At 34.6% G+C, this 262,109-nt stretch overlaps 18 protein-coding genes and 2 long non-coding RNA genes across 26 annotated transcripts in view; 11 read left to right on the forward strand and 9 right to left on the reverse strand.

Moving 5' to 3' along the window:
• Positions 1-1,952, reverse strand: part of LOC125054055 (phosphatidylethanolamine-binding protein 1-like) — a 14,254-nt gene extending 12,302 nt beyond the window's left edge. The window contains exon 1 of one of the 2 annotated variants that reach the window (XM_047655725.1): positions 1,712-1,922. In XM_047655725.1, coding sequence (XP_047511681.1) covers positions 1,712-1,888 — 177 coding nt within the window. In that variant the 5' untranslated portion in view covers positions 1,889-1,922. Of the gene's footprint in view, positions 1-1,711 lie in introns of both variants that reach the window. The other variant, XM_047655726.1, reaches the window with a different exon arrangement.
• A 4,877-nt stretch (positions 1,953-6,829) lies between these two features.
• Positions 6,830-15,907, reverse strand: LOC125054191 (phosphatidylethanolamine-binding protein 1-like). Its single transcript, XM_047655943.1, has 4 exons — positions 15,688-15,907; positions 13,915-14,038; positions 8,959-9,172; positions 6,830-7,167 (listed from the first exon to the last, which is right to left on the reverse strand). Exons 1-4 carry the CDS (start codon positions 15,871-15,873, stop codon positions 7,053-7,055), a joined length of 639 nt encoding a protein of 212 aa, XP_047511899.1. The 5' UTR covers positions 15,874-15,907; the 3' UTR covers positions 6,830-7,052.
• Positions 15,908-17,898: 1,991 nt separating this feature from the next.
• On the reverse strand, positions 17,899-21,661 carry LOC125054107. The gene is made up of 4 exons (XR_007117662.1): positions 21,532-21,661; positions 20,275-20,441; positions 18,907-18,941; positions 17,899-18,173 (listed from the first exon to the last, which is right to left on the reverse strand). It is a non-coding gene; the product is annotated as an uncharacterized LOC125054107 (long non-coding RNA).
• A 3,914-nt stretch (positions 21,662-25,575) lies between these two features.
• LOC125054108 lies at positions 25,576-28,262 on the reverse strand. 2 transcript variants are annotated; one of them, XR_007117664.1, is made up of 4 exons: positions 28,180-28,262; positions 27,177-27,343; positions 26,502-26,544; positions 25,576-25,741 (listed from the first exon to the last, which is right to left on the reverse strand). It is a non-coding gene; the product is annotated as an uncharacterized LOC125054108 (long non-coding RNA). The 2 variants fall into 2 exon arrangements; XR_007117663.1 differs by lacking the exon at positions 28,180-28,262 and adding an exon at positions 27,490-27,513.
• A 3,570-nt stretch (positions 28,263-31,832) lies between these two features.
• LOC125054125 (39S ribosomal protein L38, mitochondrial-like) lies at positions 31,833-39,469 on the forward strand. Its single transcript, XM_047655843.1, has 4 exons — positions 31,833-32,095; positions 32,944-33,067; positions 38,804-39,014; positions 39,290-39,469. Exons 1-4 carry the CDS (start codon positions 31,880-31,882, stop codon positions 39,411-39,413), a joined length of 675 nt encoding a protein of 224 aa, XP_047511799.1. The 5' UTR covers positions 31,833-31,879; the 3' UTR covers positions 39,414-39,469.
• A 4,436-nt stretch (positions 39,470-43,905) lies between these two features.
• Positions 43,906-48,165, forward strand: LOC125053959. Its single transcript, XM_047655594.1, has 5 exons — positions 43,906-43,957; positions 45,515-45,711; positions 46,649-46,769; positions 47,092-47,305; positions 47,932-48,165. Exons 2-5 carry the CDS (start codon positions 45,520-45,522, stop codon positions 48,143-48,145), a joined length of 741 nt encoding a protein of 246 aa, XP_047511550.1. The 5' UTR covers positions 43,906-43,957; positions 45,515-45,519; the 3' UTR covers positions 48,146-48,165.
• A 5,312-nt stretch (positions 48,166-53,477) lies between these two features.
• LOC125053870 lies at positions 53,478-57,661 on the forward strand. The gene is made up of 3 exons (XM_047655463.1): positions 53,478-53,596; positions 54,225-54,433; positions 54,554-57,661. The coding sequence occupies exons 1-3, from the start codon at positions 53,549-53,551 to the stop codon at positions 57,615-57,617; spliced, it is 3,321 nt and encodes a 1,106-aa protein (XP_047511419.1). The 5' UTR covers positions 53,478-53,548; the 3' UTR covers positions 57,618-57,661.
• Positions 57,662-59,499: 1,838 nt separating this feature from the next.
• On the forward strand, positions 59,500-75,376 carry LOC125053872 (lysosomal acid glucosylceramidase-like). The gene is made up of 13 exons (XM_047655466.1): positions 59,500-59,652; positions 60,523-60,650; positions 61,643-61,694; positions 63,229-63,367; positions 64,322-64,478; positions 64,973-65,133; positions 66,162-66,285; positions 67,487-67,600; positions 68,372-68,519; positions 69,737-69,810; positions 70,987-71,267; positions 72,806-72,904; positions 75,219-75,376. Exons 1-13 carry the CDS (start codon positions 59,601-59,603, stop codon positions 75,295-75,297), a joined length of 1,608 nt encoding a protein of 535 aa, XP_047511422.1. The 5' UTR covers positions 59,500-59,600; the 3' UTR covers positions 75,298-75,376.
• Positions 75,377-76,227: 851 nt separating this feature from the next.
• LOC125053871 (lysosomal acid glucosylceramidase-like) lies at positions 76,228-92,979 on the forward strand. The gene is made up of 13 exons (XM_047655464.1): positions 76,228-76,357; positions 78,206-78,336; positions 79,053-79,104; positions 81,023-81,161; positions 82,182-82,338; positions 83,428-83,588; positions 84,299-84,431; positions 86,046-86,159; positions 88,051-88,198; positions 89,235-89,305; positions 90,368-90,612; positions 92,058-92,147; positions 92,838-92,979. Exons 1-13 carry the CDS (start codon positions 76,291-76,293, stop codon positions 92,938-92,940), a joined length of 1,611 nt encoding a protein of 536 aa, XP_047511420.1. The 5' UTR covers positions 76,228-76,290; the 3' UTR covers positions 92,941-92,979.
• Positions 92,980-96,136: 3,157 nt separating this feature from the next.
• On the forward strand, positions 96,137-108,362 carry LOC125053873 (putative glucosylceramidase 3). The gene is made up of 12 exons (XM_047655467.1): positions 96,137-96,286; positions 97,732-97,856; positions 98,463-98,508; positions 99,388-99,541; positions 100,373-100,529; positions 100,871-101,031; positions 101,418-101,541; positions 102,118-102,231; positions 102,574-102,721; positions 105,265-105,341; positions 106,434-106,723; positions 108,188-108,362. The coding sequence occupies exons 1-12, from the start codon at positions 96,226-96,228 to the stop codon at positions 108,324-108,326; spliced, it is 1,596 nt and encodes a 531-aa protein (XP_047511423.1). The 5' UTR covers positions 96,137-96,225; the 3' UTR covers positions 108,327-108,362.
• A 4,652-nt stretch (positions 108,363-113,014) lies between these two features.
• On the forward strand, positions 113,015-119,625 carry LOC125053907 (apolipoprotein D-like). The gene is made up of 6 exons (XM_047655522.1): positions 113,015-113,179; positions 114,910-115,064; positions 116,707-116,774; positions 117,294-117,445; positions 118,560-118,737; positions 119,374-119,625. Exons 1-6 carry the CDS (start codon positions 113,066-113,068, stop codon positions 119,502-119,504), a joined length of 798 nt encoding a protein of 265 aa, XP_047511478.1. The 5' UTR covers positions 113,015-113,065; the 3' UTR covers positions 119,505-119,625.
• Positions 119,626-126,150: 6,525 nt separating this feature from the next.
• LOC125053966 (fatty acid synthase-like) lies at positions 126,151-155,627 on the forward strand. Its single transcript, XM_047655602.1, has 39 exons — positions 126,151-126,303; positions 127,307-127,499; positions 128,866-128,986; positions 130,981-131,184; positions 132,222-132,338; positions 132,415-132,593; positions 133,234-133,376; positions 133,507-133,710; positions 134,375-134,561; positions 134,909-135,071; positions 135,278-135,447; positions 135,724-135,875; positions 135,953-136,136; positions 136,206-136,354; positions 137,554-137,738; positions 139,121-139,240; positions 139,651-139,760; positions 140,260-140,450; positions 140,701-140,852; positions 141,025-141,285; positions 141,696-141,810; positions 142,018-142,260; positions 142,610-143,041; positions 143,484-143,633; positions 144,320-144,432; positions 145,212-145,362; positions 145,951-146,122; positions 146,311-146,423; positions 146,868-147,026; positions 147,639-147,808; positions 147,889-148,038; positions 148,408-148,614; positions 149,635-149,743; positions 150,625-150,757; positions 152,032-152,182; positions 152,247-152,394; positions 153,808-153,984; positions 154,068-154,170; positions 154,810-155,627. The coding sequence occupies exons 1-39, from the start codon at positions 126,157-126,159 to the stop codon at positions 155,364-155,366; spliced, it is 6,885 nt and encodes a 2,294-aa protein (XP_047511558.1). The 5' UTR covers positions 126,151-126,156; the 3' UTR covers positions 155,367-155,627.
• A 5,130-nt stretch (positions 155,628-160,757) lies between these two features.
• LOC125053752 (fatty acid synthase-like) lies at positions 160,758-205,030 on the reverse strand. Its single transcript, XM_047655287.1, has 40 exons — positions 204,965-205,030; positions 204,102-204,251; positions 202,459-202,651; positions 201,170-201,290; positions 199,803-200,006; positions 198,657-198,773; positions 196,852-197,030; positions 194,736-194,878; positions 193,443-193,646; positions 191,224-191,410; positions 190,142-190,304; positions 189,460-189,629; positions 188,642-188,793; positions 187,817-188,000; positions 186,482-186,630; positions 185,900-186,084; positions 184,121-184,240; positions 182,604-182,713; positions 180,395-180,585; positions 179,285-179,433; positions 178,263-178,508; positions 176,840-176,954; positions 175,721-175,963; positions 175,213-175,647; positions 174,833-174,982; positions 174,232-174,344; positions 173,229-173,379; positions 172,534-172,705; positions 171,295-171,407; positions 170,569-170,727; positions 168,872-169,044; positions 168,649-168,795; positions 168,277-168,486; positions 166,963-167,071; positions 166,139-166,271; positions 165,737-165,887; positions 164,896-165,043; positions 163,805-163,981; positions 163,082-163,184; positions 160,758-161,359 (listed from the first exon to the last, which is right to left on the reverse strand). The coding sequence occupies exons 2-40, from the start codon at positions 204,249-204,251 to the stop codon at positions 160,815-160,817; spliced, it is 6,864 nt and encodes a 2,287-aa protein (XP_047511243.1). The 5' UTR covers positions 204,965-205,030; the 3' UTR covers positions 160,758-160,814.
• Positions 205,031-208,077: 3,047 nt separating this feature from the next.
• Positions 208,078-226,148, reverse strand: LOC125053619 (asparagine--tRNA ligase, cytoplasmic). The gene is made up of 10 exons (XM_047655060.1): positions 225,988-226,148; positions 225,574-225,921; positions 224,876-225,096; positions 224,515-224,633; positions 222,604-222,777; positions 221,357-221,485; positions 219,513-219,657; positions 218,496-218,600; positions 209,924-210,134; positions 208,078-209,055 (listed from the first exon to the last, which is right to left on the reverse strand). The coding sequence occupies exons 1-10, from the start codon at positions 226,013-226,015 to the stop codon at positions 208,871-208,873; spliced, it is 1,665 nt and encodes a 554-aa protein (XP_047511016.1). The 5' UTR covers positions 226,016-226,148; the 3' UTR covers positions 208,078-208,870.
• LOC125053620 (protein ALP1-like) lies at positions 215,450-218,204 on the reverse strand. The gene is made up of 2 exons (XM_047655061.1): positions 217,794-218,204; positions 215,450-216,688 (listed from the first exon to the last, which is right to left on the reverse strand). Exons 1-2 carry the CDS (start codon positions 218,144-218,146, stop codon positions 215,812-215,814), a joined length of 1,230 nt encoding a protein of 409 aa, XP_047511017.1. The 5' UTR covers positions 218,147-218,204; the 3' UTR covers positions 215,450-215,811.
• A 1,860-nt stretch (positions 226,149-228,008) lies between the features above and the next one.
• LOC125053977 (cyclin-dependent kinase 1) lies at positions 228,009-233,373 on the forward strand. The gene is made up of 7 exons (XM_047655619.1): positions 228,009-228,434; positions 228,790-228,934; positions 229,131-229,265; positions 230,174-230,283; positions 230,532-230,645; positions 232,108-232,210; positions 232,856-233,373. Exons 1-7 carry the CDS (start codon positions 228,286-228,288, stop codon positions 233,033-233,035), a joined length of 936 nt encoding a protein of 311 aa, XP_047511575.1. The 5' UTR covers positions 228,009-228,285; the 3' UTR covers positions 233,036-233,373.
• Positions 233,374-236,139: 2,766 nt separating this feature from the next.
• On the reverse strand, positions 236,140-256,043 carry LOC125053908 (zinc finger protein 436-like). Of its 5 annotated transcripts, none has more exons than XM_047655525.1 (15): positions 255,715-256,043; positions 254,720-254,872; positions 254,138-254,293; positions 252,784-253,026; positions 249,624-249,899; positions 246,653-246,842; positions 244,835-245,012; positions 243,118-243,191; positions 242,285-242,424; positions 240,985-241,149; positions 239,788-239,937; positions 238,890-238,967; positions 238,260-238,325; positions 237,187-237,261; positions 236,140-236,282 (listed from the first exon to the last, which is right to left on the reverse strand). In XM_047655525.1, exons 1-15 carry the CDS (start codon positions 255,850-255,852, stop codon positions 236,166-236,168), a joined length of 2,199 nt encoding a protein of 732 aa, XP_047511481.1. In that variant the 5' UTR covers positions 255,853-256,043; the 3' UTR covers positions 236,140-236,165. The 5 variants fall into 5 exon arrangements, with proteins under 5 accessions (XP_047511481.1, XP_047511480.1, XP_047511479.1 ...); XM_047655524.1 differs by having other exon boundaries at positions 239,788-239,955; XM_047655523.1 differs by having other exon boundaries at positions 239,788-239,961.
• Positions 247,841-248,935, forward strand: LOC125053910 (dnaJ homolog subfamily B member 13-like). Its single transcript, XM_047655529.1, has one exon. The coding sequence runs from the start codon at positions 247,906-247,908 to the stop codon at positions 248,923-248,925; it is 1,020 nt and encodes a 339-aa protein (XP_047511485.1). The 5' UTR covers positions 247,841-247,905; the 3' UTR covers positions 248,926-248,935.
• Positions 256,044-257,771: 1,728 nt separating the features above from the next.
• On the forward strand, positions 257,772-260,440 carry LOC125053940 (solute carrier family 35 member G1). Its single transcript, XM_047655571.1, has 2 exons — positions 257,772-257,931; positions 258,013-260,440. The coding sequence occupies exon 2, from the start codon at positions 258,024-258,026 to the stop codon at positions 259,056-259,058; it is 1,035 nt and encodes a 344-aa protein (XP_047511527.1). The 5' UTR covers positions 257,772-257,931; positions 258,013-258,023; the 3' UTR covers positions 259,059-260,440.
• A 241-nt stretch (positions 260,441-260,681) lies between these two features.
• LOC125053941 (mediator of RNA polymerase II transcription subunit 21) lies at positions 260,682-261,681 on the reverse strand. The gene is made up of 3 exons (XM_047655573.1): positions 261,494-261,681; positions 261,127-261,405; positions 260,682-260,980 (listed from the first exon to the last, which is right to left on the reverse strand). Exons 1-3 carry the CDS (start codon positions 261,533-261,535, stop codon positions 260,855-260,857), a joined length of 447 nt encoding a protein of 148 aa, XP_047511529.1. The 5' UTR covers positions 261,536-261,681; the 3' UTR covers positions 260,682-260,854.
• Between the last annotated feature and the right edge of the window lie 428 nt (positions 261,682-262,109).

A 262,109-nucleotide genomic window follows, 5' to 3' on the forward strand; every position in this document is an offset into this window, starting at 1 on the left:
GCACCTTCTTTAACTTGAAATAGTCTGTTAGATAGGTATGATTGTAGAATCCTATAGAATGTGTGTGGCAATAAGGATTTTATTTTAAACAAAAGACCCTTATGCCATACTTTGTCAAAGGCTTGTTGTACGTCTAGAAATGCAGATGAGCAGTATTCTCTCCTCTCGAGGGAGTTTCTTATTTTTCTACATACTCTGTGGACTTGTTCTATTGTGGCATGTTCTTGCCTAAAGCCAAACTGATGATCTGGTATGATATGCTTTTCTTTTATTATGTCCAGCATTCTGTGTAGTAGCGATTTTTCAAATAATTTGGACATTATAGGCAGCAGACTAATGGGTCTATATGAAGTGATTTCGTGAATCGGTTTTCCAAGTTTGTGGATCATAGTCACTTGTGATACCATCCATAAGTCTGGGTAGTACCCAGCTCTTAGGATTGCATTGAACAGCATTGTAAGGTACACTATCACTTTGCGTGGTGATTCTTCGAGGACCTTTTTGTCTATTAAGTCATAGCCCGGCGCTTTATTATTGTCCATAGATTTGATATTGCGATTTATTTCCCGTGGTCTCACTAGTTTTAATGGTAGATCAAGTTGCAGGTCTTGGTCAATGATTAGTTCGATATCCGATTCATCTACATTAGGCCTGGGGTCATTCGGTTTGAATACATGACTGAGATGATTAGCAAAAACTTCAGCTTTTTCTCGTTCCGTTCTAATCCACTGCCCGTTCTGCGTTCGTAGTGGTGGCTTTTGGTGTAGTGGTCGAGCTAGGTTTTTGCAGGCTCTCCAGAGCTAGTAATCGGTTGCTTTTGTTGATGTCAATCCTTCCAGGTGTTTACTCAAGGCTGCTTCGTTAGCTTCGGATATTAGGGATTTTAAATCACGTATCGCTTTATTAAGCGCCGTTTTGTCATATGTCAGTCTACTAGTGTGCCATATTCGACTTTCTAATATCGTTCGTTCGTATCCTTCGTTTTTCTAATATTTTTTGTCGTATGGTGTCCGAGTAGGTCTTACTCTGTGGCAGACGAGCAGTGATTTCGGGCGTGGACATCCAGCAGCTTTCTTGGATCACTTCGGTTAGTAAGCGAGTTGCGTGATCAATGTCTGCTTCACTTTTTAAGGCAATTTTTAGGTCAAGTCTGTTATGGACCAGTTCTCGATATGAGTTCCAATCAGTTCGTTTATTGTACAATTTAAGGCTGTGTTCTTTGCTCAAGGCAGTTATTCCAATAGTCAATATAACTGGAATATGGTTTGTACTCGAGTCTAAACAAGTTTGTATTTGATAAGAAAGTCTAGACAGGCCTTTTATGACGAAAAAGTCTATGACGTCCGGAAGCCTGTTTGAGTCAGTCGGCCAGTTGGTCGGGTCCGTCGTTGAAATCACTGTGAGATTGTTGTTATCTATACTTTTCTTAAGCTCTCTGCGATTCATAGCAGGAGGTGTCAAATAATAAACAAATAATTTGCAATAAAATAATATTACGGGTATAAATGAAGATGTAAGCTATCCTATCTTTCAAGTTAGTTCAAACTGCACGGTATGCAAATTTGATTGAAATCGGTTAAGTAGTTTAGGAGTCACACAAACAACGTGACACGTAATTTATATATATTAAGATAAATATATATATATAGGCTAGGCCAACACTACTTTACATTACCATCTGATAAAAGTCAAAAGGAATTCAAAAGCTTACCATTAGCTGATCCTTAGGAGCAATGGGTACGTATTTTGGAGTAAGCCCATACTTCTTAAAAGCTTCAGGGGCAGATGGTTCCATTGGAGCTGTTAAGTTACCAGAGATACATGAAATTGAACAGGGTTCATCTCCAAGAACGCCATACACAAATAATAAACTGATTAAAACTCGCATTTTAATTATAAATATCGCAACTTATAATATTAATTGTGCCCACTACAACTAAGAACAACGCTTTATATATTGTTATTGGAGTGACGTATTCATTTCCGAAATTAAAATTAATTACCTACACCTACCTATAAATGGCTAAAGGTTTTAATTGTATTTTTTTACTGTGTCCGTCAAATTGCGGATTGAATAAATATCTCATTAATTAACTAAATGTTCAAAAATTAAAACCCTTTGTAATAATATTATGTATATACAATATACATATAATTTCAGTAGCTCAATCGAATTACGCAACAATATGTTTTTGAATAAAAAAGCAATATTTTGTAAAAAATATATATTTTATTGGATCAAAATCATGAATAACACAATAAATAGGTTTTTGAAGCTCAAAAAATTAATTGTAAATTACAGTGTCACGTGTTTTTATTATCGAAGATATAAATTGAAACAATTAAATTTATAATTTGTATTAATGTTCGTCACTTTTAACATTTGAATGACAATTAAATTCATTAAATTCCTAACATATCTTCCTTTTTCCCTCCCTCTAAGTCTCGGAAATCTAAAGTTCTACCGACGAAACTACCTATAATTAATTAGTGTAGAATTTAACATCAGTTAAGCCTCATATCTCGGCTCAATAGAAAAAAAACACACACAGGTAGGTCCGTAGATGTTTTAAGGGAGGTGAAGAATTTAAATAGAACATTTTTCTTACTCATCACCTATTAATATACTTAATATTAATAGGTGATGAGTTTTCTATAAAACTACGAAACTAAGCTACTGATAAGGAGAATATTTTTTTCCACAGAGGCTTAAAAAATATTGGTTGTTTGTAAAGTAGGTTTACGATCGAGATGTTTACGTGATAACGTCTTATTGGTGATATAAGTTTTTGGGAAGTAAGGAATTAATGAAGATAACAATTTTTTCAAATTTTAAATTACATCTATCGTTTTATTCACACTTTTGATGATAAATTTCGGGTGTAAAATGACAAGTTTACTTATTCGACTATGATATAGATTTTTCTTCATACTTTCACGGAATGACTGGCAGCGCTCGAGATGAGACGGGTGATCGGTCCGTCTCTCTCTCGTTATACCTGCGATCGCGCTCGTGAGGTTTTGGTGTGACACAAGTTTCTGAACATGTCACCCGACTAAAACGATTTTAAAGACGTTATCACGTCAAAAAATTTTTTTTATTAAAAACCCCTTTTATTTTTTATATTTTTATATGGCTCTGGCACGATTTGTGCATTAGCCAGCGTCAAGTATAGGATTTTTTATAATTCGTGCTTGTCTTTAGAAATTCGACCGTGTCCTCTATGTACCTTTTAGGCACTCGCCCGGTACCGCACAACCATCCCAAAGGCCGAGAACAAATTTAAATTAAATTAAAACTTGCCCTCCGGGAATCGAACCCGGTACTCCTCACCTAGCTGCCACTTAATGAGACCGCTAGGCTATGAGGCCCCTAAAAAAAAACCCCATTATTTGTTTTCAGGATTACTGGTATAGCTAAGTATTGCTGGTTGATGACAGAGATCTTTCAAATGTTTGTATCTGTGCATACAAAACAGTATTTTTTTACGCTTGGAGTCACAAGTATCATGTTCTGGTCAGGGTTGCCACCAAGCCGCTCGCTCTTGCTGAAGGTAAATTACCTTAATTAGCTAGAAGTATTATTTGTAACAAGCGAAAAAAATTAATATTTATCATATAATAAATAGCTTCAAATGGCCATTATGACGCACATAATGTATGGGTAATAACAATAATTAACAACTGTCACGGACAGACGTGGTTAGGTTATTTAATGATGGATTTTCTCGTTTGTATATTAAATTAATAATTTTACTGATACAGAAACAAATTCGTGATCTGTCATACTACAAAATATCCTCAAAATTTAAGTTTAAAATTTTTGTATTATTAAATTAAATTTTTTAAAACAATATATTAGTTGTGATTTGAAGTACTATTAGTATTAGATAATAATATTAATATTTATAAAAACTTTATTCATGAGAAATGGGGTGTGGCAAAATTCATATATCGCTGCTCCCCACACTAGGGAATCCCTATGTTGTGGGTAACTAGATAACAATAAGTGGTAAATGTTACATCTTTAAAACAGCTTTTTGAGTAAAGGAGGTTTAGTGTAAACACAAGTCTTATAAGACATTAAGTATTTGTGAATGGGTGTGTGTGCGCATGTATTTTATACTTCGATAGTTAAAATTTAAAATGAAATCTTTAGATTTTTGGAGTTTACTCCTTAAAAAAACGATTTGAGGTATAAGGCCCGGTACGGAAATTTTATGAGGTGTAAAATCAAGTGTAACACGAAAAGTTGAGGCGTTATGTAGAAAGTTTTGACAGACACGTTACAACATTTTCAGTGTTGACAGGTGTAAAAAATTAAAGTAGATTGTCTAGCGTGCCATAGAGTTTTGTCAATAGTAATGGTCAGTAAAATTAAAACTAAAAGATTGTTCATTCTTATTCTTCTCTTACTATAAAGGTAACTTTGGTCACAGAAAGAAAATCCTATTTGGGCATAGATGATGTAGGTACGTTTTATTACTACTACAAACATTTATATTATAAAAACATATATTCTTACCACCTTTAGTATGAAAATATGGTCGACAGCCACAGAACATTATCGCCATTTTATCGTTCGTAAAGAGTAAACTCCAATCGTGCGTCGTAGCTGACACACACACACTTTTTTTTAATTATATTTGTAGTTAAGTTATTAGTTTCCCTAAAACTCCGACGTGACTTTATTGACCTACTTTATTTTTACTTTTAACTTAAATACCTATTCATAGTGATCTTCTTGCAACATGTTCCTTTCTTTGTAATCTTAGAGTTACAAGGACTAAAAGTCATACATACATACCACTCGCTAATCTACTACTTTATATGGTCCAGTGAATAGGCTATCTTACTCTTACAACTTAATTACTAACATTAATGTAAATAATTATATATTTTACAACAATCTTTCTACTTATCGTAATTTTGTGTATCACGCTCATAATGAGGTTTGAGTTTTTATTTAGTTTTAATTATATTTTGTGTAATTTTTTTTCCCTGTCAATCAATCAATCAAATCAAAATACGTTTATTAAGAGCATATTAGCAAGACTACGCCATCCGTTCGCAAAACTACCCGGAGGCCTTGTTCTGAGAAGAACGGGCAAGAAACTCAGCAAGTTTAACCCTCCATCTATTTATTTATTTTTTTATTTATAAAAAGCTTGCCAACGCTTGGCACATTAATACATTGACAGAAGAAAAATAAAATACAGTTTTCAATGTTTCAAACACTTACTGGCAAACATAGCATAGGTACAAGAAGTAATAAAATTAATTAATCTAAACAATAAAAAAAAAACTTAAACAAACACTAAGCGAAAATCGCTCTCAAAGTCTGAGGTGAGCAACTATGGATGTCCAGATCCAGCTCGTTTAATAGAATGCTCAAACTCAAACTCAAAATATCTTTATTCAAGTACACTTTTGAATCGTCAAGTTAAATTAATCGTAAATTTACATTTACTACTGAATTTCTACATTACAATTATTCAAAGGAAAATGTCATAAAACCACAACGTCATTAAAGTTACATAAGTAAAAAAAAATAAAAATCTGTTCTGTGATTGACCACATTCACCATTACACACATATTCACAACATTTCAAAGATAACAAAACAAATTATAACAATGTAACTAGAACTATTGCCACGCGTTTTTGTCTTCTAGGTAGTCTTTAACTGTGTGACATAAAACCTACCCTTAAGGTGATATCAGACGGTTCATTTTTTGTTCATTTTCACCTTTCATTCGGTACATTTCACTCGAAATGAAATGTCTGAACAAAAAATGAAACACGAGTGCCGAATGAATTCATTAGTGAACCGATCCAACAGTGTTGGATATTGGCATCCGCTATCTTTCATTCCCACTCCGAATGAACGAGAAATGAACGAGTAATGAACGGTCTGAACACTGAGAGAACGTTCATTCGGATTCGGCCATTTTGTTTAGAGTCCTGTAGCCGACGGACATCACGTTGTCGAAGAAGTTATAACCTTTTTTTTTACTTTTCTTCAAATTTATTTTCATCCATTCGAAGATGATTACAATATGAATCAGGATCTTCAACGGCTAGTTCTCTCAACAATGTATTGGAAGTTCCTAATAAATTTCTTCTTTCAATCCATGGTCGCACCCACCACCGTCGACGTTTTCTTTGTTTCTTTTTTGTCAACTCTTTGATTAAATGATCACAAATTAAACTAATTCCAAGACGTACGACTTCATTCGATGCCATATTTAAAAGAAAGAACAATGAATGTTCATTTCTGTTTCATTTCGTCTAAGCCGTGTGAACATAGAATGAAAAAAAATGAAGCATTCACTCGAGTGAACAATCATTCGAGTGAACCGTCTGATATCACCTTTACAATAGGTTTTATGTCAGAAATATTTATTGTTCATATATAACTAATTTGTTTATTTAATTTTTCAAATGTAAACTGAACTTTATTGACTATAATGACTCCTTTTCCAGTCTTTGATTATTTAATTGTAATTAATTATTTGCATGCAATCAAAAACCATTTTTAATAATGCAAAAGAAGTATAACTTCTTACGCGCGTACATAAGTACACGCACCCTTGTTTTTTTAATAGCAACATGTTCCGCATCAATATTTTTAAATAAGATCCTTACGAGTGGCTTAATGTTGGATGAGCGGGAAACTGTTTCCAGAACAAGTGTCATTTTGATTATCGTGATAGTGATACAAGGAATACGGAGAAATTTAATTACGTTTTGAATTTTATACAGTGGTCCCCACATTAGGACATTCCTATCTTGTGTGTGTTGTCTTGCGAGATAAAAAAAGAAGAACATACACAAATACACGATATTTTATTTTAAATATATACGTGTGTGTAGGTGCATATATTTACTTGTATGTGTGTGAATGATGAAAATGGCACCCGACGCCTCCAAGCAACTGCTACGACTAACTTAAGTACATGATACATATTCAAATTCATCAATAAATACATCAATTTAGAAAAGAACTATGAAAGAAACAAAACAATTGCAGGATTATTACAGTACTTCATATTAATTGCTACAATATTTGAGCTCCGTCCTGAAAAAGGTCCCAGCAACTGGTTCACCCAGTTCAAACATCTTCGCGAGCTCCTCTGGTACTGGGATAACACGACTTATGGCAATTCTGTAAATTTAAGATTAATCCATAAATTGAAGATATGTCAAAATATATAAACAGACTTCTCAGTTACGTATGTCATTTGAAGCCTTCGTGATATAACGAAATAAACAGTTATTCAGAGCTAGATATATTCGGTGGTGGAATTATCAATTAAAAAGCATTATTAAGTGCGTATCTGATACCGATATGCTGTTAATTTTTTGTAATAATTATATTTACCATAATCTTAATATATATAAATTACGTGTCACGTTGTTTGTCAGCTATAGACTCTTAAACTACCGATCCGATATCAATCAAATTTGCACACCGTGTGTAGCTAAAGATAGGATAGCTTACATCTCAATTTATACCCGCAATATTATTTTATTGCAAAATATTTCTTTATTATTTGATAGTCACAATTCTAACAGATGGCGCTTTGTTGAAAGTACCAACGTTTCACAGAGGCTACAATTTAATGGCATAACCACCAAAAAAGCATGGTGATCCCCATGACTGATATTCTCCTACCGTTTCCCTTGAATAGTTTGCTACTATGTAATATTACAAAAACCTTAGCCACAGCAACGCTTGGCCGGTCTGCTAGTTTTCATATATTTTAGAAAAGATGGATTGTAACATATACTGTAGATATAGCAATATGTATGATGTGTTGACCTTTAATAAATAAATACATTTATTATGAACAATAGTATTAAGTTACAATTTACATAGAAAAAAATTAGGATGAAAACTATTTAAATTAACTAATGATATACATTTACAATAACTTATTTTTTTTATATATCAAGGAAGAACCGAAAACAAAGTGATTAATTATTGTTATTAGTTATTATTATTAAAGTGTAATAATAAAAAATACTTTGTGAGCGTTATTATCCCGATTACCCTATTGCGTGCGTATACTAAATCTACTTGACCATATTTATAACGTCATTCGATATAACGAAAGAATCTTTATAACGTAAAATAGTATCATTTGTTTCGTTTAACACAAAACCCATACATTCCTTCACTCACTAACGCAACAGCTATTCTCTATAACGAAGAAATATTTTCATATTTACACATCAAAAACATATTTAAGTGTAATTTTTTTTATAATCAGTTTACAAAACTAAACTTTTGAGGTGCCGAAATGTCTAACAAAGACACCTGAGGTCATAAACAGCCGTCTCGCCTTTGTTATTGTTAATTTAATTAACACGTGTGCCATTATTCTTAGATTACATTGCCTGTAGGAAATTTTGGTCTCAGTTACTAAACGCACCACCGTCACCTATCGTGTAGTATCAGTCGTAAACAAACTTTAAAACCGTCAAGATGGCCAGTAAAAGGCAAGTGTTATGTGTTTAGAAAAATTTACCTTTTGATAGTTATAAAATTAGAAGTTATTATAATTGGTTAAATTTGTTTTTTTTTTCTATTCACTCCCTATAACGAAAGAAAATGCTCGGTCCCTTGTAATTCGTTTTAAAGTGTTTACACTGTAATACAAATAATGGTATAATTTGCATACAACAAAAATAGAGGAAACATTTCACTTCATTCTAGGAGGGATAGGGATAATTCATAAAAAATTTAATGAATTTGAAATAACCAAAATTACGTTTCTGAATGTTTACAGCCTTGCGATTCTGTAACTCACTTTTCGAACTCACACAGCGGTTTTCACAGCCGCGGTATATCTTATCAGAATGCCAAATCATAAAATGACTGCTTCACATGAAAACCGCTGTGAGAGTTCGATAAATGAGTTACAGAATCGCAAGACTGGTTTACAAGACTTACTTCAACATGTCTGGATTGGTAGGTTCAATGCGTCCGTTCTGCTCGTATAACAAGGCACCTAGGCGATGTATTCCACTTCCTAAAGACGGTGCATGAGGGAAGAAGGGAGCTACCATATCTCCAGCCAGAAAGATATTATCTACTTTCTGAACATTCACAACCAAGGCGTATAAGGTGTAACCTTTCATATCTTTTGATTGAAATCCGTCGAAATCTAAAAATAATAAACATTCTAATCATCAGTATCTTTACTACTTACCTAACTAAACATACTAAAAAAATCAAGATATGTTTAGGATATTTTTATAAGTGACTATACAAACCGCAAATAACGATAAATGATAAATGATTTATTTTCTGTAAGTAGGTTTGTACAAATACTTTTACACGTCAAGCATATTTTTTTTTAAACTAGATGAGTTCGACGTTTCCTATCTGACTACTCTGAAAAGAAACGCCGAAACCAACTCAGAGGTCACAGTATCTTTTAAAGTCCAGACATAACAAGATTATGTGAAGACCATGTAGATTGCAGTCTGAAATGGTCTTTTGAGGAAAGAACCATACAGATTGAGTGGACCTGTCAAGTCAGTGCACGCATTTGTCAGTAATCGTGCAGCTCAACTCAAAACTTACGTATAACTAGAAGATTTTTATAAAACAGGGGGCCGGCGTTTTAAGAATTGGTACGCTCTTTCATTGAAGGACCCTAAGTCGAATTGGACGGAAAAACATCAGTGGGTAGCTGGTTCTACAAGGTGCGTGGCAAAAACTGCAGGTATTACCCGAACAACTCCTCTGAACACTCTCCGTTGTAAATCGGATAGAAGATGCAGAGATGCACATCTCTCAACCACGCCAAAAGTGAGCCGCTTGGAAAGAGATTGTTCGTCGACTATTCGAACCGTTCTTCGTTGTATACGGTCAGTTGATGCTGGAGCTCCCACCCAGAGGTGAGAACAGTACTCCATGTGGGGCAGAATTTGCGTTTTATACAGTTGCACGTGATAGCGCGTAGTGAAGTACCGTCTTGCTTTGCCGAGCTCACCAACATTCTTGGAAGCTAATTTACCCTATCCCTCAAATGACCGCGAAATTGAACATCGTCGCTATGTTACCGCTAACAATATTAGGGTCAAATTACGGCGAAAAAATTATTTCGGGCCGGTTAGCACGGCTCCGAATGCTCACTTAATAGACCACAAGCCCATGAACAAAAAATACCTGTGAAATGACCCAACCTGAATTACGCTTAGAAGGCTGTTACTAAAGGGTCTTTCAATAGGGACTTCCGAACTTTTACAGTTGATAGCGGCCATCTAGTTGAAGCTACATCTGTCAAATTGGCTGTCATTTATTCAGTCTGTTTTGCCAAATCACCATGGATGGATATAGCGTTCAACAACACGTGCAAATGATAAAATTGTTTTATCAAAATGAGTGTTCTGTTCGGGCAACGTTACGCGCGCTTCGCCCATTTTACGGGCGCCATAATCGTCCTACCGAGAGGACTATTCGCAGTGTGGTGGATAAATTTGAGTCCACTGGTTCAGTAAACGATCAACCAACACCCGTACGTCGACGAAACGCAAGATCTACCGAAAACTTTGCCGCTGTCCGTGAGAGCATGCAGGAGAATCCGAGGCAGTCGATTTCGCGTCGCTCACAAGAACTCGGCCTTTCACAGACCACAATTTGGCGAATTTTGCGTCGTGACTTTAGCCTGCACGCGTACAAAATTCAACTGACCCAGGAGCTGAAGGTAAACGACCATAGACAAAGACTTGTGTTCGCTGAATGGGCTCTGGAGCAGTTGGCAACTGACCCTAATTTTCATCGAAAAATCATCTTCAGCGATGAGGCCCATTTCTGGATGAATGGGTACGTAAACAAACAAAATTGTCGAATTTGGACCGATACAAATCCACATGAGATCCAAGAGCGTCCAATGCATCCCGAAAAAGTCACTGTTTGGTGTGGATTTTGGGCTGGCGGCATGATCGGTCCATATTTCTTTGGACATTTCGGATGCGCGCCACCCAGAGAAGCCGGGGCGGACATTTGATCGATGTTATATTCCACACATAATGGCATCGATAGGCCTTTCAAATGAATAAAAATTGTTGATGATATCTAACACAAATTTTGCTTTATTTAAATTTGAAGATATGAAGCCCTTAATGAAAGACCCTTTATATCTGAAAATAGCTCTGAGCACTATGCCGTCATTTCTGAGCGGTATATGTGAGTACGTGAGTGAATGGACTTTCTCAGGTACAATGGGGGAATTTCGACTAATTATTAATGTACGGCTTTGTTATAAGTGTATAGATGATTAAAAATAAATGTCGAAAAACCTAGTGCCGTACAAAAGTGATGGTGCTGGAAGTCGGTGCAAATTTTTAATTCGACGACAGTTGCAGAAGCAATATAGGTCATTTATTACTGTACGGCATTTGTGTGATTCCTTTTGGACACATATACAGATACTTTACCCGTAAACGCCGTACATATTCCCAGCGGAGCGGTCGAAAGCCAAGGGTCGCAACATATGTCTGATTAGCATATAGGTGATGATGATATGAAACAACATAAAATTAAATGATCTTGAGAGTACTTCACAAATAGATAACATTTTCCAGCATGCCGTACATTTTTTGTGGAACACATAGGTGTATGGGGTAAATTACTTTCCTCAGAAAAGAGTCATTTTCCGGTGACTTTTATCTGTACGGCAATAACACAGGTTATTAATACTTTAGACAATCTTCAATAAAAGATAAATGCCGTACACTTTCGATAGTCCGCTACCACCGCCTACCAATACAGGGCGTCCCAAAGTTATGGGAAATGAAGGGAAAGTACCTTAAATATCGTAGATAGGGTATTTTACTAAAAGGAGACTTTATGTTATTTTTAAAAGTTATTAATTCTGCATTCAAAGATTTTTTTAAAATTACTTGCCTCGTCTAGAAACGAACCGACTTAAATGTAAAAAAAACCCCTACTTTTATGATGCCAATCGAAAGAATGGCCAAAAACTAATAACTCTTCTTAAGTAACATAGTATTTTAAAAGAAAGTAACAGCGTGAATATATCTTTTTAATCAAATTAAAAACATTATCTATCGTATTTGGCCTAAAAAAATTCCCTACGAGTCTGTTACTTTAGAAAAGTTATTAGGTTTTGGCCATTCTTTCGATTGGCATCATAAAAGTAGGGGTGTTTTTTTTTTTAAATTTAAGTCGGTTCGATTTCCAGACGGGGCAAGTAGTTTTTAAAAAATCTTTGAATGCAGAATTACTAACTTTTAAAAATAGCATAAAGTCTTCTTTTAGTAAAATACCCCATCTGCGATATTTAAGGTACTTTCCCTTCATGTCTCAAAACTTTGGGACGCCCTGTATTATATTTTTACTTTTGTTAAAAATATTTTTCCTTTACCTCTCTCTGCTGGTACGATAAGGCTGTAAATATACTTAACAGCTTTATGGTAGTATACTCAGATATGTACAGTTATTAATGACCTTAAGGGACACCTCAAACGTCGTCGAAGTTTTTATCAGCTGTAAAGAATAATCTGGAGTAAAATGTACGGCATCTGGTTTTTTTTGTTTATTTATATTAATTGTTACATGTAAAATAACAATAATCTTTGAAAATATTACTCCCCATATTACTTTAGGAGCATTTGAAAAGTCATCTAAATTTCGGAAATGTCATATATTTTTTATCATAATATTTTTATTTGTTACCATTTATAATGAACGGCTATAATGTACAACGGTAATATTTAGTAACATTATGTAAAAAAACAAGTTGCCGTACATTATTCTCTGATCTTACAGCAGTAAGAACTTGGTAAATCCTGAAATTTCGATAAATATTTAATTACACAAATATTAAGTATAATATTTGGACGGCATAATTATAAAACATTATTGTCCGTGTTAAATAATATTTTGAACATGTTGCCGTACATTTTACAATGACCTTAGGGTATATGGGTGTAGGGTTCCGACCCTTGGCTTTCGACCGCTCCGCTGGGAATATGTACGGCGTTTACGGGTAAAGTATCTGTATATGTGTCCAAAAGGAATCACACAAATGCCGTACAGTAATAAATGACCTATATTGCTTCTGCAACTGTCGTCGAATTAAAAATTTGCACCGACTTCCAGCACCATCACTTTTGTACGGCACTAGGTTTTTCGACATTTATTTTTAATCATCTATACACTTATAACAAAGCCGTACATTAATAATTAGTCGAAATTCCCCCATTGTACCTGAGAAAGTCCATTCACTCACGTACTCACATGTACCGCTCACAAATGACGGCATAGTGCTCAGAGCTATTTTCAGATATAGTAACAGCCTTCTAAGCGTAATTCAGGTTGGGTCATTTCACAGGTATTTTTTGTTCATGGGCTTGTGGTCTATAAGCTAACTTAGAAAATCTAAGTATGTTTAGTGGCATCCAAACTCTCCTGAGTTATAAATATAAAGCCAATTATATTATTACTAAATATCCTTATTTAGGCTTAAATTATTAAAAACATATTTTTTATGTATAAATTTTTGAAACATAGTCTAGAATAGAAAGATATATTCGGTAGTGGGCTGATCGGTTTTAGAGAAAGCATTGTGGCGTGCCTTTCTCGAACCTAATTTCGCTGTTTTGCTGATGATTTTTCTTTATTTTTTGCTCTAAGTGCCAACAAATTTCTGTAATTTTATTCTATTTTGTTGTGTGCTTGTATTATTTTGTATATGTTTTCATTGTATTTTTGAAATTTTTAATTTCTATTTTTTTGTGAAACTTATGTTTACGTTTACTGTCACACATTTTTGATGTAAGATTTTGTAAAATAATTAGTAGATTAAGTACTGTGTGCGATGTCGTAAGCTTAATAACTAAATAAATAAATAAATAGAATCCATATCGGACTTACCCAGTAAAATCAATGTATACTTTACACCTTCCTTTGCTTGAGGATAGCGTATAAAATCTGGGTCAATAATTCTTTGGGGCGGTATAAAGCTTCCCAATTCAACATTAGCAGTTATGAATTCATCCTGAAAAGTACACTACTTAGCTCCGCTTCTTACCTAGTTCATGAAACTCTAGCAAAAAATTGAGTGATAGCTACTGTCGTCATAGGTATATAATTTTTAAGAATCCGTTTATGCATCTCGACATAGTCCAGACACAGATCAGAGAACTGGGAAAACATGTGAAATGATTCACGATTTTTTGCCATCCTGGCGCAGGGGCTTATGTTCTCTGTATCGTTTAATATTTGTATATGATGAAGCGGTGATATGTGTTATTAATAATGAGCCACTGTTAAATTATATTATGTACTTAAACCAAAGCTATGAAGGACTTTTCTCAAAATAGGATTCTAATATGTATCGAAAGAATTATCATGCCCGCGGTATGTAGATGTGATTTACCCATTTCTATCCAATCACTATTGACAATAGTACCTCTGTATATTGTTACGAAGATGGGTTGACTGAAATGTTTCTTGATTTTTCCTAAATTTACGGACGTTTTCAGCAAGCTGAAATGTGATTTATGGCCGTTTCAGAAGAGGCTCGATCACATTCCAGAACAAAGTCATTTGCATAAAGTTACTCTCGTTTTCAGGATGCTGAAATATGTTTTCAGGCTGTTTCAGAGCAAGTGTAGTTGAGTCGGTATGGTTTCAGGAAATCTGTTTCCAGGCGTTTTAAGGACTGGTTCTACCCCTTGTATGATGAATTATTCTAAAGTTAACTTTCTAGGTGAGGCGTGATGTCCTTGTGAACGGAATTATACGCGAGGGGAGATTGAAACATTCTCGAAGGAAGGAAACAGCTGTGTACGAAAGGGATAACGAGTGCGTACGTTCTAGAATTGTGCGATAAGGATAGAATATCAGTTACTCAGTACCAATCTTGTATAGAAAGTTGTCAAAGATAGTTCAAGATTAATCCCAGGGATATATGAACACGCCGAAACGCGACCAATAAATTCAGTTGCAAGTGCAATTCCAAGAGAATAACATCGAAGAGATAAAGTGCGAATAGTGAAGACAAGTGATAAAGTGCAGTGTGAAGTGCGTAATTAGTGACAGTATTTTGAGTGTGATAATTAGTGTATTTCTGCGCGTAATTTGCGTATTTTAAGTACAATTAAAATCCTTGAACTAATCTACGGCGTATTCTATCCGACTATAGCTCGTAAAAATATATTTTTTACGTACATGACGGTTCAACCGTGACGAAATAAACATTTGAAAATAAGTTTATTTCGTCACGGTTGAACTCAATTCCTAACAAAAAATTAATTGTTAACAACAAAAGTACTTGAAATTATCAAAGTTTTTACCCGACACTACATATTGTGTGAACAGAGACCACGCGTCAGCATCCCTTAACGCCTATATGCCTGGAGCTCTCCCTTATAGGAACCTGGAGAGCTAACTAAATTATAGTATACTAGCAAACTCGGCGAACTCCGTTTCGCCACCAGATGGCTTCGTTTTATGTAACATTTCGTTTGGTGATCCCGCTTTTCTGTTGAAAATTTTCCTGAATTTTCTTTGCTATAAACCTCACGGAGCCCAAGACCTTGCCAACGAATGCAAAACCGTGGAAATCAGTTCGTGCGTTCTGGAGTTATAGCGTCAGGAAGGAAAACCCGACTTATTTTTATATAGTAGATTTAAAAATACTACCTTAAGTTGATCTACCGGTGGGACGGGCAAATGGTACGGCGTAATATTATAAAACCTAAAGGCTTCGGGGGTGCTCAATTTTGACTTTTCGTCTCTAAGGTACCCGGACACGCAAGTACACTCATTACCACAAGCTTTTACGATAACATTAATCAAAAATAATACGACACACAGTTGAAGGAACATTGCATGATTGTTATTTATTCTATTGAGTCTGTAATAAAGCCACTTTTGATATACATATTAATTGTCTAATTAATGTTTATCCAACGGATTACGTAAGCTGTCTGGTTTTTTCTAGTTTTAAATTGATAATTAACTTTGGTTGACTTTGAGATTTAAATATATTAAGGAAATTTTCCATTTAAGTGCGATATTAATCATCATAAACATGTTTTTATATAAACAAATAAAAAATACAGTCGAAATTGCATAAGTGAGAGCTCAAGGGACCGCGATCTCATTTCCTCTTATGGAGGTTTCTCACTAACACGAGTTTCTAGCTTAGGGAGCGTTCAAGTATTACGTCACGCAATTTTTGGAGATTATTGGACCCCCCCCCCCCTATAACGCGCCGTACCACCGACCACCCAGTGATTCTTTATACCTAAAGAGTTACATTTACGAGTTACAGTTACCATTATGTGGTGTTACAGTACTGGAAAGTCGAAAATAATATTAACAATAATGCGTAATTCAATCCCCGCCCCGCATCGTAACGTTTTACAAAAGGACCCCCCTTCCCAAAATTCGTTACGTAATACTTGAACGCTCCCTTACAGGGTTACAGAAGGGGTCTGTCTCACATATAAGGGTCTATAAAAATACAATAAAAAGAAAGAGTCATAAATAGCAAAAGTTAAATGAGTTTAACTGTTGCTTTTAGAGGTATAGGCTAGTATCAATCTCACTTATAGAGCATGAAAATGAAAATGAAAAAATAAAATGAAAAAATATTTATTCAATCACTTACAATGATAACAACATGTGGCTGGAGCCTCCATTTAAGTATGTATAATATACTTGTGTTTGGAGTATCCGCTCTTCCTAGGTACACTTAATTAGGTATGTAAGTTTAGACAAAAGGGAATAATATTACAAAAACAAAACAATATTTATACAAGTTAAAAGATGCATCGTGCATGAGTGATAAATTGAGGGGTGTTCGTTGTATTCAGTTAAGTGTATGTTGATGTGTGAGAGTGTAAGTGTGTGTGAGTGAGTGTGTATGAGGTATGTGTGTATATGTCTGTATCATATGTTTGAGTGTGTGTGTTCTTTTAGAGTGTAAGATAAAAGTAGACTTTAGAATAGTAATTCTTAGATAGTAGATTCAACTTCTTCATAGGTTTGAGTTCGCATCACGTGTGAAAAATTATTGTCACTTACAGTTTTCATGTTTCTCACTTATAGAGGTTTTATTAGGGCAAACGGGACCCGGGAAATACTCTCATTAATAAAGTTTTCTCGCTTACCCCGTTGTCACTTACTCAGATTTGACTGTATTTAAAAATATTTTTTTAAATTAATTATGTTTTTTATAGATACAAATTTTTTTTTGACTGTTTTGATCCCTCTCTGTATAAACCCAAAAGATTATGTTTACTTAATGTTCTATCCTAAACTCTAAGCTAAAATGAAGTCAGCTGTTAAAAAGCGGCAACGCACTCGCGAGCCCTCGGGCATTGAGAGTGTCCATGGGCTGTGGTATCACTTACCATCAGGTGAGCCTCGTGCCCGTTTGCTCCCTGTTCTATAAAAAAATATATATACTTGATATATTGTATTAATATAGTCATTGTAAGTATTACATTTTAGGCCTTTTTTTATATGTTAGGGGGGCAAACTAGACTACGGAACAGCCATAAAAAACAGCTGCCGCATGGACACCCATGTTAAGTACGTGTATGGGTTAAGAGAGGAGTATGATCTTTTTTTAAAGTTTAGATGTCATATCTCCTAGAAAAGACCTCCACTGAAGACCGATTCCATAGCTCGCCAGTTCGTAAAAGTCCAAGGAGATGGTGCGGATGAGGTCTGGAAATATTTTTCCAGGGCCTTATTAAAACGTAATCCATCCATCCAATCGTACGTATTGGATTGTGATGATGACGAGATTCTGACCTAGTTTGAACAGTTAATGTTGTCATTTGGGTTAATAAAATCTACATAGATTATATATTTACGTTAACACTAAGAGAAAAATACCAATTTATATAATGTCTTTAATAATTAACTTACACTTGTGTTTAAACTACACTACGGTATTACAAATTCATTATCAATATAAACCAAAATCCAAAAGCCAATTAGGACAAACTAACTGACATTTTAGCTACATTAATTCGCTTTTATTTAAGTACCTTTTAAATATTAGAGCAGTTACATATTATTTCACACAGATAATAAAGACATTCCTAAGTTATACACTGGTGAAGGTGCATTCCATATCGAAACTTGGTCTTGGCTGAAAATAATGTCTGCTGCTGAAAAAAAGTATATTAACAATAATTATAAATAATAAAACCATTGATTGTTAAATAGGGTACTGTTTTATTTGTTTTAACTCGTGTGTGCTCTGTAGTTTATATATTTGCATACACATTACATACATAATATTATTTTTGTCATATATTGCAGGGATAATTGTAATACTTCTTATATTAGGTTAAACTATAGGAAGTTTTTTTGACGTATGTAAGTAAGTACTTGTTTACCTATATGAATAAGTATATTTTTGAGTTTGAAGTGAATTTTTCATTTCCGGATAACGGAAGGACTTGTTCGTTTAGTAATAATAAAAAATCCTTTACATTTATTCCTTCCAGTTGTTAAGTCAGGAAGAGAAGAATTAATTCTTCACCGCCTGAAGTAATTATATTTAAAGAACTTTTTTTAGTTTTACCAACAATATACTCAATACATTTTATTGTATTTAAAGGGAAATCCACATTCACGCTACTACCCATTATCCAGTAGGTGATCACTATTCTTATACCGTCAAATATCTTAGAAACGAAAGTTTACTCCCGATGAACGGGGTTTAAACACACAACCTTATGGTTGAGATGCCTTCCTAAACGTTAGGCTCGCTTTCGTTAAAGTTAATTTATTAAGGACGCTATTAATTAAATGCATGAAACAGCTCCATGTGCGATGTTTGTCTGAATTAAATTTGTGAATGGTGTAATAAAATGTAGATAAACCAAAATATATTACCCATTATTCCTCTATTTGTAACCTCCATGAGTGTCCTGAAATAAAATATAATATTAATGTTTAATTCAATTAATCGCAGGCTAGTATCAGGTAGTAATAGAAGTATTTTGAAATTTAATCGAGCGCATCAGAATAAAAAGGCTCTGTGTATCACAACCTAAACTTATATTTTAATATATGGCATTTATTTGATTAATTAAACTGATGTATTTACAGATCAATACTTAAATTCCCTGCCCGGATATAAAGGTCAAATATTGTAGTCCCGTCAAAATGGTGACCTTCTTCTGACATGTGTTTTCTTGGTTCTCCTTTCCCAATAAAGAAACCAACAATGAAGTTAGCATTATGTTTTAATTATAATTAATGTCAAGTTAGCTAATGTTATGCCATATTATTTTAAGTAATTAATTATTTATGTCATAAATAACTAATAACATTAGTCATCGGGGACCCCAGAGCTGGTGCCTTCCACGCTCAATGAATATCGCAATACAGCGAGGAAATGCTGCCAGCGTTAAGGGAAGACCAAGCTTTAAAAATATATTAATTTTCTATTTATTGATTTTTAATTATTATTATTACCATGTAGGTTAAGATAATACTGTATATTTGTATGTTGGAAATACTATTATTAATAACATTAAATAATAATAAAAATTATTTATGGTTAGTACCTAATTCAGAGGTTAATAATATTTTATGTTTTAAATTATCAATTTCTTATGCTAATTGCGTCATCTATTAGCCAACCTAACACATTTGTGGATTGAGATGAAAATTGCTTTTCGACAGGCCATATTCATACATCGTATTTGTATGAATATGTCACGTAGGGTAAGTGAATGTTATTCCCATACAAATTCCTTTTAGCATTAATGTCATGCCTGACGTAAAGTAATTTTGTCTCCAGCCCCTTGACATCGTCTATTTCCAATTATTGTACAAACCTAAGGTCAACGTTTAGATTACAATTATTAGTTTCATCATTGGAATCGCGATTTAGGGTGAGATCTATAGTGCGCACTTGGACTTTGCTCAGACTTTACTTACGAAAAACACTAAGGTTAAACTATGATTTAGTATATTTATAGACATTTTAACGGTGAGATTAAGCTAAGCTCAAGCTAAGACAGAAATTGATGTTTCATTTCATGAAATACCTTCTTTATTATCCTTTAAAAAAGTAAAGAATGGTTGTAGTTAAGTCTGAGCAAAGTCTGAGTGCGCACTATAGATCTCACCCAGAGTACGGGCACTGTGGTTGATTTAGATTTTAGACATTTCTTGCAATCGTTTTACCATACAGGCACATATACGAGTATTGCGCATATATTCTTATTTATATAAAATAAATGTTGCACTTACAAATAGCATACTAGTATCAGGCCCACCAAATTTTAGATATTTTTCTGCCAACCCAGGGCATTCGTTTAACATCTCCTGTTTCGGTAAACATAGTGTGACATCTTGACTAGCATTAATCTGCGCTACTATCAATACGAATACTAAAAACACGATGCACATTTCGAAATCTGAAACAAATAAGATAATCTCACTTACTAGGTGAATGGTTAGACAGCGGGTCTCGTGGCGAAGTCTCGTAAGCGGGTAATGACTTCACTTTTGAGTTTTTTGTCCAACTTCAATTAAATTATCCTTATCTAGACACATGAAGATGTTGAACCTTTGGGGTCGTACGATAAAAACTTTACACAATCTTTTCCGCTATTTGGATGGATTACCGGCGCTGGACCTTGAATAGGATTTTTCACAGCCTAGGTGCCCAGGATAAAGTTTGAGTGAGGAAAACGAGATTTTAAGGTAGTAGTCAGTTTTCACAAGTGGAAATTCAGAGCGTCGACTCTTTCATAGACAAAATTCCTATCCTGAGCTGAGGCTTAGTAGCTCAAGACGTAAAAAGTACCTAAGCATTGCCTTTAACGCCGGAAAAACTTTTTATTTATAGATAAGGTTAGTTTTTTTTTAAAATACGCTTTTAAGATGAATAATCAAATGAAAAATTTATAAATGGTTGTTGAATGGTAAACTAAATCAGACATATTAAATGTCCTAACACTACTTTTACTACACCGTAAATACAATTTGACACAATGAGTTATGAATATTTCTAGACACAAGTTGAAAAGAAACCAGAAGCGCTACAACATTTTACTCCTCACATTTCTGCTGTTGTTTCGTCATCATTAGATTTTAATTACCCAAGTAGGAAATTATTCATCCATATGGGTTGCCAATATCCTCACGATGTTTTCCTTCACTATACGAGCGTTAAAAGCGCACGTAAACAGAAATTCCCTTGGTGCACAGGGCATCGAACCAAAACCCTCAGGGATGGTAGCACGTTAATGCCACTTTTTTTAATGAGGAGACAATGCGCTTGCGCAGGCTCGCGCCATGAAGATGTCGAGATTGACGCGGGGATTGTTGGGCTGGGCCTACACTCAAAGCCCTCTGCTATTCAGACCTATCCACTAAAAACCTCAGGCCTCCACACGCCCTAAGATGCTCTCGGGGTTCGCCAAGGTATTCAACAAAATCGCTAATACCACTAGGCTAATACTACTTTTTAGATACAATAACACTGATTTATATGAATCTTACCTTTCACGTGTACTGAGAGAACTAAGACAATAATGATTAAGTTTCAGAAATGATTGATATTTATATGACAGCTTTATGATTATAATGAGCACTGGAGTGTTAAATATAACGATAATGTTTATAATTATGATTACTTTATCTCCAAATAGCTGTATGGAATTATTAATTTAATATATTTAAATGCTTATTCCATTTTCATTTCAAAATTCAAAATTGTTTTAAATATAGGAAATGTGAATTGCAATTAAGACGCAAGGTCTTTTAAATGGCAATGAATTTGTCTGTTGCTAAATTAAGTAAATGTAATATGGCTGGAATAGATAGATATCAAACAAGTGATTTCTGGCAATTTTAATTTGGCAAAAAATCGTATCGTATGAAGTATCGTACCTACACTTATCTGTTGAGTATTGCCATTTCTAATATTTCATTGTAGAATATCTCAAAATTCTCTTTTACACTCTGTATCTTTCAAACATGTCTTAACTTTCATATAAACTTGCGATAACGCTTAATACAGTGTCACAAAAGTATTTCTTAGGTCATGTCTTCTCCTCATATATACTCTCTTTAGAATTATCTGACCTCCTTTTTTTTTTAATTGGGGAAATGCATTTCCCATACCCGCGGGGCTACTGCTTTGTGCGGGGGGAAGGTTTTGTGGACTCGCGATTGTGCATACCTAAAGCATCAAAGCTCCAAAAATAAAAAATTAAAATATGTTTATTATGGATCACATAAGATACTGCCCTGCGATTCTGTAACTGACTTTTCGAACTCACACAGCGGTTTTCGCATCGGCGGTCGCTCTCAAATCAGTCGTGAAGCAGTCATTTTATGATTTGGCATTCTGATATATATAAATGACTGCTTCACGACTCATTTGAGAGCGACTGTCGTCATCAAATTTGAATTTGTAGGCATCCCTACTCATCGGCAAAGAATACAGAGGGTGTAGGTCGAGAGAAAAATCCGGCGTTAAAAACTCTCGGTACTCTTTTAAAATAGTAAATCATCAAACAACACTTATTTTAAAACAAATATCGCTAATGTATTAGAAGCAGCCTGTCTAGCACTAGACCCAGGCCCTTTTTATCAACTAGATAAGCGTTAACTTTATAGTAAGCCTTTTTACACAGCTTTTCTTTAACACATTTCTTAAATTTATTAAAAGGCAGAGATAAAAGAGCCTCTGGGATTTAATTAAAGTAGAGTATCCCTTTTCCCAAAAATTTGAATTACTAACTTTAGATAGTCTAGTACGGGGAAATTGCACCCTGCGTTTGTTCCGAGCGAAACATTGTACGTATGTTCTATTCTAGTAAACTTATCACTATTTTTGTATACATACATAATATTTTCATAAAGGAAAGGAATATTAATTTCCTTGAATTTATCTCCAAGAGATTGCCCACATTTTTAATTATAGATTGCACGAATAGCCCTCTTCTGCAGGATAAAAATAGTTTCGACATCAGCGGCATGACCCCATAATAATAAGCCATAAGTCATTAAGCTATGAAAGTAACTAAAATAAAAGTCTAGCTGAATCGACATCAGTAAGTGAGCGAATTTTTTTAACCGCGTAAGATGCAACCTTGCAATTCTGTAACTCACTTTTCAAAATCTCACAGCGGTTTTCGCAGCGGCGGTCGCGCTCAAATCAGTCGTGAAGCAGTCATTTTACGATTTGGCATTCTGATAAACAATAAACTACAAGCTCCCTCCGTTTGTCAAGACGTAATGTTAAATTGCTTAACTGACGTGAGTGACGAAGGGAGCGTGGTTAGGGTTGTTGGTAAGCTCACTGATTTAGCGCAGAAACATGGAATAAAATCCCAGAACACTTACTTTAAAGAAATCGCTTAGATCACTGGTAAAGTTTTCAATACTTTTCAAGTGAATTTAAAAAAAAATGTGTGTGGTAATAACTTTTTCATGTTTTTTCCAGGTGTAAGTATCAATACACAGAATAAAAACATAAGGGGCAACAAATCAAAGTGTCGAGTACACCTGGAAAAAATGACGATGAATCTATGCATATTGATTTTTTGGATTCTGATTATGATTATTCCGAATAAAGTTGTGTTTTATAATAAATATAGTTTTAGTTTTCCATGAAATGCTAGTCATTTTAAGTATCAATAGTAAAAGACTAAATGCGTATAGTATTTAATTTCATAGAAATACAGTTACTATCAATGTAAAAAATAATAAAATAAAATCAAGTATCAAATAAGTTTAATCCACAAAATATATCAAACTTTTCCGTACTATTTTTTTTTTAATTTGCCGCGCTTTTTCGTTCGACTCTAGTTAATCATATGATATACTTGTTTAATATATTATTCATTATTAAAATAAAGAAGCTATAATAATAATAATAATAGAGGACATTTGCAAGAAAGCATACGCAAGAATGGGATTTGTGCTTCGAGAAATAACGTTCAGTAATATTAAAGCCATCTGAAGCTTGTACAACGCATTGGTTAGCTCCCATCAAGCTAAATACTGCCTTATGTAACATACAGAATAAATTTACACGATACTTTTATACAGACTATATGGCGTCTATCCCTACTATCCTTTAATGTACCCATTATTTGTCTGAGGGTTGATGGGGTACAATCATTTGGAAACCGGACAGGACTTACAGTTGGCCTACTATATACTGAAAGTCTTGCAAGTGGTGTGCAACCCAAGAACTCGGTTTCTTTGTACCTATGGGATATGTGCGAAGGACTAGGTTATTTGCGATACCAAGGGCCAGAACCAGTCTGTTGCACAGATCCCCGTCATCAAAGACGTTGCGCTTACTGAATGCTGTCTCCGACACTATCAACATATATGTTCGCAGAGTGAAATCAGAGTAGCGATAATGTTATTTGTTCTAATGTTTAAACCTTTTACATTTTCGTATTTAAATTGTGTTTATCTTTATATCCATATTCATTGTCTAATTAATGGTTATCCAACGTACCTACTACGTAAGCTGTCTGTTATTTTCTAGCTTTAAATTGATAATAAACTTTTGATGACTTTGAGTTATATATTAAGGAAATTTTCCGTGAAGTGCGATTTTAATCATCATAAACATGTTTTTATACAATTAAATAACAAAAAAAATACGTTTTTATACAAATTTTTATTTTTAGACTGTTTTAGTTCCCGTCTGTATTATGCATATTGTTGTTACGAGACGAAACGCAAAAGATTATGTTTATATAATGATCTATCTTCAAACTCTAAGCTTAAATGGAGTCAGTTGTTTATATACTTGATATAAAGTCAGTGTAAGGGTCTGTTTCACAATGTATGGATAAAGTACCAAATAGCTATGCAACACATAAGTTATTTGAAAGATAAATTGTGTTATTTGACATTCATCGGACTCATAACTTATGATGGACTTTATGTGACGAATAGCGCTATCTGACAGTCGTGAAACGCAATAATAGTGTTTATCCTACCAATAAGTAGTAAATAGCTAATTTGGAACTTATGTAGAACTTATCCGTATATTGTGAAACAGACCCTTAGTGTTGTATTTTAGGCCTTCTTTATATGTTAGAAGGGGCAAATGAGACTACGGAAAAAGGGTTAAGAGAGGAGTATGCTCTCGTCGTATCTCCCAGGAAAGACCTCCACTGAAGCCGATTCCACAGCTCGCCAGTTCGAAAAAGTCCAAGGAACTTTTTTTTTCTGAAAGTCGATGACTGTAAAGCCATCGAGATGGTGTGGATGAGGTCTGGAAATATTTTTCCAGGCCGTTATTAAAACAACCCAACTTAAAGGTTTTCTCTTTAAAGTTTTACGTATTGGATAGTACTGATGAGGAGATTCTGATCTAGTTTGAACGATAAATGTTGTCATTTGGGTGAACAAAATCAACATAGATAAAATTTATACGTTTACACTAAGAGAAAAATACCAATTTATATAATGTCTTTAATAATTAACATACACTTGTGATTAAACTACTCTACGCTATTACCAATTCTTTATTTATATAAATCAAAATATATATATATATAAGACAAACTGTAACTGATATTTTAGCTACATTTAATTCGCTTTTATTTAAGTCCTTTTTAAAATTAGAGGAGTTACTTATAATTTCATACAGATAATAAAGACAGTCCTAAGTTATACACTGGTGAAGGGGCATTCCAAATCGAAACTTGGTCTTCGCTGAAAATATTGTCTGCCTCTGAAAAAAGTAAAATAACAATTATAAATAGTAAAATCATTGATTGTTAAATAGGTTACTTTTTGCATTTGTTTTTATCTCGTGTGTGCGTAGACTGTAGTTTATATATTTGGCATTTATTGCAGGGATATTTGTAAAAAGTTTTTACATCATTTTAACTAAAGGAAGTGATTCAATTAATAAAGAATATTTGCAATGCAATTTTTCATTTCCGGATAAAGGGAGATGGACTTATTCGTATAGGTCACAGACCACACTAGGACACTACTAAAAGGACCTTTACATTTATTGCTTCGAGTTCTTAATTCAGGAAGAGAAGAAATTAACTCTTCGCCACCTGAAGTAATTATAATATTTAAAGTGACTTTTTCAGTTTTACCAATCATTGCCCTTCCACAATATACTCAATTCAATTCATTGTATTTAAAGGGAAATCCACATTCACGCTACAACGCTAGAGCGATGTAGTTTCTGTATCTTGCTAAGCCACTATCCAGCAGGCGATTACATTTGTTAATTTCTTTAGACACGGCGATGAACAAGTATGAATTGAATATAGAAAAATCAATTAGTGGACTACTCGGGGTTTAAAACACAAATTGAGTTGAGATAAACCTGCAGGTTAAACGCTCGCTTTTGTTACAGTTAATTTATTAAGGACGCTATTCATTAAATATATAAAACAGCTCCATGTACGATGTTTGTCTGAATTCAATTTGTGAATGGTCTAAAAAAATTTAGGTAAACCCTAATATATTACCCATTATTCCTTTACTTGCATAGTAGCCTCCATCAGTGTGCTCCTAAAATAAAATATAATATTAATGTTTCGTGTTACTAATCGCAGGTTAGTATCAGGTAGTAATAGGAAGTGCAAGTATTTTGGAATTTAATCGAGCGCATCAGAATAAAAAGGCTTGTCGTGACAACAACTTATATTTAACAATCTTTTGTTTTACTTTTGGAAATAATTAGTGTTAATTATTAGTTTCATCATTGGAATGGCGATTTACAGAGTAGGGGCACTGTGGTTGATTTAGACATATCTTGCAATCGTTTTACCATACAGGTATTGCGCATATATTCTTATTTATCTAATATATAAAATTCTCGTGTCACAGTTTTCGTTGCCATACTCCTCCGAAACGGCTTGACCGATTTTGATGAAATTTTTTGTGCTTATCCGGTATCTATAAGAATCGGCCAACATCTATTTTTCATCCCCCTAAATGTTAGGGGTAGTCCACCCCTAAATTTTATTTTTTATTTTTTAGACAAAATTTTTATTTTTTATTTTTTTATGATACACCATACAAAAATACATACAACCCCTTACTTTCACCCCTCTACGATCAACCCCTATTTTTTTATTATAAATGATATGGCAAAACGACGTTTGCCCGGTCAGCTAGTATAAAATAAATGTTGCACTTACAAATAGCATACTCGCATCTGGCCCATCAAAGTTTAGATATTTTTCTGCCAACCCAGGGCATTCGTTTAACATCTCCTGTTTCGCTAAGCATATTGTGACATCTTGACTAGCATTAATCTGCGCTACTATCACTAGGAATACTAACACCAAGAAGCACATTTTGAAATCTGAAACAAATCAGATAATCTCACGTACTAGACAGCGGGCTCGTGGTAAAGTCACGTAAGCCGGGTAACGATAACAACTTTAATTTTGAGTTATTTATCCAACTTCAATTAAATTATCCTTATCTAGACACATGTAGATGTCAAACCATTGGGGTCGTACGGTGAAAACTGTAAACATTATTTTCCGCTATTGGGATGGATTACCGGCGTTGGACATTGAATAGGATTCTTCACTGCCTACGTGGGATAAAGATTGAGTGAGCAAAATCGAGGTTTTAAGGTAGCAGCTAGTTTTCACAAGGGAGCGTTCAAGTTTTACGTAACGCAATTTTTGGAGATTATTGTATGTATAATGTAACTCGCCGTAACGTTTTTCAGTACCCAAGAACAGTACTGTACCCAAGTATAGTAAAACGTTTCGTGACCACCTAGTGACTCTTTAGTTACTATTATGTGGTGTAAGTCGAAAAAAATATTAACAATAACGCGTAATTTAATCCCCGCCCCGCATCGTAACGTTTTACAAAAGGATCCCCCCCCCCCCCCCGGCCCTCCCAAAATACGTTACGTAATACTTGAACGCTCCCCAAGTGATAATTCAGAGCTTCGACTCTTTCGTAGATAAAAATCCGATCCTGAGCAGAGGGTTAGAAGGTCAAGACGTAGAAAGTAGCTAAACATTGCCCTGAACGCCAGGAAAACTTTTTATTTATAGATAAAATTAGTTTTTTTGTAAAATACGCTTTTAAGATGAATAATCAAATGAAAAGTTAATAAAAAAAATGAGACCTATTAAATGTTTTAGATACAATAACACTGATTAATATGAAACTCACCTTTCACGTGTATTAAGAGAACTAAGACAATAATGATTAGGTTTCAGAAATGATTGATATTTATATGACAGCTTTATGATTATAATGAGCACTGGAGTGTAAAATATAACGATAATATTTATAATTATGATTACTTTATCTCCAAATAGCTGTATGGAATTATTAATTTAATATATTTATATGCTGATTTCATTTTCATTTCATTATGTTAATTGCAATTAGGGAAATGAAATTGTCTATTTTCAAATGACGTAAATGTTCTGGGGACATCAGTATTATAAGTTCTTATATTATTATTTAATATATAGATGAAGTGAACTCATCGTGGCAAATAAATTGGCAACTTTAAGTCATGATTAAATGAAATATATCTGCGTGTTATATGGTACTTACACTTATCTGTTGCCATTTCCAGTATTTCATTGTAGAATCTCTCAAAATTCTCATTTTCACTCTGCCTTGCGATTCTGTAACTCACTTTTCGAACTCTCACAGCGGTGGTCACGCTCAATCAATCGCTCAATCAGTCGTGAAGCAGTCATTTTACGATTTGGCATTCTGATAAACACTAAACTACAAGCTCCCTCCGCTTGTCAAGACGTAATGTGAATTAGCTTAACAGAATACCATGAGATTCCAAAAATGACGTGAGTGTCGAAGGGAGCGTTATTAGTGCGAGTTGAACTCACGGATTAACAGAATCGCACGGCTGTACTCTTTAAACTTGTCTTAACTTTCATATAAATTTGCGATAATACAGTGTGATAAAAGTATTTCTTAGGTCATTTCTTCTACTCGTCAAACGCTAAAAGAAAAACTCTTCCTATATAATTATCTAACCTCATTAACCCGACTAAATAACAACCTTCCAGACAAATTTCCTCTTTGTACGTAAAGCAACTTTAGATCTTTCGCTTTTATACATAGGTGGTTAGTGAGTTATTTATTATACGTTATATTTTAATATTAACTTACTTAAAAAGTTAAAAGTAGTTGATATTGGTACTATTTGAAGTGAAACTTCTTTGGGCGCATGAGAGTAAATACGGATGAAAAGCAATAATAATAATATTAGCGTCACGAAGATGTGCAGCGTTTTTGTCGAAGAAAAGGAAGAGAGCGATTGAGACATATTGAGAGAGTGAGTGAGAAAGGGCGAACGTAGCAATATACGAAAATATACGAAATTCTATTTTTAAAATTAAATTATCGAAGAAGATATATAAAGAGATATATTTTCACAAGACGTTGTGGGTAACATTTATGTTTTCCGTGGTGAAAGGTTTTGGTAGTTTGTTTTTAATGTGTTGTTCATTTGTTTTAAATAAACATAAACGGATAAGTATGTATCGGAGTATTGCAATTCAAATTATAGATATTGACTATTATGTTAAATACAGTTTTAAACATAATTTGCATAAACAATTAAATACACATATTACTAGCTGTGCGCTGCGGTTTCACCTGCCTTAATTTGGTCGTTGTTAGGTGTTATAGTATTCACTTCCTGAGATCGCTCTCAAGATAGCGCGTTCAACCTAACTGAGTAAACCGCTAACTCCGCTCATATTGATCGTAAATTGGTCAAAATAAAAATTCTTTCTGCTTTATAATATAAGTGTAGTAGATATTATACTCTCTCACTTTATTACGTATTGTACATAATATGACAGAAAGAGACGAAAGAGAGCTTTCGCGTTACGGTTGGGCTGGCAGGGCAGTACCACTGTCTCAAAGAAAACCGGCGTGAAGTGGTGCAATAGGTTCATCTCAATGTATTCGCGTTTCGTGCGGTGAATTAGACTCCAGGTGAGTGTCTCTCCTATCCGGAGTACAAGCTGGAACATTCCTTTGTGCCCCGTGTATCGTACTGTATCTCACTAAGAATTTGGGCGTACATTAGGCAAACTAGCTAGACAATTATCAAAAGTTAAGCAATACAGACACGAAAAAGTCTCTCTACTCTAATATAAGAATTTCATCTTGAAGGATGGTTGAGGTTATACATAAATAGATACCTAGCTGGTTTCACAACGACTAAAATGCTCCATGTGAAACTCTTAATCCGTTTTTAACCGATTACAAAAAGGAAGATGATGCTGCCTACTGCTGTATAATCACAAATGATATTTGCCTATTCACATCAAGCTACAATTGCCAACTGAAAAGGACATTTTTGTCAACTGTCACGTCGAGATCTTATTTCGAATAGTCTTTACAACAAAAATGTATCTCTTATATTTTGACGACTCATTGGTTTAGTGGTTAGTACCCCTGACTGCGAATCCATGGGTCCCGGGTTCGATCCCCGGCTGAGACGAACGTCGTTGTGATGAGCATTTGGTGTTCTGCTTAGGTCTTGGGTGTTTAAATATGTATTTATATGTCTATCTATTTATAATATGTATCTATATCCGTTGTCTAGTACCCATAACACAAGCTTCACCAGCTTAGCATGGGACTCGGTCAATTGGTGTGAAATGTCTTAAAAAAAAAAAAAACTTTTAATTTTACATGCGTGTTAAAAACAAAAGATAATGATGCCTTAATGATAAACTTATCGCACCTTTATTTCGAAACCGTTACTAAACGAAACTTTTACTTAATATAGTTATCAATGCCATTTTGTTTAAATCGTCAAAATCTACAGAATGAATTTGACATGTCTATTTAATATCCCAGTATTTTGGCGCTAAATGTAAACGTTACTTTAAACTGAAATTTAAAACATTAACTATAATTTAAAGTTAACGAAACCGTTACTACACCAGTTGTCACCTAGGACTTACGGAATCGACTTAAAAGTTTATAAAAAAAAATATAACTATTTGTTTAGCTACGTCAGATTTTTAACATTAATGTAAATTATTTACTTATATTATTTGGTATATTACGTAAATATTTACGTATTTTTGATAAAGTGTGTATTTTAATTTAGTCAACTAGACATTAATGCTACATTTTTAGTTGAATTTAATATATTGATTTAAATTATTATAAAATAAAGAATTCGATTTTGAATATAGTAACATTGTTTTTAAACAAACTACATAATTGAAAAATTAATTAATGCAAAAGTGTTAAGTACTATAAAATGTAAAGTTACTGAAAAAAGTAATCATAGAAAATATTAAATTATATGACTGTACACCTGAGCATTTAACAAATAATCTCAAAAATATCTCTTTTAACTTACTCACTTTTTTATAAAGAGATAAATAATGTTTCTAAAATCGTAAATTCTTTTTCCTGTAAAATTTAGTTCTTTTGTTTAATAACGGTTTCAAAATCAAGTGCGTTATGTTAGGGCTGTATTATTAACTACAAATAGTTATTTCGTCTGTCCTTTGACATTGGCCTCCCAACCGCCTTCCATCTCGCTCTTCGAAATACCATTCTCCATCCCTTATTGATAAAACAGAAAATTGCATATAACTTTTGAAAACGGATATAGTAATTGTTTAATCACGCCGAACATCACTTTTTCATTGTTTATTGTCTATTCTGCCATTGGACCAATTTATAAACAAACCCGCGATCTTGAATATTATACAATATTTGATAAAAAATACAGAAATGACAAAAGCAATTAGTTTTGAGCTAGGTAATTAATGAGTTAATTAAAAAAAACAATATATAAAGCATTGTTCTCTGTCAAAGAATACATTATATTGTATACTTGGAAAGTAATTTACCAAAAATGCGATTTTTAATTATATTATTTGTCGTAGGGTCGTATGGAGTCTTGGGAGATGTTCCTACGAGTTTGAAAAGGGCACTGCCTATAGATGTCAAGGCATGTACCTGTATCTCTTCATACCAGAAAGCCAAGTTGAAAATATCTGCCCCAATGGCCTTTAAAAAGTATGGGATCTCGCCGCAATACTTGCCCGTTCCGCCTAAAGATAAGCTTAAGGTAAGGAATTCATGTTTTTTTTTAAATGTTCTGCCTGTCCCGATTTCGCAAAGCTGATTGGAATGACCTTTTCTTAACGAGGATAATGTAGCATTCCAGTGGTAAAACATTTTTTGATATCGATGTAGTTTTTAAATTTATTCGTTAAAAACATACTAAAATATAAAATTCTCATGTCACAATGTTCGTTCCCATACTCCTCCGAAACGGCTTGACCAATTCTTATGAATTTTTTTATGCATATTCAGTATGTCTGAGAATCGGCAATCTTTCTTTCAAACCCCTAAATGTTAAGGGTGGTCCCCTGAATTTTCATTTTTATTTTTTAGATAAAATTTAAAAAATAAAAATGATACCGCATACAAAAATACATACAACCCTTAATTTTCACCTCTCTACGATCAACCCCTATTTTTATTTGTTTATAAAAAACTTATGACTTGAACTATGAGGTTATATAGAGAAAAATTCACAGAAAAACCTAAAAAGTTTTCATTCCAGAAAACCGAACAGTCTCTGGGGTAGTATAGCAAAATGTTCCATGTATATACTAAAAAGGTAGGTTAAGTAAAATCACATTAAGGAGAAACGAAGTTGACGGGAGCAGCTAGTACTGAAATAAAAAAAACTTTTCTTGGGTTATAAGAATACATTTAATTTGAATTTTTTATGTAATAATGATATATTTTTAATGTACGATTATTGCATTCTTATTTATTTTTTGATTTATCACATCCGGACCACCCCATCACTACGACATTTTTTATTTGAAATATAAATTGTTTTTTATATAGGTATGAATAATTATGATTAAGAGAGATTTTATTATAATGGTGTATTTATTGCAGGGTGGTTTTGTGACAGCAGCTGTAGAGTTGGGAAATTACATTGAACCAATTAGAACTATTGATCCAGAGTTTGTTAGTTATCCAAAAGGAAAGAATAGTGTAAAATACACTCTAATAATGATAGGTAAGTAGAGATCCTACTCCTACTTATACTAGCATTATCACGTGCTAAGATCACGGTCCTCCTTAAAATTGTGAACTCTAAATCTTTTTGTAATAGAAAATGGTTAATTAGAAAGAACTATATTGAATTGTGGTGTGAACTTCTAAAAGCCTATATATATAATGCCTATATATAAAGCCTATATATATATATTAAATGGTTAATATCTACTGTTGATGCCAACCCCCACGACACCTCAGAGACTCAGGCCTGCACAGGATTATACGTTTAGATGTTCGTTTGAGAACACCCGTGCAGTAACCAAAGTAACCTCGGCGCGGCTTTGAATACCGGTGGGGTTTGACTTCGTACGTACTACTGTTCTAGCCAATCCCGACGTCGCCTCAGAGACTCGGGCCTGCACGGGATTAGACGTTTAGATGTTCGTTTGAGAACACCCGTGCAGTAACCAAAGTAACCTCGGCGCGGCTTTGAATACCGGTGGGGTTTGACTTCGTACGTACTACTATTGTAGCCAATCCCGACGTCGCCTCAGAGACTCGGGCCTGCACGGGATTAGACGTTTAGATGTTCGTTTGAGAACACCCGTGCAGTAACCAAAGTAACCTCGGCGCGGCTTTGAATACCGGTGGGGTTTGACTACGTACGCTTTGTCAAGACGGTTCGACGTATCGCTGGCACCGCCTCAACCCACGCACCCCTGCTAGTGCGTAATTGTAGGATGTTGTCTTGAAATGAAACTGCGCCTTGTTCTTGTTTCTTGCTTCGCCGATTATTCTTGGGTCCCAGTTCGTTGCGGAGGAAAAAGAGGATTTTGCGTAAATCTCGCCGAGCTAAAGTACTCCGACAGTATACCGCGACGAGAGCTGCGCTTACAGCCATCTGTGCGCGTATACCGCGACGAGAGCTACGCGACCCTTTTATTCGGCGAAGCATATAATTAATTTATTTAACTATATTTTTCTTAACATATTTTTACCTAACATATTTATATATACTTAATTTCTACTTATGAGCTACTAACAATATTCTTATTTTTCTTATAGCTCATATCTACTTAATTCATATTGTATATATAGTCACTAACACTAACTTATAATAATCTATTCCTATTTATACATATGAGTCGCCAACATTCTCCCCCTCGTGCGTAGCACCGTTATTCCTGCGCGGCGACTTCGCAGGCACCATCATCACGATACTCGACGATGGTCTTCGCAGCATCAGCAGCAGCTTGGTTGCGACGTCCACGATCCTGGTTCTTCCGTCGGGCCCGGGGTACGTGGTTTCGATGATTCCCCTCGGCCAAGTTCATGGTAACGTGCGATCCAAAATAAGAACCACGCCGCCTGGCTGCAGCTGCTTGCCTTCCCGTCGTTTTCCTGGGCAGTAGCGTGGGCAAGTTCTCCCGTAGCCATCTCCTCCAAAAGTGATCAGAGAGTCGTTGGACGGTCTTCCAATCTTCTCTGCCCACCAGCTTTGCGTCAGGAAAATGCCTTATGCGCGCAGCTCCACCGGATCGTCCAGTGAGAAAGTGATTAGGGGTAAGGTTACTGGTTAGCGCCTCCTCTTCCAAATTATAAGCTAGGTTCGTTATTAGTCTAGAATTGACTATGTGTTCTGCTTCCAACAATACTGCCTGCAGTTCAAGCCTTGGCATAGAGATAAATACTTCGGCTGCATACGACGTCTCCTTCGCGTCAGTGAAAGTATGCAGCTCCCCCTCAGTGCAGAATGTTGTCATACATCGCGGCAGCTGGATGTCTTGTTTTCTATCGATTTGTTCTAGGTAGCTCTTCCGCGCTTCGGTGTCGTCTTCAACGATCTCTATTTTGTTCGACGCCCATCCTCGTAACTCGAAGTGTGCCTTCTTATGGATCAAGTCGACTTGCTGTATTACTCGTTGGTAATCGTCGCTGTGGCTGTGGAAGCTATGCAAATGATCATGCATATAGTGCTTCCGCTCTATTGCTTGCGCCGCTTCTTCATATTTATGTAAGAAGGCCTTTGTGTTCTTAATTTTTATATAAATCACAGTGCAAGGCGACGACGCAGCTTCAAAAACCAGTGATAACATTCTGTAATCCTTCACTAGCGCTTCCTTGTCTTTTCGCCAAAGGTATCTGAGACTATTTCTATCTTCTTCAAATATTTTTCCCTGCAGAAACATTTGTTTTGTATCGGCCGCTATTGATACGGGACCTTGACGGAATCGCAGTAACACTCCAAATATTGACTGCAGTAAGTCCGGGCCGGACAGCATAACGTCTTTGAGGCTGACTCCATTGTTTTTGGCCGCAACGACAATTCCTAGCTTCTCATTCAGAGGGTGAATCACTGGGAAGTTACGCAGGTACCATTTTTCGTTAGATGTGTAGTCGGCTGGTGCTTCTTGGGCGTAGTTGCTTTTCAACAGACCTATCGGCGCGCTATGTTCATTTTTTAATTTAGCGTCCTTATGTAGTTTCTCTTCTATTCTTTGAGATCTGTTGAAAGCTGCTGCGTTATTGTTTGGAAGTTGTATGTCTTCCTTTTTCCACAACAGTCCGACCTCGTATCTGCCGTCTTCCAACTGTCGGCTGGTTCTTTCCAATATGTCCAGTGCTCGCTGTTCGATATTCGTTGAAGGCTTCTTCGGCTGAACTATTGTATCTTCGACGACGCTTACGTGTGCACATGTGTTTACATAATTGATTGGCGACACGCCACTGCTGTCGGAGCCGTGGAGAACCCATCCTAACTTCGTTCGTGACGCCACCGGCTGCCCTGGCTTGCCACGTCGTATTTGTAATGAGACAATATACTCCCAATTGTCTTGGCCAATGAGCAGCTTCGGCGCCTCAGCTTCGTAGCACACGTCTTGTAGTAAGCCCCGCAAGTGATGACACTTCTTTAGTCGGCTTTTATCTACGAATTGAGGGGTTAATTTGAGCTCCTTGATAGTTCTTGCCCGCTTAAGTGTGCTCTTCTCGCTTTGCTTGATCCCTTTCACTTCGATATCTAAAATCATAGAGTCGTGATTTTTCATTTGCCCTCCGCCGATAGTTTCTATATTCAGGGCTTCGCGAGGACCCTGGATGCCGATGCTCGAAGCCACGTTTTCGTCAAGCAGTGTCACCGTTGAGCCTTCATCTAGCAGCGCCAGTACTTGTTTGCTCCCAGCCGGTCCGTATATCTCCACCTTGAGCATTTTAAGAATAGCTTTCGGTGTGCTTATTGTATTGACCGTCGCTGTCTCGGGCGGTGCCTCTTCGTGACATTGTTCGCTCTCCGACGTCACATGTAGTAGGCTATGGTGCCATCTTCGACACAACTTGCACGGTGGTCTTCGGCAAGTTTCTTTCCGGTGCTTCCCAGCGAGGCACTTGAAGCAGACCTTAAGCCTCTTAACTGTTTCCCATCTCTCGTTGACTGCCGCTTTTAGGAATCTTTGGCAGTCTTTCAGTTTATGTGTACCTTCACAGTCTGGGCACTTGATTTCTTCAGGTCTACTCCTTTCAGCGATATTATACGTAACTTGCTTCACTGGCCTTCTTATCGCTGCGCTCGGTCGTACGCTTTTGCTGTCTTCGAGTACCGCGAATGCGCCGCATTTGTCCGCTTCTAAATTGAGGAAGTTGCTTATCGTTTGAATATCACTGAACGATTCCTCTTCCCTCGCAGCCGTGAAATCGTACCATCTGAATCTGAGAATTGGAGGCATCTTCTCTATTATAAGTTTCACGATTTCAGGTGAATAGAGGTATTGCGGTTTCTTCAATCCCTTTATGGCGGCCACGCTGTTATTTATTTGGCTAGCGAAGACGCATATGTCCCTGGGATTTTCCGTCGTTCTGGGAAGCGCCTTTAATTTCTCCAGTTCAGCTAGCACCAGTGCGTCGGGTCTACCAAATCTTCGGCGTAAAGCGTTAATAACTTCTTCTGGCATCGCCTCTGAGTACAAGAGGCTCTTAATGCTTTCTCTCGCTGTGCCTTTAATCGCTTTACGTAGCCGCGCCATATTCTGAATGCCAGAGAACATCGGAGATGTGTCTTCATATACGACTCGAAACGCCGTCCATTCGGAGCTGTCGCCTTCAAATATCGGCAACTCTTGAATGTACTTCGGTTGCGGCGCTACATGTGTCGTCATGGCTTCCTTTATTGCGTCAGCTATTGCTCGAATGTCGCTCTTTGTTTCTATTTCTTCTGGCTTTTGTGCCGATGAGCGCATCCAGTTTGCCACCTTTTCTTCATGGTTATCGTTGACGTCTTCTATAAAAGAGTCTTCCTCTTCCGTTTCTGCTTCTAATCGTAATCTGGCCAGGCGTGCTGCTGCCTGCGCTTCCCGCAGCTCGCAACGAGCCAGCTCTTCTCTGGCCTCGGCTTGTCTTCTTGAGCTGGCTCTGGATACGGCTCTCGATGCTGCCCGCCGGGTGGAACCCGCTGGTGCCAGAGTCAATACTTCATCTGGCTGGCTGGCTGCGCTCGTCGACGTGGACTGCTCTATCGTTATCTCTTCGCCTGTGGTCCGGACTTCGGACGTAGTGGCGGAGGTAACAGTCGTCGTCGATTCCCCTCGCTGCATCCCGTTCTGTGACCTTGTGACTGGCATTTTCTTTTCGCAGTATTCACTTCTTGATGACAACCGTTGCAGGATCCGGCGCTCGAAGGACCACTGTTGATGCCAACCCCCACGACACCTCAGAGACTCAGGCCTGCACAGGATTATACGTTTAGATGTTCGTTTGAGAACACCCGTGCAGTAACCAAAGTAACCTCGGCGCGGCTTTGAATACCGGTGGGGTTTGACTTCGTACGTACTACTGTTCTAGCCAATCCCGACGTCGCCTCAGAGACTCGGGCCTGCACGGGATTAGACGTTTAGATGTTCGTTTGAGAACACCCGTGCAGTAACCAAAGTAACCTCGGCGCGGCTTTGAATACCGGTGGGGTTTGACTTCGTACGTACTACTATTGTAGCCAATCCCGACGTCGCCTCAGAGACTCGGGCCTGCACGGGATTAGACGTTTAGATGTTCGTTTGAGAACACCCGTGCAGTAACCAAAGTAACCTCGGCGCGGCTTTGAATACCGGTGGGGTTTGACTACGTACGCTTTGTCAAGACGGTTCGACGTATCGCTGGCACCGCCTCAACCCACGCACCCCTGCTAGTGCGTAATTGTAGGATGTTGTCTTGAAATGAAACTGCGCCTTGTTCTTGTTTCTTGCTTCGCCGATTATTCTTGGGTCCCAGTTCGTTGCGGAGGAAAAAGAGGATTTTGCGTAAATCTCGCCGAGCTAAAGTACTCCGACAGTATACCGCGACGAGAGCTGCGCTTACAGCCATCTGTGCGCGTATACCGCGACGAGAGCTACGCGACCCTTTTATTCGGCGAAGCATATAATTAATTTATTTAACTATATTTTTCTTAACATATTTTTACCTAACATATTTATATATACTTAATTTCTACTTATGAGCTACTAACAATATTCTTATTTTTCTTATAGCTCATATCTACTTAATTCATATTGTATATATAGTCACTAACACTAACTTATAATAATCTATTCCTATTTATACATATGAGTCGCCAACATCTACGATATAGATACAGCCTTATATCGATTCAACCAGAAAATAATTCTTAGTTCAAAATAAACTGTTCCAAATGAGACAAGTCAGAAACAGCACACAACAAAAGGTTCTGTTTGCATGCTCTCTTAAAGAAAATTGCTTGTTTGTTTCACAGATTTCGACAGACATATGGGGCCTGCACCGAACGTCCACCTCATCGCTATTTTTGTGAATGTACCAAATAGTAAGAATTTAATGGTTGGTGGTGAGGAAGCTGTGCCTTTCATCTCACCCGTCCCAAACATAGGAACCGGTATTCACAGAATCGCAGGCATCTTGTATGAGCAGAACGACCACATAGACCCTAACCAAATTGAATTTTTAAAGTGAGAATAACTATGTATAATTGTAGATAGTGAATTTGGCTAGAAACTTTTAGTGTTTGCTGCACAAATTTCCTTTTTTTAATCCTAGGTCTGAAAGGATATTATAGGAGAAGTGTTAATACTATTTATATTATAACTAGCAGTTTTAATAGTATTCATGATAAAATGTAAGAAAGACGCTTTGAACATTTAATAAGATACTCGCGTAGTTATATTATCGTTTTAATACCAATAATGATTTGGGATACATATATTGTTATACTGTTTCTTCACAGATTGACAAAAAGCCGTGTTCTACATCTGGCAGAATTCGTAAAGACCTACAACCTCAAACCTGAGCCCGTGGCGGGGACTTTCTACACCACTGAACTCAAAAGATGCGGAAATTTTAAGCACTAATACTATATCATTTAAAAATACTATATGTTCTTGAAAATAAACATATTGCTATTGAATTCAACTGATTTTTATTATGACCACGAAATAAATTATAATTTTATCTTTAAAATAATTCTACAATGGCTCAGCACAAGGAGCCTCGCATGAGGTTTATTAAAAGAATCCAGATGACAAACCCAAAGTCAGAACCCAAAGTCACCAGAAGGTGACTTTGGGTTCCTAAATTAAGTCTAAGTCATGATCTGCGACGCAGTTCAGGGTAAGACTTCCAAACCACGATTGTTAGAAGACCAAGAACATTTTTGACGTGACAACGTCTTATAATTCGATGGAGCCGACTGCACGCACGAAAAAACATGACTCATGCGGCGTTACCTCGCTCTGAGGCGTTACCTCGCTCTGAGGCGTTACCTCGCTCTGAGGCGTTCCATTTAAAATTGACATAATTGTATTTATGCGTACAAATAAATGTAACTTGATCAATTCAATTGTGATTTCCATTTACCTCCTTCTCTATAACCATACAAAATACCTATCAAACAAATGTTTTTTTTTTTTGAAAAATGCAACCATCCCATCAATATTTTTTTATGACGTTATCACGTTCAACTATCGTCAGTAAACCGACTTTACAGACAACCGATTTTTTAACCGTTCTAAAAGGCGGAAGGTTGCAGGAAGCCATTTCTCTATAAGAGGTCCTTAAAAAATATAGTTCGTATATGTAGGTATGAGTGTATTTCGTAAATAGTGTTATTTCTATATAATTAAAATTGAATTTTAATTATTAATATAAAGCGTCACTTTGTGAGCAGGTGATGTTATTTATATAGTTCTTTAAGGAAATATAAAAAAGATTAGTCGACATCACAGGAGACCGAAGAGCTGGCAGCCACCTCAGACAAAGATTTAGTCTAGCTATTGAAAGGGGGAACGCTGCCAGTATCTTCAGAACCCTGCCTAAAGGGACTCCTTTTAATAGTATTTTTTAGTTATATTATTTTAAGGTTTAAGTTGTTTTTTTGTTATTAATTAATTGAATTATTGTTAAATGTGTGAAATTAAATTCTTGGCTTATTAAATAACGTTATGATATAATTTATATCCCCGTTTATGGATAATGAATATCCAGAAGCACGTAGATAGATTGCGTCTTCTTTGTTTTGATGCACCAAAATGTGGTTAATATAACTCGATACGCCACATAAGCCTTATTATTAAGGTCTTTAAATGATAGTTCCAATCAATCAGATACTGCGTCCATTTCATTCCTACTAAAGGTCTAGTATCAACGCATTTACGAGAAATCCAAGACAATTAATGATTTACCAAGAAAAGAACGCATATCATGGTAATTTGACTTACATTCCGTGTGTTTATTGCTAGTTCTTCTCTTCCGTTCTACGCCTATGATTTGAGAACTGGCAGTAAATGTAAAATTAGAAGCATTTAATGTATATGCCTTTTTTGTCGTTCATAAGTGTGTTAAGCGGACCATAGACGGACCGCATGTTACAGTCAAGACCGACTGCAATATGCGGTTTGCTCAGGAACTGCTCGAGAGGTCCGTATATTGCGAATATGAATTTAGTATGAAAACTGCAGATCGCCGTGCGGCGACTGCATATTGCAGTCGGTCTTGACTGCAACATGCGGTCCGTCTATGGCCCGCTTTACCTATATGAATAAATGAATTTTGACTTTGACTTTGTGCACTTAACAAACTAGGTACCCAGGTATTTGGTGAAATATTGACATTTCGATTTTAGAATCAAAAGCCAATTACAGAGTTATGCTTCTTAAAACATTAACATGATTTTTTTGCCTTTTCCATTATTTTATTCACACTATTTTAAGATAAAGCCGTAGAGGTATGTGTTCGGGTGTGTCGTGTCCAGTAAAGGTAAGGAGGATATTACCCGGCAGACACAGAAATCAGATAGATTTCGGGATCACTTACTAATTGCCTATAAATATTTTTCGATTAAACAAAGTGGTGAAATTTAAGGCGCTCTCTACCTATAGACTTGTAGAGACAAATTATTATCATTGGTAGTTTAATTAGTTTTTAAATGTACATTAGATTGTCGATGAAGAAACCACTTGGTAAAATTAAATAACTTTACATTTCTTTATCTATGACTTACGTAAGTTAAATACAATAGTGACATAAAAAACCTTACAATTTTTAATTACTTTATAATCTTTAGAAAGTACGTTTTTGTTTTATATATATATATATTATATATATTTAAAAAATCTGGCATGTCAATATCATTTACTTGCCTATAAATTATTTTTCTAATGAACAAAGTGGTGAAATTTAATGACGCCCTATTTAATCTGAATTTAATTAATTGCTAATTAATTAATACCGTTAATGAAACTAACATTAAAATAAAACTCCTCTGCAACTTCACTATCTAACCAGGATTACTGAAAAGCTATCGAAAGCTCGAGTTACGTAAACATTATTTACGCAAGAATTTAAAGATGTAACTTTAATGGTACAAGTAATTAATTTTAATATCAATTAACTCCTAATACCAAAAATACGAGTATAAAGCATTGTTTTAAGTCAAAGTGACTAACTATTCTACTGACGATTTGAAATGTAATTTTACAAAAAGGCTAATGAACCGATGGCTACAAAACTTGTAGTCATTTAATGATGAAAAGAACGAAACAATTAGCTTGGAGTCGAGAATGCCGCTAAAACCTTCAAGAAAATAATATACTTGTACATTGTTTCTTGCTATCTGTAAAAATTATGCATGTCTATCTACATTATACGTATGCATTTACATTTTAACTCCATGAAAACTTTGTAGGTATCGTAATTTAAAACTGTCACAAAAAAATATTATGCAACAGTAACTCTTTCCTGTCTTTTGATATACGAGGTGAAAATGGCATCCCCCATAGACTAGGATATGTTGGACTCCACTCACTTCAGAACCCTGCCCTACGATTCTATAACTCACTTTTCAAACTCAAACAGCCGTTTTCGCATCGGCGGCCGCTCTCAAATCAGTCGTGAAGCAGTCATTTTATGATTTGACATTCTGATAAACAATAAACTACAAGCTCCCACCTTTTCAGAATGCCAAATCATAAAAAAAACTGCTTCACGACTGATTTGAGAGCGACCGCCGATGCGAAAACCGCTGTGTGAGTTTGAAAAGTGAGTTACAGAATCGCAGGGCTGTACTGTGCTGAGTGAACGAAATCTACTAACACCATCTGGGTTCTCCTGCACTGCTGCACTAAGAGGCTCTCTGACCTCTCTCTGAGGGAAATTGACCTCTCGCCCTGTTCTGGATTATATTCCTTCGAAATTTACCTGCATCTGCACCTTCAAAGTATTAAACGAAAAGAGATATATTTTCAAAAGACGTCTTGGGTAACATTTTTTTCCGTGGTGTTTGGTAGTTTGTTTTTAATGTGTTGTTCATTTGTTTTGTAAATAAAAACTAATAAGTATGTATCGGCAGCTAGGTGTGGGGTACTGGGTTCGATTCCCGGTTCGAGGGCAAGTTTTAATTTAATTTAAATTTGTACTCGGCTTTTGGGAGGGTTGTGCGGTACCGGGCGATTGCCTAAACCGTACATGGAGGACATGGTCGAATTTCTAAGTCAAAAGCACGAATTATTATATATGCACAAACCATGCCAGAGCCATATTAAAAAAAAAAGTATGTATCGGAGTTTTGCAATTCAAATTATAGATATTGACTATTATGTTAAATACAGTTTTAAACATAATTTGCATAAACAATTAAATACACATATTACTAGCTGTGTCCTGCGGTTTCACCTGCACCTTGGAACATTCCTTTGTGCCCCGGGCGGGAGTTTGTGTACGTCAGGGAGGATATTTGTTCTCGCCGCCTCTGGACGCTTGAAGTTACCCTCTGGCTAGGCGTAGACTGTAGACCATCCGTGATTCTACGTGTTCCTATAGGTCCCATAGCGTAAATGCCGAAACTGACCGAGGGCAAAGTCTAAGCACATTGCCAGATTTGGCGAGAGATTGGCCCGCCTCTCTTCGGAGACTCAATCCTTATGGTCTCTCGCCAAAGCTGTCCAAAGGAATTTCTGTCGGGATGGAGGGGTCCACCCCTGCACACGGGGGATATCTCTTCGCGTCCAACTTGACTTTAGAAGACCAGGAGAGGTCACAAACCACCAAATTTGTTTAAATGCTTTGAGCCATATTAACGTAATGGTAATACGATCTGCGCGTGGTGCATGGAATGCGTTTGAAACTCGACGCCTTGTGTCAGATATTGTATCTCCGATAATTTATGACACGGTGTAAAACAAATCAACGGTCAACTTATTTAATTTTTGGAAAATAGCATCTCTATTTTAAAACTAAGGTATGCAAAATAAATATGTACATAATTTGCCTTGTAAAATGATAAGATGTATTTATGATGGTATGTAAATTATATAAAGATACATGTTGAGTGGTAAGTATATAAGTGAATTTGAATGTAAATATTTCGAGTTAGTTTTTGTAGTTGTATAACTGGGAATCGGTAAGGATTAATTTGTATGTTATAATTTGCTTTGCCTACATTACATGGACTATTATGTAATGTTAGTTTTTATAAAATTTGGTAGTAATTTAGTTATTTTGTAGGCTTCTTAGAATGTATCCTTTTTGTTCATACAAACATATTTTTTCTCTTTGACGTGACAACGTCTTATAATTCGATGGAGCCGGCTGCACGCACGAAAAAACATGACTCATGCGGCGTTACTTCGCTCTGAGGCGTTACATTTAAGGCTTGAAGTGCAAGCGAGAGCTCGGAACGAGCTGTATTGTGTACCTGTATTTATACGTACAAATAAATGTAACTTGATCAATTCAATTCCATTTACCTCCTTCTCTATTTCCATACAAAATATCTATGAAACAAATAAAGTTAAAATTTTCTTTTGAAAAATGCAACCATTCCATCAGTATTTTCTTATGACATTGTCACGTTCAACTATCGTCAGTAAACCGACTTTACAGACAACCGATTTTTTTAACCTAATATCTTTGTCAATTGTATTAACCGTAATTAAAGAATCTCTTCTTCTTCTCATGCCACTTTATTGCTAAAGGTTGGCTGTTAACAACTTGACTAGGCCGGCCTACAACTTGCCGGGTATCTTGCGCTAGTCTAAAAACCTCGGCGGTGTGATTCCGGTCCACGCCCGTGCGTTTCGAAACCACGACTTCTTCATTCTACCAGCCCGTATCTTGCCTTGAAGTTTGCCGATCATTATAAGCTGCAACAAGTCGTATCGCAAAACGTGTCCGAGATATGATCTAGCCTAAGTCTGAAGCTGGTTTACACTACTTACCCAGATTAATATTATCTAGGAAAACAACAAAAACTAGAAAACATTTCTGAATATCACCTAATTTATAAAGAAACCGTATCCGTAACCGTAGTGCAAAATTAAGGCCATTTAATCTACTATATAAAAATAAGTCGGGTTTTTCCTTCCTGACGCTATAACTCCAGAACGCACGAACCGATTTCCACGGTTTTGCATTCGTTGGAAAGCTCGGGCTCCGTGAGGTTTATAGCAAAGAAAATTCAGAAAAAAATCAACAGAAAAGCGGGATCACCAAACGAAATGTTACATAAAACGAAGCCATCTGGTGGCGAAACGGAGTTCGCCGAGTTTGCTAGTTATTTTATATTTTGCAATTTATATTTTTTTAGGTTAGGTAGATTTAAATTATGTAAATTTTGGATAGTCTAGTCTCCTACAATATATTTTTGCATCTCATAACATCGTGGATTTGATCGCAAATAAAGAAAAGTTATTTTTTATGTAATAGGAGGCAAACGGCCAGTAGGCTCTCCTGGTGTTAAGTAATACAGTCGCCCATAGACACTCACATTGCCAGAAGGCATTCTTGAAGGACCCTAAGTCGAATTGGTTCGGAAATACTTCAGTGGGCAGCTGGTTCTATACAGTGGTGGTTAACAAAACGCTCAGTGGAAATAATTCGTTTAAAAATCACAAAACCTGACTAAATAATTTATTTTAAATGTGATGTACTGTATGGATAATATGCCCCTCTTTTTCAGCTTAAATGAAAATGCTTTTATTACTTTTTTTAATGGGAATACATGGAACTATTGGGGACCGTGTATGCAACAAAGAGTGTACATGTATTGGGAACTACTTGAAAGCAGAAGAAACTAATTTAACTGTGTCAGAAGCGTTTGGGAAATATGACATTACTCCTAAATATGTACCAGTCTCCCCAAAATACTTATTAGAGGTATATAATATTTATTTTATAAAAAATCTAATTTTATTTTTGGAACGAAGTTCCTTATCGCGCGTTGTGAAAGGGGGCTAGACGGAAAAAATTCTTACTACTTTTTTTGCTATTTGCTATATACACCGGTTCTCGTCCGATCACCGATCCGATACCAATTAACATATAAATTAATAGAAAGGAATTTCGTTCCATCCGGGTGTCCCTTGACACCTCTAAAGTTTTTTAAACTATTAAGTTAACCTAATCTAAACTAGCACAAAAACATATAGCTCTTCCCAAAAAATAAAAGACAAAACAACAAATTTTAAACTACTTTAAATATATTAAAGTGTCATTAAAATTTAAATTCAGTATTAATAGATACACAGGCAAATCTTCAGGTTCAAAGTACCCAGGTCCAAAAGCATTTCCCAAAACTTTTTTCTGGTTCTGGTCGCGCTAGAATCTGCAAGTTGTTGTAGCATCTTTTATTCATTACCTGCACACTGCAATATCATCTCCGAATCGTGACTCAGATATCCGATATTTATTTTGAGTAAATTTTGATCAATTCCGCTCATTACCATTTCTAGAGCTGTTAAAGCAACTTGGGTGAAATAGAGCACCTTGTCGGACACCTCTTTCAATGGGCGTTTACTTTAAAAATTAGTGGCGACACCAGCCTTGGCACGATTTATGTATCCGTTTCGCGATAAATTTTTTTATTGAAGGCAAGTAGGCAGCCTTTTGGCGTAAACGGTTTCGACTTTGAGATCTAAACCGATTTCTTTACTATTTGTATTAACAGTACGAGCGAGTATTAATTGCGCACATAGAAAGAAAAGCCCATTGGTGCACCGCCGAAGTTTGAATCCACGACCTCAAGCGTCCCACGTTAAGCAGGCCATCACTCCTCAAAACAATATCTTAATAATATAATTTGTTTTATTTTTAGGGAAACTTGGTTTTAGCTGATGTTTATCTAGGTAACTTTGTACCGCCAATTAGAACTGTCGAACCAGAGATAAAATATTCGAAAGGGAAAAATTATGTTAATTACACCATATTTATAATAGGTAAGTTTTTATTTTCTACAATTAAAAATACAACCAGTAAAATCAATATATGCAGGCTAATAATTATTGAATTTAAAAATAAATGTACAGAACTTAAGTTTGTCATCATTTCTAGAGAAGCTAAAACTATTTGGGCACATTTCGTTCCCTTGTCAGATACCTCTTGCAATAAGCGTCTTACTGTATACTAAAAAAACAGTCTTGGCCTAAGATTTCTATCTCTGTCTGTTTCGATCATTTGCTTTATTCTAATAGGCAAGAAAGTGTAGTAGCCTTTTGTGCCTGACACACGCCGTACCCTCACTTAAATAATATTTTTCAGATATAGACGGTCCGGGCTGTGACGCTTCAAAAAGCTACCTAGTCAGCCTTACTATAAATGTACCCAAAGGCGACAGTAACTTTATATTATCTAGAGACTCTCTTGTACCTGTGAGCCCACCCATGGTCAAACTTGGCAGCGGAATTCATCGGGTAGTTGGGTTGTTGTACGAGCAGAAAGGATGGATAAACCCTGATACAAGAGAATTATTTGAGTGAGAAATAAAGTATATTCTTGAGATTATAATAATATATACTCAGTTTGTATCATAGATAAATATAGAATATGTGATTCATATTATGGGTATTGAGTATTTCTTTTTCAATTTAAGTTGTGATATAAATATGTTATTTAGTGCAGTGTCTAACTCTAACATTTAGCGACTATTAACAAATGAGTTGCGTAAGTCCTGAGTGATTCTTAACAAAAAGATTCACTTAATGTAGGTTGATTTAGCTAAACGCGATGGTACATTCTGCATAACTATTTATATACCTAGTCCATATTGTAATTTGATAATGAAAATCGAAAGAAGTTTTTAAAATAATATACGTGTTCTAAATTCATATAACATAGACTATATATAAGTATAGCATTTAAATGGCCCTCATGACTTCAACATTTCATCAAAACCCAGAAATCCAGGTCAGGTATCTTATAGCTTAGAAAAAGACTACTTGATTGTAGACGAAATAGATATAAATAAAAAATATACTATGTATATATATAACATATTTCGAGTGCTTTATAGTAGTCAGAAAGAAATGTCTACCTGTTTAAACAAACGTTGAGTTTTGTAATTAATTATAGCCGTTAATTAAACCTATAAAAACTTTTTAGGCTGGCAAGGACAAGAATTATAAACCTCTCGGACTTCACAAAGAAATACCACCTTGTGGACCTCGTAGCTGGCAACTTCTATCGGACTGAACTCGACTACTGTGCCAACTGGAAGAACGAAGATCAGGACGATGATGTAAATGAACGATGTGAACGATTGTGTAAATTCGTCTCCTGTAAAGATGTAAACGATGATTTAAAATGCAATCATTAAATAAAGATAATGTAAATTTATTTGTCCAATTTTTATTTCGCCTACATAGAAAGCTGGTGAAGTATGCCGTAATGAGTTTGTTTCCAAGAAGGAGCACATTACGCTAAAGAAAGTTTTATTCAGAAATCCTTGGCAATATTTGGGACACCTATATTGAGAGGACTAAAATTAACTTATGTTGTGTCAGGGACATGAAATGTTATAAAATTGTTCCTCTCCCATAGTTATTATTATTATTATTTTGTGGTTGCTTGTTTAATATTTTCTTGTGATGTCATATTTTCTTGTATAATTTTAGGCGTTGTTTTAGAACTAATAAATACATAAATTAATATATAGTGAAAAAATCTAGTGACAAGTTTCGCAAACCGAGAAACCTATCGCACTAAAAGTCATATTTAATCATTTCTTCAATTTCCTGGCTCTGTGGTAACTTAGCCTTGACTACGTTTATTTTTAAGCAGTTAGTTGATGCTCATTTTTTTGGTTTAAACGGCACAGTGAGTTGAGAGAACTAAATTTGTAGGTTCGAACCCCAGCTGTGCTCACATACTTTATGTCTATGTTCAATATTCGCTTGTACGGTGAAGGAAAACATTGTGAGGAAAACGATATGCCTTACAGTCTAAGGCTTAGACCACTATTAAGAAAAATCATTATGAAACGGATACAGAAATCTTCGGGACCGACAGCAGATTGCAGCGCCATTGGTGTGTCTGCTGGTTCTTCCTTTTATTCATTTAGGTAACACAATGTATGAACGTCAATAAAGAAATACATATTAAATGCTTCTAATTTTACATTCTCTGCCAGTTCTCAAATCAAAGGCGTAGAACGGATCAGAAGAACTGGCAATAAACTTTTGATTTAAGTGGAATTGGTTCGGTGGTGCACGGAAAAAGCTGCCTTAAAAATACTTAGTTCTGGAACGACGTGGAAGTATCGTATTTCGTATTCTGCCTCGACGTCCGATGATCTAACCATCATCGCTATATTATTTAAATTATCAACACTTATTTAAATACGAAATCCTTATTTCCATATCATTAATTCTAATAGCGTAGTATAAAAACCATTCGGAATAACAAGGTAAAGTAATTAAATTCCTTAATGTGAAAGTTTTTACGTATACGTCTAAAATGTGTTAAAATAACTCTCGTCAACACAAATTTTCTAATTAAGTCTAAAATTCAGATTAGTCCACTGTTTTCCAACGTGGGGCCACATCCCACAAGGGGACGTTTTTCATTGTTTTTTTTTTTAATTTTGATCCATCTGCAATCAGCCTCTTGGCTTTTTTCAATTTTTATGAGAAATGATGGCAATTAGGGAACGCAAATCCAATAATGTTTTATTCCCTTCGTAATTCGTAAACTGTCAGACTTCGGCAAGTTTCACCCTTTTCGCCCATCATTGTTTTGAAAATTTATTTACTGTGTTTCATTAACAATTTCCTAGTAAATTCTTACTTAAGCCTGTCATTTAAGTGTCTTAAGTGAACAATTTAATTTTTAATTTTAAAATTTATGTAATTTACTTAGAGGCCCAAAAATGGTTAGGAAACGCTTTTTGCCGATGTATGTAGCGTAGGGTCAATTTTGCCTTGTGACCCTTCAGGCAGTGTTGGCATATTGTATATTCAAATTCAAATTCAAATTCAAAAATCATTTATTCACGTAGGTAACACAATGTAGGGGAGCGTGGGGCTAGTTGTAACAATTTTAACAAATAATTGAATATCATGAAGTGTATTGGCTAAATTACTACTAAATCGTTCTACTTTGATCGATACTCTAACTATTTATCTATGAAGTCTAATCGAAATATTATCAAATTTACAGGCAACTATCTCACAATTGTTATTTTTTGAAAAAAAGGGAAGTGTTACAACTTACCCCGTGGTTGGAGCTAGTTGTAACATCTGCTGGGGCAAGTAGTAACAACAAAAATGACACCTTCAATTGTTTAATTTTTTCACATCTTGGATCATTTTGCTTTGTATATAACAAAAACCAACTAGGTATTTGTATAATGTGTGTTTTTATGAAATAGTTAACTGGAAAAAAATATAATCAACAAATTAAAGATTTAAGATTTTAACTATCTTCCTAATTCTGTACTGAAGTATTAAGTGCCATGTTGACATGATATGTACTTATATCATGTCAACATGGCACTTATTATACATCCATGCAGTCTGTGCTCTGTTCACGTAGTTTTTAAAAGGGCCGTAGACTCCTACATCTCCTACATGTTGCAAATTGTGGGAGCAATGGGAGGGAAACTATAACATCATAACATTGTTTTCTTTGGTTTTTTCGACAACTGCAATATTCACATGTGAGCCATGATTATCGAGCAGTAACAGAACTGGCTCTTTCTTGGTAGGCGTGCGTCTTTGATAAAATGATCTACAAAAATCAAAAATTCTTTATCAGTCATCCACCCTGAAGAATTACCAGCTCCAATGCAATCTTGAGGTCCACCGCGAATGAATATTTCTGAGTATTTAAGCCGGGGAAAAATGAACATCGGCCGTCAGTAACTTACAGCAATCTGGGGGTAAATTGTAACATGTTACAACAAACCCCGAGGTTTTGTTACAACTAGCCCCTTGTTATAGTTCTTAATATTTATCACGATAACTATTAAATCAACTTAGTAATCTTGAAAACTGTTATACAACATCATAAATAGTTATATTTAGCATAAAATAAAATACATAAAACTTCAAAGCTACGAAAATAGTGAAACTAACCAAAAATTTACGTTAGTAAAATTATAGGTTACCTATCAACAATAAAGCGTTTGCACACACCCAATCACTGAGCCGCCTTTCGGGACCATGGCTGTGGTAAAGTGGCGTGGCACGTTATAAGTTTAAGATTAGGTAAAAAAAAAACGTGAATAAAATTCAAATTCCTATTGAAAAAGGTCTGTTACTATTTACCCCTGTTACAACAAGCCCCACGCTCCCCTACACTTGTGATTCGTCATTAAATAAATAAATATTAATGCTTCTAATTTTACATTTACTGCCAGTTCTCAAATCAAGGGCGTAGAACGGAAGAGATATCGACTCTTTGTTTCCAGTTAAATTAAAAACAGAACCTAGTACGTAATACATTTGATGATTCGATTTCTTGCAATCATTACTCATCATATACTTATATAATTACTAGCTGACCCGAGAAACATTGTTTTGCCATATATACTTTTTCTAAGAAACATTGTTTTAATAATAATAATAATAATAGCCTTTATTTCCAAAACTTAACTATAATAGATTAGAACTTTCATTGATTTTGAATTGAAAAAATTAACTTTTAACATTACGTAAAATACACTTTAACATTTAGGAATAATCATTTGCTTGTCAGGTTTTGGTTTGTCCACCGTTGGACATAGGCCTCCTCCATCCGTTTCCACTCGTGTCTGTCGTGGGCCAGGCGCGGCCAGGTGACCCCGGCGACGGCGGTGATGTCATCCGCCCAGCGCCGGCGCGGGCGCCCCTGTGGCCGGCGCGCGTCGCGCGGGTACCAGTGCAGCATTCTCTCGCTCCATCGGTTGTCGCACTTTCTTGCTGTGTGCCCCGCCCAACGCCATTTCAGGCGGCACACCATTTTAGCTGCATCTATTATTTTTGTTTTCTTTCGTACTGTTGTACATTGAATTCTGTCCCTAAGATTCAAGCCTAACATGCTCCTTTCGGCTGATCGTTGAAATGTTTGGATTTTCTTTATTATTTCAGCTGTAATAGGCCACGATTGGCAGCCGTGCAGTAGTGTAGGTGTCACAACAGAGTCCATCACTTTTTTCTTCAGTGATAAACTCATTTGAGACTTGAAAATGTGCTTGTGTGACCAATATGAACTCCAGGCTTTTTTAATTCTTCTCTCTACCTCCTCTATATAATGGCTTTTGAATGATATATTTTGACCAAGGTAGACATACTGGTCAACATATTCTATATTTCTACTGTTGACGGTTATACTGTATTTTATGCCATTTGTCATTATGCATGTTTTTTTAACATTGTTTTAGTTTAATAAAAATAACTGCTGCTATATTATAGCAGATAGGGTATATATGTGATAGGGTTTGATCGTAGAGGTAGATGAAAATGAAGGATTGTATATATTTTTGTATGTTGTATCATAAAAAAAATGTTTTTTGTATAAAAGTTAAAAAATAAATTTTAGGGTGGCCACCCCTTATCACTAAGGGGGTTTGAAAGATAAGAGAGAACGAACATTGTGACACGAGATTTTTTTTTTATTAGATTCATTTTCAGTATGGCAAGAAAGAAGGAAGAATTCAGTGCGAACCAGTTTGCAGAAACGATCTTCGCCCTTCGCCGGCAACTTAGTTTTTGCTGAATTTGTTGAATGCAATTAAAAAAAATACTACAATTTTATTGTAAAGTGATAATAATATTTCGTTAATAATAAGTTATTATTCCTATATAAAAGAAAAAAATGTATTAAATTTTACACAAAATTTTTTTTTGTCTTTACGTGTTTGCCTTTTCACCGTCGAGCTAATTTTAACATCAGGCGTTTATTAATAAGCGTTTGTGGAACTTGTTATAAAATTGCGTGATTGATTCAAAAACGGTAAATAAAACTTGACATTAGGATTAAAAGTAACTCCGGCTCACAAAAATGAAATTAAAAAAAATCAAATTCATATAGGTACACTTATGGTGCGTAAATAAGAAATATATATTAAATGCTTCTAATTTTACATTTACTGCCAGTTCTCAAATCAAAGGCGTAGAACGGACAATAAACTCTCCGCCACTCTTTTTAATTGCCAAGTTTTTTGTTTTACAAAATGTGTGTAAACATTACACCAAGTTCCACTTGACATTTTAGGTAATTAAATAAATAAAAAATAAAATAAATTAAAAACATTGATTTGTCCTCCACCAATAAAAGTACAATACAATAAAGTACCAACAGCCGCCAATGGGTACCTGCAACATCAAAAATGTTGAGGAAATAGTATGCTCATCTTTGGCGGTATAAATTATTAAGTCAAACCTGTGAAGATTTCAGTATTTTTTTCGTGAGCATTTGTTTTTCTCATGAATACAAAAAGTCCATTGGTGCACAGCCTGGGTTCGAACCTACGACCTCAGGGATGGGAGTCGAACGCTGAAGCCACTGGCTACAATTATTAGCTATAATTATTTTAATTAGTGTATGTCGTAATTTTATGTCCCAACACCAACTAGTATCTTTAAACAAAAGTCACGTTTACTCTATAAATCACATAATTGATAGTAATATAATCAATATAAGATAATGATAAGATGACTTATCTGTATAAAAATAATAAGTGATATAATAAGATGAGTATTTCATCTTGCGATCTGGTATTGTTCGTGGTTTTGTGAAAATGTGGAAATGTATTGGCCTGCTGCTCTTTTTAGGGCAATGTATTATAGTGAGTATATATTTTATTTAAAAATAATTAACTCAATATTATATTAACATTAATTAAATACACATGAAGAAGACTAAAGCGGGCCATAGACGGACCGCATGTTGCAGTCAAGACCGACTGCAATATGCGGTTTGCTCAGCAACTGCTCGAGCGGTCCGTGTATTGCGAATATGAATTTAGTATGGAAACTGCAGATCGCCGTGCGGCGACCGCTTAGAGCAGTCGGTATCGGCTGCAACATAGGTCCGTCTATGGCCCTCTTTATTAGTGTGACATTAAAATGTAGTTTGGTGATAAGTTCGTAGGCTGACACATAGATGGCGCTATTGTTATAATATTCATATGATTTATATTTAGTCCTAACCTTCAAAAGACACTTGTTTGAATTTTACAACTGTCGTACTATTAGTTTGTGTACCTCACAAATTATTCATATAGGTATAGTATTTTTAGTAAAATTTCTGTATGTTTAAAACATTATCACGTGAAATACTTTTCGCTGTCTGCCATATTAGAAACTGTCTCATTGCCGATTGACTTTCTGCGGCAATACAATAATTATATTAAAGTTATACAATTCTTCCATACACAGTTTGTTATCCATTAGATTTTTGTTTTATTCCTTAAGGTTACCTCGGAATCCAGCGAAACCCCAGGCACACGTAATACCAGGGACACAGAATGCTGCCCTTGTCCAGAGGGTAGAAGTGCTGATCTCACTGCGTCAGCGACCACCCATTTCAATGATGACTGCCCGTGCAAGGCACGAAGTGCCGATTCTGATCCTGCAGCATCAATTTTCACCCCAATCTTTCGTGCTGCTGGTCCACCAGCTAGGTAATTTATTTTCTTATATTGTGAGCAATGTTCGGTTATCAAATTGTGCTCTGTTTTAATTTATATAAAAGCCAGTTTCCACCGTGGAAGGTACTCAACTCAACCTTTAAATTTTTGCAGGCAAATACAACAAAATGATATGAAGCCTTTATTAGAACCGGAAGTAGGTCTTGCGTCCTCAGTACTTCAAACTTTGCGAGAAGCTACTGAAGAAGAATACCAAGAAGCACTGGCTAGAGATGCTGCCAGGAATGCTTTACAGGATGATATAAATAAACTTGTCAAAATTGTAGTGAATCATGAACCTCGAGAGGCTGATGCTGAGCCAGAAGCTTCAAACAGTCATACCGTAAGGTGTGTTGATCCTTTGGAAAATAATAACTTTTTGGGGCGCAGCTCTCTTGATTATCCTAGTATTGGACAAACGCCGATTTCGGACAGAATACGTGGCATTAATGAAGCTCAGAATATTTTTTATAGAACTTTGGATAAATCTAAAAACGCCAAATTTCCTGACAGCCTAATATATAAAAGACCTCTTCAAAACAGGTTAAAAACACCTCTTCTAGAACAAGATTTATTAGTTTCGCCTGCTGATAATTTAAATAGATTTGTACAAGCATCTGAAGACTTACCAGTTACGACTATATTACAAGGAAGAAATAACCTACTAAAGCAATTGGATTTAAGACATATATTTAATTTAGATAAAGTTACATCACTCGTTCCTAAAGAAATATTAAGTGGAAGGAATATTATATTACCAGAAAGGATAAACAATTTCCCAAGTAATTACCCTGAAAATGTTTTAGATGTAGCATCGGCTGAGACAGAAAATATAAAAAAATGTATAACGGAAGATAAACCAAATAATAGTGAAGGGTCTGTTACAACAAAAATATTAAACATTCTTCCAACACAAAGCAATGATAAAATTCAAGCAAAAGCCTCAGAAAATTTAGATTTTTATGATGAAAACATACGCGACGCTACAGTTGAAGAAAGTCGTGACAAGTTTAAGATGGTATTTTCACCTGACAATAACGGCTACAAGATTTTGCCAAGCTCCTTAGATAGTAAAGATGAACACCCACAATTTAAAACTGAACAGTTAACCTCACAAGATAATGATATTCCATCAATTAAGGGAAGTATTTTGAAAACTTTAGAAGACTTTAGGGAAGCAAATGCTGTCATGCATGAGAACTTAAAATCAAGTCTTGATAATGTTTTACAACTTAATTCAGCTCGTGTGGTATCAGATGGCGACTATAATACACAAGCAGTTCCTGTTACACTCGAACCTGAAGTATGGAATAATAAACTTGAAGAATCACCTAGGCTAAAACATGCCGACCACGACGCTCTTTTAAAAAGCTCTGATGCGTTAGTTTTAAACAAGTTAGATAACCAAAACCAGCAAATAACAAATTTACATTCAAATCGAGAAACTGATCAAAGAAATGCTGAAAGTGAGACAAAAACAGATATAATGGAAAAGGACAGCGCAAATACTGATACATGTTTGGTGTATGGCAATAGCCAAAGCAAAAATGCAAACAGTGATCTGAGTGAAATGAAAATGGCTGCAAGTGAACCATTCAATACGCGATACGGATTTTCACGAAAGTCACAAAACAATATAGAAAATAGAGCCAAAAATTCTCTTAATTTAAGGGCGCCAATTAAAAATGTAGAGGATATTAATTTAGATTTATTTGATTTTCAACCATTCTCTATGGATCAAGATAGTACAAGGAATACAATTAGTTCATTACCACGCTTAAACATGAAATCTTATAAAACTAGAATACCGATCCCTCAGTCATTGGATTTAAAACCTGTTAAGTTACAAAAAGCCTTTAGAAAGGGTAATGATGTACTGGGAGCTGTTTTAACAATTAAACCACATTCTGAAGGAAAAAGCAACAACATGGTATCATCTCAAAGTAGGAGTAGTGATAATATTTTTGAACATCCCTTGGGGATGCTACCAAGCTTTGATGATTTACGATCATTTTTAGAACATAGTGCAAAACATATACTGAAGTTCCCACACCTATCAAGAAATGTTGGAACAAATTTAGCTTCCCCGCTAATCAATATAGAAGATGCTGCAGATAACCTAAGAACATATACAGAAGATACGTTAAAAAACGTTCAACAGTCTTTAGGTAATACATTGCATAGCGTTCGGGACAGAGAACGAACTATAATAGGAGACGCTCTTCTTAACCCAAATGGCTTAGTTGAATCGTTATCTAAAAATAATTTGGATGTGAACGAGAAGCTACATGACTTACACATAAATCTAAATGATAGATTACAAAGAATATTTGACCAATCTAGATCATCTTCCAACATACAGCCACTAAACACACGGTATAATTCATATCCCAAAAATATTCCAATGCAAAGGAAACAAACAAATACAGACCATAAACTATTAAGTGACAGAATTTATGAAAATAGACCTCTTTCTAAGATACCTTCAAATAGAGACAGTAACATTTTGCATCGGAAGCTGCTAAATCCAAAAGCCTCAATACAGAGTCAAAGAATCTTCGACAATTCACGTGCAAATCTACCTGTTAGAAAAGTAGACAAACCGATTACTTTACAGAATACACGACTTAGCAAAACGGTTGAATCAAATCCCAATTTACAAAGAGTATTTCAACCCAAGGAATATAAAAGCGTTCCTTCTCTTACAGAAAAGAAAGCAGCGATACTAGAATCGCTTACTAACAAGAGGCCTTTATTACCAATTTTGGAAAAAAAATTATTAAACCCAACATTATCTAGAAGCACTCAACCCAACCGTAATTTCTTAACACGAAATACACTAGCACGTGAGCAAAAAACTTCACCTAGTGAAAGTGTTTATAATACTGCACCTATAGAAGAAACAGCCAGAGAAAGTGTACAAGTCAAAAACATCGATGATAAAAAATTTAGGGAACCACTGTCTCCATCATTTTTGAAAAAATCATTTTTACCTAACATCGCTGAAAACAACTTTTTGTCGAAGGTAAAAGACGCTGTGAACAGGGATACTCCAGTACATTCAAATATTGGAGATAGAAATGATGTAATACCATCCCCATCAGAAATTGTTAAGTCTGCTAAACCCCCAAAAGAGAATATAGCATTTAACTGTAAAATGGTTTGTGATAAGGCTTAAATTTATATGTATAAAGACTGCTATTAATAATAAAAATTAAAGAATAAAAATCATTTATTTTTGTTTCTCGAACTATAATATAATTACTACACTAGTCACGAGCTACATATTATGATAATGCATGAACTAACATATAACGTTTGTATATGTTTTTTGTCAGATTTGGCAATATGGCAACGCACTAAACCAATTTCTAATGATTGTCTTAATTGTTGGCTTGACATTGCTAATCTCAAATAGTTTTGATTATTTTTCCGACCCAAATATCGGCCAATAGAATTGCACCATTCGACGTCACGTGGTACAACCTACATGGTATTATACTGATAATTTTTTGTGAAAATTTTCTCTGGTCGTTGCTTCAAGAAAAGTATTAAGTAGTTGTTTTATTCATTATGAAATTCTTATTTGTTAACTGTACATTTCGTCTCATGGTGCAATTCTATTGGCCGACATTTGGGTCGGAAAAATAATCCCCCGAATACCACACGAGCTTCAAAATTATCGGGCATTTCCCTCAAGGTTCCCTGCAAACAAATATAGTCGTCATGACGACTTATAGTCGTCATGACGACTATATTAATTCTCTCTAAAACTCTTGTGGTATTATAAGTGAATAAGTATGATATCATTCGAAATATAATTCATAGAAAATAACAAAAATTTTATATTCAACTAACAGATTAACTCTGCAACAGTATTTTCCCATTTCGTGGACATATCTTAAGTTGTAATGAATAACAAAATATACAGTTCTTGATAGATAATATAAATTTATCCGATAAATCACGTTATTTCAATTATTTTGTTACGCACGTAAATAAAAATAGTCACGTGCAATAACGCAATGTACGCCCAGTTTTCATAATTTAAATTGTCGAAAGCATCGGCCTAGGTGATAAGGGTAAATTTTAAGAACCCAATTATTTTAGTTAATAGTTTTAGATAGATAAGTGTATCTATTATTATAGTATCCATAAATATGAAAAATGTCATGTTATGTGCAAAGATCAGTTTTACCCTTTTTTATAAATTCACGTACCAGGTATAGTAAAATGCTATTTTCCAAGACGAATATTATAGTACAACCTTAAGTAGTCCAGATATAAACAAATAGTAAATTCATAGTACATGCCAAAAAGACGAATAAAGGTATATTGTAAAAGCAATTTATTTTCGATAAAAACTTAGTCATAACGAATTTTACTCCTAAATTTAAAAAAAATATTATAAATGAAATCAAAATCATTTATTCATTTAGGTAACACACTGGTACACTCATAAACGTCAAAAATAATTCACATTAAATGCTTCTAATTTTACATTAACTGCCAGTTTCCAAATCAAGAGCGTAGAACGGAAGAGAAGAATCGGCAATAAACTCTCCGCTACTCTTTTTAATCGCCAAGTTGTTTTGTTTCACACAATGTTTGTAAGGAGCTGCAACCATTACACCATGTTCCACATGATATTTTAAGTAATTAATAATAATATATATACGTATATATCACAAAAATATTTAATAAACTTGCATTTCCCCAAAGAATTACCTGCGTCGTTGCTTATTTTGGACTATCGTAATAATAATATCATGAAATAGTTGTATTTAAAATTCCATAACTTAATTTGTTACTGCCTCTTTTTATTTTTGGTTTTGTGTAGCTCACTGGTGGCCCCTTTACCCCGTATGCATCTACTCTCATTGGACAATCCAGACAATAACAATAATGGAAAAAAGACTGCACTATATCTCCTTCAGACATGAAGAGCTCGACTGAAGAATATATTATCCTGTGTACATGTCTCAAGGCAGGCAGTCTCAATACTCAAAAGAGATATGCCGCCGTGACCGAGTCAGTCTGGTTTTTCGTCATATAGGCCAACAATATTTTATTATCACTTTCGGAAAGTTGTTAATAAAGGTACCGAATATTTTTCCCGTTTCAGTATTAAATCGAATGCCTTAAGAGTAGGAATGTAAATATGGAACGCTACGTACTTTTAATAGTACTGTTAAGTGTGAACTGTTTTGGAGGTAAGTTTAATAAATATTATATTAATATGACTTATATTTATTTGTTAGAGCAGTGTTGGCCTAGTGGCTTCAGCGTGCGACTCTCATACCTGAGGTAGGTTCGATCCCCAGCTGTGCACCAATGGAATTTCTTTCTATGTGCGCATTTAACATTTGCTCGAACAGTGAAGAAAACATCGTGAGGAAACCGACATGTCTTAGACCCAAAAAGTCGACAGCGTGTATCAGGCACTGGAGGTTGATCACCTACTTGCCTATTAGATTTAAAAATGATCATGAAACAGATTCAGAAATCTGAGGCCAAGACCTAAAGAGTTTGTAGCGCCACTGATTTATAATATTTATTTATTAAAGTTCACCATATAATATAATGTGTTGTAATAAATACAAAAAAAAAAACTATAACTAACCTTAAAATTAAAAATATATTAACATTTTTTAATATTCCACTAAAATTTATCTTTAAATATTAAAAAGTGTTGCTAGCGAGATATTTTGACTTATTATGAACATTATGTTATACTTTACACACATACAAATTACAAATATTTTCAATTGTTACTTTAATTTTATTTATAACAAGTCGGTTAATAAAACGCGTTAACTAGTCACGGAAGTTGTCCGTGAATTAATAAATACAGAATATACTCGTATAATAAACAATAAAAAGCAGAACGACTCATTGGTCTAGTGGTTAGTACCCCTGACTGCGAATCCATGGGTCGCGGGTTAACAAAATAACTTTTTAATACTGTTTTTTTTAATTCACGATAAATATTCGTGATAGGAGAGAATTTTGTCTAAAGTAAACTAGGAAAATTGAATTGAGCTTATAACTTCACTTATTTCTTACCTAATTATTACTTTTAGACAAACCGTGTTCCGTGCGCAAAATATTAGGACAGTCAGTGGTATGTGTGTGTAACTCCACGTATTGCGATGAAGTGCGACGTAGGCTACCAGATGCTGGTCAATTCGTCATTTATGAAAGTAATGAGGTAAAATTTGAATTTTTGCTGTTTTGGTTTATTCTTATTTTTATTATTAAAATGAATTTTTAAAAACAAATAATAAAATTGCTTTCTAATCTACTTTAAAAAATGTAAAAATGCTTAAATTAAGTATGTTAGAGACTGTTTTTTTTTTTGGGGTATTTTTTGCCTTCTCATAGTAGGTATAGAATCCTGCTCAATTCTGATGAAATTAATTTTAAATTTATGATAAGTTGTGATTAATAATTAGCTGCAGTTGCATGTAATTAATTTTTCGTATAATTATTTGCTAATAAAAAATTGCAACCATAATATGTTTTAAAACAATTATACGTAATTTTAAAGGATGATGTTCAGAATTGAATAAAAGCCACAACGTTAGGTTTGCCAGAGAATAAATATTTTTATTAATTATTTCATTTTAATTTTATTATTTAGTTTTGTTTTTTATTATGTGTTATCAATGGTGGCCGCTTAAAACAATTTTGGCTATAGCTTAGTGTGAGCGCAAGAGAAAATATTTTAGATATTTTTTTTTAGGCAACATAACATATTGCATACTCCCTCATCATTAATTTAAAATTAATTTCATCAAAAAACCAGATAGCTGCAGAATCTCACTTGCGATACACTCTATGTAAACATTATTATTATTAAGCCTTTATTGCTGACACCCAGTATATTAACACTTATTTATGTTAAATAATAAAACTTAATCTAATACGTCACTTGACCCGTTTTTTGGTAATCAGCGTGTCCTGTGACACGTAGACCTCTTCCAGCTGCTTCCATTCTTTTCTGATGTTAGCTCTTCTTGTCCAAATTGTGCCTCCTTTTCTCATTATATCGTCTGTCCAACTCTATATTATGTATACATAATATATTATAACACTGACAGTTTCCTTTTGTTACTTAGTTATTACATAATAGTGTCAGTAAAAATATTATAGTGTTACAATTAATTAAATTATATTTTAACATTTTTGCATTTTTTTAAGGCCGGGGCACGATTCGAAAAATACGATGGAAACGTGCTGAACTATGACGCAAGTAAGTATTTTATTAAAAAATAATATTTACATAATTCATTATGAAATTCTATTTATACACGTTTTTGTTAGTTTTAATTTTTGATTGATAGAAAATGATCAATAAATATACCACGTCTTTTCCCCTAGTTTTATACGTTAATAAGATAATTACGTTGAGTGCTAGAACGCCTCGATATCCCATACAATTTGTATAGGAATCCTCTTCGAACGATGTAAGTTCGTGATTTTTGATTGATTTTATACTCTTTAATTTAAAAAAACATTATTATATTTAAGAATATGGGAAAGAAATTAAACAACAAAACAAAACAAACAAAAATATCTTTATTAAGTAAATAGTCTTAAATCTATATTTTAGTACATCCCTTTTAAGTTCAAGAACCTGTGTTAGGGATGAACGCTCTTTCCTATATGTTAATACTTAATCTACTTAACAAAGCAAAACAGTAAAGGAAGAAGAAATTACCAAAATGGTTAATATTTAAAGTAATGAAACTTAGTTAGGGGGCGTCCATAAATTACGTGAGTTGTTTAAGGGGGGGGGAGGGGGTCGAGTCAAATCTCATTTAGTCTTACATTGGAGAGGGGGGGTCTCGGCAAATATCACGCAATTTTTTTTCTGATTGAAAAAAAAAATAGGAAAACGGTTGGCCTTAAAGGCCATCTCTGCAACTTCCCGCTAACTCCATATTTAAACGCTCAACATTTCACTTATTTTGTTTTAGTCGTAAATAAAAGCACGAAGCAATTTTTTTTCCTTTTTTCAATAACAATCCAACGCGTTTACATAGGAAACCCACATTTTGAAAAATCTCACGTGAGATTGGGGATTGGGGGAGGGGGTTGAATAAAATCTCACGACATCTCACCAGGGGGGGAGGGAGGTACAGAAAATTTAAAAAAACACCTCACGTAATTTATGGACGCCCCCTTATCAATGAGAACACATATATGACTTATCCTTAAACATTACCGTTTACATACCCCACAATCAAACTCCACCTAGAAACAAAAAAACCTATTTAGTAAGAAAGTTAAAAAAACCATGGACTAAAAAATCCGGACACATCTAAGAATAGACGTTTTGTATTCCCAACGCCAAAACGAAGGAATGTGTTTGGCCAAAGCGTCTTTGCATTTACCTTCCTTTATAATACAATTTCCCAATCTATGGATTGTGAGATAACAAACTCGCAAATCTCATAAAAATTACGCTAGCCAAATTAGACTTCGAATCTACAGAGGCCTTACTACGTATCTTGGCATGACTGTGAGGTTCCAAAAACAAACACAGACACATATATGTGTATATACACCCATTCACACACTCACACATTCACTCATACTGAATGTCTGTCTGTAAGACATAGTTGTAACACTAAAATTACTTTTTGTTAAACTGTTTTAAATATGTACCATGTGCCACGGAATACTTGTCATCTAGTTACCCAAAACACAGGGACTCCCTAGGGGGACTAGCGATATATGAATTTTGTCACAACCCTTTTGTGAAAAATATTATTATATTTCAGCTATAAAATTGGGTGTGATGCTAGAGCTGGACACCTCTAAACAATACCAACAGATGATAGGTTTTGGTGGGGCCATCACTGATTCAAGCGGCATCAATTGGAAGAGCCTATCAGATGAAGGGCAACAGCAATTAATAAAGTAAGCTGGCTTATGTATCTAAGTAAAACTAGCGCAATTTTATTTTTGTAATTTTCTTTCATTGATGTTCATAAGTGTGTGTACCTGTATGAATAAATAATATCCGGTCCAAATTGTAGGCTGTACTTGACGTAACCCATATTTTTTTATCCTGCCATTTTAATTTTATTAGTATATTATCTTAGTAGTAGTTAGCATTAATTTTTGGCCATAAATCGGGACGATTTGTTTATATTTTTGCACGTGAGTTACTGAAACTGTTTAGCAGCTCCTGTGAATGTTCTTAATAAAATAAATAAATGACTAATCTTATAATCTAGTGTATAATAAATATTCGAGTTTCAAAAACTTTATCTATTATAAATCAACAGGTACTCTACATTTAAAAAAACGACGGCTTGCACTCCGGGAGTGCCGGCAGAAGTGAAAACTTGAATATTAACGTTGTGCATTTTTGATATTTTGGAATGTTAGGGAATAATTTTGCACGAATTGCTTTAATTATCAGTATAAAAGTACTATCATTTATGTGGTAGAATACAATATTTATTTATTGCGCTATCGTACACAAACATGATAATTTATATTACACTAAATACGCCGCGCCAGCTGTCTACTCTCCATCCGTAATACGAATTTTCGATCAGGTCACGTGTCCTGACGCGAGTTTAACATTTTTTACCATTCCAAAAAAGTGTACAACGCCGCTAATGAAGTTTTCACTTCAAAAAACAACAAAATTGCTCAAAGGATATAGGAGACATGTCATTTCCACGAAATCCTAAGTCTTTATTATGAGGCGTGACAATTATAAGTGTCAATAACTATTCCAATTTCTACTAATCTATGGCGAGTGCCATTTTTACCTTTCTTTTATCACATTATCAATACTATATGTGTAAATATATATGTATGACACTCATATTAAATAACCTCTATTCGACAATATTTCAGCGCATATTTCAGTGAAAGTGGTATTGAATACAGTGTTTTACGTGTTCCTATTGCCGGATCAGATTTCTCCACTCACAAATATGCATACAATGAAAGTCCTGAAAATGACGTCAATCTGTCAAACTACACCTTATCCCCTGAGGACTTGGATTATAAGGTAACACTTATTTATTTTCCACATAATTATTCTATCTTAACAGTTACTATTAATACGATAGGACTACACACTATGCCTACACCGATAATTCTAAAATTTAATATTTGAAATTCTCGTGCCACAATGTTCGTTCCCATACTCCTCCGAATCGGCTCGACCGAGACTTTTGAAATTTTTTATGCATATTCAGTAAGTCTGAGAATAGGTTACTATCTATCTTTCAACCCCCTAAGTGAGGAGTGTCCATCCCAAAATTTTGATGATGAAAGTAGATGTTGTCCGATTCTCAGAATATGCATTAAAAATTCATAAGAATCGGTCGAGCCGTTTCGGAGGAGTATGGGAACGAACATTGTGACACGAGAATTTTATATGATAATTAATATGACAATTGCATGTCTATTTATATGGCTGCTTGTGCGTTTTTTTTGCAAATAACGCAAAATTTCCTTATTTTTGTCAAAGTCTATAAAAGCTAATGAAATATATTTCAGATACCATTTATCAAAGCAGCTTTAGCTGTTTCGCCAACTCCAATCTTTAACTTGGCATCTCCTTGGTCACCACCCGATTGGATGAAGGAGGGCTTGGAGACGAACATGTGTGGTCGTCTCAAAAGGGAATACTTTCAAACATATGCCGACTATTTATACAAGTATGTAAATTATTTCGAGATTTATGGAATCGAAATATAAATAGTGTTTTAAATTAGACATCTGATCGCATAATATAGATCGTTTAGACCACTGTTTCCCAACGTGGCACCCCACAGGGGGCATTTTCATTGTTAAGAGGGGCAATTCGAAACTGGACTCGACGATATTCATTGTTTCGATTTACTTACTGTTTCATTAACAATTTCTTCCTTAAACCAGTCATTTAAGTCATTTAATTAAAATTTTTGTGTTACATAAAGGGTTGGTTACATACCTATTTAATTTGTATAACCTATACTAATATTATAGAGAGTATAATTTAAAACTACTAGACCGATTTCAAAATATCATTCACCATTAGAATGCTACATTGTCCCTAAGGCTTTGATTTCAGTAGAGAGATTATAGCGACACTTCTTTTGTTTTAATTTCCAAAATGTTAAAAAAAACGCGTGTGTACTAATATACACGCGTTAGAAGTTATACTTCTTAGGCGTAATATTGCATTTTTCTTCCCCATTTTAATGGTAATGTCCAATCGAAACAATATATTATATAAGAATCATGATATTTTACATTAAATACATGTTTTTTATCACATCGGAACGGGTTTTCTCGTATAGAAATCATTATTTTGGTTTAAATAAACACGACTCTAAAAAACACTACGCCATGAAAACAGAGCAAGCGCCAACTAGCGGCTCAAACTGTTTTACCGACGTTTCAACAGATATTCAGGGCGTTGGATTTTTGTGACGGTGTGCGCGCGCATCTTAAAAATTTACTCTCACAATTTTTCCCTAACGCGCCAAAAGAAGTATAACTTCAAAAAGTCTGTTGCGCTCGGCTAGTAATTTTTTTCAATGTCTATGAATTAGGCAAAATGTCTGGTTATATTTTTGCTTTAATTTGTTACCGTCAAAGAAAGTCTGATACAAAACTTTTAAATTTGTGAAAAAAGTAATAAAAAAATAAAACTAGTGATAGAACAATTTTAACTGTCCGTTATAAATTTTTTTTTTTTCAGTTTTATCGATCTTTATAACGACGAGGGAGTACCGATATGGGGTTTGACTCCAGTCAACGAACCAACGAATGGAATTAAGTCAAATACACCAATTAATTGCATGAATTGGAACGTCGATATGATGGTAGTTTATTTTTTTATTTAAAAAAAGTTTACGAGAGTTAAGGTCGCCATAGACGGACCGCATGTTGCAGTCAAGACCGACTGCTGTAGAGCGGTCGCGTCGTACACGACTTCAACCAGACCGCATAATGCTTATAACTAACACAAAATTAGGGCTAGAGAGGTTGCGACGCTAACAAAAGCAAACTGACTTATCTAAGGGTACATAAATATAAATTACACTTATGTTATTGGATCGTAACCGAGAATGTTAAAATACAATTTATGAGTGTGGAAAAATTAAAGGACTCATTTTGTTTACGCTTTTAATTAGTAACTAAAATATATATGAAACCTAACTAATGTTGGGTTACATAACTCGGGCATAACATTAAAAGCTAACACAAAAAATTTGGACCCCCTTTACACAAACAAATAAGTTTGGAAATCTCTGCGAAATGTTAATTAACTTACACAACCTATAAATTTACCTAGACGTTATCTTGCATAAGAAGCTAGGACGGTTCTACGAAAGGGAATTTATTGACAAACGCACATATACGTAGTACCTACTAATTGTAACTTAATACAAAAAATGCGCGTAAAAAATTAAGGAAAAAATGTTCAGCGCCGGTAATTTCCAATAGCGATAACGACTCCGCTGACGTCACGGACTAAACCTAAGGTACCATTAATCCAGGTTTTATAAAAAACACCGTAAAGCGAAAACTTTTTGCATCAGGAAAACAAAGAAAAACAAAAAAATATATAAATATTACTAGCTGACCCGGCAAACGTCGTTTTGCCATGTATATCATTTATAATAAAAAATAGGGGTTAATCGTAGAGGGGTGAAAATTAGGGGTTGTATGTATTTTTAATGTTGTATCATAAAAAAATAGAAATTAAAAATTTTGTCTAAAAAATAAAAATAAAAAATTTAGGGGTGGACTACCCCTAACATTTAGGGGGATAAAAATAGATGTTGGCCGATTCACATAGATACCGGATAAGCACAAAAAATTTCATCGAAATCGGTCAAGCCGTTTCGGAGGAGTATGGCAACGAAAACTGTGACACGAGAATTTTATATATTAGATTATTATTATTATATATATAACACTAGCAGCTTAATAAGCTGATGTGCGCGTATTTGCGGATTTGGAGAAATTATCCAACCTAATTTTTAAAAAGTTCAGAGTTCAAACCTTTATTTTTTTCAGGGAAATTTCATTAAGAAACACCTTGGACCCACAATTCGCAGTTCCAACTACAGCGATGTCAAAATCGTCGCATGTGACGACCAACGACCATTTATGCCCTATTGGGTAAATGGGGTAAGAAATATTAGTCACTTTGCCCACCGGTAGCCATAAACCAGTAGCGATACAACCTCTACATCTTTAGTTTTCTGCATCTGTTTCGATACCTTTTTCTTATACATATGTAAGTGATCAGCCTTTTGTGCCTGACACATGCACTTAACTTTGGGTCTATATGATGCCGGTTTTCTCACTATGTTTTACCCACACGCCACTTTTGTTATAGCGTGATTATATTCTATTTAATAAAAGTCAAAGTCTAAAATCATTTAATCATATAGGTAACACAATGTACGCTTATGAACGTCAAGAAAATAAATGTATTTGAAATGCTTCTTAACTTTACATATAGTGCCAGTTCTCAAATCAAGGGCGTAGAACGGAAGACAAGAACTGGCAATAAACTCTCCGCCACTCTTTTTAATCGCCATGTTTTTTTTACACAACGTTTGTGGTTGCACAAGTAGCTGCAACCATTACACTATGTTCCACATGACATATTAAGTAATTAATAATAATAACATAAATTAAAAACAAATAGTTGTCCTCTATCAGCAGGAGGCATGGTGAAATAGGAGCACGCACTTACATTCTCGTGGGAACAACACGCAAACACATAGTCAAAATAACTTACATCACCGCATACACGAATTCAAGTACGACCAGTCACCACAAGTAGCACCCGTTCACGAGTATGACGCATGGCCAGCCTTCGGCCCCCTCGCTAAAGACAACCCGATGCATAGACGCCATACATATTCATTAAACATTTATCTTTATCTTCAGATGTTCAACATGCACCCCGAAACTCTGGACTTCGTCGATGGCCTGGCCGTTCACTACTACTTCGACACTGACGAGAATTCGGTGATTCTTGACAATATTAATAAAAGATATCCATCCAAATTCATCATGAATACAGAAGCAAGTGTAGGTATGGATTATAACAACCTCAGTCTTATAAAAACATCGTGATGTCTGCTTGCCATGTGACAAATTTTTTGGATAGTATAGTTCCTCAGTTCAGATGATTAACCTATAATTTGCTTAACGGGTTTATTACAACTCAGTGTCATTTGCACTTTTGAGTTAATAAACCTAGTGTAGTGAATATAAGTGCAAGTGCGGTATCTCGGATACACGAACATAGTGTCAAAACATTATAGAACACTAAGACTGTTAATGAGCTAAGCTTAGATCAGCATTTTTTTTGTGCCAAACGATTTGTACCAGCCTAAAAAAATCTCTGTACAGGCTCTGTATGATCATAAATAGAAGTGTGATAATGCCGTATCTGTGGGAGGTGGCGGCATGGCGGCCATTTAGAACCGCACGAAAAGTATGGCATGGTGATTTTTGTAAATTTCGCACGACGGTGATTAACTGTGCAAAACTGTGCAAACTGGTACAATTTGTTGAATTTTTTTTTAAATTATTGCATTCGCGTCGGCGGGCTGTAAGTCACACCGGAGAAGTATGGCATGACACTGCCGCCTCTTATTTTTTATGGATTAGAATTTTACTAGATAAATATACTAGAATTTTTGTGGAACAAATCATTTGACTTTTGTAATTAATCCGACGCGTTCGACTAACGCCCACGCGATTGGGACGCCGGTACCAGCGCTATGACCATCATTTTTTTTCATTGCGTAATAAGACCCCTGAAGAACCGCCATACCGGTACAAATTACCCACTATTTTGTGTCACTATCTCCCTGCCTAAAAGACAACGCTTTGTCTTACTCCCGCAGGAGTCATAGTTCACTCTGAGTTTCGTTTTGCAATCCCACCCTTAAACTGTTGGTATTCTAGACGATGTTCTACTTCACTTATGAAATGTCACACAGCACAATCCATTGGTGCAACTGGGATTTGAATTTGTCATGCATTTAAATCACATCAACGCTGAGAGTAAAACTTCAACATTTTTTAAACTACAATTTAGTACTATATTTATTAGATTTAGAAGAATTGTAGTGATACTTACAATCTGTACCACTGTACCTAGTGTTTCCAATATACGACATCTCCATATCAGTCGGTGTTGCCTTGATGGTTAAAATAACTCCTTTAGTCAGACACAGAATTGCATTTATGTAAATTATAATGAAGTTTTTCTATCATTTGCTATTTAATAACTTTTTTCAGGTATGACAGATATTATAAAAGTACAATTAGGATCCTGGAGTAGAGCAGAACGGTACATCAAAGATATTATACAAGTAGGTTTGATTATGAATTCCTGATGGATGGGTCTCACTTTATCACTCATTATTATTTAATACAGTATTAATCTAATATATAAAATTCTCGTGTCGCGGTGTTTGTGGTTAAACTCCTCCGAAACGGCATGACCGATTCTCATGAAATTTTGTGTGCATATTGGGTATAACTGAGAATCGGACAACATCTATTTTTCACCCCCCTAAATGTTAATGCTACCCCTAAATTATTTTTTTTTTAATTTTTAGATAATTTTTTTTATGATACAGCATTAAAAAATATAAACAACCCTAATTTTCACCCCACTACGATCAACCCATATTTTTTATTATAAATGATATACAATATACATGGCAAAACGACGTTTGACGGATCAGCTAGTAATATATAATACGCTACACATTAAATATAATACAGTATATAACAGTATATAATAATTATAAAATGCTAGGTGAGGGGTACCGGGTTCGATTCCCGGTTCGAGGGCAAGATTTAAATTTGTTCTCGGCCTTTGGGAGGGTTGTGCGGTACCGGGCGAGTGCCTAAACCGTACATGAAGGACACGGTCGAATTTCTAAAGACAAGCACGAATTATAAAAAATCCTATACTTGCCAGAGCCATAAAAAAAGAAAAAAAAATATAAAATGTCTAACTGTCCCCGCGAATTTCGTTTCTCCTTAATCTGATTTTATTAGCCTACCTTTTGTATTACATACTAACATGGAACCTTTTGCTATGCTACCTTAGAGACTGTTCGGTTTTCCGGATTGAAAACTTATTAGGTTTTTCTGAGAATTTTTCCCTATATAAACCTCAGGCTTCAAGTCATATGTTTTTAATTAACAAATGGAAAATAGGGGTTAATCGTAGAGGGATGAAAGTTAGGAGTTGTATGTATTTTTGCATGCTGTATCATAAAAAAATAAAAACATTTTTTTTTATTGAAAATCAAATATTTGAGATGGACACCCCTTATCACTTAAGGGTTTGAAAGATAAATAGTAGCCGATTCTCAGACTTACTTAATATGCATAAAACATTTCATAAGAATTGGTCGAGCCATTTCGGAGGAGTATAGGAACGAACAATGTGACACGAGAATTTTATATATTAAGAAATAAAATCTGAACATACGTTTGGTTAAAGTTCTACTGACATTAACTATATTTTTTAGGATCTAAACTTGAACCTAGTAGGCTGGTTGGATTGGAATCTATGTCTGGACATGTTTGGAGGTCCCTCATGGTGCAACAATCTAGTGGATGCGCCAATTCTGATCGACGCCTTCAAGGGGGAGTTTATCAAACAACCCCTGTTCTATGCGTTGGGTCACTTCTCTAAGTTCATTCCACGGGGATCGCGAAGAGTAAAAATCAATTCAAAAAGCAAGAAAAATATTTCTCACGTCGGTTTCATTACACCACAGAACACTGCAGTTGTTATTATATATAATGAGTATGTATAACAAATTAAATGTATAGATTATTTAATAATGAGCAGTGTTAGCCTAGTGGCTTCAGCGTGCGACTCTCATCCCTGAGGTCGTTTGAGTCCGATTTGGTGCACACCAATGGACTTTCTGTCTATGTGCGTAATTTACATTGGCTCGAACTGTGGAAGAAAACATCGTGAGGAAATCGGCTTGCCTTAGAACCAAAAAGTCAAGGGCGTGCGTCAGGCACAGAAGACTGATAACCAAGTAGGTTATTTTATTAACAATTAGATTAACAAGTGATCATGTAACAGATACAGAAATCTGAGGCCCAGACCTAAAAATATTGTAGCGCAATAGATTTTTTTAAATTTAATTAATACGTAAATTTACCACCAGACATTTCGTGTGTTTTTTCGTGTGTCGACAGTGGTTTTTAGAGGACGTGGTCAGCGATAAACAATATGTTGACTTATTTGTTCATATAAAATTGCCTTATTGCACTCTTCTAACTTTCGTCTCTTTCTTCCAAATTGTGTTTACGCTATGATGAACAAAGACAGTAAAGTTCTTTGTAAAACCATTGCAATTTGACTGATAATTTTTTTATGAAATTGTAGATTGAATTATATTATTGTTTTAGTTTTATCTAAATTAAATTTGCTAGCTATATATCTTGCTCTCCAGATCTAATAACGATGTTTGGTACTACAAAAATCGTAGCTACCGAATAAATAATAATATGTATTATAAATAAAAATCAATGGAAAGAAAATTTAAACCAATTTAAAGCTATTCCTAGAACTAACTATGGAAAAAGAAGTTTGGAGTATGAGAGTGTTACAATTTATAATAAGTTACCATCAGTTATAAAAGCAGAACAAAATTATGCCCGATTTAAAAAGCTTCTAAAAACTTACACATTAATTACATACAAATAAGTGATTAAAATAGAATATGTATATACATATATATTGACAAGAATGCGATAACACTTGAAATGTTTAATGTTTAAAGAACTTTAAACTAACACCACTCACGGTGTTAAAGAATTGTATTTGATATTGACCAAAATCTGCCTATAAGTGATTTTAGTTTGTAAAAATGTTTTATAAACCTTGTACATACCCTAAATATATAAATATAGGAATAAACTAAAAATAAAATAGTGTTATGAAAAAAATTAAAATAATCAATATAAACTTGTTATATCAGACTATGCCATCAATGCCACATCTAGTAAAAAATCAAATTCGAACATCCGTGTTTTGCTTGGTTGACTGATCAAGTTTATTATGTCTACCCACATTTTTGGTGCTGTTCTGTTTTGTTATTTTATATATGTACCTACATCTGTGCGCTCTAATTTCTAATTTTAAATCTTAGTTTTAAATATGTGTTTCTCAGTAAGTGAATTTTGTATGCAATTCTTATGAGAAATAAAGTTATTCTTAAACCTAAACCTAAAAAGTTTGGTCCATGTGGCAGTGTATTTTAACACTGGCAGTATTTCCTCACTGTATTGCCATACCTAATATACATAAATATATTTTAATTTCAGTGATAACCCGACTGTTGCATCAATAAAACTAAACGATAAACAAGTTATTGTACCATTGGAAAAGAAATCTATTGTTACTGTTGAAATAAGACCAGAATAGTAAGTACTAATAAGCAATTACCTATTTGATATAATTAAAGACTAGAATTTTGAATTTAAATAGATAATAATTAAACTTTTATTGAACACTATTATATATTTATAAGTTCTAAAACAACGTGTACTTATGCATAAAATATGACATCACAAATTTTACACACATACACATCAATTAGAACGTAAGCAAGCTAGGGAAAAAATTAAACAAGCAACCACAAAATAAAAAATTAAATAATAACCAAAAAGCAATAAAAACTAAAACTAAATGAAAACTTTATTATGGTAAGTTGGAAGAATGTTATATATCAATATTTTTATCAATGTTAGTAATAACGTTATTGTATTCGATATTCAGCTTATATATATAAAAGTAAAATAATAAAGTAAAAAGACTAACATTATATGCTAAATAAAAAGTAAATATGACAATATACATACATAATAAATAGACTCACAATATATATATATATATATATATATATATTATTTCATTCATTCAAACAGCAACATTGGTAACCTATAGCTAGGGAGCTAGCGAGCAAAATATCTATATGAAATCATGTGATAGACTTTTTTAATGGCGATAATTAAACGATAAGGACCACGTCTGCAACCATGGTAACGCTGCATTGTCAATTGAAACCCCCTTAAGAAAAAAATAGGTATACTATATCATTATATCTGCTTTTTAGGCTGATGTTTAGAAACCAGGTAAAAATGAAAAAAATTGGTTCTGACTTCCATGTTATGAATTTTTAAAGTTTTTTATCATTTAAAAAAATATATATGAAATGCGCGCAGACCTACAGTGGTCCCTTAAAAACTAAACAGCGATACACCGCACAAAAATAGTCTGCCACCATCGTAGCGCTGCGTTTTTTATTTATTTCGCTTTAAAAGTGTCGGGACAAAAAAGTGTGCTATCATTTGCAAATCGTATAATTAAATGCTCGCCAGCTCGACGGCGTGTGTCAGGCACAGGAGTCACCTACTTGCTTATTAGATTGACGAATGATAGTGAAACGGATACATAAATCTGAGGCCTGACCTAAAAAGGTTGTAAAGCCACTGGTTCATCTTCAACTCGTCCTTTGACAGAGGCCTTCTCTAAGAATTGGCAAAATTGGCGTCCTTTGGACCGCTGCAGCTGTCTCTTTTAGTTCCACCCATTATCCTTCTGATTGCCCCTCCTACGTTACCCATGCATAGGCTCCGTTAGGATGAAACGCTGTAAAGAATAGTTTTAGGAATAAAGATTTCGAAATTTGAATCTGCTGCATTAACAGGTCTAAGAAAGATTTTACTTAAAGGCATTCACGTGAAAACCATTTCTGTTAGTACGTTTATTAGTTTTATTTATTTATTTTAAAACTCTAAAGAAGTTACGTAATTCGTAACGTATAGTTCTCTCGTGGAAATGTTTGGGAGCACATGTTTTTCATGGAGTTTTTAGAATGAAATTCAAAAATATCATACATACAAGAAGTATTATAATGATAATTAATCTTTTGTGATATGTTCGATTACGTCAGTGCACTTTGTTTAAAAATATTTGCATTTTATATGAATAAAATGTTGTGTATTCAACTGCCTTTGTTTAGTTAGCAATGGAATATTACTATATATAACTAATTATGGTATTTTTGAAATATTAAATTAAAATTTTTGATTTCCTCAATATGTTTTAATTAGGAAGAAAAGTATTTTCTTTTTAATTTCTTAACACAATGGTCTATAAATTAAATTATTAAATAACTATAATGGAATTATTATAAAATCTTAACGTAAGATAGGTTATTCTATGGTTTTGAAATAGAATCTCAGAATAATGTAATCATAAAACGACACGTAGAAGATACGGTGATATCCTAAATCACAAACTAACGTGTGTGTTTCTAGTCTATTGCTTATAGTCCATAACTAACCTTTTTTTAGCTTAAAGGTCTCGTTACCAGGCCATAAAATTAAAAAAAAACATAACTGACCAACTGACTACCAATAACAACTAACCAACAACTGATAAAGGGCTATTTAAATTCATGTAACGTCAAAGTGGAAAATGTGATTATCCGTAACAAATTGTTTTTAAGTAATTTAGAAATCGAATAAATTTATCATTTATATTAAGTACAAGGTTATTTTTTTGGGTTACTAATGCTGATGTTTTCATTTTATCATTTATATCAATTTAGTCTTGAATTCAGATGTTACCATTTTTCGTAAAAGACAAGACTTTTTTTATGAAACTTCCTTATTGTTTAGATAATAGTAGATTCTGCACACAAATCACGCTCATAATATATTTATTTTTCAGCTCAACACGGAGAGGTAAGCCAATGAAACTCAAACGAAAAAAAGGAAGAAAAGGAAGAAAACTAAGAAAAAACTTTTAATAAATGTTTGATGTATTTTTCCGATGACAAGTGGCTACATGTATACATGTTGTTTTTTATATTTGTTTTTTGTAACTAATTTAGTGGTTTTATTTGTCTTGATTAAACATCCATAATAAACATACACCAGTAGAATACTATGTGAAACACTTCAATCCATAAAATATATAACTAAAAATATGAGGGTCTTCCCTCAGAGATACGACCTCCAAATGTTTAAAAAGCGAGTCTACTCCTCCCTCAAAGGCCGGCAACGCACCCACTATAAATGGGTGTCTACGGGCTGCGTAGACTGCCCTTTTTGGTCGTCCCGCAAGCTCGTTTGCCCCCCTATTATATAAATAATAATAAATAAACTTCCATTATTTATTATTATTAATTTGTAGGTTAAGTATATTGTAAATACATTTAATGAGATAATTTTTAAATAAATATATGATCCTTAGTAAAATTTCATATACATTTGTTGTTTTATTTTGTCTAAGGCCCTAACAGTTTTTTTTATAATTTGATTCTGTAACTCTCTGGTCTTCGTTACTGAAGGTCATGCCGGTCTCGAAAAGCCCTAACTTATATGCTGACTTGCTGCCACCACATCACACTTATTGCTCGTTTATTGCCAGTTCTTCTCTTCCGTTCTACGCCCTTGATTTGAGAACTGGCACTAAATGTAAAACTAGAAGCATTAATACGTATTTCTTTACTGACAAGTCATAAGTGTACAATGTGTTACCCATATGATTTAATAATTTTTGAATTTTGAATTTGACTATCTCTCAGGGCATTGAAGTCCTTAGTATTCGCAACTTCTTCTCCAACACAACATCTCCAATGCCTCTACTTTTATCGGTCCTAGCCTGTTATGTCTGTCTAAAATACAATTCAAGTTAAGGAACCCTAATTCACACGATTGATGAATAAATATAGCGGCTAACAGGCAGAAAGGTACATTTACAGTTTTCCGGTGAAAAGCTATCCACTAAATTGTGCAAAATGATTATATATTCAGTTTCACGAATAATTGTTTTTTTAACGTTATCAACTATATGCTGTCTAGCAGGTAATTATTTTTATAAACTCTTTAATTATTCCATTAAAAACATTGTTTTAATTACTATTTTATGATACTTTATAATGTAATCGGGTAATAATGAATTTGTTTTTGAAAATGCTAAACGGCGACTAAAATTAACAATATACCATCAAATATTAAGCTTAAAATATTAAAAAAAATTTCTTTATTAAGATAAAAACATTAATACATAGTAACATTTCAGTAAGTGTATTTTAATCCGGTGAGATTACGCCCGCCTTTCACTGCGTAAGTGTTGAGCGAGAAATAGTTGACCGGCGGAACGGAGTTTGAAATGATAATAGATTTTGCCTTTCACTAAGAAGGAGTTTTTAAAGTAATTTATTTCGCCTTCTACTGACAACGAGGTCAACTAGGCGGAGCGAGAAGCGGGAAATGAACTACTACTCCGTTCATTTTCTGCCTAGTTCTCGCTCCATCCAGCGGGGACCTGAGTACCAGTATTGGGCAGCCTTTTTTGACTTTCTTTCTATGTGCACATTTAAGATTTGCTCGAACGGTGAAGGAAAACATCGTGAGGAAACCGACATGTCTTAGACCCAAAAAGTCGACGGCGTGTGTCAGGCACAGGAGGCTGATCACCTACTTGCTATTAGATTTAAAAATGATCATTAAACAGATTCAGAAATCTGAGGCCCAAGACCTAAAGAGGTTGTAGCGCCACTGAATTATTATTTTTTAAGAAAAACTTTAAAGTGAGAAACAATATCAAATATCGCATTAATTAAATAATTAAGGTTTATGATAAATCTTTTATTGATGTAATTACTATTTTTTTGAGGATACAATCACAAACAGAATTGAGCCATATCATATCGATCATTCACCATAATATGATTCGAAAGTTTAATAGATTGGCTATTTGCGTAAGACAAGAGGGAGGGATCCAATTTTGAGCTTTTAAATAATTCATATATGTTTTTAATTTCATTAAAATGATTGATTTCACTTACTTAATTTGATTATTTTTGGTCCATTCTCTTGATTGGTATCAAAAAACTAAGGGGTGTTTTTATCACATTTGAGTCGGTTCGATACCCAGACGAGACAGGTATTTTTTAGAAAATCATTGATAGCAGTAATACTTACTATTCAGAATAAAATAAAGTCTTGTTTCAGCAAAATATCGCATCTACGATACTTAAAGTATACTTTCCCCCGATATCCCACAGTCTTGGGACGCCCTGTATATATATATAGCTATAACTTTATTTGTTCAAGTTAATACATAATATTTAATTTTATAACATTACACTATAATTATTCACTTTTTAATTAAACTAATCTTTTGTAGTATATGTAGTTTGTATATTTATGATTTTTCAACAGACTGCGACCCCCTTTTAAAACAAACACGACCCCCCAAGGGTCGCAACCCCCCGCTTGAGAAACGATGCTCTAGAAGTCTAGAGTCTAGGCTGCCCTAAGTCTTGATTGTGAATCTTGCGCTTGAATTAGTTGTTGGCAGTTTTAACACGATATATTGATCAGGTAGCTGATGCTGCTAAAATTGTAGTAGTTGCTATTTTTGCCTTCTTATTACGAATACAGATACCGGCAAACTTCTTGAGCATTTAACAAGGGAGTGGGGGAAAGTTTGCGCATCTGGGACACAAACGTCAACTGATTTACCAATCACGCGATCGACACGTCACTCTCCCGCCGCCGCGCATCACCGCCCGCCGCCACCACCCAGCGATACCTAAAAATCGCTTCTGCGCAGGCAAGGACATTGGTTCAAGATGTTTGCCGGTATCTGTACTCCATTGAAATAATCGGAATTGGTTTATCTTTGACACAAAATGTTTTTAACAGATCTACCATGTGCGTATCGACAAGGAGACAAGCCAGATAGATTAGTCTGTGTGTGTAATGCGACATACTGTGACACAATCGACAGAGTTCCGCCCCCAGAAGATAGTTACATAACATACACTACTTCTAAGGTAATTTACTAGACATTTTTAACAGCCTCAAAAAAACGAAAACCAAATGCATAATAATTGTGCATATATACTAGAAAAAGAAGAGCAGTGCCTAGTGGCTTCAGTGTGCGAATCTCATCCCTGAGGTCGTAGGTTCGATCCCAGACTGTGCGCAATTAGACTTTGTTTCTAGTTGCGCATTTTAAAATTCGCTCGAACGGTGATGGAAAACATCGTGAGGAAAACGACATGTCTTAGACCCAAACAGTCGACGGCGCGTGTCAGGCACTGGAGCCTGATCTACTTGCCTATTAGATCGAAAAATGATCATGAAACAGATTCAGAAATCTGAGGCCCAGTCCTAAAGTTGTAGCGCCACTGATTTATTTAGATATTAGATATCTGTATTAATTAAATGTATTGAACAAATTAAAAACGGCCTGGGTTCGATTGTACGGCCTTGGTCTAGTCGCGCTCTTTCTACCTATTAGTCTACGCTATGTTATTTTACGTGGAATGGAAAATTATATTAAATTCTCAAATTTAATAACAACCTCTATTGGTTTTGTTCGTATCAAACCTTATTGAAAAGGCCGGAAAAGAAAATATCGTGTTGTATTTTTTTGAAACCGAATCACATTTTTATACTAAGGCCCATTTTAAAAGTCATTGGATCGAATATCATTATATCATTTCCATATTTTTTAACATTTTTCTTATGTACGAGTATGTTTCAGGCTGGATCACGATTTTTAAAAGGAATCGGGCGCATTGCTGATTCGGTGGAAGGTATTTTTTTTGGATTTTAAAAATAAATCTTTATTTCGTATTCCTACAGCTAACATCAAAATATAAAAAAAAACAATTATTCTAAATATTAGGTCCTTACATATGAAATTGGCGTATTTCGTACTGGCCACTTTAATCACGATGATCTCCTCTTTGGTAAGGAATTCCAAATTCAAATTTGTACAGCTATTTACTCATGTATTTTTGTGCTTCGATGACCGTCATTCATTTATTTTTTTCTTCTGTTTTTTTCTGTTTGCGTCACTCATTTTACAAAATGGAAAACTTAAAGTAGCGCATTATTATTTACGAGTACGAGTTCCGCCGTGGCACTAGTGCTGCGGAAACGACTCGAAGGGTGAATGATGTGTATGGCGGTCATGTTGCAAAAGAAAACACAGTTCGTTTTTGGTTCCAACGTTTTCGTTCTGGAAATTTCGACCTGCAGAACAAGCCCCGTGGACGGCCTGAGACCCAAGTTGATAATGAAGTATTGAAGGCTATTGTGGAAGCGGATCCATCGCAAACCACGTCCGAGTTAGCTGCAGGCTGCGGTGTTAGTGATAAAACTGTTTTAATTCACTTGAAGCAAATTGGGAAGATTAAAAAGCTTGAAAGATGGGTACCTCACGAATTGACTGAAGCAAACCGGCAAACGCGCGTCGACTGCTGCATTACATTACTGAACCAGCACAATAATGAAGGTATTTTAAACCGAATCATTACCTGTGATGAAAAATGGATTCTTTACGATAATCGGAAGCGCTCAGCACAATGGTTGGATCCTGGCCAGCCAGCCAAATCCTGCCCCAAGCGAAAATTAACCCTAAAAAAGTTACTTGTAAGCGTTAGGTGGACCAGTGCCGGTATTGTTCATTGCAGTTTTCTCAAAACTGGCCAGACTATTACGGCTGATGTCTATTGTCAGTAATTGCAAACCATAATGGAAAAGCTAGCGGCTAAATAACCTAGGCTGGTCAATCGCTCCACGCCACTGCTACTTCACGACAACGCTAGACCACACACTGCACAACAGCAGACGGCTACAAAATTAGAAGAGCTTCAATTGGAATGTCTAAGACATCCTCCGTACTCCCCGGACCTTGCTCCAACAGATTACCATTTTTTTCGAAATTTGGACAACTTCTTGCAAGGGAAAAAATGTGACTCTGATGGGGCAGCCAAATCGCCTTCACAGGTTTTATTGATTCCCGTCCGACTGTTTTTTTTAGTAAAGGGATCAATGGAGGGATCTGTGAGATGGCAAAAGTGCATAGAAAACAATGGTTCATACCTTGATTAATTAAATATATTATATTTAAAATATTCGACTTTTTGATCCTCCCATACAAAACGCCAATTTCATATGTAAGGACCTAATATATAGCCAAAGATGGGATACATAATATACAAAGAGGCTCAAACATTTACAAAAGGAAAAAATATTCAATACACTTAACTAAGTACTACCTAATTCGACTGTGTTGTGTGAAAAATCTCAAAAACTATTGTTACTGTAAAAAAAACGACGGTTTACACTCCGGGAGTGCCGGCAGAAGTGAACACTTGAATATTAACGTTGTGCATTTTTGATATTTTGTAATGGTTAGGGAATAATTTTGCACGCATTGCTTTAATTATCAGTATAAAAGTACTATCATTTATGTGGCAGAATACAATATTTATTTATTGCGCTATCGTACACAAACATGACAATTTATATTACATTAAATACGGCACACCAAGCTGTCTACATCTACTCTCCACCCGTCTTACGAATTTTCGATCAGGTCACGTGTCCTGACGCGAGTTTAACATTTTTTACCCATTCCAAAAATTTTCACTTCAAAAATCTCCAGCAGCTGTGACAATATAATGTTACAAATATATTGTTCGCTAAAAATATATAGTATTCTAGGTGGAAATTATGGCCGAGTAATCCAGCTCTATCCCAATGAAAGATATCAGACTATACATGGCTTTGGAGGGGCAGCTACTGATGCTGCTGGTATAAAGTGGAAATCACTCCCCGAAGGCGCTCAGGACAAATTTATAGAGTTAGTATAGAGTATTTTACGCGAGAACAACTCATTAGTGTTTTTATTTGTATCGACGCTTCGATTGAGTATTAAAAGGTAAAAAAGAAGGAGCGTCTTCTTAAGGAAGACTCGACAAAATGGTCAACATTGCGGGAGTTATGTAACCTAACATTAGTTAAGTTATAAACATAGACATAATTTTCAAAAAAAAAAATGAAAAACAACATTTTTTTTCCTTTAAAAAAAACTTATCTACATGGGCCCCGAAGGCTTTTAGGATTATATGATCTCAAACATCATAGGTTCTCTCTAAAATTATTTTTAGAGTGTAATGTAGCGAGCTTGTTTCTTACCTTTCATTAAAAAATTGGTCTGTAATGATTTTTTTTAAGTTTAGTTTGAAGCAGAAAGCGGATTTTTAATAACGTTGCATAGCTTTTAAATTAATCTTATTTATAAGAAAACATAACCATAAAATAAACAGTATTTACAATTTTAAGCTACATATTAATAATAAAAATGAATAAAAAGAGAATAACAAAGTTTGGTCCCTGTGGCAGTGTACTTTTATCGCTGGCAGCAATTCTTCGATCGTATTGCGATATATATTCGTTGAAAGCATCCGAGGGGTCACCTGTACTATCTACCAGGCGCCATTTTTTCTTAATTAATTAATTTTAAATTAAGTTTTATAAATCAAACATATGATTTTTTTTTTACAGTTTTTTGAAGCAAAAAGCGGATTCGTAATAACGTAGGATAGTTTTTAAATTAATCTTATTTATTACTAATCATAACAATCAAATATACAGTATTTACAATTTTAACCTACAAATTGATAATAAAAATTAATAAAAAAAAAACAAAAAGTTTGGTCCCTGTGGCAGTGTACCTCTATCGCTGGCAGCAATTCCTCGCTCGTATTGCGATAAGTATTCGTTGAGCAAGGAAAGCATCCGAGGGGTCACCGGTACTATCTACCAGGCGCCATTTTTTTAAAAATTAATTTTATAAATTATACATATGATTTTTTTTCAGATCCTACTTCAGCAAACATGGAATAGAATACACAATGATCCGTGTGCCAGTAGCGTCTTCAGATTTTTCGACTCATCCCTATTATTACAATGAATACCCAGAAAATGACAAAGAACTCACTAACTTTACTTACACTAAAGAAGACACGGAGTTCAAGGTACACTTAGTATAGTAACAGTATTTATATTTCTATCTATATGGGTTTTTTATTCGTACTGTGAAGGAAACATCGTGAGGTGAAACTGCATGCGTTAGACCCAGAAAAGCAGCGACAGCGTGTGTCAGGCATACAAGGCTAACCATCTACTTGCCTATTAGAAAAAAACAAATAATCTCGAAACAGACATAGAAATCTAAAAGATTGTCGTGACACTGGTTTTTATAGTATCTAATATATAAAATTCTCGTGTCACATGGTTCGATGCTCCTCCAAAACGGCTCGACCGATTCTTATGAAATTTTTATCCATATTCAATAAGTCTGAGAATCGGCTACTATCTATCTTTCAAACCCCTAAGTGATAAGGGGTGGCCACCCCAAAAACTTTATTTTTAAGAAAAAAATTGTTGTTTTTATTTTTTTATGATACAACATACAAAAATACATATAACTCCTAATTTTCACCCCTCTACAATCAACCCCTATTTTTTATTATTGTAGATCGTTATTTTTATTGAACTAAAAAATTTTTTACTAGAAATAATATACATGGCAAAACAAACGTTTGCCGGGTCAGCTAGTAGTATTATAAATATAGTTTTTCAGTCTTATTAATATATAAATTACCACAATTGTGATATTTAATGATAGGACAGAGTTAGGTTATTTCGTCTGTGTTTGTCCATCGCCGTGCTTTTTAATAACAACAATACTCCTACAGGTACAGCCTTCTTATGTGGAGTAACGAACAGTTAAATTATTATACCTTAAAATAAAATAAAATAAAACATTTATTTAAAATATAAAAAATAAAGTCTACAAGCAGTAGGCATTGTGAAATAGGAGCACTTACATTATAGCGAGATCAATACGGTAAAAAAGGATTGAGATGGAACGAAGCATCTCGAAGTTCTTGTCAACTAGTTTAATTGAAACTTTGCAAGTCGTGTATAACCCTTAACATTTCTACAGGAAACGACTTATTCTAAGCAAAAGAATAATTGTGGAATAAGTTTACAAAACTTGCTGAAACATCACAAGGCTCAAAACTACTAAGCAAAATATAGAATTGTCCCTATCTTTTCAGCTGCCTCTAATAAAAGGGGCAATGGAAGTAGCTACAGATGAGATATCGGTTGTAGCAGCTGTCTGGTCTCCACCAAGGTGGATGAAAAAACTGGACCCTGGATCAAAAGCAAGCAGACTTAAGCCAGAATTTTATCAAACTTTCGCTAAATATCATTGCGAGTATGTTTTAGTTTATTATTGTTATAAGATTAACACGTAAATAGTAGTATTTTGACGTGATAACGTCTTTAAAATCGTTTTAGTCGGGTGACATGTTCAGAAACTTGTGTCACACCAAAACCTCACGAGCGCGATCGCAGGTATAACGAGAGAGAGATGGACCGATCTCCCGTCTCATCTCGAGCGCTGCCAGTCATTCCGTGAATGTATGAAGAAAAATGTATATCATAGTCGAATAAGTAAACTTGTCATTTTACACCCGAAATTTATCATCAAAAGTGTGAATAAAACGATAGATGTAATTTAAAATTTGAAAAAATTGTTATCTTCATTAATTACTTACTTCCCAAAAACTTATATCACCAATAAGACGTTATCACGTAAACATCTCGATCGTAAACCTACTTTACAAACAACCAATATTTTTTACAATAATAGTTTGATCTCAAAACTGTGAAAGTAATGATTTAAACTAAATTGTTTAGTCAAACAACTTAACCAGTTATTGAATACGTATTGCAATGTCCGATTTTTTAATAAAATATAGTATTATTATAATTTGATTTAAGCAGAATTTAATAAACATACTATGTCGCTGGAGATCTGTTCCACGACGTTGGCTCTAAATATATTACGGCACCGAGTCGTAAAAAAGTATTAAATTTTGAGGTTTCTTACCACGTTTGCGACTAAAATGAAATGTATTACAGATTTGTTAAGCTGTACGAAAAAGCTGGAGTTCCCATATGGGGAATGTCGACATCAAATGAACCAATTGACGGTACTTTCACGCAAGCTGGGTTTGGACCACAAGATACTATGGGATGGTCTGTTGAACAGATGGTAAATACTTTTTTGGCCGCAATTCTTTGATCGCGTGGCATCAGATAGTTTCGTAAGGTTCACTTATTGGGACGTAGAGCCAGCGGAGTGAGTTTGTGAAACGTAACAAAGTGCCACGGAAAATTATATATTTACTAGTGGACCCGTCAGACGTTGTCCTGCATGATATTTCAAGCAATTAGTAAAGCAAAGTATGAAAGAACCGACTGCAGCGCCATCTGGCGGGCTGATTTGTGAATCTAAACCATTCCCAGATCCCCTTGAACTTATTTTATATTCATTGCATAACAGCACAATGGCAAGAACTAAACTTACTTAACTTACACATTAAACATTAATTTAATTAATTAATAACAAAAAGAAATAACTTACTTAAAATATAATAACTAAAAATTATTAAAAGGAGTCCCTTTAGGCAAGGTTCCGAAGATACTGGCAGCGTTACCCCTTTGAATAGCAAGACTAATTCTTTGTCCGAGGTAGCTGCCAGCTCTTCGGTCTCTTGTGATGTCGAGATGGAAAGTGACTTTTTCATATTGTCTATTCTGCGATCATTTATATTTTTTATAGTCCCCACAAGCCTCCGCCACAAATGTATTATTTCAGTAGCAGTAGACCCTACTTACGTAGAATTAAGGAATATCATAATCTAAGTTTTCATTTTACATTCGCTTTTACAATTTAAGGGAATTTTTATTGGCAAAAGTGTACAAAGTTAATCTATTTAACTAGAAATCTTACGAAGCCCTAAGGAATTAATAAAAATGGTATAAAAACGGAAAACGAAATACATGTTTGTGATGAGACTCGAGATGCCGACCAATTAGAATTCTAGGAATCGATTGATAGTTTTATCATTTGTTTCACACCTGACAATAAATCCTTATTAGTAAATTAGGTTAGACTTAAATTACTTATTAGTCTTAAGTTAGTCTAGATTGTAATGTTCCATGATGTCTTAATAAAGACACATGTATATAAAAAAAAAACCTGACAATGAACATTATGATGATTTATTATTAAAGAAATTTATTCTCACTAACAAAATAGTTTTGATACAATTTTATTTTCATGAAAACTTAATTATTATGCCATTTGCAACGTGCAAACGTGCTGCCATTTGACAGCAGTTAATTATGTAATTTAGTACTTTGGGATCATGTGTAATTTTAAAGCTCTTTTAAATTTGTGAAATACAGTAACGAATTTATGAAGATAATGTATAAAGTAATTGCAAACCCTAATAGTTTACAGATTTCTTTCTTTAATTTGTGCGTCACTATGATTTGATTTCTTAAATAAAAAGCTATTATTTTTAAATAGGATATAATTTAAAGGGTTGACTAATAATGCTTCTTACGGCCAGTCTTGACTTCAAACACTAACCTTTAAAACTCATTTGTCTCTTTCCATCACAGCGTAAACACACTTTGACAGAAAGAGACGAAATAGTACACAACTAAATTATTACTTATATTAACATTAAAGTAACTCCTTTTAGCTAACACATGTATTATTTAAATATTTTAAGAATAGGATATGTTCGTATTGGTTATTTAACATAGTTTTCTTAAAAACAGAATTCTTAAATACCGCCTGTTATTTTCTTTTCAGAAAAAATGGTTGAAAAACAACTTTGGCCCAACGATGCGTAACTGTAATGGAAAAAAAATAAATATCCTAGCTATGGACGACCAGCGCTATTTGCTTCCTGTATGGAATTTTGTGGTAAATAATATACATTATTTATTTATAAAAGCTTTGGTGCATTACATTACGGCATTCAGATAACATAAATTAAGGAGGCATCGCGTGCTAGCGATTTCTTCCAGGCAACCCTAGTAATGAAAAAGAAAAAAAAATACTAAGGGTTGCAAGAATTGCATAACTATATTTAAAATTAGAATAAAATTACAGATTTAAGTCTACATAATTACATAACGAAAATAAAATCAATTAAAAACATAAAAAAATTATATTTACAATTGCTTATTAGTAATCATAACAATCAAATATTAATATTATATTAATAACAGTTTTAAAAAAAAATATTAATAAAAAGACATTTAAAAAGTTTGGTCCCTGTGGGAGTGTACCTTCACAAAAATCACGATTCCCTATATATATTACGCTTAAACAGAAGGAATGGATATAGTTCGGTGTTAGAGCTAAGAGCTTTATATAGAAGAGCTCTAAAGAATGGAAGAGAGGCTAATCGTATGTGCTCTGGGAGCTTAATTATATGGTGAACTAGCTGGTGCCCGCGACTTCGTCTGCGCAGGATTAGTTATCGAGTAGCTTATATTAGCGTCGCGTAAAAACTTAAAATATTGACTATTTAAAATAAACATTTCTATCATACATTACATATGCGTAACTCTAGCGGTTTTGGCAGCGCACGCCAGAATAGCTCGCAGATGGTAGATTTTTTCTACTTTCTTGAAATTTTGGACAATTCACACAATATCTTTACAAATTGTAGCCTATGTGTTATTTTAATGTACAATATTATTGTAAAGTTTCATTACAAACCATTCAGTAGTTTTTACGTGAAAGAGTAACAAGCATCCATCCATACTTACAAATTCGCGTTTATAATATTAGTAAGATTATAGGGGAAGATCGTTACCCTACGTACGCGGGGCACATTCATACAGTCAAAATAAAACTTGAACATAACAAAGTACAGTCTTGCTTTTGTATGTATGAGTTTTGTATGAGTCGAGGTACCAACTATACATCAACGAAGTTTCGTGAAATTCGCACCGATGAGAGTGAAGTTACAGGCATGGACGTGTTTTCGCGCTCGGTAAGTAATTTTTTGACCTATGTTTTTATCTCTTGTTACCGTAGATAAAATAAGTTTTCGTGTAGAGTATTCTATCAGTAACTAGCAAAATATACTTAAGATACGTCTCCAATACTTAATTTATGACGTTTTGCTAATAATATTAAAATAAGTTATATTTTGTTGTTATTCAGTTAGTGGGGTACATTCGGACAGCACTAGATGGGGCACATTTGAACGAATTCAAATAGTAGTTCCTTCGAAGTCAGTTTTGACACCAGAGGCATTTCGACCCTATTCGCATTCTGTAAGAAGTAATAAAACAAACAAAATGACGATGACGGCCAGGAAAACTACGAATTTATACTGCCACAACCGAAAATAAGAAGTTCTAATCCACACCAAAGAGTATAAAATGTAATTCTAAATTTAAGATACCTAACTAATTAAATTTTGTTTTACATAAGAAAAGTATTTTATTTTTGTTTAATAGAAGTTAAATCTTTATTTTTGTGTTTAATTTCATTGCTGATAAATGAATTTTGAACTACCCCACAGCGTAAGAAGGTACCTCCGACACTGTACGAAGGTGCCCCGTTGATGGGGCAGATTCGTACGTATTCCAGATTTAGTTTAAATCATAATTATGGTGGAAACATCGGATGAAATCATTTGTCATTTTTTTATTTGAATCTCAGATAGTTAGACTATAAATTTAAGCTATCAGGTGATAGATTCATGGAAAAAGAAAAAAATAAAAAAATAAAATGTGAAAACCGTACGAAGGGTCCCCACCTTCCCCTATATGGATAATAATTTTTTGTTTTGTAGATAGTAGCAAAAGACAAAGAAATTTCAAATTACGTTGATGGTTTCGCAATACACTCTTACTTCGATCCTTATACGCCGGCGAGTATTATAGATATGAACATGAAGAATTTTCCTGACAAATTCGTTCTGGGAACTGAATTTTGCACTAGTAAGTTTCGTATAATATAGTAATAATAATAATCCAGTGGCCTTTCAACTCTACATAGGTATTGGCCTCAGTTGGCATCCGTTTATTTGATTCTATTTCATAGACAAATAGTTGATCAGGTCCGACATGTGACGCCGATTTTTGGATTTGAGACATACGGATTTCTTCACGATTTTTTTTAGATTACTTTATAAAATTTCCTTAGTAACTAATGCCATGAGTAGTTCATAAATACAGTGCAAGCTATTTATAACGTCATTCGTTGTAACGAAACATTCTCTATAACGTAAAAATGAGTTACTTTTATTTGTTTCAACCTAATACCCATACATTAATTCTTCCCTCTGAATAACGAAAACTATAACGAATAAAAATACTCGGTCCATTGAAATTATTATAAAGAGTTTACACTGTATATTACAGGTCTTAATTTTATAATACAGTATTCAGATTGAATACAACAGTGGTTGATCATGTGACTTTGAATCTAACCAAATCTTCAAAATAGTTTTGTTTTCTATATTGCTAACCAACTGCCCACTGAAGTATTTTCGAACCAATTCGTCTTAGGGTCCTTCAAGAAAAAAGCGTACCTATTCTTCAAAGGCCGGCAACGCACTCGCGAGCCCTCTGGCACTGAGTGTCTATGGGGGCCGCTATCACTTTACATCAAATGAGCCTCCTGCCCGTTTACGTGTGTTCGTGTGTTCTATAAACAAATAGATAACAATAATAATAATATCTATAATATAGATATATGTATATAGAAATGGATATACATTTCAAATTATGCCTTTACTTCTCAATCAGCTTTGATACCATTTATAAATGAAATAATATAACGTGAGAAGTGGTATTTTGTTTTAATTACATTATTACGTATCTGTTTCGAATTTTACATTATTCCTAAAATTAATTTTATTACCAAAATATTTTTTGAATTAAATGGCTTATCTATATATATTATGATCTTGTACAAAAAGGAAATGCCTTTTTATTTATTTATTTCTATAGTGTGTAAAATTTTTAATTGCAGCGGGCTCCGATAGCACAGTACCACTAGGAGATTGGGGCGAGGGAGAGGTGTATGCCGAAACAATTCTTGAAGTGAGTGTTTGAGAGAATTTCAATTTCTACGAATATATTTCAAAATTAGTTATATTAAATAGTAATAAACTTATATTAAGTAATAATAATCTTCTTCCTATCCGGTGCACTCTTGACAGAGCGGTCGTGACCGCTAAGAAGTAGTTGTAATATTAGGGGCAGATGTGATGCGCTTCACGACGTTTTGCCATCGTTGCCTATTAGTGGTCATCCTGCTGCACTGATTGAGAGAGTCTCCTACGGCAGACTTAATTTGGTCAGTCCAACACGTAGGTGACCTTCCGCGCGGTCTAGTGCCTTCAACCTTCCCCTGGACGACAAGGCGTTCTATGGACTGATCACCACGCCGAGATACGTGACCGAAGAATGTAAGGATGCGAGATTGTACTGTTGAAAACAGACGGTAGCTTAATACCGAGTTCTTGAAGTATCGCGACGTTTGTACGAAACTCGGTAATAATAATACAGTTTAGTTATATTACACAAAACGTTACTATGAAAATTGGGAGATTGACTGCTAAAAGCAGTTTCTTCCAGGCAAACCAGACGTGAAAAATACAAACAAAAAAAATAAAATCGAATAACTACTTAATATAAAAGTAACAAATGAGTTTATCGATACAATATTGTTAATTGTTTCTTAAGTATGTAACTCTGCCAGGCATGTTTGAGAAAAATAACTAGTATTCTTCTTTAAAATATTATAAAAGGAATTTTGAAATTAATTATAAGGTTTGATAGTAAAAAGATGAGCGTGGGCTTGGAACAATCAAACCCAAGAAAATTCCACTTTAATATTGACGAAAGAACACTGTTGGCCTTGTGTCATCAGTGTGCGACTCTCATCCTTGAGGTCGTCGTAAAGGAAAACATCGTGAGGAAACCGACTTGCCTTAGACCCAAAAAGTCGATGGCGTGTGTCAGGCAGCGGAGGCTGATCACCTACTTACCTATTACATTGACAAATGATAATAAAACAGATGAAGAAATCTGAGTACACAAAAAGGTTGTAGCGCCACTGATTTGCTTTAATATAGACTAAATATAGATTTTCTATTCCAGAATCTAGCCACCAACTACGTAGGTTTTATAGACTGGAACCTGGCATTGGATCCTGATGGTGGGCCAAACTGGGCGAAAAACTTTGTTGATGCAGCAATCATAATAAATTCCACTAGTGGGGAGTTTTACAAGCAGCCCAAGTTCTATGTTTTAGGACATTTTTCGAAACTTATACCTCGCTGGTCTCAAAGAATAAAATCTGTCCGCCAGAGTCCTATTAATTATACGCCTGATGAAAAGAACATGTAAGTTACAGAATGTATTACAAAAGGTATAGTAGCTAGCACTTCAGGCGCAGAATTTAAGTCAGAATTTCTTTTAGGAGTAGGCATTGAAACCAAAGGCCTCACAATTATGTATCTGTTTAGTAATATTTTTTTTCTCAATAGGTGATCACATATATATATATACATGGCATGGATCACATATACATATTTCGACGCATTTAATACGGATTCTGAAAAGGTATTACACATGGCCATGAATCGCTCTAATATCTTTCTAGTAGAACAATTTTTTGCAGCTGATGACCTCATCTATTTGTGTTTGATCCACGACTTTTTGGCAACCCTATATAGTCTGATACACGACGTGGACTTTTCGTGTCTAAGGTGTGCTGGTTGCGTAACAATGTTTTCCTTACCCATATGAGCAATTATTAAATATGTCTATGGAAGAAAAGTCTATAGGTGGGGTTCGAAACCCAAAACACATCGCATTACTGTTCTGAAGTTTTGTGATTATATCAGAATTTTAAAAAATACCTCCAATTTTACTTGCCGCAAATGCATTGAAACTGCAAGTCTAATTTACAAAAAATATTGCATTGAAATTCAAATGCATTCAGTAGCCTGTAACAAACATAGTTTGCGGCATCTAATTGCAAAGCAAACGGTTGGAAAATTGTCATGTGACCGAGCGTAAGCTGTCATTAACGTATAATGTCATTTGGTCTATACAAATTTTGTGTGGGATTAGTGGGCCCCGGAATTATATTCCAGAGACAATTTGTAGTTGCCCATTTAATAACTGCTGCATACAGGTTATTAAATCAGGAAATCAGTCATTTTTTGTCTGTTTGATCATATTTCTTTATAAGTCCCTTTATAAGATCACCGTTTTCGTGACACATGCCATGGTTTTGTCACGATATTTCTTTACCGTATCAGAAAGTATTAATTTATAGAGTCTGGCTAATGAAAGAAGATAACGAAAAAGCGCGGCAAATTCAAAAAAAATAGTATGGTATCCCTAAAAGTTTGGTATATTTTGTGGATTAAACTTACTTGATACTTGATTTTATTTTATTATTTTTTACATTGATAGTAACTGTATTTCTATGAAATTAAATACTATACGTATTTAGTCTTTTACTATTGATACTTAATACTAGCATTGCATGGAAAACTAAAACTATATTAATTATAAAACACAACAGCTTTATTCGGAATAATCAAAATCAGAATCCAAAAAATCAATAAAACAAAGTTTAGGCTATTATATAATAGTAATTGCATGAAGTATTAAGACAATAAATCATACTAACCTAAGAAATTCAATGACATTCTGTGTTGCCATCCGAGAGTTTTCAAATAATTCAATTATCTTCTTTCATTAGCCAGAATCTAATAATAAATATGTACACAAAACCATTTATGATGGCTCATATTATAATGTATGATATTTTTAGATATGATTCGTCTCCACCAAGAAAATACATCTACGACCATGTAGCGTTTGTGACTACCAGAAATACAATTGTTGTTGTCATTGCAAACTAGTAAGTATTTTAATTAAACTAGCTGCCCGCGGAAACTTCTTTTCGTGATGATATTTTTACTTAGCCTTTTTTGTAATTTATCTCTATCTTAATATATATAAATTACGTGTCACGTTGTTTGTCCGCTATGGACTCCTAAACTACTGAACCGATTTCAAGAAAATTTGCACACCGTGTGTAGTTTGATCTAACTTAAAAGATAGGATAGCTTACATCTCAATTTATACCCGAAATATTATTTTATTTCAAAATATTTGTTTATTATTTGATAGTAACAGCTAACAGATGGCGCTGTGTTGAAAGTACCAACGTTTCACATAAGCTACAATTTACTGGCATAACCACCAAAAAAGCATGGTGGTCGCCATGACCGGTGTTCTTGAATAGTTTACTACTACGTATGTCATATAATAGAAACCTTAGCCACAGCAACGCTTGGCCGGTCTGTTAGTACCTATATTATATAAAATTCTCGTGTCACAGTGTTCGTTCCCATACTCCTCCGAAACGGTTCGACCGACTTATGAATTTTTTTATGCATTCACTGTAAGTCTGAGAATCGGCTACTATCTTTCAAACCTCTTAGTGATAAGGGGTTTTCACCCCAAAATTTATATATATATTCTAGACAACATTTTTGTTTTTATATTTTTATGATACAGCATACAAGAAGTTTTAATTTTTTTTCAGTGATGAAGCACAGAATGCCGCTATTATGTTTGGATCGAAACAAGTGACGGTGTTTTTGGAAGCTAATTCCATTGTTTCAGTGGAATTCCCCTACTCTTTTTGAAGTTGTATATCTATCAAATAAAATCTTAGTCAAAACTTATGTGATTTTTTTCAGTAACTCAATGTCATTGCTTGACAAGAACCTAACATCAATATTACGCCAAAATTTTTTCATATAATTATTTTACAGAACATGTACCTTATATTTATATTATAAACCTTTTTGTAAAAAAAACGGGCATCTAAGGAAATTTATGTTCTAAGGTCGATTTTAGATAATGAAACGAAAATTAATTGTCTGATCTGTCAAAGTCAAATGTTCGCCGGCGACGTGAAAGCGTATGCCAGAAATTGTGATCCGTCGTTTAGATTGGCTAGAATAGCTTAAAAGTCCTAGACACCAATCTAATTGAGCGTGTCTAGAATATTCTGAAGAGACGAGTAAAGTCAGTGCAACCTGCTCCAAAAAACATTACGGTTTTAGCTCCCTAGCTAAAGTCATTGCAGAAATGTGGGAACGTATTTCTCAAAGCGTATTATTAAAAACATCGTGTAAGGCATGCCCAGAAGGATTCAAGCTGTGATTTGGCCAGAGGAGGTCTTACGGTTTTCACATTTATGACCTTATTAATTTTAAAAAAAGTTTCGTTATTGCCATACACTTATTATTTGGCGTGTACATCGGTTAGTCAAGACTTTATCAAAAATTAATAAAAACTTGTCTTCACAATTCAATTCACTTCACGCGTAATAATTTACACGATTCTGAGTATACAGACTACGTCAGACTATTGAATTAAATTTAATTAACTGAAAAATCGACCTTATAAGGTAAATTTCCTTAAGTTCCTTAGGTAAAGAGTTTATTATTACTTTGAACACTTGCTACTACCCTATAGTAGAGCTAACGGCTGGTTAAACCCTTGTGACATTTTCTTAAAAAGATATATTTACTTACGTAAATGAAAAGACATTTCTTACTGAGATAAGAAGGTAAATTAATGTATATGTTGCAGCCAATACGCAGCGAACGGCGCTGTTTAGTAAAGAGACTAGGCTGTTGATTGAACGGCTAACTAAGCTAGTTGGCTGCGACATAAATATATCAAATTAAAAAGTACGTACGTAAAATAATTGTACGAGTATAGAATAACAAAGCACACAAAGTGTGTGAAAATATCGATCTGTTCAAATTATCGTATTGTATACGTCTACTTGACGAAACTATGGTAAAGATGTCTAAGGATTTGAAATTTGGTGATAAAATATAATTTGATTTGATTTTTAAAATAGCTTTTAGTCAAATTTACTAAACCCATATTGTAACTTTATCATCAAAAATATAATATATTTTTGATGAAAAAAATTATTTTGTAAACACTTCGTTGCGTGTACACAAATATAATACATTTGACATAATTAAATAAAAAGGAGGGCAACTTGCGGACTTACCGCTTTCGAGTGATCTTATCCAGGCAACCATTGTGAGAAAAAAACATATATATTGTAGGTCGCCATCGTTCTTTATTTTGTATCAGTTCTAGGCTATGTTGTTGCGTCTTCTAAGGCTTAGAATGTGTTCTCCTTCATGAGTTTGTTACTTGTAGTGTTCTCCGAGAACTCGGGTTCTTTGTACATAGGGGATATGTGTGACGGCGAAGGCCAAGGTTGTCTGCGATACCAAGGGCCGGAACCAGTCTGTTGCTCAGATCACAACCATTAACAAAGACGTTGCCTACTGAATGTCTCCGAAACTATCGATATCTTTATATGTTCGCAGAGTGAGTTAACAGTAACGATACTGTGTTTCTTATGTATTTATTATATACATGATTATACTTATTTTGGGAATATAGTATTAGTTCAGTAGGTACTGTAAGGATAGTGTATGAATTATTTTATGAATAAATAAATAAAATCTTCAATGCCTTCAAATACGTTAATATCGGGTTGTATTTCCAGTTCAATTCGAAAAAATTTGTTAGTGAATGTAACAATCAATATTTTTTTATAGAACATGGGACAAACGTGCTAATTTTAAGTGATACCGCCGCCCATGTACTCTCGGGCTCGCGAGTGCGTAGCCGGCCTTTGAAGTTAAGTTCAAATAAAAAAACGGATCGTCGTTAGCATCGCTTGGAATTAGCGGATGCTACTCGTGTTACTGAAATGATACTATATTAACTGAAGGGGCTTTGCAAATGGAACAACTTTAGACCGGGCAACTATTATATTTTAAACTGTATCATCACAGAATCCAGCTCTGTCAGCTCACTTCCACATCCTCGGCCAGGATGGGTCTGTATAGTGCATGGCAGGCTGACCTGGACACCTCGAAAAGTGTGTTGTCTTCTCGAAACACTCTAGAAGTGTTGCTGTTGTACCCCAAAGTTCTAGAACAAAAACATATTTGGTTACTTGGCACAAACTGATAATTGGAATTAGGGTCCTTAAAGAAAAGAGCGTAGAGCCCGGCAACGTAATTGCGAGCCTTCTGGCAGTGTGAGTGTCCAAATTTAAAAAGTTAGGTCCCTGTGGCAGTGTACCTTTAACGCTGGCAGCATTTCTTCGCTGTATTGCGATACTTATTCGTTGAGCGAGGAAAGCACCAGCTCTGGGGTCACCGGTACTATCTACCAGGCGCTAACTTAAATCTTTAATTAGCAACAGTGCACCCCACGGCCCAAGAGTCTCTACTCCATAGAGAGAGAGAGATATTTTTCCTAGGTTAGATTCTAAGTATTCATAATTATCTATTATGTATTAAGTGATGTTTAATTTTATTTATTTTTTAGTTATGGAAAAGACGTTACTTTTGGCCTGTCATTTAAATTTTAATTCAAAGATGTTTTTGTTAGAAATGTTGAATTTTATAAGAAATAGGATAAAAGTGATTTGAGAAGTTTTCAAGTAAAATAAACTTCAACTGTTGTTTCTTTAAATACATATTTCAGCAACACATTTGAGTTTCATTCATCATAAATACATTATGAGCATATGATAGCTAAGTTGCTCAACCAATGGTGATGAATATCGACACAGCAGTTCTCACTCTCTTTGCATTTCGCCGATCACCGCAACTCTTTTCTATGTTCGCAGTTCCAACGATATAAATCAGCTAGTTGCCAGTGACTTAGTCGCTCCACTTGCAAACCGCCTAACGCGACCTTTGACTTTGATAACATACCATTGTCCATCCCTATCACATTGTACTAGCGTAAGAAAGACAGGCTTAGAACTCCGTTTAATAGAATATTGTCAATTGTCCCAACTCCCAAACAGCAACAACTCTTCGCTATGTAACGACGTCTTTATAAAATTTCCAGCACAAATAACTCTTTATAAAATGATTACAAAAATAATATTTTCGTTAATATTCATATCGTGTATAGTTAAAACTAAATCAGGTAAGATCAATAAATCTTTTAATATCATTTTATTGCCACGATCGTGTCGTTATCAGACTTAATATACTTTTTCTTTTTTATTATTACTTTAGTATGCTTGTGTGTGCGAAAACGGGAAAAGAATCGTCGTGGGATTTGTAGCAAAAAAAAAAAAGTTAAATTAGCCTTTTTGTTATATTAAAAACACTGTAACACAGTTCGACAGTAATCATATTGATGCTTATTATAAATGTATAGAATTTTTGTGAATTAATGAAATGATACGTAAAAGAATTATAGTTATCATAACCCGGTTCTCAAGACTCAAACCCGGTTGGCACAGTGCACAGCGCAATTTATATCGCTTGAGACATAACCAAACATTAAATTATTAGCAGCATTGAATTGTATAACTTAATGGTAACAATATGTTTTGACTTATACAGATTTTAAGCTTCAAAAACTAAAATCATTGTAATTGTTTACGTTATTAAAGAACTTATCCTGAAGTAAGATAAAACTTAATTATCTCGTGTCAAATATAACATTAGCTAATTAAGTATTATTCTTTACTTTTATGACCATTCTAAATTAGTTATTAAGCTATCAAATACTTTTGAAATAAAAAATTGTTAAAATTAACCCGGATAATATCGAGGTATAGATTTTATCAACATATATTGGCATTACGTAAAAAGAGCAGTGTTGGTCTAGTGGCTTCAGCGTGCGACTTTCATCCCTGAGATCGTAGGTTCGATCCCCGGCTGTGCACCAATGGACTTTCATTTTATGTGCGCATTTAACATTCGCTCGAACGGTGAAGGAAAACATCGTGATGAAACCGGCTTGCCTTAGACCGAAAAAGTCGGCGTGTGTTAGGCACAGGAGGCTGACTATATAGCCTATTAGATTGACAAATTATCATGAAACAGATGCAGAAATTTGAGGCCCAGACCTGAAAAGATTGTAGCGCCACTGATTTATTTATTTATAAATTACTAGCTGGCCTGGCGAACATCGTACCGCCTAATAGTCGGTTCTTTATTTTTTTTTAAATACTTATTCTGCTATTCGGGACACCGGTCTAGCTAAGATAAAAAAAGAAAGTTGATAAGACAACAAATACATTATGTCACAAAATTTACCTTCCCGGAACCCCTCCACTAACACTTGAACTTTATGATATGGTATTAAAGTTCAAATTGACTTTTAAGTATTATTACGAATATTATGTATGGGAATATAGAAAAGTGTTGTTTTTAGACTTTTTCACTCAATTTTTTTAATTTTTCTCTCCGTAAGAACCATCCTCGTACTTCAAAGAATATTATAAAAAAAGAATTGGCCAAATCGGTCAAGCCGTTTTCATGTTATGTTGTGACAACGGAAAACGGGTTTCATTTTTATATATATAGATATATCGTATTAATAAAGACTCAAATAATTATAACATATTTCATTTTTAGATAAGCCATGTGCAGTGAAGCACATATTAGGACAATCCATAGTTTGTGTTTGCAACTCTACATACTGTGATGACTTTATAAGGGAACCACCAACAGACGGCTATATCACGTATACTTCTTCAAAGGTGAGATTATTTTATATGAAGAGAAGGATTTAATTTTTCCTAGAGTAATAGGATATTGCTTTTGTTAAAGAGTTTAGGACTGTGTTCAGTTGATAGGCAAGTAATGTAACGTCATCGATTTAAGTCATTTGCCAAGCTGTTTAATCGAATAGCTGAATATCATTCAGGCCGCTAGTTAAACGGCGCTGTTTGGTAAAGAGATTAGGTGTGTGTAAAAAAAAAAAACATGGCGATTAAAAAGAGTGGCGGAGAGTTTATTGCCAGTTCTTCTCTTCCGTTCTACGCCCTTGATTTGAGAACTGGCAGTAAATGTAAAATCAGAAGCATTAATATTTATCTCTTTAATGACGAATCACAAGTGTACATTGTGTTACCTACGTGAATAAATGATTTTTGAATTTGAATTTGAATTTAGGCTGTTAATTGCACACATACACATACACAACGCCATCTGTTGATTAATAAATGAAATTATGCATTTAGACAAGTTTAATAAATTGTCTTTCTATTTATTCAGAAATATCACAAATTCTGGAGTTCGGAGTATATTATTTTAAGATGCAAGAAAGTGTAATACAAATAATTAATATAAAAATATCATTTCAGGCCGGGTTGCGTTTTAAAAAAGAGGTGCACAGCTTTCTCAATGCCAGTAAGTACACAACCTTAGTAAACCTCACATATGGTCACCAACGGTCTCCATGGATTAGTTGATAAAGGAAATGGCGGATAACCCGAACCGCGTTCCATTCTCAGTGAGAAATAATAACAATGGACGCAAAATTGTTTGCCCTATTGAAGGTTCACGTGAACTCAAATCCGAGTCCGAGTGATTTTTTTTAAAAATAAAATAAACACAGCTACAACCTTTTTAGGTCATCATAAGTTAAGTTACATATATATATTTTAGTTAATAATTAGAAGCGTTAACAAAATGTAAGCAATCATCGCACACTCGAAGCCAAAAGTATAGTTTTTCCATACTCACACATTCCTGTTTCCGATAATATCCAAAAAGGTTGACTGCCCTGCGATTCTGTAACTCACTTTTTGAACTCACACAGCGGTTTTCGCATCGGCGGTCGCTCTCAAATCAGACGTGAAGCAGTAATTTTATAATTTGGCATTCGAAAAGTGAGTTAGAGAATCGCAAGGCTGTTCATACATACATACATACATATATTAGATTGATGAACCCTTAGATGACTCAAGATAGTTTTTGTTAGCGTCGCAACCCAATTACCCCAAATTTTATGTTAGTTATAAACTTATATTTTAAACGAATAAAGTCAGTTGTTACCCAGCTTCAAACAAAGTGTTTCACTTAGCCATATATTTGAACAAATCCATACAACAACCGCCACCAAACTAAACTTAGTGCTTGCTTTTACGCGACATAAAACTTCATGTCATGACGTCCGTTGTTCAATCTCAAACCCCCGGTATTGTATATAAACTGTCGTTTTACATTCTAATCCCCATCTATCTACAGATTTATACGTCTTACTGTAGGCACTACATCTATTTTCAGGTGACAAAAATTGTGTAAAATGTTCAGAAATCCACTTAGATGTGGATCCATCAGTGACTTATCAAAGGATAGAAGGCTTCGGTGGAGCGGTCACTGACTCCGCGGGCATTAATTGGAAGAGTCTTGAACCTGCGTTACAATATTATATGATCAAGTAAGTTCAATTTTGAGCAGTGAGCAGTGTTGGCCTAGTGGCTTCAGCGTGCGACTCCCATCCCTGAGATCGTAGGTTCGATCCCCAGCTGTGCACCAATAGACTTTCTTTCTATGTGCGCATTTAACATTTGCTCGAACATCGTGAGGAAACCGACATGTCTTAGACCCTTAAAATCGACGGCGTGTGTCAGGCACTGGAGGCTGATCACCTACTTGCCTATAAGATTTAAAAATGATCATGAAACAGATTCAGAAATTTGAGGCCAAGACCTAAAGAGGTTGTAGCGCCACTGATTTTTTTTTTTAAGTTCAATTTTTAAACCATTTTGAGCTGATACACACACATTTACAATAAATAACTAACGTTCATGTATAAGATTTATGTATGCATGTTGTGTAAGATACTCAAATGTCTAAAACTGGCAGTAAATTACAAGTTTTATAAACTGCCCCTGCAAACCACAACTATGTGGAACCAGCTGCCCACTGAATGATTTCCGAACCAATTCGACTTAGAGACCTTCTAGAAAAGAGCGCACCAATTCTTAAAGCATAAAAACATCAGAAAACGCACGCGCTTCTGACAATGTGAGTGTCCATGGGCGGCGGACACTATCGCTTACATCACATGAACCTCCTGCCTGATCAATAAAAAAAGAAGAAAAAAATCGTTACATAATTATATTACTTAGCCTACCTCTTTAGCTCACATACCAACATATGGAAAATTTTGCGTTGCTACCCCGTAGATAACCAATACCCAATAACCCCAATTTACAGTTTTCTTTAATATAAATATATCTAATTAAAGTATTTTTTTTTTTCATAGATCATACTATTCTGAAGAAGGCCTCGAATACAATATGGCTAGAGTACCAATAGGAGGAACAGACTTCTCAACCCGGAAATACGCTTACAATGAACTTCCGGTAGATGATGTTAATCTCACCAACTTCCACTTGGCTCATGAAGACTATAATTACAAGGTTTCCTTAATTTCTACAACATTACAACAGTTCAACCATATTACAACAAAAATATGAATGTTTAAAATCATTTCTTTATTGGTCAGTCAGCATTCCTTGCCAACATTATCAGAAACTAGAATACTACTGAACTGTATTTTTGTGGGTAGAATCAAATCTTTTTTCTGTGGTAAATGAAATTAACAGAAACCATATTATTTGGACAAAGTTTTGTTCCTCTCAGTACTCCAAAAAAGGTTTTATAACAAAATCATTCCACAGTTCATATCTGCTGGAATAAGTGCATTTATACGGTTATATCTCTTAAAATAAGGTTATTTTTAATTAACTATTAATCTCAGATTCCTATGTTATGGGCAATTCAGAACACATCAAATGTACCTATACACATAGTTAGTACCACTTGGTCACCGCCACCTTGGATGAAAACGAACAACGCGTTCACTGGTTACAGCCGTTTAAAGGAAAAATACTATCAGACATACGCTGATTATCATTTCAGGTAATATTCATGCATTACTTGTATTGCTTGCTTCTATACATAAGCTTCATGATCCACTGAATAAATGTATAAGGTGATAAAGGTAATGGTACTATAACGGTGAAAGCTGCGTAATTAAGTGCTAGTGTTAAATTATTATGATTTTTAGGTAGCCCTAGCTTTTATAAGATACGTGTATTATTTGATAACTGTCGTACAGTTTGAGTGAAGGAACTGCCTTGCGATTCTGAAACTCACTTTTTGAACTCACACAGCGGTTTTCACAGCGGCGGTAGCGCTCAAATCAGACGTGAAGCAGTCATTTTACGATTTGGCATTCTGATAAGGAGGGAGCTTGTGGTTTATTGTTTATAAGAGAAAGATTTTACTTAAAGCATTATTTACAGGTTTTTAGAAGAGTATGAGGCTGTGGGAATACCCATTTGGGCAATCACTACCACTAATGAACCAATCAATGGCGTTTTTAATTTAGCAAGTTTCAACTCCCTTGGATGGACTGTAAATGAGTTGGTATGTAATTACAAATTCACTTGTTTTTCATTACAACAAAGGTGATGCTTGTATTAATATTACAGTTATTTTTTTTTAAATAATAAAAAACGTTGTTCATGACAAATAGGTTGTGACAAAATTCATCTATTGCTAGTCCCCAGACTAGAGAGTCCCTGTGTTGTGGCTGACTCGATAACAATTAGGCAGACATTAACTATGTGTGAGTGTGTGAATGTGTGCGCATGTATTTGAGTGTAGCTAAAACATTACATTAAAACGCGCCTTATTGTGGACAATCATGGTACCTTAGGACTACTTAAATTAAGCATTTAATATGGAAGTGATAAACTAAATGTAGTAAATATATACGTATTTGCAAAAACTATAGAAAAACTCAAGTAAAGAAAAAGTACATAAATTCACGATTACAAGATACAATATACAAGTGATGTTTAAATAGCTTTTCGCTCAAAACACAAATTTTTTTTTTATATCTATGCGTGTAACACAGATCATATTTATTAAAGAACACCTGTACCTACCAAGAGAAATTATTGTTTATTAAGGTAGCTTATATGCTAAACTTTGTTTTAGGGCAATTGGATAGTAAATCATCTGGGCCCAACCATTCGTAACTCGAAATACAAAAATGTAAAAATTATTACTTGTGACGACCAGCGGTTCACAATACCATTTTTCTTTAATATGGTAAGTTGGTTTTTATTAACGATACGTAATATATTCGTAAAGTCCTCAGAGTTCAAGGAATAAATTATTAAAAACCTTTAAACTCTATACCTATTTTGAGATTCGTTTTTATTTATAGAGATTTTTGTATTCACCAATTATTGAAGTATTCTTGCATACACAAAGTTTTAAAGGTATTCTGAGTGCTAAGATGCCCAATAAACTTATACGAATGTGTTGATAAAATACTACCTAAAACTCAAACAATTATATACTTTTATTAGCTAGGTATTTTAGGCTTGCCTAGATTTTGCACTAGATAATATAGTAGAGTACAAATAAGCTATACGCAGATTTTTTCAGATGTTACACAAACACCCCAAAGCGTTAGATATTATAGATGGGATCGGTGTTCACTTCTACAACGACAGGATAACTCCGGCATCAATATTCAATTTCGTAACGAAATATTATCCGGATAAATTTATTCTGGCCACTGAAGCCAGTGAAGGTAATTTTTTTTTTTTTTTTACTATTGGACAATTCACACCAATTGACCTAGTCCCATGCTAAGCTGGTGAAGCTTGTGTTATGGGTACTAGGCAACGGATATAACACATATAAATACATATTTAAACACCCAAGACCTAAGCACAACACCAAATGCTCATCACATCGATGTTTGTCTCAGCCGGGAATCGAACCCGGGAACCATGGATTCGCGGTCAGGGGTACTAACCACTAGACCAATGATCCGACATTACTTAAAGTTGTAAAATATTATTTTTTACCCATTTTTATTAAACAGAAACGTTTCACTACTGAATTAAACCAAAATGCTTTTTCATGCAAAATATATTTATTAAAGAAATTAAAATATTCATTTATGCACAGCACATGCTGTGTTTCGGCTACAGCGAGTCATGAGGCGGTTCTTGATTCGATGATTAATTGATATTGTTATCTTATCAAATAACAAGATAATTAATTTAGAATAATGAGTGCCCCGTTGTTTATTTATTTATCAATAAAGAACATGACACATCCCAAAGATGTGTAAAAAAAATACAAATTGTAACTAAATAAATATTCATAAAAAATTTTACAGATATTTTTTTTATAAAAGTAAAAAAAGAAAACAATAAAATCCACATCAATATAGCAATTTATAGTACATACACAAAACACAAAACCATTACAACGTTTGAAAGCAGTGGCGAAAACATCAAGGGGGCAAGAAACCCCAAGTTAATTAGTACGAAAAAAAATCGTATTTTAATGACGTACTGATATTAATATTAGTTAAGAATATAATTATATATATAAAAATCTTGTGTTTGTGTGAGGTTTTTAGACCAGTGCCGATAATTTTTGAAACCAAATAAAATTACAGTAGGATGAAACCCATTAGAAAAGGAGGGGAATATGATCAAAATGAAAGGAAAAATAAATTACGGTCGATCTGAGGTCGGGAAGGGGTGGGGGGGGAGTTTTAAGGGTAAAAAACGGTTTATCTCGATTTCCGGCAAAACTAAAAGTCCTATCGAAGAAAGTTAAATGGCAAAGTTTGAGGTAATAAAAAGATCTAAAACTTTTGTATTCACACATTTTTCACATAGCCTCAAAATTTATGTGAGAAATTCAAAAAACCAAGTTTTTCGTTTTTTATTTTTATCTTTAACAAAAATATTTTTTTTTTAACGAAATTTGGTGAAAACTTACCTTTCTATGTCCCAAATACACTGTAATTTATTTGATTAAAAATATTTATTTGTTCACCTTATTTTGAATTAATATCGAAAAAACATCCTAATTTTCAATCGAAAATTCTGACGTCAAAATTTCAGCTTTTTTCAAAAAGTTGGTGTGCTTTCAGTTCGTTGAAATCTCTACTTTCCTATGGTAAAAAAATATATATATATTGCCATAGTAAATCTTCTCAGAAAACGCAAAAAATCGTATGCAGTAACGCCCAGACCTGTCATCCCCTTCCTTACTTCTCTATGAAATACGAAAATTTTAGCCCATCTAAAGGTTAAATTTTTTTTTTGGTCACTCAGGTATATATAAGTTATCTTAAAATAGTAATAAATAGGCATCTGATTATAATTTAAAGAAGATTCATAGAGAAGTAGGGAAGGGGATGACGGGTCTGGGCGTTACTGCATACGATTTTTTGCGTTTTATGAGAAGATTTACTATGGTAATATATATATATTTTTTTACCATAGGAAAGTAGAGATTTCAACGAACTGAAAGCACACCAACTTTTTGAAAAAAGCTGAAATTTTGACGTCAGAATTTTCGATTGAAAATTAGGATATTTTTTCGATATTAATTCAAAATAAGGTGAACAAATAAATATTTTTAATCAAATAAATTACAGTGTATTTGGGAGATAGAAAGGTAAGTTTTCAACAAATTTCGTTAGATAAAAAATATTTTTGTTAAAGATAAAAATAAAAAACGAAAAACTTGGTTTTTTGAATTTCTCACATAAATTTTGAGGTTATGTGAAAAATGTGTGAATACAAAAGTTTTAGATCTTTTTATTACCTCTAACTTTGCCATTTAACTTTCTTCGATAGGACTTTTAGTTTTGCCGGAAATCGACATAAACCGTTTTTTAACCTTAAAACTCCCCCCCTACCCCTTCCCGACCTCAGATCGACCGTAATTTATTTTTCCTTTCATTTTGATCATATTCCCCTCCTTTTCTAATGGGTTTCATCCTACTGTGATTTTTTTCACTTTTTATTTATTTTAAAGGCTATCTGCACTGGTCTATTTACAAGAACTACGAAACTAAAATGGAGAATACTTTTATGTTCATAAAGAACAACTCCTATTTTAAAATACGCCTTAGCGATAAACTTTACTATCACAAGCAGTTTGCAATACCACCAACTACTAAAATTTCCATCAAGAAAAATCTCGATGGAAATTTTGATAAATAAATCCAAAACTGCATTTGCCGTCGTACATGCAAATCACTAAGGCGCGTTAATAAGCGATTGATGAGTAATGAAAAATGAATTAAATTTTTAATTTTAGGTGCCTTTCCTTGGCAACGAAAAGTGATTTTAGGTTCTTGGAATCGAGCGGAAAGCTACATTAGTGATATATTAGAGGTAAGTATTGATTATATCAAAAGACGTATAAAGATGGCAGAGCAGTGTTGGCCTAGTGGCATAGAACTAGCTAGTAGGTTCGTACCTCGGCCAATGAACTTTCTATGTGCCTACACTTGCTCGACGGTGAAGAAAAACATACATGCTTTAGAGTTGGCGGCGTGTTTCAGGCACAAACATCAAAGACTACTTGCCTATTAGAAAAAAACAAATGATCACCAAAAAGAAACAGAGCTCTGAGGCCCTGACCTAACAAGGTTGTTGCTACACGTGTTTTAGTGTAGACGTTTCAAATTTGATAAGTAAATAGAAAGCAATTCCTCGCTTATCACAATTTCAGAACACACTCAAAATGTCGTAAATAAATTCTCGTTTGTCATATAATAACGGTATTGCTTTTTGTATTTAAATGCACTCTATTATTTCAATTTGAGTTGAGGATTTTTGGATTTATGTTCAGTAGGTGATAATGTATTATTCTTTGTATAAGTTTTATAATTAAATAAGTTTCTAAGTTGATTAAACTCGCGAACGGTTACGCGATTCTTTTTTTTCGGGTTTTATAAAGTTACTAGCTGACCCGCCAAACGTTGTTTTGCCATGTATATTATTTCTAGAAAAGATTTTTTTAGATCAATGAATCTTTTATCTACAATAATAAAAAATAGGGATTGTATGTATTTTTGTAAGCTGCCCTGCGATTCTGTAACTCACTTTTCGAACTCACACAGCGGTTTTCGCATCGGCGGTCGCTCTCAAATCAGTCGTGAAGCAGTCATTTTATGATTTGGCATTCTGAAAAGGTGAGAGCTTGTAGTGACTGCTGTGTGAGTTTGAAAAGTGAGTTACAGAATCGCAGGGCTGTATCATAAAAAAATTATAACAAAAAAAATGGTCTAAAAAATAAAAAATAAATTTTGGGGTGAACACCCCGTATCACTTAAGGGTTCGAAAGTTAGACAGTAGCTGAGAATCAGTCGAGCCGTTTTGGAGGAGTATGGGAACGAACATTGTTACACGAGAATTTTATATAGATATTAGATTAACAAAACTCGTTTCAATTAGTATTTTATTATAATATATTTATTTCAGGATCTTAACCACAACCTGGTCGGTTGGATCGATTGGAATCTATGTTTAAACTTAATTGGAGGTCCGAATTGGGAACTAAACTTCGTCGACTCCCCGATAATCGTAAATGCTTTGCGACAAGAATTCTACAAACAGCCAATGTTCTATGCGTTAGGACAAGTATCGAAGTTTGTCCCGAGGGACTCCATAAGGATTCAAGTGAACGAGACGAAATCATTCTTCCAGACTTCGGTGAAACATGCCGGGTTTCTGACACCCAGAAATACGACTGTGTTGATTCTTTATAATAGGTACTTTACAATATTTTTTATTGGTTAGGAAAAGCACCAGCCCTGCGATTCTGTAACTCACTTTTCGAACTCACACAGCGGTTTTCGCATCGGCGGTCGCTCTCAAATCAGTCGTGAAGCAGTCAATTTATGATTTGGCATTCTGAATAGGTGGGAGCTTGTAGTTTATTGTTTATCAGAATGCCAAATCATAAAATGACTGCTTCACGACTGATTTAAGAGCGACCGCCGATGCGAAAACCGCTGTGTGAGTTCGAAAAGTGAGTTACAGAATCGCAGGGCTGTTATTGTATTACCGGTACTACCAGACGCCAACTTAAATCTTTAGTTTAAACACTGCCTTAAGCGGGCCGTAGACGGACCGCATGTTGCAGTCAAGACCGACTGCAACATGCGGTTTGCTCAGGAACTGCTCGAGCGGTCCGTGTATTGCGAATATGAATTTAGTATGGAAACTGCAGATCGCCGTGCGCCTATGGCCCGCTTAAAGGATGATTCACGGTATACCGTGTCGCGACCGGGCCGGGCCTCGGCCGGGACACGTCCACCGTGCGCCGGCCTGGACAGTGATTCATGTTACACCGGGCTGTTTGGGTGTACGCACGTACGTGTTTGCACGACTATATCTGTTTTTGTCAGCTAGTGATTTCATCTGTCGATAGACTTGACGCTTAAGTAATAATGCAATTTGAATTGGCAGCTATTGCAATTGCCATCGATGACGAAGTATTAGAAAAACGAAGCGATAGTACTAAAAGAAGATGGGGTGTACATCTAAATACTTAGGATGGCTCATGTCGTAAATCACAGGGTACTTGCGTACACATTCAAATAATTTTTCATCGTCCATTTTGCTGTTGAGCTGCAGACCTCACTAAGATTTGACGTTGACTGCTCTGCGGGTGCCCGGGCGCCTACGTTCATGTTACGACGTGCCGGGGCCGGACCGTGCCGGAGCCGGGAAACAATACCCACGGACATTACAACGCCGTGCCCCGGCCGAGTCCCGGCGGCGCACGGTAGGGGCACGGCCGAGCCACGGTCAGGCATGAATTACTTCATACAAAAGTATATCATTAATGTTAGACCGTGTCCCGGCCGGGGCACGGCCCGGTCGAGACACGGTGTAGCGTGAATCATCCTTAAGAGATTCTGTTCCAAACGGAACAAAATGAGATCAATATACAATTTCATACATCGATTGTATCGACTTTCCATACAATTGTTTTTTTTTAATTTGTAGAGTTTAACGTCACGTTGAAGTTTATTTATGTACCAATTCTATCATTACTTTTCTATCACGATGGCTGTTAACTTAATTTGAATTTGCTTTGCTATATCTGATGTTATAAAAAATATTATGATATATTAAAACTATTGTCTATTGATAGATCAGCACCGGTACTAACTTTCAACTGCTATCGCTATTTGGTAGACTTCTTTAATGCCTGGTTTTTTTTTCAGTGAAAAGGAGCAGTCAATCACAGTAAGATGCGTAGATAATATAATGCACCTGCAGCTCCCAGTTCGCTCTATAACGACGGTCGAATTCCAAACCAAGAAGAAAGAAATGAAACCAGAAGATTTGTTGGACCATTCGTGATCCTCAATAAATATGTCTTATTAGTTGAGCAAGAATTAATAACTTGTTTATATTCAAATACCCTACGTAATTTTTCTAAAAATTCATTCTTTAAATAATTTCCGTTCCACAACTGAGCGTTTTTCAAGGCAGTTTTTGCCGTGCACCACCACTATGTGGAAGAAGCTACCCACTGAAGTATTTCCGAACCAATTCGACTTAGGGTTCTTCAAGAAAAGAGCGTACCAATTCTTAAAAGGCCGGCAACGCACTCGCGAGCCCTCTGGCATTGAGAGTGTCCATGGGCGGCGGTATCACTTAACATCAGGTGAGCCTCCTGCCCGTTTGTCCCCGGTTCTATAAAAAAAATTCTAAATGCCTGGAAACGTTGTCAACGTTAGCTAGATGCAGCAACCAAAAGTCAAAGTCAAAAATCATATAGGTAACACAATGTACACTTATGAACGTCAAAAAAGAAAATATACATTAAATGCTTCTAATTTTACATTTACTGCCAGTTATCAAATCAAGGGCGTAGAACGGAAGAGAAGAACTGGCAATAAACTCTCCGCCACTCTTTTCAATCAACAAAACAATCAAACTCTAAACTAAATACTTTTGATGTTAAAAATACAAACTTTATAAGCAATGCAAATTCTACGTAAATAAGAAAGCATTTGCTGAGTCATCAAACGAGATGACGCTTACATGGCTTCCTTGTGACTCAGTAAAGTCATAGAATAAACAAATCAGTACTGGCATTGGAGGGCGTATCAATAATGCTTATAATATAAAGAACCTAGAAGAGGAAGCATTGTATATTAGAACTTACTTAATTAAATAAGGAATTCTATTTAATGCAATACAAGTTATAATAAAACTTTTTTCTCTCCGTTTGTTGTAATGTCGTTTCGTTTTTTGTATTTTTTAACTCTGTCGTTGCTAAAGAATTTGTGTGTTTTTACTGTTTTTGCCTTTTTAGTTAATCTATAATAACATGTTAAGCAATAATAAAAATAAAAAAATTGTACCAAATTAGTTCCTTGAGATTTCATCAATCGACAACTCCAAAATATATAGTAATAGAATGAACGATGTTTGTCTTACGTACCTACTTCTATGACTAGATTTCAACACTAAAACAATCGAAAAACTTAGTCCATATAAATATAAATAATAATAAAAAAAAAATTCTCGGCATACTGATACATTGGTAAAAGAACCACAATATACAATTTTTAATGTGACAAGCACTTATAGTCTAACATGACATACACGAAGAGATAATACAAGTATTAAAAAAAAACAATTAAAAGTACAGAAACTAAACAAAAATCGATTTTAATGCGAGGGGAGCAACTATGGACATCCAAACCTAGCTTGTTTATCAGAATGCTAATTTAGATTTAGTTGAGTTTTAGCCAAAATGCGTTCTTCTGAGGGACAAATGGAATGATCGTATGCCTGGGGTATCTAGAATATTCTTAATTTATTTGAAACTGCTTGAATTAATCTGTGCTCGACCTTGTTAGGCTTCCACGTAACGGTGACGAATCAATTTGCATAAACTTAAGTAGATCAAACTTCAAAAACAATCAACACTTATATTATAAAGAAAGGAAGGAATTATTTGTTTGTTTATATAATTGGCTCCAAAACTACTGGACCGATTTGAAAAATACTTTCACCATTAGAATCCTAAATTATCCCAGAGGAACATCGTTATAGAATATTTTCAAAAAAGTTAGGGATCCGTATGATAACTTTAAAGTAACAAAAGGTGTGAATAAAATCCCTATATAGCGTACGATTTGAATACTATTGACAATAGAGCAAAGTGATATACTAAAGTTTTATAGAATCAATATCTATAAAAAAATATGAGATACTATGTCTAACTAATACAAAATGAATATACTACACACTGAACAGTTGTCGATGGCGTTTGTCTGGTACAGAAGGCTGATCATCTAATTTTAAAGAAGATAAGTGGTCACGAAACAGAACAGAAATCAGGAGCCCAGACCTAAAAAGGTTGTAGGGTCACTAGTTTTTATCAATACTACACGGGTACACATAGATAACATAGCCTATTTAGATCCTTAAAATATACATTCTGTGAAAAAAGCATTGATAATGGATGATTTGTACATACAAAAAAAGGTTCCTAATTCAAGTTTATGATTTGTTTTTATTGTAAGATTGGCACAACTGTTTTTATAAATTTGGATGAATAGCTTAAAATTCAGTGGCTATACAACACTTGGTCTTTACCCCAGGTTTATGTATCTATTTGTATTCGTTTTTTTTTCTTCATAATGACAAAGTACTTGATCAGCCATCTGTGCCTGACACTTCTAGATTTTTGATGACGTTTTCCTTTACCATACATGCGAGAGTTAAACACGCGCATAGATAGATAGTCCATTGATGTATTTAAAGTTCCACCTCGGCGATGTAAGATGTTGAAGCCATGTTTTTTTAGAAAGAACGCTTTCCCACGGCGCGACAGCATTGAGGTGGAGGGCTACTTAAGATTGTACTGGTGGAGGTTGGCTACTAAGACATCACAGCACCACTTCTGATTGCAAATCGAAAAAGGTTTTTGTTATTTTATATTATAAATATTCGAAAAACATGTCTTGTTTCATTAAAATCCTACCCTCCTGTTTGATCAAGTACAGCTTATGTCCGATCTATTATTATATTAACGGACCGGAAGATGTGTCAGAGTCACAATTGAACAATAGTCATGAGAACAATCAAGATCAGCTATTAACGGCTGGATTGTATTAAGACTTTCTTTAAAAACATCTAAGTTGTATTTCGTCACTTATTGTAAATGAAGTTACTATAGCTTAAAACTGTATCTCTTCCCTGTATGTATATTTTAGAAGTGACCAGATTCGTTCACAAAAACATAAATATTTTTAAGTCAACAGGAATAGACATCTGTCGAAGTAAATATGGGTGAAAATTGGCTGTGCTAAAATTAATCTGGAATTGAAAATACACGTCAAAACGTGTATTTCATACAAATATGTCAATCAAGGTTTTAAAAATTCCAATTTCTTTAAAGAGTTTTAAAGAATCGACTTTTGGACAAAAAACTATTATTCTAATAATGATTATTTGCGTGATGTGCGTAATATGATAATTTATTAGGTACTACAAAATAGAAGAATTCACTATAAAGATATGACTTAAAATGTATGTAACTTCTATGTAAATTTCCTTTTAAGACAAATTTGCCACCACTACCACAGATTTTTGTACCATATTCTTGCAAATAAATTATTATTAATATTAATGGAGTATGAATATCATATTAAGCTATTTTTGGAAGTCGTAGAAAAGGCTGGGGTAGGTATGTAATCTCGCCATATTTTGCACGATAAAGACGGCATATATCTAGTAGAAAAATCTAAAACGATTACTACATCCTTAAAACAAACATTGAGCAGTATTGGCCTAGTGGCTTCAGCGTGTGAATCATCCCTGAAGTTGTAGGTTCGATCCCCGGCTGTGCACCAATGGACATTTTTTTATCTATATAATCGCACGAACGGTGTAGGAAAACATCGTGAGGAAACTGGCTTTTCCTAGACTCAAAAAGTCGACGGTGTGTGTCAAGCACATTAGGCTGATTACCTACTTGCCTATTATATTCAGAAATCTGAGGCCCAGACCTTAAAAGGTTGTAGCGCCACTGATTTACTTTTCTTCAAAACAAACATCTAAAATGTGCAACTTGAATTCATAAAACTGTTCTTAATTTTAATAAAATAAAATATATTTCTCCTACTTTACCTCATTAACTCTGGGAGATTGAGGCTATGTTCACATGTAACGCGCGTCAACGCGCGATCAAATTTGAAGAGCGTTCAGATGATGAGCGCTAACGCGCGTTGCGAGAGTACTCGTCAGTCTAGTTCGGTAGAACATAGAAAATGGACGTGGAAGAGGCTATTATTTTGTGGTTATATTATAAAGAAAAATATAGAAAAAGAAAACGTACACATTGGGTTCATCCAATTTTGAAAAAAAATACAAATTATATTATATTTTTTATACAAATTTGCTATATTCCAACTTGCTGGTCTTTTTTCTACTTCATCGATTAGTAAGTCGATGTCAATATCTTCAATTTCACTCATTTTAAATGCGAGAACAAAATATAATTACGAAAATTAACAAAATTACATGCGATCGCGATGAAAGCGCGCGCTCATCTGAACAGCAAACGGACATTACATTAATATCAAAGCGCGCGTCAACGCGCGATCACCTGCGTCTAGAGACTTTCTCTCTGAGCGCCGCGTTGGCGCGCGTTAACGCGCGCTCATGTGAACAGTTGTATGAAAATACCACAATGTCTAGTCGCGCGATTTGAAAACGCGCGTCAAGTTTTTGCCATCTGAACATAGCCATAAACAGGAAAATAACATGTTTATGTTTATCGTTGACCACAGACGTCACTATGACCCCTTATCTATTCCATAGTTCGAAACGACATTAGTTTAAATTTAGAAAAAAACGTTCTATAAAGTCAATGAATTACTATCACCTACAAGCTGTTTTCTAACCAAACAACTATATTTATGCTTTAAGGTAATTCAATAAGGGGTCAATCTCTTTAGGTTCCACTAGAAGCGGCTTACAAACAATTCCTAGAAACGTAATCATCTTATTTATATTATTGCGCTGCGTCATAAAGAAGCAGTGTAGCGTCGAGTTTCATTCACGAAGGTTGTGTCACTATGTTGCGAGTGTGTTTAGGTGTTTTGGCACTATGTGGTGTTGTACTGACCCACACGTATCATCTTGGAGCTTGTCCTGTTGTGGAACCGATGCCAGGTTTCGATATGAATCAGGTAACCGGTTTTATTTCTTGAAATAGACTTTGTTTGTAGCTAGTTATTTTCTACATCGATAAGATTTTCGTTTAGAATATAGAATATAGATATATAAAACTGTGGCAACGTTGTCTGAGATTTAAAATTAAATTTAGACATAGACATAAACATAAACATAAACATAAACATAATATTTATTCCTAATTTAACACACACACACAAAACAACAATAATCAAAAAAATAATGAAATAATTTTTTTTTAAAGAACAAGGAAAATGAACTTCTTAGATTGTTATTTTGATGTCACCTTTCTTAGAGATGTACATGGAAGATGTGTACTAATAAAACTTTTTTGATGAATTTTAGTATAGCGTCTTACGTACATCGACGAGACCCTTCCAAATTCTTAAAATTATTATTCAAAATTCTTGTAAATTATAATGCGTAGTGTAAAAGTGCATTGTTTAGTGAAACTTAATAATTAAATAAATACGGATTTAAGTATAATAAATTAATAAGGGAACCATTATTTATTGGTAAAGAAATACTAAAAACAATAAATGGCTATTAAGGGTTTCATTTATCTATAAATGAGATAGGTCCTCAACAAATCTGTATTATAAAGTTTAAGAATGAAATATACGAATTTTTGTAATATGTTTTGAAACTATATAACCAATATATTTAAATAGTAGTTACGTGTTTGTTACATATTATTCTTGTTATCAAAACAGAATAGGTTTATCGATCTATGTTCATTGTTCACAGTTATATGTACACAAGAGAGACTTGACCCCTGTCTCACTGATAAACAATGATTCATTGTCTAACAGTGTCATTTGTAACGAACGGTATTATGACTTTAAAAGAACAAATATATTACTGTATGTGAACATACTTGGTTCTCTGTTAAGGCCGATTTACATTATCTTAGTGTTTAGGAGAGTGCTTTAGTACAACTTGAAAGGCAAGTTCTTTAGCGTAGCGTTTACTAAAGCAAGTAGCGTTTACATGTTTCAACTAAAGTACTATCCTAAAGCACTGTCCTAAACACTAAGATAATGTAAATCGGCCTTTATAGAGTTAAGATATTTATTTATTTAGACTTTTTCAATCTCGTCCATTGCTGTCGTTGGTGTGTTCAGACCTTCCAGCAAGAATAACTCGGCTTGTACGGACAAACTAAACCCTTTTTCGTTAATCAGGACGAAATAAAATAAAAAACGAATTTCACTAAACACTAGCCAATATTTATAGTATTATATAGTATATAGTAGTTATGGAAGCAAATATATGTTACTCAGAGTTAATGTAGCATTTTATTAGTGTAAGAATATTTGGTATTAGTCCAGCACTTTTTGAGTTCATTAAATAGAAATCTTTTCTCTTCATAATTTTGTATTATGGTTAAATTACCCTTAGTGGATGTGGAACGATGTTTGTGTGACTGGTACGTAGTGGCGCAGCAGTGGCGTACCTATACCATCTGGGGCCCGTGTCAAATTCTTTTGATGGGGCCCTATCAGAAAAATACTCACGTTGTACTCAGTTTAATTTTATTAAACGTCGAGATTTTCAGCGTACTCAATTACACGTTGTACGATGCGACATTGGAATTCTAATTCAGTTTTTTATTATATGTTTTTAAACGTCTTCAAATACCCGAAACAAAATATAATGTATAACTTGTGTTATTCTTATGTAAGTTTATAATTTTAAATGTTTATATTTATCGACATTTTTCTAGATGCTCGGAGTATGGTATGTAATACAGAAGACGTCTACCGCCTCTCACTGCATCACGTATAACTTCACAAGAACAGATGAACCTGGCACATACCAGCTGGAACAGGTGTCACAGCACTTCATTTTGGGGCTGACACCACTCAAACATGACTACAGGTTAGTTTACGCTACATCTAGCCACTATCAAAGGATCTGCTGGAATATGTACCACGAACAGTACATTGCATAATAAAATAGATTTATGAATAGAGCAGAGTTGGCCTAGTGGCTTCAGCGTGCGACTCTCATACCTAAGGTCGTAGGTTCGATCCCCGGCTGTGCACCAATTGACTTTCTTTCTATGTGCGCATTTAACATTTGCTCGAATGGTGAAGGAAAACATCGTGAGGAAACCGACATGTCTAAGACCCAAAAAGTCGACGGCGTGTGACTGATTACTTGCCTTTTAGATTTAAAAATGATCATGAAACAGATTCAGAAATCTGAGGCCAACACCTAAAGAGATTGTAGCGCTACTGATTTTTATTTGTGAATCGAAAAATTAGGTATTCATATGGTAATATGGTAGTAAACGCTTATAAATTGTATGAAAAATGTATTAGTTCCAGCTATCAAAAACAAATAATCTTATTGACTGTATCGTAAACAGAAGCCCTTGTTTAAATAAGGTATTAAAGTCCTTATTAAATTCATTAGACAGGACAAACACTTGAACTCTATTGTATACAAATATTATCTGTAATATTGAAATAATAACAATAATTAATGTATTTTAGAAAGTATAGAGCGATGATGTCCTGTTTTAGATTCCGTTAGAATTATGTTGATTTTATTTTAATTTTTACGAAAATGCTAAAATTAATATTTCATGTGCGATCCACAGTATCAGGTACCTTTACATTTATTAATTATGGCGTAAGGTTTGTCAAAAATGTTAATTTCTTTAAGTAAATTGTTTGACGCTTTTAAAACTGCATTATTTAATAACTAATTGTTACTCGACGACAAGAAAAAAAAACATATGAAGGTTACGATTTCTTTTATTATTTTACTTGATTTATTTACAAAAAACGGATATTTAATAATACAGTCAAAACTGTTTACGACAACACCGTTTAGAACAACATACCGGTTATATTGACCAAAAATCAAAGGTCCCGGCTGAATTCCATCGACTATCGGATTTTACGACCAAATATGGGTAGTCCCTTCGATGTTATAACAGATTTTGACTGTATTATCAAATGTTAGTGTCTAAACAGATTGACAATGTCATCAGTTTATAATAGTATCATGTAAAAAGTTTACATCAAAGAAGTTTACATCAAATAGTAAATTCAAAAAGAAATATTTACGAATGAAATTGATCTCAAAAGACACTATACCGTGTATACTACATCCACTTATCGAATTTGTATATAAATGTGTTTTACATATATTTAGAATATATGCATGTAAGTTTTCAGACGTGGCAGTTTATTCATAACGAAACCATAATTAATTAATAAATGTTATTTGGATATAAACGCAAATAAAAACTTATAATAATAAAATAATATACATTGAAATAAATAACTAAACTTAACATATATCATTAAAAGGAGTCCCTTTAGGCAAGGTTCCGAAGATACTAGCAGCGTTCCCCCTTTGAATTGCTAGACTAATTCTTTGTCCGAGGTAGCTGCCAGATCTTCGGTCTCCTGTGATGTCGACTAACCTTTTTGAAATTTCTTTAAAAAAGAAAATTTCAAATTTCTTTATCAAATTATATAATAAATATCTTTTTATTTCATTCCAGATATACAGGCATTTTGACAGTAGCTGATCCCTCGGTGCCTGCGCGCATGAGAGTCCGGTTTCCACTTAGTAAGTAAAATTAAATGTATCCTGTATACAATCTCTTTATATATAAAATTCTCGTGTCACAATGTTCGTTCCCATACTCCGAAACGGCTCAACCGATTCTTATGAAATATTTATGCATATTCAGTAAGTCTGAGAATCGGCTAATATCTATATTTCAAACCCCTAAGTGATAAGAGGTTATATAGAGGTATTCACCCCAAAAATATTTTTATGCAAAATTTTATGATACAGCATTCAAAAATACGTTCAACCCTTAATTTTCATCTACCATCTAAGATCAACTCCTATTTTTTAGAAAAATCACAGAAAACCCTAAAATGTTTTCATTCCGGAAAACCGAACCGTCTCTGGGGTAGCATAGCAAAATGTTTCATGTTGGTATGTACTAAAAAGATAGGCTAAGTAAAATTACATTAAGTTCGCGGAGCTAGTTTTAATATAAAAGAATATTGACTTAAGACGTGTATTTAACATCAGCACCAAAATATGTATCAGTGTCAATAATGAGCATTTTTACAGGTGTTGCTGGTTCAGCTAGTTACACTGTGCTAGCCACAGATTATACCAAATACGCGGCTATCTTTACTTGCCAGAAGATGTCATTCGCACATCGGCAATCAGCTACCATTCTCTCCAGGAGTAAGGAACTAGATAAAATATTTGTTGACAAGGTAAGGGAAAATTAATTTTTATTTATTTATTTCAATCTAATAATAACAGTTGCAGATTCATTAAGATACTTGGGAATTAGCTAATTGAATTGAATTACACAAACTATTTTGGTAAAAACATTTCCAAATCAAAATATTATTTATTCATGTAGGTTTAAGTACACTTATGAACATTATTAAAAATTAAATGGGTTTAAATTTACATTTATTGCCAGTTCTTAAATCAGGGACGTTAAACGGACCAGAAGAACTAGCAATTAATCCATCAGTCTATTAAATCCCCTGTTAGTTAAAATAAAAAAATAAGTTTTTTGTAAAAATATTTATTTTTTACAAAATGTTGCAACCATTATATCGTGCTAAAGCAGTTAACTATTGTAAATAAATAAATACAATAAGAAACTCGAACGTTTCATCTCTATAAGCAAGCATTCACTTAGATTAGTGCGGCAACATCTAGCAAACACGTAGTATCAAAGTGTTTTAATAAATAGCCGTAAATACAAAGGTCAAAGTCCAACCAGTCACTACAAGTAGAACCCGTCCACGAGTACGAGGCATGGCCAGCCATCGGCCCCCTCGCTGTAAGGGGAGATACAACGATGCTTGGGCATAAATTTGCTCTTTGTAATTTACACACACCGATTACATGTACGAAAAAAAATAGGCTGCTCCATATCTACCCGCTCACCCAAAATTAAAACGGTTAAAGAACTGGCTTTTGAAGATGCCTAACGCAGAATGGAGATGATACTGAGACCTGACACATTATTACACTCACTCATGCACTCACGTGCAAAAAATTCATAATTAAAGTTGAAAAAAAAACAAATGATTGTGGCATTAAGTATTAAGTTTGTTATTGAAGAGCTGACACAGGAATTTTTACTTAACAGAGTTCTCAAATCTTACACATTGAAAAACATTGTTAAAACGAATAAACACATTTTTATTTTTTATTCTACACAACATAAATAGCTTTAAAATATCATGTACTGAATGTACTTTATCACGCTTAAAATATTGACTGATATTTTAACAGAATAATATTTTTAGAATTTAAAATAGTCATACAATTAAATATTGAAATAATAACTAAATGTGATTTTTTCAGATGCGAACCAAATTAGCATCCTTCAGTGTCGATCCGTACGATTTATCACTTATCTCTCAGAGTGAATGTCCCAAACACCCGAACGGTACCAGTGAAGGGGTAAACATCAACATTGACCCTAACACATTCTCATCACATAACATTGGAGAGGCTGTGAGGAAAACTGGAGGTGTCATTGGTGAGCACACATTTTTAAATAACAGGATCCATACAAACTTTCACTTCACTTTTGTAACGCCTAAACCAGTTATGTATGCTATAATCAATAAAGTCCACATTTAATATATGCCTGTATCTTCAAAGATAAATAACTTCGAGTAACTACATAATTAGGAGTACATTAAGTCTATTCCATTTGTCCCTTCTTTCGTTCGCGTTTTGATCAAAAGTCACCGATATGCAGATTGAGCATTCTGCTAAACGAGCTGGATCTGGATATCCATAGTTGCTCCCCTCAAACTTTTAAATCAGTTTTCCTTTAGTTTTTGTAATTTTAATTGTTTTGTTTAATATTTGTATTATCTCTTCGTGTATATCATGTTTGCTATTAAGTGCTTGTCACATAAAAAATTGTATACCTATTGTGGTTTTTATTTCATAGACAAATAGATCTGCCTTTTGTGCGTGAATGCATTGATTTTCGGGCTAAAGAAATGGCGGTCACGTATGTAGTATACGTAGTGTCAATTAACACTTATTAGCACGTGGACAGAAACATCCACTAGAATAACACGCTAAATCCACTATTCCAAAACTCTTCAATAACGTTTGAAAGTATTAGCAAAACCTTTACATATAGCCATGTTTATTTCAGCTGACGGAGTAGAATACGTCGTGGATGCTGGCAAGAAAGTATATCACAAAGTAGCAAGCAGCAAGGAAGATCTTACTGAAACGCCTCACCAGGGTCGTAACTTGGACGCTGATGCTGAATGGTTACCATAAATTATTTATTCTACAATAAGTCTTAATGTGATAAACTTATCTTAGATATCGTTAGAACATTAAGTTTTCTAGCCATGGTAATATGAACTCGTCCTGCCATGAACTAAAACTACTACACTGCTAAATTAGAATATCTATCGAAGCAAATGTAGAATGTTTAAAAACTTTCAATAGCATGAAGGTCACTGTTACTCAATATTACCGTTTTGGGGCCGTTCAAGTATTACGTAAGCAGATTTCCTTCAATTTATACTCAATTTTATCCCCCCCCCCCCTTGTCAGCAAAAGTAAGCAAAGCTGTCAAAAATAATAGTACATAAACGTATTAATATTTTGTAGGAATCCTCAAAAATGCATTTTGCTTTTAAGCATAGACAATGTGTGGGTAATATGTGTCAAAAAGTAAATAATTACTGTTGACGTAATCACCAAATAAGAAAATCAAAGAACCCCCCCCCCCCCCCATATAGTGCTTACGTAATACTTGAACGGCCCCTAAGTATGTAAAAACCTTAAGCCTATGTAGTTACGATGTCAACAACTAATGGTAACCATGGCAATAAACAAAATCATTTCAAAAGGATCTTAAAAAAGTACATATTTGGTGTAAAACAGTTCCTTTTTAACAAGTAATACTCAGTATTGTGTATAATTATGTGAAAAACCTAATAAATTTATTTCCTATTGATTTTGCGTTTCCTTTGTTATTTAATTATAACCCACACTATTTATACCAACGATAATTAGTTTATTTTTATTCGTGCGTATATTATTATGCCGCTTTAGTTTATTTCTATTCCTTATATATGTAAATGTCAACATTTAGAGAAACTTATTATTGTTTCTTGTTCATAATTATGTTCAAAATGATGAGCAGTCTTTGTCTTGCAACTGGAGGTAAAGCTGTAACCTAATCTATTAAGGTTTAAAACAATACAACATATCTAGTACATTACAAACTAACACATAACCAACGTTGTTATTATTAATAAAACTCGAGGAGAAAAAAAAAGAATTATTCTTTCTCTCCGCTTGTATCATTTGTAAACCTTCACTTTCAAGTTAGTTCGAGCTAAGCTTAGTCAGTTTAAAAAACCATTTATTGGTAATAAAATTCTCTATGCTGATTCACAAGTGGGCAGAGATACAACCTATGAGTCCTTAGATAATCCCAAAAGCAGGGGCAGTACAACCATCTTGGTGCTCTCTCGTGGCTCATCTTAGAAAAGACACACCTGTGTTTCTGGAATATATATTTAAGTGAAGAATCATCTCGATACTGCGATTTAAAGAAATTTGTCCACTTTACAAAAAAGTACCAATTTTTAAAATAGAACTGAGGGGGCAGGATGGCTTCGTAGGATGTTTTCTTTTAAGATCGCTTGAATATGAAGGTCTACAACAAACAGATGGCAACTACAAATCTCGTCTTTGTTATGGTGGGTTATGACCAGCTACGCTACAGTCACTCAAAATTTCATCCCCATCACCTTGATGGCGTGAAGCCTTGTGAATAACAAACGCCCATTTTAGGCACCTAGTAGGCTCTATATAAAAAGGATGCCATGTGGTCCGTGAGCATTATCACTTAACATCTGGTAAGCCACTAGCCGGTTTGCCACTGATCAAAAAATTACGCAAATATTTTATGAACAATGGAATTGATGGATCCCATGATAGAAAACACTTTTCTTGTGCGACTAGAAAAATGCTTAAAATTATTAACCAATAAACTAAAAGAAGTAAAAATTAAACTAAACGTAATTGATTTATTTAAGTAATGCATATGTAAACATGTAAAAGTCTGCTTGAATTATACATTAATTTTAATTAATTTACTCGAAACGCAATACTACTTGAATTTAATCGAATAAAAGCAAATTTTACGAATTTCCTAGTGACACTATAACCCTATATGTATTCTACCCTTAGATTCTTATATCATTAGTAGGTTGCATTTATTTAATACCGAGCCCTGCTATTTTACAGTCGCTAATTCAGATATGTCGAAGGCTTTATGGCCTAAATCCTTTCTCAATAAATGGGATAATCGTCATAAAATATTTAAATTTAAACTAGTAGTTCCTAAAATCGATCTAAAAAGCGTTCAACCACGGACGGAAATTCTCCTAAATAAATTTACCCATTTAAGGCAAAATATTTCATTGATATACTCCTTTTGAATAGCTCCTTTTGAACCTTGACTTTTTAATATAGCCTCTAGGCCAACACTTCTCAGCGGGTTTTATACCCGCTTCAGAGGCTTCAGCGTGCGACTCTAGGTCGTAGGTTCGATCTCCTGTTGTGCACCAATGGACTTTCTTTATATGTGCGCATTTAACATTCGCTCGAACGGTTAAGATAAATATTGTAAGGAAACCGGCTAGCCTTAGACCCAAAAAGTCGACGGCGTGTGTCAGGCAAAGGAGATACAGAAATCTGAGGCTCAGACCTAAAAAGGTTGTAACGCCACTGAATTTAGTTTTTTAAACTCGCTGATGATGTACGAGTATGTAGCTGTATATTTGTGAAAGATATAAAAAAAACGTTTTGTCCCCAGTCCACTTTACAATATTAGTGTAGACATGTTCTCGATTATTGCTTGTACATGCCGGTCGCCTCGTGGCGTATTTATTTTGTGCCCAGACGGGGTTCGAAAGTATGACCACAGGGTTGAGTATAACAACCTCACCACTACGCTGTATGTACTTATTTTGTATACATGTACCAACCTGAAAATATATGTCAAATTATGTTAAACAATATTATGTAATAATATAATTTTTTTTATTTAAGACATCGACTTTTGATTTATTTTTTAACAATTACAAATTTATTTAATATTATAATAATGATAACTTATTATAACTAAGTATTTACAATATTCTTAACCTACATAGTATATTAATCAAAACATATAATTAATATAACATGCACAATGCACATTGCACACTACGAATCCATGTATAATCAAAAGAACTCCGATTTGGGTCAAATATACATCGCTTACTCTATAATTTATTGTCATTGTAAAGGTCGATTATAAGTAAAGTAAGAAAGAAGAAAACTCTAATAATAATCTATTTTCACCATCTTCTCTTGATGCCAATCAAGCTCCCGGAGTTTCTGTTTCGCTGTGACGTGTGTCCTACTGGAACACAACACTTCTTATGTGAATTCTGGCCGTTACTGGTCAACCACTAGTTTTAAACGGTAGATAGTAGATATGCGAATTTAGTGTTTGTATGTGGAAACAATTATTCATAATAAATGATTCCCCTCCACCAAATGCAACGCCTTGGCCACCGTTTGATTCACGGCACTTTGACCACAATCGTTTTCGCACAATATTATCGTTTCGGAGTAATGCGTTACCACATACAAACACACGATTTTAATATATCGGTTGGGGAAAAAGACATCCAATATATTTTCGGCGGTGACCTATTTTATAGAAATAAATTCTTAGACAAATTTCAATCGTTCGACAAATGTAATAATTTTACGTTTATATCACTTGTTTAGTACTCACTTGACAACCTTTTTAGTACAGGCTATAAAACAAGTTGTATTAGTTTTAATTCACTATTAAATTACTTACTTAGATATACTAGTAGTACTAATAGAAGTCTTAGTAAAAGTGTACTTCGTTGTTGCTTCGATGTTCTAAACTTTCTAATATCGTTTTAATTAGCATAGCTAGTAAATGCGGCGCGCGCTGCTTTAATTACGATATACTTTGTAACTTTGGTTTGAACCTGCCCATTATGACGTGAAAGTGGAAAAATTTCAGTGACCTACGGCCTTTTGAACCTTATAAACGTCATACCTATTCCTAAATTGTTTTGCAATTGTAGAAATAGATGCTATCATATCCATACAAATTCAACTTGCATTAGTGGCTGTTGGAGTATTTAGACCTTTTGTTTTTTATTAACATTAACATATTTGTTAACTAGTTTTTTTAATATGTAATTAAATTCTAACGTAAGTCTACGGATTGTGAGGTTTTAAAAAGAGTTAAATATAGTCCTTAGATGTAAGATACACAGGTGTATCCCAACGACATAGCGACGACATTCCGAAACTTCCAATACTGACTTCAACACACCGTCACTAAAAACCGACACCCTGTTGTTAGCTATAGTCATCATTTTAGATTTTTTTGAAGTTATACTTCTTTTGGCGCGTTAGGGGAAAATGATGAGAGTAATTTTTTTCTATTGTTAGTGTCCTTTTTTTACAAACGTAGCGTAAAACTTTTGAAAAGATTTTTATGTGGACGCGTGTACATAAGTAGGTACACGGTTTTTTTTAACACATGCGTCTTTACTAAGACATGGAAAATTATGATCTAGCCGAACTTAAGACTACTTAGTAATTTAAGTCTAACCTAATTTACTAATAAGGATATTTAACAAAAGAAAGTGACTAATTACAGTCTCTAATAAATGAAAGACACTGTGCTCTTGCGTTCTATTTGTTTCGCTTTCCACTGTTCCTTAGCAATACATAATGTATTTTTGTATAGATAAAATAAAATTGCTAAGCGCTTATCAGCGCGCTCATCATCAGCGCTACGGATATTGAGTGAACTAAAGAAATATCCTACAAACATGTCGGAATGGGTATTACAGAATATTGGAAGTTACAGAGTACCAGTGCTTATTCAAATTCCCGATATTTCATGTAGCCTTCGCTATTTTAAGAACTAGCCATAATGAATTAGTATACAGTGAGTACCGAGTTAAATGATACGAAGTTGTATGATTTATATCTACAATCTATTTATCGCAAAATATATTGCTAAACGCAAAACTCGAAGACGGCTTAGATGAAGGTTTTTATGGCGAAACAAATAAAATTTAGTTTTATTCAGCGGCAGCTAATAATAAAAAGTAATAAAAAAAAATATCAAAATGAAAAATCATTTTTTCATATAAGTAACACAATGAACTCTTATGAACGTTAAAAAAACAACTATACATTAAATGCTTCTAATTTTACATTCACTGCCAGTTCTCATCTCATCAAAGGCGTAGAACGGAATATAAGAACTGGAAATAAACTCTCCGCCACTCTTTTTTATCGCCAAGTTTGTTTTACACAAAGTTTGTAAGGAGCTGCAACCATTACACCATGTTCTACATGACATTTTAAGTAATAATATAATTACTAGGTTAGGTCAGCATATGATTTAATATATAATACAGTAGGGACTAGAGAAGCCGGTCATTAGCTTAATGAATCCTTCGCCAAACACTTGCATCCTTTTGGGCCCTGAATCACTTCAAACTGCCATCAGCCTGGGTTTGGTTTGGTTAGTTGGAGTTAAGGCGACTTTCTAAAAAAATGGCGTCTATTTGTGGTATATCTGCATGCTACTTACGAAGTTTATGTTAATGGATTTTTTTTTATATAATAGGGGGGCAAACGAGCTTGCGGGACGACCAAAAAGAGCAGTCCACGCAGCCCATAGACACCCATTTTTAGTGAGTGCGTTGTCGGCCTTTGAGGGAGGAGTAGACTCGCTTTTTGAACATTTGGAGGTCGTATCTCTGAGGGAAGACCCCCCCGGGAGCCGATTCCACAGTTCGCTAGTTCGCAAAAGAAAATGCCTTGTGAAACGGACTGTGGAAGACCTCCAACCATCAAGATGATGCTGGTGAAATTTAGAGGTCGTTCGGCTCGTACGGTGTTGAAAAGGAGGGATCAACCCAAACAATTCTTCCGAACACTCTCCGTAGTAAACTTTGTAAAAAACGCAAAGAGAAAAATAATTTTATTTCTAACAGACAATATACAATATTTATAATATTCTAACCCATAAAGTAGTAATTATAAATATTGATTGATATGAATTTCTAGATTTTAAATAGAAAATTTTAACAAATTTTAAAAGATTGGCACCTTTAACGCTGGCAGCATTTAATCGCTGTATTGCGATACTTATTCGTTGAGCGAGGAGATCTCTCTGGGGTATATTTAAATATTAATTTTTAACTATGAACGCTAGAATTTTTCGGTATATAATTGTTGTATTATAGTCTGTAATTTTTATTATTATATATTAAATATATTATGTATATTGAAGCATCCTGTATTATCTAATAATTTATCAGTCTCGAATAAAATTCAAATTCACGAACCTATTGACATTTATTATAATTAATTGTTAATATAAGTGATTCAATTTACTTTCTTTATTAGTTAGTGCTACGTAAGCAAAATAATTGTAAGAAATTTGTCTTTAGTACCTAATAGTAAGTGATTTACCATTATCGTGTAAACGCCGAAGCATTTAAAAAAAATATATTATCGTGTTACTATAGTGTGCCAATTTTAAACAGTAGCCTGATACACGCAGTCGAAATTAAAAGGTCTGACACGTTTTCCTTACGATTCCATCAACATATGACCAAGTAATTATCAATTGCATAGTCGAATGACCTGCGTTTTTCACGAGTTTACAATGTTGTGTTGCATACAATTATAGTAATTTATTTAAATTTTCTGGGAATTGCAATTGAATTTGGTTAGAGAAAATTCAATATACAATTAAAATAATATATATTTAAAACTGTTTATTTTTAATTGTATTGTGAATATTACAATGTAGGATTTTGATACCATGATGGTTTCTTTTGCATAGATGGCGCCAAAACCTCAAGATTTCGTGGGTGCAAAGAAAGATGAGTGCCAGGTCTGTCTTGACGATGCGGTTGTCATCTCTGGTATGTCAGGACTCTACCCTGACTGTCACAGTGTTAAGGAGCTCTCGGATGTGCTATACAATAAGGTGGTTATTTTATAATATTTATTTAACTAATCTATATTTAAGAGTTTGAAAAGAAATCACAAGAAAATGTTTAAACAAATTAATAAGAATATCAAATTAATTGCTACGTTAAATTCGATTTCTTAAAATATATTATTTTTCAATACAAATACCCGGGTCATCCAGTCAGGATGGGGTAAATACTAAATTTTAAGTTCATTTATAACGGTGACAACATTTTTGAATCGTAAATTTAACTGTCTCGGATAAAAGCAGGAAAAGTTGACAATAATTTATGCTAAAATTACCTAGGGTGAGGTGGGTTAGCGCTGACGTGGGTCACTTTCAACGCTGCATCGTTTTAAATAATAAAGCTAATATTTTTATAGGCCGTATAAAAGAAATACAAGAAAGAATAACTCTATTACACTTAATAAGAAAAAATTAAACAGCGCTGCATTCCCTTGAGCACCCACTTTCTTTCATTTTACATATTTATGATTATAGGTACTTGAAGCTATAATTTTTCGAGCAGGAGGCTGTTGAGTGATACTGCCACCCATGGACACTCACATTGCCACGCAAGTGCGTTGGCGGCCTTTTAAGAAATGGTATGCTCTTTTATTGAATTGGTTCGGAAATACTTCAGTTCCACATAGTGGTGGTTCGCGGCAATATTGCCTAAGAAACGCTCATTTGTGGACGTCGAGATGATATGGTTTTAGTATTCTGCCTTGACGTCCGATATTGAAACTCAGCTGCAAGTATTAGTCCGAACAACTCTGAACACTCTTCATTGTAAATGCGGTAGAAGATCCCACATCTCTACGCAACGCCAAGGGATCAAGCCGCTGCGAAAGTGACTGGTCGTCGACGATTCGAATCGCTCTTCGTTGAATGCGTTTCGTTGGAGCAATTCTACGTTATAATTTTACTACTCTTGCATAGGAAGTAGAAGATGCTGCTCAAAGTACAGGACCTGTAAATGTCTTGATGTGTAAATATGTCACATATTGTTTTCCAGGTCAACCCTATATCTGCCGAAAATCCACGTTGGGAATACAATCATCCAGAGGTAATTGACTCCATTGGAAAAGCACCTGACATAGAACACTTCGATGCTCAGTTCTTCAAGGTGCATTATCGCCAAGCCTCTAGCATGGATTCCATGTCTAGAAAGATTTTGGAACAATCTTACCAGGCTATTTATGACGCAGGTAGTATTTTAATTCGAGAATTCTCCTTTTGATTCCTACAAGTTCTAGTGTATTTTAAATAAAAACCCAGTGGCACATCAACCATGAGGCCCGGGCCTCAGATTACTGTCACCTTTTTTTTTTTAATAAGTAAGTAGGTGATCGAACAGCCTTCTGAACCTGACACAGGCTGTCGCCTCATCTAAGGCATAGCAGTGTTCTCAAGATCTTTTCCTTCACCGTAGGTTTAAATGCGCACATAAAAATTGCATTGGTGTACAGTCGGGGATCGAACCTACGACCTCATAAGAGTCGCACAATGAAGCTTAGGTCAACCTACTATCCTACTACCTAGTACATCTATTTGATTTAAAAAGAAATTGTGACTGCCAAAAAATCTATTTTATTATTATTAGAATAAATAACTGATTTAACATGTGATGAGGAGCAAAAGGGTGTAGTGTTGCATTTTAGAGTTAGGTAAGTGACTTCTGTATGTCAAAAACGTAATTGCTCCGACATATATGAGTTGTACTTAATCGCAATTTTAAATTTGAGTGAGTCCCAGCACGAGGTTAAAATATATTAGTGTGATTTGACTTCTGGCGTGTCGTTTTTTGTATTAATTGTTGAAACTAAGTTTTAGTTCTTGTTGAAAAATCATAATAATAATAATGCCTTTAATCAGATAGAAAATTTTTACATAATTTTTAACTTAAAGTATTTTTTTTTTTTTAAAGACAATTCACACCAATTGACCTAGTCCTATGCTAAGCTGGTGAAGCTTGTGTTATGGGTACTAGGCAACGGATATACATACATATTATAGATAGATATACATATAAATACATATTTAAACACCCAAGACCTAAGAACAACACCAAATGTTCATCACATCGATGTTCGCCTCAGCCGGGGATCGAACCCGGGACCCATGGATTCGCAGTCAGGGGTACTAACCACTAGACCAATGAGTCGTCAAACACTAGTGAGTCGGTGACACCGACAACCCATCTGTTTGCCCAACTTTGGCAAAGGCCTCCTCCATTTCTCTCCACTCTGCTCTGTTCTGAGCTTTCCTGGTCCAAATTTTCCCAGTTACGGATTTTATTTCGTCTTCCCACCTTCGAAACTGTCTACCTCGTTTTCTTTTATTATTTCTTGGGTACCAATATATGATCTTTTTGTTCCACCTCTTATTACGTGACCAGCCATTTTTCCATTTCAATCTTCGTATCCTCGTTGTGACGTCTTCAATCTTCGTGTGGTTTCGTATGATTTTATTGAAAAATCATAATATGCAATTTCTAAATCGTATTATAATTATTATTTTATAAATTTAACAATTGTGCTAACAAGCTATTTAAACACGGTGTTTATATTGCAGGTGTAAACAGTGAATATCTTTCTGGCAAAAAAGTGGGCGTCTACCTTGGGAGCTCTTTTTCGGAGACTGAAAAGTCGTGTGTTTATGTCAATAATATTAATGGTGGCTTGGGTATTTCTGGGTATGTACATATTTCTTTTACTACATTTGACTCCAGAGAGTGATGCAATATTTCGGCCACATTGCCCGGAATCCTTTTTCTCAACCTTAAAAAACTTAGAATATATAAAAATAATAGAAAATCCTTATACCTCGGACAAAGAATTAGTCTAGCAATTCAAAGGGGGAACGCTGCCAGTATCTTCGGAACCTTGCCTAAAGGGACTCCTTTTAATGATATATTTTAGTTTATGTTAAGTTTAGTTATTTATTTCAATGTATATTACATTAGTATTATGTTAATATCTACGTCTATTAAAGATTTTTTATGTATACTCTTGCCTGCTCGCTTTATTAAAAATGCCAACTTCTTGGCTTCCAATAATTTTTCGTTTGAAATATGTCATATTTACTTACCATGGAGACTGCTCAGAGTTATCACCTCGAACGAAGTACTCGTTCCACAACTGAGTGTTTTTTAAGGCAGTTTTTGCCGCGCACCACCACTTTCTGGAACCAGCTGCCCACTTAAGTATTTTCGAACTAATTCGACTAAGGGTCTTTTATGAAAAGAGTATACCTATTTTTAAAAGGCCGGCCACGCACTTGCGAGTCCTCTACCATTGAGTGTCCATGAGCCACCACTTAACATCAGGTAAGCCTCCTGCCCGTTTGCCCCTTGTTCTATAAAAAAGTATATTTTTATAAACGTTCTTAAATTAACTTCTTTTACACTAGACCACAAGCCCATGAACAAAAAATACCTGTGAAATGACCCAACCTGAATTACGCTTAGAAGGCTGTTACTATATCTGAAAATAGCTCTGAGCACTATGCCGTCATTTCTGAGCGGTACATGTGAGTACGTGAGTGAATGGACTTTCTCAGGTACAATGGGGGAATTTCGACTAATTATTAATGTACGTAAGTTGCCGTACATTATTCTCTGATCTTACAGCAGTAAGAACTTGGTAAATCCTGAAATTTCGATAAATATTTAATTACACAAATATTAACTATAATATTTGGACGGCATAATTATAAAACATTATTGTCCTTGTTAAATAATATTTTGAACATGTTGCCGTACATTTTACAATGACCTTAGGGTATATGGGTGTAGGGGTAGGGTTCCGACCCTTGGCTTTCGACCGCTCCGCTGGGAATATGTACGGCGTTTACGGGTAAAGTATCTGTATATGTGTCCAAAAGGAATCACACAAATGCCGTATAGTAATAAATGACCTATATTGCTTCTGCAACTGTCGTCGAATTAAAAATTTGCACCGACTTCCGGCACCCTCACTTTTGTACTTACCTTGTGCCGTATATCTATACACTTATAACAAAGCCGTACATTAATAATTAGTCGAAATTCCCCCATTGTACCTGCGAAAGTCCATTCACTCACGTACTCACATGTACCGCTAAGAAATGACGGCATAGTGCTCAGAGCTATTTTCAGATATAGTAACAGCCTTCTAAGCATAATTCACGTTGGGTCATTTCACAGGTATTTTTTGTTCATGGGCTTGTGGTCTACACGTATGTCCTCTCTCTCTCTCTCTCCTTTTAATAATTATTTTTTGTTATGCCTGTAATGTTTTTTTCGAAGCGCAGCTTTCACATTCATAATCAACTAATATCTAATTTTACATTAATACTAAGATAAACTATCGTTCGTTATTAAAAACTAAAAAAAATATTTCTTTTATATTGTATTGTCTTTGATTGACATAACCTTTACACATTTAAAGAAAAAACTTTTTAACCGGATTAAAGTTATGTATTTTTATAAATTTACAACTATTTAACATAATTTTAAATTTATCCGACGTTTCGCGTGCTTTACAGCGTGCGTGGTCACTTACATAATAAAAATACAAAACTTTAATCCGGTTAAAAAGTTTTTTCTTTTATATTCTCCATGTTCCCTTCAACCAGTCGTTAACTGATGATGCTAATTAATTATTTATTATTATTAATCAACTGTTTTATGATTTTATAATCTTGCAGATGTAGTAAAGCTATGTTCGCGAACCGTATCTCCTATTGGTTGAACTCCAAGGGACCATCAATGGTTGTGGACCAGGCCTGCTGCAGTTCCTCTGTGGCTCTAGAACTTGCTTACCAAGCAATCAAACGTGGCGATTGTGAGGCCGCTCTTGTAGGAGGCTCTGTTCTATGTCTTCATCCACATTCTTTCATCCATTATGGAAGGTAAGTAATAATCAAAGATAAGATCTTTTTCCAACGCGGTTATTCTAGAAAGAAGTTAGTATTAGTTCCACCTCCATGACCCTTTAATATTTAAAATTAAGTCCTGCCTGTTAATGGGGTAGACACATAAAATACTGTTTTAGATATTTAAGACAAGTATATTTAAATCATTTTGTTCTATGCATTTCAACCTTCGATCCTTGAGCTCTAAGCCAACTCAGATGCTGCGCAACCTTAGTTCAAGATAAGCAAGACGTAGAGTGAAGTATTCAATCCAGTCAAAATTCAAAACGTTTTTGACAAACGGCAGAAATGAGCGCTAAGTTCGGCTCCTAATACGTTTTAGACTTTCAAAAATTAGGTCAAGTAAATCGCACGTAAATTAATTAGGTTAATTTGAATATTTGCATTATCAATTGCCTTTTGTGTGCAAATTCTGTTACAAATTAGTTTTTATTATTATTTAATGTAAAAGTATGATGCTTACGATATGATAATTGTATAACAATTAATTATTTTAAATTGTAAACTTGTATTTTAATTGTAACACAACGTTTCATATTAGGTCGGTCTTATAAACTTTTAAGTTTTTTCGCCTAGTAATTTCGCGCTTTCTTCCTGATTTTTGTTATAAGGCCATAGGGTTTTGCCTCAGGTTCCATCTCTTTCTTTGTCGGTTTATTTTTGTACGGAGGAAGTTGATCAGCCTTTTGTTTCTGACACACGTTCACGTTTTTTACCGTACGGGTAACATCTCACAGAAGGGCCTGATGATCTACAGGATTAACAGTCTCATCTTAAGATCTAGTAGCTAATACTGGTTATATGAGTAATGCTAGGAATAAGAAACAATTATAGAAAAGGTATAAGGACTACAGCAATCAAGTTCTTTATTTAGCTAGTATGTATATTGAGGCTATTATGAGGCTGTGAAATTATAGAATTTGTCTGAAGGTACTGCAGCGATAAAAGTATCATCAGTCACCAGTATTATCAGTCATCCGTTCTATTAAGATTTAATTGTATCTTATTTGCAGAATCATGCCTTTAAGCAAGGATGGAAAAACAAGATCTTTTGATCAGAAAGGATGTGGATGTGCTAAATCTGATGCGATTAACGTAATCTTCTTACAAAAAGCGAAAGATGCTGTCAGGTAATATAAATTATATTCATAAAATTCTATTAAGCGTGGGTGTGAAACCTTATTGAACATGAACTAAATCCAACAGAGTCTACGCAGAATTGGTGCATGTAAGATCAGAATTTACATCATTTGTGGAAGGCGAAGAAGGTCCAAGATTTGGTTTCTACCGTAACCCAAAAGAGGTTGCTAACTTCATGAAGAAGTTTTACGACGATGCCAAGGTTTCACCGAAAGAAATCGAATTTGTTGAAGCGTTTGGATCTGGTAAAAACTATCTTATAGAATATAGTGCAGTAAAACTACAATGAGTTGACTTAACATATCTTAATAACTTTGCAAAGTATGTAAAATCAGTGCTGGCTAAAACGTCTTCTGGTCTTGGATTAGAAGTACTCGTATGAGATTAGGTTTCTCTGCTAACACAGGTCTTTGATTTTTGGGGATAAGTATTCCGGATTGCTTGCGATGTTTTCCTTCAACAAACAGGCAAAAAATAAAGCTGTAATACGAATATACATCGTGTATTCAGGACTGAAAGTTGCCACTAACCCGACAGATTTAAACACGTAGACGATATAACAAATTCTTTTTGTATTATTTTCATCTAAATGTCTGAATATTTAATAGAAAGACCTATAGTATTCGAGATATTATAAAGAAATAGCGTACTATAATAAGGATTAGATACATTAAATTTATATCATATTATTTAATATTAGTAAAAGACCTCCTCCAAATTCTTCTCTTCGCTACTATTATCCCCGTTATGTCTCTTCCCAGAGTTCTGGTTGGCGCCCTCTCTTTTTTCTGGCTTCTGGGCCATTCCTAGTAACGGTTATTTTGACCCATCTGTCACGATAGCGTTACCTAACATTATATTACCCGTATTATTGAAAATTTTTAGGGATGGTGGAAGCCGATGAAGCTGAACTAGAGGCTATTGATGAAGTTTTCTGCAAAGGCCGTACTGACTCACTACCCATCGGCAGTGTTATGTCCAATATTGGCTATAGTGAGGCAGCTTGTGGGATATCTTCTATAACGAAGGTTAGAAGAGTAAATATCCGTCTTAGTAGCTATATTACGTTATTCATAATATACGTCTAAACATGACTCTTGATCGTCCAATTATGTAATATATTATGAAATATCTGGAGTTCCTATATTCTCTTTCCAGGTCCTACTGGGTTTTGAAAGAGGTGAATTCGCAGCGAACATCAACCTTGAAATGCCACGGGATGACGTAGCAGCAATCCGTGATGGTCGAATTAAAGTGATCACGGATCATTATCCAACGAATCATGGCTATGTTGCAGTCAACACTTTCTCAGTTATGGGCTCAAATGCCCACGTACTTCTTAAAGGACGTTATAAACCAAAGGTTTGCAATTAATTAATATGGTTTTCAAATTATATACTAGGTACATTTCTATAAGTCGCTGTTACTTTGTTTCATAGTTATTTTAAACGTTGTATTTCTCTGAATAACCAACGACAACCAACGAATTTTTTTACGAATAATTTATTGTAATCAAATGTAAAATTTCACGTATTATATGGCAATAAATAATAATATGTTTGAGATGACACTAAATCGTAGCAGAGCGTTTAGAGTAAATAGAAAACTACTATTGTAATACATCAAAACATTAAACTTGTTTAAGTTTAAGTATTCACTACCTATGCAGCAGCTAGTGGCTTCAGCGTGCGATTCTCATCACTGAGGTCGTATATTCGATCTCCGACTGTGCACCAATGGACTTTCTTTCTATGTGCATTTAACATTCGCTCGAACGGTGAAGGAAAACGTGAGGAAACCGACATGTCTTAAACCCAAAGTCAACGGCATGTGTCAGGCACAAGAGGCTGATCACCTACTTGCCTATTAGATTAAAAAATGATCATGAAACAGATTCAGAAATCTGAGGCTCAGACCTAAAGATAAGGTAGCGCCACTGATTTATTTTTAATTCACAACCTATCAACTCCTAAAAAGAGAGATTTAGCCAACAGGGGGTTATTTTTAATACTAATCTATCCTACAGGACTTACTCCGGTACAAAAGCAGCATTCCCCACCTGGTAATGATATCCGGGAGACAGGACTCTTCTGTGAGAAAGATTTTCAACGATCTAAAGAGTCGGCCAGTGGATCCCGAGGAACTGGCTCTCTTTCGTAATATTCATAAGGCCCCCATCGCCGGTCATTTGGGACGTGGATATTTGCTTCTTGGTAATATTTTCTTCATTAATTCCTTTTCCCGATGAAACTTTTTTTACATAAAATACTATAACTTTAAATAAATATATAACTTCTTAACCCACCTAATCATGAACATTCGCCACCCATGATACTCTTCTGTTTTAAATAATTACTCAAATCTCTAAGCAATTTGATATAAAACATTGATTTATTTATTTCCTTATTTCCTACAGTATCTTATACTATACAGTACTAATACAATATAAAACATAATATAAACAAACCAAAAACCTAAACCTTTTTTAACCAATTATAAACAATGCAACTCTTGTGAATTTAGCCAGAACATATTTTTAGCTTTTACAAACAATTTTTAGACACAAATGAAGACAATGAAACGGTGACCCTTTGTGAGAAATGCGATTACTTCGATAACGCCGGTCGTCCTCTCTGGTTCGTCTATAGTGGTATGGGATCGCAATGGACCGGCATGGGAACTCAACTCATGCGCATTCCAGTTTTTGCTGCTGCAATTGAGAAGTATGTTTCTACTTTAGATTAACAACACTTGAAATATATTTTTTTTCTTTGTGATTTTTTTCCACGAGATGCATTATTATTAAAATTAGTAAAAATCATTTAAGAAGACATTGTTATTATTTATTACATACCAGCTTCGTTTGATTCCTCCAAATTTGTATGTATTGTTGTCAATCAGTTATTAAATTATATTAAAACATTTAAAGGTGTCACCGTGTTCTGAAGCCAAAAGGCATAGATATTGTGGACATAATCACGTCACCAGATAAAACAACCTTCGATAACATCTTACACTCCTTCGTCGGTATCGCCGCTGTACAAATTGGTCTCACAGATGTACTGCACTCTATAGGCATCTTCCCGGATAAAATTATTGGTATGTCATATAGTATCGATCATAAGTAAACACTATGTTATTAGCTGTCATGTTTACAATTGAGATTAATCAAACACCATCCGATAAATTTATAACGAAGAAAGGTTTTCGGTGTTTGCAAAATTTAAACATACATACATGCCATCTAGGGGCTTGATTCCCGAGTTCCCGATTAAATCTTCAGTGATATAAATAAGTTTAAGATTGATTGAAAGTTAGTGTTATTTGAATATCCTCGTGCTTCGGGTGCTCGTACAATAAGTATGATGTTTTCAGGTCACAGTGTAGGTGAGTTGGGATGCGCATACGCAGATGGCTGTTTTACAGCCGAAGAAATGGTCCTTTCTGCATACTGCCGTGGCCTTGTCTCCAAGCAAACACCGTTCATTAAAGGCTCTATGGCTGCTGTTGGTTTGGGTCATACTCAGGTAATCATAGTTATACTCTAACAGAACGTGAAAAAGTAAATAATAAAATAATATATAATGATCATTATCTCCATCAGATTTCTAAACTATGTCCACCTGAAATACAAGTGGCGTGCCACAACAGTTCCGAGTCTTGCACCATATCAGGCCCTGTTGATGTTATGAAAGAATTTGTTGCGAAGTTAACAGCTCAGAAAATTTTCGCCAAAGAAGTTCCCTGTTCCAACATCGCGTATCATTCTCGTTATATTGCGGAAGCAGGTAATGCCACGGTAAGATCATACTAACCTCTTAGTTTGGGTGAAGACTTAATTCAAAATTCGTTTTAAGGTCCCGGCTTACAGAAGTACTTAAGTGAAATCATCACAAACCCAAAGCCGCGGAGTGAACGTTGGCTCTCCACCTCAGTTCCAGAAAGCAGATGGGACGAGGAACCAGCCAAGTATTCATCTCCAGAATATCACACTAATAACCTATTGGTGAATACTTTATTGGTATTTCGTATTGGATCTATATCGTCATCAGACTGATTTAATTATTAACATTATTAAGATAACATGTTTTTCCATTGCTTAATGCAATCATTGAACAAATGCATCGTAGATTAATATTATTTATTTATTTTAAAAAGGCACACTAAACACTTACAGAGTACACACAAAATACAAAGACACAATACAAGCATGTGCATGACATGTGTGCACAAAATTTAGAGGGAAACATTGCAGTGATAATATAGAAAAAAAATTATACATTTTCCGGCGTTATATTTATGTTCCTTGATTTTATGTGTTTATCCATTACTTCATTAATTTTACATAGTGTAATTTCTATGCTCTACAATCTATGTGTATGTAAAATTTATAATGTCATATTTTCTTTTACAAGCATGCATATTGTTTTAGAACTTATAAATAAATAAGTAAACTCATAACTTGACGAGTTGTGTTACTATCATTAAATCATTATATTATTTGTATTGTATTGTATATGTTACTGTAAAAGTTCGAACTACGGTTAATCTTAAGATTTAAGTGTAAGTCTTAGGATTTACCGACATGAGTTGGTAAATGTAAGTATTTCTGAAAATACGACGTTTTTTTCGAGCTTTTACCATTCGAATTCAGTATATGCTAGGTTTTACCACTGTCAGCTGGTAGATGTGAGTTTTAGGAATAAAACAATGAGTAATTCTTAATTATTTACTTTAATGTACTATTAGACAAAACAGGTACTTACATACATAGTATTATAAAGGTATCATATGATAGTAATAAGTACAAACTAATACCAACTTATTTTAATTATTTTAAAAAACACTTAACGTATATCTCTGAATATCTCAATCTCTATCATATCTATCTAACTGAATCAGTAGTTCTCTATTTGGAATTTAACAACGAAATACAAACATAATGTTTACATAAGCTAGTCTAACTTAATAATTATTTTATTTTTCAACATTTACCGTGCCGTTAATGTAAATCCTAAGATTTACGAACGGAATGGTGGTAAGAGTTCGAATCGCAAAGATTTTGGGACATTTACCATTAGGAATTGGTAGATCTTAGGTTTTACTGGAATATCTTAGGATTTACTGCAGTTCGAGCTTTTACAGTAACATATACAACTTTCCTTTGCCGGCGTAAATCTCCATCATTATATATTTTTTCTACAGAATCCGGTCCTTTTCGAAGAGACATCTCGCCATATTCCCGCTAACGCTGTGCTCATAGAAATAGCTCCTCACGGGCTACTCCAAGCCATTCTCAAGAGATCCTTACCCGATAGTTGCCAGAACATTTCCCTTACCCGCCGAGGACACCCAGACAATGCGAGGTTTTTATTAGAAGCGATTGGACAGTGAGTATGACTTGTATTGATGCTGAATTATGCTCTTACTTAAATAATAATTTAAATATACTTTGTAAAAAAGAGACAATCTTTTAATGTTTAATTTCAGTTTTCTTTTTCTTCATTTTGTATATTTATGTACTTATGTTTTCAGTTTCATATATAATATTTGGTTTAGCTATGGAATCTGTTTTGGGTTTGTATATTGTCTAAGTGTTTTGTTTCATAATATGTATGTAAGCTGTAAGATTACTAATAAATAAATCAATCTTAAAATTTAAAATTGGATTAAAGTAAGAGACAAACTAATTTTACTATCTGTATATAATCTATACTAACATTATAAAGGGGAATATATTTGTATGTAAGTTTGTTTGCAACGAAATGGCTCATAAAGTACTTGACCGATTCTAAAATTCTTTCGCCAGTTAAATGCTACATTATCACTGATTAGTACTATTTTACCTGCAAGAAAAAAATATGGATCCCTAAAATTACAATAATTAATCTAATCTAAAATAGGCAATAATTTTAATTACATTACAATAATGTTACCCAATGTGTAAAAAAATGCCTATAGGGCGTGACCAAATGTAGTGTGGCATTCGAGCTCGCCCAAGTGCCGCGCCCTTTATTGTGTTCAGGTGCTTTCGCATTAGGGATGATCGATATTAGAAAAACATCGATATTGACATCAATATCATAAGAAGAACCTTTTAATATATTTCTTTGTTAATAAAGAGTAGTAAGGAAGTGAGAGAGAAAGAGCGAGCGAGACTACGAAGAACGAACGTAGTGTACGACCGGTGCGCAGTAAATGAATACGCGTTCAGAAATTTAATAAACCTGATTTGTGGATGCTTTCATAGAAGACTTAAATTTTTTCGTAAGTTAGATTTGTCGTACTGAGGCCGTGAGCTAACATTGATGTTCGAGTCCGTTAACATCGATGTTACGATATTTTTCGTATAGCAACATCGATGTAAAAACATTAATGTTTTTGCTTTCAACATTGATGATCATCGAGCATTCCTAATTCGCATTGAGCATTCGTTGGGTCCTACGAATGCCGCATGTTGCTGCCGCGCACCTTGCACGCCCTGTTTGGTCACGCCCTAAAATTTCTTTCATCGCATGCGCTGCGAAAACTATTGATGATAAGAAAAAAAATGTTCCACAATATTAAAGAGTCGGAATGTCGTAGAGTCGTATATCGAATACACACGAGTCGTGTCAATATCTACAAAAAAATTCCACCCGTGCGAATCCGGGACGGGCCGCTAGTATGTTATATAAATTAAAAATACCGGCTGTTTAAATATCGACCACTAACCCAGAGGAAGCTCTAAAGTTAGACGGTTACTTTTATTTATTTGTCCTTATTTTAACAGGATTTATATGGAAGGCTACCACCCTAAGATTCAAGAATTATATCCGAAAATCGTGTTTCCTGTATCCACTGGCACCCCAATGCTCGCACACCATGTTGAGTGGGCACAATCTGAGACTTGGTTAGTCTATTTATACCAAGTAATTATAGTTTAATATTAAGCGTATGATTCATTCGTGAGCGATATGTATTTAGTATTGGCAATAATGTAACATTTAATGCATAAAAACTTACATATAGTCCAGTCAGTCAAGACAATTAATTCATTATAATTCCAAAAGTTTTCAAATTTTGATGTAAGGTCGGGAGTGGTATTAAAACAAACTATAAAATTTTGCAACCTGCTCTGCGGTCCGGAACATTGTTAAAAATAAGTTTTGGTCGTGAAAAAAATTCCAAAAGTTCTGCAAACTTGGGGAAGTTTTCGATATAATATTTCATATCACGTATAAAATTTGCAACCAACCTAAGTGTACGGAGGAGTACATTGAGACACGAGAATTTTATGTATAAGATAAGCAACTGTTCCAGGCCACTACCCCTATTCAAGATGGAAAATCGTAAGAATGCAGCCGCGTGCCGTTTCGTCATTTCCATTCATGACGATGAACATAAATACCTCCGAGGGCATGTTGTGAAAGGTTTGTGTCAATTTTTAAAGGCAAGGTGCTTATATCCTATGGGATATAAGCACCTAATACTATGGTATTAAGACCATCAAGTTTGACAATACATAATTATAACTTATCTGTTCTTATTATTCATTAAGATAATATGACATCAGTGCCTATTTTTTATATGGCTGATAGTGCTTTTTTGAAGTTATACCTACTAGTTTTGGCGCGAGGGAAACATGAGAGTAAAGTTTTACGATGCGGGCGCACACCGTCACAAGAAATCGACACCCTGAAGTTAGCTTTAGTCAACCTTTTAGTTTTTTTGAAGTTATACTTCTTTTGGTGCTTTAGGGAAAAATAATGAGGGTATTTTTTTTCTATTGTTAGTGTCGTTTTTATACAAACGTAGAATAAGGCGAAAGATAAAAGTTGAATAAGATTTTTATCTTGTTACGCCAAGAAGTATAACTTCTAACGCGTTCTTTTTTACCATAAACTCATAAAGCAGCAGTTGATTTTCTAGGTGTAAACGTGTATCCATATGCGGCAGCGCTTATGTGCGTGTGGGATACTCTGTCTATGGTATATGGGATGGAGCGACAGCATATATCAGTAAGATTCCAGGATGTTCACTTCAAAGTACAACCTTTGTTGCACGAGCAGCATCAGTTACGCCTGAATGTCAGTTTGCATCGTGATACTGGAAGGTTTGAGGTAACAGTTTTGAAGTATTCTTCTAGTGACCTCTCCATTACTGGAGGTTGGTCGTCAATCTCTTGAAGAGTCATGTCCAGTGCCAGATGCAGCAACGGTCCACTCCCTAACGTTGCGAAGCCATGATTTTTTCCTTCTACTAACACGCCTTTTACCCTGGATTTGCCCCATTGTAATTAATTGAAGGAGGTGGTAGTGGTCATGGGGAACACGTGGTCTGTATCTGCGTCTAATTTTTGTTATTCTTCAGGTAACTACAGATAATTCAGAAATTATATCTGGGTATATAATTCGGAAATATGAAAAAGGGGTGTTTAATCAGCCAACAGACACTAATGAAGAATTAATTTTAACGTTGGAGGATGTCTCCAAACTATTGAAGACCAAGGAATATAATTTCTCGTAAGGAATAATCATTACTACATTCATTTCGAATGCCACATAGGTTAAACTAAAATTGTTAAATGTGTTTTATAAATAAGTATTTATATTATAAACAATAAGTATAATATAATCATAATAATCACCATAAAAATTTGAGCTTTTTTAATAATTTATCATATTATACCTTCAGCGGAGACTTTTTAAGCATCAAAAATGCGGCCACATCCTTTAATCAAGCTAAAATACTCTGGAAAAATAATTGGGTGACGCTGATTGACGGCTTACTTCAATTAACTATGCTACAGCAAAGATCGGGTGTTTCTGAGTTGGATTACATCCGTCAAATTGACCTGAATGTAAAAGAACTAAGTAATATTGAGATGGATAAAATTAATAATAACAATGCAGTTCTGGTTGATGGTTATGTTTCGGATACCCTAGACGTTTCCTGGTAAGAATTGAAGTGATTTTCTTCTGCTTTATCTCCATCAGTTTGTCTTGTTTATAGGATTAAAATGACCTTAGGGTTGTTCACGAAAAGAAAACCAATTCTTTAAACGTCAACGCACTCGCCAGCCATCTGGAACTAAGAGTGTCCATGGGGGGCGGTATCGCTGAACATCAGCCCCGTTTGCCCCCGTTCTATAATAAAAGATAAGGAAAGGGTGCCTAAACTTGGATTCCCAGCCAATCAATAATTGAAGGCACAGAAGATTACGCCTAGACTAACTTGCTTATCCACGAAATCAAAGTAGAAATGTGACGAGTGAAAAGTTATTCATGCCAAAACAAAGATTCTCATGTAATGATAGAACCTTACTATTAAAGAAAAAATAAGAGAGAAAATGTTTAATTTAACAGGTGTCCTGGAGTATCACTTCATAATGTCAGATTCCGTTCTCTCCAAGCGAGCAACGGGAATGTTTCTTTAAAAGTAAACAAATTTGTGCCTCATTTCCCTGAGGGAATAAGTAATGTGAGTTTTTTATCCTATTTAATAAATGAAAAGACATATAGTTATATCACCATTAGATAAATTGAGCTTTGAAATTTATGGATCTATAGATCTTAATTTATATTTGTACTAAATTAAACCGAATCTTTTGTTCTACGTTGAGGGAGCAAAAAAAGTAGCTATCTTTCTATTTCTTTATAGGTACATTAAAATGTATAATTATTACAGGAAACATCCGCGCTTTCAGTGTTCTTCCAAATAATAGCTGAAAATTTAAACAAAAGCACAATACACGCATTAGTTGTTGACGAGGCCGGCCCTAAGTTTGGTCAATTAAAAGCCATTACTCGAGAGATTCCGGGGGTCAAAGTAAACCTTGCATGTGTAGAAAAGAGTACTCTTAACAAACTCACCCATATTGAAAACCAATTTCATGTATTGCTTCTATCTGACCTATCAATCCAGGAATCTGTAAGTATTTTAAAAGTGGTTAGAAATTTAAGTTAGGGAGACCAAAATATTACAATATTTTAGTTTAACATTTAAGTAGTTATACTAGTGAGTTTAGTGTGTAACTAAAACAAAAATAGATGAGAGAGAAAGAAGAAGAATCACTGGAAGAGATCGCTCGAAAGCGATAAGGCCTCCAGTTGCCCTTCATTTCATTTAATTATGTTAATTGTACTATGTTTCTGCATTGCAAGTGTTACCGAAGAACTAAAATAAATAAAAACAAACCAAAACAACTTTTTCTTAAAAAAAATGGCAAATATACTTAATGAAACAATTTTTTGTACAACCAGATGTGTTTTGTTTTCAGATGACAGAAACCCTACATAACATCCTTCCACGTGGTTTCTTTATCATAAACAAGGAATTCTCGGAACCAAAACAAAGATTGGCTTCTCTCTACAGCCCATTGTCAATGCACAGCACTTTTAATGCTAAAATCCAACTGCTGCGTTGGCGCCCAACCCCATCCTGTTCCATTTCTAGCACAATCGCTGTTCAGTCTACTAAGGATATTGCTTTAGTAAACACCAGGCTTTCCCAACTTCCTCCTAATCATAACCTCGTTATAGTATCCACATATCCATATATCTCAGAGTTAAAACAGTTAGTACAACAACGAAGGAATGTGAGCGTCGGAAACGATAAAAATATATTCTTGATTGAACTAAACCAAATTTTGAATGAAAAGAGTTTGAGAAATCTACCATCTCTAAATCTAACTTTCAATACATTGGATCATGTAAGTTTTTATTGATTTATTATATTGTTATTTTTAAATTAAATTTTTATTCAGCACCAATGGACTTTCTTTCTATGTGCGCATTTAACATTTGCTCGAACGGTGAAGGAAAACATCGTGAGGAAACCATCGTGAGGAAACCGACATGTCTTAGACCTAAAAAGTCGACGGCGTGTGTCAGGCACTGGAGGCTGATCACCTACTTGCCTATTAGATTTAAAACTGATCATGAAACAGATTCAAAAATCTGTGGCCAAGGTCTAAAGAGGTTGTAGCGCCACTGATTTTTTTTATTTTTTATCCTCACTTACTATTGTGATATAATTGGATCTACTGTCAGAGTGGTGTAAAACAGCACACTGCGTGTAATTAAAACTATTATAATTATAATATTAACTATAACATTACTATAATGTCTATTTGATTTGATTTGTTCGTCTAGGACGTCCTGGGAGGCAAATACTACCTGCCGGTAGAAAGCCAATCGCAATGCACGAGAAATGCAATACTCCAGACCTCTAATATTGGAGACATCGATTCATTGAGCTGGGTTGAAGCCCCTGAGCTTTCGGGAGCAGGGATTGATGTAGAGGTGTGTATAAAATTAAATCAAACTCATTGCCTTTTATCGCAAAAAATCTCTACTCAGGATACTGTATTTCAATAAAGTCAAATGAAAAGTTAAACGATGATTCAAATTGAATGATTTTTTTCTCAAAAGCTTAGTAAATATTAAATATAAAGTTAATGTTAACAATGGACAACTTCTTTCTCCCAAAGATTCTTTGGTTTCCTAGGCTGTTACTTGTATAATAAATTCAATGAAAAAATTAACATTTACCCACTATCTAAATATGAATGTAAAAAATGGTTACTACTTGGCCGAAGACGTTGAGTTATGATGAAACAAGATTTAATAACTGTTACTCTGTAAGACACCCACTCCCCCACACATATACACACCCACTCACGCACACACACACACACACCTCAAATTTATTTTTACGACTCCGTTTGCAATGTTTTCTTTTAGCACTTACTTATTTTCTTCTATTGTATCTTATGACAATGACCTGATTGTATGTGTTCCGGTCCGGTGGTGGAGAGGCTGGCTATCTGTCACTAAGGTCTCCTGTTACAGAGACCAGTCTCACATACACTTCTTAATTTTATCATCTTAGCTTAATCATAATAACCTTATATGTATAATGTATATGTGAGAGAAGAAATAATAATAATAATTATTATTATTATATAGCGTTTATTTATTGTTAACAGGTACACTATTCTACATTGAATAGCCTCGATGCAAAAAGGTGCATGGGGGCGATACCTGTTGATTTCAATTCGGACCTAACGTTTGGAATGGACTTTAGTGGTGTGACTGAAAAGTATGATAAATTTAAACGTTGATTAATATACAAGTAGTATTTATTAAATCACAGTTTGTCATTAGACAAAGGTTTCTTCTATATTTGTCCAATCTTGGCGTTCTCTAGTGGATTACATTGGACCCGTTATTTTTTTTATATCATCCTCAAATCTTCTTTTCTGCCAGCCTCTCTTTCGTTTCCCACTTCGTAGGCAACGATTCTGTGGATGTATCAGACCTTAAGAGGGTTGCGTTGACAAAAAATCAGTTAGCGTCAGAATGGCCGGTCACTAGTCGTGTAAAAGGTTAAAATGTCGTTTAAAAATTACTTCCCAATTGCTTCTATTTGATTCCTACTACAAGACAATTGCTTCCTTAGTATCTTGGGAGAACCACAACAATTTTAGTGACCGTCCATTCTGACGTCAGAATGGCTGGTCACCTATCCTATTGTATATATGAATTATCGATTATTTCATAGTTCATATTTTGCTTCTTCCTAGGTTTTCCATCCTCCATGCTGTACCTATCATGGAATTAAGATATCGAACAATGTTATTACAATTCCCCCCAGCGCCTGGTAAAAATAAACAGGCAAAAAAAATTTGGTTAAAATAAGTTTAATTATGGTTTATTTATATAAATATAGGTAGGTTGTAACATAACCCTAACTATATGTACTATAGAGGTCATTTTGATCCATTTTATGTAGCAATTTTCGAATCTTAGATGTTTGTTTATCATATCCCAAGAGTTCTTCTTCATTCTCCTCTTTTATAATAGACATTTCTGTTTCAGTGGAGTCCGTGTGATGGGTATTATTAAATCGGGTTCCGTGAGTAAAATGGTGCGAGCCAAGAGTGAGCAATTGTGGCCTGTGCCTGCGCATTGGACTCTAGAGGACGCCGCTACCGTGCCTTTGGCTTATTGTTTGGCATTCTACTGCTTGGTAGGTGCTTTGGCTTACTGTAAAGTCTAATTTAATTCTATATTTTTTCAAGAAATAAGATAACTGGAATAAATCAAATATATCTTAATCGCATCATTATGTTTCTCATTATTTATTAGCATTTCGTTTGGTACCACTTCATGTTCTTAGTGAGACCACTACGAACAAAAAGTTTCACTAAACTTATTAAGGCACATAATTTTTAGTCCAGTTACTTATATTTCTGCGCGTATATACAAATTTTAGAAAAATATTAACTTCAAAAAGTCTATGCAGTTACAGTGATAGCTAGAGGACATGTTATTGTTTTAGACAAGTCCAGTCAAAAGTCAAAGACTTTTGAACCCAATATACACTTATGAACGTCAAAAAAGAAATATACATTAAATGCTTAATTTTACATTTACTGCCTGTTCTCAAATCAAGGGCGTAGAACGGAAGAGAAGAACTGGCAATAAACTCTCCGCCACTCTTTTTAATCGCCAAGTTTTTGATTTAAAGATATAAGTTTTAGATGCTTCAGAGTCGTTAAATGTGTTTTGTGTATATTAAAACTATATACAATGTGACTAAAACCATTGTTAACAGACCAGCAGGAGTAGCTTAGTACCTCGTATGAGAATTCTAGTTCATGGTGGAACAGGAGCATTAGGCCAAGCTACAATCTCCATTGCACTTGCCTTTGGCTGTGAAGTTTTTACCACGGTCAGTGACCAGGCGAAGAAGCAATTCGTTAGAAAACTCTTCCCTCAGTTGAAAGGTATTTTACAAAGTATTAACCCAAAACTGTTGGCCTAATGACCATTGATAATATATTTATTATCCCAAAACTAGAATAGTAAGATGTAACAACCGTATTTAAGGAACTTAAAAAATACTTCATTGAACAGGGATTACGTGTACTGGAGCGTCCAAGCGTTAATTTTTTTGAGCATATATTTTTTCCAGAGGACCATATCGGTAACTCCCGAGACCACACCTTTGGAGACATGGTGATGTCAGCTACGAACGGTAGGGGTTGCGAAATCATCATCAGCTGCGCAAATAAGGAGTTAAAGAATGTACGTTTAGAAAGAATTTCCAAACCAATTCGACTTATGGTCCTTCAATAAAAGAGCGTAGCTATTCTTAAAATTCCGGCAACGCACTCGCGAGTACTCTGATATTGAGAGTGTCCATGGGCGACGGTATCACTTAACATCAGATGAAACGCCTGGCCGTTTGCCCCATGTTCTATAAAAAAACAGAACTTTGAGAAACTTTAAACCACGTTGGTTTGGTCCAAAATAAGAGCCCTATTAAATAAAATATCCTATAATAAGATCACATTAGCCAGAATGGGTAAATATTATCAGAAATATAACACGTTAAGTAAAGACATGAATTGGAAATTAATTTCTTCTGGACAACTCATTTATTAAATATTATTTGGCTATTGAATCTTTTGGCCAGACCAAACCTTATTTTAAAAAAAAGTTCGGCGACAAAATTTCGTATATTTCCAGGTGTCAATTAGATGTCTGGGCGAATACGGGGTCTATTACGATGCTAGTCTATTACACGAACATGAAAACTTTATCCTGGGAATGAATCACTTTACAAAATGCCGCTCTTATGCCACCATTGATCTACGCGGTATTTTTGACAATGAAAATGATATGAAGGTGATATGATATTTTAACAAATTATTCAACTTAAATTTTAACAAATTATCCAACTTAAATTTTAACAAATTATTCAACAAAAATTTCAACAAATTATCCAACTTAAATTTTAACAAATTATTAAACTTAAATTTTAACAAATTACCCAACTTAAATTTTAACAAATTATTAAACTTAAATTTTGACAAATTATTCAACTTAAATTTTAACAAATTATTCAACTAAAATTTTAACATACCTTTCGCACTCACTGAATTTTACATTCAAAAGATAGCATAATATCTGTGTTATAATGAACAGTAGAAGTTTAGATCATACTATAGAATTTTAATGAAAATTTAAATTTTTATATGTATACCTAGGTACTTATTACGAGACAGAATTTTGAGATTAAAAATGATACTTTAAAAGAAATACCCATCGACAATTCGACGATTCCAGAGACTGTAGGCAGTGTTATTGGTCATGTGCGGCGATATCACTCAACAACAGGTCATGAGTTTTATTCCTTATAAGAAACTGATTCAGTCTTATAGGTGACTTCGCCTATCCTTGAACAACTCGTGGAAAGGTTGGTTTCACATCTACAAGATGTAGTCATAATATTTCCAGCGCTTGCAATTACTCGTAACCGAAGGAATAGCGCGTGGCTACGTGCGTCCTCTATCCCGTGTATCATTTCCGCCCAGTGACGTCTCTCGGGCCTTCCGCCTCTTGGCTGCAAGTAGACATCGCGGACGAGTGCTTCTTGACATGCAGCAGCCCATTCCTGATGTTAAACCTAAGTAACAATAAATACTATATCTCTAATGCTTTTATTTAGCACATTATCAAATGTTTATTACGTATTATCTTGAATTTTCAGGCTCCAAATATCACCTGAATCATGCAATTTGATCATATCAGACGACGATGTATTGGCGATACAGCTGGCTGATGGGCTGGTCGCACAAGGGGCTAAACAACTGTACATTCAGGCGCCTTATTCTAACGCCTTCCTCGTTAAACAGAGGTAAAGACTTTGTAAAACATTATTTAAATAATATTTATTACTAGCTACCCCCGCGAACTTAGTTTCTCCTTAATGCCTAGCCTATCTTTTTGGTACATACCAACATGGAAAATTTTGCTATGCTACCCTAGAGACGGTTCGGTTTTCCGGATTACAAACTTTTAGGTTTTTCTGTGATTTTTCTTTATATAAACCTCAGAGTTCAAGTTACAATTTCTTAATTAACAAATAAAAAATAAGGGTTGTATGTATTTTTGTATGCTTTGTATTTATGTATTTTTGTTTTACCGAAAATAATAATCAAAAATAGAATTATTTTTCTTAAGTAAAAAATAAAAGTAAAATTCAAAAGGAAACGTTTGTTTCCAGATCGTGGCAAGGGGCTGGAGTACACTCAGTAATCGACAGACAAGGACTCTGGAACAAAAACTATTGTGATATTCTTATTAAAAAAAGTAGAGTTTTGGGGGAAATCGAGGTGATATACACGATTGTCTGTAAACAGAAGAACACTGATCTTACTACGTATTTAAACAATTTAGTATCAGTCGTAGAAAACTTAGTCCCAAATCTCAAGTAAGTGATTTGTTCATGCTGAGGTGGCTTTACCTATGATGCAGAGTGTACGTTGCACATGGACGCAATGGTGATAGTGACCGGCATTTTCAATCAACCTGCACTCTTGTAAATTCATGTTCCGTTTTAAATGCGCTCTTGGTAGGCACAAGGGCCTCTCAATTAGCCTCCAAAAATCTTAGTGTGCTCAGCAAGGCGAGGCGGTGCTTCACTCCGGGCCACCGCATGCAACTATATAAAGCGCAAATTCGGCCCCACATGGAGTACTGCTCTCACCTCTGGGCGGGGGCTCCCCAGTACCAGCTCCTTCCACTTGACCGTATACAACGCAGAGCGGTTCGAATCATCGACGACCAATACCTCTCCGAGCGGCTTGATCCTTGGGCGTTGCGTAGAGATGTGGGGTCACTCTGCATCTTCTACCGCATTTACCATGGAAAGTGTTCAGAGGAGTTGTTCGGATTAATACCTGCAGCTGAATTTCATCATCGGACGTCGAGACAGAATACGAAATTCCACCCGTATCACCTCGACGTCCGCCGTTCCACAACTGAGCGTTTTTCAAGCCAGTTTTTGCCGCGCACCACCACTATGTGGAACCAGCTGCCCACTGAAGTATTTCCGAACCAATTCGACTTAGGGTCCTTCAAGAAAAGAGCGTACCAATTCTTAAAAGGCCGGCAACGCACTCGTGAGCCCTCTGGCATTGAGAGTGTCCATGGGCGGCGGTATCACTTAACATCAGGTGAGCCTCCTGCCCGTTTGCCCCCCGTTCTATATAAAAAAAAAGGGCACGCCATTGTGTGCCTAATTTTTTTCAAACGCATCTGAGTTATCGATTTAAATACTCTCGTTGGTGATAAGCATTATATGAGTGTATCAGTCTATCGGAGAGTCACAGGATTTCGATTTCTTCTCCATATTCTTATTTTGAAAACATAAATGTCAGTAATGATATCAGTAAAACAATTGAAATTATGTAAACAATCCTCATAATGCGATTTTTTTTATTGAACTCAGACACCTTGCCGTTATTGATGTGGGTAACAATATTAGTGATGACGAAATCAGATCACCAATTGATCATTATCGAAACTTGACAATTATCAAATCACCAGCACTTGAAACGGTAAGTTTGCGAATTTTATCAGTCGCTACACAGTCGCAACAAAAAGGTTGTTTCTGGGATTTAGGTTCCTGTATCTGTTTTATGATCATTTGTCAATTTAATAGGCAAGTGGGTGATCAGGCTCCTGTGCCCTACACACGCCATCGACTTTTCGGGTCTAAGGCAATACGGTTTCCTCACGATGTTGTTGCGCACATAAAAAGAAAGTCCATTGTTGCACAGCTAGACCTAACCTACGACCTCAGGGATGAGAGTCGAACGCTGAAGCCACTAAGCCAACACTGCTCTTAAATGGAAACTCACAATACTATAAAGAAATAAATCAGAATGATCGAACGAAGTTAACATAAAGGTTGCTTAATTTATGCGTTTTCACGAACTTACTTCAAACCAAATTCTTAGTAGCAATAAGGGCGTTTTAAACAACTTGAGCTTTAATCACATTGTATTCAAGATTCAAGATTCAAAGCCTTTATTTCAACTAATACAAAAGAACAAAATATAAATGTATATAAAAAAAAGTTCAACAAGCACAGCTGTCCTCTTGTACAGCTTGCCTTTGTGGCACAAAGGCCTCCTCCAGCTGTATCCAGTGCTTCCTATCCCTGGCAAGTCTTTGCCACAGAGGACCAGTGGCTTTTTTAAAGTCGTCAGCCCACCGGGCACATGGTCTTCCTCTCTTTCGCTTGGTGGTGCAGCAAGTTGTCCATTGGATGACTTTTTTCGACCATTTTGCTCTCTGGCCTCTGAGCAGGTGTCCTGTCCATCTCCATTTAAGCCTTTTGGCTCTGGTCATTGCATCTTCATCACGTTGACATTGACACGTCACATTGTATATATAATATAATTTAACTCTTTACGGTTTTAAACATATTTTGTAGGAGCAAGGTGCATTATCAATAAAGCCAATGCTAAAAGTACTGGAACAAGGTTTGAATTCCAAAGAACCTGTGGTTCTGGTATATGAGCATCCTAAGGAGAATTCTTTGTTAGAAGAAATCGCTAATATTGCTAGTAAGTCTTTTGCTTCTTTAAGTACTTCTGTTGATTATATTCGTTAAAAAAGGTCACTCAATAAATATTTTATAAGGATCTTAAGATTTTAATGCTATAATGGAGTGTGAGCAGTTTTTAAACAACTAAACGTTTGATGTTGATGTTTGTTTGATGTTTGATGATATTAACAAAACTATAACAGCCTCTGTTACTTAGTAGCACAGAGCATGTATACTACCAAGGTGGCGGCGTCTATGCATCGGGTTGTCTCTCTAAAATATGGCGAGGGGGCCGATGGCTGGCCATGCGTCATACTCGTGAACGGGTGCTACTTGTGGTGACAGGTCGGACTTGAATTCGTGTATGATGGTGATGGTCATAGTTATTTCGACTATGTATTTGTGTGTTGTTCTCACGAGAATGTAAGTGCTCGCTCCTATTTCACCATGTCTGCTGCTGATAGAGGACAAATCTTTGTTTTTAATTTATTTTATTATTATTAATTACTTAAGATGTCACGTGGAACATGGTGCAGTTGCAGCTCCTTACAAACATTGTGTAAAACAAAAAACTTTGCGATTAAGAGTGACAGAGAGTTTATTGCCAGAATGTAAAACGTCGCTACTTAACATCCTAGAAACATTTAGCTATGAAGACACTGAAGCCTTTGTAGGTAATCATGAATCATAATACACTAGTAAATAGTCAACTTCTACAATCAGTCATGAAAATTCATTCTCATAAACACACAAACACACACACACACATACACATACACACATATATCATTATTCACATTTTAACCTTAGATTATGTTTAGTAAATTGTAAAATTGTAATACTTAGCTTAGCTATACGTGTTAAATTAAATTATAATTAGTTAGTACACCTATGTAATGGAAGAGCGGGTTCTCCTAACACAAGTGCTTATGCGCTTAAAAGGAGGTCCCAATCACTTATCAGCTATTGTAAAATCTTTGAGATAACGAATAAAGATTATTATTATTAAGATCTTCTCTTCCGTTCTATGCCCTTGATTTGAGAACTGGCAAGAAATCGAAAATTAGACGCAATTATATTTTATTTTTTGACGTTCATATGTGTGCATATTACATATATGAATAATCAATTAGTGAATTGAATTCAAAAGGAGCTCGGGATTCCAGTCCCGCAAAAAACAAAAAGGCACGTAGACCATAAAGAAATCATGGAAGAAATATGTTCAGTTTTTGATGTAGGTTACGACAACATTCAGAAACTATTTCGTCGATACAGATGATACTTTGTTTTCAGAATTTTATCTACCAACAAATCTTATGAATACCCTAACTCTTAAGGAGCTCTGCAAGGACTCAATCGCACTGATTCCAGTGAGAGCTCACTTGCGCGATAAGTATCACGTCATACTGTCTGAAGAGGAGATACCAGATCTTACCATAAGCCGGTATGTTCTGTTCCATTATTATAATTGTCTCTTTAAGAAACATTATAATATAGTTTTGTTTCAGGATCAAGAAACTTGAAGAAAGTCTTTTAGAATTGACATTTACGGAGGTCGAAGGTTTTGCAAGTTTTTACTCACCGATAGATGCCGATGAACTTCATGGTACTACAGAAATGGTTTTTCTTCCCACATTATTGAAATCGATTCATATGGTAAGTTAGTATTTGCTATTAACGTTTAAAGACTTGTATGTCAAAGTCATATTATATACTTAGCTAAAATTTTCGTTGCAATTATAAAGAACATCTAGTTACTCAACAAAAACTCCACGAAATCTAGTTTGTGTTCAGCCCAAAAATATTTATTTATCTATTTCTTCTTATTTTTTTATTTACTATATTCTTTTACACAAGACTTTTTTACTTACACTGCTAATTTTTACTATTATTATTTTCCCTACTAAGTATTATTATTATTACATTATTTTTCTTTTTTTGCGACTGAGGTGCAAACTAGCTGTTGTGATCTCTGGCAGAATGACCAGAGCTGTGGAAGCTGCTCCTAAGCATACGACCGGTTACAACCACATTGCACACTTAAAACGTACCTTGTTCTTAAAAGGAAAAAAAATTACTATTTTTTTTTATTGAAGTGAAACTTCTTTATCGGGGTTGGAAAAAAATTATGTAACATTTATTCGTTACGCGTCACATTTTTCCGTTACGCGCCTTCTTTTGAAGTGAAACTTCTTTATCGACGTATGGGAGAAATTTTCTAGCAGGTTACGCGCCATGTTGCTTTTTGAAGTCAATCTTCTTTATCGGCGTTGGAAAAAAAAATTTACACACATTTGTCACATTTTTCGGTTACGCGCCATCTTTTTCTTGTCCCTACCACGGTTGATCCGAAGAGATTCGAAGCCATTAGTAACAAAAATATATAATAACGATAACAATGATAGTAATACTAATAATTCTATTACAATTAATGAAATTCTGTAATAATCTTACTACTACATAGTAGTACAGTAATAAGTTAAAATGAAATAATTGTATTTGTATTCATGTCTATGATAATAAAAGCCTTTTGTTAAACTTTATCTAATTTAACTTTATTTAACCAATTTCTGTAAAGTTGCATATAGTAGATCATTTTTCGAAAAATAAGGTCATAAAGAAGTTTCACTTTTTACGTGTGTACACTAGTACACGCACACATTTTTTTTATTATTAATTTGTGTGTTTCTGTGTGTGTGTTTCTACTAGTGTTCCTAAAAAAAAATACTAATTTTTAAATTATTATTAATTTGTGTGTTTCGTTAGTAATTAATGTTATGACTATTTCGCAGCCAACTCCCTTAATTAGCCGTTCAATGAACTACGGCTGAATATCTTTCTTCAGGCCGTTAGTTAAACGGCGCTGTTTAGTTAAAAGGCTAGGCTGTTAATTGAACGGCTAAATAAGATAGTTGGCTGCGACATCTATATTGAATTCTACACTAATAATATGGCTAAACTTTGAAATATGGTTAAATATTGACAATTCTTATTCTTCTTATTTCATGAAATATAACAATTCTTCAAGCCTTAGTATGAACTAATATGTAACTATTTTCAACAACACAGGGGCAAGACGAATTTGACGTAAACCAAAAGTTCTTATGCGTGGTACCAGGCCTGGAAGGACACAATGGAAGATTCTCACTTTTATGTGAAAGACTCAAATTATTAGCGTTAGTACTCCAACCTGGTTTGACGTATCCAAATGAAACACTCCAGGAGTTAGCAGCTAGATTTGCTGAGGTCTGTGGTTTTATTAGGTATAGCAAGATAAAGACGTGTTAAGAATATTTTTAAATGTTTACTCATTGCTATCCTATTTTTAGGTTTTGATGAAAAGAACTGGTACTGTCGGTCACTTTTATCTTTTGGGATATGAGACTGGTGTCATAGTGGCGTTAGAAATGGCTAAAATCCTCGAGGAACATGGTAAACACAAATTTTATTTCTGTATGATTTATTTTGCTCTCTCTTGGAGTACCTATTTGATAAAAATATTATACACTGTACAAGGAAATCTTTTCATCTTGCCCGCTCTACACCACTTGCGAACTGGTAGTAAATGTAAATTAATTAAACAATGAATTTAACTTTTTGAAGTTATACTTCTTTAGGCGCGTTATGAAAAATTCATGAGAATGAAATTTTACGATGCGCGCGCACCGTGACACAAAATTAACAGAATGAAGTTGCCCACGGAAGATGCTACGGCATCGGACATAATTTAAAAACAACATTCGAATAATAATAGAATTTATGTTACACTTAATGTAAGAGAATAATAATAAATATTTATTTATTTAATTTTTCAAATGTAAACTGAACTTTATTGACTATAATGACTCCTTTTCCAGTCTTTCATTATTTAATTGTAATTAATTATTTGCATGCAATCAAAAACTATTTTTAGTAATGCCAAAGAAGTATAACTTCTTACGCGCGTACATAAGTACACGCACCCTTTTTTTTGACGTTCATACGTGTACTTATTTACCTATACGAATAAAGATATTTTGAGTTTGAGTTCAATATTTACTTACTTTATTAAAAGGCAATCTTTTTTATTAGGTCTCAAGGGAACTGTATTCTGTTTGGGTGGAGGACCTAAAGATGTTCTGGCGGAAGTCAATCATATTCTTAACCAATATAAGAGCGAAGAAGAACTACAAAATGAATTAATACAACATATGCTACGAATGAACTTGGGCAATGATAGTTTCAACATTGAGCTAAAAGGCACCTGGGAGGAAAAAGTATCTTCATATATCAAATATCTCACGGGAAAAGTGTCTTCATCTTTGCAATACAGCCGAGACTACATCTTGTGCGCATATGGCCGGATAAAGCAAATCCGACGGTGCAAAGTCCAAGTTACACCCCTAAAATCTCAGGTCATATTTCTGAAGTCCAGAATGTCAGTTGAGTCCTGTGATTCGTTCCAGAACTATTCTGAACAACCTGTGATTGTTTATGAACTGAATACTTCTTTGGCTTATGTGACTAAAGATTTGCAGTGTACGGCAATTGTTAATAGGCATTTAGATGAGGAAATTCTGCAAGCTTTTAACAAAACCAATCTTTGCTTTACATACAGTTGCAAAGCTAGTTCTGGTGAAGATTATTAATATTAAGTAAAAATAATAACACATTTGCTGGTTTGAATTAATTTAAAGCGGGATAAATGGAGAATTGAATTTTATATATAAGTTATGATTAACCAAGAATACAAAATTAATGTGGAATTGATATTAATTATTTATATATAATAAAGACAAATATACACGAAACTGAGTATTACTTTTAAAACTTAAACTATTGAAACCAACTATCTCATTTATTTGGATAAATATATTATTATTTGTTAATAGGGTTACCATTATCTAATATATAACATTCTCGTGCCATAATGTTCGTTCCCATACTCCTCCGAGACGGCTCGACCGATTGTTATGAATTTTTTTTAATTTTTTTTTTGTTTTTATTTTTTTATTATGTGGCATTAAAAATACATACAACCATTAACTTTCACCCCTCTACGATTAAATCCTATTTATTTAATTTAGTAGATAGTTATTTTTATGTAAATGTTTATAAAATGTTTCCTAGAAATAATATACATGGCAAAACAACGTTTGCCGGGTTAGCTAGATTTTATATAAAAACAAATATCGAAACCATAGCAACAAACACCATACCAACTTCTATCCACATTTTTATATGTTGAAAAATTAAAACTAAATTTTTCTATTGTTAGTGTCGTTTTTTTCTACAAACAATATAATTTTTGAAAATATTAATTAGTAAACGTCGACCCTCAAATTATGACCTGGTTGGGCGTTTCATTACGATCTTACTAGTTACTTTATGAAGTAATGCTCTCTTCCCAGCGTCCTCGACGTTTACTGTCGTGGACTGAAATTTAAGCTAGACACAGGCAAACACTTCTAAATCTTAACATATGAAATTCATTTGCGTCTGCTGGATGAGAAAACTAAAAACACCGAACGTCAATTTGTAGATACAGGAATCTATTTATTAAAGTGAAACTTTTATTACATCGTCTCAAACTTTTTCGTCTGTGTGTTGCATGTCGCGTGACGGTCGGTCGCGGAGTAGGGATAAAGTGAAAGGCGCTCGTCATAGCAGCCAAGGCCAATATGGCGGCGCCTATAGTTCGTAGCAGCTGACCGTGTAGTGCATAGACCATTATTTAATATGTGTATATAATCTAAATAATTATTAAGTATTATGTATGTCGTACTCTCTAAGACACAGAGTTCAATAAAAATATTAGTTGGAGACTTAGTCTACTTTTATTATTTCCCATTATCATTCCAAGTATAAAATTAAGATTGATAAAGCGATTTTTATACCCTTAATGGAATATTATTCCAAAAAATTTTAGTTAAATGTCTATAATGTGAAAAAAAGTTTCACTTTTACCGTGGTTTCATAAAACCATACAATCCTTTTTTATAAGGTCTAAAACAACGTGTATGCATAAAATTATAGAAGAAAATATGACATCACGAAATGTCGACTAATTCGATTTCTAATTCGACTTTATCAATTATAGTAATACGTATGTTATCCTACGCTGTTAAACGTATTCGTTTAGGCAGGCGTTACAAGGGTGATTTGGTTTTAACTAGCAGTTATGATGTTCCCAGCCTTGAGATTCTGTAACTCACTTTTCGAACTCACACAGCGGGTTTCACAGCGGCGGTTGCGCTAAAATCAGTCGTAAATCAGTCGCAGAGATCGCTGAAAATCCTTGAAGGAGGCCTTCAACTGCGGAGGGGTTCTTGCAAACTAATTAGAAAATATATTATTTATTTAGTACAGATAAAAATGAGTCAAAACTAGTTTATTAAGTTTAGTTTGATTTTGCAAGAAATAAAAGGCTTTTTATATTTTTATTTAATACTTTGCAACCCCAAATTACTGTTCTGCGATTCTGATGTACTGGGGGTCTAGCCAAGATGGCTTAACAGTAGTGTATGTAGAAAGTCGAAAACTAAATTTGTATGAAAATGACAGCTCGTGTCGACAGTCGGTAGCCTAGGCCCTAAAGGCGTGAGTCGGGATACAATAAGCGACGCCATGACAGTGCTACGAAAAGACACACATTAACGCTTACGCTATTCGGTAGCCAACGGCCAATTAATGTTTCGGCAGTGTAGAAAAAACGGCGTTTCTCCGCCATGTTTTAGCGTGATCTCAAAAGCTGCTGTTTGCAATAATTAAGTACAACTATTGCCATCTTTAATGGCTACCGTTTTAAAAACATGTCATATTTTGGGAAATGGTTTTAATTTGTTATCTGTCTTTTTTTAACGTTCTCGTATAATTATAATAATTTAAACTAGAGTTAATATTTTTAAGTTAAGAGTTTTAGTTTTTCTATGAATCAATGCGAGGATAACATAATAGACACAGATAAATATGAAAATATCAAGAAAATCAGCAAATTAGTAGAGGTAAATCCTAGTTATATTAGATATCTCTTATTGATATTTATATTGCATGTAAGTTCATGAAATTGTTCTTTAATTTGAAAAATACATATACCATTTAATATTGCATATATTATGTAATCATAAAGTAAAATTATTGTACTTTTTATTTGTATATTTCAGATGATAAAGCAGTCACTAATGAACATAATTAGAAGTTCTAAATATATTTTATTGTAATTATAATAGAAGCTAATGTTATAATATTGATTATATTAATCAAATAAAGTGGATTTATACTTCATGAACTTTGGAAATATAAAATCTAGTGAGCATTACTAAGGAATGGTAAGCAGATATTTTCTTTAATTATTTACTAAGTTAATATACTAGAGAAGTTATTATAATATTGTTAATGAATGAGAAGTTTGAATTCAAGTCCTTTGGGAGTTACTGACGTTGTTTGGTTATTAAGAACTTTAATTGACAATAAGCAGCAGTGACAAATTAAGTATATTTTTAAGTTTAGAATTAAGTAAAGAGTTTTAATACTAAAGTTACCTATTGAACAAACCTTGGACCGATCTTCCAGTTTAGTTTGTCAGTTTTCTATTTGATCAAAGTACTAACTAAAATATTTTCTTTTCAGAAAAGGAGAAGCTATGGAGTATGAAATAATGGTTGGTTAAGTAACATTACCTCAAGATCAGGAAACAGTAACTGAAACTATGTTCTTCTACATTTAATCTTAATAAGTTCAGCAGTTTGAATGTTAATGAGACATTATTATAAACAAACTGCATTTGTAGATTTTGGGAAGAATTATATCTTTACAATAACTATTATTATTTACCTACAATTGTTGTGTGAAGGAAACAATCACAATTTTTTTAATCGCCCAGGATGTATTCATAGTAACTGTAGGTATCATAGTAATTTTATGAAATCATCACAACATCTAACGTTAGGTTTTATGAATTGAACATTTTTTTGTATATAACAGCAAACAAACAAGACATTGCTGCAAACTAACACTTACATTTATTAGTTAATTATCTACATATATAAATATGAATACATCTACATTAGGTAGTAATTTAATTTGATGCACCTGTGTGTGTTCAGTAGTAATGTCTGTATTGTTTAATAAGTTGTTACATATGCTTATTTTTCTATGTAGACTGCATTATGTTAAGGAAGATATTTGGTGCCTTATTTTAATAAAAAATAACCATAACTGAAACATTTTTATTTGCTACATGTTTGTTTAATATTCCTAACGATTAGTAGGGTCCTCATACGGGTCATTCATATATGCATTATCTGTATATTCTTGTAAAATAAACTAATATTGTGAACCACTTTAATGGCTTGTCCTACTAAAGAAAGGTAAATTACCAATAATAAAACTGACAAATACATAACATACAATGTTTATTCATTTCTTACTTAAACAGATTTTGCATTTACATATTCACTAGTAGCAAATCACTGATATAACCAAAAGTTAATTGACATAAATATTAACTTAAAATAAGCATCAAACTTAAATTTATATCTAAGATGTTGGAGCATCAATATGGAGTCAAAGGTTGTTTTTAAGGGTTATAATTTAAGACTAAGTTTCTATTTTATAATTTTAATTAATCCCTCTTTTTTATAAATATATTATAAACAATCAACCTTTATGACTCTAACTTAAACTGAAATTGTTTGATGGACATAAACAGATATAATTCCAACTAGTAGCAAATCACTAATAAAATCTACACTTATATAAAAATCTGCTTTCAAATTGACATTAAAAATGTTCAAGCACAAACACCAAACCTAATTAAAGCTTAAATCAAACTCTAATTTCTTATTTCAGTGTTCACACTAGTCTACGTTTTTTTTCTATTGTTTTTTAATTCCTTGGACTTTATCAACTTCTAGTCAACCTTATTTTCACTCTTTATTTATCAATCCACAGTACTATTTCTATTGTTTCTTCTAAGCGGTAACAAAATATGTTGCTTCTTCATTTTGCAGATTAGTTGTGAGGTCAAATCCTAAAAATATCAAAGTATGAGTACTACTAATTATTATTATATATCGCGATTATGCAATTTCAAAATATTGTATTTATTTGTAGCCTTAAATTTCTGAGAAAACATGAAGCAAAACATAATTAATTTAAACATGCAATTAAAATTCATATATTCACTTTGCACCTTCCTTCGTAAATTCCACTTAATCGAAAATTGTTCCAACATTGCTGACATTCTAATGTCCCTTTTGCAGCTTCCAATTGCAAATTTACAAAAATATTGTAAAGTTTTAAACTTCTATTTGTTTATAAAAGTGACATTAGAAATACATTTAATCCAGAGACAATATGACGGAATAAGGTGCTACGAACAGCAGCTCGCATCTACGCTGTCGACTTTGCGGTAATGTATCGACATGCGTCTTGGCTACGAACGAAGCGTTTTCGACAGTACAATTACGCAAAAGCGGTAGTGTATGTAGAATACTTTTCGACACCAATATGGCTAGACCCCCTGGTCTAAATATGCGAAAGAAAATTAGTGTAAAAAAATATTGGTTGTTTGTAAAGTAGGTTTACGATCGAGATGTTTACGTGATAACGTCTTATTGGTGATATAAGTTTTTGGGAAGTAAGGAATTAATGAAGATAACAATTTTTTCAAATTTTAAATTACATCTATCGTTTTATTCACACTTTTGATGATAAATTTCGGGTGTAAAATGACAAGTTTACTTATTCGACTATGATATACATTTTTCTTCATACATTCACGGAATGACTGGCAGCGCTCGAGATGAGACGGGAGATCGGTCCGTCTCTCTCTCGTTATACCTGCGATCGCGCTCGTGAGGTTTTGGTGTGACACAAGTTTCTGAACATGTCACCCGACTAAAACGATTTTAAAGACGTTATCACGTCAAAAAATTACTTTTCATACTTAAATCAGATAATCTTTATAAATTTATACTAAAAAATTCAGGAAGTTGACTAATTTTATGTTAATAACATATCAAAATTGAAACAAATTATCAAATGCAACAAAATTTTAATCCAATAATACACCACTTCTTACTTAAACAACAAAATTAATCTGTGGTCTTCATCGTGTAGGTAAAACAAAGGTTGGCTTCGTTGAAATCTTGCAAAACCTTCGGCTCCAAGTGACGATTAACAATCGCCGTGCACCGCAAATCTCTAGCCACATTCGCCAATGAAGTCTCCAAATCATAGACAATAACGGGTTTCTCAGAATATTTCTGTAGCGAATCACTTGATTCCACTGCCAACTTCGCCTTAATGAATATCACTTGAGATTTCAGGGGAGTAACTTGGACTTTGTATTTTTGGATTTGCTTTATCCGTGTGTACGCGGATTTTATGTAGTCTTGATTGTATTGTGAGGACAAAGGCACTTTTCCTATAAGGTTGTGGACGTATGAGGACACTTTCTCCTCCCATGTGCCTTTGAACTTTATCTGAACCGTTGTATCGCTTAGGTTCATTCGCAGCATGTGTCTGATAAGGTCATCTTGTAGGTCTTCTTGGGACTTGTATTGGCCGAGAACGTGGTTGATTTCTGATACGATATCTTCAGGGGTTCCACCCAAGCAGAATACAGTACCCGTTAGATCTGAAAAAAATAATTTAATACTAAATGTGACGACATTAACAAAGTCCTTATACTTATTATATATTGTGAAAGAAGATGCTAGTGCCCATGAGCGCTTCACGTGACTAGACGAGTTGTTCAAACACGGCAGATTTTGTTGTCTTGTAAATTAGCGTATTTTTATTTACCATCGGGATTTATTCATATTTATTTATTACCACGTGATATATCCCAAGCATTTTTGTGCCATGCCCCCCTCTCTATGTAACATTCATAAATTTTAATATAAACAATTAAATTGTTCACTTAAGGCCCTATCCCAGCACGAATTGTAGTGTCAGTGTCTCGGGACTGCGGTGCGCAGTGGAGAGCTGGAGCACTGAGGCCCGCCGGCCCGTTATAACAATTAGTTATGTAAAACATTAAATAATGTAATTTTATCAAGTTTTTTTCTAAAATGGATAAAATATATCGTGTAAATTTCAAAATCATATTCTTTGTACATTTTCGTTATAAATGAATTCAAAGTGTCAAAAATTAGCTATGTTTGGATTTTTTTTCTATCAAGCGAAGTTATTTAAATCGTGTATCGATCTTTCAAAATGGATACATAAACTACTCAACTCCACCATATATTTTTTCCATTCGCCCTACTTCAAGATACGTTGACAAAAATGGAAAGAAACAATGTACTTTTTTGGAGATTGGCGTCTGGATAGGTCAAGAAACTTTAAATAGTTCAAGGAAGAAATCACTAGGAAATTGTTAACGAAACACAGTAAATTTTCAAAACAATGAAAAACGTCGAGTCCATTTTGAGATTGCCCCTCTTAACGATCAAATTGACCCCTATGGGACGTGGGTCCCAGTGTGCTACACGCTATTTCATCTAAAATATATGACAATTATGGTAAAGGTAAACAAAAATATTACACTTCCAATTCCTCAATCAATAGATTTTAGACAAAACAGTGCATTATGTATGAGACTACTTAACAATGTTATCCTTTTTAATAGCTCAGCCCACTACCGAATATGTCAAGCTGGATAGGTAGTGTTTTATTATGTTAGATTCGCGAAGATTTGAATGAGAGGTGTCTAAACTCCGGAATTTGGAAAATACTTTAAACCTTGGGAATGAATTAAGGACAGTGTAAGAGGTTACTGTTCTGTTAGATAGACCGGGATTAGATACTGAATAATCTGCAGTCGTACAAAGATCAATAACGGTGTTCCTTATTGAAGTAAAACTTCTTTATCGGGGTTGGAAAAAATTTTTGTGTAACATTTTTTCGTTACGCGTCACATTTTTCGGTTACGCGTCACATGTTTCGGTTACGCGTCACATTTGACCGTTACGCGCGTCTTTTTCTTGTCCCTACCAGGGTTGATTCAAAGAGATGCTAAACCATTAATAACAAAAATGTATAATAACGATAACAATGATACTAAAAATTCTGTTACAATTAATGAAATTCTGTAATAATCTTAGTGGTAATAAGGTAAAATGAAATAGGTAATTGTATTATTTGTATTCAAGTCTATAATATTAAAAGCCTTTTGTTAAACTTTATCTAATTTAACTTTATTTAACCAATTTCTGTAAAGTTGCATATAGATAATTTTTCGAAAAATAAGGTCATAAAGAAGTTTCACTTCTAACGTGTGTACACTAGTACACGCACATTTTTTTATAGTCTTATACAGTTTATGTGTGTTGAAATAAATACACCCGAAAATTACCTTGTTCCTCAAGAATTTTGGCTATCTCAAGCGCTACTATGACTCCTGTCTCATACCCGAGAAGGTAGAAGTGACCGTTGATACCGGTTCTTTTAATTAAAACCTGTAAAAAAAGAGTTTCTAGTTTCACTGGAAGAGTTTACAGTAACTACAATTGTTACAATAATGATTCCTTTTTACAAACAATCGATTTTGTAAGAGTCGAACTTGGGGCTAAATACAACTCATCGTCAAAAGTCATAGTTAGCTCTGTCTCGACGCTGAAATTTATCCAGACATTTCTCACGATTAAAGAAAAAACTTTTTAACCGGACTAAAGTTATGTATTATTATAAATTTACAATGATTTAACATAATTTTAAATCTATCCGACGTTTCGCGTTATTTACAGCGTGCGCGGTCACGGTGACTGAAGACAAAAGGTGTTGGATGTCAAAAAGTATCACAGCTGTAGAGAAAATTGCATTATCTGTATTTATATTCCTGGAGTTGGTATCGACTAAAAGATGGAGGGTTTTGACAAACACCACGCACAATTTATAATAATACATAACTTTCATCCGGTTAAAAAGTTTTTTCTTTAAATGTGTAAAGTTTATGTCAATAAAAGACAATTCTATTCCTCACGATGTTTTTCTTCACTATAAAAAAAAAGAAAAATCCAAAGACATCGCAATAAATCTCTATTGAAGACATTACTATGAATACAACTAAAAAAGTCACCTTGGCAAATCTAGCTGCCATTTCCTGAGGTGTTTCATCAGGATGCGCAAGACCCGGCTGCAGTACTAAAGCGAACAGCTTCAGTCTTTCAGCCAAGAGTTCGAATCTTCCATTGTGACCTTCCAAACCTGGTATCAGACATATGAAATTCTGGTTCGCGTCAAACTCATTATCCATCTGTCAAAAAAAATGTTTATATTTACTATTTTAGCTCCCATAATTATATTATACTAGTAGACTCGGTCAAGCGTTGCTGTGGCTAAGATTTTTGTTATATTACATAGTAGTAAACTATTCAAGAGAAACGGCAGGAGAACATTAATCCACCATGCTTTTTTGGTGGTTATGCCAAGAAATAGTAGCTTATGTGAAACGTTGGTAATTATTTTGATAAGGATCAATACCTAGGTACGAATAAAGAGCCTATTCTAGCGGTGGTAATTTAATTAAAAAAAAATTAATAAAAGGACGCTTATTGTGACGTAACTATAAAAGATAGAGACATGCTGTCGCGACATTTTTTATAGATAGTAATGTGTCCTGAAAAATTGTTATACATCAATTTGTTCTATCATTAATAGTTTTCGCAGCGCACACGATTGAAGGAAGATTTTGTTTTTTTTTACACCTTGGGTTAGATTATTCAAGTGTTTTTTTTGAAAATGAAACATAGCCTATGTCCACTCGGGAATAGTGTAGCTTGCCAACGGTGAAAGAATTTTTGAAATCGGTCCAGTATTTTCGGAGCCTATTCATTTCAAACAAACAAAAAATCAATCCTTTCCTCTTTATAATATTAGTATAGATAGATAGAAAGAAACTAATTAGAACGCAAAATATAATTGATATTGAAATTTGAATTTAGTGAAGAGAATTCAAATTTTAATACAATATTATTAGTGCACGAAAGTTTTTTTAGTGTCAGTCAGTTTTACTTATTCAAATACTTTCTTTTTTGACGTTCATAAGTGTACATTCTGTTACCTATATGAAAATTATTTTGACTTTTTGTCTTTTACGAGTTCGTTGACCTGATAAACAAGTATGTTCGAATTTTAACCAGCATTTATTATATAGAAATGTAAACTTACCACAGCAGCCGATCGCACTAACGTGGGTAGGAAAACCATTTCCGTGGTACTTCGAAGTTCGTCTTCATTTACGTACGAGTAAAACTGCGCAAATCCTTCCATGTGCTTGAATGTTGCATCCAACATGTTTTCCTCAATGTTTTTAATCCTAAACAAAAAATTAGACAGGATTTGTGATAGTATTGTCTTTGATTAACATAACTCATAACATTAAAAGAAAAACGCTTTTTACCGGATTAAAGTTATGTATTATTATAAATTTACAACTATTTGACATAATTTTAAATTTATCCGACGTTTAGGATTTGTGATGCAAACTAAGAATTATTATTAAATTAATTAAAACAAATTTGTACTTGGCTTACTCCAGTTAAAAGAATAATTCAATCACGTGAAAATGGATCAGAGAACACAAATAATCAAAAAAAATTGTGCTTGTACTAGTGAGTGTACACACGTAAGAAGTGAAACCTCTTTATGACCTTATTTTTCGAAAAAATATGCAACTTTACAGAAATTGGTTAAATAAAGTTAAATTAGATAAAGTTTAACAAAAGGCTTTTATTATCATAGACATGAATTCAAATAATGCAATTATTACATTTTACCTTATTACTACTAAGATTATTACAGAATTTCATTAATTGCATATACTTGAAGTAATCCGATTTCAAGGTTTTCTCGCGAGATATTTTCAACTTGCGATAAATCAAGCAATTTGTAGTTGGTATTAAAAAAGCAACATGGCGCGTAACCGAAAAACGTGACGATTTTTTACATTGCTACAAAATTTCTCCCATACGTCGATAAAGAAGTTTCACTTTAAAGATTTACAACTCACTTGCTTATAGAAAGATCTAGAATGGCTTCTTGCGACAGGAGGATGTGACATTGGTCCCGCAAGTATTCTCTCACTGGGAATAGTAATGAACTGTCCTTGCATAATTCCTGCAGCGTGAGTGTATCTTCTAAATTGTTCGGTAGATCGAATTCTGAAATTTAAAAAATGTTATTTATGTATACAGTGATTTAAAATAATGCAGTGTTGTCCTAGTGGCTTCAACGTGCAAATGTCATCCCTGAGGTCAAAGGTTCTATGGAGGAAAATATCGTGAAGAAACCAAGCCTTAGAAGGCATGCGGATTTATTGGGTCTACCCAATACTTTGATGCTTCTATAGTAAACGTAGATTTCTGTTTAGTTGCATATCGGTTTCTCAAAAATAAGGTGTTTAAAGACTTACTGGCAATAGCAGCGATGTCTTCCAACAAAGATTTCTTATTAGGAACCGGGTGCACCACAATCACAGGCTCTTTGGAGTTCAATCCTTCTTCTAAGACATTCAGTACGGTCTTAAATGACAGCAAGCTTTGCACCTGAGTCGACAAAACAAAAAAGTTAAAGTTGAATCATTTTAAAAAATTGAGAAAAACTTTGTGAACGATACATTAGTCCTTGATTCGATAGTATAAGATTTTCAGCCATCAATGTAAAGATAATAAAATTCGGATCTTTTCTTACATCCACTTGACATTTTACTTTAGCGAAGCGACGCCACAAAGTACTTTTTTGGTACAATATAAACACGTGCAGTGTGCACGTCTGGACATCATGCAGAAACGCGCGGTTCGTATCATGACGTACCACTTTATATTTCATACAAAAACGACATCAGAACGAGAAATGTATTAAATATAATGTTTATAAAGCTATACCTTAGTGATTATGAAAAGCTCGTGGTATATTCTTATTTTTAGGCTAAAAATCGTCACGTTGTACACAGTTTAATTTTAATAAACTTCGAGATTTTCAGCGTACTCAATTACACGTTGTATATGTCCCACTAATGGCCATAGGCCTCCTCTCTTAGGCGAGAGGGAATGGTCTGTAGTCCCCACGCTAGCCCAATGCGTATTGGAGACTTCACATTCATCTATAGAACATAATATCTCTTGGGCAGGGGCCCTCTTGGGTCGGGCGCCCGTCGAGAAGTTTGTTAGCGCGTTTCAGGGGTTGTTGTATATCGTTGGAACTGTTGCTACACCTCTATTTTTAAAAATTACTTACCGATTCAAGTTCAGGTGACTTGATGATAGTCAAATTGTTCTTATAGTGACATTCTGATGTGAATGCGTCATCACCTATGCGGTTACCGATGTCGATTACAGCAAGGTGTCTGAAATTGAAAAAGAACTTTACACAAGTGTTATATAGGTACAGGCTGGTAAACAATAATATTATGTTGTAACGTTACATAAAAAAAACGTGTGGCACTCGGGGACTGCCGCGGTTAAGCTATTGCATAGCATTTTTTATAAACTTATGCAATATAAAATTATTTATTTATTTTTTGCAGTTTTTTTTTCTTTGATATTAATTCAATCTACCACTCTACCAGACTCAGACTAACACGCCTATTCGATCACGTTTACCAAAGTGAGACGCAGTATGCGCTCTGTCCCGCTCTAACGCGTATTGCGCACCCATAATACGTCATCGTGTGTTAGGTTTATTTCGTTACGGAATTTCTTGATTCGGTCGCCGCGCTCAAAGCCCGCTATAAAATCTATGCAATAGCTTAATAATACAAATAGTAAAAAATGATGTATGGTTAAAAGTGAAACTGCACTAGTCTCTTCCGTTTGACATATTAATTATTTTACGTACTTGAAGTAATAATTTCTACACTCTCAATTTTTCCATTAAACTAGTGTCGCACAAGAACACTGTCTGTTTAGCATTGGACAGGTTCAGATGTTGTTTAAGATTGTTGGTGCATGTATAGACATATTTTTTTTATTATTATGGCTCTGGCACGGTTTGTGCATTAGCCAGCGTCAAGTATAAGATTTTTATAATTCTTTTACTAATACTTTTTGTCTTAGAAATTCGACCATGTCCTCCATGTACGGTTAAGGCACTCGCCCGGTACCGCACAACCCTCCCAAAGGCCGAGAACAAATTTAAATTAAATTAAAAGTTGCCCTCGAACCGGGAATCGAACCCTGTACCGCTCACCTAGCTGCCACTTAATAAGACCGCTAGGCTATGAGGCCCCTATAGACATATTTAAATTGATTAAATAATTCATAAAGAAACAAATAAATATATGTTAATAAACAGCAGAGCAAATGAACAAAATGGAAACCCCATGAGATTTTATTTTTCGTTCTACCTGTTTATTAGATTTCGCAACACTATTGTGTTAGAGATATTTTATTAAATTGTTTGGGTTTATTTTTGACATTTTAAATCTTAACAAATACATGTGGTCATTATTATTTCATTGAATTCAAATACTTTCGCAAGTAAGACGCTTCTTAACACACTTAATTGTAAATTTTAAAAAATGTCAAATTACATAAGAAATATAAAACTTACTCGACAGGTGGTGTTAACTTTCTAGAAGCTGAATACAATGCATCCAAATATGTAGTGGCGTCATTGTAGTTCTGGGCTTTGCTGGCAATCATGTAGATAATCTGGATTTTCCCCAGAACACTACTCTTGTTAAGTAGAAACTCTATATACTTCTTGTTCCAGAATTCTTGTCTGTCAATGACAACGTGTACACCAGCGTCTTGCCAGGACCTTAAAAAAAATATATGTTTATTATGGAACATAAGATACAGATATCACTTATTCCACTTTACTAGGCTCATCCTGATATGTATCTTTCTTGCCCCTTTAAATTGGTTAAACGCGCCAATTTTTCGGACGGTAATTGATTAAATAAGACTAAGATTTTTTTACCTCTGTTTAACGAGGAAGGCGTTAGAATAAGGCGCCTGAATGTACAGTTGCTTAGCCCCTTGTGCGACCAGCCCATCAGCCAGCTGTATCGCCAATACATCGTCATCTGATATGATCAAATTGCATGATTCAGGAGATATTTGGAGCCTGAAAATTCAAGATAATAAGTAATAAACATTTGATAATGTGCTAAATAAAAGCATTAGAGATATAGTATTGTTACCTGGGTTTAACATCAGGAATGGGCTGCTGCATGTCAAGAAGCACTCGTCCGCGATGTCTACTTGCAGCCAAGAGGCGGAAGGCCCGAGAGACGTCACTGGGCGGGAACGATACACGGGACAGAGGACGCACGTAGCCACGCGCTATTCCTTCGGTTACGAGTAATTGCAAGCGCTGGAATGGTGGTTTATCAAGTTTTAGTATAAAAATACTGGTTCATATTGTACATTTAGAATAAAATTCAGAGTCGAGCCGCACAGCCAATATGAGTTCTGCCCTGCGATTCTGTAACTCACTTCACGAACTCACACAGCGGTTTTCGCATCGGCGGTCTCTCTCAAATCAGTCGTGAAGTAGTCATTTTATGATTTGGCATTCTGATAAACAATAAAGTACCAGCTCCCACCTTTTCAGAATGCCAAATCATAAAATGACTGCTTCACGACTGATTTGAGAGCGACCGCCGATACGAAAACCGCTGTGTGAGTTCGTGAATTCGTGAAGTGAGTTACAGAATCGCAGGGCTGTATGTCAGTTATATAATGTTTTTGACAAATGAGTCGTAGTTAAATAGTATATGTGTATGGACTTTAATAAATATATAAGTTCGTAAAACTTCCGCTTACTTCCAATTTAAAAAATACTTCCTAATAAGTATTGTTTTAATTAAACTATATTTTGTATTTTAGGAGCAGTATTGGCCTAGTAGCTTCTAGGGGGGACTCTATTCCCTGAGGTCGTAGGTTTGAGGCCGGCTGTACACCAATACTTTCTGTATATATGTGCATCTAACACTCGCGATGGCGTGTCTCATACATACAGATACAGAAATCTAAGACCCAAAAAAACGTTTTAGCGCCACTTTTACTTAGGATATTTAGTACTTTTCTAACCTCTACCTTAACCCATTGGACGTCAAGGGAGAATACAAAATACCATCCGTATCATCTCGACATCCGTCGTTCCACAACTGAGCGTTTTTAAGGCAGTTTTCGCCGCGCACCACCACTATATGGAACCAGCTGTAGGAAGTAGTTCCGAACCAATTCGACTTAGGGTCCTTCAATAAAAGAGCGTACCAATTCTTCAATGGCAACGCACTTCCAAGTCTTCTGGCAATGTGAGTGTCTATGGGCGGCGGTATCACTTAACATCAGGTGAGGAGGCTCATTTGCCTACTACTAGATAAAAAAAAGGGTGCGTGTACTTATGTACGCGCGTAAGAAGCTATACTTCTTTGGCTTTCTTTATTTTTTTTAAATAATAAATATTTAACATTCATAACTTAATAATATTTAATTTTATTCAATTATTAATTAATATTAATAATAATAATTATTATTATTATTTATTATTTTATTATATTATTCATTCAATTTAATAGCTCTTTGTGAAAAAGCATTGCTAAATTTCTTTGAAAAAAACAATTAAAACTCCTTTACTTGTTTAAAAGGTACTACAAAGGTCATCATTCAAAATTCTTGGCATAGCTGCTAACTTCACGCATATTCTATTTCTTTTTACTTGTAGATTGTCTTATTCCCATCTCGCTCGCGCACGCTATAATCACACTGATAATTTTGTGTCTCAGGTGCGCGCGCATCGTAAAATTACACTCTCATAAATTTTTCATAACGCGCCTAAAGAAGTATAACTTCAAAAATGTTGAAGAATCTTCAAGAAAATAACAAAATTTACCTTCATATCGTGTTCAGTCTGAAATATGCTGCGAATATCGACGGTGGCGTAGGAGCGGCATTTAGTGAAATGGTTCATTCCGAGGGTAAAGTTTTCTCGCTCAATCAGCAAACTGGCATCGTAGTACACGCCGTACTCTGCGAGACATCCCATGGAGGCCTGAAAAAAATATAAAAGTAGTTTTGAAAAATTAAAACAAGTACTTATGAATTGGTAGGACATATCCAAAAACTACTGAATTGATTTTGATATTAGGCTGTACATATCCAAAGTTGGTAAACTCTTCGGAATTAATTTACGCTTGACAATTCGCTAAACATAAAGACTTTTAAAAGATAATTGATATAAAATATGTCTAAGGAATAAAAAATACTATATATGAATACAAAAACTTCTTTAGTACTTGAAACATAAAGTATTTTGTATGTAATCAACGGTTTAGGTTAGATTTTATTAGATAATGTTCACTGTCCTAATAATTATTTTTATTTAATTATTTATAAAAAAACAATCCTGTCCTAACACGTGACCCTAAATTGACAAGAATGCACAAATAATATAATTCGGAATAACGAAATTACAAAATAAAAAACCATATCAAAAAGTTTACTAACTACTATTCACACTAACAAATAGACTCTTTGTCAGTTCAATACATTTCTTTCAGTTTAAAAGTTATCGAAATTGATGTAGATCGAAAGATTTTTCTTTAAAATTAATAATTACATTCTTCAACTCCTTATTCGCGCAGCTGATGATGATGTCTACGCCTCTACCATTCGTAGTAGACCTCACCATGTCAGCGAAAGTGTGGTGACGAGAATCACCAATGTGGTCATCTGTAAAGAAAAATTTCATAGAAAAATCAGTTTATGGAAAGATGAAAGAGATTTTTAAATATTGACGTGACAACGTCTTATAAATCGATGGAGCCGGCTGCACGCACGAAAAAACATGACTCATGCGGCGTTACCTCGCTCTGAGGCGTTCCATTTAAGGCTTGAAGTGCAAGCGAGAGCGCGAAGCGACAGAGAGGTACAATCGGACTCCGCGCTCTTCAGCGTTCGACATCTGTCTCTCTCTTACTTGAGTGAGCGATTCGTGACGTTGTCACGTTCAACTATCGTCAGTAAACCGACTTTACAGACAAACGATTTTTTTTTACTTATTTATGGGTGCTTAAAACTAATTGACATATCTATTACCTATACAATATAATATAAGTGATGTTGACCTATTATACTTTCTCGGAAACGAGAATTTATGAATTATTGGTTCATTTACATTGGCACTTTACATTTACCAAAACTGACGTTTTACAATTTATTAGCTTCCAGTGTAATATGATTGTTATGATTTTGTTTGCGCTTTTTAATATTTGGTTACATAACGCGGAGTCCGTAATGGGTCCGTTCCACTCGCAGTGGAAGGCGGGCATTAGAGTAAGTTACGTAACTCAAACCGTATTGTACAGTACAGTATTGTATCTTAACATACGAGAGTCATAGTTTGCGCTAAGCTCTCAACTTGAGACTTTTCCTTAGAGCGCGTTCTTAAACAAACTTAGTTTTTAGTGACGTTGACAAACGTTCATATAATACAAATAAATACGGGAAATGAATTGATTTTATTTTCGGTTCAACTTTAATAATTGGAATTAAATTCATAACCTTGATAAGTGAAGTTAGCCACAACTTTCAATATTCCCATTTAAGTCGCCCGAAAGTACAATTTGAATAATAATAGAGAAAAAACTTTAGTGTTAGAGGTACACCAAATCAAAACCGAAATATAATTCACTGTCTTTATTGTCCTCTGACTTACATGGCGGTTTTAGGTCGACTAATTGATCCACGTGCAAGTGGAATTACCAAATAATGATACGTAGACAATATTACAAATGGAATTGCGAAATTTCTATATAGACAATAATTACACCTCTACAAAACGTTATTATAGCCATACCTTGCAACTGAGGGAAGAGCTTCTTAACGAACTGCTTCTTCTTCAGATCACTGACAGTGGTAAATACTTCGCAGTCAAATGCAAGGGCAATGGAGATTGCAGCTTGGGCCAATGCACCTGTTCCACCGTGTACCAAAATGCTCATACCGGGTAAAATACTGCTTTTATTGCTCTAAAAGTATGAAGAAATTATTAACAAATGTTACGTAGTTTACTTTTACTTTCGATGAGATTTTTGCTCGAATGTTTTACAGAATTAGATGTATTTAAATAAGAATCTAAATTGTTGTAAATTGAAATGTATTCTTTGCGATCATAAATAAATTGTATGAGATACTAATTTTCATGGAAACTAAACGAAGTTTCGATGATCATTTGTAGTAAACGATATATCAGATATGCTATATCCGATGTTACGTCATCTGAACACATCCAAAATTTGTTGTAATCGCAGCAACCTGAACATCTGAGATTTAGAATCGCCTTAAAATAAAATCTTTATAGCTAATAAGAAAGAAAGAAAGAAAGAAAAAACTTTATTATGCACAATATACAAGGTATTTAGATAAAGTAAAGTGCACTGGCCCCCACACTAGGATTCCCTGTGTTGTGGGCAGGCAGTCTCTTCCTTTTGACATGAAAACAGAATTTTATAATAACTAAGAGAAAAAAAAATACTACGTAAAAGCACATACCAAGCAGTAGAAGGCCAAACAGTAGGCCAAAGGCACGGTAGCGGCATCCTCTAGGGTCCAGTGCGCAGGCACAGGCCACAATTGCTCAGTCTTGGCTCGCACTATTGTACTCACGGAACCCGATTCAACAAGACCCATAACACGGACACCACTAAAAAATGTATATTTGTTAGACTATATGGGCAGATCGTGAATTTGTGGGGCTCTGGGCTATTACGGGGAAGTCCCCCGTAATCGACGCATACGCGAAAAAATACACAGGCGACGGGAATTCCCCGTTCCGTTCGATAGTCGCGCATCGCACATAGGTTGATTGATCTCAGGGATACCAACCTTATGATTGGGTTTTTTTTAATTTAAAATATCGCCTATTGTTTTCAGTGGGGACTGGGGGCTCTTTCTTTCCACGGGGCCCTGGGCTACAGCCCAAAAAGCCTTTAAGTAGATCCGCCTCTGACTATATGGAAATTTTTGGCAAGAAAAATTTCAATAATAAACCAACTAGTATTACTAGTACAAAATTGGCTACAAGTTCGTAAGCAGTGTAGTCTTTCTCTCAAGCCACCTCATCCAGGCTACGTTTTACTCTAAGCCCGTTAAAAAAATAGTACGAAACTAAAAGTTCTATCGAAAATAGACACTGTGTTCAAATCAAATCGAAAATCATTCATGTAGGTAACACAATGTACACTTATGAACGTCAAAAAAAAGAAATATACGTTAAATGCTTCTAATTTTACATTTACTGCCAGTTCTCAAATCAAGGGCGTAGAACGGAAGAGAAGACCTGGCAATAAACTCTTTGCCACTCTTTTTAATCGCCAAGTTTTTGTTTTACACAACGTTTGTAAGGAGCTGCAACCACCATGTTCCACATGACATCTTAAGTAATAAATAAACAAAAAATCAAAGATTTGTCCTCTATCAGCATGAGGCATGGTGAAATAGGAGCAAGCACTTACATGCTCGTGTTTATAGCGCAGATCAAGAAGAGAAGACATACCTTTCCGTCACACCACTGAAGTCCATTCCAAAGGTTAAATCCGTATCAAAATCGACGGGTATTACTCCCATACTTCTCTTCGTGTCCAGGCTATTCAGGGTAGAATAGTGTACCTGTGAACAAAATTCGATTTAAAAATCCTGTATTAAGGTCCTATCCCAGCACGAATTGCAGTGTCTCGGGTTGGACTGCGGTGCGCAGACAGGCGCGTCGCGTCGGCCCGTAATAACAATTAGTTATGTAAAACATTAAATTAATGTAATTTTATCATTTTTTTTCTTAAATGAATTACTTGGCTTGCGATTAAATATATCGTGTAAATTTCAAAATTAAGTTCTATATACATTTTCGTCATAAAATGAATTCAAAGTGTTAAAAATTGGCTATGTTTGGATTTTTTTTATATCGAGCGAAGTTATTAAAATCGTGTATCGATCTTAATAACTTTTTCCATTCGAGTTTAGCGATAGGATAGGTCCTTAATTCCTCTTGACATTTATATGATTACGGAAGCAGATTCAGCAATATTACCTATATCATATCGTACAAAAGGCTTCTTATAGCACAATAGGAAAATATATATTAGTTAACTGTTACAAACCTTCACGTTAATCCCTGGTCCAGTCGGCTCAGGTGTTTCAACCCAGGTCAATGAATCGATGTCTCCAACGTGAGAAATCTGGAGTATCGCATTACCCTTGCTTTCTACCTGACGTTCCACGGGAAGGTAGTACTTGCCTCCCCAAATACCCTGTTTAAATAATTCGGAGAGTCATCGTCACATTCAGAAAAATCAGAAAACATTTTACAAAATTAGTTATTAAAAAATTTTAACTGAAAAAAGGGACGAAAAGTTCCAATCGATATAACTGAAAGTTATCCTGCGACCTTGCATATTGATCAGCGAAATTAAATGCAAAAACAACAGTTAGAATAAGAATAGGGTAGAATGTTTTGTATAATATTTGACCCACTACTTACATGATCTAACACATTGAAGGTCAAATTCAGAGGTGGCAATTCGTTCAAACACTGTTCGTTGGACACCTTGTGGTTTATTTCAATCACGTATATCTTCTTGTTAGACCCACTGCTAGCCTTGCTCCATTGCTTCACTAGTTCTGACAAACCTGGGACTTTCGGATATGTGGACACAATCAAGAGGTTCTGCCCGGGAGGAAGTATGGAAAGACTAGATTCTAATAACGCAAGGTCTTCAGTAGAATGGACTGTAACTGCGCTGGAAATGGAACGGGATTGATTTGGACGCCAACTTATAAGTTGGATTTGGGCATTGGAGACGTTGTGAGAGGACAGAGGAATGTAGAGAAAAGCCGGTCTCTGCTTTGGTTCTGAAAATTCTTTGTTAATGATGAAGAAATCGCGTGGAAGGATGTTGTGTAGGGCTTCCGTGAGCTGGAAGAAATGTTATCATAAGATGAAGGTTTAAAACGTGCTAATTTTTCTTAAGAGTTTAAATTACACTTACAGATTCATCAAACGATAAGTCATTGAGGAATAAGACATCAACTTGATTATCAATATTGGTCAGTTTGAGGAGGTCTCTCTTATCAATACATGCTAAGTTCACTTTGATCCCAGGAATTTGTTCGACAACAGATTTCAATCCGCTGTATTTAGAGTCAGATTCGTTAACAACTAGGGCATTGATTGTGCTTTTGTTAACATTTTCAGCAACTATTTGGAGGAACACTGCAAGAGCTGAGGATTCCTGTAGTAAAAAAAAATATTTTATAATCTGCATGCAATATAAATCATGTTCCGGGAAGAACTTTGATAAAGCTTTGACAATATCAAGTATTTTGGTGTAATATGTGATGCTATCGAATATGTAGATCACCACGTATATCGAGGGCAAATAAAATACTTTAAAGACCAAACAGACCAAAGAATTTGGTCCCTTAAGGAAGTACTTAAAAGTAAAGACTTCCCAATGGGACTTAGGTAAAAGGTGTTCAACTTATGTATCTTACCATGTGTCACATACAGCTGCCAGACTTGGACATTATCTCAGAAACATCTTTTAAAGTTGGGAACAACCCACTGTGTAACACTGAGACATCGCAAAAGAGCAGAACAGATAATATTAACGACGAAAGTAGAGGACATTATAAAGAAAATAAGCCAATTGAAATGGCGCTGGACCGGGCACATGACGAGAGATAGCAGGTTGAAATGGACAAAAATTATTACAGAATGGCAACCACGAAATGGAAAAAGTAAAAGAGGAAGAAAGAGATGGGCAGGCAATATAAAGAGAATAGGAGGCAGAACTTGGACAAGAAAAACTAACATTAAAAATGGAAACAGCTGGAAGGGGCTATGTGTCACAGGATACGGCACATCTGATGTATTAGATTAATTTAATTATGTAACAACAAGTGTTTGTATATATTATACTGGGTGTCAGCAAAAAAGGCTTAATAATAATATGTTTAAACAATGAAACTTTCGTTCCCTACATCCGATTTTGAGCGTCATAAGGTAATTCACGATACATTTTATTATTGTACTGTACAAGTGTACTTCACATTTAAATAAAGCTTCTTTAAATTAAATAAACTAAAACAATATTGAAAATACATACGTTACTTTGCCCCTTGGGGAAATGGGGTACAAATTTGTAGGCCTTAACAGAAACGTTCTCGCTGCTCGCTGGCCGAGAACAGAACCTCACATCATGGAAGGTTACACCAGAGCATCTGGAAATATGAACTATTTTTTATCATTATAATATTTGAATTTACAATACTATTATTGCTATGACATACAATAATAAGAATTTTACAACTTTCCTAACAAATTTCCTTTTTCTCTTATTATTTGAGAACCATATTTATCGTGGTATATCGTCAATGACTTCACTAAAAAAAATCAGCGATAATATCTTGAAAACTCATCTTCCTCATCTAATATATAAAATTCTCGTGTCGCGGTGTTTGTGGTTAAACTCCTTCGAAACGGCTTAACCGATTCTCATGAAAGTTTGTGTGAATACTGGGTATAACTGAGAATCGGACAACATCTATTTTTCATCCCCCTAAATGTTAAGGGTAGTTTACCACTAATTTTTTATTTTTAGATAAAAAAAAATATTTTATTTTTTTTATGATACAGCATTAAAAAATACATACAACCCCTAATTTTCACCCCTCTATAATCTACCCCTATTTTTTATTATAAATGATAAACATGGCAAAACGGCGTTTGCCGGATCAGCTAGTTTTAATATAGAAATCCAATTCACAGTAAATGGTGGAAGTATGTTATACATAATATAATAAATAGAATTTCTATGGAGGTAAACCTATTTGTTTGTACACTTGCTGAGTTCACAAGAGTTGCTAGCTATATCATTAGTTATGAAATCTAGGTATATACATATTTTTTTAATTGTAGGATTTTTGGTGTAGGTAATTATTGTGTAGTTCTATCGCATTAGTACTGTTAAGATAGAATAATTATGTGGAAATAAATAAATGTTTTATATTTTGGAACCAAATATAGCATATGTTACTTAGACATTAGCATATTAATAGTAAGAATTTTGCATTAATCATTGACAAAGAAATAGAATACAGTGAAAAGGTTCGACATTTATTAAGAAACATAACAAATTATTACGTATTTCGATATTTTTATTAACTCACTGAATTTAAAGTAATTTTGATAAAGAAGAACCTTTTTATCTATATCTTTGTTGATAAAGAGTAGTGAGGACGTGTCAGAGAGAAAGAGCGATCGAGACTACGAAGAACGAACGAAGTGAACGACCGGTGCGCAGTGAATGAATACGCGTTCAGAATTTTAATAAACCAGATTTGTGGATGCTTTCATAGAAGACTTAAATTTTTTCGTAAGTTGCATTGGTCGTGCCGAGGCCGTGAGCTAACATTGATGTTCGATTCCGTTAACATCGATGTTACGATATTTTTTGTATAGCAACATCGATGTTTTTGCTTTCAACATCGATGAACATCGAGCATCCCTATTTCAGAATGTTATCTCACCTTGAAACCTCCAAAACTTCTGAGACATAAGCATCTAGAAGAGTACTGTCACTTTCATCATCTTTGGGCATCTTATCGACATCTAGATCAATTTGGCGAATAAATTCCAGCTCCGAAACTCCATGGCTTTTCTTCAATATGTTTAGTTGAATCAACCCATCTATCAGCGTCACCCAGTTCTTATTCCAAACAATTTTTGCTTGACTGAGCGATGTGGACGCTTTGCTGATGCTTCGGAAGTCTCCGCTAAAAAACAATCATTATTTGACTGGACTATAGATGGTGAAACGGATCTTTTAATAAAAGCATTTTAGTTTAAGTAAGTTTAAAGCTTAATGGACCTTGGACTCAAGATCCACATAATAATTACTCTTAAAGAACTGTTTGTTAGAACTGTGTTGGTCTTATGGCTTCAGTGTGCGACTCTCATCCCTAAGGTCGTAGGTTCGATCCCGGCTGTGCACCCGACTTTCTTTGGGCGCATTTAATCTCCTTTTCCAAAGCAAATATACCAAATAAATAATGGATCTTATAAGAATAGAATTAACTATAATAAAGCATGCCCTCTCACAACATTGCTGTGCGTAAACCAACCAACCTTATGATAATAAATTATAACGTGTCACGTGTAAAATATGTACATAAGGAATGCAATAAAGATTTCAGTTTGAGTTTAAATATTTTTTTTTTTAGTTTTACTCGAACGGTGAAGGAAAACACATTGTGAGAAACCGGCTTGCCTTAAGGCCGATTTACATTATCTTAGTGTTTAGGAGAGTGCTTTAGGATAGTACTTTAGTTGAAACATGTAAACGCTACTTGCTTTAGTAAACGCTACGCTAAAGAACTTGCCTTTCAAGTTGTACTAAAGCACTCTCCTAAACACTAAGATAATGTAAATCAGCCATTAGACCCAACAAGTCGACAGCGTGTGTCACGCATACTAGATTGACAAATGATCATGAAATATATACAGAACGCCACTGTTTTTTTTTAATTTTATTTAAATATCTGTTTCTTACCAATAATTGTACTCTTTGGTCTTCAACAACTTGTAGATATCATCAGACGTCAGAGATAATTCCTGGTCATCTGGATTGGTGACGTCAGGCCCGCCCTCATTATTCCACATAATGTAACCAGTCATAATTTCAGAGTTCTTAGTAGATACCTGGAATGAGATATAAAAAAAAAATAAGCTTATTCAATCGAAATAAACTATTTCTTTCTCTTTTCAACAAGCACAATTTGATACAAAGAGGCGAAGAATTATTACACTGATTCTTTAAACAACGTTTTTATAATAGTACTAGCGGACCCGACAGACGTTATCCTGCATGATATTTCAAGCGATTAGAATATTAAACAAAGTATGAAAGTAGCGACTGCAGCGCCATCTTCCGGAATTGTGAATCTCAAACCAAAAAAAAACATTCAAATCGGTGCAGCCGTTTAAAAGTTCAGTGACATACACACGTACAATAGAATGATATGAAAGCTATCCTATCTTCTAAGTTAGATCAAATTGCACACGGTGTGCAAATTTGATTGAAATCGGTTTATTAGTTTAGGAGTCCTTGGCGGGCAAACGCGTAATCTAATATTTAAAATTCTCGTGTCACAATGTTCGTTCCTCGTTCGAATTCTCGTTCGTTCGTTTGCTTGACCGATTCCTATGTAATGTTTTTTTTTTTATGCATATTTAGTTAGTCTGAGAATCGGCTACTAAATTGTTATTTTTATTTTTTAGACAAAACTTTTTGTTGTCATTTTTTATGATACAGCAAACATACAACCCTTAATTGTCACCTATCTACGATCAACCCCTATTTTTTTTACTTTACTTAGTTGTTTTTTTGCAAAAACATTAAAAAAAATATACATGTCAAAACGACGTTTGCCAGTTCAGCTAGTTAACATATACAGTCAAAACCGTACCGGTTATATTGACCAAAATCAAAGGTCCTGGCTGAATTCTATTGTATTAGGTTCTTAATAACAACGTCATCGGCTGTTACGACTATCGGTTTTTACGACTAAATATGAGTAGTCCCTTCGATGTCGTTATAACAGATTTTAACTACATTAAGATTATGTCTCAACCAAGCTATTGTAATAAACGTTAACGATACCTCAAACCGCCCAGTGCCGCGATGTATGGTGACATTCAGGGTTAGCAGATGTTGGTCGCTGATCAAAGGTTGCACGGTAAAGCGCACGTCACGGAAACGTACTGACTGGCTGCGACGACCCACCCCACACACCATACTATACGTATCCCATACACACGTGAGTGCACCCGCGAATGGGTAAGCATTCACGCCTGAAAATTTAAATTATATTTTATTTTTTTACACGCTTTATATTAGCTTCACCTGTATGTATGTATGTAACCGACTCCTTCGGACTCGATTTTGATTTTTGCACCTGTCATAGATCGATGACAATGCAATAATCCGAAAAAAAAATTAAAAAAATTAAAAAAATTTTAACTAAAAAATAAAAAATAAATAAATATAGTTTAAAAAAACTAAAAAAAACACGCTTTTAAAGCACATCAAACTAAAAAGTGAAAAATAATTCCTAATTTAGGCTGAAAATGGTAATTAACAAAAAAAACTGGTATTATTGTGAAAAAGCGTGGGTTGCTCGATAGACGAATGGCACAGAGCGCCCCACGCTTTTTTGATGTGCTTTAAAAGCGTGTTTTTTTTAACTATATTTATTTATTAAGAGCAGTGTTGGCCCAGTCGCTTTAACGTGTGTCACTAACACGTTTGTGCACCAATGGAATTTTCTTTCTATGTGCGCTTATTGATAGTTCTTCTCTTCCGTTGTACGCCTTTGATTTGAGAACTGGCAGTAAATGTAAAATTAGAAGCATTTGTTTTTAATAATAATAATAATAATTTATTTATTGCAAGAATTTGGTACAAAATGTTAAGGTGATACAATCGTAAATCGTTCGCATATTCTGCCACACACGATGGCGCGCAAATTGTCTTAAGGAATTTTACATTATTAGTCAAAGTCAATTCTTATATTATCTAGTCTATTATACTATATACATTACATCATTAACTTTATATCAATTACGGTGTTTTACGCAAATAATCATTTATTGAATAGTACATTAATTGTTCTACAAGTAATACACTAAGTCGCTTTTTAAAGACTCTAGACGGAATATCTAAATCTTAATTCTTTTGGTAATTTATTGTAAACTTTAATTGCCATACAAAAGGTGTTGATTTTTGCCACAGCTAATTTCTTCCCATGTCTACTTCTACATTCGACTTAAAAATATGTTTCTATGCACGAATAAGGATATTTCTAAAATATAAATACATGGAAGAGATAAAATTTTGAGCTTCTTAAATAAAGGTACGCAACTATCAAGACAGTTTTTGAAGACAATTTAGTTCATAGTATTTGTTTTTTGACGTTCATAAGTGTACATTGTGTTACCTGTATGAATAAATGATTTTGACTTTGTCTTTGATGAAGGCAAACATCGTGAGAAAACACAGAAAGCATATCACCTTCTTGTATGGAAAAGAAGAATGACTAATAATAATAATAATCCAGTGCATTATTATTAAACATTAACTTTAGTGTTTAATTTCTCAATGCTCGATTGCCATACCATTTATAGTTGATAAATAGGTGAATGTAAACTAAATACAAGTTTTTTAAACAAATGGGTTATTAACCGTGTATTGTTTTGGAGCCTCAAATCATTGCATTTTGCATTTTTATTGGCAAATAAATAAATTATTATTAACCATAATATTGTTGTGTCCATTGACAGCGATATTAACCGGTTATGATTTTCAGTGTTATTATTCTATTTATCATACTCTATTCTCAGTGTGGAAATTGCAAATTGGGCGTTTACTTTTATCTGTTCAATTAAAAATGTTTTTTATCCCCACGTACTCAGAGATTTAGACCAAAAAATGAGAGTGAAGTTACATAAAGTCCCAACAAGCTATTATAAAACTTACCGTTTTGCTGAAAATCGCGAAAAACTCATTTTATTTTACTTTTGCCCCTGAATAAAAAATTTTCCTTACACATTGTTTCCTTTTAGACATTGTTTATAATTATGTTTTGAACAATTTCACAGAAATTCAGCTTGTTGGGACTTTATGTAACTTCACTCTCATTTTTTGGTCTAAATTGACCGGACTACACGTAAGCACATCATAGTAATCTGAATAAACGGCCATTACTTATTTACAAATATGAAAAGAGCTTTGGGGGATTATGATTATATTTCATTCAATTATGCTTATGTAATAGCATTTTGCTTATCATACAAGATACTATCAAAAATACCTTTCACAACGTGTCCTCGAAGATATTTGTGTTCGTCATCGTGCATAGATATAATGAATTTACATGCAGCGGCTTTCTTAAGACCATCCGCTTTGAATAGCGGAAGTATCCTGAAACAAAAGGCCTTCATAACATACAGACTATGATGACGTCATGAATCGCTAAGGATATCAGTATATATAGATAGATAGTGCCTCCGGGCAGGACAGTCAGTGGTTAGACCGTAGATCTTCTACGGTCTAACCACTGACTGTCCTCCCTTTAGATCGGATAAGCACATATCGTTCCTGTACAGAGGCAAACCAGTTTTACTTAGGCAAAAGTGTTTGTGAGGGGCCTCATAGCCTAGCGGTCTTATTGAGTGGCAGCTAGGTGAGGGGTACCGGGTTCGATTCCCGGTTCGAGGGCAAGTTTTAATTTAATTTAAATTTGTTCTCGGCCTTTGGGAGGGTTGTGCGGTACCGGGCGAGTGCTTAAACCGTACATGGAGGACATGGTCGAATTTCTAAAGACAAGCACGAATTATAAAAAATCCTATACTTGACGCTGGCTAATGCACAAATCGTGCCAGAGCCATAAAAAAAAAGTGTTTGTGAAACCAGTGTGAAGCTAGGGTGAAGTTGAACTAACAATAACAAAAGAAGAATGTGTTTCACTTGTTTTTTGTCCTTTTTATTTGGTCGGCACGCGGAACTTGTTTCACTAATAATAACCATAATTAATTTGCAAGAATATGCTACAAAAATGTTATGGTGGTACAATCTAAAGTTCGCATATTCTGCAACACATAATGGCGTGAAAATTTGTCTTAAAATGTAGAATAGAAGTTTCGATTTACATTATGAGTCATACCATTATAGTTAAAACTTATATTATTTATCACTATATAATAGCATTATTTAAATAAATTATTACATAAAATTAACATTGATTAATTGAACGCAAATAATCATAGAATAATATATTTAAGGCAGAAATTGTTATTTAGTCACTGTTTACAGAAATTTAACCAGGTGTTTTGAATAGATGTATTAATTATTTAAATCGAGACTCCGTCCTAAATATTAATCTCGAATGTCAAAGACTTATTCGATTTGATATTATATAAGGCGCGAAACATACAGAAAAGGCGTAAGGTGAAGGCGCGGCGCAGGCGCAGAGCCGGCGTGGAACAGATAAGGCGGATGCGACTTAAATTATAGCTAAGAGACGGCACAAAGAGTCATTACGCAGGCTGACTTTATCGTGATAGGATGTCTTCCTCTTCAGATGACGAAGATGCGCTCGCTTTGCTGCAACTCATTAATGTGCAGAGACACCGAAGATATTACTGACGTACCTGTGCCACGCCGCTTGAGTATAATTAACAACGTGCCGCTTACGTACATTTTGTATTGACGTTTTGAAGCGCAAGATGCCTGCGCCGCGCCTTCACCTTACGCCTTTTCTGTGCCTTTCGCGCCTAAGTCTTACGTTTATTTGGAAAGAGCTATATCATTTTTTATGGGTAAACTTACCAAGACTCCGTATGTGCCCATTCAACATGATGTGCCAACATTGGGGTACCAGTTGACACCGGAAATTCGACTTTGGGGTACAGCGCTTGTATCTTAGGGTTGTAGCCTTCCATGAACAATCTGTGAAAAAATAGCAATGCTTCAATGCGAAGTTTTAAAATGTAGGTATTTCTCGGGCAGTTGTCGAATTCTTAAAATTCTGGCAACGCACTCGCGAGCATTAAGAGTGTCCATGGGCGGCGGTATCACTTACTGTCAGATGAGCCTCCTGCACATTTGTCCCCTGTTTTATAAAAAATAGAAAAAAAACATATCTGATGATGATCAACCGTGGTGGTTGGTCTTCAGATTCAGAATTCTGACCTACTCACAAAATATTCATACATTGACGACTTATTGGTCTAGTGGTTAGTACCACTGACTGCGAATTCATGGGTCCCGGGTTCGATCCCCGGCTGAGACGAACATCGATGTGATGAGCATTTGGTGTTGTGCCTTAGGTCTTGGATGTTTAAATATGTATTTATATGTCTATCTACCTATCTATAATATGTATGTATATCCGTTGCCTAGTACCCATAACACAAGCTTCACCAGCTTAGCCTAGTCCCATAGGTCAATTGGTGTGAATTGTCTAATAAAAAAATAAAAATAAATTAATTCACTGAACTAAAGTAATCATCTGTCACTTATCGTAACAACGTAAACAATTTGACAGAAAGAGACGAAATAGATGTTAAAACGAGTACTTCTAAAACATTAAGCCGCCAAATAAAGTTGCAAGATCACAAATTTTTTGAATACGTAGGGTCTGTTTCACAATGTACAGATAAGTTCCAAATTAGCTTTTTATTACTTATTTGTAGGATAAACACTATTCTTGCGTTTCACGACTGTCAGATAGCGCTATTCGTCACATAAAGTCCATCATAAGTTATGAGTCCGATGAAGTGTCAAATGGCACAATTTATCTTCCAAATAATTCATGTGTTGCATAGCTATTCGGTACTTTATCCATACATTGTGAAACAGACCCTTAATATCGCAGCAACCTATAAGTGCTTCAGATTTGGATCCGATTATAATGATTATTTCATTATAGTAGATAATAGTCCTAATAATACGATTCGACTATAAGTAGTTAATACTGCTAATAATATAATCATTATTATTATTAAAACTTTATTATTCCAAACTGGTGGTTAGTCTATATATATATATAATGTCATCTGTCTATCGTTTCTTTTGTCGACCTATACATCTTTCCAGTAGATCCAGTCCATTTTGTTATTTCTAGTGTCCATCTTTTATCCCGCGCTCTAGTAATATGACCTACCCATTTCCATATAAGGCTTAGAGCGTGTATTATATTGTAGTATCGTAATTAGTAGTATTCATATTAAAGAAGATAGTATTCTATATATATTATAATATTTTTTTTATATAAGTCTTTAATTTGCAATCAGTCAGCTAGACTATGAGAGATGTGTTCAAAGCAAAATCTCCATCGAGACTGCTCCTCTATTTCAACCGTGTCCATCAAGACTTAGGATTTGTCGCCTTTTAAACCTATTTATTGGGTCCGGTTATTTGCGTAGCAAGCTTATTAGGATGCATTTCTAGCCTTTTTCTGTATTTCATACTCCAGGTCTTGATCTCCTCTTTGACAGTCCTGATTTTGAGGTGCTCATGAATCTCCGATGTTTTTATAAACCACGGACAGTTGGATATTTGAAATATAATATTCTATACAATATAAAGGGTATTTAATATACTCACTGTCCAATAGCTTCCAACACAAATCTTGCATTGTCAAGGTGTCCTCGGCGTGTAAGAGGAATGTTCTTGCAGCTTTGGGGTAAGGATCTCTTGAGAATAGCTTGGAGTAGTCCATGGGGAGCTATTTCAATAAGCACGGCGTTAGCAGGAATGTGGCGAGATGTCTCTTCGAAAAGAACTGGATTCTGTTGAAAAAGATCGAATGATAATTATGATATTCTGTTCAGTTAAAACCTTCTCAGAACACCCCGGGACTGATGCAAAATATTGTTAAAATAAAACTTTCTACTAAGGTCTCTATCATATTTAATATTATTGCAATACTGTTTTAACATTTGTTAGTAATTTACTCTACGGTCTTGATTTGGGAACTGGCAGTAAATGAGAATTTTCTTTGACGTATTTAAATGTATATAAGTACATTATTGAATTCTATTTTTACCAGAAGCTCTAGTGGAAGTTTCGTGGAATAAATGAAAAAAATTCGGAGAAAGAAAACTAAAACCCTCAAGTCGATCCAGCAAGATTAAATTTTTATTGTACCTACTTATATTGAATTTTGGAGTAATTAAAATAAATTACCAGTAGATTGTTGGTGTGGTATTCGGCAGAAGAGTATTTAGCTAGATCCTCTTCCCATCTGTTTTCTGGGACCGAGGTTGAAAGCCAACGTTCACTGCGTGGCTTCGGGTCTTTGATAACTTCACTTAAGTACTGGCGTAAAGCGGGACCTGGAGAAGATAAGTTTGTAAAACCACTGCAAATAAAACTTTATACCTTAGTCACTGGAGCTATCGGACCAGTAAGTGGTTAGACTGATCTTCCTTTATAGGAAGAGCCATTTTTCCTTCACATTCCTACTGAGTACCTTGCACTGTTAGTCATTATTAGGCCAAGTATACTGTTTTAACTTATAATTGGTCTCTTTCTATCATATTGTATTTACGCTGTGATGAAGAAAGATCACTGCTTTCGCTATTGTACTTATTTTTAACACAATAAGCTCCTCTATCTTGTTATTATGACTTCTGTTGTAAGCTCTAAATATATAAAAAAATGTGTGCGTGTACTAGGTGTACACACGTAAGAAATGAAACTTCTTTATGACCTTATTTTTCGAAAAATGATCTACTATATGCAACTTTACAGAAATTGGTTAAATAGAGTTAGATTAGATAAAGTTTTACAAAAGGCTTTTATTATAATAGACATGAATACAAATACAATTATTTCATTTTACCTTATTACTACTAAGATTATTACAGAATTTCATTAATTGTAATAGAATTATTACTATCATTGTTATCGTTATTATATACTTTTGTTATTAATGGCTTCGAATCTCTTCGGATCAACCGTGGTAGGGACAAGAAAAAGATGGCGCGTAACCGAAAAACGTGACGATTTGCTACAAAATTTCTCCCATACGTCGATAAAGAAGTTTCACTTCAATAATAATAGAAGCGTCATGTAGCGCGCCTCACAGATCATAGGTGGACGAAAACAGTAACTACATGGAGTGGCCCACCAGGCAAACGAAACAGAGGCAGACCCTACGCTCGATGGGATGATGACATCAAAAAAATCGCGGGTCCTCACTGGGTCCAAATAGCTCGGGATAGAGAAAGATGGCAAGCCTTGGAGGAGGCCTTTACCGGAGAGGGTTCCTGATACTTACTAACTGTAAAAGTTATTCACTAACACATGAAATAACAAGATATATTTGTATTAGGAAATTAAGTTAAGGCTTAAAATAAATAAATAAATAAAAATAATGTAGGCACCTCGTGTGGTTCAAGTAGGAAAGCATAATGAAACTATCATAAACTCTGAGGTACCTATACAAATTTATGTAAAACGATTAAAAAATATGTTTTTTGATAAATCAAAAGATTTTTGAAAAGAAAATTAAATTACCTGCTTCTGCGATATAACGTGAGTGATAGGCGATGTTGGAGCAGGGAACCTCCTTAGCGAAGATGTTCTTAGCTGTTAAAGACGCAACGAACTCTTTCATGACTTCATCTGGACCTGAGATTGTACTGGATTCCGATGAATTGTGGCACGCTACTTCAATTTCAGGTGGGCACAATTTGGAGATCTGAGAAGTGTATTTTTTTAATTAATATTTTTAATTCTAGGTCATCTGGGGAACGATATCATTCCTGCCTGTTGTCTAGAATGACACATTAATACTTCAAGAGCTGTTTTTACTGAGAACGTAATATTTAACTACTAGCAGACTGGCCCAAGCGTTGCTATGGCTAAGGTTTTTCTTATATTACATAGTAGTAAACTATCTTAATTTATATAAATTACGTGTCACGTTGTTTGTCCGCGATGGACTCGATATCAATCAAATTCAATTTTTAATTATTTTAAAAACTGGTGTAAGTTAAAATCTGTTAAAATAATTAACTGTTGAAATCGAGCTTTCGTCAACTGTCTTTTTATCTATCCACAGACACCGATACGACCTCCCATGGATAGCTTGTATCGACAGATGGCAATTACAATCCGTCGATTGGTTATTGGCACACTTGTTACAACATTTGGATTTAGATTTCTATCTCAGATGGATTGAGATAGGTTATTGGGTTCGGGCGTTAGTAGACACAAACAGCTGGATCACATCCTCTAAAAATTTTGTCAATGAAACAGACACATGTCTGTTTGTGCCTATGAGCCATTCGTGGATTTTAAACAATAAATACATTAATAAATTTATTTCCAATACTGTACCTCAGTGAATCCCATACCAACAGCAGCCATGGAGCCTCGAATAAAAGGCGTTTGAACGGAGACAAGACCACGGCTGTATGCAGACAGGATCATCTCTTCCGCTGTGAAGCAGCCATCTGCGTATGCGCACCCCAACTCGCCTACACTGTGACCTGGGAACGACAAATCATTTATTTTTGAAGTTATACTTCTTTAGGCGCGTTATGAAAAATTTATGAGAGTGAAATTATACGATGCGCAACCGTGACACAAAATTATCAGTATGAAGTTGCCAACTAACGAATTCTATTTAAACCAGCCGGGCGCCGAGCGTGCGCGAGCGAGATGGGAATAAGACAATCTACAGGTAAAAAGAAATAGAATATGCGTGAAGTTAGCAGCTATGCCAAGAATTTTGAATGACCATAATGACCTTTGTAGTACCTTTTAAACAAATAAAGGAGTTTTAATTATTTTTTCAAAGAAATTTGCAATGCTTTTTCACAAAGACCTATTGTTACTTAGTTAAGAGGTTTATTGTTACTTAGGTATGAAACATACCTAGTTATTCAATTGAATAAATGATATAATAAAATAATAAATAATAATTATTATCATTATTAATATTAATTAATAATAATTGAATAATATATTAAATATTATTAAATTAGTAGCGTTAATTTTTTATTATTAATCATTTAATATTAAAAAAAAATAAAGAAAGCCAAAGAAGTATAACTTCTTACGCGCGTACATAAGTACACGCACCCTTTTATTTATTCATATAAAACAGACTTTACAATTTTTTCTTGCCTCCAATACATACTTGCTATACGTACCGATAATTTTATCCGGGAAGATGCCGATAGAGTGCAGTACATCTGTGAGACCAATTTGTACAGCGGCGATACCGACGAAGGAGTGTAAGATGTTATCGAAGGTTGTTTTATCTGGTGACGTGATTATGCTCACAATATCCACGCCTTTGGGCTCTAACACGCGGTGACATCTGTTAACATATAATGTATTCAAATTCCTAAATCCCACTTTTCGAAGTAATACTTCTTTTGGCGCGTTAGGGAAAAATGATGAGAGTAAATTTTAACGATGCGCGCGCACACCGTCGCAAAAAACCGACACCCTGAATATCTGTTCAAACGTCGGTAAAACAGTCTGGGACGCTAGATGGCGCTTGCTCTGTTTTATCGACATGATGCGTTGTCTATCATGGCGTAGTGTTTTTCAGAGTCGTGTTTATTTAAACCAAAATAATGATTTCTATACGAGAAAACCCGGACCAATGTGATAAAAAACATAGTGTTTAATGTAAAATATCATGATTAGTACATATTATATCATTTTGATTGGAAGTGACCATTAAAATGGACAAGAAAAATGCAATTCGAAGAGGGAAACATCCCACTAAAGTGCTCGAAGAAAATTATTAGAAGTTCTAACGCAGGTACAATAGTACACACACGTGTGTTTTTTACTATTTTGTTAAACTCAAAAAATACGTACTTCTCAATAGCAGCAGCAAAAACTGGTATACGCATGAGTTGAGCTCCCATACCGGCCCATTGGGATCCCATACCACTGTAGACAAACCATAGTGGACGGACCGCGTTGTCGAAGTACTCGCACTTTTCACTTAGAGCCACCGTTTCGTTGGCTTCGTTTGTGTCTGTCAAGATCAGGGAATACTAGTATAAATTTTACTAACACATATATCCTAACTATATAAAATAAATAATTAAATATGTTTATTAAGGAACATAAGATACATGTATCACTTATTCCACGTCATTAAATTTGAATTTGTAGACATCCCTACTCATCGGCAAAGAAGACAGACAGTGTAGGCCGAGAGAAAAAGCCGGCGTAAAAACTCTCGGTACTCTTTTGAAATAGCAAAACATCAAACAACACTTATTTTAAAACAAATATCGCAAATTAGAAGTAGCCTGTCTAGCACTAGTCCCAGGCTGACCCGACAAAAGTTTTGCCATGTATATTTTATCTAAGAAACATTGTTTTAGTTCAATAAAAATAACTATGTGCTATAATAAAAAATTGGGGTTGATCGTAGAAGGATAAACATTAAGGGTTTTATGTATTTTGTATTTTGTAATTAGGGGTTTGAAAGATAGATTCTACGACTTACTGAATATGCAAAAAAAAATCATAAGAATCGGTCGAGCCGTTTCGGGGCACATTGTGTCACGAGAATTTTACATATTAGATATATATCCTAATTTTTAAGTCAAGGTAAGGAAAGCAGAGTGATATTTTAGCCTAGCTCTGTTGATCAGGACACGGCTAAAATTGTGTATGCGCTACTTTCACAGCGTTTCGTCCTACGGTATTCTACTATGGGCTGCTGCTGCAGAAGTTTAAGTTGAAGGAATTAAATATTATGACACTATCAGGTCAATATATTCTTGAAGCCTTGCTGTATGTACAAAAACATATAATTAGCGCTCTACGCCCTTGACTTGCGAACTCGTAAATGTAAATTTATTTCCATAACTGTACGTGGTATATGAATAAAGTTATTTTGAGCTTAAGTTTGAATTTGAATTCTATAAATCAACAATTCTCACCCAGAATCAAATAACCACGCCCCAAATGTCCAGCGACAGGGGTCTGATGAATGTTATGGAACAGAGCCAGTTCCTCAGGGTCCACGGTACGGCTCTTCAGGTCTGCAAAGATGTTAAGCAGGGCTGAATCCTGTCTCGCTGATATCGTCACCAGGCGAGGGATGCTGCACTTGTAACGGGTAAGATCCTAGAGCGAGATTTTAAAATATCCAATTATTGAAATTAAAATATTTAATACTAGTAGACTCGGCCAAGCGTTGCTGTGGCTAAGATTTTTTTTAATATTACATAGTAGATATATTCAATAGAAACGGCAGGAGAACACCAATCCACCATGCTTTTTTGGTGGTTATGCCATTAAATTGTAGCTTATAAGGATCAAAACCTAGGTACGAATAAAGAGCCTTTTCTAGCGGTGGTATTTTAATAAAAAAAAATTCATAAAAGGACGCTTATTGTGACGTAACTATAAAAGATAGAGACATGCTGTCGAGACATTTTTTATAGATAGTGTCCTGAAAAATTGTAATACATCATTTTGTTCTATCATTAATAGTTTTCGCAGCGCACGCCATTGAAGGAAGTTTTTTGTTTATTTTTTTACACCTTGGGTTAGATTATTCAAGTTTTAGAAAGCATCCCTATTTTTTTGAAAATGAAACATAGCCTATGTCACTCGGGAATAGTGTAGCTTGCCAACGGTGAAAGAATTTTTGAAATCGGTCTAGTAGTTTCGGAGCCTATTCATTTCAAACAAACAAAAAATCAAATCTTTCCTCTTTATAATATTAGTATAGATTAAGCGGTTGCCTGGAAGAGATCTCTCGAAAGCGATAAGGCCGCCAGTTGCCCTCCTTTTCAATTAATTATGTCAATTGTATTATGTTTGTACAACGAAGTGTAAACAGAAAAAATATTATTTATTTATAATACTTTTTCTGTTAAAAACAGGTGTTAGATTAGATTCTAATTGATGCTTTATGTCGCTTAACTAATAATATATTGAACAACTATGTGGTTGAAGTCGAGACAATTAGAGGATTTACTAGCATACGTATTAAGAAAGTAGTAGTAGAAAAATATAACACTAGACTAACTTCAACTGTTAATGCAAATTATACCTAACGCCAAAGCGCCCTGCGGATTATTGACCCTGCAGATTGACGTAGCATTTTATAATTATTAATTCAACAAAATAATGCAGTTAGGTTATGCAAATTTTTATATTCGAAATCGATTTTTATAAATAAATTCCTCTTTTATTAAATAATCCAAATATAAATGCAATTTACAGTTTCAAGACTATTACTTCTAATCAATAAAAAAAAATTGTGGCGCTACAATCTCTTTAGGTCTGGGCCTCAGATTTCTGAATCTGTATCATGATAATTTTTTGACACAAGCCGTCGACTTTTTGGGTCTAAGACATGTCGGTTTCCTCACGATGCTTTCCTTCACCGTTCGAGGGAATGTGAAATGCGCACAAAGAAAGTCCATTTAAATGCGCACAAAGAGTCGCACGCTAAGCCAACACTGCTCATCAAATTCAAATCAAATAAAAAAAAATGTGTGCGTGTACTAGGTGTACACACGTAAGAAGTGAAACTTCTTTATGACCTTATTTTTCGAAAAATGATCTACTATATTATGCAACTTTACAGAAATTGGTTAAATAAAGTTAAATTAGATAAAGTTTAACAAAAGGCTTTTATTATCATAGACATGAATACAAATACAATTATTTCATTTTAACTTAGGTATTACTGTACTACTATGTAGTACTAAGATTATTACAGAATTTCATTAATTGTAATAGAATTATTAGTATTACTATCATTGTTATCGTTATTATATATTTTTGTTACTAATGGCTTCGGAATCTCTTCGGATCAACCGTGGTAGGGACAAGAAAAAGATGGCGCGTAACCGAAAAGTGTGACAAATGTGTGTAAATTTTTTTCCAACGCCGATAAAGAAGTTTGACTTCAAAAAGCAACATGGCGCGTAACCTGCTACAAAATTTCTCCCATACGTCGATAAAGAAGTTTCACTTCAAAAGATGGCGCGTAACGGAAAAATGTGACGCGTAACGCAAAAATGTTACACTAAATTTTTTTCCAACCCCGATAAAGAAGTTTCACTTCAATAAAAAAAGGAAACCTAAACATAGTTTTAAATTTGTAATATTGCTCTTTTACAATATCAATGATTTCAGTTACCTTTGGTTTGTAACGTCCTTTGAGAAGTACGTGGGCGTTTGAGCCCGTGACTGAGAAAGTGTTGACTGCAACATATCCGTGGTTTGTCGGCAAATGATCCGTGATCACCTTGACACGACCGTCCCGGATGGCTGCCACGTCATTCCGCGGCGTTTCGAGGCTAATATTTCCAGCAAATTCACCTCTTTCGAAACCCAGTAGCACCTGAGATGAATACGTAGATGTCATAATCGTTGTGCGATTGGTGTTCATCGCAATATTGTTTTAGAAAATACAGATACAAAGGCGCCAAGCTATGACACCCGTAGATCAATGTTCAATAAATTTTTTTCTACGAACATACTTAGCGATCGGCCTTGCGATTCTGTAACTCACTTTTGGAACTCACACAGCGGCGGTCGCGCTCAAATCAGTCTTAAAGCAGTCATTTTACGATTTGGCATTCGGATTTATTGATTAACTAGCCGTTTCGCGCCCTCTTTGCTGGACGAATTAAAATAAATTTTATGTTTCATTATTTTATTTTTTTTCATATTTTTATTATTCTTCTTTTTAACTTCCCGCTAAGAAAATTGAAATATTTCGAAAATCGAGTTTTTAACAGATGTTGACGTTTAGAGGTTCTAGGAAGCCTCCCCGAATGTTTCAGCGGTGAAGTCCGTATGGATAAATTTTCATAAAAGTAAAACAGCAATAAAAGTTGGAATTTAATAAATAAATAGCCATAAACCATCTAGGAAATTTCGCATCGAATGGTGGTAGTTTCATGTCGATACGATCAGTGGTTTAGGCGTGATTGAGCCTCAAACGAAGACCATTTTCATTATATATATATAGACTACAAATTCCCTCCTTATCAAATCGTAAAATGACTGCTTTAAGACTGCTTTGAGCGCGACCGCCGCTGTGAAAACCGCTGTGTGAGTTCGAAAAGTGAGTTACAGAATCGCAAGGCAGCTCGACTATCAATTTCACCCAGCTGACTGAATTCCGGGGAGTAAGAAAATTTACTTTTCTTCGTAAACTTTATCTCAAAAGTTAAAAAATACTTCTTTCGTAGGAATGTTTAATTAAATATTATTTTCCAATTCTTTTTAATTAAAGTTTTCCTATGGTGTACATAACATTTGTAGTTTTATTTATATTGTATATTAGGTGAATATATTCTGACCTGAAATCTGAAATCGATTTCGTTTTGATTGCATTGCATTTCACGAGAATGTTGTATGTAGCTTAATAATGTTGAAAGGTATTTGAAGGAACAATTATATTTTTATTAGTCTTACAACTGACCTTAGTAATAGAAGATAGCCCAGACGCAGCTTCACTATAACCAATATTGGACATAACATTCCCAATAGGTAGTGTATTTGGTCGATCCTTGCAGAACACTTCATCGATCGCTTTAAGTTCAGACTCATCAGCTTCCAACACTCCTATACAAAATTCAAATCGTGAGTTAAGTTCGGTGGCGGTTGTTGTATATGTTCAAATATATGTTAAATGAAACGCTTTGTTTGAAGCTGAGTAATAACTGGTTTTAAATGTTTATATAAAACATGAGCATATAACTAAGATAACATTAGGGGTGGGGTTGCGTCGCTGGATAGCAAAAAATCTAACTTGACTTATTGAAGAGTTCGTAAATGTAATTGACACTTATGTTATTGCACATTATCGGAAACGAAAATGCTAAGGCTATGTCCAGATGGCAAAAACTTGACGCGCGTTTTCAAATCGCGCGACTAGACATTGTGGTATTTTCATACAACTGTTCACATGAGCGCGCGTCAACGCGGCGCTCAGAGAAAAAGTCTCTAGACGCAGGTGATCACGCGTTGACGCGCGCTTTGATATTAATGTAATGTCCGTTTGCTGTTCAGATGAGCGCGCGCTTTCATCGCGATCGCATGTAATTTTGTTAATTTTCGTAATTATATTTTGTTCTCGCATTTAAAATGAGTGAATTTGAAGATATTGACATCGACTTACTAATCGATGTAGTAGAAAAAAGGCCAGCAAGTTGGAATATAGCAAATTTGTATAAAAAATATAATATAATTTGTATTTTTTTTCAAAATTGGATGAACCCAATGTGTACGTTTTCTTTTTCTATATTTTTCTTTATAATATAACCACAAAATAATAGCCTCTTCCACGTCCATTTTCTACGTTCTACCGAACTAGACTGACGAGTACTCTCGCAACGCGCTTTAGCGCTCATCATCTGAACGCTCTTCAAATTTGATCGCGCGTTGACGCGCGTTAACGCGCGTTACATGTGAACATAGCCTAAATTACAATTTATGAGTGTGGTAAAAAGTGAAGGGCTCGTATTGGCTTCAAGTGTGCGATATTGTTTAGGCTTTTAATTATTAACTAAAATATATCAATTTAACTTAACTAATGTTACATAACTCGCGCTATATAAAACAATATTAATTAGAAATAATCCCATAATCGAGAAAGACGCAAAGTTAATTTTATTAAACATTTGGATAAAACATGTGTGTTACAGACATATGTCTGGATAAGACATGTGTCTCCATGTCTTAACATGGAGACAGGGAACGAATCAATCAGCGACCTGCCTTGCCTCATTGCCTGCCTTGAGTCATTTTATGATTTAGCATTCTGAAAAGGTGGGAGCTTGTAGTTTATTGTTTATCAGAATGTCAAATCATAAAATGACTGCTTCACGACTGATTTCAGAGCGACCGCCGATGCGGAAACCGCTGTGTGAGTTCGAAAAGTGAGTTACAGAATCGCAGGGCTGTCCCAGTTTCGCACGGGCAACCGCGACCAGGGAAAACTTGAAAAATTATTCTCGTGTATCATTCTAGATATTCGGGAAAATGGCAATAATTTTTTTGATTTTATCGCGTCTTTGTTAATCCGAATACCACGAATATCTTTTAGGATTTTGTTTTATGGAACAGGGGGCAAACCGGCAAGAGCGCTCCTGATACTAAGTGATACCGGCCGCCGCTCATAGACACTCAATGCCAGAGGGCTCGCGAGTGCGTTGCCGGCCTTTTAAGAATTACACCACATTCTCAAATAACGTGACTATTAGTAAAAGAGTTTTTTAAATCGGCTTAGTAGAACCAGAGCTCCTACCACCTCACCAACATTATTATGATATTACTATAGATATTGTGAATGATCGGTTTTTGTTACAAAATACCGGTGCTAGCTAATATGGTTCAAGAATAATTGTAATATGATCAAGAGATGTGGAAAATATTTTTTTTTAAAGACAATTCACACCAATTGACCTAGTCCCATGCTAAGCTGGTGAAGCTTGTGTTATGGGTACTAGGCAACGGATATACATACATATTATAGATAGACATATAAATATATATTTAAGCACCCAAGACCTAAGCACAACACCAAATGCTCATACCTGAACCAAACGCTTCAACATATTCAATATCCTTCGGCGGAATGTTGGCTTCGTTGTAAAACTCTTTCAAAAAGTTAGCGACATGTGTTGGGTTACGGTAGAAACCATATTTGGGCCCTTCATCTCCCTCCAATAGAGACGTGAATTCGGATTTTACATGCACCAGTTCTGCGTACACACTGTAAAATTGTCTTAGATTGAGATACCATTTATTACATATAATCGCGTTTTATTATTGATGATAACCATTTAACCATTATTGTAGGGATTTGATAAATGAAAACATCGTAACACGTAAAAGTATTACGTAACGAATTTTGGGAGGGGGGGTTCTTTTGTAAAACGTTACGATGCGGGGCGGGGATTGAATTACGCGTTATTGTTAATATTATTTTCGACTTTCCAGTACTTTACACCACATAATGGTAACTTTTAAGTATAAAGAGTCATTGAGTGGTCACGAAACGTTTTACTATTGGGTATAGAAAACCGTTACGGCGCGTTACATGGGGGTTGGGGGGTCATTAATCTCCAAAAATTGCGTGACGTAATACTTGAACGCTTCCCAAGAGCCTAGGCACTGTAAAACATAAACTTCAAGTGTTTAGGGATTCTTAAAGTACGATTTTCGTTTTAATATTTTACTGTTCTGTTATCAAGCAGTCTCCATTTTGAGTGGGAGTGTTGTAGATATCAAAATGGGAATTTATACATACTAGCGCCACCTGTTTCGTTCTACTAAATGTAAAGGCCGATTTACATTATCTTAGTGTTTAGGAGAGTGCTTTAGGATAGTACTTTAGTTGAAACATGTAAACGCTACTTGCTTTAGTAAACGCTACGCTAAAGAACTTGCCTTTCAAGTTGTACTAAAGCACTCTCCTAAACACTAAGATAATGTAAATCGGCCTTAATGTGTCTCTGTTACTAAGCGAAGACACACACGTTATCTTATTTTATTATAACATGTGTAGTGTTAGCCTAGTGGCTTCGGCGTACGTCTCTCATCCCTGAGGTCGTAGGTTCAATCCCCGGCTGTGCACTAATGGACTTTCTTTCTATGTGCGCATTTACATTCGCTCGAATGGTGAAGGAAAACATCGTGAGGAAACCGACATGTCTTAGACTTAGACCCATAAAGTCGACGACGTGTCAGGCACAGGAGGCTGATCACCTACCTGCCTATTAGATTAACAAATGATCATGAAACAGATACAGAAATCTGAGGCCCAGGCCTGAAAAGGTTGTAGCGCCACTGTTTTTTTTTATAACATGACAGTAATAAATTGTTGTATGGAAAAATAAGAGGGTGCCGTCCCCGATGGAACTGAAGGGACACATCGAATAATGAAAAATTTAAATTATACATTAGTAATTAAATTAAACAAAAACAAATAAATCCCAATACTTAAAATGTTTGTAAACCATGTATACCCAAAAAATATAAACAGAACAATAAACTATAAATAAAATAGTGTTATGAAAAATAATAAAATAATTAATATAAACTTGCTATATCAGACTATGCCATCAATCTAATAAAAAAAATCTAATTCGAACATCTATGTTTTACTTGGTTGTCTGATCAAGTTTATTATGTCTACCCACATTTTTGTTTTTGTTTCTGTTTTGTTTTGTTATTTTATATACGTACCTACATCTGTGCGCTCTAATTTTTAATCTTCCTTTTACATATTGTTTCTCAGAAGTGAATTATGTATGCAATTCTTATGAGAAATAAAGTTATTCTAAACCTACATATAAAATTTCGGCGAATAATATGTTAATAGACTTGGAACTGTTACCGAATAGCATCCTTGGATTTTTGTAGGAGGAGCACGTTGATCGCATCAGATTTGGCGCAGCCGCATCCATTCTGATCGAATGACCTTGTCTTGCCGTCCATACTCAAACTCATGATTCTGCAAACATTGTTTAAACCGAGCGATTACGACAAATTATTTTTTAATATTTTTTTTTTGTGTCTTGAACTCGGAATTAGGAATTTAGCATAGAAAAATATGGAATGGCTTGAAGGTGACTATTACGCGTTTGGGTCCATATATAAATACATCCTTTTAATACTTACCCACTGTTTTTTTTTAAATGTAATATTAGAAACAAACGGGCAGTAGGCTCACCTTATGTTAAGTGATACCGCCGCCCATGGACACTCACATAGCCAAAAGGCTAGCAAGTGCGTTGCCGGTCTTTTAGAATGTTAATGGCTTATGTCGTATATGTGTTTATATTTTTTTATACTTCACGATTATTTTAATAAATTATAAATGCTATTTGACTTTTGAAAGGTTTGGGTTAATCGTAATTTACGTATTTATTAAAATAATCGATTCATTAGAATAAATTAATTTTGCACGCGGTGGCTAAAACGTTTTGCAATTCATATAATTCATTAGTACAAGATTAATACATTGAAAATCGTCACAAATTTAAATTCCGAACAAATTTACATACAATGCAAGCAATATAAATGACCATAACAATTTCAATATTTCTTATGAAACATATAGATATATACGTATATAAGAAAAATGGTCTTCATTTGAGGCTCCTTCACGCCTAAACCACTGATCGTATCGTCATGAAACTACTGCCATTCGATGCGAAATTTTTCCTAGATAGCTATTTATTTTTTAAATTCCAACGTTCCTTCATTTTTTATTGCTATTTTACTTTTATGAAATTTTATACATACGGACTTCACCGCGAAAGCATTCGGGGAGGCTTCCTAGAACCTCAAAACGTCAACATCTGTTAAAAACTCGATTTTCAAAAATGTTCAATTTTCTTACCGGGAAGTTAAAAAGAAGAATAATAAAATTATGAAAAAAAATAATGAAACATAAAATTTTATTTATTTCCTATTTTAATTCGCCCAGCAAAGCGCGCAGGAAACGGCTGGTTAAGTATATGTTTTAAAATGTGAATACCTTCCATAATGGATGAAAGAATGTGGATGAAGACATAGAGCAGAGCCTCCAACAAGAGCGGCCTCACAATCGCCACGTTTGATTGCTTGGTAAGCAAGTTCTAGAGCCACAGAGGAACTGCAGCAGGCCTGGTCCACAACCATTGATGGTCCCTTGGAGTTCAACCAATAGGAGATACGGTTCGCGAACATAGCTTTACTACATCTGCAAAATTAAATATTTATAAGACAACTAGTAGACTCGGCCAAGCGTTGCTGTGGCTAAGGTTTTTGTTATATTACGGTAGGAGAACTTATGTGAAAGGTAGATAGCTATGAGATATGTGAAATGTTGGTACTTTTAACAAAGCGCCATCTGTTAGAATTGTATCAAATAATAAACAAATATTTGCTATCCTCTTTTAAGTTGTATCAAACTACACACGGTGTGCAAATTTGATTGATATCGGTTCGGTAGTTTAGGAGTCCATAGCGGACAAACAACGTGACACGTAATGTATATATATTAAGATAACCAAAAGGCAGTCAAAAGACACACATTTACATGTGTAAAAAAGTTTACTGTACTAGGGTCTGACGCAAAATCCCTTTGCAAAAAGCAGTCGAAATTCTAAAATCCAAATTTAAATTTGGAATCATCAAAATTCGACGACTCATTGGTCTAGTGGTTAGTACCCCTGACTGCGAATTCATGGGTCCCGGGTTCGATCCCCGGCAGAGGCGAACATCGATGTGATGAGCATTTGGTGTTGTTCTTAGGTCTTGGGTGTTTAAATATGTATTTATATGTATATCTATCTATAATATGTATGTATATCCGTTACCTAGTACCCATAACACAAGCTTCACCAGCTTAGCATGGGACTAGGTCAATTGGTGTGAATTGTCTTTTAAAAAAAAAAAAAAAACAATGTTATGTTGGTAGGTGACAGTGTCAACACATCTATTACCCTCTGATACTGTGATAGAAGACATAGAACGTGTGACGGTTTCTATTGACAAATATTCTGAAGCTATTACAAAGGGTTGTAGAACTTCTTGACTTAGTCATAGGCTGATAAACCGCATTGATCGACAGGAAATGGTTAGACAGAGGAATCAATTTGTTTTTAATTTTAATACCTTATTAACTGTAATCGTATTTAATATTCTCTTTGATTGACATAACCTTTACACATTTAAAGAAAAAACTGTTTTTAACGGATTAAAGTTATGTATTATTATAAATTTACAATTATTTAACATAATTTTAAATTTATGTAACAGTTTTTTCTTTAAATGTAATCGTATTGTTTGATGCAACTGTTTTATTGGAGAAATGAAGAATTATTATTATTAATTGTAAGAAAAAGTACCAAAATGACATACCCCGCGATACCAAAACCGCCGTTAATAGTGTTGACATAAAAACAAGTCTTCTCAGTCTCCGAGAAGCAGTTTCCAAGGTATACCCCCACTTTCTTACCAGAAAGGTATTCACAGCTTATCCCTGCAATCATTATTGTATAAGATTGGAAGAAATAGAAGAATATGTAATTTGTGTTAGACATTGCAATTAGATTTCAGGACAGAATAATCTCGTCTATTTCGAAGGAGATATAATGCATTATTGTGTGTAGAAATACGCTATCCATTTTATAAACCCCATACTTCATTAGAACGGATCTCCCAAAAATTCCTTAGGAATAACGCCTCGCTTTTACTTCTTCTTCCTCGCTTACTAATTTTACACAGGAAATATATAAGTTCACACAACCCTTAACTAATGTCAAAGTAAAAACAAACCTACATAAATTCTATTATTATTCGAATGTTGTTTTTAAATTATGTCCAATCCAGTAGCATCTTCCGTGGGCAACTTCATTCTGTTAATTTTGTGTCACGGTGCGCGCGCATCGTAAAATTTCACTCTCATAAATTTTTCATAACGCGCCTAAAGAAGTATAACTTCAATAAATAAGTTTAACGCATCGTTTTTAGTTATTTATTTCTGCAATTTCACATAAATACGAATGTCCTGAACTACACAAACTAGAACAATGTTTTTTTATAGAATAGGGCGGCAAACAAGTCGACGAGACGCCCAAAAACGGGCAGTTGTCGCAGCCCATGCTATTTTTAGTGGGTGCGTCGCCGGCCTTTGAAGTACAATACTTTAAACCGTTAGAGGTCCAAAAATACAAAAACTAGAATGATTTATAAAGCTACAGAATGTATCACGAGACCGTATTCAAATAGAGACGTCGTCAAGTATAGAAATAAAAAAGAATTCATCTAGAAAGATCTAAAGCCAATACTCTATAACTGTGTCATAATTAGTTATAACTATAAAACCGCAATCTTGGGGCTACAACACTCAGTATTGAAGTCAGAATCGCTAGGTGTATCAAAGTCAAAATCATTTATTCATATAGGTAACACAATGTACACTTATGAACGTCAAAAAAAGAAATGTATATGAAATGCTTCTAACTTTACATTTATTGTCAGTTCTCAAATCAAGGGCGTAGAACGGAAGAGAAGAACCGGCAATAAACTCTCCGCCACTCTTTTTATTCGCCAAGTTTTTTGTAAGCTGCAACCATTACACCATGTTCCACATGACTGAAGTAATAAATAATAACAGTGGTGTTACTATCTGAATTCTATTCTATTACCTGCATCATAAATGGCCTGGTATGATTGTTCCAAAATCTTCCTGGACATGGGGTCCATGCAGTTGGCCAGACGGTAGTGTACCCTGAAGAATTGGGCGTCGAAGTATTCTAGACCTTGAACTTTGCCCGTGCAGTCAGTTACTTCTGGATGATTGAATTCCCAACGGAGGTTCTTGTTGTTTACTGGATTAATCTAATGTAAGAAATTCATAGATTTTATTTCACAGTTACATTTTACATAGACTATTTTGTGGAGGAAGGAGTTTTTTATAGAACAGCGCAGGGCAGGAGGCTCACCTCCAAGTGATACCGCCGACCATGGACACTCTCAATGTCAGAGGGTTCGCGAGTGCGTTGCCGGCCTTTTAAGAATTGGTACGCTCTTCTCTTGAAGGACCCTAAGTCGAATTGGTTCGGTAATACTTCAGTGAGGAGCTGCTTACGCGGCAAAAACCAAAAATAGTAGGTCGCTACAATATCAAAATAACTTAGTTCATATAGGTAACCAAGTACACTTTTGAACGTCAACGGAAAAGATGTTTAATTGATTGTAAATTTACATTTACTACCAGTTCGCAAGTCAAGGGCGTAGAGCGGGCAAGAAGAACTGGCAAGAAACTCTCCGCTACTCTTTTTAATCGGCAAGTTTTGAGTCATACAAATTGTTTGTAAGGCAGAGCAGCCATTGAACTGGAGCAAATCTCATTATCATAATCATTTAAATAATCGTCAAATTTATAAAAAACTTTATTTATTAATTTACGTTTAACGAGAGTTTTGAATTTATTCAGTGATAATTCTCTAATTCCGCTTTGGATTTTGTTGTAAAAACGAATACAATTTCCATATAAGGAGTGGTTTATCTTCTGGAGCCTGGTTGGTACAACTTGTTTATATAATTTAGAGTACTATAACATCGCTTCTTGTTATTCTTATTTTTTTTTAGTTTCTCGAGACAATTGTTTAATTTATTCATCGTGGCTTAACAAACAAAAGCATGTTACAATATAGTAATGAAGGCAATCGTTATATACTTCGCAGCGAAATATATGACACTACGATTTGCCCAAGCCAACGACACAGAAATTTGCCTCATTCGCCATTATTATTATTATTATTATTATTATTATTATTATTATTATTATTATTATTATTATTATTATTATTATTATTATTATTATTATTATTATTATTATTATTATGTAAATAAACACACTAGCAGCTTAATAAGCTGATGCGCGTGCATTTTGAGATTTGGAGAAACTATCCAATCTATTTTTAAAGGAGTTCAAAGATGGTGCACTGATTACACTTTCCGGAGCCTATTCCAGTCGGCCACTACTCGGTTTAGGAGAAAGTTCATTAGGGAATTTGTGTTATGTTGAGTGGTCTTAAATTTTAAAGAACTACCCCTCAAATGTGTATTTTCAATTAAAATGAAGAGCTTCTCAATTTCTGGAACATTATAGTGGCCAGTGAGGATTTTATAGGTTTCAATGAAATTTCCTCTTAATCTCCTACTTCCTAAATCAGTAAGGTCAAGTTTTTTCAGACGCTCCTTATAAGATGATTTCTTGAGTGACCTGATCATTTTCGTGGCTTTTCTTTGAACCCATTTACGTTCTAAATTCAAAATTTCTTACCTTATTGTAAAGGACATTCGAGAGTTCCTTAACATTGTTGCAGTCAGGATAGAGTCCAGACATCCCAGAGATGACGATCTCTTCCCCAGGTGGGCAGACCCCACTGTCATCTTTCTTTGTACCGGCGAATTCTTGAGGTTTTGGCGCCATCTGTAATAATTTATCTTTATATATCTAATTCTAATGCACGTGTGTATGTCAATGAACTTCTCTTAAGCGGCTGGACCGATTTGAAAGAATTTTTCTGTATTTGGGTGGCGCTCTGGATGGTTTAGATTCACACATCAGCCTTGCAGTCGGTGTCTAGGTTATTTATCATATAAACAGCTGATATATATAGTAATCCTCTGTGGATGTGTTCGAAATTGAACTCCTAAACGGCTGGACAGATTTTGATGAAATTTTTTGTTTAAGCGCAGTCGAGAATGATTTACATTTTTAGATGTTTTGTATGTAAGAAGTGAGTACAGGACAACATCTAATTCACTAGTTATCTATAGAAAAATTAAAACTAATAGCAATACTTTGAATTTTGCTGATGTTTGCTATATATGTAAGTAAATATAGTATGTTAACAGTCGTTTCTTAATACAAAATAAACACCAACATTTAGTAATAATAAGAACTATCTCTGAGAATAATTAGTCATTTCTTAATCCACACTCGTCGAAAGTGTTAAAACCTTCAAACATCTATCAATATAAATATTAAAGCAAAACTCAAGATATGAAACCTCTTCAGGAAAACATTCCTTCCAAGACAGCCAATAGCTCAGAGGTTCTAGAATCTATTCCTCACGAAACAATACAAAATTGTATAGAAATGAAATCCCCATTATGGGGTAAATAACTTCAAACTCTTACCTTGCAAATTTGATGACTGTAGGGCACTGGAACAATAACCTAACTAATGGAAAATTACCAACAACAACTTATATAAACATTTAATTATTTAATTATACGATATTCAATTCGTTTTAAAATTATAATTAATTAATGTCAAAAGGTGCGCACGATTGTTTTTTTATATACAGGGTAGCGATAATCTATAGTAATATTAGGTATTAGTAGCACTTGGTAGTATATCTCTAGAAATACTAAAGCGATTTCATTTGATTGGATTCATTCGCGGGTATGTGGTTTTTAACAATGAAGGAAAAAATCGCACAAAACGCCCCCATTTTAAGATGCGTTTTTCACCGAAGAAGAAGAAAGTGCTGTTTCATCAATGAAAACGATGGCAAAAGTCAATGAATTTACTGTGAGAATGTGTGACAATGAATGAGAATGACTCAGACCTCAAGAGAATGCTCGCTGTACAGAAATTTTGCGCTGATGAAGAGGTAATCGCCGAAACTGAAGCCAAAAGCAAGACTTTTGAGGCAAAAGACAAATCGCACGATAAAAATTGTATGACCGCTATAATCGTTGCATCTCTCTCGAATGCGACTTGAATAATAATCAAATCTAATTTACTCAAAAAAAGTTTTTTTCTAAAACTAAAAAGTGAGCTAAAAAGTTGTCATTAGAACTTAAGAGAGAAAGAACTTTTTAGCCCACTCATAATACAATATTTCATATAACATATTTATATCTGTTGAAGTTGCTTTAATTTGCGAAACAGTAAAATAATATGAAAATTAATTTAATTTTTATATTTAGGTTATCTATTAAAGTCGTATACGCGCATAATTTCCGAAAGACTGTTTTCGTCAATAGACAATTTTTTATAAATCAAATCTTTTTTCTAACTATAACAATATTAAAGTGAACGAGACGGAAGAGAACATAGTGAATAGATAATGTATTGAGGTAGAATATTACTTAATTTTTTAAACTTATTAATTACACTGCAACCGAAAAACCGCCTGTAAATGGTAGAACCTACTATAGGTTACCTAACAATACACTCTGTATACAACAAGTTCATGGTCAAATACCTACGTTACTTCATTGAAACCGAATTTTTTAAACTAATTAATAAATTGTTAAGTAATTTTGCATTTGATATAAAATTAAATAATAGGCCATTTAACAAGTTTTTAAAAACAGTTTCAAATTATTTATTAGTGAATATAGAATTTACACAGACTGTTATTTTTAATTCTGTAATGGCTTAAAATTCTTAAACATTCATAATTTTAAGAGCCCGCCAAACCGGCAAAGAAAGCAAGATGGCGTCGCAAAGCCAATGACGTACAATACGTAAATACGTAAACAAACGTCAAGTTAATTAATGTTAATTTTGATTCTGAAATTACATACATATTTCGATCAAAAAGTAGATACTAAACTCCTAGACAGTATTAGTAGTAATAATGATGTTTGTTTCACAACTGAACGTTTTTTAAGGCAGTTTTTGTTGCGCACCACTATTTGGAACCAGCTGCCCACTGAAATAATTCCGAACCAATTCAACTTAGGGTCCTTCAAGAAAAGAGCGTACCAATTCTAAAAAGGCCGGCAACGCATTCGCGAGCCCTCTGGCATTGAAAGTGACCATGGGTGGCGGGCGGTATCACATTAAAAAAAAGTGCGGTTTTATAAAAAAAAAGTGCGTGGAGTCCCTCCGCGCGAAAGAAGTTTAAGTTTAAGTTTACTTCGTAATGTGGAAATAAAAATAGGAAGGGGTAGAAATTGATTTTTCGTGAAATCATATTGTTTCTTTAAGACAAACTTTATTAGCAGTGTTTATAATTCACAATTGATCGCATCTTTTAATTATGATTTTCTAGTGGAGAAATATTCAAATCAATAACATTTACAATGGGATTACGACTCTCTTTCTCTCTCCTACTTTCCCTTGTGTATTTTTCTTTCTTTCTCCCTCTTGCATTGGAATACCTGTAAGAGCAAGGCCCCACTACTGCGTTGCGTCGACGTTTCTCATATATTTTTTATACATGCCCCATTACACCGTTGCGTCGTCGCGCGCGACGTTTAAACAGATCGACGGACAAGGGACGAAGTAGGGGGAAGGGTGATCACTATTTCTTAATGCTATCAGAGGAGATATCCAGAATCTTCTATGGTTTCTCAGTTTAATTCGGCGGTGGCGGAATAAAATCAACAAAAGAACACGTTTGTGTCTGTCCATTGCGAAGGCTGTGACGCAGATGCGACGGCGTGTATACCCACCCTCTTGCATCGCGTCGTCGTGATCCGATGCGACGGTTATTATTTAAGATACAATAAAATCAGTATTCAGTAAAACTTTATTTTTCATATTGTCACCTTTGGAGGTATTCTTAATTTTACATCTTACTTCTGTTAAGTTAGACTAACGCGGTGTCCTGCGTAAGCGACGAATACAACGCGACGCGACGCTGTGAACGCGACCTAACTTACGGCCTATGTGACAGTCTGCGACGAGACGCGACGTCACGCGGACTTGTTTTGAGGGCGACCAGACGCGACACTACGAACTATGAAATGGTTGATTCTGAAGCGTTGATCGCCGCAGTGCATGAGCAAAGATTGTTGTGGGACAAAAAACATAAACATTATAGGAATCGTTTATTAGTAACACTCCACAATATTGTTTAAACATTTTAGAATCGTTTCTTAATTTTGGATATAAATGATGGAACTCGCCAAATGTGTTTCTTTGTAAAAATATTATATTTGTTTTTTTTCTATGCTTTTTACGATATTTTTTTAAAAGTTTATATTTTAAGTATGAACTTTCGAGCAAAGTTGTACTGTACTTCTCCATGATTCGAGAAGTAATGACCAAATTACGTAGGACATTTGTCGCGTGTAGCATCGCGTCGCATTACGTCGCGTCGTGTTGCGTCGCGTCGCGTTGTATTCGTCGCTTACGCAGGACACCGCGTAAGAATTCAACGCATCTATAATATTATTATAAAACTTGTGTTGAATGCCATATTAGAGGAATGAAAAGGCGAGAATTATACTTATTTTTTGCGTAGGCGGTTATGCATTTTTATCGAGGAAATATGTAAATAAAACAAAACATAAACAAAGCTTTTATTTTACACCAGTAGTACATAAATAAACACAAACTCTTAGTCTGAACAATTTTAATAACCATTTTACCTGTAATGCGTATTACAATTTGTATTCGCACCTTGCGTTAGATTAAAATAACGTGACAGATCAAAAATAACTACCATAAGTACAAATTAAATCAGTATTTTACAATTTTAACTGCAACATAAATAAATGTATTAAACATCTCACTGAGTTTGGTCTTATTCCCGACTCTGAATTTTACTCTTAGAAACAAGGCAATCGATTGAAGTATTATAAAGTATTAAAAACATAGTAACTTATAAATCAATACACTGAGTTCAACCAACTTCAAGGCATATATATTATATATGTATATACTATAATATTAAACGAACTATTTCCCTCTACTATGCAATCTGATGTCTTTTCCAAGTGATAGAAAGAATTTCTAGCTAATAAAAGATTATATTTTGAGGATATCATTAAATGCGAGATTTTTCTATAAGTGTTTTGTTATATAATATGAGATACAAATCTTGCAAGTACAATTTTATTTTCGCTTTAAAAAAATTACAAAAAAAAAAAATTGTGAGCTCGAATCGAATAATTTAAACTGTAACCGACAAAGACCGTACTTTTTGATGTATTAAAAAAAAACTAAAAAAAAAGTTAAATCAACTGTGAGCTTAAATGCAAAAAATTACTTGTTTTTGCTAAAAACATTTTTTTTCCAACGATTAATAAATTGTGTAAATATCAAGGGCCAAAAAAAGCTCACAAACTGGTATTATATACTTAGGGCGTGCATCGCTCAAGGAATCGCGGGTAAAGGCAGACATCGCGGATGTGGTGCCGGGCCAACAGCCAGCACAGGAATCGTTCTAGCCCCAGCCCGTACCCACCGTGTGGTACTGAACCGAATTTACGTTGGTCCGTGTACCAGTAGTATGGTGTAGGGTCAATGCCTTCCCGTGCGTAACCTGCGGACAAAATCATCTTATAATTAGTCAAAATTAAAATTAAATATGTAAAATAAATTAAATATTTAATTTTATTAAATATGTAAGTAAATATCACTTTTCTCTATTGTCAATAGTTTATTCAGCGTATACGATAGGGTTATTTAAGCCGGTTGCAGACCGAAAACTAAGCTATGCCAAGCAAGCTAGGCTAAGCTAAGCTAGAAATAAATAGCATGCAGGCCGAAAACTAAGCTATGCCAAGCAAGCTAGACTAAGCTAAGCTAGAAATAAATAGCATGCAGACCGAAAACTAAGCTATGCCAAGCAAGCTAGGCTAAGCTAAGCTAGAAATAAATAGCATGTAGACCGAAATCTAAGCTATGCCAAGCAAGCTAGGCTAAGCTAAGCTAGAAATAAATAGCGTGCACACCAACATCTAAGCCAAGGCTCAGTCAGTGTGTGCAAAGGGACTGGGGGGTAGCGGGAGGGGCTTAGCTTAGCTCGTGTAGCTGCGCATCGGCAACTAACTTAGCTTCGCATATTTTAGTTAGCTCACATAGCTTAGTTCGCACAGTTTGCGGTCTGCACACAAGTATGAAAAACTGCGTCAGCTATTCGAGCTAAGCTAAACTAACTTAGCTTAGCTCTTGGTCTGCAACCCGTATTATTCAGACCAGAGGTAACATGAGCGAAGTTTTCATTCCCTACTTATATATTTTATATCCTATAGCCAGTTCTTCTTGCCCGCTCTTGACTTGCGAACTGGTAGTAAATGTGAATTTACAATTAATTCAATTTAACTTCTTTTGTGACGTTCATAATACGTATATACTATATGAATAAAGTTATTTTGATCACTTATACCCTATGTTCATCAGAATCTTACCTTCCATCAATTGTTCATAGTCCCATATCCTCATAGAACCACCGACAATCTCACCGACTCCCGGCATCAGCACATCCACAGACTCAGTCAAGCGTTTGTCATCTTCACATCGGGGCATATAGAAGGACTTTATTTCAGCTGGAAATTTGCATAGAAGTATCGGGACCCCGATCGCATCTGTCATTTTACGTTCGGGCATCTCTGGTATGTCCTAAAAGTAAATTATTCTATAAAAAAAATAGGAAAATACTGGCAGGCTATTGTCAAAAATAGAGCCATCTGGAATCGGTTGGAAAAGACTTTTACCTAAGATATGTCGCACCTAACTAGCTTAATTGGCCGTTCAATCAACTTCCTGTCCGGCCGTTTGACAAGCGGCCTGAATGATATTCAGCCATTAGATCAAACAGCTAGGAAAATATAAAATAACTTGAATGGATGACGTTTCACTACTTGACTAGCCTGTTCATTTCAATTTAGTTCCACTGTCAATATGGCGTCGCTCACGATTTCCAAAGAACAGTAATATATTACATTTTAAATAAAGATTTTTTATGTCAAAAGTTTCATCTTCTATCGTACGAATTAGCCAGCCAGATTATTTTAATATTGTAACAAATGACACATGATAAGTGGAAAAGACAAATGCAGTAAAATTGTGACACTATGGTACCCTAGGGAAGGCAAAAGTAGAGGAAGGCCACAACAAAATGGGAAGAAGACATCAGACAAGTGGCAGGAGTGATGTGGAACAGAGTGGCCCAAGAAAGATATGAATGGAAAAGGTTGGAGGAGGCCTTTGCCGACTGGCAAACAGATGGGCAGAAATCAAGCAAAATCAAAATATTAGAAAAAAAAATTGTCAACCTTCTAATATCTAGTTTAATATAATAATCTATGTTTATGTGTGTACCTAAGTCGATCTGAATAAAAGGCTATATTATTATTATTACTAACAAATGCTATGCCTGAATAACATTCAGGCCATTAGTTAAACGGCTCTGTTTAGTGAAGAGGCTAGGCTGTTGATTGAAAGGCCAATAAGGCTAGTTGACTAACATATTACCTCTAACATTTAGTTATAAGTAAATACCAACAATATTTGAAATTTAAATTATGGAAATTACATTCTTTTAGGTTCTCAGATTTCTGTATCTGTTACGTGTTTATTATTTTATTCATATGGGACAGGAAGCAAGAGCTGGCGGCTTTAAACAGAATGATAACCGCTCATGTATGCCCACCTTTCAGGAAATGGTACGTTCTTTTCTTTGCCCCAAGTTGTTGGAAATACCTCTACTGGCAATTAGTTACACAAAGAGGACCGCCAGGCGTCGAAATGGAAAGAGATGGCGTTCTTAAAAGGTACGTGGGTCAGACGAAAAGCAGACTTTTTGGGTCTAAGGCATGTTTCCTAACTATGTTTTCCTTCACCGTACAGAAGTCGCACGCTGAGTAGGCGAAAACTGCTTCAATTATTTGCGGGAAAATTTAATCTAATATATAAAATCGTGTCACAATGTTCGTTCCCATACTCCTCCGAAACGGCTCGACTGATTTGAATTTTTTATGCATATTAAGTATATTTTTTATATAATAGGGGGGCAAACGAGCTTGCGGGACGACCAAAAAGGGTAGTCCACGCAGCCCATAGACACCCATTTTAGTGGGTGCGTTGCCGGCCTTTGAGGGAGGAGTAGGCTCGTTTTTTAAAAATTTGGAGGTCGTATCTCTGAGGGAATACCCCCCCCGGGAGCCGATTCCACAGTTCGCTAGTTCGCAAAAGAAAATGCCTAGTGAAGCGGACCGTGGAAGACCTCCAACCATCAAGATGATGCTGGTGAAATTTAGAGGTCGTTCGGCTCGTACGGTGTTGAAAAGAGGCAGGAGGGATCAACCCAAACAATTCTTCAGAACACTCTCCGTAATAAATTTTGTAAAAAACGCAAAGAGACGCAATGTCTCTGCGTAGCGATAGAGAATCAAGCCGATCAGTAAGACATTGGAGATTGACAATTCGACAAGCCCTTCGCTGAATTTGGTCAAAAGGAAGAAGCTGGTATTTGGGAGCACCGGCCCAGAGATGCGAGCAGTATTCCATATGAGGTCGTACTTGAGCTTTGTAGAGCTGCATACGTTGCACCTCAGTGAAATACTGCTTAGCCCTACCCAAAACACCCAGCTTTTTGGAAGCCAGTTTGGCTTTTTCTTCCAGATGACTGCGAAATTGGACTTCTTTCGAAATGCCAACCCCAAGGATACTGAGGCTGTGTGACGAACTAAGGAGAGCGCCTTCAAATTGGGGAGATACGACAAAAGGATCTTTCTTGGCAGAAAACGAACAAACCTGAGTCTTTGTAGGATTAAACTTAACAAGGTTGTTACTACCCCACACAGAAACCTTCTCCAGAATCGACTCAATTTCGAGAACAAGTATGTTGCGACTCTCATCGACTTCAGATCGAGACATGTTCGGATGGCCGGAATATAATGTGTCGATGGTGCTGTCGTCTGCATAGCAATGGATGTTGTCGATATTCAACAGGTCATTGATATGCAGAACGAACAGGGTCGGCGAAAGGACACAACCTTGCGGAACGCCTGCATTGATGGGTCTAGGATTGGAACACGCTCCGTCAACTAGGACTTTAATGCTACGTCCTACAAGAAAATTTGCCAGCCATCGGCATAAGCCATCGGGCAAACCGTATGACGGTAGTTTCGAAAGAAGCGCCCTATGCCAAACCCTATCAAAGGCCTTAGCTATATCCAAGCTAGCGGCCAATGCCTCTCCCTTACTTTCCACAACTTCGGCCCATCTATGAGTTAGATAGGCAAGAAGATCACCAGCCGAGCGGCCACGGCGAAAGCCATACTGACGATCACTAATTAGCTGGTGCTCCTCCAGATATCGCAAGAGCTGCCTATTGATGATAGACTCCATTACCTTTGAAAATAAAGAAGTGATTGCGATAGGTCTGTAGCTGGATGGTTCAGAGCGGTCACCTTTTTTGGGAATGGGATGAACATGCGCAGTCTTCCATGAGCTTGGAACTACGCCCGAGGAGTACGAGAGTCGAAAGAGCCGTGTAAGCACCGGAGTCAGCTCAGAAGCACAGGTCTTAAGAACGATCGAGGGAAGGCCGTCAGGACCACTTGACTTGTGGGTATCAAGGGAGATTAAGGCCCTCCGCACACCAATCTGTTCGAATCGAACTTCAGGCATAGAAAACCCGCAATGCGGAATAGTGGGCGGTAAGGTCCCTGAGTCATTGAGCGTGGAGTTAGAAGCAAAGAGAGAGCAAAGGAGCTCTGCTTTCTCTTTCGCCGAGTGAGCCATCGAGTCATCCTCCTTTCGCAAGGATGGTAAAGAGGGCTGACAAAAGTTTCCCTGAGTTGCCTTCGCTAATGACCAAAAGGCTCGAGTTCCAGAGGGCAATTTCGCGAGCTTTTCACCAATTCTGCCAATATGTTCCGATTTTGCTTTAAAAATTTCTCGTTTAAGGGTTCGGGTAGCTGCGTTAAATTTCTTTTTATGGAGAGCTACATCGGGATCCTTTATGGCCATTGCGTGAGCCCAGATTTTATAGTACTCTAGCTTAAGACGGGAAGCCTCTTTGCAAGAGTGGCCAAACCATGGCCGAGATTTACCACGAATGGGGACCATAGAGTAAGGGATATAGAGTTCCATTGCTTGTAGCACCACATCGGCGACAGATTCAGCGCTGGCGTCAGGATCACTACCCTTGAAGCAGACTTGCAACCATGGGTATGCTGCAAAGAAATGACGCATGTCATCCCAATTGGCCGATTTGTAATGCCAGACACGACGGCATTCCGAAAACTGCGGGCGGGTTCGACGCCTAATTGGCACAACGGTTCGCACCAAGCAGTGGTCGGAGGACCCAAGTGGGGCATCCACAGTAACCTCATAGAAGTCTGGGTGAGAAGTCAGCATAAGATCTAATAACGAAGGCTGATGGTCAGCTCGGTCTGGTATTCGCGTAGGCGTTGTGACCAGTTGAGTTAAAGCATATGCAAGAGCGAAATCATGGAAGCCTCTTCCCGAATAGTCGGTCGTACGAGAATTTAACCACTCAGAATGATGGGCATTGAAATCACCCAGTATAACGACTTCAGCAGGCGATAGAGACAGAAGGGAATCGAGTGCAGTTTGGACATGTTCTATAAGTCGATCGACCTCGGTGTTGCCGCTGTGTGACCTGTAAAGGCAGCAGTATATGCGGGGATGGTCAGCACATTCTACGCGTACCCACAAGGTAGTAAGATCCGATTCTTCCAAATGTAAGAGGCGACGGAAATTTATATCCTCACGAATGTAAACGCATACACCGGCTTGTGGCCTAAAATTATGCTCAAGACAATAGCCTGGATAGTGCAAATGTTCAACAGACGAGGGAACTATCTTGGTCTCCGTTAGAAACAATAAGGCCGGCTTAGCCGTCTCGAGGTGAAAGTGGACGGGATTTAAATTAGATTGAAGCCCCCTAATGTTAGTAAAGTCTGTGTTAAATTGTGTTACCGTGAGTTTATTTCTAGATTTGCCTCTGCAGTTGAGCGGTATTTTGTCCCCCCCAGAATACGCGGGACAGCCTGAGTGAGTACACCCAGGGACGGATTCTCCTGTACTAGAAGTGCAGGTACCCTCCTGGGGTAAAAAAGTTCTATTTAATAACGCTGCCATGATGATTCGGAGAGGAAGGAAATGAGCTTCCGGGAATCCCACAATATAAAACGAAACGCGACACACGTCCTGCGTGGGCCACTTCACGCTTTTTTTCAATGGGAGAGTGGTATTACCCCGGTCGTGTCGGCTCATTCGGCTGCTTACGCAGCATGACACTCCCATTACTTGGACTAACTGACTGCGCTGGTGGAAATAGTTATTGTTCAAATATCCCACCAGCGGGCGATGGGGTCGTCACTGCCCTACGCCTTAAAAATCCCTTAGTCGCCTTTTACGACACCCACGGGTAGAGATGGGGAGGTGCTATTCTATAAGCCGGCACAACACGGCCAAAAAGTATAACTGAGAATCGGCTACTATCTATCTTTCAAACCCCTAAGGCCTCCTACGCACTGGCGACCATGGTCGCCGCGACCTAGCCGCGGCGGCCAGTGAATTCTGGACTTTATATGGCAATCGCTATAGCCCCTACGCACTTAGCGGCCAGCGACCAGCGGCCACCGTTGGCCGCGGCGTCCAATTTGATGCCACGCGACCAGCGACCAATCGTGGCCGTCGAGAACATCACTTCTGTATTAAAATTCATCAGTGCTACCGCATCGGCCGCGGCGACCAGACGTGTAGCTAGCTACAGAGTGATTATTTTACAATGGCCAATTTCGACACGGAAAGGTTCATAATTGAAGTTGAAAATAGAAGAGGTTTATGGGATTTAGCATCAAATGATTACTCCAATAAAGATGTTAAGCGGCAGTTGTGGCTTGAAGTGGTCGATATATTTGGCGGTGAATCCATGGAAGATAAAGAAAAGGCAGAACTTGGTTAGTATTTTATTTTATTATGCCTAAGTAAATTAATAATGCGATGAACTACAATAAACGCAGCAGGTGCTGTAGTAGCATTCGACACGTATATGTGACATGAGTGATTTTTTTTTAAAGTTGTTCCGTTCATTCAAAATCTAAGAAATTTTAGCAAATAGGTAATTGTCAAAAGTATAACTATTTTATTTCTACTATTTTTCGCTTTGCACATGAGTTTTGACAATTATTTGCTAAAATTTCCCAGGTTTTCGTAATGATTGGAATAACTTTTTAAAAAGATTACTCATACCGCATGTGCGTTCGACGCCATTTTGTTTACGGCGCGCAATGGCGGCTCGCGGCGAGCACCCATATATTTACAAATTGTGCCAGGGCAAGCGACCATCGGTACTGAAGTAGTTTGCGAATATATCTCGATATTCGGTTGATGTTCTATTTGCTCTATTAGGTAAACATGCAGGTATTTCTAATAAAGCCTCTGGTACAGTTAACGTGTCCTTGAAATCATATCCGTCTCTTTCTCGCACAAAATTATGAAGCACACATAGAGCTTTTATAATCACAACTGCAAATTCTTTCTTGACGTTTAGGGGTCGGTGAAGAATCTGCCATTTATTGGCTAATATTCCAAATGTACATTCAATATAGCGGCGGGCACGGGATAGTCGATAATTAAAATTAGTCTTTACATTATTCAAGTTTCTCCCAGCATACGGTCGCATCATATGTTCCGATAGTGAAAACGCCTCATCACCCACTAAAACGAACGGCATTGATTGGCCATTTTCTTTGATGGGGTTATTGCTCGGAATATCGAGATCATTATTTAAAAGCCTATGATAAAATACAGAGTCTTTGTAAATTGACGAATCACTGCATTTGCCGTATGCTCCAATATCTACGTAAAGAAATTTATAATTTACATCACATATTGCAAGTAACACGATTGAAAAATAATTCTTGTAATTGTAATAAAGAGATCCCGAATGTTGTGGTTTGATAACTCTAATGTGCTTGCCGTCGATGGCTCCGATGCAATTAGGAAATTGGGCGTATTTTTGAAAACCTTCAGCCGTTTGAATCCACTTATCTCTGGTCAATTGTGGCATCACAATTGGTTTTAATATCTCCCATATTGCTTCACAAACATCAAATACTATTTCCGATACTGTAGGAAGCCCTATACGGTATTCATGACTTATATGAGATAAAGAACACCCAGTAGCCAAATACCTGAAAATAAAATTCACATTAATAAACATAATATTAGTTTTGTAATATGTACTACATTTATTTATTGATTTACAGGCATTACTCTCCAAAAAAGATGGAAAAACCTTAGAGACTGTTTCACAAGAGAGCTGCGCCGTCTTAAAGATGTCAAAAGTGGTTCTGCTGCAAAACGTAAATCACAATACACCTATTTCAACCAATTACTGTTTTTGAAATCAGTGCTGGACACAAACGCAACAGAAAATAGTCTCGAAGAGGCAAGTCAAGAAAATGAAAGTGCAAGATCTTCTGATCTTGAGACTCAACAGTCTGCATCAAAGTCGCTTAGAACAAAAAGGAAGAAAAAAATACCAAACGAAGAATCCGATACAGACCCTCTAATTTCAGTTCTGCATAAGACCATAGCGACTACACAGAATGATTCAAATTGTGACAGACTGTTTCTTTTATCCCTCCTCGAAAGATTTCAAACAATCCCTGCTGCAATGAAGACCAAAGCGAAAATGGAAATCATGGAAATTATAGAAAAATACCAACCGAACTGCACACCTACAAATCGACCGAGTTATTCAGGTTATTCTACTACCAACAGGATATCAGATGATTCAAATTACAGCGATACTCATACTCATTATTCTGATATTTCTCAAAATTCAGAAATGATAGACCTATTTCCCAATTTGAATGATTAATTGTTCACAATTGCCATTTTTTAAGTTATGAAAATACAAATAATTTGATTATCTACTTCAGTTTTTTAATATTTAAAAACATGTTATAAGCAAGCCCTTTTCCTCTCCTTTTCAAAGTCGTAAAGTAGAATACTACTGAACAATAGTTCATAAATTTTTTAAAGTGGCAAAACCTTGGTCAATGAATTATACAGGTTGTTGTGAAAAACGCAACAGTGGTGGTTTAGGGTGATTCAGAATCAAGTCTTGTATAATTCAAATTTACAAAAAAATCCGTTTAGCAGTTTAAGTAAAAAAAAGGCCCTATCACATTATTTTTATTTTTCCTGTACACAATACTCCATTCCGAAACATCCTTTAAAATATATCACGTATTTTTTAAACATTCTGTATTTAAAAAAGAAAAAGCTTACCTTATTGTTATTACTAATTGTTCTTCTGCTGGAATGCATTTCCGATAGTTGTTACCAGTTCCAGTAATTTTTGGTTTTATTGTATCCAGTAACAGGTTAAAAGTATTCGTTGACATTCTCATGTAATTAAAGAATCTCTTCTCATACATTTTTAAATCCAAAAAATAAGTATAATATAATCCTTTAGTCTTTCTCTCGCAAAGTAATGGATGCACCCAAAACTGTCTTTTACGTGAAATCTTCCGTTTTCGTTTTCGTAGTAAATACACAAGCACAGTTAGCGTGATTATCTTCTGCACGTCCATCTTGACACATCCTTGGAAGTCGACTGCAAATTTTTCGGCCGTCCACATGTCGCGCTTGCCTACGCACCGGCGACCATGGCCGCGGCGGCCTGGCCGCGTCTATGGTCGCCAGTGCGTAGGCAGCCTAAGTGATATGAGTTGTTTTATTCTTTAGAGATTTTTTTTTGTTCTTATTTTTTTATGATACAGAATACAAAAATACATACAACCACTAATTTTCCCCCCTCTACGATCAACCCCTATCTTTTATTATAGTAGATAGTTATTTTTATTGCACTAAAAAATGTTTCCTAGAAATAATATACATGGCAAAATAACGTTTGTCGGGTCAGCTATTTAGAGTTTCTTAAGATTTGGCCATGGCTAACCACTATTGTGCGCAGACACATATACTTACATCGCCGAACTCGTAGAAGGATCCGTCGTCTTTAGTGATATTGTGTTCTTTTAGATATTCCAAAGCCTCCGTGTACGCCATTCGTTTGAATGGCCTTGTAGGTTTCTGAAAAATAATTAATAATTGATTCAAGGAATTAATTTTATTTGGCAGAATGAAAAATTAGGTGTTAATAAGTGTAATCTGTATAAAACTTTCAACGTAAAACTAAAAGAGTTATTAAAAATATATATGTACGAGTAATCAAAAACCTGATTATTGATTTTTATAAGGAGGTCACGTGACACAAAACGGTCACTAATTCTTCAAATCAAAGATGATTAAATTTCGATGGAGAATGTCAATCGATATATATGTTTTGTGTTATTATAGAATTAACATGTAAAAAACTAAACATTTTCCCACGAGTTTATATTGTTGTATGCACACGATGTTTGTATAGCATGGTACGTCTTACGGCCGCTTTCTATACTCAATCTATAATCTAACATTATTTATAATCCAGATTTTCGAAAATTTAGGTTGATAAATGTCAAAATTCGAACTGTCGAATTCAAATTTATTTTACAAAAACGATCCATCGATCGGTTATTGAAAAGTATTTTATGAGAAATGGAGTAAAACATCAATCTCTAGTAATATAAATTGGATTGGAATTGAGTATAGAAAGCGGCCGTAAGGCACTGGTGCTACGCCATCTTGCCTGGACAAGTTCTTTAATAACTACTTAATAATCTGAAACAGTTTTTTAAACCTTTGTCAAATAACTTATGGGGTTTTAAGGGTAAATAAGATTCGATACTCAACATAGTGCCCTTTTTTAATTGGCCCACAATGTATATAATATATACATTATGACATCCATTTCTGTATTATGCTGTAAATCTTCTGAATAAATAAATAAAGAGTGGCTGGTTACCTCACGATGCCTTTATAAGGAAAGTTTTGGTTCACAGCCAGGATTTGAAAGTACTGTTTACTAAGCCATATACGACATCTAAAACGTTATCAAAATACCTTAAAGTCTGGGTTAAGTTCATAAACCAACTGGCCTTCGGGTGAAGCCAGCACCCGATCGACCACATCCACCACCAGATCCTCGATCCTGTCCAGCAATTGCTCAAACGTGATGAAGGGGATCTCCGCTTCCACGTGGCTATACCTGTTTATACAATTATACTTTGGAAACTATTCTTATACCAAATTTAGCACTAGATATATAATTCGCAACTCTTTTAAAGAAATATCTGTATTAAACATTATTTTAATGTCAATATATCAAGCCGTTTTTAACACACAGGCTTCAGTTTCACACATAAATACACATCCACACCCTACTCGCATTAACTCCGTAAATATTATTATTAGTTAAGTTAGTTAGTGAGGTAGTTAAGTTAAACCTTTTGATTGGCGTTTTCATGTAAAAAATATTTTGTATTATTGTTTATTACGCTTTAAAGTTTTTTTTAGATAAAAATAATGATATCAAGAGAAAGGATTACATTTTTGAAGTTGTACTTCTTTTGGCGCGTTAGGGAAAAATTATGAGAGTAAATTTTTACGATGCGCACGCACACCGTCACAAAAAACCGACACCCTGAAGTTAGCTATAGCCAACACTTTATTTTGTGATATTTAAATAAACTTAATTTAACTAGATAATGCGTTATAATAAAACTTTCATTGTATTAAATACCTTTTTTCTATTGTTAGTGTAGTTTTTTCTACAAACGTAGAATAACATTTTTTTAAAGATTTTTACATTGTTACGCCAAAGAATTCATTCAATTAATTGATCATAATATGTACAACTTTTGATTGATTTACATACATGATTTATTCATTTACTTACTGACCCGGCGAACTTCGTTCCGCCTAACATTTAATGTCGTGTTACAGATTAGTTGATAAATAAATTACGATTTTATGAAAGTAATATAAATACAATACAAAAAAAATATAAGTTTCATGAACGCATAAATATTTGACAACCAATATCCGTCATTAATGACTTTATTCTAAATTTAAACTAAAATACGCCAGTCACAAATACGCTGAATATTGTGGTTATGTCGCAGCCAACTTGCTTAATTAGCCATTCAATTAAGAGCCTAGCCTTTTAACTAAACGGCGCCGTTTAACTAACGGCCCGAAAGATATTCAACAGCCATTTGCTACAGCATTTAATAAACTGGCTGGCTAATACTTAGGCCTTTGGTACGATAGAGTAATTATTTGGCAGAAATAAAAAAGATATGACATATGACATAATAAATATATCTTTCAAAATTAAATTGGTTAAGTGAAATTCACATTATTATTGTCACTACAGTCTTCCATTGTAGGTACGTTTTGTTTTTCATGAACATTTGGAAAAAACCATCAAAGTTGTGGTTTGCCAGTAATATATTGACAGTTTGATGAGTTTCGTTTCGAGTTTGTGAGTGGCAGAAATTGGAATTAAATTAAAATTAACAGTCAACAGGCTATGTAATGAAACGTCATCGATCCAAGTCATTTGCCTAGCTGTTTAATTAACTGGCTGAACATCTTTCAGGCCGCTAGTTAAACGGGTAGGCTGTTTATTTAACGGCTAATTAAGCTAGTTGGCTGCGACAGATATATCTTGTCGATTCTAAATTATAAGTATAACGTATTTATTCATAAATTTGAAGGGAGCGTTTATCGTATTGATGGGATGAAAATTCAATTTTTGACAGTTATTAAAACCATGAAAACTTTTATTGGCCTTTTTCTTGTAATTATTTTCATTAATTTTTAATCTTTTTAATTGGGAACAGAGATAAATACAACAAATTATAAAAATCGGCACTTCTCGATATATTATAGGAGTGACTTACTCAGCAAGATGTCTCCTGGTGCGCGACTGTTCGGCACGGTACGACTGCGCTATACAATACACATCACCCAACGTTGCAAGACAGGTCTCGAGATACAACTGTGAACTCTGTGTAAGGTACGCTTGCTCTCTGAAATATAAAAGTAATTTTACACTTACATTTAAAAAAAAATAACTAGCTACTCCGCCATCCTTTTTAGTAGCTATAAACCAGCATAGGGATTTTTTTGCTATACTATCCCATAGAGAATGTTCGCATTTCCCGAGTAAAAACCCAAGTGTTAAATAAAACAATGTTTTTCATTATTTATATATTTTCCAATTATTAAAATAAAATAAATCAGTGGCGCTACAACCTCTTTTAGGTCTGCACCTCAGATTTCTGAATCTGTTTCATGATCATTTTCAATCTAATAGGCAAGTAGGTGATCAGCCTCCAGTGCCTCACACACGCCGTCGACTTTCTGGGTCTAAGGTGAACCGGTTTCCTGACGAAGTTTTCCTTCACCGTTCGAGCGAATGTTATATGCGCACATAGAAACTCCATTGGTGCACAGCCGGGGCTCGAACCTACGACCTCAGGGATGACATTCGCACGCTGAAGCCATTAGGCCAACAATTATATATATGCTATTTCCAACTATTAATAATAACCATAAAATTTTAAGAGAAATAAAATTTTTCAAAATTACTCGAATTGGTCCAGCCGTCTTTCGAGTTTTGAGCTTAACATCATATTTTACGATTCATTTATTACGAACAAGAAGTCAAAATTACCCATAACTGTACATACACAATGAATGTCGTGAGAGTTGATTAAACGAAAGACGTATATCAGGAACGTAGGTTCTGCCCTTCCTATCATTTCGGGAAAAAGGCGTAAATTTAAAAATAAAAATAACACCCTTTCCTTAATCCTATAAATCAGAGTACAAACTTAAATTAAGATAATTCATATATAAGTGTAATTTCGTACTGAAGGGACTTACTTTTTGTAACGTAAAGATACTTCGAGCGGATGATTTTAAAATCAATAATATAAATAAAGATTTAATAACTATAATATGACCCGCCTCTCACATATTATTATTTCTTTTATTTTTTTAATCCATCTGTAATCAGCCTCTTGGCTTTTATCAGATTTTATGAGAAATGATGGTAATTAGGGAACGCAAATCCAATAACCTCTCGCATACGCAATTTCAAGAAAAGTGTCTACGGGCCCGGGAAACATACAAAATAACTTACCCGAAATAGCTAAATTTGAACAGAGTACTGCCACCCTCACACTGAGTCTGTACGAGTGTGGGAGGAGTCACCTCTGTGTAGCTGCGAGCGTTGAAATGTTCGCGGAAAGCTCGCGTCACAGCCGCACGTGCACGTAGTACTTTCGACGTGTTCTCGCCGCGAATCATGATGTGCCTGAATAAAATAAATATAACAAATGAAAAGATTCATTGAAGTTATACTTTTGGTGCGTTAGGGAACAATTGTAAGAGTAAATTTTTAAGATGCGTGCGCACACCGTCACAAAAAGCCGACACCCTCAAGTGAGCATATTCAACATTTTAAAGTAAAAGTTTTATTATAACGCATTATCTTGTTAAATAAAGTATTATATAGACATTGTATTTCCTAATTAATGAAATGGATGATGAATTCCATTTCATTAATTATGTAGAAATATTTTTTTTTGTGATATTTAAATAAACTTTATTTAACTACATAATGCGTTAGTATAAAACTTTCAATGTAATTAATACCTTTTCTCTACTGTTGTCGTTTTTTCTACAAACGCGTAGAATAAGGCGAAGGATAAATTAAAAAAAAAAAGATTTTTATCTTGTTACGCCAAAGTGTAACGTCAAAATCGTGTACATAAATACACACACATATTTCTTTATTTTGACAATTTGCTTTACATGTGTCAAGTGAAGCATGACGTAATGGTTGCAGTTCTTTACAGTTTTCTTATAATCCAAAGAACATGGCAATTAAGAGAGTGCCAGAGAGTTTCTGGCCCACTCTACGCTCTACATAAAATGTTTAGATTATTTTATAATCTTGACGTTAATGTGTACATAATGAGCAATATTAATAAATTAAATTTGTTAATGACATTTGTTGTAACTGCTGGCACAAATACAAATTTAAAAGTATATCATAATACTTATCTAGTGACTTAAGGTCATTATCTAATAATTTCTTAATAGATGAAGAAAAACCAAAACATGTTAACATCACAGTACTATTACAGTTCAGAAACAAACACAATTAGTGTTTGAGGATACATTTAGTAATATTGAAACATGTGTGAAACTTTAACATCTGAACAAATATTAAATTAAAAAATATTTCATTTTAGCACTTCATTTATAGTCACATAAATAAGATTAGTAGAACAAAAACAGAACCACTTCAAATCCTGTTAAAAGTGGATGTGAAGAGCAAGATGCACATTTTTGTGTTTTCTAAGGTTTAAGGCTAAGCTGGTGTAGCTTGTGTAATGGGTACTAGGCAACATATATACGTACATATTATAGATAGATAGACATATAAATACATATTTAAACACCCAAGACCTAAGCACAACACCAAATGCTCATCACATCGATGTTCGTCTCAGCCGGGGATCGAACCCGGGACCAATGGATTCACAGTCAGGGGTACTAACCACTAGTCGAATGAGTCGTCTTTTTGAACTTTACTTTGTTAGTTGAATCATAATCAACAAAGGCTTTACGGTTGCAACTTCTGTATCTTGCCAGTTATTCTTGTCCGTTTTACACATTGATTTTAGAACTGGTAGTAAATTTAGTTTCTCGTTTCTGAGGCCAGGTCACTTTTAGTGAAGTGACTGTGTATTTTTTTATACACATACACTGGCCACTATAATGTTTCAGGAATTTGCGAAGCTCTTTATTTTAAGTGAAAATACACATTTGAGGGGTAGTTCTTTAAAATTGAAGACCACTCAACATAACACAAACTCCCTAAAGAATGTTCTCCTAAACCCAGTAGTGGCCGACTGGATTAGGATTCCGGAAAGTGTAATCAGTGCACCATCTTTGAACTCTTTTAAAATAGATTGGATGGTTTCTCCAAATCTCAAAATACGGGCGCATTAGCTTACTAATAACATGAATAAATGATATATACCTGTTATCAAGTTGGACATCTGGATGTGCTTCCTCATTCAGTATAGCATCAGCACCTCCAGGTGGGGCCAAACCAATTAGCTCCCAGTAGTCTACTGTCAATTCATGGCCTCCTGGTGCCTGCAATAGTAATAGTATTAATGTTATTTATGGCCTTATGCTAATAATATTTGACACATCAAATAAAAATCAATATTTTTTTTTTTTTAAATTCAGAACCAGTGAGTTTATTTAAATAAATATCTTCTACTTTAATTCTTTTCCATGTTAAACTTTAAAAATTGCTTTTAATAGCAGTTAGTGGGAAGAGGTAAAAATCAGTTGAGTTAATAGAAAATCCAAAACAAAAAAAATTAACGTACAGTTTTTCCTTCTGGAACCGCTTCCAAGTTCCCATAAAGGACCACAGATGATTCCGTTGATAATACCAGTGCATCATAAGTCTGACAAAGTTCACCATGAAGCACACATTGTAGGTAACCTGTACCATCTCGCAATGTTATGAATGCTAGTGATTTTCCTTGACGTCTTAACCTGTGCACCCATCCAGACACTTGTATTCTTTTTCCTCTGTGATCCTTTGCTAAAAATCAAGTTTTTTTTAATAATAATTAGAAACAGCTTAGATATTTCATTAAATAAAATTAATTAAATCATTATCAATAATTTTATTTATACTATGTAGTTCAATTAAGGTAAAATTTCATTCCTCTTATTTTTATTGATACTGAAACAAAAACCACTTAACAAATTGATTAAATATTTTCAAATTTGATTTTGGGATTTTTATAGTAAAAATAAAATTACTGTAAACAGAAAAGACAGATATTATGTAAAAAAGGCTGGGTATTACATCATTTATAAACAAATGCTAACATGATGCAATAAACACTTTCTTATTACATAGAATAAAAAATAGTTTAAAACGTGATTTTTAACTTGTAGTACAATAGTAATGTTTCTCTGTAAATAACAAAGAATAAAATATCATGATTTGTGATGAAATTAAGTAATTAATATAAAATTGCTTAAATTGCCATTAGTAATGCTAAGTACTCACTCTGACATAACTTCACTGTTACTGCAACAGGAAGGCTAGAATCCTGCTTAATAACAACTTTCTTAGCGTCTTCCAAGTTCTGCTGCCGTTTGTCATTGCTCTCGTCTTCAGCCTTCGCCTTGTCAGCAGCTTTATAGTTTTCCCTTACCCACATCTTTTGAATCTTCTTCAATTGGGATTTCGCCGCTACGTCGTAAGATTTACCCTCTTCTTTAGAATCCACGTAAATAGTCGGAAATGGCTCCTTTCCTGCATGACGCATTGCCTGCAGAATGGTTTTAAATGGACTCTCCTGTGTTCCATCTCCACTTTCGTCATTTCCACTCTTTTCCGACGTGTAAATCGCTTCTGAAAAATCAATATGCTAGAATACCGCAGTAGATTATTGATTATAGGTTATGTAAAGGTGCATACCAAGCGATAGTTTTTCAATTTCAGGCATTATTTATAACTTCTCACTTGCTTAACACTAAGTTATTTATTTGACAATAATTATTATTATAAAATAAAAATATTAAACAGAAGGTACTATTTTAGTGTGGTGTTTCATACAAACTTAAGTTCAATTTGTGATTGACACGTTGACACCTACGAATTACGATGTACATTGTAAAAATGTAAATTGTTAATTGTACACATATCTGTGCGTTGTTATATCTGACACAGTGACACGGATCACGGATGACCATACAAAATAAAATATACCCTAATAGGATGCGGATGATCTGTAATAATTTAAAATGTTATAAAAATTTCAACTGATTACATCAATACGAGTATATTATTCATCATAATATAAATGGTCGAAAAAGAACAAAATATTCTATTAAGAATACAAATTTGGATTTGATTTTGGCTTTATTTTGTTACTATAGGTCTACCAGGATCTGATGGCAAAAAGGGAAAAAAGAAATTGACGCTAGCAATACTGGGGAAATTGGAGTAAAACGTTTTGATACTTTTTTTTCCTTATAGCGGCTGATTGTGTGTGATACATGCAAATATAAAAATTTATCCAATGATCAAGGATAATTTTTGAAAATGTGGCGAATGTGGGGTTTGAAATTTAGATGAAAACTCCAATTACTCTGTTCATGAGTTTATTAATTAATTAAGAACTTGAAAATGGTTCCAAATAACATCATAAAAAAGCCTTCAACGCAGTATTTATGATAAACCTTTCCTCCTGCATCTAAATTAACCGATCTTGTTCTATGAACTGATTTTCAATTTTTATTACATGTTCACAAGATTTTCGCCATTCATCGATCCCTATTTGAGAGAAAGAAACAGTGTAAAACTCATTTATCTTGTTTGTGATCAATTCTAAATCAAAACTATCCAAGTTTATTTGTAGTATAAGAAACCCCTGAAATAAACCAAAGTTTAGTATTAGTACATAATATAATACACACGAAAAATCTCATAAACCAAACTATCAAGACGTGTCATTCCTACTAACCAGTCAACGCTTGCACATGGCTCAATATCGATGATTGTGTATTTTCTGCATCTTGTTGATAAAGTATTCTTTGATAAACATTGAAAACAATATGTCTTGCTTGCGATCGAAGAGGTTTCTTCGACATTTTCATCACTTTTTAAAGGAAATTTGAAACCAAACCAAAAACAATTCCTCGAAATTTCAGTTGACAGATGAAATTTTTCTTTTATTGCCATATGTAAATCGCTAATTTTTAAAAAAAATTTTTGCCATCAGATTCTGGTAGACCTATACAATGTTTATAATATAATATGCTTTGAAATAAAGAAATAACTATTGTACTGAAATCCACAACAATATACATATTATGGTAAATTCGAATTGACGTCCATGTAACGTTCATTACAATTTTAAGATATATATAATTTTTTTATACAGCAGAGGCTCACTTGATGTTACGTGATACCACCGCCCGTGGACACTCAATGCCTTAGGGACCGAGAGTGTTATGCCGGCCTTTTATGTAGGATCCTAAATCGTTCGGAAATACTACAGTGGTCAGCTGGTTGGCGGCAAAAACTGCCTTCAAAATAGCTCAGTTGTGGATCGATGGACGTCCAGGCGATACGGGTGGAATTTCGTGTTTTGCCTTGACATCCGATGATGAAACTCAACTGCAGGTATCAATCTGTACAACTCCTTTGAACACTCTCCATGATAAATGCGGTAGAAGATGCAGAGTCACCCTACAATTCAACGCAACACCAAGGGATCAAGGTACTCAACGGATTGGTCATAGACGATTCGAACAGCTCTTTGTTGATTACGGTCAAGTGGAAGAAGCTGGCACTGGGGAGCCCATGGGTGAGAACAGTACTCGATGTGGGGCCCTTGGACTCAATATGGTCTGTGACATTAGTATATTGTAGTCTGTGGTATACCGTCAGTTAACACTTAACAGCTTAACTGTTAACAGTTTATGTCAAAAATTTCAAAATCTTAACGTTTGTCTTACGACAACGCATCTGCCTCGAAATTGAACTTTTAATTTTAAATAATTGACGTTATTTAATATTTATTCTAAACGTTTTATTGAAGTGTGTACTGTTTTATCTATAGCTGACCAATTTTGTTCGTAGATGCTATTACCATTGTTACCATTTGCTTAAAAAAACTATTAAAGTCTGCGGCCTTTGCATGCACGTTGCAAAATAATTTTTACCTGTTAGTTATTAAAAGATATCAAAATTAAGCTCCCACAGTACAAAATGGAAGATTTTTTGAAGATAGAAAAGATTGGGGAAGGGACTTACGGTGTGGTGTATAAAGGTAAAAACAAAATCACTGGAGAGTATGTTGCAATGAAGAAAATTAGATTGGAGTCTGAAGATGAAGGCATTCCGTCAACAGCGATACGGTAATTGCTTTATTCCATTATAGCCAACAAACCAAAATAGTATATTTTTTAGACATTTGTTAAAATAATGTGGCAGAGAATTTATTTTGCTTTATGAATGACTTAATTGTGAACAATTCTAAATATTATGCAGTATTAATATAAAGTTAGTCAGTGAGATCTTTTTGCACAAATTATTGGCTACTGCAATAGCTAACAGACTTACACAGTCCTACTTCAGCCTCTTCAGAGAGTTCTATTTCTCTCAAATGTTATGCATGTTTGTAATTGTCTAACATTCTTAATATTTAACATATTATAATATAATAAACTGCTTCTATGGACATATTTTCATTAAATCTTATTTCCTCTCTAGGGAAATATCTTTGTTGAAGGAATTGAATCACTCAAACATTGTTAAACTGGAGGATGTACTAATGGAAGAAAACAAACTTTATTTAATTTTTGAGTTTTTGTCTATGGATCTGAAGAGATATATGGATTCCTTGGGATCTGGCAAGGTATTTCTTTTATTCTAAAATGTTAAACAATCTATGCTATGTTAATCATCTTAATTATTTATTAACTTAAAAGTTAATTTATGAGACTATGGTGTTTGGTTGTCTGGTTGTTGTATGATAATTTAACTGTAGGAACAAAGTTGTTACGCCTTGCTAATTAATGTCATATTATAATTTAAATTGAATATTTTTTCAGTTTATGGATCCTGCCACGGTTAAAAGTTACCTATATCAAATTAACAGTGCTATTTTATACTGCCACCAACGCAGGATTCTGCACAGAGATCTCAAGCCGCAGAATTTACTTATTAACAAGACAGGTATAATTAAGGTATGTATTTTAATTATTATTATTATGTATATAAACACATTAGCAGCTTAATAAGCTGATGTGCGTGTATTTTGAGATTTGGAGAAACTATTCAATCTATTTTTAAAGGAGTTCAAAGATGGTGCACTGATTACACTTTCCGGAAGCCTATTCCAGAAAATTATATATAATTTCCAGAATAGGCTAATAATATAATATTATATAATTGGTATATGAATTTTTAAATACCATAAGTTGCAGTAATAGACTTCTTATCATACATATTTTTGTATGGATTACACAATAAGTATAATAATATTAAACTCTGTTTTATTTCCAATTATGACAAAAACAAATTATAAAACACAGCTTAGATTATTTTACATTTTTATACATTTTTTTTTTCATTTTCTTGTTATCCTATATCCTAGCTTCCTTCAGTACTGTCGATCGGAACCCCTTCACGGGTTAAGGCCTCCTTCAGCTTTTTTCAACTGACTCTCTTTCTCCGTTTGTTTCCTGGTACCGCTTCTATTTCTTCTATGCACCTTTTTTGTGGGGACCTCTTCTCTTATATACTTATTGTGGATGCTTAATTAAGTTCTTACTAACTAGCATCTGTAGCAATGGTTAGCAAATAGCTTTTATTTCGATGCTTAAAGTTAGTTGCTGACTTAACACTTTGTTGCCAATATACACCAATACTAAACCAGTATGATATGAACACTTTAATAATAAGAAGGGCACAGAAAAAAATTACTTAAGCCAAGTGTGCAAAACTACAATTGGTTTACAATAACTTAAATAAAAAGAAAAAAAATGTAAAGAGCACAGACCTTAGTGTCTGATAACAACTAAAAAGATGGTATTAATTAATCTTATTATTTATTATCTATGAAATACTATGTTTATTTATTTTTATATCACAGGTAGCAGACTTTGGTTTGGGCCGTGCGTATGGAGTGCCAGTCCGTGTATACACTCATGAAGTTGTCACACTGTGGTACAGAGCCCCTGAGGTGTTGCTTGGCTCGCAGAGGTAATATCGTCAAAACTTTATATATTTAATGAATAATAAATATATACAGTACTAGACAGTGCTTATAATTATGATTAGACTTTTGTAAGCATTACTGTATGAGTGAATATTACATTATGAGCTTAAAAGTAGTTGATAAATAATCCCTATTGAAAACAAAAAAAATAAATCTTTGTTATTTAGATATGTTAAAATTTCCTATTTCAATTTAAAATAAAATTATATTCCCATCTATTGTGCATTTCCAGATATTCCTGTCCTATTGACATGTGGGCTGTGGGGTGTATCTTCTCTGAGATGTCTTCAAAGAAACCCTTGTTCCAAGGCGACTCGGAGATTGATCAACTTTTCAGAATCTTCAGGTTATAAACTCATCTTATTAGACTATATTTTATCCAATAATAAGCATACCTTTTATCATTATGTATTCCAGATAATATAGTCGTGAATAGGCAATTTTTATTAGAAAAACCCTCAAATGTGAGGTAAATTTATGTGTTATCTAATAAGCTTTAAGGCACATAAAAACATCGGAAATAATAACTGAAATACAGTCAAACCTGAGTAAGTGACAACTGGGTAAGTGAGAAAACTCTATTAATGAGAGTATTTACCGGGTCCCATCATTTTGCCCTATAAGTGAGATACATGAAACCTGCATAAGTGCCAATCGGCTGCGTGCAGCGAGTAGAGACCGCGTCTCCCCGCGCGCTGCAGAACTACTAAGGGCTAAACTGCCCGCTCCCGTACCGCCTTGTATCAGCAGGGCGCGAATATAAACTCCACCCGAAGGGGCATATGCCCTGAAAGGGCCAAAGCTCACCCCTCTCGAGGGAGTGTCCAACACAAACCACAGATTCCGGTATGCATAAGTGACAGTCATTTTTCACGCGTGATAAGTGAGATTGATACTTGCCTATAACTCTATAAGCAGTTGAACGCGTTTACTTTTGCTTTTTACGACACATCATTAAATTTCGAGGGACTCTTATTTAATTTAAACCAAGTATGCGTCTGTTATTGTTTTCTTTAGTTTTATAGACCGCTATATGAGATAGAATCCTTCTGTAACTCTGTAAGCTAGAAATTCGGGTTATTGAGAAACCTCTATATGAGTAAAAGAGGTCGCGCTCCCTTGAACTCTCACTTACCCAGGTTTGACTGTATTGAATCAAAACTTAGAAAAACAGACTAAAAGTTGTAACTAAAATTTAATTGTGACACTGACAGCTTAACAGTGGTCTTAGAACTCAGTGCCTAACCTTACCGCTAAGCCACTGAGGTAACACCTCCGGCTGGAGTTGGAGAATTTGAATTTTTTAACATTAATGTTTTAATGCTAAGAAATAGAGAGCAATCTTTGCTCGACTCCGCCTCATATCTCAAATCCCATTTTTTTGTTGAGCTATACAGAGAAAAATGTTTGATTACTCTTGAAACTAGATTCGTGTTTAAATATGGGCCGGACCCTTAAGTGAATCATGCTGCCCGCACATTGTAGAATCCAACTGCATAGCCGAGGCTTGAACGGATGACCTAAGGCTGCTGTTTGCACTTTTATTGTATTATAATTATAAATTTATTAGATAGAATGGCTTTGTTATTCCTCCTTTATACTAAATATGTTGTAATGAATCTTAGAATTTAGAATTTACATACATACATACATATATTCTTTGTATTTTTTTTGTATTTTTTGTATTTGTATAGGTGTAACTGTGCTTTGTGTATGTTTAAATGTGTATTCCATTTTTGGCTCTTGTGTATAGAGTAAGTAGCTGTAGGCAATTAGGCCATTAAGCAAATAAATAATTTGTTCAACAGAATGCTCCGGACTCCGACAGAGGAGACTTGGCCCGGAGTGTCATCGCTACCAGATTATAAGCCCACATTCCCCAATTGGTCTACTTACAATCTACACAATAATGTAAGTGGCCATTTATGTTTTTGTCCCATCCCCCAAAGGGACATATGTTATTTTTCTCACTGCTATTTTTTTATTAGGCAAGGTTGGCCTTGTTTTTTAAAATATTTTTCTATTAATCGATTATGCCCGTATTGATTAAAACTTCCTTTTTTTCTTATTGTTGTAAAAGGCATTTTAACAAATATTACTTTGTGTCTTCTAAAATGATGTTTATCACAAATAATTTAAACAAATTTGGTGTAATAATTGCTTTTACAAAACAGTAAAAATTGACCGTATAATAATTTCGACTTGTGGATTACTCAGCGTTTAATACAAAAATAGTCAATTATTACCAGAATATTATTTGCTAAATTATTTATTTCCACTATTGCATATAATATACTTTTAGTAATACCTATTAGCGACCAACCTTGCGATTCTGTAACTTACTTTTCGAATGCTCACAGCGGTTTTCTCAGCGGCGGTCGCGCATAAATCAGTCGTGAAGCAGTCATTTTATGATTGGGCATTCTGATAAGGAGGGAGCTTGTAGTGTAAAACCGCTGTGAGAATTCGAAAAGTGAGTTACAGAATCGCAAGGCTGGTTTTGGCAACTCGACAATTCGTAAATTTTTGGATCGTCTAAATTTTATCTAATTGTAGGTCCAAAACCTAGACGAGGCAGGCATGGATTTGCTTCAAAGTTTCCTCGTATATGACCCGGCTAAGAGGATCACCGCGAAGGACACCCAAAGGCACAGATATTTCCGTGATGTGAAACTGCCCCCGGAATTAACTCGCACAAACGCGTACATCAAGAATGAAGACGTCAAAGAAGTTTAGGAAATAACAAGAAATTGATTCATCAAAACGACAAGATCAAAGATTTGATGTTAGCAAACTCAAATTACTGGTCCGATTCCAAAAAATTCCGTCGGAATGCATGAGTAATGTTTCCAAAATATTAATAAAATCCAAGCAAGTAACGAACAGGCCGCACAAAGATATTCAACTGCCGGGTTCTATACAATACCAGTTGTAATTACAGATTGTTTTCCAATTGTAATTAATTTTCTTGTTTAAAATATATATTTTTTGTAGAAAAATCCACTAGTTGAAATTACAACTGTATTTTGTAGAACCCGGACGTTTTGGTCCTTCGATATTGTTAAACCAGACTCTGCCTTGGCTTCTCATTGATTTGATGTTCCCATTCTAAAATAATGGTAACTATGCAAATACTCTACTAATTTTAATCCTGAGTTTGTTTCTTTGAACGCCTTTACCTCAGGAACTGCCGGTTCTTATAGAAATTATTTGTGATCAATAGTCTATAACTCGACGAAGGCTACATTATTATAAAAGCCTTTAATTAATCCGGGGTAACTATAGGATGACAAGTTTACATACAAAATTGCGTGAGGAAGTTTTGACCATGTACTGTAGAATACCTAAAGAGACTCCTGCGCATCATTTCGTGCCACGTGTTAGATTAACGTAGGTTTTATATGACATAATCTGTTGAAATATTGAGTTGTTTCTTCATCTAGAAATTACGCACCCCTAATTCCTAGATGAAGAATGTCTAATACCAGTTTTCTAAAATATCAAAATCCGAATACATTTATGACAATTCCTTACCGTAAACTAAAATGTGGTTTGTCAAATTGATGACATTGAATGACAAAAGCTAGTAAAACTAATTTTAAAAATGGTGTGTGAATATTGTTTAATTAAGGTCAACTTAGCACCAAATGAGCCTCTATTATTGAAAAATTATGGGTTAAGAAAAAAATCGCTTGGTGCTTTTGTATGAAAATTTTTGTAGGCAGCATTTGACATGCATTAAACCTAATTCGTAAAAATATGCTGGACATCCTTGTATACTTTGATAGCATTTTATTTTTGAACCACAATTCACTGCCAAGAGTTGCGAAACTGATGCCATCTCTGTTTATAATATAGTAGATGAGAGAGATATATTTTGACTTTCGAGAGTACCGTCATTTCCGATTTATTATTTGACTTTCATAAAGTCAAATTCATTAATAGAAACTCGTTTAAAAGTCCGGAAGGAACGAAAATCCCAGAATAATATTACGTTTTACAAGTGTTTACAAGCTATTTAAAATGCATTCACACAGACTATATGACCCTTATTCAAAGTACTTTAGCGCATATATATATATATTATATGTCTCCCGTATGTTAGAAACTAATAGGATTTGACATATAAAAGTAATAAGTCCCGTACTTACATTTAGAGATCCTTTATCTGCCCTTGTTTTCAGTTTAGTATGATGACAGGATGGCTACTATGTATACAGACGATATGTTATAATAAAATGCATGTAGACTTTTAAACAGTTTTGAACAAATAATAAGGCGGGTCATAATCACATTATGTTTTAGACAGCAAAGTTGTGGAAATTTGCATAATTTGATATGAAAATGTTTGCGCGAATTATTCATTGTTTATATATTTTCTTAATATTAATTACCGAATAGCTTTTAATAGCATTTGACGATTAGGATTATAGTTTTGACTTTTATTTTTAATGATTGTAAGTAATTAATGATTTTAATTATAATTTAATATTTACAAAGATGTTTTATTGCACGAACCTCTGAACCTAGAAATTGGTTGGCCATTGCTTAATATTAAGGAACTTTGTCCCTTATTGAAAAACAAACCAGTTGATACTTTTTTAGTACTCAACTGTCTATTACAACGTAAATAGGTACAATAAGACAGAAAGAGACAAAAGAATTTAAAGATATATGTATATTGTATATATAGCATTAAACCTAGATACAACTTTACTAAAATATATCACCGCACGTATTACTCTAAGGGCGAACGCAGGTAATCTAAATTTTTAATAGGACCAGAGCCCACGATGGCCAAGACCTTAAGGGTAAAATTTTTCACAACTAAAGCGAAGCCCGCGCACTCTTACGTGTAGTAATGAGCATGAACAGTAGTGCTATTGAATCACTTGCCAGTTGATTTTAGGCTTTTGGATTAAATTGGCGTTCATATTTTTGCACGGTAATTAATTATTCGTCCGAATCCTTCGTGATCAACGCTGACGCAGGACAACTTTAGACTGATGACGCGCAGGTTAGCTAGTGGGAGCGTGGATTCGCGAGAATGCGCGCGCACCAGTAAGAAGTAGAAGAAATGTGTGCGTTGCGCTGTAGAGTTAAGCTTGAACTTAACATAGCAAATGTTCAGTTTTGTAATGACGCTTCGACTCTGCTCTAGTATAAATTGACCCTTATTATTTTGTTGCTGAAAGTTTCTTTGTGTATATCCAACACAGGTAAGAACAACCAGCGACTAGTTTTTTGATTGTGGTTACTTGTGCAGGTGACATAGTAAGGGTGTGTCAAAAAGTACCATTATAGTATAAAGTTCTTTTTTATATTTTCTTCAGGATAACTTTAGAAATCGCATAATCCATTACCGGAGACTAAGGTTACTACCCCCTGCCAGACACCCCTTAACTGTAATATCGTTATAGTATGAAACCCAAATTTTATGTTTCTTCGGGGCCTATAAAAATGTTACCTCAAAAGCCAGCCTTATCTTGCTAGATACATTGAGAGTCCCCGATGTTAGTGCGAGCGCGAGGTAGCAACTGTTCAAACGGGTGCGAGTGAGAGAGCGCTTACACGTAATACATCTAAATACTGAGGGTATTTGCTAATAACTTTAGTAGAGCTGTTACACAGAACTCATACTTGTATCAATCGCGCGTTTTTTAGGTCTGGGCCTCAGATATCTGTTTCATGATCATTCGTCAATCTTAGAGGCAAGTAGTTGATCAGTCTATGTCTGACACACGCCGTCGACTTGACACTGACATATTTATCTATGGTGACTTATTTTTTTTTTGTGTCCGGCCCATGCCCTATTTGAGGGGACTTCAAATAAAACGCAGTTAAAATATATAAAATCTATTTAGAACTAATGGTGTATGGTGTAAACAGCCGGGTGAGGAGGGGGTTGTTGTAAAATAATTCGATGCGCGACGCCATTCAACTCCTGCGCAGACAGGCCTGACACAACCGTGCCATTTTGCAACTGAAAAATATGTCATAAATTAGTATACATAAAATAATTATAATATTTTTTTCTTTCTACGTATGCAAAATACTTCCTCATATCATCGCACTGTATGTAACCGCAATTTTTTATTATTATTTTCGTATATAAAATCGAATACGGTCTAAAAAAAACCTACGGGAAATACCTAGTAGCAGTGGACCCGTTATGGCCTACGAAGGTTTTTGGTAGATGGACTCTTATTCAGTAACAGCGTACGTTGGAGGCGTGATATATTTATTTATTTGTTAATATAGAAATAATAATAATATTAGTGACACGAAGATGTGCAGCGTTTTTGTCGAAAGGGAGAGAGCGATTGAGACCGATTGACAGAGAAAGGCGAATTACATTATAGAAATTAAATTTTTTAAATTAAAATTCCGTAAATAGAATTTATGAAATATTAGTATTTTATATTTTATGCAAAATAATTTATTGAAATCTTAAATGACGAATTGTAAATTAAAATGACACGTGTTTTTATTATCGAAGAAATAAATTTAATTTATAATTTGTATTAATTTTCGACATTTAATATTTAATGACAATTAAATTCCTTAAATTCCTAACATATCTTCCTTTTTCCCTCCCTCTAAGTCTCGGAAATCTAAAGTTTTAGATTTGTGTAAATATGAACAAGAGTTAAAAATTAGTTTGCCAAAGCAGTTTCACTTCTGACATGTGTACTTTGTACGCACGCACTTTTTTTTTACTTAGCCTACCTTTTTAAGTACCAACATGAATGAAAATCTAAATTTTTAATTTTTCTTTATATTTTCCAATTTTCCGTAAGAGTTCAAAGAATAAATTTAAATAAAATTACTCGAATTGGTCGAGTTTTGCGATACATTTTTATTTATATGGATTTCATTTTAATTACCTGTAATATGTTTGGTAACATCGTTTGACAGGAAGATGACGCCACGTGCAACTGCTCTTGTTGCATTCCGACCGCCTTTTAGAGACAAAAACATCATATTAATTCACCAGAAACTAATTTCGTTATTAATTTGTTGCTATATATTAAATATTCACTTCCAAAATTAGCCTAATCTTAATCAAACTAATGTAATAAATGTAATCATAGTACTCGTATTAATACAATTAAGAAATACATCCGAGCTGGTGCTTTTCTCGCTCAATGAATAAGTATACAGCGAGGAGATTCTGCCACAGGGACCAAACTTGAAAATAAATAAATTTGTTGAATTTTTCTATAAATCAATTTTTAATTAACATTATTATTACTATGTAGGTTAAGAATATTGTAAATACTGTATATTTGTGTGTTTCAATTTTGAAATATTGTAATTTAATTTTATACATATTTATGTTATATCTTTGTTTTTTATTTTTTATTAAAGACAATTCACACCAATTGACTTAGTCCCATGCTAAGCTGGTGAAGCTTGTGTTATGGGTACTAGGCAACGGATATACATACATATTATAGATAGATAGACATATAAATACATAATTAAACACCCAAGACCTAAGCACAACACCAAATGCTCATCACATCGATGTCCGTCTCAGCCGGGGATCGAACCCGGGACCCATGGCTTCGCAGTCAGGGGTACTAACCACTAGACCAATGAGTCGTCAATCTAGACAAACCATTTGAAGCCCAATTATAATCAAACGAGAGATTTAGTACACTATTAAAAAAATGAAGAGGATATTTCTAAAAAACATTTTGCTACGCTAAAATCGCAAAACCAAAGGTTTCACCAGGGAAGAGAAAGAGATGTCTCTTGCCTGACGAGCTAAAAAAAGATAGTGGAGAAGATTGGAAGGAACATGCTCAAGATAAAGAGATGGAGTCAGTTGAAGGAGAGATACTCTATAAGAGGTCCTTAAAAAAATTCTATAAAATTTTAAGTGTGTGTGTATCTTTTGTAAAGATCAACACAAAACAAGTCGTATTTGGATATGGGAATCCAGTATACTTACATGTAATTGAATGGGCTGCTGATGCGGTTGTAATTGTATTGTTTGTACCTGAAGTTGCTGGGGTTGCTATAACAAAAAAATAACTGAATTATATAAAAAAAAATATATAGTTAAAATGTATGCTATCGCTTAGGTTATATGTAAATGAGTGAATAAAGACTTACACAAATCCACTTTAATGAACAACAATAAGACCCTGAACAGAAGAGACACATTTTTGAGTCTGTTTTATTGTTTTTTTTAAATAATAGGTGATGGAAAAGTTTTGTCACACATAGTATTATTCGCCAATAAAAAACTCTAATCCTGTTGAAGTTTGGACGGGCTTACCTCAAGACATCGAATTAAAAAACATCGTGGCTCAGATAATTAAAACAGTAATCCCTTCTATAACGCGGTAAACCCGATCCGCATTATAGGAATTCGCGTTAACGCGAAGCACGGATTTAGACAGGTGGTACGCAAAACAAATTATGAACTAGACAAATCATAAATTACACACTACAGAAATATAACTTGGGAAATATCCGCGTTATATGAAGGAAGGAAATTGAAGGTAAAGGTGACGAAACACGCGTTAATCGAAAACGCGTTATAGGGAGATTATTGTATATCACATTAATAACTTACCGTGTTGATATGTTGGTGTGTTTGTTGCAATTGAAGAGATTGGACGGACGATATTACTGGATAAGGCTGTTGGACATTCTGTAACAAATATATTGTATCAAGAGATAGAAATGGCGGCCTATATCAGAAGACAACCTGACTAGAAAAAAATGTTTTTGTAGTAATCATTTTTCATAAAAATCGTAATATCTCTCACACAGACACTTCTTTCTTTCATTCATTTTTCTTTATAGATATAATGTGTAAACTCCATGTAACGTCTCTCGATTTTACGAAAAACCCCTTAAAGCGTCGAAATCACTCGGCTTTGGTTGGTTTAGCTTGTCTTCCATACAATGATACACTCTACATAGCATTACACCCAACTTCAATAACGACAATTAAATATTAATAAGACTGTTTAAGTTGCCGAAATTAGTTAAAACTGCGGAGCTGTGTAAGTTGTTCTGTCGCTTTATTGTCCTAACGAGAAATAAACTCGACTGTCGTTACTCGTCATACGTAGTAACTTTCCAAGAAATCCCTTCTTTCTTTTTCACAAATTGCGTATGCTTGCATGTGCTTTATCACGAAGATGCCTCAATATCGCAAGATATGAATACAATCTAACTACTAGCACAGTACAAAAATAACAGACAACGCAATAGCATTCAAATATGAAGTTTTTCTGAAATTACTAACACTAGTATGAAATAAACTTTTTTTTTTATAATTTTTCTTTCCATTTAACGGCATCTCTTTGTAACGTCAAAATAGTCACAGTTCCTTGAGTGTCGTTATATAGAGTTTATACTGTATTATATTTATTCACGCACTAGGATTTTAACCCTCGGCCTTGGAATTGAGATTGGCACACTTTGTAATACTTGTACTACAGCTTTGAGTAATTTGTAAATACCTGTATGTGTTGATGAATCGGGAGGGTGAGTTGTTGAACGACTTGCTGCTGTACTTGCTGCGGCTGAACTTGCAACAGTTGCTGTATCTGCGGTTGCTGTTGTTGTTGCTGTTGTTGATGCTGTTGTTGTTGCTGCTGTTGTTGCTGCTGCTGTTGTTGCTGCTGTTGCTGTTGCTGAGATTCAAAGATACACAATGAGAACGAATAAATCTTAAATAAATATTACTTTTTATTAATAATTATATGAATTTGTGAAAGCAATGGAGATAGATGGAGCAGAATTCCATTGTTTATTACAACGACAATTGCAACAAAAAAGATAAAAACTTCTTGCATTAACAATTTATGAATTAACGTGTACATAATATGTTATTATATCGAAAAGAAAAATTTCAATAAAATCCTTTGTATTATACGAAATAATGTTAATTGAGTGATATTAATTCAATTCAAAGTTTGCAATTTTTCATCAAAGTTTTCATACTACGATATAAAAAATTTAAACTTCAGTTCAATTAGTTGATCACTATGTTCATTCCCATACTCCTCCGAAACGGCTCGACCGATTCTTATGAAATTTTTTATGCATATTCAGTAAGTTTGAGAATCGGCTACTATCTATCATTCAATCCCCTCATCAAACGCCTAAGTAATAAGGAGTGTAAACCACAAAACTTTTTTTTATTTTTTAGACAATGTTTTTTGTTTTTATTTTTTTATGACACAACAAACAAAAATACATACAACTCCTAATTTTCACCCCTCTACGATCAACCCTATTTTTATGTAGTTATTTTTACTGAACTTAAAAAAAAAATTCCTTATAATAATATACATGGCAAAACAAACGTTTGCCGGGTCAGCTAGTTTTTTTTATAATATTGCAAAACAAACATGTTAGGGCATTTAGGAAAAATAGCTGAGTCATTAAAACGGCTCATTGGTCTAGTGGTTAGTACCCCTGACTGCGAATCCATGGGTCCCGGGTTCGATCCCCGGCTGAGACAAACATCGATGTGATGAGCATTTGGTGTTGTGCTTAGGTCTTGGGTGTTTAAATATGTCTATCTATCTATAATATGTATGTATATCCGTTGCCTAGTACCCATAACACAAGCTTCACCAGCTTAGCATGAGACTAGGTCAATTGGTGTGAATTGTCCAATTAAAAAAAAAAATACATTAAAAAAAACTCACCCTTAACGCATACATTTTCTCCGATCCGTCGGAATTGAAGACGCACATTTGCACATGACTCAGCAAGTGCTTCTTCAAACTATGCAAGTACATGTAACTCTTCACACATAGGCCGCACTTGAAGCGCCGCTGTCCACACTCAGTTCGTATAAGGGCTTGCGTTTCCTATACAGTAAATCTTTATAATGTCATTCGTTACAACGAACAAATAACTTGTATAATATGTAATAATTTATTTGATTTAACCGAATACATTAATTCTTCTCTCCCTATAACGCACCCTCTACATAACGAATAAAAAGCCTCGGTCCCTAGAAATTCGTTATAAAGAGTGTATGTATTTTAAATAAAACCTTTTTAGTCATATTTCAATTTTTTTAAGTAATTTGTATAAATTAATTAAAAAGAAATCAGTAGCGCACAACTTTTTAGTTCTGAGCCTCAGATGTCTGTTTCATGATCTAATAGGCAAGTAGATGGACAGCCTCCTGTGTCTGACACACGCCGACTTTTTGGGTCTAAGACAAGTCGGTTTCCTCACGATGTTTTCCTACACCGTTCGAGCGCATGTTAAACGCGCACATAGAAATAAAGTCCATTGGTGCACAGCCGGGGATCGAACCTACGACCTCAGGGATGAGAGTCGCACGCTGAAGCCACTAGGCCAACACTGCTTATATAAATATATAACTATGGTTAAGAGTAGAATTAGGACACAATACCGATAATTCAGTCTTTTAACTGATACCGCCCATGAACACTCATATTGCCAGAGGGCTCGCAAATGCGTTGCCGGCCTTTTAAAAATTGGTACGCTCTTTTCTTATAGGACCTTAAGTCGCATTGCTTTGGAAATACTTCAGTGGGCAGCTGGTTCCACATAGTGTAATACGGACGTCCGATAAAGAAACTCCTCTGAACACTCTCAATGGCAAATGCGGTAGAAGATGCAGAGAAACCCCACATCTCTTCGCAACGCCAAGGCATCAAGATGCTCGGAAAGTGACTGGTGTTGTTTACATTACAGGCAGTCCTCGTACTTACGTCATGTTAGGTTCTCGAAATACGCGAATTAAGTCGAGACATAATTTTTCGTATGTTTACATGTAAAACTCAAGGGTTAGGTTAGAATACTATACTTGACGCTGGCTAATGCACAAATCGTGCCAGAGCCATTTAAAAAAAACGACGTAAGTCGAGGACTGCCTGTATCACTGTTTTTTATACATGATGTCCCTGATCGTGACTTTTTAATACTTATTTGTTTTAGTATAAATAGTATATTCAGTGAAAAAAATACCTGATCCTTCTTAGCAGGAGCTTCCAATTCCTCTGTTTCTTCTTCATTATTTTCGTCTCTTTCATCAGTCTTCTCTGCTTCGATGGTCTCTTCTGGCTTACTCCCTTGCGCTTTCACATTTTTCTTTGATGCACCAGATGCTATGTTTTATAAAATTTAAATATGTCATTAATAATTCAGCATTTTTTAATGAAACAATTTTGAATTCCCCGGGACTTGAATACAGGACCCAGAGATGAACAGTATATTTTTTGTTTTGGACAATTCTCACCAATTGACCTAGTCCCATACTAAGCTGGTGAAGCTTGTGTTATGGGTACTAGGCAACGGATATACATACATATTATAGATGTATAGACATATAAATACATATTTAAACACCCAAGACCTAAGCACAACACCAAATGCTCATCACATCGATGTTTGTCTCAGCCGGGGATCGAACCCGGGACCCATGGATTCACAGTCAGGGGTACTAACCAATGAGCCGTCAAAGTTAGACGTAAGATTTTGAATCGATGAAAAGAATTTAACTGCAATGTAAACTCTTTATAACGTCAGTCGTTATAGCAGAAAACTCTCTATAACGTAAAAAGCTAAATTTTATTTGGTTTAACCCAATGCCCATACATTACTTCTTCCCTCCCTATAACGAATAAAAATGCTCGGACCCTTGTAATTCGTTATAAAGAGTTTACACTGTATTTTGGAATTTGTATAATTGTGTGCCTATCACTTTTTTTTTAAAGATTGTATCCTTTTAAGATCGCATTCGTTACTTAAGATAGTAATTCAATAATAAATAAATAAAATGGCATTATTAAATCAATTACCGGCATGTTTATTTGTGTGTAATCGAAGTTCCGTCCGAGACTTGCAGGTTTTGAGACAGATGGGACACACTAATCTGTAAGAATAAATACAATTAAAATAATATTTCAAAAACAAAATATTCTCACGCATTTTTAACCTAGGTTTTATTAACGGCATACCATTGATATATAAAAAACCCAAGATGCACAATCAACGTCTAAAAAACGTCCTCAAAAAATGAGCGCAACATTCTAAATTGTGCGCTCATTTCAAATAGTCTCGCGTCTAATAAGTGGAGTCGATGTTATTTATTTGTGTTTTTTTTTATAAATAAATTTATGTACTTTTGAACTTTTTTGTGGGTAGTTTTTGACAAATATATTTACTAACAAATTATTTTTTAATTGAAAGAAAAAACTTTTTAACCGGATTAAAGTTATGTATTATTATAAATTTACAACTATTTAACATCCAACACCTTTTGTCTTTAGTCACCGTGACCACGCACGCTGTAAAGCACCCGAAAAGTCGGATAAATTTAAAATTATGTTAAATAGTTGTAAATAAAAAAGTAATGTTCGACTCCACTCAATACCTTGTCCTACCGACCACGGTCGGTCGTAAAATTTTATTGCTTTAAGTACGTATACACTGCGTTGTAATAACAACTTTAAGCAATTCGCGTAAGGTTGATTTTGCAATAATATATGCTTGTAACATATACTGTTATAGACATACTGTTATAGAAAATGACAGAAATAGTGTTTCGGGACACTTTCGAGCGTTACTTTTATTCGAGACTGTGCATCTTGGGTTTTTTATATATCAATGCGGCATACAAATATTTTCGCCAATTCTTTACTCTATGGAGTCTTTGCTTCATATCAGCCTTGCGATTCTGTAACTCACTTTTCGAACTCTCACAGCGGTTTTCGCAGCGGCGGTCGCGCTCAAATCAGTCGTGAAGCTGTCATTTTACGATTTGGCATTCTGATAAACAAACTACAAGCTCCCTTCGCTTGTCAAGACGTAATGTGAAATTGCTTAACAGAATACGATGAGATTCCAAAAATGACGTGAGTGACGAAGGGAGCGTTGTTAGTGCGAGGTGAACGGATTAACAGAATCGCACGGCTGTGGTTGCGTCGGCTTTGGCGCGTTTTGATTTATCGAACAAACGAGAGTTAGACCGGTATTCCATTGTTTATTACAACAACAATTGCAGCAAAAAAGATAATACTCCTTGCTTTAACGAGTATATGTTATTATATCGAAAAAAAATGTTCAATTAAATCCTTTGTACTATACAAAATAATGATAAGTGTTAATAAAGGGGCCTCATAGCCTAGCGGTCTTATTAAGTGGCAGCTAGGTGAGGGGTACCGGGTTCGATTCCCGGTTCGAGGGCAAGTTTTAATTTAATTTAAATTTGTTCTCGGCCTTTGGGAGGGTTGTGCGGTACAAATGGGGCTGGCTAATGCACAAACCGTGCCAAAGCCATTTAAAAAAAAAGTGTTAATAATTCTATTCAATTCATTAACGTATGCAACTTTTCATCAATGTTTTCTTATGACGTTAAATTGTCGCCTGTAAAACAACTTATTATATAATATTTTTAGAGAATATAATGACAAAAACTGCTTACTCTTCGCACAAACAAAGAAATTTTCTATTTTTTTTAATAAAAATCCTTGAATAAATAAAATATAATTGGTTAAACGAATAAGTAAAACTTACTTTTTATGTCCCGTATGTATCAGCAAGTGATTATTTCTCGCAGATGACGTTGTGAACTTCGCTGAACACAATTTACAGCTGTACGGCTTCTCGCCCGTGTGCGTTCTACGGTGGTATATTAGGGCCGATTGTTGGGCAAATCTTCGATCACAATATTGACATTCGAAGGGTCTTTCACCTGAAAAAAAAATGTGTGCGTGTACCAGGTGTACACACGTAAGAAGTGAAACTTCTTTATGACCTTATTTTTCGAAAAATGATCTACTATATCATGCAACTTTACAGAAATTGGTTAAATAAAGTTAAATTAGATAAAGTTTAACAAAAGGCTTTTATTATCATAGACATGAATACAAATACAATTATTTCATTTTAACTTATTACTGTACTACTATGTAGTACTAAGATTATTACAGAATTTCATTAATTGTAATAGAATTATTAGTATTACTATCATTGTCATCGTTATTATATATTTTTGTTACTAATGGCTTCGAATCTCTTCGGATCAACCGTGGTAGGGACAAGAAAAAGATGGCGCGTAACCGAAAAATGTGACAAATGTGTGTAAATTTTTTTCCAACGCCGATAAAGAAGTTTGACTTCAAAAAGCAACATGGCGCGTAACCTGCTACAAAATTTCTCCCATACGTCGATAAAGTTTCACTTCAAAAGATGGCGCGTAACGGAAAAATGTGACGCGTAACGAAAAAATGTTACACTAAATTTTTTTTCCAACCCCGATAAAGAAGTTTCACTTCAAAAAGTGCGTTCGTACAAAGTAAGTCAGAAGTGAAACATAAATAAAATAAAAAGTAAATTAATTATTACTAAGTTATGTGCAAATGTCTTGTGCAAATTTGGAGAATGCCATGAAATTTTTTGAAGAAAATGATCCTAATTTTAAGAGAAGTTTCAACGTTGATAACAAAATTTGTGCAGCCTATCAGTGCCAAGATCTGTATGATAGCAAGAAGAGAGAAGCGAAGCCATCTAGAATTGATAGTTTCTTTAAGCCAAAACTTTAATTTATTATTTATCAGTACATATTTTGATTACATATTAAATTTTTATAATCTTAATATATATAAATTACGTGTCACGTTGTTTGTCCGCTATGGACTCCTAAACTACCGAACCGATATCAATCAAATTTGCACACCGTGTGTAGTTTGATCCAACTTAAAAGATAGGATAGCTTACATCTCAATTTATACCCGCAATATTATTTTATTGCAAAATATTTGTTTATTACTTGATAGTCACAATTCTAACAGATGGCGCTGTATTGAAAGTACCAACGTTTCACATAAGCTACAATTTAATGGCATAACCACCAAAAAAGCATGGTGGTCCCCATGACTGGTGCTCCTACCGTTTCCATTGAATAGTTTACTACTATATAATATAACAAAAACCTTAGCCACGCTTGGCCGGTCTGCTAGTTATTATAATTTAAAATTAATACCAAAATATATATATAAATAACTATCAATTTCATAAGTGCATATACATATAATTATTTTAAAAACTTACTATGTATATCTTTTGTTATAAATGCAGTTTTTCTTTAATTGAGAGTCTGTGAGGAACCTAACCCTTGAGTTTTACATGTAAACCTACGAAAAAATATGTCTCGACTTTACGTCGATTTACGTCGCGTATTTCGAGAACCTAACATGCCGTAAGTACGAGGACTCGTGTACATTAATACACGTAAAGTGAATTAAAGCAATTAAAAAACTTGTTTTGTGTACATTACACGGTCAAATATTATTAATTTAAATTATTATTTAATTATGCAAATAAAATAACTACCTGTGTGTATGCGCATGTGCGCATTAAGCTTCGACACTTCATAGAAGGCTTTATTGCAAATATTGCACACGTGATTTTTTATACCGCGATGTTTCTTCATGTGCTGGCATAACGTTGAATGGCGACGGAACGCCTTATTACATTCTGAACACTTTAGTGGTTTTTCACCGGTGTGTAGGCGGAAATGTACCTGTAATAGAGAAAGAAGTAAGACAATGCTTTCTCTGTTTTTCGTAGGGAAGAAACCTGCCTGGCGGTCAACCAGTAGGCCTAGGTACCGCTAGATCGACAGAGTGGAAAACAATTCCTATTTCCGAACCAAATCGCCTTAGGGTCGGTCAAGAAAAGAGCGTATCAATTTTAAAAAGACGGCAACGCACTCGCGAGCCCTCTGGCATTGAGTGTCCATGGGCACCGGTATCACTTAACATTCGATGAGCCTCCTGCCCGTTTGCCCCGTTGTATAAAAAAGGACCTGTTGCAAGTGAAAGCCAATTGGGAAGAAGAGGCACAGAACAGGAAGCACTGGAAGATTTTCGTTTCCGAGACCAAGACACTTTTGGGTTATTAAATATTAAATTAAATTCAACCTTGTTACAGTGCTACCTACTTTTCTTGGCCGGTGACTGAAATTGGTACTACCGTCGCCATTTTGAAATGTCAAACTGACATTGTCAGTGAGCTCTCAAATATAATTCATAATTGTATCTGACCAACATCTAATAAAAATGCCAAAGTTATAATTAGATATTATATTAATAGTACACTAATAAGATATTATAGTAATTAGATATTATATTAATAGTACACTAATAAGATATTATAGTAATTAGATATTATATTAATAGTACACTAATAAGATATTATAGTAATTAGATATTATATTAATAGTAACAAAACCTATCATTTAAGTTGTTCCTAAGTTTGTGTCACATTTATTTAAGCCTAGAACTGTATTTTCTACCAGTAAACATTGTTTTATTAAGACATTCCAATAAGTTATTAAGTTATCCTTCAAATGATTTCCCTTATTATGGTTAATATTTATGTACTGGCAACACTAATATCCAGAACAGCGACGCTCTTACCGGCGAAGAAAACATGCGGCGCTATACAATATAGTCTTAAAAAAAATAAAAATAAAAAAATTTTTTGGGTATAAATTAAATACTTTTCCAATAGATGACATCTATACACATCTTTGATGACAACGTCAAATAGTCAATCATTTATTTAATACTTTTATAGCAAAAATGGGATTCGATTATTATGGTATACTAGGCGTGAAGCGTTCATGCAGCCAATTGGAGATCAAAAAGGCATACCGAAGGCTCGCCTTAAAATACAATCCCGAAAGATACGACAATGACGAAAACATGCGCCGAATATTCGCCCTCATCGGCGAAGCTTACGAGGTATTAGTCGACCATAAACACAGAGCAGTTTACGACCAGTACGGAGAAGAAGGCCTGAAGAAGGGAGTACCAGGGCCCCACGAATACATCCAGCCTTACTCCTACCATGGAGAACCTATACGGACCTTCGAAGAGTTCTTTGGCACGACAAATCCATACGCAGATCTTCTAGACTACTATGAAGACCCCCCACCAATGTTCGATTCCCCCCTCGGGAAGGGTTACAAAGAAAAAGACCCTACAATAGTCAGACCTCTTGCTTTATCCCTTGAGGAGGTCTACAAAGGCGGCTTGAAGAAGATGAAAATACAACGCCTAGTTTTCACAGACGAAACATGTTCCGAGCTGAAGCTGCGAGAAAAAGTCCTATCAATTCCCATAAAACCAGGCATTTATCCAAACACAGAGGTCCGTTTCAAGGAGGAAGGCGATCAAGGACCAACAAGGATTCCAGCAGATGTCATCTTCATAACAGAAGATAGACCACACGAGCGCTTTGTCAGGTCAGGGCTGAGCGACCTCCTAATGGTTCGTACTGTTACATTGCAGGAAGCATTGTGCGGTTTTATGATAGACATCAGAACTTTGGATGACAGAATCTTGCACATAAAAATCTCTGATGTGGTAACACCTGCGTATGAGAAGATCTTAGAAGACGAAGGGTTGCCCGTACCCGTATGCCCTAACAAAGCGAAGGGTAATTTGATAATACGTTTTCAAATAGTGTTCCCAGATTACTTGTCCAAACGTACCAAGAAGGCATTTGAGGAAGCCTTCAAAGTCAGGGAGGAGGAAGATGAGAAATTTGCTAAATTGAAATGTGGTACTTTGTCTACGACTTCTTTCTATAAACTATGATCATACAGTATTATCTCTTTGAATTCTGTTAAGGGAGCGTTCAAGTATTACGTCACGCAATTTTTGGAGACGAGATTAACGTTTTACAAAAGAAACCCCCCCCCCCCCCCAAATTCGTTACGTAATACTTTAACGCTCCCGTAACCTTGTTTAGCACGCTCTTTAAGGTTTAAGTTTTCATTTAGTTTAGGTTATTATTGTTATTTTTTAATCTTTTTAGTTATTATTAATTTTTAGTTTTGTGTTTGTTGTTAATTTTTTCCTTTGATAGATTAGGCTCTTTCCGTATCACCTCGACGTCCGTCGTTCCACAACTGAGCGTTTTCTAAGGCAGTTTATGTCGCGCACCACCACTATGTGGAATCAGCTGCCCACGGAAGTATTTCCGAACCAATTCGACTTAAGGTCCCTTCAAGAAAAGAGCGTACCAATTCTTAAAAGACCGGCAACGCACTTGCGAGCCTTCTGGCATTGTGAGTGTCCATGGGCGGCGGTATCACTTAACATCAGGTGAGCCTCCTGCCCGTTTGTCTCCTTTTACATAAAAAAAAGCACTTACCTTCTATTATAATTATTGATATGTATATAATATTTTTTTAGGCATACACATTGTTTTAGAACTTATAAATAAATAAAATATGTGCATATTTACATCGGGCTCTTTCAGGCAGAGAAATTTTGGACTTATATAAACTTACCTTCAAATCAGTAGGATTATAGAATGTCTTGGAACACACAGCGCAGGTAAATGGTCTTTCCCCCCTATGTCGGGCCATGTGGGACCTCAAGGCGTAACCGCTGAAGAACCGCTTCTCGCACACCGTACACTGATGGCTCTTCTGCTCAAAGTGTGTCTGCCTGTGTCTGTATAGTAATGTCTTTGTTTGGAAGGTCCGTTGGCAGACAGAGCAAGTTGGCTGCTTAGGTGGGCGCTGTTCGTGTGTGCGCATGTGCATTTTCAACATACCTGGACCCTGTAATGTTTCAATCAATAAGTCGTCATAGTCGTAGAATAGTGACGGATCTGACAAATAGTAAACTTTACAGCCATTTCAAAATATTATAATCATTTTAGTTTTTGTCATAAATATTGAAGTGAAACTTCTTTATCGGGGTTGGAAAAAAATTTTGTGTAACATTTTTTCGTTACGCGTCACATTTTTCGGTTACGCGTCACATGTTTCGGTTACGCGTCACATTTGACCGTTACGCGCGTCTTTTTCTTGTCCCTACCAGGGTTGATTCAAAGAGATTCTAAACCATTAATAACAAAAATGTATAATAACTATAACAATGATACTAAAAATTCTATTACAATTTATGAAATTCTGTAATAATCTTAGTGGTAATAAAGTAAAATGAAATAATTGTATTATTTGTATTCAAGTCTGTGATATTAAAAGCCTTTTGTTAAACTTTATCTAATTTAACTTTATTTAACCAATTTCTGTAAAGTTAGTTGCATATAGATAATTTTTCGAAAAATAAGGTCATAAAGAAGTTTCACTTCTAACGTGTGTACACTAGTACACGCACATTTTTTTTAATTCATATTCTGTTATTATGAAAATTGGCATACAAGCATAGAAAAGGGTCTGTTTTGAAACAAAATAAAAATAATAACAATAAATTACATAGTTTTCTAGAAAAATCACATGTTTCTTTCAAAGCAGTCACTTTACCGACTGATTAATTTGAAATTCTAAACACAGAATTTTTATTTTAATGTAGAAGTAATATTGGCAATGTAGTATCCAAAATGGACATTGTTCTATGATCATCACGAAGTACTCTTTCTATGAGTTTGACAATGGATTAAATATATTTATTTATTAAATCATTCGTCTCACTTTATTTGTTACTAGCTGGTGCCCGCGACTTCGTCTGCTCAGCATTAAAATAATATTTGTCCAAATTATGCAGCGTGAAAGACATATTTTATCTACTTTAAATAACAGAAGCGATAAAAGTATCTATTGTCATTTAGGAATCTATTTATTACTACCAAATGTGCATTTGAAATAAATTATCAATTTTTATTATAGTTCATTATTTTAGCTATAATGGCTTACACATAAGATATATGCTGAGGCAGGCTTTTTTGTAGGATTATTTAAGATAAACATTTTCATCATACATTACATATGTGTAACTCTAGCGGTTTTGGCAGCGTACGCCAGAATAGCTCGCAGATGGTAGATGTTTTCCTACTGACTTGATATTTTGGACCACTCACACAATGTCTTTACAAATTGTAGCCTATGTGTTATTCTGATGTTTAAGCTATATTATTGTAAAGTTTAAATAAAATCCACTCAGTAGTTTTTACGTGAAAGAGTAACAAACATCCATTCATACAAACTTTCGCGTTTATATTAGTAGGATTTAATTAATTCCAAAATGTTGTAAAAATATTTTAAGGTAATATTTTAATTAATCTTTATATATATAATTCTACTGTACATGTGTATATCATTGAACTCCTCTTAAACGGCGGGACCGATTTCAATGAATTTTTTGTATGCGTTTGGGTGGCACCCCGGATGATTTAGATTCACAGATCAGCCCGGCAGATGGCGCTGCAGGCGGTACTTTCATACTTTGTTTAATATCATTACGCTTGAATTATAATGCAGGACAAATGTTTGAACTTTTTTGTATATTATGTTTCTATCTTTGGCTATATAATTAGTATAATTGTTTTTTGTTATATATAAGTTTTGTTAGCTGTAGGAGTACGAAATAAATAAAAGAATGGCTATTAAGAGTTGCAGAGTTCTTTGTCAGTTTGACTTATCATTTGGAACACGCATGGTACTCTGATGATGGAAGGTAATGTATATCATAAATTTCAATGTACAGGTATTGTAATGTACATATATTTAATTTTTGAAGTTATACTTCTTTAGGCGCGTTATGAAAAATTTATGAGAGTGAAATTTTACGATGCGCGCGCACCGTGACACAAAATAAACAGAATGAAGTTGCCCACGGAAGATGCTACTGCATTGGACATAATTTAAAAACAACATTCGAATAATAATAGAATTTATGTTACACTTAATGTAAGAGAATAATAATAAATATTTATTTATTTGAATGCAATCAAAAACTATTTTTAATAATGCCAAAGAAGTATAACTTCTTACGCTCGTACATACGTACACGCACCCTTTTTTTATATATATTACTTATTTTTTTTAAATTACAATAACTTGCTTTAACATAACGATGAGCTTGCAGATGGCAAACATTTTGTAAGAAACTTTGGTGATTTAAAATAGTGACGGAGATTTTATTGCCAGTTCTTCTCGTCCGTTATACGCCCTCGATTTGAGAACTGGCAATACATGTAACTTTTTTTGTGACGTTCATAAGTGTACATTAAATTACCTACATTAATCTTAATATATATAAATTACGTGTCACGTTGTTTGTCCGCTATGGACTCCTAAATTACCGAACCGATATCAATCGCATTTGCACACCGTGTGTAGTTTGATCCAACTTAAAAGATAGGATAGCTTACATCTCAATTTATACCCGCAATATTATTTTATTGCAAAATATTTGTTTATGATTTGATAGTCACAATTCTAACAGATGGCGCTGTGTTGAAAGTACCAACGTTTCATATAAGCTACAATTTAATGGCATAACCACCAAAAAAGCATTGTGGTCCCCATGACTGGTGTTCTCCTACCGTTTCCCTTGAATAGTTTGCTAATATGTCATATAACAAAAACCTTAGCCACAGCAACGCTTGGCCGGTCTGCTAGTAAATTATATTTTTTACCGCCTATGGACACACGCTGCCAGACTCGAGTGCGTTGCCGACCTATAAATTTATTTAATCACCTTAAAAGTCCTATCACAAATGGGGCACTTTGGCGGCTTCTTGCAGTTCGCCTTGATCCAATTTGTATGTGATTTCAGGTGCTGCTTCAACCACCTCGCGTGTTTAAACTCCTTGTGACAGAGGTTACACACGTGGCGACCGGCTGCCGTCGTGGTGGACTGGAACACCACCATTTGGAGATAGTTCTCCTCGTCAGAGTTGAGGGCTTCATCTTCTTTTGGCTGGTCTGGGATTGTTTGCAGCTGAAAACAAAGAAATAAGAAGGTAAGAAAAGAAAGAAATATATAACATGGTGACAATAAAAACGAAACAATATACATACATACACACATGCAAGCAAAATTAAAAAAAAAACAGAATTAAAGATAATGTAATTAATTTTTTTTTTCAAAATAAAATAAGTTTTGTACTCTTAGACCTTTTTTTAAAATTAATTACACTTGCCTGGAAGAAATCACCAAGTAGTGATTATGCCACCCATTACAGTATACTATGGTTTTTAAGTTTATTTTGTTCTAGTGTGTACAATAATGTGTAAATAAATTATATTTTAAGATCAAACATGTGTTTAGTTTATGCAATACACAATTTCACCTTTGGTGAGTACAAAATTTGAAGATATATATCCTCCTCTTTAAATAAATTATGTGGTTTATCGCCTACTGAGATATGAACTTACATTTTACATCACAAACAAGCTATGCCTTATAAATTTTTTACCCTTAAAATTATATTAGTAAATGTTTAAAAGTTAAGTAAAGTATGTATATTTTGACAGGCAATTGTAGTCTCTATATACATATGGAAGCTGTCTCATCATTTATTAGAAAATATTACACTCTTTAACAGTGGCGTAACAATAGGGCAGGGCTGGCAAAATGCCAGGGGCCCCCGACCCAATAGGGTCCCCCTAAAGAGATATTATGTTCTATGGATGAATGTGAGGTTTCCAATACGCATTGGGCTAGCGTAGGGACTACAGACCATTCCCTCTCGCCTAAGAGAGGAGGCTTATGGTTATTAGTGGGACATATACATAGTGTAAAAAATCTCAAACTATTAAATTTAAACTGAGTACAACGTGACAATTTTTCCTGATAGGGCCCCATCTAAAGAATTTGCCACGGGCCCCAGACGGTATAGTTACGCCACTGCTCTTTAACTACTAAAGTGTGACTTTCAAATTGTGTTTACCCTATGATGAAACCAGTTTACTTTAGTAGAAACTGTTAAAATGAGACTTATTTATTTTTATAATTAAAGGGGTTAGGTAATTCTTCAGACCCTTTGTCAACGAATCCAAAACTCACCCCATTCACCACAAAACCGTGAACAATATAAAAAATTGTGTACCTTATCTATATCAAAATCCTCTTTCTGCAGTATTTCCTGTGTTACATCAGTAGTGTCAGTGTTATCAAAGAATCCATCCAAAATATTCTGATTACTATTTAAGCTAGGCACTTCGATGAATTGTATGTATGATGATGTTTCTATATGATCCTGTAACTATTACATGATGACATTAATTTGCATGCTTGTAGGTTAAGTACACTATAATATTACTTATTTTTGGAGGCAGTACAGTATTGTACCACCTAGCTCCTAACAAGTACTTTGTGGATAAGATTTTTTAGTGATAAATTGCTGAGCCGAGCCTTACTAAAGATGTCACGGAAAAGTTCTTTTCCCTTCTTCTGCCTTGAATGTAATACTAGCACTAAGTGTAAATTTAGAAGCATTTTTTACAATCATTGTGTTACTTAAATGAATAAGTAATATTTTGACTTGATTCTGAATTGAATACTATATAACTCCAAATAGCGATAGGAATTCCAACTTCAATATTGAGTTTAAGTACCACGCGATCCTTATTATATCGCGAAAATTACAGCCCATTGCATTAATTATTATCTAAGCAAGTCATTAAAATACCTGATCCTTTTGCAACCCCCCTTCTTCTTGCCTCTTCTGTTCCTGGAGCATGACGTCATTCCTCTCTATCGACTCCTTGAATGTGTAGCATCTTGAGATCTGATGTACACATTGAAGACATAATTGCTTTGGTAAGCCATCGTCGATCGCGACCTGCGATTTGTATATTTTTTTAGTATTTTTTTTATATTTTCACTCGCCGTTGTGATCACTTCTTTTTTACTGAATATACGGAAAAAAAATTAATTAAAAAATAATTACTGTATTTAATAATTTCATTAGTGCAAGTGCTAATTAAAAAGCATTTAAGAGCAAATATAGTTGAAATTTTTTGAAGACCTATTGAATACCTGCATATATTACAGTGAAATTTATTTAGTGGACTGTAAATTCTTAAAGAAAATGGATTATACTTAATAGGTAACTGACCTATCTTGATAACCTAAAGAAAAGAACGGACGAAAAGGACTAATTTTGTGTATTATTAATTAAATACTTGAAGAATCTAATTTAATTCGAACTCGGTTCTAGTACCAGTTTTCTACGACGTCTATTTAGAAATATAAAAGTTATTTTGATAGAGCAATCTTTAAAATAACAATAATAACAATAACTTTCTTATACAATCGAGTACAAGAACAATAAACAATTATGGAAAAGTCAATACATGTTGGAAGCTTAATCCGGGAATCAAAAAATCTACTATTTTTAAAACGCCCATCATTGCACCTCAATATATCTAGGTACAAATATTATTTTTTTATCTCACTCACCCCTTATGAGGTACCTAAGGTAAGAAGAGGACAGATGAATATTTCACAATCGAATTCCTAGAATATTATGCACAAAAGAGAAACTTGAAATGACGCTATCCCATGATTTCTAAACAAAGATGACTCGAGAAGTATGAACGAGTAAGATATGCCTTTGCGTAAGTGTGAAAGAGACAACAACATGCCCCAAAATGCCTATCACTGTTAAATTTGTCATCTCACCTGCACTTTAGATATCCCCATCAACATCGTCGCCGTCAGCTGCTCGAATAATGGTCTCATATCCTTTTTAATTTGCAAACAGGCACGACAAATTTTATCAAAATTATATTTTTGCCCTTTTTTCTCCGTAGCAGCCATATTGTTAAGGATTGTCCTTATTGTCCAAGGTTCACAAAACACACAAATAAATTCCTACTGTGTCACCATACATTTATTGTAATAAACATAAGAATATACATTACACTTTAATTTGAAATAAAACTTTTTACAAAATATATATTTAGAAATGAATTCGCACGCAAGCAAGATAGACACATGCTCGAAGTAATCGAAACGGGTGGGGAATGGCGATTGGACAAAAGCTGAACGAACAAAACAGCATTAGTAGTCAATACCTGCGAGAGAAACAAAGACAGGTATACTGTTATCGACCTATATCGGTCTTATTCTTTTTGCTCCTTACGTAATAATAATTATTGTTACTTTTCGACTTGCGTTCTAAACATAATTAATAAAGATGAATAAATAATGGGATCGTGGTTCAATGGGATTTACAAGTGACATTCAAGAAGTTTCTTTTTATTTTTTTTATTTTATAGAAGACTTTGTTGAGGTGCTTATAGATGAGCTTTTATAAACATTTAAGTAGGTACCTGGGGCCTAGGTTTAAGACTTTATGTTTGTATAGTTAATTTTTTTTATTTGTTTCATTATTATTTTATTTATTACGTAATATTATCAGCCTATTAAAATATAATCGTTAAAAGTTATAACATAGTTCTTGGTTTATGATCTGTAATGTTATAATATAGACCATAGGGACTCAACATTTATTTTGTCCGACATATTACAAAATCGCATCAATAATAGGTAATTATATCCTTAATACATAGCGCGAGAGCATAGAACACTTATACCTATAGTTTCCAGTTTCCACTTTCCGAATTCCGACTGCGGCGTATTAAAATTTCAATTTAACCCACAAATTTTTAATTTCAGTTTAGTAGATGTAGGGGAAGCCCGGGCAAGGAGCATAGTGCGGGCAAGAAGAATAACTGTTTTTTCCATAAATCTAAAATATATATCGCTTTGGCAATTTTTTTAGTCGTTTCACATGCAACCGACGATGCCAGTTCGACAGTTCAACCAAAACAATACGCGAGTGCATTTAATGTTAAAAAAGTAAATAATAAATATCATTGTTTTGTTATGATTTTTGTGAAGGTTTGTACATTAAGTTTTTGTATTTGTCATCTTATGAAATGTTTTATTTAGCCTATTGCACGTTTATCAAAGTATTACTTATTTGTAATCGTTACTTTTTGTTTACCTACTAAAATGGTTTCAAGTCTTCAAGTTTTTTCTAATATTAGCGTGTTGGGCAAAACGGACAGGTATTATTGTATAGAAATCAGAGGTATAGACGTCAAATCCCGTCAAAACTGAGCAAGGCGCATTAAAATTTCAGAACGCAAATAATAAGTCCAAAATTTCAGAGTTAGCAAGCCTGAGCAAGACTAAAACTAAAAAAACCCTCAGTCAAACAACCGAACAAATGTGCGCTGACAAATACACTGAGTAAAAATAATAAATACAAGATTGGATTCAGTGTAATCGATGCAGAAGTTGGGCCCATGAAGACTGCAATTTTTATGTAGGAGTTGGCAGCTATGATGAATACGAAGACTGATTAATTTATTCAACATTGTCCTCTTTGCCCTTGAGGCGGATAATTGATAGTTTTGCCCGGGCTTCCCCTAGACTTAACTGAAATATTGCTTGATATTCTCATAGGTTTTTGCTGATCATATTTTTATTTCAGATCATCTAACTAAACATAGAAATAATAAAGCTGACACATGACTGATTTTTTTTATTTTATTCCCGAATTTTCAAGAATCAACTTCGGCTACCATTGAAAATATCGACCATCAAGGCATCACTGATGATCAGCATTCAGCTTGACAGGTCTAAAAAGTGATAATAAAAATTACTCTACGATTATCTTTGTAGTCTGTGGTGTTATTATTGTTCTTAACTTATTACGACTGTAAGTAATCTGTGATTATTGTCGATAGGTTTTGGGAATTGGAACTTAGGGAGTGTTATGAATTATTTAAAAATTTCTACAAAATAGAAATTTAAGTAATGAATCAATTCAGATAATATGAAGCCTGTAAAGTACCTTTAAAATAAATCGACAACGTTTTTCGCCTTTCTAAGTACATATTATGATTGTTTTAAACCGAGTAATACATTTATAGTAGAACTTAAAAATACTGAAAATATATTGTTTCAGAAAAAGAGTTATGCCGGAGCATTTGGAACTTCAGCATCTTGTAGATTTATCGGTTGGAAGCGATGAAACCTTGCCAAACCTTCTCGAGAATAAACGACCTTTGATAAAGCGATGTCCATACATTGGTTTACTCTTGGCCACATTATCTTCGCTTTTCTTTTCATTATGTTCGGTAATAGTGAAAAGCCTAGTTAACATAGATCCAATCCAACTGGCAATGTTTCGTTTTATTGGTGTCTTATTGCCGACTGTGCCCATTGTTATTTACACTGAACAACCAATATTTCCACAAGGCAAGCGATTACTACTTATACTACGATCTATTGTTGGCACCATAGGACTAATGTTAAGCTTCTACGCTTTTCGGAATATGCCATTGGCGGATGCTTCAGTGATAGTTTTCTCAGTACCCGTGTTTGTTGCATTGTTCGCTCGAGTATTTTTAAAAGAGCCATGTGGTATTTGGAATACAATTTCCATAATATTAACTCTAGTAGGTGTAATACTAATCACTCATCCTCCATTTATATTTGGTGATGAAAAAGTTGAAAGCAATGAAAATTATGATAGTTTACGAGGTGCCATTGCAGCATTTGTCTCCACAATATTTGGGGCAAATGCTTATGTGTTGTTACGAGTACTTAAAGGTTTACATTTCTCTGTTATTATGACGAATTTTGGTGCTATTGCTATATTACAAACATTATTTGTTTCTGTGGTATTTGGCACTTTGTGTATGCCAAATTGTGGTACAGAACGGCTTCTAGTTGTATGCCTAGCTTTATTTAGTTATTTAGGACAAATTCTACTCACTATGTCTCTGCAAATGGAGCAAGCTGGCCCAGTTGCTATTGCCAGATCTGCAGATATAGTGTTTGCTTTTCTTTGGCAAGTAATGTTTTTTGATGAAATACCAAGTAAATATTCAGTTTGTGGAGCTGTCTTAGTTCTTTTGTCAGTATTATTAGTAGGTTTACGTAAATGGGCTTTAGCCCTCCCAGCTGAGTCACAGTTAAGAAAAATGTTAGGAGTTTTGGCACAATAAAAATTCTTATACTTTATATTTTTCATACATTAAAATTACATATTCTAATGGTGTCTTTTGAAGCCTTAGTATAAACATATTGTTGTTCCATTTTAGTAGTTGAAGTATGTATATAGATTGTAGGCCTAGATAATGTTTATAATTTTAAATTTAGTTCCTTCTAGTCAGTCATGAAGTGATATTTTAAATTAGTTTAAACTAATATAACAAATTTGTTTATTACATATTGTTAACAATTTCCATTTATTAAAATACTGATATGTTATGATTCTTATAAGTTCTCTAGTAAAAAATACTCCAAAGACTGTTAAATAAACACAATGTATAGTTTAAATTAACAAGCAGTGTGCCGATGGGATGATGAACATTGTAAAGACATGGAATGTATCCCTATACCAAAATTAAATCATTACTGTAGTGTAAATAGGTATTGCATCATTAACTTAGGATGGAACTTTTATATGATTATACTTTATTTTAACATAATTTTTTAATAATGCAAAAAACATATTTATTTACCATCATATTAAAATGGTATATGTAAACTTTGCTTGCACTTTGCTAGTTTTTTTTAAATTTAATATGTGGTAAGTTTGCACTGCAACAAACTATGCAATAATAATTTGATTCCATTATTTAAATTAGATTATAGTATTGTTACTTATATTTAATGTTAATTGCATCAAAGTTAAGTAGGCATAAACTTATAAGCTGGAGTTATGTAATTCATGTTAGGAAAATGTTTTTAGTGTAGTCATGCAATAATTAGATCTGACTACACTTGTGGGCTCAAATTTCTTTTGTAAGGTGGATTGAATATATTAAGATCAGTAAAAGGATTCTTACAATTGAAAATTAAGTGCTTGATTAAATATAAGCTAGGCATCTAGTTAATACCTACCATTTTGTGTTCCTTGTTGGCCTTATCTTGCATGTCTAGGTTGTGTGCGCACCATGATTATCAAGCTTAAAAACTATATTCTTGTATTTGAATAACAACTAAAAATAGCACAGGCCCAAAAACTCCTGATTATTGAAGTAAATAGAATTTTTCATCTTAATTTTGTATTTATTAAATATTATCATCACTCATTAAATAGATGACATGGTTAAGCGGATATAAAATAAAAAGGTTTAACATGCACATTTTTGTATCTCTATTAATTTACAATCAATATTTTACATACTATTAAAATGAAAGTTATCATAGTAACAATGTAATTTAGAATAAATATACAACTAGTCACAAAAGCTTTACTGTTTTTATTGCGCTATTAAATATTTAAGAATTGTTTTATTATAATAGATCATCAAACTATTTAGAAAATATTGTGATATTTTTTTCTCACCTATGTAATGAGTTCTATTGCTTATTAAATAAGTAAAAAAAATCAAATTGTTGTTTTACTTTATTTATGACAATACCCAATAACCATCTTTTGTTTTGTATACTATCCCAGTTTTATGTAGGCACATACCACACATGGACAATGTTTATTCTAACACATATTTTATAACAGAAGTCAACCCTGTATATATTTCATGACAACACTGCAAAAAAATTGAACTTAGATTTTATTCTCATTCTATCTAAACATGATACTAAATATGACATAAGCTAAGTTTAACTCAACCAACAAACTTAATTGTTTAAGACCTCATGGAATACTGTTTATAAATGCCTAAAAATATTTATTTTTCTATTTTAAAAATGTATTTGTTAAATTGAGTGTTACTTTTATCATAACAAAATGGTATTTTTATCATTGACGGTACCATCCGTCATAATTTATCTCCTATAACTGAGGTTTTGAGTCCTTCTCTAAAATTTGTGCTGGATTCTGCATATCCAGTTGACATTGGGCAATATCACTAAGAGCACCTTGAATTTTTTCTAACAATATTTCTCCTTGGCGGACTACCTGCAACAAAATAATGGATTAGAGGTTTAAAATATATAATAGTTCTATTGGTTTTAGAGCAATCAGTAAGAGCTAAACAAGGTGATTAGCACCTAATGTTTTTCAAATTTCTCAAGACAAAAAAGAACCAACTAAAATGTATTTACCTCTTCTAATTGTTCTGCAGCTTCTTTATTCTCAGCCTCTAAACGCCTCAAACTTTGAACCTGTAGTTCTGTTGAACTTTCTTCACTTGGAAGTGATTCAATAAGAGTGTCAATATCTTTAGCACAACGTGAGATCAATGTTGCAAATAGAACAGCATAGTCTTCTTGACTCTGTTGTTGCTGTGGGGTTTGTGAACCGCTGCGATCAAAACCAGGGAATTTGCTTGGAGTCGAGAATTGTTGTAAGACACCAATACTGTTGCAAAAGTACTCTGCTTGCTGTAACAAAATAATTTATAGCGTTCAGATTTTACTCAAGCCAAATAGACTCAAATTATTTTGTATTAGACTACTACACTGCCACTACCTGATTAATTGTGTCTTGTAATTGAGTCAAACGGTCTGCCATTTTTGCATAAATTATTGAATTTCAACGTAATAACTCAAGTTCTGGTAATAAAACAACTAATTAATTAAATTTATTAAAGCACTTATTAATTGTTTTCTTGTTTCATAAATTTCTGATTTTAACTTGTTTCGAGATGTTGGACATATGTCAGTGTCACATACAGTGTTTAGTTGCCAATTGTCACAAAATATTGATTTGAAAATTGACTAAGACGTTCATAGGTTTATTAAAATTTTAAAAGATGGCGCTACGAAGTTGAAAAATATAAATTAAATGCTCTTATCTTAATATATATATTTCTTGTGTGCGTGTGTATGTGACTGAACTCCTCCTAAACGACTGGACCGATTTTGATGAAATTTTTTGTGTGTGGGATCTGGGATCTGGGAATGGTTTAGATTCACAAATCAGCCCGGCAGATGGCACTGCAGTCGGTACTTTCATACTTTGCTTAATATCCTAATCGCTTTAAATATCATGCAGGACAACGTCTGTGGGGTCCACTAGTAATTTATAAAACTGATATTATAAAAACAAATATGTATTAAAAAATATCAATATAGTCCCAATGTTT

The sequence above is a fragment of the Pieris napi genome, chromosome 11 (assembly GCF_905475465.1).
Source record: "Pieris napi chromosome 11, ilPieNapi1.2, whole genome shotgun sequence".
Classification (NCBI taxonomy): domain Eukaryota; kingdom Metazoa; phylum Arthropoda; class Insecta; order Lepidoptera; family Pieridae; genus Pieris; species Pieris napi.

Bases quoted from the DNA above. Each gene is read 5' to 3' on its own strand.
- LOC125053872 (XM_047655466.1), top strand. From the start codon at position 59,601: ATGGAACGCTACGTACTTTTAATAGTACTGTTAAGTGTGAACTGTTTT. The intron at 68,520-69,736 runs GTATGGATTATA...AACTTTTTTCAG, and splicing joins GAATACAGAAGCAAGTGTAG to GTATGACAGATATTATAAAA. The intron at 72,905-75,218 runs GTAAGTACTAAT...TTTATTTTTCAG, and splicing joins GTTGAAATAAGACCAGAATA to CTCAACACGGAGAGGTAAGC.
- LOC125053940 (XM_047655571.1), top strand. From the start codon at position 258,024: ATGCCGGAGCATTTGGAACTTCAGCATCTTGTAGATTTATCGGTTGGA.
- LOC125053620 (XM_047655061.1), bottom strand. From the start codon at position 218,146: ATGTGGACGGCCGAAAAATTTGCAGTCGACTTCCAAGGATGTGTCAAG. The intron at 216,689-217,793 runs GTAAGCTTTTTC...TTTTATTTTCAG, and splicing joins CAATTAGTAATAACAATAAG to GTATTTGGCTACTGGGTGTT.
- LOC125053910 (XM_047655529.1), top strand. From the start codon at position 247,906: ATGGGATTCGATTATTATGGTATACTAGGCGTGAAGCGTTCATGCAGC.
- LOC125053959 (XM_047655594.1), top strand. From the start codon at position 45,520: ATGAAAATGCTTTTATTACTTTTTTTAATGGGAATACATGGAACTATT. The intron at 46,770-47,091 runs GTAAGTTTTTAT...AATATTTTTCAG, and splicing joins TTACACCATATTTATAATAG to ATATAGACGGTCCGGGCTGT. The intron at 47,306-47,931 runs GTGAGAAATAAA...AAAACTTTTTAG, and splicing joins GATACAAGAGAATTATTTGA to GCTGGCAAGGACAAGAATTA.
- LOC125053873 (XM_047655467.1), top strand. From the start codon at position 96,226: ATGATTACAAAAATAATATTTTCGTTAATATTCATATCGTGTATAGTT. The intron at 100,530-100,870 runs GTTTCCTTAATT...TATTAATCTCAG, and splicing joins ATGAAGACTATAATTACAAG to ATTCCTATGTTATGGGCAAT. The intron at 101,542-102,117 runs GTATGTAATTAC...ACTTTGTTTTAG, and splicing joins GATGGACTGTAAATGAGTTG to GGCAATTGGATAGTAAATCA.
- LOC125053870 (XM_047655463.1), top strand. From the start codon at position 53,549: ATGTGGAAATGTATTGGCCTGCTGCTCTTTTTAGGGCAATGTATTATA. The intron at 53,597-54,224 runs GTGAGTATATAT...TTATTCCTTAAG, and splicing joins TTTTAGGGCAATGTATTATA to GTTACCTCGGAATCCAGCGA. The intron at 54,434-54,553 runs GTAATTTATTTT...AAATTTTTGCAG, and splicing joins GCTGCTGGTCCACCAGCTAG to GCAAATACAACAAAATGATA.
- LOC125053941 (XM_047655573.1), bottom strand. From the start codon at position 261,535: ATGGCAGACCGTTTGACTCAATTACAAGACACAATTAATCAG. The intron at 261,406-261,493 runs GTAGTGGCAGTG...ATTTTGTTACAG, and splicing joins TACAAGACACAATTAATCAG to CAAGCAGAGTACTTTTGCAA. The intron at 260,981-261,126 runs GTAAATACATTT...ATTTTGTTGCAG, and splicing joins CTGCAGAACAATTAGAAGAG to GTAGTCCGCCAAGGAGAAAT.
- LOC125053907 (XM_047655522.1), top strand. From the start codon at position 113,066: ATGTTGCGAGTGTGTTTAGGTGTTTTGGCACTATGTGGTGTTGTACTG. The intron at 116,775-117,293 runs GTAAGTAAAATT...GCATTTTTACAG, and splicing joins GAGAGTCCGGTTTCCACTTA to GTGTTGCTGGTTCAGCTAGT. The intron at 118,738-119,373 runs GTGAGCACACAT...TGTTTATTTCAG, and splicing joins GAAAACTGGAGGTGTCATTG to CTGACGGAGTAGAATACGTC.
- LOC125053619 (XM_047655060.1), bottom strand. From the start codon at position 226,015: ATGCCTGAAATTGAAAAACTATCGCTTG. The intron at 219,658-221,356 runs GTAAGTCACTCC...TTGTATAAACAG, and splicing joins ACCAGGAGACATCTTGCTGA to GTATAGCCACGTGGAAGCGG. The intron at 209,056-209,923 runs GTAAGATTCTGA...TTTTGTCCGCAG, and splicing joins CTATGAACAATTGATGGAAG to GTTACGCACGGGAAGGCATT.
- LOC125053977 (XM_047655619.1), top strand. From the start codon at position 228,286: ATGGAAGATTTTTTGAAGATAGAAAAGATTGGGGAAGGGACTTACGGT. The intron at 228,435-228,789 runs GTAATTGCTTTA...TTTCCTCTCTAG, and splicing joins ATTCCGTCAACAGCGATACG to GGAAATATCTTTGTTGAAGG. The intron at 229,266-230,173 runs GTATGTATTTTA...TTTATATCACAG, and splicing joins ACAAGACAGGTATAATTAAG to GTAGCAGACTTTGGTTTGGG.
- LOC125053752 (XM_047655287.1), bottom strand. From the start codon at position 204,251: ATGGCGCCAAAACCTCAAGAATTCGCCGGTACAAAGAAAGATGACAGT. The intron at 189,630-190,141 runs GTACGTATTTTT...ATATGTTAACAG, and splicing joins TTTGCTGCTGCTATTGAGAA to ATGTCACCGCGTGTTAGAGC. The intron at 165,888-166,138 runs GTAAGTCTTTAA...TTTAAATTTCAG, and splicing joins AGACATCGCTGCTATTGCCA to AATTCGATCTACCGAACAAT.
- LOC125054191 (XM_047655943.1), bottom strand. From the start codon at position 15,873: ATGTTCCTTCAACTGTGTGTCGTATTATTTTTGATTAATGTTATCGTA. The intron at 14,039-15,687 runs GTAGTATTTTTA...TGTACTTTTCAG, and splicing joins CACCGGTAGATCAACTTAAG to GATGAATTCATAACTGCTAA. The intron at 7,168-8,958 runs GTAAGTCTTGTA...TTAAATTTACAG, and splicing joins ACCAATCCAGACATGTTGAA to AATTGCCATAAGTCGTGTTA.
- LOC125054125 (XM_047655843.1), top strand. From the start codon at position 31,880: ATGCGATTTTTAATTATATTATTTGTCGTAGGGTCGTATGGAGTCTTG. The intron at 32,096-32,943 runs GTAAGGAATTCA...TATTTATTGCAG, and splicing joins CGCCTAAAGATAAGCTTAAG to GGTGGTTTTGTGACAGCAGC. The intron at 39,015-39,289 runs GTGAGAATAACT...GTTTCTTCACAG, and splicing joins AACCAAATTGAATTTTTAAA to ATTGACAAAAAGCCGTGTTC.
- LOC125053966 (XM_047655602.1), top strand. From the start codon at position 126,157: ATGGCGCCAAAACCTCAAGATTTCGTGGGTGCAAAGAAAGATGAGTGC. The intron at 146,123-146,310 runs GTATTTTACAAA...TATTTTTTCCAG, and splicing joins ACTCTTCCCTCAGTTGAAAG to AGGACCATATCGGTAACTCC. The intron at 146,424-146,867 runs GTACGTTTAGAA...GTATATTTCCAG, and splicing joins CAAATAAGGAGTTAAAGAAT to GTGTCAATTAGATGTCTGGG.
- LOC125053908 (XM_047655523.1), bottom strand. From the start codon at position 255,852: ATGGCTGCTACGGAGAAAAAAGGGCAAAAATATAATTTTGATAAAATT. The intron at 249,900-252,783 runs GTGATTAAATAA...GAAACATTACAG, and splicing joins TTTGTGATAGGACTTTTAAG to GGTCCAGGTATGTTGAAAAT. The intron at 246,843-249,623 runs GTAAGTTTATAT...TCTCTATTACAG, and splicing joins ATAATCCTACTGATTTGAAG to GTACATTTCCGCCTACACAC.
- LOC125053871 (XM_047655464.1), top strand. From the start codon at position 76,291: ATGATTATATATTCAGTTTCACGAATAATTGTTTTTTTAACGTTATCA. The intron at 86,160-88,050 runs GTAAATAATATA...TTTGTTTTGTAG, and splicing joins TTCCTGTATGGAATTTTGTG to ATAGTAGCAAAAGACAAAGA. The intron at 92,148-92,837 runs GTAAGTATTTTA...ATTTTTTTTCAG, and splicing joins GTTGTTGTCATTGCAAACTA to TGATGAAGCACAGAATGCCG.